This window comes from Schistocerca nitens, chromosome 8 (assembly GCF_023898315.1).
Source record: "Schistocerca nitens isolate TAMUIC-IGC-003100 chromosome 8, iqSchNite1.1, whole genome shotgun sequence".
In the NCBI taxonomy this organism is placed as follows: domain Eukaryota; kingdom Metazoa; phylum Arthropoda; class Insecta; order Orthoptera; family Acrididae; genus Schistocerca; species Schistocerca nitens.
Window position 1 is genome coordinate 466,333,453 of NC_064621.1, and position 288,358 is coordinate 466,621,810.

General features: G+C 43.4%; 1 protein-coding gene across 1 annotated transcript; it reads right to left on the reverse strand.

Annotated features, from left to right (window-relative positions):
- Positions 1 to 47,237: 47,237 nt before the first annotated feature.
- LOC126199617 (AF4/FMR2 family member lilli) lies at positions 47,238 to 238,172 on the reverse strand. The gene is made up of 18 exons (XM_049936545.1): positions 238,023 to 238,172; positions 233,951 to 234,262; positions 220,177 to 220,221; positions 217,123 to 217,218; positions 188,014 to 188,059; positions 146,937 to 146,973; positions 93,113 to 93,167; positions 92,629 to 92,696; positions 68,579 to 68,907; positions 67,281 to 67,468; positions 64,884 to 67,129; positions 62,859 to 63,207; positions 61,684 to 61,871; positions 61,336 to 61,530; positions 60,926 to 61,003; positions 60,736 to 60,832; positions 53,552 to 53,876; positions 47,238 to 50,508 (listed from the first exon to the last, which is right to left on the reverse strand). Exons 1-18 carry the CDS (start codon positions 238,170 to 238,172, stop codon positions 50,381 to 50,383), a joined length of 4,932 nt encoding a protein of 1,643 aa, XP_049792502.1. The 3' UTR covers positions 47,238 to 50,380.
- Between the last annotated feature and the right edge of the window lie 50,186 nt (positions 238,173 to 288,358).

The following is a 288,358-nucleotide window of genomic DNA, read 5'->3' on the forward strand; positions in this document are numbered from 1 at the left end:
CTCTGCAGATGATGAAGAAATAGATGAAATGTATGACGAGATAAAAGAAATTATTCAGGTAGTGAAGGGAGACGAAAATTTAATAGTCATGGGTGACTGGAATTCGTCAGTAGGAAAAGGGAGAGAAGGAAACATAGTAGGTGAATATGGATTGGGGGGAAGAAATGAAAGAGGAAGCCGCCTTGTAGAATTTTGCACAGAGCACAACTTAATCATAGCTAACACTTGGTTCAAGAATCATAAAAGAAGGTTGTATACCTGGAAGAATCCTGGAGATACTAATAGGTATCAGATAGATTATATAATGGTAAGACAGAGATTTAGGAACCAGGTTTTAAATTGTAAGACATTTCCAGGGGCAGATGTGGATTCTGACCACAATCTATTGGTTATGAACTGCAGATTGAAACTGAAGAAACTGCAAAAAGGTGGGAATTTAAGGAGATGGGACCTGGATAAACTGAAAGAACCAGAGGTTGTAGAGAGTTTCAGGGAGAGCATAAGGGAACAATTGACAGGAATGGGGGAAAGAAATACAGTAGAAGAAGAATGGGTAGCTCTGAGGGATGAAGTAGTGAAGGCAGCAGAGGATCAAGTAGGTAAAAAGACGAGGGCTAATAGAAATCCTTGGGTAACAGAAGAAATATTGAATTTAATTGATGAAAGGAGAAAATATAAAAATGCATTAAATGAAGCAGGCAAAAGGGAATACAAACGTCTCAAAAATGAGATCGACAGAAAGTGCAAAATGGCTAAGCAGGGATGGCTAGAGGACAAATGTAAGGATGTAGAGGCTTGTCTCACTAGGGGTAAGATAGATACTGCCTACAGGAAAATTAAAGAGACCTTTGGAGAGAAGAGAACCACTTGTATGAATATCAAGAGCTCAGATGGCAACCCAGTTCTAAGCAAAGAAGGGAAGGCAGAAAGGTGGAAGGAGTATATAGAGGGTTTATACAAGGGCGATGTACTTGAGGACAGTATTATGGAAATGGAAGAGGATGTAGATGAAGATGAAATGGGAGATAAGATACTGCGTGAAGAGTTTGACAGAGCACTGAAAGACCTGAGTCGAAACAAGGCCCTGGGAGTAGACAACATTCCATTAGAACTACTGATGGCCTTGGGAGAGCCAGTCATGACTAAACTCTACCATCTTGTGAGCAAGATGTATGAGACAGGCGAAATACCCACAGAGTTCAAGAAGAATATAATAAATCCAATACCAAAGAAAGCAGGTGTTGACAGATGTGAAAATTACCGAACTATCAGTTTAATAAGTCACAGCTGCAAAATACTAACGCGAATTCTTTACAGACGAATGGAAAAACTGGTAGAAGCGGACCTCGGGGAAGATCTGTTTGGATTCCGTAGAAATGTTGGAACACGTGAGGCAATACTAACCTTACGACTTATCTTAGAAGAAAGATTAAGAAAAGGCAAATCTCCGTTTCTAGCATTTGTAGACTTAGAGAAAGCTTTTGACAACGTTAACTGGAATACTCTCTTTCAAATTCTGAAGGTGGCAGGGGTAAAATACAGGGAGCGAAAGGCTATTTACAATTTGTACAGAAACCAGAAGGCAGTTATAAGAGTCGAGGGACATGAAAGGGAAGCAGTGGTTGGGAGGGGAGTAAGACAGGGTTGTAGCTTCTCCCCGATGTTATTCAATCTGTATATTGAACAAGCAGTAAAGGAAACAAAAGAAAAATTCGGAGTAGGTATTAAAATTCATGGAGAAGAAGTAAAAACTTTGAGGTTCGCCGATGACTTTGTAATTCTGTCAGAAACAGCAAAGGACTTGGAAGAGCAGTTGAACGGAATGGACAGTGTCTTGAAAGGAGGATATAAGATGGTTCAAATGGCTCTGAGCACTATGGGACTCAACTGCTGTGGTCATCAGTCCCCTAGAACCTAGAACTAATTAAACCTAACTAACCTAAGGACATCACACACATCCATGCCCGAGGCAGGATTCGAACCTGCGACTGTAGCAGCAGCGCGGCTCCGGACTGGAGCGCCTAGAACCGCACGACCACCGCGGCCGGCAAGGATATAAGATGAACATCAACAAAAGCAAAACGAGGATAATGGAATGTAGTCAAATTAAATCGGGTGATGCTGAGGGGATTAGATTAGGAAATGAGACACTTAAAGTAGGAAAGGAGTTTTGCTATTTAGGGAGTAAAATAACTGATGATGGTCGAAGTAGAGAGGATATAAAATGTAGACTGGCAATGGCAAGGAAATCGTTTCTGAAGAAGAGAAATTTGTTAACATCGAGTATAGATTTAAGTGTCAGGAAGTCGTTTCTGAAAGTATTTGTATGGAGTGTAGCCATATATGGAAGTGAAACATGGACGATAACCAGTTTGGACAAGAAGAGAATAGAAGCTTTCGAAATGTGGTGCTACAGAAGAATGCTGAAGATAAGGTGGGTAGATCACGTAACTAATGAGGAGGTATTGAATAGGATTGGGGAGAAGAGAAGTTAGTGGCACAACTTGATTAGAAGAAGGGATCGGTTGGTAGGACATGTTTTGAGGCATCAAGGGATCACAAATTTAGCATTGGAGGGCAGCGTGGAGGGTAAAAATCGTAGAGGGAGACCAAGAGATCAATACACTAAGCAGATTCAGAAGGATGTAGGTTGCAGTAGGTACTGGGAGATGAAGAAGCTTGCACAGGATAGAGTAGCATGAAGAGCTGCATCAAACCAGTCTCAGGACTGAAGACCACAACAACAACAACATACGATCTATTAAGTACTCATTAGGAATGACTGACAAATATGGAAAAATAATGGAAATTTGAAATTCGAACAATATAACAAGAACCTAGTTTGAAGTGGAATGATCATATAAAATTAATTGTTGGTAAGGCGGGTACCAGGTTGAGATTCATTGGGAGAGTCCTTAGAAAATGTAGTCCATCAACAAAGAAGGTGGCTTACAATACACTCGTTCGACCTATACTTGAGTATTGCTCATCAGTGTGGGATCCGTACCAGATCGGGTTGACGGAGGAGATAGAGAAGATCCAAAGAAGAGCGGCGCGTTTCGTCACAGGGTTATTTGGTAAGCGTGGTAGCGTTACGGAGATGTTTAATAAACTCAAGTGGCAGACTCTGCAAGAGAGGCGCTCTGCATCGCGGTGTAGCTTGCTCGCCAGGTTTCGAGAGGGTGCGTTTCTGGATGAGGTATCGAATATATTGCTTCCCCCTACTTATACCTGCCGAGGAGATCACGAATGTAAAATTAGAGAGATTAGAGCGCGCACGGAGGCTTTCAGACAGTCGTTCTTCCCGCGAACCATACGCGACTGGAACAGGAAAGGGAGGTAATGACAGTGGCACGTAAAGTGCCCTCCGCCGCACACCGTTGTGTGGCTTGCGGAATATAAATGTAGATGTAGATGTAGAACCTAACTTATCTTTCTGGGCGGGAAGGCATGCCGGCAGCGGATTAGCGTCGAGGTCCGGCGTGCCGGCCAGTCTGTGGATGGTTTCCATCTGCCTCGGCCTATGTGGTCTGGTTCCCCTTACTCCACCTCAGTTACACTATGCTGGCGATTGCTGCACGAACACTCTCTACGTACACGTGCACCATAATTACTCTACCACGCAAACATTGGGGTTACACTTGTCTGGTGTGAAACGTTCCCGGGGGGGTCCACTGGGGGCCGAACCGCAGAATAACTCTTAAGTTTGGTGTGGGGCGGCGGTAGGGTGAGTGGACTGCTGTAGCCTGTTCTGGGGTAGTGAACCACTGAGGACTACGGCGGGGACGAAGTTTCTCCATCGTTTCTGGTCCACAGTTCCACACAGTACAGTACAACACAATACAATACAATAACTTAGCTTTGAAGGTATCGGGTGATTCCCCCGGATGATAGTTGTGAAAATCTGTTCATTCGTGTATAACTGGAGACGGTGTTCCTGCGTACATAGCAGCTCTTCATAGAGACTGCGTAAGCGTATGGAGTAGCCCTTTCTTGTCCTTTTCTGGGTAGCAGCACTCGAATACATTCTCCATCAATTTTCGTTTTCCGTGGCTCATTACTGGTTTTCTTTTCCTTTTTGAAGTCGATGGTGAACTAGGAAAACCCCGTGACGTCCAGGGTAGGCCTCTTTACTCATTTTACAACGGAAAGACACCGATCACAACACAACACACCACAGTAAACAATACCTCAGTGTTATTCTAGCTTCTTTGGCAAGTACTTTGAAGTCCAGGATATCCGACGAAAATGGGACACCATCGTTAATGGTTACGAGTGAAGGCATCCAACTTGTGGCCAATTTCAGCCTCTAGCTGATTTGGTCGTCTCAAGTTCCCACAGTTCTTCCCATTGTTAAGAGAAACTGATTGGAGCCGGCCGGGGTGGCCGAGCGGTTCTAGGTGCTACGGTCTGGAACCGCGCGACCGCTACGGTCGCAGGTTCGAATCCTGCCTCGGGCATGGAGTAGTGTGATGTCCTTAGGTTAGTTAGGTTTAAGTAGTTCTAAGTTCTAGTGGACTGATGACCTTAGAATTTAAGTCCCATAGTGCTCAGAGCAATTTGAACCATTTTTGAAACTGAGTGGGGCAAATTACTCCTCTGCCATTCCATTCATATAGGTCTGCAAATTAAATTTTGTAAAGCAGGCATCCAACCATGACCACTCCCACAAAACCCTGTATAAAGGTTGTCAGGGGACTTACGAATAGTTGTCAGCCTCATATGTCGCAGGAGAGACACGCAGTGTGTAACACTAGACCTCGTATTTCAACATTTTAATACCTTGTAAGCTAGACACCAGGCTCCGAGAGTCATAAAACAGTGTCTACCATTTTCATTTAATTCATTGGAGTCAGTCAGCAGCTGGTACAACAGTAAACCATTCTAGACGATACAAGATGGCGCATTCACCGCTTTCTGGTACTCATTCAATAGTTGGGTGAAATGCCCCAAGGCGAAATGCTTTGTCATAGTGATAAATTATCTGGAATGTAGATTTATACCTACATGACGAGCTTCCTCTATCAGCTCTTGTGACTGAGAGTTCTTTTGCCCTTGATGATTAAATGAACAGCTAAGGTAAAATGCCGATGTTGAGTGTGGACAATAAGTTCCATTCTTTCAGCGTCAACATTGAAAAAATAGTGAAAATAAGTAATAGAAAGGCTGTTATGAATGAATAATTTAAGGACATTACTTATTTCAAGCGAAACTGCAGTTAATATCTATCAGTATGCACCATTATTAAAAACTGTGACAGTTCATCATCACAAATGAGCAGCACTTGGTCTCCGCACACTCCAGCACCAACTGTACAGTCGCCATACGTGGTATTGCCCTGGAACTGCTCTGTCGCTCAGGACCGTGATCATGACAGAGATCCCAATCTGTTACAGTAAGTCTTGAAGAGTACAACAGTAACACATATTAATCTCAAGTTCATCATCTAGTTGCAAATCAACACACGAAAATTTATGGAAGCAATGTCTTTTGTTTTGGTATATACACTCCTGGAAATGGAAAAAAGAACACATTGACACCGGTGTGTCAGACCCACCATACTTGCTCCGGACACTGCGAGAGGGCTGTACAAGCAATGATCACACGCACGGCACAGCGGACACACCAGGAACCGCGGTGTTGGCCGTCGAATGGCGCTAGCTGCGCAGCATTTGTGCACCGCCGCCGTCAGTGTCAGCCAGTTTGCCGTGGCATACGGAGCTCCATCGCAGTCTTTAACACTGGTAGCATGCCGCGACAGCGTGGACGTGAACCGTATGTGCAGTTGACGGACTTTGAGCGAGGGCGTATAGTGGGCATGCGGGAGGCCGGGTGGACGTACCGCCGAATTGCTCAACACGTGGGGCGTGAGGTCTCCACAGTACATCGATGTTGTCGCCAGTGGTCGGCGGAAGGTGCACGTGCCCGTCGACCTGGGACCGGAGCGCAGCGACGCACGGATGCACGCCAAGACCGTAGGATCCTACGCAGTGCCGTAGGGGACCGCACCGCCACTACCCAGCAAATTAGGGACACTGTTGCTCCTGGGGTATCGGCGAGGACCATTCGCAACCGTCTCCATGAAGCTGGGCTACGGTCCCGCACACCGTTAGGCCGTCTTCCGCTCACGCCCCAACATCGTGCAGCCCGCCTCCAGTGGTGTCGCGACAGGCGTGAATGGAGGGACGAATGGAGACGTGTCGTCTTCAGCGATGAGAGTCGCTTCTGTCTTGGTGCCAATGATGGTCGTATGCGTGTTTGGCGCCGTGCAGGTGAGCGCCACAATCAGGACTGCATACGACCGAGGCACACAGGGCCAACACCCGGCATCATGGTGTGGGGAGCGATCTCCTACACTGGCCGTACACCACTGGTGATCGTCGAGGGGACACTGAATAGTGCACGGTACATCCAAACCGTCATCGAACCCATCGTTCTACCATTCCTAGACCGGCAAGGGAACTTGCTGTTCCAACAGGACAATGCACGTCCGCATGTATCCCGTGCCACCCAACGTGCTCTAGAAGGTGTAAGTCAACTACCCTGGCCAGCAAGATCTCCGGATCTGTCCCCCATTGAGCATGTTTGGGACTGGATGAAGCGTCGTCTCACGCGGTCTGCACGTCCAGCACGAACGCTGGTCCAACTGAGGCGCCAGGTGGAAATGGCATGGCAAGCCGTTCCACAGGACTACATCCAGCATCTCTACGATCGTCTCCATGGGAGAATAGCAGCCTGCATTGCTGCGAAAGGTGGATATACACTGTACTAGTGCCGACATTGTGCATGCTCTGTTGCCTGTGTCTATGTGCCTGTGGTTCTGTCATTGTAATCATGTGATGTATCTGACCCCAGGAATGTGTCAATAAAGTTTCCCCTTCCTGGGACAATGAATTCACGGTGTTCTTATTTCAATTTCCAGGAGTGTAAATACTTAATTTAATAGTATGCTTCCGGATATTCTGCCAAGTTGTTCTTTCCATTTTATGCAAAATATTTCGGCTACCATTCTAGGTGTCTTCTTCACGAGCTGAAGAAGATGGCTGGGTCGGTCGTTGAACTATTGTGCATAAAACGGAAACAACAACTCGGCAGAATAACGCGGAGCCTCTCTATTAATGAATCGCACTGAGAAAACCTGAAAGATCACAATATTTAATTAGATACTCTCCCATTTGCTCCACCAGTTTTTGATTTCTTAATGAGCTATCAAGTTTTCCAGTGGTGCTAACTCGGGGACTGCTGGTCTCCAAGTTTATTTGTTCAAATGGCTCTGAGCACTATGGGACTTAACTTCTTTGGTCATCAGACCCCTAGAACTTAGAACTACTTAAACCTAACTAACCTAAGGACATGGCACACATCCATGCCCGAGGCAGGATTCGAACCTGCGACCGTAGCGGTCGCACGGTTCCAGACTGTAGCGCCTAGAACCGCTTGGCCACGCAGGCCGGCTGTTTATTTGTGTTTCTGGTTTTGCTCTATTTATGCAACCCCATATTTCATTTAAACAATAATAGCTGTAGAAACGTGAAGCGTCCAAGAGCGATATGCAAGCTTTTTGACTGTATTGGGACAGTCAAACACTTCACCAGTATTGTTTATCTACCAATCAGTGTAAGTCTTTTTGCAATAACTTTTCACTAAAAGGTTTAGTTAAAATGGAGAACTATATTCTGATTAGAGAGCATTAGATTCCATCCAGGATCGAAATTTATTAGGTGTGTGGGTGCGAAGCAGCGGTTGGAGGCCGGGCGGATGTTATTGTTGTTGTTTTTGTTGTTGTTATTGTTGTCCTCAGTCCTGAGACTGGTTTGACGCAGCTCTCCATGTTACTCTATCCTGTGCAAGCTGCTTCATCTCCCAGTACCTACTGCAGCCTACATCCTTCTGAATCTGCTTAGTGAATTCATCTCTTGGTCTCCCTCTACCATTTTCACCCTCCTCGCTCCCCTCCAATACTAAATTGGTGATCCCTTGATGCATCAGAACATGTCCTACCAACCGATCCCTTCTTCTAGTCAGGTTGTGCCACAAACTTCTCTTCTCCCCAATCCTATTCAATACCTCCTCATTAGTTACGTGATATACCCATCTAATCTTCAGCATTCTTCTGTTGCACCACATTTCAAAAACTTCTATTCTCTTCTTGTCCAAACTATTTATCGTCCATGTTTCACTTCCATACATGGCTACACTCCATACAAATACTTTCAGAAACGACTTCCTGACACTTAAATCTGATGTTAACAAATTTCTCTTCCTCAGAAATGCTTTCCTTGCCATTGCCAGTCTACATTTTATATCCTCTCTACTTGGACCATCATCACTTATTTTGCTCCCCAAATAGCAAAACTTCTTTACTACTTTAAGTGTCTCATTTCCTAATCTAATTCCCTCAGCATCCTCTGACTCAATTCGACTACATTCCATTATCCTCGTTTTGCTTTTGTTGATGTTCATCTTATATCCTCCTTTCAAGACACTGTCCATTCCGTTCAACTGCTCTTCCAAGTCATTTGCGGTCTCTGACAGAACTATAATGTCATCAGCGAACCTCAAAGTTTTTATTTCTTCTCCATGGATTTTAATTCCTACTCCGAAATTTTCTTTTGTTTCCTTTACTGCTTCCTCAGTATACAGATTGAATAACATCTGGGTAGGCTACAACCGTGTCTCACTCCCTTGCCAACCATCGCTTCCCTTTCATGCCCCTCGACTCTTATAACTGCCTTCTGGTTTCTGTACAAATTGTAAATAGCCTTTCGCTCGCTGTATTTTACCCCTGCCACATTTAGAATTTGAAAGAGAGTATTCCAGTCAACATTGTCGAAAGCTTTCTCTAAGTCTACAAATGCTAGAAACGTACGTTTGCCTTTCCTTAATCTTTCTTCTAAGATAAGTCGTAAGGTCAGTATTGCCTCACGTGTTCCAACATTTCTACGGAATCCAAACTGATCTTCCCCGAGGTCCGCTTCTACCAGTTTTTCCATTCGTCTGTAAAGAATTCGCGTTATTATTTTGCAGCAGTGACTTATTAAACTGATAGTTCGGTAATTTTCACATCTGTCAACACCTGCTTTCTTTGGGACTGGAGTTATTATATTCATCTTGAAGTCTGAGGGTATTTCTCCTGTCTCATACATCTTGCTCACCAGATGGTAGAGTTTTGTCAGGACTGGCTCTCCCAAGGCCGTCGGTAGTTCTAATGGAATGTTGTCTACTCCCGGGGCCTTGTTTCGACTCAGGTCTTTCAGTGCTCTGTCAAACTCTTCACGCAGTATCGTATCTCCCATTTCATCTTCATCTACATCCTCTTCCATTTCCATAACATTGCCCTCACGTACACCGCCCTTGTATAAACCCTCTATATACTTCTTCCACCTTTCTGCTTTCCCTTCGTTGCTTAGAACCGGGTTTCCAACTGAGCTCTTGATATTCTTACAATTGGCTCTCTTTTCTCCAAGGGTCTCTTTAATTTTCCTGTAGGCAGTATCTATCTTACCCCTAGTGAGATAAGCCTCTACATCCTTACATTTGACCTCTAGCCATGCCTGCTTAACCAATTTGCACTTCCTGTCGATCTCATTGTTGAGAAGTTTGTATCCCTTTTTGCCTGCATCATTTACTGCATTTTTATATTTTCTCCTTTCATCAATTAAGTTCAATATTTCTTCTGTTACCCAAGGATTTCTAGTAGCCCTTGTCTTTTTACCTACTTTATCCTCTGCTGCCTTCACTACTTCATCCCTCAAAGCTACCCATTCTTCTTCTACTGTATTTCTTTCCCCCATTCCTGTCAATTGTTCCCTTATGCTCCCCTTGAAACTCTGTACAACCTCTGGTTCTTTCAGTTTATCCAGGTCCCATCTCCTTAAATTCCCACCTTTTTGCAGTTTCTTCAGTTTTAATCTACAGTTCATAACCAATAGATTGTGGTCAGAGTCCACATCTGCCCCTGGAAATGTCTTACAATTTAAAACCTGGTTCCTAAGTCTCTGTCTTAGCATTATATAATCTATATGAAATCTTTCAGTATCTCCAGGCTTCTTCCAAGTATACAACCTTCTTTTATGATTCTTGAACCAAGTGTTAGCTATGATTAAGTTGTGCTCTGTGCAAAATTCTACCAGGCGTCTTCCTCTTGCATTTCTTACCCCCAATCCATATTCACCTACTATGTTTCCTTCTCTCCCTTTTCCAACTTTCGAATTCCAGTCACCCATGACTATTAAATTTTCGTCTCCCTTCACTACCTGAATAATTTCTTTTATCTCATCATACATTTCATCGATTTCTTCATCATCTGCAGAGCTAGTTGGCATATAAACTTGTACTACTGTAGTAGGCATGGGCTTCGTGTCTTACTTGGCCACAATAATGCGTTCACTATGCTGTTTGTAGTAGCTTACGTGCACTCCTATTCTTTTTTTCATTATTTAAATTACTCCTGGATTACCCCTATTTGATTTTGTATTTATAACCCTGTATTCGCCTGACCAAAAGTCTTGTTCCTCCTGCCAACGAACTTCACTAATTCCCACTATATCTAACTTTAACCTATACATTTCCCTTTTTAAATTTTCTAACCTACCTGCCCGATTAAGGGATCTGAGATTGCACGCTCCGATCCGTAGAACGCCAATTTTCTTTCTTCTGATACCGGTGTCCTCTTGAGTAGTCCCCGCCTGGAGACCCGAATGGGGGACTATTTTACCTCCGGAATATTTTACCCAAGAGGACGCCATCATCATTTAACCATACAGTAAAGCTGCATGCCCTTGGGAAAAATTATGGCTGTAGTTTCCCCTTGCTTTCAGCCGTTCGCAGTACCAGCACAGCAAGGCCGTTTTGGATAGTGTTACAAGGCCAGATCAGTCAATCATCCAGACTGTGGCTCCTGCAACTACTGAGAAGGCTGCTGCCCCTCTTCAGGGACCACAGGTTTGTCTGGCCTCTCAACAGATACCCCTCCGTTGTGGGCGCATCTACGGTACGGCTATCTGTATCGCTCAGGCACGCAAGCCTCCCCACCAACGGCAAGGTCCATGGTTCATGGGGGGGGGGGGGTAATTTATGAGGTGTGTGGGTGTGGGGTGGCGGTTGGAGGCCGGGGTGATGTATGGTGGTGTAATAGTCTGTTATCCCATCTGCAATGAGGCGATCGTCTGCTGCAGAACAAATTAAATTATCTGCAGAAAGGTAAAGCATAGGACACAATCGTGTGAATAACTAGTATATGACTGGTCTGTGTTTTCTGTCGGATACAGAGATGCTGAAGCTCTTCACACACGGCTGAGCAATTATTTCATTGGCAGAAATTAAGTGTGGGTTATATTCTGACTTACAACAACCACTTATGGAATATTTGTAGTTTCGCATAATGGATTAATAACATCTGGACAGTTTACACACATTTAACACCGATTGCCAATTTGTGTGGTCCCATTCGCATTCCCTAATGTTGCTGTGGTGCGCTGTGCATAAATGCCATTCCAAGTTAATTATTTTTAATTTCAAGACGTGATATCATTGAGCACTTCAGCAGAATGAGCGTCACAATATTGTGCTAATTAGCGCTTAACGCAGCACTCTGCTCTAGCAATCACTCCTCGGTGATTCTCATATAAGTATTGATGATGTTGATGTCCCATACTCCGAGGAGCGTAGGGGACCCTAGGCAAGGTCCTAGTGCAGGTGGTTTGCCATTGCCTTCCTCCGACCGTAATGGGGATGAATGATGATGATGCAGACGACACAACAACACCAAGTCATCTCGAGGCAGGAAAAATCCCTGACCCCGCCGGGAGCTGCGGACCATGTAAGTATTATGATGACCTAAATAATGTGAAACCATTGGGCAATAAATTAGGAGCGAAGTCCAATGGATTTGAGACAACACAATGAAAATTCGCTCCATGTTCAGTTAGCTGAACCTCTTTTTAGCTGTATCGGTTTCTTTCAGTCTTAAGTGTGTTACAAGTTTAACAGCTCATTCATCAGACGGTTTTAAAATTTATGGACATATCATCAGCAGAGATTGCTTTTTTAATCACTATGGGTGGAAGATTTCTGTTCTTGAGATACATATGGACTGAATGACAATTTTATTTACGAATGACATGTTCAAGAATTTACTACTTATTTGGTCATTGCACACTGTTTCTTAGAAGATTCACTTGAATGATTTGAGGATTTATATTGGAAGTAACTTACGAAATATCTCTGTGGTTGTTCGTATTTTGCAGCAATCTTTGTATAATGCTTACACTAGGGGCAGTGCGTACGCTACGAGAATGTGAAGCGCATCTGCTTGAGAGAGAAAAACATGTGACTGCTATTGATTCAGCTTGCAGTCAGTTTGAGTATTATTAGTATCCACAGTCTAGTCCCTAAGCCTAGAACAGAAATGGGAAGAAAAGTCATTGGCTTACACTTTGGTGCATGAACCCTGGGTCAACTGGGCGGCCGCATCTTTGAGCTGCGCTCATCACGTCTAAGTCTGCTCGCGAAACACGTCAGCTGTGCAAATGTATTCTACCCGTGGCTCGTATAACTAACTGATAGCACTGCAGAACATGTTTGACTATGCTATGTTCGTCAAGTAACTTCCTAGAGTTGCTAAGAATTATCCTACTAAATTCAGTTGATACTTTCTTCTAATTTCCATTAAATAATCTGAATGATTTTCACGTAAGGCGTGTCATCGAGTTATCAGATTTACGGTTCTGAGTCCAGGAAGGTGATTCCATGCAATAAATAAATAAATAAACTCCTGTTTTATGCTACAAGTTATCTGTCTTAGCCATCGCAATGGCAATAACAGAACAGAAACCACAGTAGTGGCTCGGGAGGTCAGTGGTAATGTAGCTGCGAACTGATTAATGATCTCTCATCAGTTACACTGCCAGAAGCAGAGTTCGTTTTGTTTGCAGATGACACAAGTATTGCAATAAATAGTATGTCAAGTGTAGTTCTAGAAAGATCTGCTAATGATATTTTCATGGATATTAATAAATGGTTTAAAGCCAACTCACTGACTTTAAACTTCGAAAAGACTCACTATATGCAATTCAGAACCTGTCGTGATGGCTGGGTGTCGTGTGCTGTCCGTAGGTTAGTTAGGTTTAAGTAGTTCTAAGTTCTAGGGGACTGATGTCCATAGATGTTAAGTCCCATAGTGCTCAGAGCCGTTTTTTTTTTTTTTTTTCAGAACCTGTAAGAGGTTTCCACCCAGCATATGCATAAAATACGAAGAAGAGCAGATAGAAGAGGTTGGCAGTCTTAAATTCCTGGGATTACAACTTGATAATAAATTCAGTTGGGAAGAGCACACCATAAAACTGCAGAAACACCTTAACAAATCTGTATTTGCAATTCGAGTGTTAGCAGACATAGGCGACATAAAAATGAAAAAGCTTGCATACTTTGCCTACTTTCATTCCATAATGTCATATGGTATAATATTTTGGGGTAACTCTTCAAGTCAAACAAAAGTTTTCAGAGTCCAAAAGCGTGTAATACGTATTATTTGTGGAGTAAATTCACGGACGACCTATAGAAACCTCTTCAAAGAGCTGGGTATACTAACTACTGCCTCTCAGTATATTCAAACATTAATGAAATTTGTCCTAAATAATATATCTCTTTTTCCAACAATCAGCTCAGTTCATACATACAATACCAGGAACAAAAATGATCTGCACAAGGACTTAAAAGCACTTACTTTAGTTCAAAAAGGGGTACACTACTCAGGAACACTCATCTTCAATAATTTGCCAGTAAACATAAAAAATTTAGTTACAAATAAAGATCAGTTTAAAAGGAGCCTGATAGACTTACTAGTGGCCAACTCCTTCTACTCCATTGACGAATTTTTTAATAGAAACAAATGATGTATTGTATATATTCATACTACACTCCTGGAAATTGAAATAAAAACACCGTGAATTCATTGTCCCAGGAAGGGGAAACTTTATTGACACATTCCTGGGGTCAGATACATCACATTATCACACTGACAGAACCACAGGCACATAGACACAGGCAACAGAGCATGCACAATGTCGGCACTAGTACAGTGTATATCCACCTTTCGCAGCAATGCAGGCTGCTATTCTCCCACGGAGACGATCGTAGAGATGCTGGATGTAGTCCTGTGGAACGGCTTGCCATGCCATTTCCACCTGGCGCCTCAGTTGGACCAGCGTTCGTGCTGGACGTGCAGACCGCGTGAGACGACGCTTCATCCAGTCCCAAACATGCTCAATGGGGGACAGATCCGGAGATCTTGCTGGCCAGGGTAGTTGACTTACACCTTCTAGAGCACGTTGGGTGGCACGGGATACATGCGGACGTGCATTGTCCTGTTGGAACAGCAAGTTCCCTTGCCGGTCTAGGAATGGTAGAACGATGGGTTCGATGACGGTTTGGATGTACCGTGCACTATTCAGTGTCCCCTCGACGATCACCAGTGGTGTACGGCCAGTGTAGGAGATCGCTCCCCACACCAAGATGCCGGGTGTTGGCCCTGTGTGCCTCGGTCGTATGCAGTCCTGATTGTGGCGCTCACCTGCACGGCGCCAAACACGCATACGACCATCATTGGCACCAAGGCAGAAGCGACTCTCATCGCTGAAGACGACACGTCTCCATTCGTCCCTCCGTTCACGCCTGTCGCGAGACCACTGGAGGCGGGCTGCACGATGTTGGGGCGTGAGCGGAAGACGGCCTAACGGTGTGCGGGACCGTAGCCCAGCTTCATGGAGACGGTTGCGAATGGTCCTCGCCAATACCCCAGGAGCAACAGTGTCCCTAATTTGCTGGGAAGTGGCGGTGCGGTCCCCTACGGCACTGCGTAGGATCCTACGGTCTTGGCGTGCATCCGTGCGTCGCTGCGCTCCGGTCCCAGGTCGACGGGCACGTGCACCTTCCGCCGACCACTGGCGACAACATCGATGTACTGTGGAGACCTCACGCCCCACGTGTTGAGCAATTCGGCGGTACGTCCACCCGGCCTCCCGCATGCCCACTATACGCCCTCGCTCAAAGTCCGTCAACTGCACATACGGTTCACGTCCACGCTGTCGCGGCATGCTACCAGTGTTAAAGACTGCGATGGAGCTCCGTATGCCACGGCAAACTGGCTGACACTGACGGCGGCGGTGCACAAATGCTGCGCAGCTAGCGCCATTCGACGGCCAACACCGCGGTTCCTGGTGTGTCCGCTGTGCCGTGCGTGTGATCATTGCTTGTACAGCCCTCTCGCAGTGTCCGGAGCAAGTATGGTGGGTCTGACACACCGGTGTCAATGTGTTCTTTTTTCCATTTCCAGGAGTGTATTAGTATTGTTATTTCAGCTTAAAAAAAATGACATGTTCCACATCCACGAGGATCTCCTCAGTACGGATCTATGGAACGAAAATCTAATCTAATCTAATCTAATCTGAAGCGATGGCTGTTGGCTGTTGGTTCCTACGTGGTCGGAGGTCTAGCGTACTGTGTCTGTATTCTTCGTTTTCTTTGAACAAACTGAAAAATCACAAACTAAAAATCACCAAGGATACATTAAGAAAACTATGCATTGTAAGTCTTCTCATAACTTTTTCGGTCTCAATTTGGGAAACTTAAGAAATTCGTGAATTACGCTCTCGTTAACACTAGCATTTTTGTGCTTCAGCCAACAATTTTCGTTTAATTTTTTGTGAATACATAATTTGAATAATTGCTGAGTGGCATGAATAATTTGTTAAATAAAAAGACAACTTTATTTCTTCTGTCGCAGACAGAGACATCATTTTGTTGAGGTGGGTAACGTAACTATTTTTTTTTCTTTTTTCGGTGCGTGAGACGCAGCATACTGCAATCAAGTTTTGAATTATTCTAAGTGTGTTTCCACATATGGCGCACTTATCTCCCTCAGTATGAGAGCACCAGACCACACAGGAGCGCTACGACGTATTGCAATAACCCGACGCCTTGGGTTCGCTCTCATTGATCATCCTCCACACAGTCCCGACTTCGCACCATCTGATTCTCACCTGTTCCCAAAACTTACAGAATGCCTTCGAGCACTTTACTTTAATAGTGACGAAGCGGTGCAAGCATAGGTGAGGTTGTGACAGCAGTGGTCCTCCAATTATTTCGCTCAAGAGACAATGCTGAGATTGTGAGGTGGCAACTCGAGCCGCTTTTGTACCGATCGCATTATTTATTGGTAACCTACATAGTGTGTAATAATCCCCCAGTAGACTAGCTATAGTATGGGAGCAATAAACTGCCCGCCAATCGGTAATTACGAATCTCTCGATTTTTTCCATCTTCGCAAATCACTATGCGGGAACAACAACATAGCCATCTCACCGCCACACCTCTCTTCCTAGACGAGGCCTACGAAAAAGACAGGCCGGGGCGCGTTCGTCACGAAGGTAGTCCTGCGCTCGCTCGCTCGTTCAAATCAGCAGACAAACTACGTTTCTACACCTGTTAACTAGTAACTAGGCGTGTCCGTACAAACGAAAACTGAATCTTCTACTGGAATGCGCTATTATGGAATCTTACTGTTATTAGTCCTATAATGATGAGAGGTCCATGGGCCTACTTATAATTTATTATGGCTGTACTGGCGTACAATAAAATAAAATCATGCTAAAATGATTATCAGTTGCATAAGGCACCAATTCCAGCATATAATGAGTATTCTTAAGCAGAAGAGACTAAATGCTATAAACAAGCCATTATACCATTTATATCGAGTATTGATCTTAAATTAAATTTTGCTGTAGTACTGTTAATCAGTAAGACTTCGTAATAGCAGATTGCAGTGGAAGACGCAATTCTCGTTAGTACTAACACGCTCAGCTGCGAGTTAACAGGTTTAGAAACGCATTTTGTCTACTGAGCTGAGCGAGCGAACGAGTTCAGGACTACCTTTGTAATGTACGCGACGTGGCCTGTCGTTCTAGTGGGCCTCGCTTCCTAGAGCACTGACGTGGCACGTGTTTACAGGCAACAGTCCAATGAATATCACGTGAACAACATGTTGCGCTAGCGCTGACCTCTCGTGGCGATTCCGAGAACTTTTCAAACGACCCTCGTAGTTATCGTTAATAGTGGGCACCACTCGGAACGCTTCGTGTTTCAGGTTGCTGCCACCCTCTGCGATCACAAATTCGTGCAGTTGTAATTGCCTGAAGAAGTGTGTGTTGTCTGTGTAAACGTATGATCGATCAATTCATTAACACTTTGACTGCTGGCCACAAAAATCTTGGCGTTCTATAAACAACACTGGACAATATTTAATTATGATATTGACCTTTTATGAAAGCCTGAAAGTACTATTTTCTGGATTACATAAGTAAATTCTTACAGATTTCTTTAACATAGCATAACTTTTTTGCATGTTACTCCTTGGATTAGGATTAAGAAATGAAAGAGGGGATAAACTTGTAGAATTCTGCCAAACAAATAAACTTTGCATTACAAATACCTTCTTTAATCATCATCCAAGAAGAAGATATACTTGGGAAATGCCTGGTGACATTAACAGATATCAAATTGACTTCATATTAGTGAAGCAAAGATTTAAAAACCAAGTTAAGGACAGCAGATCTTATCCAGGCTGTGATGTGGAAAGTGACCACATACTCGTTATGATGACGACTGAACTAAAATTCAAGAACATTAAAAGAAGAAGTACATGTAAATGGGATTTGACAAACCTGAAAAACGAAAATACACTGAAGCACTATCAACTAGAAACAGACAAGAAAACAAATACACAGGGCTGCAATGACATCCAAAGCAGCTGGGAAAAAATAAAAACTGGTATTTTAGAAGCAGCAGAAGAAGTAATAGGAAAAGAAAGGACAGAGAAAAGGAAGGAATGGATCACTAATGACCTATTAAATATGATGGAAGAAAGAAGGAAATTAAAAAATTCTGTGAAGAAGGAAGACCAAGAGAAATACAAGAGTCTGAAAAACAGAATCAACAGAGAGGCAAAACAAGCAAAAGAAAAATACCTTGATGATCTCTGTATTTCAGTTGAGGACAACATGAGCAAGGGAAATATCGACAAGGCCTATAAATGTGTGAGACATTGCTTTGGAGACAGAAGAAACAAATGTAGAGCTGTGATGAATGAAAATGGCAATATGTTGGATGATGATGATGAAGTTGCAAGAAGATGGAAACAATATATAGGAAAACTGTACAGCGGACCAGACCTGTCTGAAAACATCATGGAAGAAGAAACAGAAGTAGATGCACACAACATAGGTGAACCTATATTAAAGGTAGAGTTTGAACTAGCTCTGAAAAAATTGAAAAATAACAAATCGCCTGGTAAAGACAATATCCCAGGTGAACTTCTGAAATCTGGAGGAGCAAAACTGAATCAGGAGTTGTATAATCTTGTTTTCAACATGTACGAGCAGGGTAAAATTCCTACAGACTTTGAGAAAAACATTATGGTCCCCATTCCAAAGAAGGCAAATGCTACAAGATGTGAAAATTATAGGACACTCAGCCTAGTTACTCACGCCTCTAAAATATTAACCTCAATTATCCTAAAACGCATAGAACAAAAAGTCGAAGCTACACTCTCCGAAGACCAGTTTGGATTCCGGAAATATAGAGGAACCAGAGAAGCAATATTTGCTCTAAAACTAATAATAGAGAAACGACTAGATAAGAACCTGAAAACATATATAGCTTTCGCAGATGTAGAGAAAGCCTTTGATAATGTAAAATGGGATAAGATGTTTGAGGTACTCAAAAATGTAAGAATAGACCATAAAGATAGAAAAATGATATGGAACCTGTACAAAAACGAGACAGCAGTTATCCGTGGACGGACAAAACAAGAAGAGGTGCAGATACGGAAAGGTGTCCGGCAAGGTTGCGCACTATCCCCTGTTATCTTTAACGTATACATTGAAGAGGCGCTGAAAAAAGTAAGGGAAAATTCACAGACAGGTGTAGTAATTCATGGCCAACAAACAGATATGATAAGATATGCCGATGATATAGCTGTCCTGGCTGAAAGTGAAGAAGATCTTGTAGTCCTACTGAATAGAATGGATAAAGTTATGGGTGAAGAATATAATATGAGAATTAATAAAGCAAAAACAAAAGTAATGGCATGCGACAAAGAAGATCAAGTGAAAGTCCAAGTTCATGTAGGCAATGAACGGCTTGAACAAGTTGATAAATTTACTTATCTGGGCAGTAATATTACCAGGGATGGAAGGAGCAAGGCAGAAGTGAGAAGTAGAATAGCTCAAGCAAAGGCTGCTTTTAACAAGAAGAAAAACATATTAACATCTAAGAGCATCAGCCTTGAAACCAGGAAAAGATTTTTGAAATCATATGTGTGGAGTGTGGCATGCTATGGGTGTGAAACATGGACTCTCGGGACAGAGGAACAGCAGAAACTAAATTCTTTTGAAATGTGGTGCTATAGACGCATGCTCAAAATAAAATAGATCGACAAGGTCACAAACGAAGTGGTTCTGGAAAGAGCAGGTGAGAAGAGAAGCTTCTGGAGTTTCATTGTTAAAAGAAGAGTGCAATTTACAGGCCATCTATTAAGACATGAAGGACTCCTGAACACAATCATAGAGGGATATGTCGAGGGAAAAAGACCAAGAGGAAGACCACGACTGAGGTACATTGATCAAATCGTGAAAGATGTGGGATGTAACACCTATAAAGAAATGAAGAGAAAAGCTGAAAGACGCACAGAATGGAGACAAGCTGCCATTGTAGCTGTTGCAAACCAATCCTTGGATTGACCACTACAGAAGAAGAAGACTCCTTCAAACAAGGCTTTTTGCAAAAGCTATTTTGCACTCATTGCACTGATATGTAGTGTCTTTCCTTGCAGCCTATCCCGTTTGCGCCAGCCGGGTTTGGCCGACTGGTTCTAGCCGCTACATTCTGGAACCGCGCGACCGCTACGGTCGCAGGTTCGAATCCTGCCTCGGGCATGGATGTGTGTGGTGTCCTGAGGTTAGTTAGGTTTAATTAGTTCTACGTTCTAGGCGACTGATGACCTCAGGTGTTAAGTCCCATAGTGCTCAGACCCATTTGAACCATTTTTATCCTGTTTGCCTATAATAAATAAAAAAGTGTTTCACAATTCAGAAAATGGAGGACATCAGAAAACAACGCAACGTTTCAACAACGTTTTACGAAATCGACACGATAAATACTTGAAGCTGACACAATTCTTCTTGCAAGAAGCCAGTCAAATCATCTGAATCGTCCACAATCTCAAACTCACTGTCACTGTGAACGAAGTCTTGCTCCAATGCACTCGAATTTCGTCGCCCTTAAGACAACATGAAGCCACGTCTTTAGGTACTTTAATACTGAACTATAACTGCCGCCATCCGGCGACTTGACTTCACGCAACAAACAGTTGTTTTAGAAACTGAATGTCCCTCACAACACACTGAAGAATGATCGAGCCCGTCAATGTACTGTATGTGACTTCGTATTTAAAAGCAGGAAAATTTGTATCCCGTCAGCAGTCTGTGTTAATAACAGTAATTGTTATAACAGAATGTGGAGGACAGTGGAAGGCAACAGGAAACCACAACTGGAATTACTTCCCTAGACATTGATGGGATGGACCTCTTTGTACAGTATTCCGGAGGTAAAGCTTTCCCTCAATCGGATCTCCAGGAGGGGAATACAATGAGGTCTCCAGAGCTTAGGGCAAATGGAAAAGGAAGGAAGGAAGAAAGGAAGGAGAAGAAGAAGGAAGACTTATTGAGGATTGGGACTGGGAATGCTTTAATCCTTCTCCGAGAAGAGAAATTAGAAAACGCCAAAGTGAAATAACAAGAAACGAATTGGATGTCGGTCGGTTTGTGGGATTAAAGGGACCAGACTGCAACGGTCATCGGTCCCAAATTGGATGTATTCGGAATGTGTGAAGTGAGATGGGTTGGTTGTGAAGAACTATTCAGGTGAAGACAAAAATGGCAGTGCGGTTCTAGGCACTGCAGTCTGGAGCCGAGCGACTGCTATGGTCGAAGGTTCGAATCCTGCCTCGAGCATGGACGTGTGTGATGTCCTGAGGTTAGTTAAGTTTAACTAGTTCTAAGTTCTAGGCGACAGATGACCTCAGAAGTTAAGTCGCATAGCGCTCAGAGCCATTTGAACCAAAAGACTGAAGGACAAGGTTATCAAGGTTGAATATGTTAGTGGAAGAATAATGATGATGAGACTGAAAGGAAAAAAGAAAGACTTAGTTATCATCCAGGTCTAAATGCCAACACGTAATCATTCGGCTGAAGAGGTAGAAGAATGTTATGAGAAGATAGAAAACTTTGCAGAGAGTGAGAAAAGAAATGCATGTATTGTTATAATTGGTGACTGGAATGTGGTAGTTGCTGAAGGACCAGAAGGAAAAGCTCTGGGAAAATTTGGACTGGGAGAAAGAAATGAGAGAGGACAAAGATTATTGGAATACTGCAATGAAAATTTCATGGTAGTTGGAAATACTCTATTTGATAACCACAAAAGACGACGGTATACTTGGATATCTGTATTTGACAGTAAAAGGTATCAAATTGATTACATAATGATACAATAAAGATACCAAAATTGCCTAAAGAGTGTCAAAAGTTATCCAGGGGCAGGTATTTATTCAGATCATAATTAGTAGTAGCTGAAGTTCTAGCTAATTTGAAAAGAACCTGGAAAGGGTAGAAGAGAGAGCACATTAACTTGGAGAAACTGAAAGACAAAGGAAACTGTGAAAAATTGGAGAATGCATATTGTGAAATCATTATGCAAAGACAGGAAACGGAATGCACAGAAGGAAGATGGGATCGTTTTAAAAATGGTATCAAAAAATGCCCCTAAGGAAACAGTTGGAGCGTAGGAGAGGAAAAAAATAAAGAAAGAATGGGTAACACTAGATATGATAACCAAGATGGATGACCGCAGGAAAAGGGAAACTGTAAACACAGAAGAAGGGAAGCGCAACTGCACGAGGTTAAATAATGAAGTAAAAAGGGAGACAGGAAAAGCAAAGAAGAAATGGCTGGCAGAAAAGTGTTACAAGATAGAGAAATTAGAGAAAGAAGGAAAATATGATTTGATGTACAAAGAAGCAGTGGACTAAAGGAAGTAGAGGCAGCAGACGGTAAAATGGTGAGTGAACCCCAAGAAATGATGAGAAGATGGGAAGAATATATAGAATGGCTATACACTGCAGACAGCCGACCAAGCGAAGAAGAACTTGGGATAGAAGAAGATAAAGTTGCATATGATGACAAAGAAAATGCAATACTAAATAGTGAGGTTGAAGCATCTACGAAGGAGATGAAAAATGGGAAGGCATTGGGAATTGATGAGATTCCTGCAGAACTGTTAAAGTCATTGGAGAAAGAAGGAAAAAGGGAGAAGGAAAATGAGAATTGTGTAATCAAATATAAATGACAGAAAAATGGACAAAGGACTTCACAGAAAGTATCTTAATACATACAGAAAAGAAAAAGAACAGCAAAAAGGAACACAGAACAGTGAGCCTGATATCGCATGCAGCCGAAGTCTTGCTGAGGACGCTCAGTAGAAGGCTGTATGGAAAGCTGAATTGCATAATAGGAGATGAACAATTTGGTTTGAGGCGAGGAGTGTGAACTAGATATGTCATTGGGCTACTGATAGTGATAGGGGAGAGGTACATGGAGAAGAAAAGGAAGGTGTATGCTGTGTTCATTGATCTTGAGAAGGCTTTTGATTGTGTCAGGTGGGTCAAACTGATGGAAATCCTAAGGAAACATGGAGTTGACTGGAGGGACAGATGGCTAATTAGAAATTTATATTTGAACCAGAGAGCAAGAGTAAAAGTAGGAGGGGTGATTGTAGTAACCACAACCAACAGCGGGAACGCCTTGGGCTGCGGATCGGAGCCGCCAGGCGGGGAAGCCGCCGGCGGTGGAGCACGCACCACCGGGTAAACACAGGACGAGTCGGGCGACAGACCAACAACTGACAACAAACGACCACGACCATGACCGACACAACAAGGAAGAGATAAACAACGGAGGCTTGTGGAAACCACAACACCAAAAACACCAAACACCAAACGTAAATGCACTCGGAACCATAGCCAGGCAAATGTCAACAACGAGCAACGAACAGAACGCAGTACCGCCGAGATAGAAACGAAATTCAGAGCGAGTACCAGACTGGCTGGACTAGGATGGGGCCCCTCCACGCCCACACCAACGTGGTGACCAAACCAAAAGTTCTACTGTCACCTCCGTAAACATGTTAGTTTTTGAATCAGGCGTCACAGGATGCGGTCTGTGATGTTGTCCATGCGTCTGGGTAAGATTACTCATTAACATGGTCCATCATGAGATAGAAGTGGTCGAAAACGATTGAAGGGTAGCGGTTGTAAGGGCAGAGCGGGTCCCTATATACGAAACCGGAGGGAGCGGCTATTGGCCGCTGTCTGCACGTGGCGTAGCGGTGGCGCCCTCGCTGCGCGAGAGCCGCTGCGCGGAATAGACGCCGCGGAGGCGGAGGCCTCTATGGGCTGACCACGTCCATTTGTTCTGGCGCGTGTTCGACTTCCGCGGCGGAAGGTGCTAGAGTGATGGTTGGTTGGTTGGTTGTTTTTTTTGGGAAGGAGACCACACAGCGAGGTCATCGGTCTCATCGAACTAGGGAAGGACGGGGAAGGAAGTCGCCCGTGCCCTTTGAAAGGAACCATCCCGGCATTTGCCTGGAACGATTTAGGGAAATCACGGAAAAGCTAAATCAGGATGGCCGGACGCGTGATTGAACTAGAGTGATGAGTGAAGAAATTGAACTGGGAAGAGGTGTAAGACAAGGTTGTTGTTTATCGCCAACACTGTTCAATTTCTATCTGGAGGAAATTACTAATGAAAGTTTTGATGGAAGGAGAGGAGTTTGTATAGGAGATCAGAGAGTGGAGTGTGTAAGATTTGCAGACGACGTGGGTGTGATGGCAGAGAGTGCAAGAGAGATGAAAAAAATGTTAGATGATCTAAACACAAAATTAGAAAAATATGGAATGAAGATTAACAAAAATGAAATGAAAAGTATGCTAATTGGAGGAAAGGGCAGAAAATGCAGTATGAAAATATGGGGAGAGGAAACAGAGCAAGTGAATAACTTCAATTACTTGGGAAGTGTAATAATGGATGATATGTATTGCTCAACAGAAGTTAGGAAAAGAATTTCAATGGCAAAAGAAGAATTCAAGAGGAAACAGAAATTACTTTGCGGGCCACTAAACAAAGATCTGAGGAAAAGACTGGCCAAATGTTACATTTGGAGCGTTGCACTGTATAGTGCCAACACCTGGACATTGAGGAAGGAAGATGAAAGAAAAAAAATGGTTCAAATGGCTCTGAGCACTATGGGACTTAACATCTGAGGTCATCAGTCCCCTAGAACTTAGAACTACTTAAACCTAACTAACCTAAGGACATCACATACATCCATGCCCGAGGCAGGATTCGAACCTGCGACCGTAGCGGTCGCGCGGTTCCAGACCGTAGCGCCTAGAACCGCTCGGCCACCCCGGCCGGCAAGATGAAACAAGATTGTAGGCGCTAGAGATATGGATGTGGAGAAGAATGGAAAGTTATACGGAAATACCGAGTAAGGAATGAAGAAGTATTAAGAAGAGTTGGAGAAGAAAGTCATCAGAAAGAGAAAATGGAACTGGACTGAACATTATTTGCGGAGGGCCTGTTTATTGAAGGAAGGAATAGAAGGATTGGTGGAGGAGAAAAAGGGGAAGAGGAAAAAGAAGATATCAAATGCTGGACAATATCAAAGGAGACAAATATTCAAAAATGAAAAGACTGGCTATGGATAGACAAAAGTGGAAGATGCTTAACGCATGACAAGACCTGCTGTAAGGCAGAATAACATACTACTACTACTATAACTACTACTGTACTTGTACACTTAAGCGCCAAAGAAACTGGTACAGGCATGTGTATTCAAATACAAAGATGTGTAAACAGTCGGAATGCGGCGCTGCGGTCGGCAACACCTATATAAGACAACAAGTGTCTGGAGCAGTTCTTAGCCAACCACGCGTTGGCCTGACCCGCTGAGGGATTAAGTCTTGCTAATTCCCCAGCAGAGTGTGTTTACTTCTTTTTTACAGGTACCAACCGGCAAGAACGAATCAAGAAGAAAGGTAATATCTATTCTCTCCCTCTTAGGAACCGCAGGAATGACTATTTGTGTCTAAACTGCACCACCTCGAGCCAGAGACAGGCTCGTCTTTTTCAGCGCCAGCGGAGCGGTTCTTAGATCGGTTACTGTTGCTACAATGTCAGGTTATCAAGGTTTAAGTAAGTTTGAAAGTGGTGTTATAGTCAGCGCACGAACGATGGGACACAGCATCTCCGAGGTAGGAATGTAAATGGGGACTTTCCAGGATGACTATTTCACGAGTATAACGTGAATATTAGCTGTCCGGTAAAACATCAAATCTCCGAAATCGCTGCGGCCTGAAAAATATCTTGAAAGAACTAGACCAATGGCGACTGAAGAGAATCGTTCAACGTGACAGAAGTGCAAATCCTTCTGCAAATTGCTGCAGATTTCAATGTTGGCCCATCAACAAGTGTCAGCGTGCGAACCATTCACCAAAACGTCATAGATGTGGGCTTTTGGAGCCCAAGACCAACCCGTGTATTCTTGATGACTGCACCAAATAAAGCTTTACGCCTCGTCTAGGCGCCGGCCGGAGTGGCCGTGCGGTTCTAGGCGCTACAGTCTGGAGCCGAGCGACCGCTCCGGTCGCAGGTTCGAATCCTGCCTCGGGCATGGATGTGTGTGATGTCCTTAGGTTAGTTAGGTTTAATTAGTTCTAAGTTCTAGGCGACTGATGACCTTAGAAGTTAAGTCGCATAGTGCTCAGAGCCATTTGAACCATTTGCAGCCTCGTCTAGGCCCATCAACGGCGACACTGGACTTTGGATGATTGGAAACATGTTGGCTAGTCGGACGAGTCTCGTTTCTAATTGTATCGAGCAGATGGATGTATATGAGTATGGAGACAACCTCATGAATCCATGGACCCTGCATGTCAGCAGGGCACTGTTCAAGCTGGTGGAGGCTCCGTAATGGTGTGGGGTATGTGCAGTTGGAGTGATGTGGGACCCCTGATACTTCTAGATACGACTCTGACAGGTGACATGTACGTAAGCATCATGTCTGATCATCTGCATCCATTCATGTCCATTGTGCATTCCCACGGACTTGGACAATTGCAGCAGGACAATGCGACACCCCACACGCCCAGAATTGCTACAGAGTGGCTCCAGGACTCTAGTGAGTTTAAACACTTCAGCTGGCCACCAAATTCCCCAGACATGAACATTATTGAGCATTTCTGGGATGCCTTACAACGTGCTGCCAGTTCCCTCCAGCACTACTTTAGACATTAGTTGAGCCCATGCCACGTTGTGCTGCGGCATTTCTGCGTGCTCGCGGCTGCCCTACACGATATTAAGGCAGTTTCTTTGGCTCTTCAGTGTATTTAGGTGTCTTATACAATATGATACACGATCACAAATGTTAACCAAATGTTTGAAAGTCATTTTCGTTCTACTCATTACGTCGTAACTTGTACTACAACAGCATTGATGTAAATTCGTATTTCGTGCAACAAATATTAAGCAGCCAACTTTACTCAGCTCATGGACGAATTCGCCAACTTCAAATAAAACTAAGCACATCTTATCATACACTCCTGGAAATTGAAATAAGAACACCGTGAATTCATTGTCCCAGGAAGGGGAAACTTTATTGACACATTCCTGGGGTCAGATACATCACATGATCACACTGACAGAACCACAGGCACATAGACACAGGCAACAGAGCATGCACAATGTCGGCACTAGTACAGTGCATATCCACCTTTCGCAGCAATGCAGGCTGCTATTCTCCCATGGAGACGATCGTAGAGATGCTGGATGTAGTCCTGTGGAACGGCTTGCCATGCCATTTCCACCTGGCGCCTCAGTTGGACCAGCGTTCGTGCTGGATGTGCAGACCGCGTGAGACGACGCTTCATCCAGTCCCAAACATGCTCAATGGGGGACAGAACCGGAGATCTTGCTGGCCAGGGTAGTTGACTTACACCTTCTAGAGCACGTTGGGTGGCACGGGATACATGCGGACGTGCATTGTCCTGTTGGAACAGCAAGTTCCCTTGCCGGTCTAGGAATGGTAGAACGATGGGTTCGATGACGGTTTGGATGTACCGTGCACTATTCAGTGTCCCCTCGACGATCACCAGTGGTGTACGGCCAGTGTAGGAGATCGCTCCCCACACCATGATGCCGGGTGTTGGACCTGTGTGCCTCGGTCGTATGCAGTCCTGATTGTGGCGCTCACCTGCACGGCGCCAAACACGCATACGACCATCATTGGCACCAAGGCAGAAGCGACTCTCATCGCTGAAGACGACACGTCTCCATTCGTCCCTCCATTCACGCCTGTCGCGATACCACTGGAGGCGGGCTGCACGATGTTGGGGCGTGAGCGGAAGACGGCCTAACGGTGTGCGGGACCGTAGCCCAGCTTCATGGAGACGGTTGCGAATAGTCCTCGCCGATACCCCAGGAGCAACAGTGTCCCTAATTTGCTGGGAAGTGGCGGTGCGGTCCCCTACGGCACTGCGTAGGATCCTACGGTCTTGGCGTGCATCCGTGCGTCGCTGCGGTCCGGTCCCAGGTCGACGGGCACGTGCACCTTCCGCCGACCACTGGCGACAACATCGATGTACTGTGGAGACCTCACGCCCCACGTGTTGAGCAATTCGGCGGTACGTGCACCCGGCCTCCCGCATGCCCACTATACGCCCTCGCTCAAAGTCCGTCAACTGCACATACGGTTCACGTCCACGCTGTCGCGGCATGCTACCAGTGTTAAAGACTGCGATGGAGCTCCGTATGCCACGGCAAACTGGCTGACACTGACGGCGGCGGTGCACAAATGCTGCGCAGCTAGCGCCATTCGACGGCCAACACCGCGGTTCCTGGTGTGTCCGCTGTGCCGTGCGTGTGATCATTGCTTGTACAGCCCTCTCGCAGTGTCCGGAGCAAGTATGGTGGGTCTGACACACCGGTGTCAATGTGTTCTTTTTTCCATTTCCAGGAGTGTATTATTTTCTGTGTGAGTAGTTTTGTTTGTCATCGAGCTGGAAAACTATACTCTTACGAGAATCGTGACATTAGTTGAAGTATTTGGATTGCGCTGTTACTTGCTAGATGCATATTATTATAAAATACGGCCGAGGGGCCGCAATTTGACAATCACTTTTCTACAGTGACGGTATCAACGAACTAGTCTCTCGGTGGGTGAAATGTATTCATCGCCAGAATGACTATGTTGAACAAAGATTCCAATGTTAAAAACGTTTGTTTTATTTAAGGAGTCTTAATAGTTTTCACACAAAAAATTCGGAGGCATTATTTTTCTGCACTCCCTTGTAGATTCAGGCTATCAACCCACTCTGAAAACCTAGTGTTTGGATGGAGCATAAATTATGTTCCTAGACGTAATCTAATATTGTGTTATGTCAATATTGTTCTCTGTTTCAGATAAACCCTCTGATGGAGAAATGTACGTGAATTTCCCACAGTAGATCAACGAAATCATTTAATTATGCTTTATTACATAGAAAAAAAATTCCAGCTTTTACAAATGGTTCAAATGGCTCTGAGCACTATGGGACTCAACATCTTAGGTCATAAGTCCCCTAGAACTTAGAACTACTTAAACCTAACTAACCTAAGGACATCACACACACCCATGCCCGAGGCAGGATTCGAACCTGCGACCGTAGCAGTCCCGCGGTTCCGGACTGCAGCGCCAGAACCGCTAGACCACCGCGGCCGGCCCAGCTTTTACAGTTAAATGTTTTAAACATATTTTGCCTAATCATGCTAATCATCTTCAGTGGTTTATACTGAGGTGACAAAAATCATGGTATACCTCCTAATATCGTGTCGGCCCGGTAATTGTGGGAGTGTTTTCGGAGCAGGATTTTGTGCACGAACGGACCTCTCGACTATGTCCCATAAATGTTCGATGGGTGGCCAAACCAAAATGGTTCAAATGGCTCTGAGCACTATGGGACTTAACATCTGAGGTCATCAGTCCCCTAGAACTTCGAACTACTTAAACTAACCAACCTAAGGACATCACACATATCCATGCCCGAGGCAGGATTCGAACCTGCGACCGTAGCGGTCGCGCGGTTCCAGACTGAAGTGCCTAGAACCGCTTGGCCACAATGCCCACCCTGGCCAAATCATTTGCTGGAATGGTCCACACTGTTCTTCAACACAATCGCGAACAGTTGTGGCCCAGTGAGTGACACGACATCGTTGTTTGAGAACATGAAGTCAATGAATGTCTGCAAATGGGTCTCTGAGTAAACGAATATAACGATTTCAAGTCACTGATCAGTTCGGTTGGAACAGAGGACACAGTGCATTCCATGTAAACACATCCCACACCATTATGGAGCCACTAACAGTTTGCACAATGCCTTGTTGACTACTTGGGACCATAGCTGCATGCCGTCTGCGCCACACTCGAAACCTACCATCAGCTCTTACTAACTGAAATCGCACCTCATCTGACCAGGCCACGATTTCCCAGTCGTCTAGGGTCCAACCGATATGGTCAAAACCCAGGAGGGGCCCTGCAGGCGATATCGTGGTGTTAGCAATGGCACTCGCGTCGGTCGTCTGCTACCATAACACATTGACGCCAAATTTCGCCACGTTGTCCTACGGATACGTTCGCCGTACGTCTCACATTGATTCTGTGGTTATTTCACGCAGTGTTGCTTGTCTGTTAGCACTGACAACTACGCAAACGTGAAGTGAAGGCCGTCGGCCACTGCGTTGTGCGAGATGAAAGGTACTTCCTGAAATGTGGTATTCTCGTCACACTCTTGACGCTGTGCATCTCGGAATATTGAATTCCCTAACAATTTCCCAAATGGATTGTCCCATGCGTCTTTAATTCCCGTCGTGCGACCACAATCGCGTCGGAAAACTCTTCACGTGGATCAAGTGAATACAAATGACAGCTCCGCCAATGCACTGCCCTTTTATACCTCGAGTAGCAATAGTACCGCCATATATATACACAACTGGCCATTAAAATTGCGACACGAAGAAGAAATGCAGATGATAAACGGGTATTTATTGGACAAATATATTATACTAGAACTGACATGCAATTTGTGTGCATAGATCCTGAGAAATCAGTACCCAGAACTACCACCTCTGGCCGTAATAACGGCCTTGATACGCCTGGGCATTGAGTCAAACAGAGCTTGGATGGCGTGTACAGGTACAGCTGCCCATGCAGTTTCAACACCATACCACAGTTCATCAAGAGTAGTGACTGGCGTATTGTGACGAGCCAGTTGCTCCGCCACCATTGACCAGAAGTTTTCAATTGGTGAGAGATCTGGAGAATGTGCTGGCCAGGGCAGCAGTCGAACATTTTCCAGAAAGGCCCGTACAGGATCTCCAACATGCGGTCGTGCATTATCCTGCTGAAATGTAGGGTTTCGCAGGGATCGAGTGAAGAGTAGAGCCACGGGTCGTAACACATCTGAAATGTAACGTCCACTGTTCAAAGTGCCGTCAATGCGAACAAGAGGTGACCGAGACGTGTAACCAATGGCACCCCATACCATCACGCCAGGTGATACGCCAGTATGCGTTCATCGTGATGTCGCCAAACACGGATGCGACCATCATGATGCTGTAAACAGAACTTGGATTCATCCGAAAAAATGACGTTTCGCCATTCGTGCACCCAGGTTCGTCGTTGAGTACAGGCGCTCCTGCCTGTGATGCAGCGTCAAGGGTAACCGCAGCAATGGTCTCCGAGCTGATAGTCTATGCTGCTGCAAACGTCGTTGAACTGTTGGTGCAGATGGTTGTCTTGCAACCTTTATCAAAGTCGGAAACGCTATGGTACGCATTTCTCCTCCTTACACGAGGCATCACAACAACGTTTCACCAGGCAACGCCGGTCAACTGCCGTTTGTGTATGAGAAATCGGTTGGAAACTTTCCTCGTGTCAGCTCATTGTAGGTGTCGCCACCGGCGCCAACCTTGTGTGAATGCTCTTAAAAGCTAATCATTTGCATATCACAGCATCTTCGTCCTGTCGGTTAAATTTCGCGTCTGTAGCACGTCATCTTCGTGGTGTAGCAATTTTAATGGCCAGTAGTGTAAGTGCATATCGCTATCCCATGACTTTTGTTACCTCAGTGTATGTTACAAAGACAATTATTATATACATTTTGATAAGTGAACAGTAGTGTTTCCTGGCAGCTCATTAAAATTATCTATTTACAAATACATGGTTTTTTTTTTACACGTATATTTATTTTTTATGTCCTTCAACGACAGGGATGGGTCATAAATAGGGAAACACCACGAGAAACGCAAGCTTCAACATAAAAGCGGATGCTAACCAACCCTGCAGAGTAGCATGTGCTGCTGTATATGATTTTTGAACACGCAATACCCTCAATACGTTGCAAGTGACAGTGACGGTCAGAACAGTGTTCTGTGTAGTTGCTAGTGCAATATGTCAGACCTAAGTGACTTTGAATGTAGGAAAATTGTTGGTGATCATGTCGTGGGTGCCTCAGTGAACAAAGTAGATGAAGTGTTTGTGTTTCAAAAGGCGCCGTGTCGAAGATTACAGAAAAACATAATTCGCTAAGTCGCAACGCGGACGGAAGTGTGTGTTGAGTGATTTAAGACTGATGGCCATTTAAAATACTGTGACGAAAAATAAGAGGGCAACAGTAGGCAAAAGTCACTGCAGAATTGAATGTCATACCAAGACGAAAAGCAGCTCCAGCAACAGGGAATTTCAGGACGAGCTGGGATTCGAAAACCACTCATAAGTGATACAAATGCCCATAATAGGAAAACGTGGTGCTGCAGCCATAAAGCCTGGACTAATGAGCTACAGAAGAAAATCATTTGGTCAGATGAGTCTTTTTTACTCTGTTTCCAAATGCTGGATGACTTCATAACACTAGAGCTAGATGTAGTGAGGGTTCAGTAATGATATGGGCAGCCATATCACAGTATTCCACTGGCCCTATGGGTACTTTGCATTACTACTGAGGATTATGTTACTATTTTGGTTGATCAGCTCCATTCCATGGTACAGTGTTTGTTCCCTAAGAGTGATACTGTGTGTAAAGACGACAGGGCCCGCATTCACACAGCTCGCATCCTCCAGGTCTGGTATTGTGAGCACCAGGATAAATTACCGTATCTCCCCAGGCCATTATAGTCACCAGATCTCAATATTATTGAGCCTTTGTGGTCTCCTTTGGAGAGAAGGGTGCACATCACTATGCACGACCATCACCCTTATCTGAACTTGTCAATGTTTGGCAGGAAGAATCATTTAAGATTATCTTGAAAACCATACAGAGCCTGTATTTATCCATTCTGAGATGACTTGCTCTATTGAATGCCAAAAAGTTTCCTACAATGTATTAGGAAGGGTAACATGTTTTTTTGGTGTTTCCATATTTCTACCCACCTGCTATATATTTATATGTTGTTCTTTATTTACTAAGTGCACATAGTACAGGTTTTCAGTAGATAGGCCACATTTAAATATTTCATTTAACTCATCATGTAAAGTGTTTGACAAGTCCTAAAGATATAAAAATATCTGTAAGATAGGTCCTCGTAACTTCAACCTGTCTCCTGATATTATTTCTCATCAAATTATGCTTAACTGTAAAACTGGAGACCACATAAATGTAAGGGAACGACAGACAGACATCCAGACATAGTTGGAAGTCATTGAAAAGTCAAAACACACTTAAGCAATGGCTTTAGATGGTATGATAGTGGAACAGAGTAAATAGTTCATTGCACCCGGCAGTTTTTTTATGTATTTTGGCCTGTAAATAAGAAACAATCCCCTAACACGTCTTAGATGTTTTCTTACTTTCGCAGATCTTGGCCAGTATAGGAAGCTTCAATGCAGTCATGGTGCAATAAAGTGTGCAGTCTCGCTACATAAAGCTATTATGCCACCATGGGAAAAATTTATCAACATACCCCCATCAACTCCCAACAATTGGGTGTTAAAAAAATAGTTCACACAAGGGACATCAACCTTGTCTTGAATCACAAGACGAGTATTAAAAAAACCTTTCCACCTGTTATTCTACCACCAGCTATGTAGCACACTGATTACATTCCATTAAGTTTTATATTCCTGTCACTGAGCCAGAAACATACATTGCTACCATGCTCCACCGAACTGCAATGTCATCAAAAATCTCAGCAAAGAAATATTCACAGGACAAATGCTCAAAACAATAAAATTCAACAATCACAAAAAAGTTAAACACATCAGTTCTCACAGAAACAATACAATACATTTTCTTTTTAAGAAGCCTCCAACCCTTAGCTGTTTACAAGATAAGGTTGCCCTCTGTTAATAACATCAATTTCTTTTATGTTTCCACACACTCTACTACAAAATTACATATCGGCCATCACTACCAGAAGCTGCTAGCATAAAGTCTCGCACCTCTGCACTAAATAACAATGCTCAGATCAGTAGCTTTCCCTTTTCAAGAATATTTGCATTCACATTACTGTAGGGCGGGGAGGGGGAAGGATGGAACTGGAACTGGATCTGGATCAGAATCTTGTGTTGTTTCAAGAAAAGAGGGGGTTCGTTATTACAAAGAATGGCAATTTATTTAAGAAAGAAAACTATGGGTGTGCCATCAACGATTCCAGGGAGAGAACATAAAGTTTCTAAAATATTCGAAGTATTCACAAGGACAGTAATTTCCCTTAATTATTATTCCTGTTATTTAATTAAACAGAGTCACCCTTAATATATATGACTGGCCAAAAATTAATGGACTCAACGATACTATCACGTGCATCGTTAGCCTTGTGTTCAAGACAGTTGTGGACTCGACAGCATAGAACAAAAATAATACGAATTACTCGCACATACTCATGTAGCCAAGCATGCTAGGATGCTACAGTTCATGTAAAATCCCGTAAACCACTATAGGTAAGCCCATCGGACCTCAGGCAGAGAGGACACATGTAGGTTTCAGACCAAGAACAATGATGGCAAAAGTGCATAAAAATCCATACATTCAAAATGAAAGAAGATTCTACACCCATACATGTACTCTTTCCACAGACAATTTCTCATTTATGAGGGACCGAGCGAGGTGGCGCAGTGGTTAGACACTGGACTCGCATTCGGGAGGACGATGGTTCAATCCCGCGTCCGGCCATCCTGATTTAGGTTTTCCGTGATTTCCCTAAATCACTCCAGGCAAATGCCGGGATGGTTCCTCTGAAAGGGCACGGCCGACTTCCTTCCCCATCCTTCCCTAATCCGATGAGACCGATGACCACGCTGTCTGGTCTCCTTCCCCAAAACCAACCATCATTTATGAGGAGGACTACAATAGCCACCGAGACTAAGTTCAAACAGGGAAAACATCACAACTTTTGTGAAATATGCAAAGGAAAAAGGGTTTTAAAATAATAAAGAGAGACTGTGAATGTGCTTAGTCTTTATACTTATTAGTAGCCAATTTAGAGTTAATTTAATCTGACCATTTCACCACATAGTTGTCTAACAAAGGACCGAGTTCCAAAAATACATGGATGCATTTGGTTGCACCAACCGCAACAAACACACTTGGGAAAAAAAAAATAAAAAAAATGCAAATTATGCAAATGATCACCAGAATTGGAACAGTGGTGGTGGCTGAAATACTTATACAGTTACACTGCCTCTCTCACTACTGCTGGAAGTATTGCAACATCTGTTCTGACAAAATCTGGCCCTTCCGTGATGTTATAAATTTATTTAATGAGTGAATGACATCTGAGTTGAACATATTGTTCAAAAAGGTGATACTCTAAACTGGTAGTATCTCCAACAGCTTCTCTGGCCACAACACCAAAGGGTGTGTGAATTCAGTCTCTGCCATACCCATAATTGTGGCTGAAGGTGGAAGGTTATTTCACCTATGTCACAAACCATACCATTTATTAGGATGCCAGTGGCCCTCAGTTCCATTTTAGTCGTACCCTGTCGCTTCTCCTTCTTGCACCAATTCAGAGTTATAAACTCTAGAGTGAATGCTAAATAAATCCAATGTGCGCCCATTCTCTGAAAATGTGGATATAGGGTATCACTTCCCACTGACATACTATTGCCTCAGATTTCCCCAGGAACAACTGCACCTCACATGGCTGTGTATCATTCCAGACTACCCCGATTGGACAGACCATGTTACTCTCTTGCTGGCAGCCTTGTAGCTCTTCCAAGGACGTCAGTGGATAGGTTTCCCTGTTTTCTGAGACTTCTAGCACCTCGTCGGTTCGTACCCACACCTATTTCCCCGCTGCACTGCATTTCACCCGGTAAGGGTATACAACACAACACTGATACCGAGCATCCAAGCCTACTACTGAAAAATGTGCCAGCACATCTAACCTTGCACCACCCATATTGGCCTTCAGTTGATTCTGTAACGTGCCGTAACACTGAATAAAATTAATTTTATGAAATTGAAAAGCTAAATGTGAAACACTTTCTATCACATTATGTAGCTGATAGAACAGATTAAGTACCATTACATGTTGAAATTACTCAGTCAAATACCTGATTCTAAATCTAACAGTAAAGCTCTACACAACTGGACCTAACATATTGGTTATTTATTTATTCATGTCAGAAGCATTTACGATGTATAAAATAATGTACAATATTTACCTGTCATGTGTATATATATTTACAAGACAATTATTTACACTTTTGCCACCCAGAAGTTAGTGACCTCTATTGCATTTGGCATTGCATGTAGCAGGTCTTTTGTTGTGCATGTTGCTGGACCTCGGGTACACTGGAGCAGGTGGAAGATCGTCTGCGTTGCTCCACACTCACAGAGTGGCGGCTCCTCTAGGAAACCCCATTTAGTCAAATTGCTCTTACATTTCGTGACACCCGAGCATAGTCTGTTGAGGGATCTCCATGTACTCTAATTCTCTGTGTAGCCGGGTAGTAGTATTTCAATTGGTGTAATCCATCCCACAGTACTGGTAAGCCTTGCATGTCATAGTTTGATTCGGCATTGCTGTGGTGCCCCAACTAGAGCCTCGGTAGATCTAAGGAAGCTCTTTCTGGAGTTTAGTCGTGGGTTTGCTGGTTGATAGCCATATTGAGGGTGAGCTTCAAAAGTTTCTGATTTTGTCTTCTCACTTTTTGCTGCTACATCTCGGCGGATTTTGGGGGGCCATCTACTGTTTTGGCATGGCAAGAATTGAATGACACTGGGCTTGCGTATTCTCCAGCAGAGTAACACAATTCAAGGGAAGAGGTTCTCACAGTGTTGGCGTGTGCTCCCCACGTTGTGCCTGTTAGCTTTCTGATGATATTGTTCCTGGCTGCCACTTTTTGCTTAGTATTTAGACAGTGGTGAGTTCACGTAATGATGATGGAGGAGGATTAGCAATCGCACATCCTCCTCTCCAAAGTAAACCACAAAGGTTCAATAATATTGAGATCTGATGACTGTGGTGGTCAGAGGAGATGCGTCTATACACCCTAGTGCTCACAAAGCTAGTCCTAGATGGTATGACCTGTGTAGACAAGGGGCCTGTTGTCTTGGAACATAGCATCACCATTGGGGAACAAACATTTATACTTTTGCAGCTGAAAGCAAAGTACCTTCCCACTGCTGTTTTCATTTATGGTGTCCTAAAAGGGCAGGGAGGAGAAATGGACCATTACCTACAGGCCAACTTTTGCCAAGTGGCATTAAACAGAACTTTCAAAACATACTCCACCAGTTCACTCATTCAGAATTGTGCACAAAAAATGCCATGGGTCAGAGGGGCTACACACATATTGAAGAAATAACTGTATTTTCCAACTAATACCGGGTGCTTATAATTGAAGTGCAGCTACTCACTGATATCGAGTGTGGGCTGCAATTATTATATGGTAGCAAAACTTGGTAGATATTCTAATGTGCTAATATGGAACAATTTTACACTGAAAAAAAAATTATTCAAATTTTGGACACCAGGTGCAAATCTGGCACTGTAAATGCAATAAAGACATACAGAAATGTTTTCATGTGTAATGGAGTAGGAATGGAACATGGGTACTGAAAGTCAAACAACTGAGACAGGCATAACATTGATTTTATTATAAACCACCGCTTACACAATTTGTCCAATATGTGCACAGGAGATGTCGACACGATGCTGCATCCGTAACAACACATCCCAGTAACAGCGGTCTTTCAGGTAGGCCCAGAGCCAAAAGTCAAATGGATTCAGATCAGGTGGTCCTGGAGTCCATGCTTCTGGAAAACCACTGGAGGTAACAAGTTCATGGAAGGTTGCATTAAGCAGATCTTTCATTGGGCAAGCGGCAGGAGGTGTTACCCCATCTTGCATGAAAACACTGGTTTCCATACAGTTGTCTTCTTCCAAAGCATGCTGTACAAGGTGGTTTCAATAACATGCACTTATTATGGTACACATGATGGGCCCTCTGCGCATATTCTCTTCAAAGAAGCACGGACAGAGAATAAAGGTGCCTGTGAACCCACACCATACTGTCACATATGGAAAGTGCAGTGGCTCTTTGTGCACACCACATGGTTTTTACAGTTCCCCAAATTCAGCAGTTGTGTGTGCAAAATGTGCCTTGTCATGCCATAGAATATTTCCTAGCCACATATCAACTTCAATCCCTGCCAGAAACTGAAGAGCAAATTCAGAATAATGCTGTGAATCATGATGTTTCAGATGCTGCACCCTCTGTATCTTGGAAGAATACCAAAGTAATTGTTATTGCCAAATGGCCTGAATTTTCTGCCATTAGCTGCCTTTTTTTTCTAATGAGTATACATCCTGCCACTTATTGATTTGGTGATGGCATCAAGACCAGCCAAGAGTAGGAGAGTAAATACGGAAATTTAATACATTACACTGGCTGTCAGTAAAGAGAAAACATTCAAAATCACAACTTGAAGACACTCTTCAGCTTGTCATATGGCCCACACACAACTCATTACACCTGGGAAATCATCACACATTTGGCATTTGAGATTAACAGTGGTATCGGCAGGTCAATAACACGAACCAATACCAGATATCAGCTTTGTGCCTTAACATAATGACGGCGCCTGTTATTTCGTACATATGCCAACACAAAGAGAGAGCACTACTAGCAATATTTATTTTGCATCTACATCGGTGAGATGACAGACTGATCTGTAGCCCAGTCCAAGGTCTAGATCTGGTTGCAAGGTAACAGTTTGGTTGCAAGATGGCATAGTCAATGAACGTCAGTATAAAAACTTAGATACTAACAAAGAGATAGAGGGGCTGGCCAGTACTTACCTCAGCTCAGTACAGCCGATAGATACACATAAAACAGAATCGAAAATTTACGTTCCTAGCTTTCGGAACAAATGTTCCTTCATTGGGGAGGAGAGAGGGGAAAGAAAGGGAAGAAGGGAAAGGAGATTCAGTTACTCACAACCCAGGTTATGAAGCAACAGGGAAAGGAAAATAGGGAGGGTAGCAAGGATGGAGGCATGGTTGTCAGAGGGAAGCCAAAATTATTCTACTGTAAGTACTGTGCCAGCTGCAGACCAAAGAGGATGCATACAGAAGTAAAGAGGTATATAGTATAAAGATAAACACAACTATGTAGGATGAAAAGATGCGCGAATGGCTCAAGAGGAAAGGGAAAGAGGAGAAGACTGAAGAGTAAATGGGAGTGAGGTGGTTTAACGTAGGTTCAGTCAAGGGGGATGGCGGGATGAAAGGATGTGTTGGAGTGCAAGTTCCCATCTCCGCAGTTCAGAGGGACTGGTGTTGGGTGGGAGAAGCCAAATGGCACATACGGTGTAGCAGGTTCCTAGGTCCCTAGAATTATGCTGGAGGGCATGCTCCGCTACTGGGTATTGGGCATCTCCTAGGCGGACCGTTCGTCTGTGTCCGTTCATGCGCTCAGCCAGTTTAGTTATTGTCATGCCGATGTAAAAGGCTGTGCAGTGCAGGCATGTCAGTTGATAAATGACATGTGTAGTTTCACATGTGGCCCTGCCTTGAATTGTGTATGTTTTACCAGTAGCGGGGCTGGAGGCTGGAAGGCCAGACCTACAAACAAATCAGGGGAATGGCCATGGGAACCAGGATGGCTCCGTCCTATGCCAACCTCTTCATGGGCCGCATGGAGGAGGCTTTCCTGAAGACCCAACCCTGCTTCCCCTGGCCTCCCCTGGCCTCCCCTGGCCTGGTATAGGTTTATAGATGACCTCTTTGTGGTCTGGACTCATGGTGAAGAAACACTCCTTAATTTCCTCCATAACCTCAACTCCTTTTCGAATCTGAATTTCACCTGGTCCTTCTCCAAAACCCAAGCCACCTTCCTGGATGTTGACCTTCATCTTGTTGAAGCTCACATGCACACCTCTGTCCATATCAAACCCACAAACAAACAACAGTATCTTCACTTTGATAGCTGCCATCCTTTCCAAATCAAACGCTCCCTTCCCTACAGCCTAGGTATTCGTGGCAAACGTATCTGCTCCAGTGACGAATCCCTCAACAATTACACCAATAACCTGACCAGTGCTTTCCTCTCCCGCAACTATCCTGCAGACCTTGTCCACAAACAGATTTCCCGAACAATACATTCCTCCCCGTCCAGCAACAATGTTCCTACCCCCAGACCACACAGAAGCATCCCCCTTGTCACCCAATATTATCCTGGCCTCGAAAACATCAACAAATTACTCCGCCAGGGATATGACTTTCTCAAGTCAACCCCTGAAATGAGATCATCCCTTGACAAAATTCTCCCCACACCACCCAGAGTTGCCTTTCGTCGCCCCCCTAACCTCCGTAACATCCTTGTTAAACCCTACAATATTCCCGGACTACCTTCTCTACCCAGCGGTTCCTACCCCTGTAACCGACCCCGCTGCAAAACCTATCCCATGCATCCCCCCACAACCACCTACTCCAGCCCCGCTACTGGTAAAACATACACAATTCAAGGCAGGGCCACATGTGAAACTACACATGTCATTTATCAACTGACATGCCTGCACTGCACAGCCTTTTACATCGGCATGACAACAACTAAACTGGCTGAGCACATGAACGGACACAGACGAACTGTCCGCCTAGGAGATGCCCAATACCCAGTAGCGGAGCATGCCCTCCAGCATAATTCTAGGGACCTAGGAACCTGCTACACCGTATGTGCCATTTGGCTTCTCCCACCCAACACCAGTCCCTCTGAACTGCGGAGATGGGAACTTGCACTCCAACACATCCTTTCATCCCGCCATCCCCCTGGACTGAACCTACGTTAAACCACCTCACTCCCATTTACTCTTCAGTCTTCTCCTCTTTCCCTTTCCTCTTTAGCCATTCACGCATCTTTTCATCCTACACAGTTGTGTTTACCTTTATACTATATACCTCTTTACTTCTGTATGCAACCTCTTTGGTCTGCAGCTGGCACAGTACTTACAGTAGAATATCTTGCCTTCCCTCTGACAACCATGCCTCCATCCTTGCTACCCTCCCTATTTTCCTTTCCCTGTTGCTTCATAACCTGGGTTGTGAGTAACTGAATCTCCTTTCCCTTCTTCCCTTTCTTTCCCCTCTCTCCTCCCCGATGAAGGAACATTTGTTCCGAAAGCTAGGAACATAAATTTTCGGTTCTGTTTTATGTGTATCTATCGGCTGTACTGAGCTGAGGTAAGTACTGGCCAGCCCCTCTATCTCTTTGTTAGTATTTGTTTCACATCTTTATATGAGATTTTCCATTAATCTTTTTAAAAACTTAGATATGGTGTCATATGTTAAGTGTCATTTAGCCTGAGGTCTTAGTTAGGTCAAAAGGTGAATTTTGTTGTGAAGTGGTGTAGCTGTATTGAACACATAGTTTAATTCCTCTTTGTCTCCAACAACAAGCACACAAAACTGCTATGCTCCTACACATAGCTCGTCATGAGTGGTGGTGCTGGCAGCAGCAGCAGTAGTGTCATTGTACATAAAAGTGTACAGCACTTGATTCTGAGCAGGGAAGTGGAATCAAAACCACAAGGCTAAAAACTTCTAATTTTGTATTTCAATGAGCACAATACATTTGTAGGCAATTTCCCTTACTCATCTATGCAAATCCTGTATCTCTTCTTCAGAAACAGTAAAACAGTATACACACCAGATTTACATGGAACAAGTGGAGGACGGGGACGGGGGGGAATCCTTAGTCCATGTTGAGGAGTACTACTCAGCTGGTTGGACATCTGCTTTTGAGTCATTGAAAAACACTGCAAGCTAACACTTTGGAGAACAAGCCCAAGCACAGCTCGGGTTACAAAACCACACTTAAGTATGGACTGGGCGGTGATTTTCTCCTTGCGAGCCACCTATTGGTTGAAAACTGGACTCGTTTCATATGAGAACAATGTATGGATGTATCACTACCTGTCCCAGGACTGGTACTGTCTTTTGTGTCAATTTCTACAATTATTTTAGAGAAAAATTACTGAATGTAATAGCTGCTGTCACGAATGGCTGAGCTAATTTGACCACACTGATGTAATGTCATGTATGTACTGGTTAAGTTTCACAGTTTGTTGTAGTCCTGCTTCAAGTACATCATGTTTGTTGAGTAAGCAATAAAGTTTGGAAGCTGAAGAGGAAGAAATTGCTCTGCTCACCTTTCACTTTTTTATTGGGTGGAGAATTAGACTTTCTGTCATTATTTTAAAATTTGTAATCTATCAAAGAACTAAAGTAAATATAAAAAATAAATCTTGACACTTGGTCCTTTTTTTAGTATGATTACTCTTTTAAGTTACATGAAATACATGTGTGCCAGTAACACTTAAAATAATAGCATAAATGGCTGGTGTACTAGGCTTGATATTCTTCTATGTGGCTGGTATCCAAAGTGTTACAGAAGGGTTCCTTGGAATCAAATATGTAATAGCTCAGCATGTGTCATAAATGCTTGTATCTGTTATCATAAACACTTTCCATCAGTCAGTCACCAGCTGCAGGGATCTAAAGTCCCCTGCACTATTGAGAAAACTGTTTGGCCAAAGGGACAACTGATAATGCAAGTGAGAACAATAATGATTGTGTAAACATTTCCCCTCTTCATGATTCAGTGTAAGTGACTGCTATCAGCAGGTTATATGTCAATATACAGGGCTACTGTAAATGATTCATTCATTTCCAGAGCTCTATATTTTCCAAAGTCTTACATGTATAAATATTGACTGATGCATTAACAGAACCGTAAACTGACAAAGTTTGGATTGTTCACCCTACAAATGTTCTGAGAGTGCCGCTCTGGTCACATGTCAAAGCGGTAGTTAAATTCGTTCCGTATCATGTAACAGCATCCTGCCAATAGCCATCATAGCAGCAGTGATGCATTCTCTGGGCTATTCCAGTGTTATTGGCAGTGGGAGTGCGTAAGCACGGTCCTTAACCCCTTAGCTTACAATGTCGTGTGAGAGACGTAGCGTACCAACCTGGCCAAACATCACCTAGATGTATCAGAGACGTGATATGTTTACCGCGCCAAACAAGTGCATGTCGTGTGAGAGGGGTCGTCAGTCAGCCACGCCAAATGTAAAGAGAACGTCTCTGACACATTGCGGAGCTGACCGAGTACATGCGGCATACACAAAGTGTTCTTCGCCGCATTCGGACCTGCCAACATTACAAAAATACTTTCACAATGTTCCCGACGTGTAGCAAACGTGTTCGTGAGAAAAGGAAGATGTGGCATAGCCAACACTGATTTTGCAGGATATTTTGACAGCGGCAGTGACAGTGTTAGCACCATTTTACCTCCTCTATGAAAATGGTGTAAGCGGCTGGTGATGGAAGATGATACTGACGAAGAAGAGCAAACCTACCAGCAACAATCAGAGTTGTGGATGTGGCAAAAGGAAGACAATGAACCAACAACCTGGATGTATACAGAAATTCCCGGAATAAATACAGCATGTGAATACAAGCATAAGAGAATTAGACATTTTCTATGTAATATTTAATAGTACATTTTCGGGAAACATCGTAACTGAGACGAATAGATATGCACAAGACGTACTCAACAATGAACAGAAGAGACGAAAAATAGACCAAAAGTGGTCTTCTATTGGCTGTAATGAAATAAAAATATACATTGTGTTATGTATAATCATGGCTGAAGTAAAAAAACCGTCGATTCAGATGTATTGGTCTAGGAGGGCCGTTATAGAAACGCCAATATTTAGGAAGACGATGCCATTCAGAAGATTTCTGCACATAAGTAGATTTCTGCATCTAGTGAATAACAGTGTAGCCAACAACACAGATAAGCTGTACAAACTAAGGCCAGTCATAGATATGTTCAATCAAAAATTTAAGGAAGTGTACACAGTGCAAGAGAATGTTGCCATTGATGAATGATTAAAGAAATTTAAGGGGCGCTTATACCACAAACAATTTAACCCGTCAAAAAGAGCGAGGTTCGGTATTAAAATTTATAAATTGACTCGCACAAGTTCAGGATACTGCTATGACTAAGACGTACACGGGTAGTGACAAACGGGATGCTAGTGGTAGTGCCTCTGAAAGTGTAGTTCTAGAACTATCACAGTCGGTATTACACAAAGGGCATACTCTATATTTAGATAACTGTTTTTCTTCACCAAAACTTTTCAAAACTCTCCTCATCAATAAAACTAATGTGATTGGAACAGTGCGCTCAAACAGAAAAAATATGCCCACAGATTTCCTGAAGGCGAAATTAAAGAAGGGAGAATATACAGTGAGGAGTTGTAATGGAATATTGGCAGTAAAATGGAAAGATAAACGAGATGTTTACATGCTTTCCAAAAAACATTCAATAGCATAAATGATTGCCACAGACACACCTCTCTGCAATGCTTCGTGGAAACTGAAATGTGTCGTCAAATACAATAGAGGCATGATTGGAATTGATCGCCAAGATCAGATGCTCGCGTGCTTCCCTGTGATGAGGAAATGTATGAAAGGAAACCACAAGATATTCTTTTACCTATTTGAAGTTGCTTTATTTAACACGTACATTTTGTATTACAAAATACATTGCGGCAAATGACAGAGCTACGCAGAATATATAAGATTCACATTGCATAATAGTATCATTATTGAAAACTACACCTTTACCGAAATATAATCGGAAGGGACAATTAGCATCCGGCGATATGCCACAAAGACTGCACGTGCAACATTGGGCACATTTTCCCAAACATATTGATTCAACACCATCAAACATAAATCCTGTGTAGGGTGCAGAAAGCATAAACGACGCAGTGAAACAACGTGGGTATACAAAAAGTGCAGCGTTGCATTACATGTGCCAGATTGTTTTGAACGATATCATACAATCGAAGACTATTAAATTCGTGTACATGTCATTGTGAAGACGTTGCGTTTGAAAATAATGATTTCCAACATACTAATGTAACAGGTCGCAGAATGTTTTGAACAAAATATTATATAGTCTTAGATCATTGCATTGCTGTGAATATTATTATTAAGATGTATTTCATCAATGAATGTTTGCTTATAAAGGGAAATAAAACATTTGTGAATATATCGTTGCGTCTGAGACAATGAATGTTTCGTTTCCAATGGGCAACTAATCGTCATTATTTATGGTACTGTAGAAATGTCATGTTACTGGTATCTCACACACAAATCCAGAGGACGTCTGCAGGACTCTGGATGCCAATAGGCGTAGTGCACTGCAGCCTTAGCGTGTGTAAGTGCCGGGAATCTTAAGGCGCATCCGTACCTTGCAGCCACTTAAACGGCTCACGCTAACTGAACTTAAATCTTAAGGTAGAGGGTTAATGTGCCCCCAAAGAAGACTGGTACAAGGTGTCGGGTCTGGTGACCTGGGAGGCCAAGAAAACAAGAGCCACATCACCACTACCATTACGCCCAATCCATGGATGCAAAAGTTTGTCATTTAGGTAGCAACAGATATCACTGCTCCAATGACGGAGATGCCGATCTTGTTGGAAGATGGAATTCTCAAAATCAGCGATCAGTTGTGGAAACAATCTGAAGCGCAACATATCAAGATAAGAGCTACCCATTAGCCTTTGAACAGAAGAAAAATGACCCATAAAACTTTGTCTGTATACCGCACAGAGAACATTAACCATTGGCGAACGTCCTTCACATTCCACAATTTCATTATGATTTTCAATGCCCCATACTTTTTCCCACAATTACTTACTAATGCATGCTGTACTCTTGTAACAGATAGTCATCTTGCATATTTCATCATCACATAAACTATTCTTTTGCTTTGTTAATATTACAAAAAGGATAGGGTGATACTCACTATACAGAGGAGATGGTCAGTTACAGGCAGGCACAACAAAAAGATGGCTTACCATGCAATCTTTTGGATGGCAAAGTGGACATGGAGAGCACAGGGTAGGGCAACGAGAGAGAGAGAGAGAGAGAGAGAGAGAGAGAGAGAGAGAGAGAGAGAGAGAGAGGAAAAGACTGTGGGTGTGTTGGGTGGGACAGAAGGCTGTGTAGTGCAGGAGTGGGAGCAGGAAAGAGGGTAGGTGGGGGAAGAAAGGGACTAACAAAGGTGAAGACCAGGGGCGTCACAGGAACACAGGGGTTCCCACCTGTGCAATTCAGGATAGCTGGTGTTGGTAAGAAGAATCCTGATGGCATAGGCTGTGGAACAGTCACTGAAGTGAAGAATGTTGTGCTGGGAATCATGCTCAGTGACTGGGTGGTCCAGCTGTCTCTTAGTCACAGTTTCACGGTGGCCATTCTGGCTTTGTCATCTTTCCTAATACCAACTGGTGGCACAATGCAAACTCTGAGTTCACGGTTCTATTTCTGTCGGTCATATTTGTACATGTAATACTCTGGAAAAATACAGAATCTTGAAAATGAATGAATAGCTTATAGTAGCCCTGTAGAAGCTCTCTCTGCATCCTTTGTAAATTAAAGGTATTCCTAGAAATTTGTAAGAGGTACAGGCACATCACAACACGTTATTACTTCATAAACTGAGGGATCCCACACCACTTTTATCCTACATATATGCTACTCATGTAATTAAATGAAAATCAAAGAATCTTTTACACCCAAAAGATAATTTTTAATATATTCAATGCTATACAGTGTGTACCATAACGTTACAGGGTCTGTTTAATACATTTAATACTGTTTCTTCGTCCAGATTTCTTCCAACAAGCAATATAGCTCTTGAATAATAAAAATATTAGCTCTCCTACCTCATATCCTTCCTCCCATGGCTACATGGTTGAAACTATCACAAGCTCTGCACCACATTCTTTGCCCTCCATTTCAGTGTTTGTAAGATAATGTGCATTCAATGAATTCCTGAAGAGAGCCACTATGAATATGAGATTTAATACATAAAAAGAGGATAGGATGGTTGTGGTTGGGGAGCAGGGAAGGGCTCCTTGCATAAATCCTACATACAAAAAAACAGTATTCATCTCATCAACCAAAATGTCTATCAGATTAGGGATGTAATTATGTAAACAAGCAAATTACATTTACAAAAGAAACCTATCAACCCATCTCGGCACCACAAAGGAAGTTCACCAAGTGTATACTGCTGTCTCAAATCACATTCAAAATGTATGATTACTCCCTAATTTTTTATGAATTTGATCTATGTATGTTGCAGCACATGTATGTATGAGATTACTGCACAGTAACACTTCCGATCCAAACTAAATATGGTGAAAATTGTCATTTAGTACAATTCTAAAAGATTGTGAGGTATTTGGATGTGTGTGAAGTACAACAGGCAATACCTCCCATCCCTCCAACAGAACATTTACTTAATTCATCTGGCACCTGAGACCAAGTTGTTGAGTGCCATTAAACTAATAACAATGAACTCATGTGTGACTGATGCAAGATACTGACACAATAATGACTCTAAATAGTATGTGCACACACTCTTCTTTACATATATCCAATAGGACATACATTATTGCAAGTTCATTGTGAAAATTGTGTTTTGTGTATTCTGTTCTGTTAGCCATAATGCGCCTACACACATACTGAATATGTCTAAACATTTTTCCAGGTTGAGAGAAGAAAAAACAAAAACAAAGCATATTCTCAAATAAGTTCCATATATTTACAATTATATAATAATAATAATGATAATAAATTTGTAAAACAATTGAGTCCTTCAAGGATGAAATATAATGTTTCTTCTCACAACTATTCTTACACTACACTTCAGTTGATTTTTATTATAAAGGTACTGCTGGTTGTGTTACAGAAGGTCACTTTTAGGCTTCTTTTTGTCTGCTTTGTTTTCTATTTCCTTAAATAAACTTTGGTTTCTTTCTTAATATATATACTTTTATTAAATTTTAAAATTAACTATGTCGTTTTCAGGAGGCTCAGTTACAAGGTGACCAATGCTGGTGTTCTATTTGACCTCTAAATTACTTTTATATAAAATAAACGCTGCACAAAAAATATACTCACAAAAATATTCTCTAATGAAGCTTATCTATCAGCACACAATCATTCAAGCAGTCTATAGCAGTTATTCCATGTTAAAAATGTATTGCTGACAAATTTATCTGCACACCCTGAATACAGCAATATCAGTCATTAGGCAACAGAGGATGCAAACAATGCCAACTTATTTAACAAAGCCAGGCCTAGTTTTACCAGCTGATAAGTGGAACAATTATATTTCTCCTTCACTGACTCGTCATACATATCTCAGACAGCACTTCTGTAGAGGTTTACACAAACAGGCGCTTTCAAGTGCACAGATTCTGAAATTACTGAACAGATCAGAAATGAATCTCCAAAAATTTTATGACTGAAATTATTACATTCAATATACAAAATATAATAATATCTGCTATATACAGTTATCAGGATTTTACTTTGTATGTTACATCAATATGCCAACAAAATGAGTATTGACTTGAACAAAATTCAATCTCGGCACTGCACAATAAAAAATATATGGCAGTATTTAATACATTTCATATTCCACTGACCCTGCATTGTCCATTAATTACTTTTCCAATAAGTATTATCAAAATAATTTTCAGTTCATCAATACAGTTTTAAATATGACAATGATATAAGCAGCAGTGTTGTGGTAAGGAAAGATGTAAATAAATAAATATACTTTACACTGTACACAATTAACATAACGAAGAATATTTAAATATTATCACAACAATACCTCTGTATTAAACAAAATTATTGATTTAATTAAAACAAGGTGATTTCTGACAACTGTGCACACCAATGGACAGCAGAAACATATTCAGTTCATATTTTCCAAAACTGCTCGTTTTAAAAAAATCCCATAAACTTAGTTTCAATAAAATTTGTTACTTTACTCACTTATTTCACTATACTTAAAATTTCATTGCTATAAGTCTGTACGTAAAATCGGTTTCAACCAAACAGCAGAAACAAGAAGTAAATTCCTAGCACGAGACATCAATTGGGCATAATTAATGTTGCCTGGACTGAGATAATTGAGACAAGTTTTGCACTTCAGTTCAAATGAAAATGAGTGATCTTCCCTTGATGGATAAGTTACCTGCAGCAAAAGGAAAGATTTCACATTCTTTGAATGTAAGGGCTTCAACACACAGCTTCACTGTATACCATACATTGTTACTTCCAAAATCGGCCATTTCAGAATATAGCATTTATTGAAAACCAATAATTTTATATTTTGAAGAAACCTTTTTTTAATAATGGGGAAGATAATACAGGTAATGAAAATATTTTGCAATGAACCACAGCCCTAAAGTATTAGGGTGGGCTGACATCTTCCAACTCAACAAGAAACCAGACCTATATTCCAGCATTCAAATATCAGTACATTATATGAAAACACAATTACAGAGATCATAATAAGTACTCAAATTTAGACAATTAAAAAGCCAAAAAGAGAAGCCATTAATTACATGTGTAACAAACAATATGACAAAGGTACTTCTTCATCTGAGACAAAGCCTTTCAGTAAGCAACTTGGTTGAAATCAGCGTTGCTGTAACTAAGCCTCCATAAAATCCTATTCTCATATGTTTTGGATTTCTTTTCTTGCTGACACATTATCTCAGATAATTTCAAGAACTACCTCAGACACTGCAGATCATGGCAAAATCAAAAGGCATCCAACACAGTTAAAATGCAAGAGAAATATGCTGCCATGAGAAAGGAGGGAGGGGGAGCATTCAACCATAACTACAACGCTGTTACAGCAACACATTAGGTAACAAGTTTATTCACAAACCTTTCATATATGTTAAGTTTATGTATATAATATATCTCATATTCATAAAGAAATATGTGGACTTAATATTCTGATTGCACTATACTGCTACTAATGTAAGACAACAATATAAATTTGTTTCTATTACATCTTTACTCACAAAAAAATACTACTCATCAGATATTAATTTATATCCGAAAATACATGGGACATAACTGAAGGTATCTTATTATTTTACATGTGGATATTTTATGACATTTCTTTGTTTGAAAACTGTACAAAATTTGCAATTATAAATATTTTAATATTAAACAGTTCACATGCACTTCACACTTGTCATGGATGCCTTTCATTTCTTAACATAAATGGTACGTCCAACAAGAACAGAAAAATTGAAAGGTAATGACAGAGAGAAATGGACGCACAGGAAAAAAATGTGCGCATTTATCCAGTAACAAATCAAGAAGAAATTATTGTATGAGTAATAACTACAAGGAGATAAGGGAAATGAAGACCAGCAGAAGAAATATGTACATATGTATAAACAAGAATGTTCAATCAGTGAAGAAAGAAATATTCTCTCTATAGCTTCTTTTGGTGAAACACCCAAAACTCCAACACACGGCCTCTCATGACAACCATTTGTCAATTAACACACTCTTTATTTTACACAATTTTAAATAATTTCTAGTAACAATATTAGTACCTCAACTCTATAATATGTACAAAAATATACAACACTGCTTTTGTATGAAGCTTTCCTCATATGAGAACTCCATGTCTGCATATCTTCTATGCAGAGCAACTGGAACAGCAATGGACCACATCTACCAAGAAATGGCACCCAAACAGTTACAAAAAAACTGTATGTGTGTATGTTGTCGGAGGATTAGAAGTCCACTCTCACGAAAGGCTGTCATGTCGGCTGTGCAGATGAGATCTCTTTGAGCCTCTGGATGCCAATCCTCACATATCGAACCAGGTCATTCAAAGAACTGTGCAATGTTAACGGTCCGCAGTACCGATCCAGCTCAATGAAGAATTCTGAAACAAAATTGAAACAAAATTAAAAAAAAATTAATACTCTGAACTAAAAATCAAACAAGAAATACAGTTCATGGTGCACTTTTCCTTCTTTAAATATTAAGTATCAACCAAACAGCTTTTAGGCAACTATTATGCAATTATCTGTTTCTCCGCAATTACTCTTTGCCGCACATTGTCACTCAGAAATTAAGGAAATTTTATGGAAATGTATGCTGCCGTAATCAAAAATTAACTCTGTTAACAGGAACGAATGAGCACATAACATCACAAAACATCGCAGAGCCATCAAGATAAGGGTTGACATGTGACTAAGAGATGTATCACGATCTTCCAATCATGTGACATATCTACAGTGACACTGGGCAGAATTGTGGTGAAATTTGATGTTAATGTGACACCTTTACCTAATCGTACACCACCATGCACTTCTGAGCTCTACCTTTTTTTATCGCAAGTGCCAACACTTAACTGTTGTAGCATCTCTGAGACCGGGGGCAACACCACAGAGGGCCACACTTCTGCATTGTGACAAAGAAGGGTAGCCAAATTTCAGTCTTCTGTGTAACAATGGGGGGAAATCGGTATAAAAAAATGACCACTTCATTATTCTGTGCACTGTATTTATTGTAAAGTAGTTGTCAATATACCCAGCTTTTTTAAAGAGATCTTTTGAGGGTGTTCTAGAATAGCACCATATATAATACTTTTAACATATACATCACTGCAGCATATACACTAAGCTTCAATTTGTAATTTGTCATTATAGGTGCTTATTGAGCGGGGAAAAAGTTTTACGAGTATGTGCATTAATCCAACATTTACCACCACAGATTCCAAAATTTCCTCAACAACCCTTGTCACTGATATGTTTGTTTTAGCTCTCAGATGACCCTTAGTTTTGTTTGTCACTTATTCCACAGCTGATTAAGCAAAGTATGTAACTAATGAAAATGGAATCTGATAGCTTTTCATATCTCTTACAGTTCAACACTACTTTTCTGAATCTGAATCAGTGAATCAGAACATTAAAAGGGCTAGTAATGAGCAGACCAAAGAGATTTATAGTAATAATTACGTGCAATTGCTGCAACAACATTATAATGTAAGAAAATAAATACCCATACGGATTAGCAATACTTGCCATCTTCTTTCATAACATTACATAGTGGTTCTCCAGATGCAGATATAAACTCAACAGCAACAGGCAAGATGAGCATTCATAGGAAAACAGTTCAAAAGGAATTCCGCTCCAATAAGAAATAAGATGAAAATAATTTACGAATATTTTCAAGTGAGGAAACATGCATCGGAGTTGTGGATAATGACTGACACTGGTATGGTTTCCAAGAGCTCTCTTGCAACCCTAAGAAGCTCAATCCCAAAAGTAATAGTGTCAGTGACAAGGGAAATCACCTTACCACAGTATAACGAGAATTTACTGCAAGGTGAGGAAGGATTTCATCAAATTGTGGGTAAGACTTCTTTCAGGTTGCACTGAACATCCATAAAGAGTTCCATGTTGGGATTATTCTGTATTTTAAAAAAAGGACTGAAGTATCCATCCTCATGACAAACCAGGTAACCAACATGTACATCAAGACAAATCTTGAGGAAAAAGCTACTTTTACTAGTCCAGAAGTCAAGAGAAACTGTGACTGCTATGGCCCATCCCAAAATACAAATTCTCTTCTATCTAAAACATTCTGAGACCAATCAACTGCATCTTGCTTCAAAACATTGTGAGACCAATCAACTGCATCTTGCTTTTGCACATTCAGTGGTTTTGTGTGTGTGTGTGTGTGTGTGTGTGTGTGTGTGTGTGTGTGTTTTATATCTTCCTTTTTCACATCATGTTCCCAACCAAAGGTCATACACATCTGCTTGTATAAATATTTCCATCCCCTGATCATACCATATCAAAATCACAGCTTCACTCATCCCTTCAACAGGTGGGCCCCTCTCATCCTCCTCCACAGCTATACCATACAAATGTTAACATTAATATTGTCTTAAGCAAGTAGGTGAAACAGTTATGGTTACACAATGAAATAAAGTCAAATGAAAAAGGTTTAACAGAAATAAAATATGAAATTTGCAACTGAGGACTGTGTTGGCAATGATTACGACATACACAAGAATAATGTGTCATCTCTGCAAATGAGTGCCACCAAGCATCTGCCTGCTCTCAGAATCTCTTACATTGAATCTAATTACCATGTACTTTATAATTCTGCTTATCTAGCAAAGGATATAATGTAATAGAGGGAAACATTCCACGTGGGAAAAATATATCTAAAAACAAAGATGATGTGACTTACCGAACGAAAGCGCTGGCAGGACGATACACACACAAACAAACACACACACAAAATTCAAGCTTTCGCAACAAAGTGTTGCCTCATCAGGAAAGAGGGGAAGGAGAGGGAAAGACGAAAGGATGTGGGTTTTAAGGGAGAGGGTATGGAGTCATTCCAATCCCGGGAGCGGAAAGACTTACCTTAGGGGGAAAAAAGGACGGGTATACACTCGCGCACACACACGCACGCACGCACGCACGCACACACACACACACACACACACACACACACACACACACACACACACACACAAGCAGACATATTTAAAGACAAAGAGTTTTGTCTTTAAATATGTCTGCTTGTGTCTGTATATGTGTGTGTGTGTGTGTGTGTGTGTGTGTGTGTGTGTGTGTGTGTGTGTGTGTGTGCGCGCGCGCAAGTGTATACCTGTCCTTTTTCCCCCCTAAGGTAAGTCTTTCCGCTCCCGGGATTGGAATGACTCCTTACCCTCTCCCTTAAAACCCACATCCTTTCGTCTTTCCCTCTCCTTCCCCTCTTTCCTGATGAGGCAACACTTTGTTGCGAAAGCTTGAATTTTGTGTGTGTGTGTGTGTGTGTGTGTGTGTGTGTGTGTGTGTGTATCGTCCTGCCAGCGCTTTCGTTCGGTAAGTCAAAGGATATAATGTAATACACAGTGGCACATTAATAAAACAGCAGTTGATATTACAGTTTTGATTCCTTACCCCTGTGCTTGCCCTTATAAACAAGGCCATCAGCCTGCTCCCACAGATCAAAGCAGGACGTCAGATACGTGAAGAACTGATTCTGGCGCTGCATGGCACTGTGCACCGACAGAGGAACTGCAACACAAGGAGGGGGAGCAGAATGCTGCTGTGGAATCACAGGCTGTGTGGGTCCTACTCCTCGAGCATCACTGCTGTAACCGGACGACCCCAGTGAACCCACGGAGCTGACTGAACCCACAGAGCCAGCTGGTGATGGCGTTGGTGACAAGGGAGATGGAGTTCCCTGACCACCTACAACTTGCTCCTGTTGAAGAGTTGGTGCCTGCAACATCATAACAGCAGTAATTATAAATATGTCAAATACACATGCTACAAACAATGATGGGCTGTTGAAAAAGAAGGCAACAAATAATTTGGACAGTACAACACTTTGTTGCAATCTTCTAAAATTATTTCATCTTAAGTTTTATGTAGACTGCTAGTTGTACAAAACTAAGCTAACAGGCAGATGCCCGATTAAGAGAAAGTTAACCTGCCTCATTTTTATGCATCATAGTTGCCAAGATAAACCACTTATCAGAAAGAGGAATATTAGTTCTGTGTGCAGTACAAGAGATGTCTTAAACGTTCCAACATACCATACTGCTTTGCCTGCAAAAATTATTCTCTCTCACGTGACTAGTACTAGTTAGAAAATTTCTCCCAATCTGTGGCACAGTTAAATTCCTATTAAGGAAAATGGAATCTAAAATTGTAAAATGTTAATGAAAGGAAATATGTTAGTATAGATAAAGAAACATGTTAGTATATACCCTAGCTTTTGACTGTTTGCCAAAATGCACTTTAGCAAATTTCAATCTAATTGTAGCTTCCTACGATAATCACTACCAGTATCACTTTAGTAAATTTCAATTTAATTCTAGCTTCCTACGATAATCTATTAATTATTAAGCTTACTTCTCTCTGCTGTCAGCATCAGCCTCTTAAATCCCCTTTCCCTTATTTCCACCCTAAGCTGTTTCAAATACACTAATTACATTTCTCCTCTTACGACAGAGGGTACATAGTGACACACGGCCATCAGTATTTTGGTCATATTATCCTTGCACCGAATACCACTAATCCATCTTCTATACTCCCGCAACCTCAGGAAATCTCTTGCAGTCGCCTTTCTTTCGGCACTCGCGGAGTCACACACAGGGCGCACAAAATCTCGGACACCCCTGTGTTACGTCACTTGGCGGAAGCAGCAGCCAGTGCCCCTCGCGGCAGGTAGTGCCTAACAAAGGGACAAACCAGTCTGCCACCCTACTCCAGGCTGCTCAGCGGAACGCGTCAGAGCTTTTAGTAGCTCACTGCAACATCCAGTCTTTACCTGCACATTACGAAGAACTTAGCCTCCTCTTCAACCAACTAAACTACCACGTAATCCTCTTATCCGAAACGTGGTTGAAACCACACATATCCTCTGCATCTATTCATCTCCCAGGGTACACATTTCTTAGGGCAGGCAGATCAAAAAAGCGAGGTGGCGGGGTCAGCGCGTATATACGAACAGATCTCAAAGCGAAAGTCTTACGTACGTCAAATCCTGCTGAAGAAAAAGAGGCCAAATTCATGTTCATTGAAATAAATATACAAAGTCGGAAATTCTTGACTGGCGCCGTGTACAAGCCGCCAAAAATAAGCTCAATGAGTTCCTTCCAGTCGGAATTACATTCACTTCAGTGTCAATAAGAACATGTCATCGTAATGGGTGACTTGAACATAGACCTGCTAAGAGACACTCCCTCCGCAATAAACCTAAGAAGACTGTTTAGTTGCAATAGCATGAACATTCTTCCAGTACAACCTACACACCATACGGCGCACAGTCATACTCTTATAGACGTAATCGCAACGAAAGAGACTGACAAAGTAAGAGATGTTGGTCAAACTTCAGCCCCTGGCCTGTCAGCACATGATGTAATATTCCTGGCATACTCTGTGCAGCCCCCAAGGATCAAATCGCGTTACAAAACTTGTAGGCACATGAAACGTATTGACCTTGACGCTCTAACAGCCGATTGCTCAGAAATCTCATGGCATCAAATAATCAGAGAACCTACAATCGACGGCAAAATTAATGAACTTGGTGATAAACTCACTGCCCTCTATGACAAACATGCACCTGTGCGCACAATCCGTGTAAGAAAATCTCCTGCACCATGGCTGACAGCTGAATTACATCAAATGATGACTAATAGGGATGCTGCCCACAGGCGTTTCAAGGCAGATCCGAAACCCAAGCGTTTCAAAGAATATAGAAAGCTACGGAACAGAGTGAAACAATGCATTCGCAATGCTGAAATCAGGCACGCTCACTCCCTTGTATGCAGCGATCTGACGCCCACGACTCTATGGAAGAATCTCCGTAGCTTGGGGGTCAGAAATGCAAAATCGGAAACTCCTTTTCATGTGTCAGCTAACGAATTAAATGAATTCTTCTCTGCACCTCCGAATACCAGCACGGCTGATAATTACCGTCCACAAGAATCCCCAAACAGGATAACTAACAATGATACCTTCCATCTAAAACATGTAACAACAAATACGGCAAGAAAAGCAATAATGAGAATCTCTTCTGATGCAATAGGCAACGACAGTATCGGTATAACCATGATTAAGAATGTTGCCGATATCTTAGTACCTGTCTTAACTGACATATTTAATTTTTCCCTCGTGAACGGAATATACCCCACTGCATGGAAAAGAAGCATAATTCGACCCATCCCTAAGATCGAAAACCCGCAACTGCCTAGTGATTACCGACCAATTAACATACTGCCTGCTGTTTCCAAAGCACTTGAATATATTGTTCATTACCAAATCACTGAACACTTGCATGAATTCAGCCTATATGACAAATTTCAATCCGATTTACGTAAACATCACAGCACAAACACTGCTCTATTAAAGTAACTGATGACCTGAAATATGCCATCGACAATCGAAAGGCAACAATATTGACGCTACTGGACTTCAGCAAAGCTTTTGACACTGTTAACTTTGACATATTGCTCAGAAAAATGCAACAGCTTAATTTCTCTGACAGTGCAATGAGATGGTTTGAAAGCTACTTAAAAGACAGACAGCAATGTGTTGTCTGCGTAAATGAAAAATCTTCCTGGAAACATGTTTCCTCGGGAGTGCCAAAAGGATCAGTCTTAGGACCACTTTTGTTTTCTTTATATGTCAACGATATTTCGTCGGTTCTGTCCTCCTGTAAATATCATTTCTATGCCGACGACCTCCATCTCTACCTAAGCGTCAGACCTGAAGATGTAAACACTGCAATCGCTCAGATGAATGATGATCTGTCTTCAGTAGTGACATGGGCGAAAAACCTGGGGCTTAAACTAAATGCAAAAAAGACGCAAGTAATCTTAATAGCCCATCAGAAATTAATAAGTTCAGATTTCCGCGAATGGCTACCTCCTATTCTGCTCGACGGTACTCCAATACCATATCAGAAAACAGTGAAGAACTTGGGTGTAACTTTGGATGAGCATCTCAACTGGGCGGAAAATACAGTCTCAGTGTGCCGAAAGACGTCTGCTTGTCTCTATGCTCTCAAAAAGTTTCGGAACATATTTCCACAGGACTTGAAACGCCAGCTCGTGCAAGCACTCGTTCTACCGAACCTCCACTATTGTGATATGATTCAACAAGGTATGAGTAGTGAAAACAAAAGACTGCTAGAGCTAACCATGAATGCCTGTGTGCATTACACCTGCAACATTCGCCGATATGATCATGTTAGTGCTTCATACTCCGAGCTAGGGTGGCTGCGGCCGGACAAATTGCGTGACCACCACACTCTGTGTCTACTCCACCGACTCCTCGTCGCGCAAGCACCCCAGTACCTTGCTTCAGAGATTAAAAACCTGTCATGCCATCATAATCGAAACACGAGGTCACTCTTATTTGGTATCCTAACTGTGCCAACTCACAAAACAAAAACTTTTGCAAACTCCTTCTCAGTTGCCGATGTCCGCCTCTGGAACAAACTGCCCCTTACCTTGCGCAAAATTCAATCTCCTGCTGCTTTTAAGAAGAATTTGAAGTATTTCCTACTATCATCCTCATAAAGTTCTCCACAAAATTAATGTACAAGGCCAATCCTCTCATCTGTCAAATATCAAAGCTAGCGTCTCCTATCTTGCTCCTGAGATGCCTTCCTCTTCATCTATCTCTATTAGCCACGCAATCTTCTTTTCCTTTATATTTCCTTAATTATGTTTCATCATGTCTCTCTATTCTTCTCCTCCCTTCACCATGAGTCTCCCTCACACTCCCTGCTTCCACCACTCCTATCTAAAATCTGTCTCTTCAATAATGTCTAATTATAACAGTAGCTATGATCTATGAATATAAACTCTATATGTATGTATTTTTCCAGGTGTACCTTTCTAATTGTTTATTTCATTTTTTGTACTAGATGTAGTTTAACATGCCTACTAAAACATATGAATGTAAAATAAGTAGAATGCCTGGTTAGATGTAAGAGAGGGCCTGATGGCCCTAATCTTGCCAGGTTAAATAAATCAATAAATAAATAAATAAATAAATAAAATGCTTGAAGACGGTCCTGCATATTAAATATTTAGCTGAGAGAGAAATTTTGGCCAGTTTTACCTATTACAATATATAGTTGTAATTTGCTTACAAAATGGAAGCTTTGAATGTTTCAGAAAATGCTCAATTCAAAGGCACAGTCTCAAAAAAGAACTAAACTATTATGTGTCTTATTCACATTCTTCAAGTTCATGCATGTACAGGACATAGGCAAAAATGCGGAAACATGGGTAGAGATGCGTAAATTAATCTTCTTGCTCACAAAAGAAGTCCTGGATGATGCAAGCTGCGTGAACGCACGTCCTGTTGCTTTGAACGCAGCGTGTGTGTGTGTGTGTGTGTGTGTGTGTGTGTGTGTGTGTGTTGAGGGGGGGGGGGGCAGGACATACAGGAGGGTCAATGAAAGATAGAGGCTTTCTTTAAGTTAAATGCAATGCAGTGATACTTCTTTACATTACTCCATTACAAACAAACTAGAAGTTACTCATTATTCTTAAACGTTCATTTTAGAAGTTTCTGTAAAGACACTGCATCTATAGACTAGAAGGAGCTGCTTAGCAAAAAGTTGCTTAATTCACTGTTTAACTCTACTACATTACCTTCACGACATTTAATATGCTCTGATAGGTTGCTGAATACATGTGTAACCACGTAACTCCTTTCCACACTCATATTAACCCCTTTAAGTATGTATAGACATTTTTGCCACTAGTGTAATATTCATGCTTTTCACCATTTTTGCGAAAAGAGAAACATTGGCAGTGCCAGAAGATGGTAATGAATATACACTGCACAAAAGAACTGATCACTTTTTTGAAACCATGGAGTTTTCTCCCATTGAAACAAAGAAAAGTGAAGTTTGACTTTCTCTAGCACCTGCTTGTGGGCACACACAATCTGGGGGGTATTGCAGGTGGCTATAAATCTGTCAAGGTTTCTCTCTGTATTGGTGCCTTTTAAAAGTGTTCAACAAATGTGCGCGGGTGCTTCCGAGCTGGAGAGTCTTACAGGAACCCTTTGCAGTTTTGTACATGCATGTGGTTATGTCACACCAAACCATTCTCTCTCCACAGGAGGCTGCAAAACAGGACAGGAATTGAACACCATTTGCTGCTTCGGATCACTTTCAAATTTTCTTGAATGATTTGGAATGGCACCTAGTGGTTTTACCTGTATAATAGGAGCAAAAATTGCAGTGCACTGCAATCCAAAGGCACCAGATCAAGTTCAATAGGGTTGCAGCACCACCATGTCTATAGACAAGGGCTGAATAAAAGGTGGAAGGGGGGGGGGGGGTCAGCAGTGCCAAAGGCTTTCTGCAATATGATACTATGAAGTGTCGTTTTGGAAAGTGAAACGAGTGCAAATTAATTCCCAAAAGGAAGAGGTGGTTCACTGTTTCATTGATACCCTTTGTGCCAACTCCTGAGGCCATTTCATGTCAATTCTGAGCAGTGTTGTGACCGAAATGTTTACCTCAGCCACCCATATGTCAGCTCTGCAATTCCAACATTGGGTGTCACAGTTTTTACCTCCATCGCAGAGGCATCAAGATAAGGGTTGACGTGTGTAAGAGATGTGTGACAACCTTCCTACCATGTGACACATCTACAGTAACACTGGGCAAAATTGCAGTGAAATTTTATGTTAATGTGACACCATTAACTAATCTTACACCTCCATGCACGTCTGAGCTCTAGCTTTTTTGTCACAAGTGCCAACACTTTCCTGTGCTAAGCATCTCCGAGACCGCGGGCAACATCACACAGTGCCACACTTCTGCACCATGACAAAGAAAGGTAGACAAATTTGTCTTCTGTGTAAAGAAAAAGAGAGAGAGAGAGAGAGAGAGAGAGAGAGAGAGAGAGAGAGAGAGAGAGAGAGAGAAAAGACTTCGTTATTCTGTGCACTGTATTTATTGTAAAGTAGTAGTCAATATACCCAGCCTTTTTTTTTTTTTAAGAGATCTTTTGAGGGTGTTCTAGAATAGCACCATATATAATACTTTTAGCATACTTCTGTATTCTAAAAATACTATCAAAGTAACTTTGATGTCCCCAGAGAATAATGCCATGATTCATACACTCGATAACCAAGTTTCTTCATATTTAAACCACCCCCTGCATCATAATTATAAAACATGTAATGCTAACAGTGGAACAGTGTTCACAGCTATCAACAAGTTGAGCAATGACCATCACTAGTTCTGAAAAAAAGTCAGCATTTACATGTTGGGTAATTTAGTGGTATTCCTGACCATCACTGAAACATTCACTACTCTACAGATTTGAAGCTTGTGAAGACTGTGGTTGTGAAGAATCAGGAAAAGTGACACTTGACTTCTTACAAGAGTACTGAAAACTACACATTAAACAGCAAAGCATTAAAAGACAAAGCTGAGGAGAACGAATATAAAAGGAAGGGGGCAAAAGGCAGCTGGAAGGAGAATTAAAGCAATGTCTCTATGTAATCGTATAATACAGGTCTTAAAAGTACACGAACTGTAATTTAATAGATAACTCACAAACATAAATAATTTCTCAAGAAATCAGCGAATGCCTTACCCTCTGCTGGTACTCGGCGATCACTTTCTGAAACTCCTTCACTTCATACTTCTTTATTTGGAAGAGTTTGAAATATAGTAGCGACTGGCACCTCAAACTGAATTCAAGAGAAACATGATTTTCAGTATGGAAAACAAAATCACTAAGCAGACCAAATTAAGTACAAAAGTTAACAATTTGATTGCACTACCTCAATATAGCAAGTTTGCTATGTATGCTGCCTTGGGGTGTACAGCTTTGAGTTCCACGGAACTTTGATGAAATGTATCTGAAATAATTAACAAAAAAAAAATGTAACACTTGCTCTATCATGAAAAACAATACCGAGTGTTACTATTTACAAATAACTGTAGTGGAAATAAACTGTTGCTATGGAAATCAACAATCACAACAATCATCAAATTAATGATCTGGAGAGCCAATGTCTAATTTACACACTCAAAATATGTAGTTCCAACAGTATGAATTTGCAGATGAGCATATACAAAAAAAGATTTACTGGGATAAGCAACTTCTCATTGAAAAAACAAATAAGGTCACTTCTAAGGAGCCACCCAATGTGTGATCAAATTATTCACAAATATAGAAGTCTTTACATACTTGATAAGGCTGAGTGTATCCTTGTACATAGTGAAAGCAGCTTTCTCAGTACAGCTGTCATGCTCCATAGCATTACCAGTCAGCAGGAAAAACAACACAGCTTCAAGGTATTGCATTCCTTGTGCAGTATGGTCAGTTTCACGGTCTGCTCCATGCTTCAGTCGTTTAGCCTCAGTCAGGAACCGGTTCTGGTCACTTAATTTGAAAAGCAAAATCTACTTCAGTCATACAAAACCAACAAAAATATACTTGTACACTTTAAGAAGAGAAATAATTATCTATCTAAACAGTGCAATAACTTCTGTTACAATACAATATTAACATAACATAGAAGCAAGATGAACTTACCGGCCCTCGTCACCCGAGCCTTCATCGTCACGCTCGAAGTACGAGTAGTACACCCTTTGGGCGGGTGTGGCAGGGGGAGGCCACCCAAGGTGAGAGTCTGAGCTAGGACCTGGAGAATGCCTCCCCAGGATTCCTGCTACTTCCCTCTCGTGGTTCGTCGGCTGGATGTCCGACAATGCCATGTCGACCTACAACAGAAAAACTATGAATTAATCTCTCCAGGAAATTAGCAATCTTTTCTGGCATTTATCTGCTGCCCCATTCCTTATGAAGCAAAGAACAAAACACTGATTTCATGTATGATACATTATATTCCTCTCCTGCAAATTACACTGTTAATTCAAGTCACAAAGAGAGATGAGAGAAGGGAATTACAGTGCGCAGTGGCAATATCTACTATGGATTTTGTAATAAACTCTTGCGGTTACCTTCATGCACACCTGCCAATATTTAATAATAATATGTTTCAGGAAACACTGCAGAGGACCAAAGTTGAGAATCTGAGACAATATATTATCTGGTTCTTGAACCTTATGCACATACAAAGGTTACTCTGAAAGTAAACCCAATTAGGCTACCTTGTAAGTACTAGAATAGTTAAAGCAAATTCACTGGAAAAAATCTTAAAACTATACCTTTATGTTACTTCCCTACATAATCACTAATCTGATTTAAGCATTTATGACAGCTTTCGAAGAGCTCAAGTTTTGCCACTTGAAATTGCACATTACCGCAATATCTTTACCCACTTCTCAGAGTAAAGAAATTGGGCTTTTTCACCTGCATGAAGAGGTAGAAATCACTTGGAACCAAATCAGAGCAGTATGGAAATGTTCAGGAACTTCCCATTTGGACTGAGATAACAAAACATTTCTTTTCCAGTCAGAACAAGCAGTATCAATTGTCTCATTGACTAATTAGTTAATGGTTTAATAAAACACCTAAAAAACGAAGTATTATTTATCTTTTGTCATTTTAAAAACAAAGGTGTTCAAAGAAAATTCTTTTTCAGTCTGAAGTTTAATTACACACTAATGTTGGTAGGCAAGGGGGGAAGGGGTTGTGTACTAGCTAATATCTCATTGTACTCAGAGGTAATGATTTCAAAAAGGTTGGGAACCATTGCACTGAAGTATTGTTACAAATACAAGAAGTTAGAATTTTCAGAAATTTACCTGACTAGAGGGCCGGTGTGGCTCATCTTCACTGTCGCTGTCAGAGGGGAGACAGCACACATTCGTCGTTCCTGTCACACCACTCGATGTGGAAGCTATGGGCTGTGCTGGAGAAGGCTGATGCTGTTTGGGTGCTTGCTCCAGCTGGGGAATGGAAGAAGGGGGAGGAGCTTCTGGCACATTCTGAGACGAAGCAGAGCTGCTCGCACTGACCCGTCGCTCGCGCCTGTGATGACCGTGTGTGCGACTGTGCCGATGGGACTTCCCACCACTACCACGCTCACGGTCTTTATCTCGTTGCTTCGACTTTGATCGGTGATGTCCTTTCACCTCAGTCTCCTGTTTCTCTCTGTAACAAGAGTTCATCTTTGCAAACAGGAAACAAATATACAACGCTTTCAGTTTTTCCTGAATAATCGGGAATCAACACAGATTAAGAATGCATTTAGCATGTGCATTATGCAGAGATAAGAATATTCCTTGAAAGTGTCAGTAAGCTGGAAAATAAGTGTCATTAGAAGACTATGAGGTTACCAATACAAAGAATCAGTGTCTGATCCCTGGTCGGTCCTAGGATTTCTCAATTCTTTTAAGTTACTCACCTATGGAAATACACTGTGTGTATGAGAAAATGTCAAATTGTAGAACATTCCATATTAAATGGGTCAGACAGACAATCCTCAGGTTAGCAAGAACTCAACGCATCTAAATGGGTAATTCCAGTTGAGCACTAAAGTGGAAAACCATTAGCAGTCCTGATAGGTGAAAATGCAGCATAATAAACTGAAATTACTGCACCAAGATTACTTTTTGTGTATCCTAAGCAACAGATTATGCAGCTAAAATAAGGGAAGTTTATTTTAACTGACTACGAGGTTCAGCACTCTTCATTACACATCTCAGGTTTTCCCTGCATGAATAATTAATAGTGAGCTTCTGGGTGTTCAGCTGATTTGTTATTTCTATTTTCAGCACAATATTTTTATGATCAACCCAGTCATCATCTCCAGATGCAGCGAGTTTCACTGTTATGTGTACAGGCTGCCTGGACTCCAACCACTCGAGTACACATAATAGCAAACCACGCAATCCTTTAAGACAACAGCAGGGCCTATTTCTCATTTTATTTTGCTTATTTTTCTCTGCCAAGTTTTAAGCTGAACTTACAATTTTGTGTGCAAACAACTACATTTCTCACACCTGATGAAACAGGAATCATGCAATGAATCTCAAACCCACGCAACTGTTACTAATGCCAATCTTACATGTATGTTCATCAAACGAGCAAAAGCTGCACACGGACAAAGTAAACAACAATTCACGGTTCAGTTGTTTGACACTTTCCTAATCAGCTGTTTTCAATATGATGCCCATAATACCATAAGGGTGCACACGTCCTGCACCCCGTACAGATAAGAGCGTAACTACGTACTGAAGGATGGTTAGCATGTCACCGAAGCTGTTGTGTCTCTGAATCTGGAAGCAGCTACTTTTTCTGTTGCCAGTGGGCTGACCTTACCACATATCTCAATCCATTGGCAATTCAGAGAGTAGCGAAGACAGAGTCCTTCATAATTCATTTGAAAGTGTATAGGAAAGTATGGTCACTAGCATGCTAATTAAGTTCGAAATCTTAGATTGAGATTCGGAACTGGAAATAGAAGATAAGGAGAGACTTTCCAGTTTCCAGATGAAAATACAAGAGATGACTCCCGTATGTGTTTGAATTAAGTTGTCTGAAGTGAGTAGTTTATTCTGTTGTCTTGAAAAGTACATACTAAAATAGACTTTTTTTCTTTAATGTGTTTTCTTTCCCCTTTTAAACGGCTAAATAACCATGTTCCTATCAGATTTAAATGCAATGAAAAATTACACCATTTCACACCAAAGAACTGACTAAAAAGACGGCAGTATTTGAAGTATTGATGATTCTGGTAATCCACATGGTCATGTTGTCTCTTGACAAATAATACAAAATTAGTCTTACTGGACACAAGAAGAATAAGGTCAGATATTTTTACTTACCCTACACTTACAGCACCTCGGCCATTTGAGTGCTTGTGGCTGCTATCCCTACTTTGGCTTCGATGCTTCTTGGGCTTTTTCTGTGGTTTTTCTGATACTTCAACATCACGGCTACTCACTGAACTTGTGGTAGCACTTGTGGCACCTTTATTAGCGTCCACACTTTCACACTTTGGCATCACTATCTCCCCTTCCTCAGGGGACTCGCAGCTCGGCGAACGAGTCCGTTTTTTACTACACGGTGGCTCGGAATTATTAGACACTGGGTCACCAAAGAGACGGGCACGAATCTGCTGTTTTGACTCTTCTTCTGCATCACAATGTTGCTCCTTAACAGGTGAAGATGCTGGGCTGTTCTGAGGCTCAGCCTTGACACCTGGTTTCGGTGGTATGTAAGTGAGCCGCGAGAGGCTGATGCTGCACAGTAGCCGTGGCACTCCCTGTGCTTCCACTGGCTCACTCTTTATTGGAGCAGCAGAAGCAGTTGCAGGAGACTTTCCTGCCTCCGGTGAGGTTTTGTTGCGCTTGCCTGAACCACTGTCCCTTGCTATTTTCTTGCGGGTTTTCTCTGGAGGAGCGTCCCTATCGGCAACATTCACCAGAGGATCCTCGTGTTTTATTCTACGCTTGCTATCTTGGGAAGATTGAGTCAGCATAGGAGACTTACGTTCTTCAGATGGAGTAGGCACTACCTGTGCTGGTGGAGGTGGAGGAAGAGGGGGTGGAGGTGGTGGACACGGTGACGGTGGCGCCGGACTTGGCATACGAGCTGTCGTCTCTGCCTCCTCATTGGCAGCACGTTCAGATGATGAAACACATTCTACTACAATGACTCCACCTTTACCCTTGCCACCTTTTCCTTTACCACCCCCTTTCCCTTTACCACCATAGCCACCTTCCTGGTCCCTAGTTTTTGTTGAGAACAATTTTCGCAGAGTGTCATTTTTCTTCTTGTCTTGTACTGCTTTGTCCTCGGAGTCCAACTCAGGTGGACTCTCGTCAGCAGCCGGTCGTGGAGGTGACCTGTCAATGTCGCTGCCAGATGTCCGCCGTCGACCAGACACTCCAGTCCTTCCTGCGCGAATTTTGGCACCGGAGGAGGAAGCAGTTGACAATGCTGACACGGAAGGAAGTGCCGCAGCAGCTGGTGTAGGTGCACTGAGGGGATGTGGTGCTGCAGTCGGGCGACAGTTGTCTTCGGCCTCTGAATCAGTCGTAGTGGGGCACTCCTCCGGGGTGATAATCTTGAGGCGTGAGGCGGCACCTCGACTGGGGCGCACACCTTCTTCTTTACGTGCCCGCCTCTGTGAAGGTTTTGCACGTTCCTTGCGAGTTGCGGTATCTTTAGTCCGATCACGCTGTTTCACCTTTCCCGCTGGTGGCACTGACGCAATAGCTGCAGCAGTTTTTCTTTTAGAAGGTACAGGCACATCACTATCAGAATCACTAGACGAGACATCACGTGCTACAGGTCTACTCGGAACAGGAACTGAGGGTTCTGAGGTATTGGGGGCTGCTGGGGAAGAACGTGCTACAGGTGGTATTGCCGCAACTGCACCACTCGGTCCACGTGGGGTTTCATCATCAGACGACGAAGATGATGATGTGGAAGATGAGGACTGGATACGGGGTGGTTTCTTGTGCAGAGTAGAAGGCAAAGTGGCGGGTAGGATGGGAGCTGGGGTTGTGTTAGTAGCTGGAGGAGGCGCAGGTGCCTCATCGGACGAGGTGCTGCTGCACGTGCTGTTGCTACTGACCGACTGTCGTATTCGTGCAACATGGGGTCGTGGCCTGGGTGGTGGTGGTGGTTGTGGTGCCGTGTCCGAATCACTATTGTCACCAGGTGGTGTAGCACTGACAATTTGTTTGCGCAATGTACGAGGTCTGTGGCGGCGTTCTGCAGCACCTGTTGGGCGGCGTACCACAGGAGCCACAACTGGCGGCTGTGGCGGTGGAGCAGGTTCTTCGTCTGATGACATGCTCGATACGGGCTGTACGGGATGTACAACTACCTCACGTGTCATCTTGGTCATACAATCACCCTCTTCATCCTCTTCTTCCTCATCCTCTTGCCGACGCTGCTGCTGCTGCTGCTCCTCTTCTTCCTCTTCTTCGTCTTCGTCGTCATCATTATCCTCTTCATTGTCATCGTCATCAGAGTCAGGTACATGAGGGGCAGCCCTTGGTACAGCAGGAGCAGATGGTAGTTCCAACCTCGAACTTGGACTGCAGCGACTCATGCACTCCTTCAAACACAGAAAATAGAACCTATATTAAGTATTTGAAGGATTTTAAGAACAGTTATGTGTAACGGCAGATTGTAACACAGAAACTTAATCTGAAAACATCTATGGAGTCCACCGTCTCCACAGGAAACAAAAGCAAACCAGCTCCTACCTGCAGCGATCTATCTTGCTGAGCATGAAGGAAATTTGCCAGACCCCAGCTGCGGTTGTTATTGGTCTCCTCATTAGGTGCCACAGCTGTGACAGCATCAGAGAGAGCAGCAGCAGTAGCTGCTGGGGCTGAAGCACTGGAGGGTGGCCGGCCCGGGCTTTGCTCCGTTTGTGGCACCAGCATGTCATCTGTGAACAGAGCGAGGTTTGTAATTATGGGAACAAATTTAACCATTAAAACAACCTTTATCTCCTTCAGCACAACAAAATATAAATTTAGTAGAGTGAACTAGCAATGTCTCCACAACGATTTAGTAAATATTTCAATTTCATGAACTGCATGAAATTTTTTGCTATTTCTGCACACAGTCTATCAACATCACACAGTGCAGAAAGTTAACAGTACGCAGAAATGTGTCAACAATGATTTGGATTCCCACTTTTAGGAATCTTCTTAGCAGCATAACGTGTGTTAAACATGATCTTATTAATACTGAAATAAACTATACAGCAGAAAGTTCTGCATCTGGAACGCTGCTGAACACAATTTCTGGAGGTGGGTTATCTGCTAAATTGCACGGTAGTGTTTGCAATCGAATTATCCCTGATATTGCACATGGTTCCTTGTCTTTGCAGGCCTGGAATATGCAATCACTGGCTCTTTATATTTGTAAATATGTAACTAAACTATCACACTCATTTCTCTTTTTTACTTCTGTTAAGACTGTTAAGAAATTAAGGTGGATTATATTTAGTCACGGTCTGCTTTCAAATTGCAATGGTCATGGCCATAGTGAGAATGTTATACTAATTCCCTGTATAGTAATGACATTGAAGTATTTCATTTTAAATTGCGAAAACGTATTCTCCATTAAATTTAAGTGCTGTTGAGTAATCTGTGTCAGTAATCCCTAGCTGAAATTAGGAATGCTTATATTCAAACATGCATACATTTCCAATCCTACCATTTCCAGAAACTGAAATAAATTGATTTAGGCGGATAATTTGTCAAATTTACAGTATAATCCAGTTCACACAAACAATATTACCTCAAAATCTGAAGAACAGTATGTGGAGGAGAAAAAGAACTTGTACCACAGATTAAGAGAAATCTTACTGTGATGCACTATCTTACTACGCAATTTAAAGCTTCATTGTAATCACCATTTTCTGCAAATCTCAATAATCACTTTCTTCAAAAACACTACACTAATAATCTTTATTCCGTCATTACAAAACTGTTTATGTCAATGAATCCAATGTATTGATGTTACTATTTAACAACAGATGTAATCTTACCCAAAGCAGACGGCTGCTCATCATCGTCGTCGTCGTCATCTTCACCACTACTAGAACTGCTCGAGCTTGCAGATGAATGTGTATCAGGGTCACTAGACGATGGAGAAACAACACCATGGCCACCATTGGTTGCGATGGTGGGTGGAGGTGGAGGCAGAGGTGGTGGTGGTGAAGTCAGTGGCAGCACAGGGGCAGTGCTCATCTCTGTCTCAACATCCACTACTGGCGACATAGGTGGCACTGGTGCAGGTACAGGCGTCGCCTGGGGTGGTTGCAAATGCAGCAGTGGTGTCGTCTGTGGGCTCAGCATTGACAGAGGCACACCACACCTGTCACAACACAGTATGATACAAATTAATACATGATACCCCTAAATTATGGACGTCAGTTATACTAGGAGTCAAAAACAAATACAAATAATAATAATATGCTACCTTTATTTCATATAACATTAATGATTTTATTTCTGGAGACCAAAAGAAAGCGTACAATGGGGACACGCAGAGTTAGTGTGTGCAAAACCAAAATACCTGTATAAGTAAGACTGCATGTTTGCTAATTATGTCAAATCACAAAGTAATTTTAAAAAATCAAATACCAAGAACATGTTTAACAGTATCACACAAGTACCACAGTGATCATACAGAGTGCATCGTGCCCCCAAACAATAATTTGGAGAAAAACACATGTTTAAGCTGAAAACTTTAATTCACATATAGTCGGTGTGAAAATAGTGTATTGAGCAACTAAAGACAATTGTTATTATTGTTATTTCATGTTCAATTTAACATGTTAAAACATGTTTGAACAACCTTTTTCCCATAATCAGGTGTTTATGTTTACAGACGTTTGTTACTTTGAAATACGTTTTAATCTAAATTTTAATATAGAATACTTATTTGCTGACTGTTTTACTACCAAAGTGGCTATTGGGGTATCTGGGGGGAGGGATGAAGGATGCCCGAAATTTGTGTCCTGTGGTTTCTTTTTCTGGTGTGAAGCTGTGCCTCATCTGACACAGCCTTTGTGGGATGCAGATGGTTTTGCATCAGTTATATGCAATAATCCTGTGATACACTTTAAATGTGTCAAGTGTCCACATAAAATTTTAGAGTTGCAAAGCTTCATTTGTATCACTGGTACATTGGCAAAGCTGTTGACCGACATTACACTTTCGCACCACTTAGTCTGAAACTGACTTGGACATATATCTCTGCACAAAAATTTCCTACATAACTGTAAACATTACACATTTCAATAAGGTGGCCTTGCAGTGTGCAGATGCATATGACTATCATTTCTTTACAGTGGCATCCTGAATACTGACTGACTGGTAGTCATTCATTTCACACTGAAGTGTCTAAGTCTGTTGCATCAGACCTGACTTAAAGTTACTGAAGAATTTTGAGTTTTTGAATTCAATTATCTCATTACGAATATTGCCTGTATCTTTTTGTGCTGCGAATAAGTATTTCCATTTTTTCCATAACGGCTATTCTTTACGTCATTTGTTTTTGTGCAAAATTTTGAGGCTGTCCACGATTTTCGAAGGGTGGACTTTGACTACAATGAGTGTTGCTACATCTGATTTGTTATATTTCTCCAGTTTGAAGCAGTCTGAATGTTCTTTAAATCAAATTGTGAAATTTCTGCTAGTCTGGCCTAAATAATATTCATTGCATTGGCTGTAGTTAATTTCATAAATGCCTCACAGTTTTATGTTCTGATTTAAGTTTCCTAACTAGGTTGTTGGTGCTGCTTAAGCTAATTTTTCCCTCTATGTTTTCGAATAAACTAGCTAATTTATCAGACATTATGGCAAGATATGGTATTTTTCTGTATGTAACTGCTAGGGAACTGTCAGCTATGAGTGTAGTTTGCTGTTGCTTGTCCAGTGTATTTTTTATCTGTTGTAACACTGTATTTGTGAGTGAAGGAACATATCCATTTTTTATTGTGCTACATTTTATTGTTTCTATTTCTTGTTGGAGTTCTGTATGCTGAAGTGGAAATCTGGAGAATTTGTATGCCACTGATCCTCATGCAGTTTTTTGTGGGAGGTGGAGGCATGTAGAAGAGTCTGGTACAGCGATGTCTTAACCAGCAGATTTACTGTGAAAACTGAAAGATACCTGTTGGTCCTGTTTCGTAATTTCATGTCAAGAAAAGGTATGGTCGTATTCTCCTCATACTCAAGGGTGAATTGGATATCTTTATGCACGCTACTGAATTTATTAAAAGGGTTTGTTACTTCATCATTTGTGACATAAAACATAATGTGGTATCAGCCAGACCTCTCTTATAGAATTTAACTGTGCTTGTGATGCTCTCTTTTAGTTTGAAGACTTATTCATTACATGGTTGAGAAATATTTCAGCTGTTAGGTCACGAAGAGGAAATCCCATTACAAGGCCTAGGTCATGCTTGCAAATTTTGTTGTTGAAAGAGAAGAATATTTACAATTTCATGTCTGTTCATTGCCTTGTTTTTCGTTAGTGAACAAGGCCCAAGAAAAAAATGTAATATTACACAAAAGCTTTGCCTGTGTACCAACAATGTGATTAAGCTTCGGGACACCAAAATTGAAAGTGACAAATGGTATACAATAAGTTTATCACATGATTATTGCACCACAAAAAGAGATGCAGAACTTCAAGTGTCTACATATCATACAGGGTGCGCTGTCAATCACGATCAACGAGACACAGCTCTATGCCTACAAAAAACACAGCTCACCATCAGTGTCTGAGCAACTGCTTAGGTACACAAGTTCAGCATTTTAACAATAGTTGCATGCGCTGACTGGACACAAGTGGCGCTGCTCCACGGAGAACCCACAACACAAATTTGCTCCGAATCGCTCTTCCGTCTCGTCTTTGGGGATGCTGTGGCATTGCGCGAAGTCTCACTCGCAGCCTGTGCAAGAACACACGTGCTCTTTGGATTTCCGGAACTAGAGGCAAATGACGCAACGTTTATTGACAGACGACGATCCATTTGCTGCACTGGTGCGCTGAACAAAGTTGTGAAGTCTCATTAAAGTTGCCAGCTACGTTATGATCCGCGAGACAGGGCTACAATTGTCAGGGCTCCAAAAGCAACAAGAAATGTCTCTGGTGAACTAATACTATTCACGACGAATGTGACTTGTCTGGAAAACATAAACCATTAACAGTCAATACACCACCTCAGAATGATTCCAGAACTGTGAAATATAAACAGTGGGAGATAAGGCACTGTACCAACACTTTTCCCAATTCAGACTGCAATATCTCAGTTATGTAACTGACTACACATTATATGATCAAAAGTATCTGCAGATCTCTATGTACTGTAGAACTGAATACTACACATAACAAGAGGCAGATCATCACTATAAAAGGAGGCTGGGAGTATTGTGTTGTGAGTAGAGGAACAGTACTAGCACACTGATCAGTTAGGAGAGCTCAGTAACTTCAAATGTGTAGGTGGGTTGGTATGTCACCAGGGTAAAAAATCCACCAGGGACACTTCACCTTTCTAAAGCTGTCCAAGTCAACTGTTGGCAATGTGATTGTGAAAAGGAAATGCGAAGGAACAACCAGAGCTAAACCAAGACCAGACAGATTTCATGTACTGATGGACAGGGACTGTCTAGTATTGCAGATAGTGGTTGTAAAAAATAACATAAAATCTGTGGAAGGAATCACTCGTTCATTCAGAAGTGTTCCCAACAGTCAAGTCAGCCCGGTGACCATGTTTAGGGAGTTCAAAACAATGGGGTACAAGGGTCAAGCAGCTCCTCAATAACCCACAAATTTCTGTTGAAGACAGTGGACAACTGGAGCGAGTAATTTCGAGAGATGAATCACACTGTACCCTGTGGCAATCTAATGGAAGGGTCTGGTTATGGTAAATATCTGGAGAATGTTATCTGCCAACATGTGCAATGCAAACAGTGAAGTAAGAAGTTGGTGGTGTTAAGAGTATGGGGATGTATTTCACAGTTAAGGTGTTATCCCCTTCTAGTGCTCCAGAAAATGCGAAATGTGGAAGGATATGAGCACATTTTACAGCATTGTGTACAGTAGAGATTTGTGTCATCATGACAATGCATCCTATCATAAAGCAATGGTTTATGGGCAATAAAATCCTGGAATGGACTGCCCTGTCGAGAGCTCTGACTTGAACCAAACATAACATTTCTGTGATGAGTTACAATGTCAACTTTGCTGGATACCTCTGCATCCAACATCAGTATCTTTTCTGATTTTGGCTCTCGAAGAAGAATGGCTGACCATTCCCCCACAGACAATCAGATGCCTCACTGAAAGTGTACCCGTAGAACTGAAGCCTTCATAAAGGCGAAGGATGACACCTCATAAAAACGTCCACCGAAAACATGTCATAAGGAATCATAACTGTGTGTGCTACTTACATGGACAGAGAAACTGGGCCACATCTAGCTCCCCTTTGTACGGGCCTGTCACTGCCCTGTCCATTCATGGTCATGTGTGAATAAACTTTTAGTCAGCAAGAGAGCATAACGGAGAGAAGCACTAACTATATATCGGTGTCTATATACCCCTACATCATAACATATATGCTGCAGCAATGCCCTTAAACGGAAATTTTTTGATCCCCCCTTACAGCTGTAGTTTAGTAGTTGTTTTTTTAATATACGAAATTTTCGGTCTGGAAAACTTTCATACATAACTGTCAGCACAACATTGTGAGAAGTGGAAGTGGACTTCAATGGGATCCTACAAATGGTTCAAATGGCTCTGAGCACTAAGGGACTTAACTTCTGAGGTCATCAGTCCCCTAGAACTTAGAACTACTTAAACCTAACTAACCTAACCTAAGCACACCACACACACCCACACCCACACCCACACCCACACCCACACCCACACCCACACCCACACCCACACCCACACCCACACCCACACCCACACCCGAAGCAGGATTCGAACCTGCAACCGTAGCGGTCGCGCGGTTCCAGACTGTAACGCCAAGAACCGCTCGGCCACTCCGGCCGGCGTGGGAGCCTACAGTGCTATACTCTGGTGTACTGATAGTGGCAGCAGCCCAGCTTGTTAGTTGTCAAATATGAAATAATTTATATCAGTCTATAGTGGACCTGACGCATTAAGTAAAACTCGTTCTACTCGAGCTACTTTCTGGTCAGATTCAACTACTCGTTGTTGATGTACGTCACGTGTACGCTCAACTCAACCTTGAACTACGCCGCGAGTGGGGCAGTGATTCAGTTCATCAACTGACTAATGAGTTCTAAAACCCATAGTAGGCAGTAAACTACACGTGCGCAGAAACAGTGAACAGCGGCGTCATCGTCTGGTAACATTGAAAGCCAATCTATTCTAGCCGTTCTCAGTCGTGTTACAGTAATGGATCTGTATGCTTGTGTTTGTGTCCATAACCTTCATTTTGTTTTCGTGACGCACTGCGAAGGACAGTGACGCATTACAAAGGACACAGAGGCATTCAATAAGTAATGCAACAAAAATTCTCTCTCTCTCTCTCTCTCTCTGACCATTTTTGGTCGAAAAATGCGGAATTTGTTACGGAGCATCGTGAAATATTCCCGCTTCAGCCCCGATATTTTCACACAATTTCGGCAGGTGTCGGCGCTCCACGTAGCCTCCGAAACGGCGTCTGTAACGGAGGTGCGTTCGATGCTGAGAGCTGCCACCGATTTATTTATTTTTTTTTTATTTTTTTTTTTTTTTTTTTTTGTGGAAATCCAGAGCATCGCAGATATTCACAAGCAGTTGTAGAATGCCTACCGAGACACAGCAGTGAACAAAAGCACGATAACTCGTTGGGCGGGGTCGTCTGTCACCGCAACTAGTCTGCACGAGCCTGTCAGATTCCACGTGTGCCGACCGGTCGCACACAGCTGTGACTTCTGTAATGTTGAAACTTGCCGACACTCTCATTCAAGGTACTTCACAGTGTGTTCATCGCCACAAAAATGCATTTGAGACTCTCCTCCAACAACAAAAGAGCTCACAAAATTTCATTGGAATTTTTCCACCCTCCAACCTGGATCATGCTCCTTCCAATTCCCATTTGCTTGGCCCAATGAAGGACGCAGTATGTAGATAATGGGGAGGTTAGTTATACAGTAAGACTTTGGCTCTGACGTCGGCCAGTAGTGCGGTACCATACGGACATACGGGCTCTCCCAGTAAGGTGGCGTAAGGCTGTCGCATTGAACGGAGATCATCCTGAAAAATAGATTTTTGTAGCCACGCCCGAGGCAGGATTCGAACCTGCTACCGTAACGGTCGCGCGGTTCCACACTGTAGCGCCTAGAACTGCTCTGCCACCCTGGCCGGCTGTTAATGATCTGAAGGCTTTTTAACGACGAGGTCATTAACTGATATCTAATTATAACAAATAGTAAATTTTTTAATATATTCAATGCGCCGTTGACTTCTCCCGACGTAACAGCAAAAATGGGCGCCCCGGACTTAGTCTCCAGGGCTCGTGTGTTGCAATACGAAGCGGCTTCACGGGGCAGTGGCAACGGAGCTGGCACAGGTAGTGGCTGGCAGCTGCGTCTTCCGCTCTTCCGGCCCGCGCGCTGCGGGGAACGGGTTTCCAACGGAAGCGGCGAGGGGGGCCTTTGTGGCGGCTCCACGACAGCTGCCGGTCGTAATTCGAACGCGCCAGCGGGGTCGCGTCTCGTTTACTGGGCAGTCACCAGCAGCTTGACAAGTGGCGCTGCTCCACGGAGAACCCACAACACAAATTTGCTCCGAATCGCTCTTCCGTCTCGTCTTTGGGGATGGTGTGGCGTTGCGCGAAGTCTCACTCGCAGCCTGTGCAAGAACACACGCGCTCTTTGGATTTCCGGAACTAGAGGCAAATGACGCAACGTTTATTGACGGACGACGATCGATTTGCTGCACTGGTGCGCTGAACAAAGTTGTGAAGTCTCATTAAAGTCGCCAGCTACGTTATGATCCGCGAGACAGGGCTACAATTGTCAGGGCTCCAAAAGCAACAAGAAATGTCCCTGGCGAACTAACACTATTCGCGACGAATGTGACTTGTCTGGAGAACATAAACCATTAACAGTCAATACACCACCTCAGAATGATTCCAGAAGGTTATGATGGACCCTCCCTTTTACGAAAAAATCTAAATACAGTAATAGAATTTAGGAAGAACTGATAAGAGTGTTTATTAATGACAAAGAAAATTCATCGTGCAGTTTCTTGAAAAAGGTCGTCTACGATAAATTCTCCACACATTTGGGAACAGAAAGAATACGAAACGTTTCCTGCACACATACCAAAACATCTACACTCATTTGCGAGAGGAAATATACACTTACGATCACCTCACACAGTATTTAGAAAGCAGCAGATGGTGCTGCTCTATTTTATCCTTCGTATTTTGTTTTATTTCTAAGAGCCAAATAACACGGAAAGTTACTTTTCTCGTTAAATCGATCTGACTTTCTGTTGGAAGGTTTTTCATTAATAAATGTTTATATGTTTACGTTCTATACACAGTAACTTTCTTCTTTGTCCAGGTACTGTAAATCATAGTTTTTGTGTCATATGTTTCGTCCCTCTTGGGGTAGAACACTAAAATGAAAAATACCATGCTCTCTTACAACCTTTAAAATCTGTCACGAGAACAAAGCAAACAATAGAAGGATTAACACGACAAATAAACACAAAATACATCACAGTGATAAGAAAGAGGTGATTAGGAATAGGGTAGTTTCCGATGTTAGTAGACGAAGCCACACAGGCGTATCTGTCCACGCGCAATCTGCAGCACATACAATTGATTTCAATTTATCACTGACGTCATTTCCACTCGAGACGTGATCCGTGGTTAAATTTTTGAAAGATTCACAACGAGTAGTCCATTTTGACCAGAAAGTAGTTTCGGTAGAACGACTGAGCTATCCACATGACTACCAACCCGCCCTCACAGCTTTACTTCTGCCAGTATCTCACTCCCACATTCCAAACAGAAGTTCTACCGCATACTTCGGGGGGGGGGGGGGGGGGGGGGGGGCTGCGCTAGCAAATCTGGAAGATACAGTACTGTGGAAACTGACAAACACGTAGCCGGATTTCGGTAAGAGCGTTGTCTGTGTAAAGAAGGTTACAATCCTGAAACGGCATACAGCTTAAATATGCCAAGAAATCTCAAATGAACAACACTCCGTTGAAGAGTGATTCATTTCGGAAACACCAAGTTTACAACGAAACAAATGTCGTTCATTGGCTTCAACTGGACCTCGCCAGGTGTGTGTCCTTCCTCAAACCATCACCTCCAGCTAACTAATAGCTTCACTATCTGATACGAAATCCAGCCACTGCCATAACCTAGTGTCTTTTTAGAAGTCCAGGAAAATCTGTGTCCAGTGGATTCCCCACAGCCTGACGGAGAAGCAGGAGTTGAACAGAATTCGACAGCACCTGGAACGGTATCACGATGGTTTTTTTTTACTGTCCCGTATCATTGCGGAAGATGAAACATGGTGGCATCGTTTTGAGCAGTGACTGATGCCCAACCCGTCTGTCATTTCTGACAGCAGTATCCACCGCAGCAATGACAGACGGGGTAATGATGCAATGAATTTCTCGTGGCCGACTGTTGCCTTTGTATGACACCCGACTTCTCGAAATCTTTTATTTTACGCAAACACACGCGCAGGTGACACACTGTGTTCGTCACATACAGCAGAAGTTCGAGCATGAATTTCACAGCCTGACGTTCCTTCCGCAGTCAAAAACGGCAGTGTATCACGCTGCTCCTCTCTGCAGCCTCCATAGTGAAGTCGGACGACAACACGACTCGCTGGCCTATAGACGAACACGCTAAACAGACAAATGGCACAGAGGTGAGCGTTCCCGCTGTTCCTTCCTGATTTCGAATAGAGGGGTACCTATATACACACCTACCTAAGTTCCCTAAGTCCACGCTACAATCGTTAATATCCTGTCTAGTTTTCATTTGACTGCCCGTTATACTTCTACCTTCACTGTACGCAAAATCACCTTGTCCACGTCAAGAAACATTTTACAACGTACCAGTAAACACTCCACCTAGAGTTCTTTAAAGAATCTAACTCACGTGAATAAAACATTCTGATTAATTTACAAATGAGTTAATTTGTTAAATGTTTCAGGTTAATCGCGTGTGAAGTTTGTTGGAAGTCGCTAAGTGCTCTGATTATCAACCACTACATGAAAAGTCTTGGTAATTTGTGCACTGTGATTTACGCTCCCTCAAGGTACATACATAGTTCTAATTTTATCTCTAGCAAAAGTAGATGGGGGGGGGGGGGCACGGACGATATTTTTGACCCAAATTTTGAAGATATTACCTGGTCAGTTACACCCTATTTTAAAATTTTGAAAAAATATATGCTTTTAATGAATTCTACTGGACTGCATAAGTGTTCTAAATTTTCCACTTAAACTCAAACCAAAAATTAAAGTCTTAGTAGTGGAGGTCACTTTCCACAATGAATGTCGTATTCAATATTTTCAGATTCAAGACCTCCCTTACACATTAGCATCTCTTTAGAACATATGTTGATAGAAGAAGTTAAAAACATTTAATGAAATTTGTATCTTTTAATTTTTTGTGGTGATTATAAATTACTCCCATCTCGGTAGTACGTATTATTGAAAATGCGTTGATACTGTTAGGAGTGTGCTAAAAGATACTTGCAGGTTCTGGACCCCACTTACACACCAGTACCTCTTAAAACTTATATTATTAATATAAGTCAACAACAATTAATTAATTTTTTTAGGATGGGCGTGGAGCACATCCCTCCGCCGTTGATACCACTAAGTTTAATATTAGACTTTGCTTGTGTTGAACCTTTAACGTAAGAATACACAACTTAATGAGTAGAATATGACTTTAATTTGAAGTTTTAAATTCTGACAGTAATTATATCAAATACTGAATATCAAATTTTTGTTGCCCTGGAAGCCGTTAGACACACAACCTGCAACCGTGTACCGTCAACCGGGTTGGCCGTTTAAGCAAGAGAGAGATGGTACTAACAACCCACTCACGACCAAACAAGCATTTCCAGAATAGATATTTGAGGTTTTACATAACCAACCACACGCAGTATTGAGGAACTGTTGTGCAAACAATTGGTTTTGGTAGCCCGTATAAACGCCCTATACTAAGCGTAAGAAAGTAGCCTATCATCATTTGTTTTATCTAAGCGACATTCGAAGTAGGTTAAACGAGTCTCCGGACGATTATCGTTACAGTTGACTGCAAGAATTACATAAGATGTAATTCATGTTGCAGTCAGATTTTCTATCTACGAAAACACCACGAAGCGTACGGCATAGCTATTTCCCGCTGTACTACGCACGAAGGTTCCGTTCCGTGTATGGAGCGCGACAAGAATGGTTACCGTATGGAACTTCCTCTGCGCCCACTGCAAATAGTTTTATGTTGTCTGAAAGGGCTGAACTTCATTTCTAGATTCTTCTCTTGGAGCTTTGTAAGAGGGCTTTCGCATGACAGTCTGCGTTTATCACGTTAGTTTTTTCTCCGTGGTGCTCTTCCGTTGCTCCAACAAACCTATGGATCAATCGTTCTGCCCTTTTGTGTATGTTCAATTAAACCCCTTAGTCATTTCTGGACTGAATGCCCAATACTTTAACAATATTATACGACGGGGCGCTCAGTGTACTGTAAGCGGACCCCCTTTATACACTGTTTTAATTTTCCCAGTATACCACTAATGAACCGAAATCTGACACCTGATTTACCTACGACTGCGCGTATGTGGATCATTCCATTTCATATCCCAACAAACTGTTATACTGTATCCACGTATTTGTATGACTTGGCTGATTCCAACTTATGACTGACTTATATTTTATTCAAAGGATATGACTTCTTTCTGAAGTGCAAAACTTCATATTTCTGAAAATTTAAAGCAAATTTCCAATACTTGCTCCACTTTGAAAGCGTATCAAGACCTGCTCTGAAATTCGTGCAGCTTTTTTCCACATACTACTACTTTCCATATTACTGCATCAAGCTCCCAAAACACTTCCGTGGGGCAAGTTTGAAGTTACGACACTATCTAACCTGCTGCGCTCTAACAGCAAATACCCACCCTGCCACAAATTTCGATTGATATCCCATACGATCCTCCATTTGTCTATCAGCGTTTATGTAATGTTGCGTCAAATGCTTTATGGAAGTCAACAAACAATGCATTCACTTGACTGCCTTGATCCAAGGCTTTCAGCGAGTCATGTGAGAAACGTGCGTGCTGGGTTTCACTTAAGGCATGTTTGCGGATTCCATACTGGATGGCACAGAGGACGTCATTCTATTCGATATACCCCATTGTGTTCCAGTTCAGAATATTTGTTAGTAGGTCCCGGATATTAATGTCAACTCCTACTTTCTTCCTGAACTTCAGAACGAATTTTATAACAATTTATGTATGAATCGGGGTATTGTAGTGTAGAGAAATGTATTTTTATTGTGCATATGAAGTCATATTTACACTTTTTTAGTAACAACTCACATTTCGGCAAATTTTACGCAAAAATACATATATCTGTAGCATCTTTAAGAATACAAGAACAAAAACATAAAGATGTTCCTCACATCACAACCTTTCTGATGATATTGTCACAAATGAACACAGCAATTACTCCAATGCTTCATTTATCAGCACTATAGTAGACAACTCTCTAGTCGGTCCGCTGACCTCAGACGCTGTTGTACGGGGTCGACAAAACGCTCTCAAAACCCAAAAATTTTCACACTAATTCAGTTTGTATACAAACTCAGTATGGTTCAACATGCCGAACGTAAAGTGCTTTAACAGCATGAATTTCCGCGGGTTTGTCCGTTATTTTCGAGATAATTTCTTCAGCCCTACCGGGGAAATATTATTTTGTAAACCATGTGAAGTTAGTGCAGAATAGTGCTGTAATGTGCAACAACAACATAACATTGCCAAACTTAACAGCTGTCTGAAGAGAAAAGCTGAAAATGACAGCACACAAACTCTTATTTGAGCAAACAGGTCCATCTTCAAGCGTGTAATAATTCTTCAAGGACTCGAGCGTGGTGACAGTGTCTTGCAACATTCCATTGGAGAAGCTGAAGAATCCATGCTTCAGACGGTTCTTTGAGAAGTACACGACACCTCTAGTTCCAGATGGATCCACACTGAGGAATAACTATTTATCCTTGTGGTACGAGGTGGTGCTCAACAAAATACGAAGTAGTGTCGCTGATGTCTGCCGTCCACAGATGAAAGCCCCGATGTGGGTGGGCGTCATGTTGCAATGTTGTTGTTGGTGGTCTAAAAGCTGACGGACCTGGAGAAATGTTCCTCCTAACGTATGAAGCGCTCTCTCTCTCTCTCTCTCTCTCTCTCGAGAGAGAGAGAGAGAGAGATAGTTTCAAACACTGCAAAAAGTAAATACTATACTCACAGTTTGTTCATAAGTGAATTTTGTATAATATGGTATATAAAAAAGATCAACAGGAGTGTTTTGAAAGGTACTCTCTCTCTCTCTCTCTCTCTCTCTCTCTCTCTCTCGAGAGAGAGAGAGAGAGAGAGAGAGAGAGAGAGAGAGAGTAATCAGCTCGGCAACTGGCATTTTGTCTATGAAGCTACTGCGACCGGATGGTGTGAACAGGACAACTTTTTGTTGCTACTAACAGATGGTGCTTCACACAAGGCTAAAGCAGCCATGATGTTTCCGATTCTCTATCCTAGTGTGGTATCAGTCACTTGCCTTGCACACGAGTTACACAGAGCTGCAGAAGCGGTTGTGAACAAATTACCCTGTTGTGGACTAATTAATTTCCTTTGGCAAGAAAATCCATGTTAAGGCTCCGCTACTGGTGCACAAATTCAAGAAACAAGCAGCATCAGTGCCCCTTCGCTTAATGGTGTTTAGTATTACTACATTAACTACACCAAAGTAAAGGCAGTCTTTTGTGATCTTGATAGTGATGAATCAAGTGCCATCAAAACTGTGGAAACAGTCTTTACAGATAAATTTGTCACTGCACAGTGTTCTCCAGCAGACTCTTGGATATTCTACAATGAGCCAAATTAGTGACCGCATTTCTGGGAGTGCCACAATATTGGAAGGAAATGAACCAAAATCGGCCTGCAGTGACCTCGCCGCTTTCATGTAAGCTCCTGTGACGTCCTGCGATTTACAGAGGAGTTTTTCCGGGTATAAAACTATGCTCAGGGGCACCCCTAGATCTCTGAAAACGGAAAATCTGAAAATGCCCCTTGTGATCCAGTGCAGCTCTACAGAAACTGAAGATTGACAAGAGGTGTTAACTAATCCGCGATATTTTAAACAAGGGTAGACAATAGTAAAAGCGTGGTTTTATAGTTTAGACAGGTGTTGTGTGTTCATTCATTGCACTTTGTGGGTTTCTTTCATTTTCGAACATATGCACGATTTTCAAAAATACATGATAGTTTCAAACACTGCAAAAAGTAAATACTATACTCACAGTTTGTTCATAAGTGAATTTTGTATAATATGGTATATAAAAAAGATCAACAGGAGTGTTTTGAAAGGTACTGATATACAATTGTTTTATTTTTTAAAGGTATATTCGTGTAAGTTTAAGGTCATAAACGATTGCATATTTCGCTGTTTTTAAAGTCATTGAAATCCGGCGCTAGTTACTGAGAGTCTACAACGACTGAAGTCAATAATATTGACGTACTTCTGCTATCCTTTGTATAGACGGATGTAGATGGATGTGACCTGCGTTTTCTACCATACCACAGGACACCGTTCGATTCTGACGGGTTCAATGATAAATGTCAGAGCACCGGTATTCGCGCAATGAGTGGGAAGCTCCAGCTAGTAACGATGGGGCATCTGCCGAAGTATCGGACAGCGTGGGCGTACAGTCGGCACGTGAGCTGCCCACGGACCGGAGCCGACACGGCGACGTGTGAGAATCGGCGGGGCGGCCGCTTCCGGGGACACACGGCCGACCTCCCTTATCGACCGCTGTTCACCTCCCCTGCCCCGCCTCGTCCCCGCACGGCATGCTTCCGCTCGGCCGAAGACACAGTGGACGGACCAGCAGCAGTCTGGCCGTCAGCCTCAACGCGTCGCGCGCTTCTAGGGATGAGCCCTCCTGGACGCTAGGGTCGCCTTTCTTGGATGAGGGGACAGACTATTGTTGTGATTTATATGCCACTCGGTAGGAGTGAGTCTGGGAAACACAACTAAGCTGTATCATGATGGCCAGTGGCATAGCTAGACTGACAGTCAGAGAAGGTCAACTGGGTACTATTTCCGTGGGAACACAGTTTTGTAACGGGATACAAAAACATCAAAGGAAATCTGAAAGCGGAGGAGGACGAGAAAGACGCGAATGAATCTGAGGACACTAAAATTGGAAAGTAGTGATATGTATGAAATAAAATGATGGGATTCGGATTGGACTCTGTTGAACAACAGTTCCGTAAGACCTAACCCTCCCTGCTACAGAGACGCTTGGAAATTTGTGGTAAGTTCCTATGGGACCAAACTGCTGAGGTGATCGGTCCCTAGGCTCACACACTATTTATTTAATCTAACTTAAACTAACTTGCGCTAAGGACAACACACACACCCACATGCCCGAGGGAAGACTCGAACCTCCGACGGAGGAGCCGCGCGAACCGTGGCAAGGCGCCTGAGAGTGCGCGGCTACGCAGCGAGAGACGCTTGTTTCTCGTCTTTGGCTACTAGCTGGAGCCGCTCTCGTTATGCCGAGTGGTGCAACCAAACCAAAGCGTAGGGAGTACATTTCGCGTTTGTTGGTTTGTTTGTTACGACTTTCCACTGCTCTCCTATGAATTATGAATCGCGATATCGACGCAAATAATCCGACCATTTACTTCACTGTCGTCAGGCCGTGTTGATCTCAAACAAACACAATTGCTAAGAAGCGGTGACGATTAAACAAAAAACGGTGAGATAACAAATTAGGGCCGCATACTCGCAGTTTGCCCTGGGCGCCAGCTATCCTAGTTACCCCAACGATGATGGACGACTCTTGCAAGTGATAATGATTGATTTACTGCATATAAATAACAGTCACATCTCTCGTTTTCAATATCTGTTCTCACAAGCGAAACTGCTGCGTCGATTCCCAAGCTACGCAATTATTAGCAGATTTCTTCATAATGTCTCGCTATGTCGACGCAAATATGTGGCTCGCGTGTGTTAAAAGCCACTAATCGTTCGGAAGAACGTCTTTATTAGACTCTGCCTGTAATGGTTACCTACTTTACCATAAACAGGATCTAACCATTCACACAAAGATAATTAACCACCTCACCCCAACACTTTCTGTAGGATGCCTGTTCATACATTTTTACCCCTTTTACTACCAATTTCATTTCAAAAACATTTAATATCTTAGAATTAACAACATGAAAAGAGTATTTTCTCCCGTTTGGGGGGGGGGGGGGGGTAGGCCATACACGATTATTCGTAAGTACTTACAGGATTTCAGAACACGGCCGCGCGCAAAGACTACACATACTGAACAGAGACGCACATCAGTGGGCAGGGCGTCTCTCCACTACAGGTGCTCAACGTGAGCTTCGTTTGTGATATGGCACGCGTTAATTCCCGAGTGCAAGTCGTTGACACGACGTGTCCGGGAAGGCGCGAAGGCAAACCGATCTGCCAGTCTGGTAACTGGGTTGCGTAACATCAGGTGCGAACTAATTCGATGTGACAATACGGAGACGAGGGTTGAAAATGAAACTTGAGGACAGCACAACCTGTAGGTGCAATCTGTAAATGTAATGATTCTGCTAACCATTAGTAGACTTCCTTTTACCAGTGGGACAATGTTACATAGCAATAACAAGCACGAAATTCCAACTGGTTCTCTGATTACCTATCGTGGGAGACTCACCTCCCCATGGTAAGCAAAGGTTTAAAATGCTTATTACACTGTTGCCGTTGTCATCACAAGAGAGGTCTGGCGTGCTTTAGCGAAGATGCACCTAAATCACTGTCTTCCCCAACTGCTTTGACCCCTGAATGTCAGCTATTAAATAAACTAGAGCAAAAAATGCATTACCGCTGACGATTTTCCATCAGTGGAGGATGAGGCTTTCTGCAAACTAGCATGTCACGTCGCATTAGGACACTTTCACGAACAGTGACACTATGGGCAAAGCTGACATGGACTTTATTACAGGCGTCACGACGTTTTAGTGACGAAGCCAGGAGACAGAAAGCGGCGCGTCCACGTCAGCTAGTGCGACATCTGCCGGAAGCGGTGAACGGTGACGATAGTATACGAATATACAGCTAGTTGTGGTACAAGCGTCTGTGCCACAAACAAGATTCAATTGCCTGAGAGAAGTTCTGCTACCTAACGCTTTCTTGGCTGCTTCACTGAACGAACTGTAAGGATCAGACACTTAATGGGTAATGCGGCCAAATTTTTGAAAGGTCTGGCCTCTTAAACCACACTTTCAGGAGTTGTTCTTTTAAGGAAGGGAGAGAGAGAGAGAGAGAGAGAGAGAGAGAGAGAGAGAGAGAGAGAGAGAGAGAGAGAGCCGCAAGGAAAATTAGGGTCTAATTACACGTCGCCCGTTTTCAATTCCAAGGAACCATCCCAACATTCGCGTTATCCATTGAAAGAACCATATCGGTCAGAAGCCTGTGCGAAAACAGTTCTCACATGCTCTAAACTACAAAACATTACATTTGCTTTTATGTAAATGAAGACAATCCTCCAATTTTCAAACATTTACGGGCTTGCTACCGGGTGACGTCGTCGACCACCGGCAGCAAACACGTAAATTATTTGAACATTCAATTCGCCGGGAAAAGTTAAGGTTTCAAATTGTCCAATTGTTGTCCTCTTCGCATAAACTATTTAGACACTGAGAATTTCAAGAACGTGATTAAAAATTAAGAACATTTCTCCCACGCGAGGGAAGACCGTATTTCTACTTCCCATCTCCTTTTATGTGCGTTTTTGAGACGCGCACCGAAAGTATTAAAAAGTTTTCTGTCTTGCAAGTGCTGCACCAAGTTGTCAGTTTGCACAGAATAACGGCAATCGGTGTAAATAAACGAATACTTTCAGTGTGTCATTACGTCTACTGTGGATACTGCTGCTCATGCGATATATATGGTGTGTCTTCTTGTGTATAATGGAAGGAGTACTACGAGGTACGCGAAGTTGCAGGCCATGTGGAGGCACGCATTGTTAGCTCTCAGTGTTTCAGTTGCCTTCCGAGAAGGTGGGCGTGGTCGCCTGTCAACTGTGATGCGCACCGGGCATTACGAACAGCGACGCCACCAAACGACACAGACGCTAACCCTAGAAAGCCTTATTAGGCGCGTAATTTTCCTCACGACCGTTTTAAGTTTCTGCTACAGTGCATAGTCTATATGTGTAAAAACCTGAGTTCCACATAAAGGAACCTCGATACAAAACCTCTTCTGTAAGTTGATTCTTTTGCCGATTGTTTTCTGAAATTTTGATTGTGGTCAGGGGAGCAAACAGGAACGGGGCGAGAATCCAAATACCAAGAATTTCTTATGGGTATTTACTAATCTGAATCGAGCTCCAGGGCTATTTTCTTAAAACTTTTTACGTAAATTAGTTATTTTTCACAATCTTTCCTGCATTAATCGTCTCACAAAAATGATAATACTTCAGAATATGAGAAAATCTAGAAACACATACTGCAGTATTATGTTGGATTACTGGAAGCCCTGGTTGGAAGGGTTCTAGAGAAGTGCAGCGCTTCTGTGCAGGATACCGCACAAAAAACGCCAGTGTGCTCAATACTAGAGTACTGCTCCAGTGTCTGGTGTAATTACCAAGCAGCTGATGCTGGCACTGCATAATTTTCAATAAGTATCTACAAGAGCTGCGAGCAACATCCACTGAAATATTTGCAGACAACTAATCTTTAGTGTCACGCTTGATCGGCACGTGTTTCCCGTGGCCACAGCTCGTATTTACGGCGCGGCATGTAAGTCGTGGAGAGTAACCGGAGCAGCAAAAAGCGTGACGAAGCGGCGAGCTGGAACGGCAGCCGCGAGGGATCGAAATGGCCAGAGCGGCATCGAGAGAGATCCCAGCGGCTTCTGCTATGAAAGCCGTGCGGAGGTTAGTCGGCTGCCGTCCTCCGTGTACATTCAGACGTAAATTGCTAACAAGTGCTTTTTTACATCTGAATTTATAGCCAATGGGAATCGAACCAAAGGATACAGCGCAGCAACTGAGGCGGCAACAAAATACATTTCGCTGCTATACGTAAACATCCGGAAAACTAAGGGTATCTTCTCCCTTCCGATACACACCATACGTGCGACAAAACAGAAGACTGGTGCTGTGTTCACCATTAACACATAGCAGGTTAGATGATGACTACTTCTATTTCTGCGATCCGGGTACATGCTGAAAGTTATTTTTCAAAGTCGTACACTGAATACATGAAGTTACTTACGTTTTATTATTGCACACCTTCCACCCTCCACCCACCCCACCAGTACTTTTATGAAATATTCTTTTAATTTAAGATCTATCTTTTGGACAATATTTTAAGTCAATGCCTGAGTAAATATTGACCACGCTTAACTGGACGATAATTGGTACATTGTTTTTGTTGTAAAGGACTGTGTGTTATATCACTGATCACTCATCCCAGCCATGCACTCAAATACGATTCTTTTCCTGCGTCCTGTGAGACGCACAATGCTAGCAGTAGTCATGAACTGCCTACCCAAACAGCAAACCTGTATTGGGTGGTTGGTTGGTTGGTTCGGGGAAGGGGACCTACCAGTGATGTCATCGCTCCCATCGGATTAGGGAAGGATGGGAAAGGAAGTCTGCCGTGACCTTCATTTGCCTGAAGCGCTTTAGGGAAATCACGGAAAACCTATATCAGGATGGCCGGACGAGGGTTTGAACCGTATGCATCCCGAATGCGAGTCCAGTGTGTTAACCACTGCGCCACTTCGTACGGTAAAACCTGTATTACTAACGTGAAGGGCGCCTGTAAAATTTATCATCATCTTATTAATGTTCAACTAAATATGTTTTGAAAATATTTTGACTCTACTAATCATGTCCGTTCTGCATTCCACTCAAGTAATTAGTATCACAGTTAATTTATCAAAATAGGGAGCAATTGCACCTATCTACAATGCTACCCGTAACAACAGAACACCACAGGCAGGCGAGTAATAAGTAACGGTAATGGATAACGTCAGGAGCGCCCCAGGAAAGGGTGACTGGACCGCTATTGTTCTCTATATACGTAAATACTCTGACGGACAAGGTGAGCAGCAATCTGCGACGGTTTCTTGATGATGCTGTAGTGTACGGAAACCTGTTAGCGCTGAGTGGCTGTAGGCGGATAGTGGATGACTTAGACGAGGTTTCTAGTTGTGCAATTGACGGCAGCTTCCTCTAAATGCAGAAAAACCTAAGTTAATGGGGATGAGCAGTAAAAACCATTCCTGTAATGTTCGAATGCACTATTAGCAGTGTGCTGCTTGACGCCAGGGATGGGAAAATCCGGCCAGTTAATAACGATACTGTTATTTTAGTTCTGAATAGCCGGTATTATTCGGCATTTGCTTCGTCTCGGTTATAACACTTTTTTTCATATTTTTAGCAATACTCCAGTAAAAAAAGTACCAATGAGCCATAGCGCTAAAATTTAAAGTTTTTAAATAAAACATTTTTTTTTAAAAACGAGTACTATTTATATGTAAAATTTCCACTGCTTAGAAATATTAGATTATTACAGAAATTGGAAAAAGCGATCATCACTATTTTAATAACAGCGTCTACAGCTAGAAAATAGCAACACTTGGCGTAAGGATCGGTACAGCATTGCAGAGACAATAAAGTACCTGTTGCCCTGTGGCATGGCCTACTTAGACGGTACGGGTGCACCTGGTTTATGCGCTAGATTCTCGCTGTGTCCTCCGACATCAGTTGTATTGCAGAATGGTACCATCCTCAGTTTAGAAGTATTTCACGAAGTGCAGTAGCTATGTAGTACAGTGCTCCATTTGCTTTACAAGATTAAAAGCGGGAAGAGGCACAACAAATGTGCGACATCATACAAGGAGAAAAATATCCACAACCCTCCTTGGAAGATAATGTAAATTTGATTGCTATTACTGTAATTATACTGACATCCTATAAACTCGGGATAATAACTGAACTAGTAATTTTGTAATTGCTAACAACTGATACCATGCAGTATTGACGATGCAGGGAAGTCGTCAATTTGCGGCTTTTCGCTCTCGCTGTCGTCGCACCTGTCTCCTCCACCTTCGCTTTCGCTGGAAGCAGAGAGACCGATTTCTGCCGCAGCCCCAACCACGTATAGATTATCCCCTATTCCTTCACCTTCATTAGAAATTTTCAATATATGTTCGAAGTCTACATGTATCAGTGGAGTAATAGCAATAAAAAACCGGAAACTGGTTATTTCAAACACCGGTTATTTTGAGCGGTTTCAACAGACAGGTTAAACTGTAGACGAAACAGAACCGGTGTAACCGAATAAACCGGTTATTTCAGCGATAACCGTCCTCTGTACTTGACACAGTAGCGTCGATTAAATATCTGGGCGTAAGGCTGCAAAGCGATGTGCAATGGCATCGAGTACGTAAGGTCGGTTGTAGGGAAGGTGAATCGTCTACTTCAGTTTATTGAGAGGATTCCAAGAAAGTATCTCGTCTATAGAGAAAACTGTGTATAGGAAACTGGTATGAACCATTCTTGAGTGCTGATAGAGTGTTTCTGTTCACCGCCAGGACGGATTAAAGCAAAACATTTAAACAATTCAGAGGCATGCAACTAGATTTGATGGCTGCAGGTTCGATTAACGCGGGAGTATTACGGAGATGCTTCGTGAACTCAAATGGGAATCCTTGGAGAGAAATGACGTGCTTGAGTACAACAGGAAAGGGAATGTAGTATCACCACACACAAGGAATCTAAAGAGTTAGAAATAAAATACTGTGACATGTACATTCATCCGAAGGAAAGACAAGAAGAGAATAGACGGTTCAGTGACAGTAAAAAGGTAAAGTATCGATGTAGGAAAAACAAAAACAAAACAAAAAAACTTTCGGCTGTTGTAAGTTTGTCGAATGCGGCAGCTCCTTCCCGTTAACCACTCTCGTTTGTCCATCCTAACAAAGCATACGCAGATGTAACTGGCAAATCTTTTACTTTATATTATTCTGAATAACAACTTGGCAAGTTTATCAAAACTGTCTATCAATGTTGCCCTCACAGACGTTATGTTGTGTATTTTCTGTTTTAGAAGCGGTTTGTCAGGAAGAACAACGTACATTATTCAAAAACAGTCAGACCGATTGCAGATCGCGTCTTGCTGTTGGATCATTGTATTCAGAATATAACCTTCAACTTTAAACACGAAGTCCGATTCAATTTTGCTATCACTGCTTACTGTAGGATTTAAAATAAAACTTTCCACGGTCAATCTGCTTATCGAACAATAGTACTTTACTCAGCACCCACGGCCTGATACACTCACCAGTCAGTAGGCGATAGCGATTTCATTGTTTCTTACAGGACTTCTCATCGATACTAACGCGATAGCCGCGCGGGGTAGCCGTGCGGTGTGGGACGCCTTGCCACGGTCCGCGCGGCTCCTCCCGTCGGAGGTTCAAGTCCGTGTGTGTGTGTGTGTGTGTGTGTGTGTGTGTGTGTGTGTGTGTGTGTTTTGTCGTTAGTTTAAGTTAGATTAAGTAGTGTGTATGCCTAGGGACCGATGACCTCAGCATTTTTGTCCCATAGTCCTTACCACAAATTTCCAATTTTTCCTAACGCGATAATTAATACGTTTGGATGTAAATCCAGTACGTCGTGCTATCACTTTTGTGATGCGTCCTTCCGACGGAAAACCTTTAATTAACGCTCTGCATACTATCGCGCTGATTCATTTAACTTTATCGTTTTCACATTTGCTCACTGTTGCCCGATGGAAGAGACATAACACACGGTATGATGGTTTGTGGGCTATGTATGTAGATGATGTTAAGATCAAGTACTTAGCGGTTACAAACTGAGCAATGCAGCGGACAAGTAACGCATTTATGAAACCATCCACCATGTTGAATGTTGTGAATCAGCTGAAATGAATTTAAGTGATGTCCTACGCTACACTAAGCATACTACTGCTAAAACATTTAACGTCTAGAAATCGAGGGGAATGCTATGGCTAAATGGTATTTCACGTCAATATCACTCACCTTTGTGCAGTTTCGCCTTTACGTTACGGCCGTTATACACGTAACACTCAAAACAATTACGACCATTGCGCATCGCGAGACAACGCTGTTTTGTTCCGTTGCGGGCACGTGACACGGTAACGAAAGCACATAAGCGCAACAGAGACGAACGGGGAATTGATTTAGCGATTATACAGGCCACAAATGGAGAAATCCACTGACATAAGTTACTTGAACGAAGGACTGGCTGTTATCCGACACTTGGGAACACGCATCACGGAAACGGCGAAGCTAGTCGGCTGTTTGCGTGCTACTGTCGTCAGCATCACTGTACAGAAGTTGAAGGACGGGGAACTGACGAGTAGGCGACAATATGCAGAACGAAAATTTCACTCTGCAGCGGAGTGTGCTCTGATCGCACTTCCTGTTAGATTAAAACTGTGTGCCGGTCCGAGACTCAAACTCGCGACCTTTGCCTTTCGGGGCAAGTGCTCTAATGACAGCTTCCCAAGCGCGATTCGCGACCCGTCCTCAAGGGCTTCAATTCTGCTCTCCTACTTCCGAACTTCGCATAAGCTCTCCTGCGAATCTTATGTGAAGTTAGGAGACGAGGTATTGGCAGAACTGAAGCTGTGAGGACGGGTCGTGAATCGCGCTTGGGTAACTCAGTCGCTAGAGCACTTGCCCCGAAAGGCAAAGGTCTCGAGTTTGAGTCTCGGAACAGCACAAAGATTTTATTTGCCAGGAAGTTTCAGGCAACAAGATGTCGGACGTCCACGCCTCATCATCGAACGCCAATGTCTGACGCTTGCCCGTTGTATAAAGCAGGATAGGCGGCTCTCTGTGGCAGGTATGATAGAGTACAATCAATGCTGGTGCAGCATAAGTGTTTCAGAGCACATCGTTAACATGGGACTCCGCAGTAGACGACGCGGACGTATTCCCCATTTTCACACATACGACATCGTTCACTATGACTGCAGCGAGTACTTACCATCGAGATTAAACGGTACATCAATTGAAACGTGTCGCCTGGTCGACGCACCACGTTGCTTGTTACACATGGGCGATGGTGGTGTCTGGATATGTTGTCATAAAGGAGAACAGCTGGTCGAAACTTGGAACGCGAACGGATGCAGGCTGATGTGGGCAGCATTACGCTATGGTGAACATTCACCTGGGCTTCCATGCGGCCTCGGGCGTTAACTGAAGGCGGCAGGAAAACTGTGGACTGCGTGAACGTTACTGCGGTCCACGTGCAATCCTACATGTTTGATGACTTCCCTCCGGGAGATGGCATTTTTAGCACGACAAATGGCAGTGTTAACAGATCAGAATCGTGCTACTGGGGTTTCAGGAGCTTGATACTCGACTCTTACCAAAATCGGCTGATCGAACGCGATGGAACACACATACGACGCTATGGAAGGGCCAGCTATGCGCCCACAAAACATCGGGTCGTAATTCACGGGAATTGCATGACTTGTACGGAGACATTTGGCGCAGTCAAGTTGTCCTGTACTATTGTTATCATCCTTAAACGTTGCGAAGCAGTGCCCACTGTATGACAAATCACCTCTGTTACCAATTTCAGTTGTGGGTTGCGTTTCTAACGACTTCCAGGGGCAACAAAAATTTGAGTACGTATTTCACGTAATTATTGACTGAAATTAAATGTTTCTCATAACTTGTTCATTAAGAGTCATAATATCCATATTAAAACTTTAACACAATACGACAAGTATTGCAGTCAGAACTTACGGGTGAGTGACGCCTGGAAGGCCCGGTATGTCCCTGGCCAGCAGCAGATCTGCACCGGGCGGTTGAAGCTGCAAAAACAAACCAGGCGCGTGAAGGCACACCATCTGCTGAAAATCTGCAGCTACACAAAAGAATGCGTCCTGCGTCCACTAAACCACGAAGGCGCAACTGTTGCGTTTCAGTATCTCAAAACATTTTTAAAAATGTGCGGGGAGGAAGTCAGTAAGAAACAATGTTTAGATTCTAGTAAGTCCGAATTGCAAGGGTGAATCAATTTAGTTCTCCGTTGCACAGTTGCGAAGAATCATAATAATATCGTTACTTCATAGCCGCTTTATGCACCATGTTCAAATTCACGGTTCACGGGCTATATTCTGCTAAGCCCCGCAGCGCCCAGATACCGATGCAAGGGAATACCGCGACGCTACTGGACCACAGGATGCATGCTGTGTGAACTTCACCTCGATGTCAAGTATTTACTCACCGGATCCGCCGCATCGCTGTCGTCGGACAGCGTCAGATCCTTTTCCAGTAGATCCCTGCAACAGAGGAAAGACATGTGCTTTTAGAAAGACGCATTCGTTTATATCCCAAAACTTGCCAAGGAGAACTACTGCGTCACAGAGTTCTCGGGCATAAGCTAATTAAGGGAAGGTGACCGCATCGTTATGTTGCGGCCAGCAAGTAACGCACAATTTTATGCAGATCGCAGATATGGCTATAATCAATCCATTTAAGAGACCATCACCAGTGGTACATCTTAATCTTTTAAATGGTTATATGTTAGTCACAAAGCTAATCAAACACTTCACAGTAATGAAGAACGTTAGGTAATAAATTTAACGTACTACTACTTCTACCGCACTTTCCCACGAGAACTGAACCGTTACTTCTCTTACCCACACCTGCTCTTACAATACCACCATCTCACCTGGAACGATCAGTGATGCAATGGGTTGGGTATCACTTGATAGCACCTTAATGGTTGTCCTGTGCGTGTCAAATTTAAGAGAAATCTTTCTTATGTACGTCCGCACGTAATTTGTCCTCAAGGAAACGGTTCTACAGCAATCTGCTATAACGCCTAAAATGTTTCCAATGGAAACGTGACATAAAATACTTTTTCTATTAAGCTAAATCCTAGAGCGATACATCCTGAACAAATGTCTTCCTTGGTAAGGGAAAGACATAATAAAAAATAGGAACGAAAGAGGGAACTACTCTCAGCACAAAAATCTGAGACAATTTTTCCTCATTCTGCAACCTTGACAGTCCTTCGGGATTACCTGCAGGAAGATTTGTGCAAAACGAAGGTGGTATTCGAGCCCGACAACATTCGATGGAAGCACACTGTTCAGAACTATTACACTAGTGCATTTGGTGCTAACTAGGTCAACATTCCGCTATCAATGACAAACCTGAACAGAAGGTTATGTTAGCGGAAGCTCTGTCAACCATTCCCATTGTGGGTCTATGAACCTGGGTGAATAACCTCATCTCTCGTATGAGTTTAACGGCAAAAAGCACACCTGAGCTGTCACGTCTTTTCGCTGAATTCGCTTAATAGCATACATGTGACCAGCGTAATTCGAGGTCTCCTACGAGACTCTCAAGTCTCTCCCCAGAAGCTTCCGTACTTTTTTCACTTAAAACTCCTGCTACTGCTGTATTTGAAAAAAATGTTCCGTGTTCCGCCAGCACGTCCTTCTTTTTCTCAGTGCTGCTGCGGTGACTGAAGCCAGTTCGCGTTAAGTAATAAAGCAACGCCTATTAAAACAAAGGCATAAAGGCTTGTCTACGTAAGCCGTATGCAAAATTTACCCAAATATTGCTAAGAAGATCGTGAGTCACCTCACAGATGGGAAATTAGCAAGCTTTTGTGTGGTACGCCCTGGAAACCTTACACACGAAATTCGCCCACTGCTCTTTTACACGGTTGCTTAAATGTTGGCGTTCGATTATTTTTCCTCCTCTTCGTCACGCTTTACACCCTATATTCTGGGAGATCTCCGACTGCACGGTGAGTCACAAACTTCTGTTTCGATTCTATGCGACGAGGTTGTCTGCTTATCACTAATTAAGAAAGAGCATCAAGAATTTGGGCTACGCAACGTTCAAATTTCAACTGCAAAAGCATTACTTACGCACTTTACAGTTTCTTGGCAATTTCCATAAGAGAAATATGCTTTACTTGAAGCTGGACAGGAAATGCGAACTTACACATCCTTGCAATATGCTGACAAGCGGAATCCCGGTATTGCGTAGAGTCTTCTTAACGATAACTTACAGATGCAGAACTTCATTTCTGCCTCAGGACTATCGTTGCTAGTCGGCTGCCATTCTTCTGTCAACAATCGATCGCTGTCAAGGGAAGCAAAGGAAACTAGTCAGAGATGTTTTAGTGATTCAAGTCGCCAGTGGTACGACGTTCACAACAGATATTCGAGGAAAGCAACGGCTACGAAAGTAATTCCACGACGAACAGACACTACTAAAAAAATTGTACATGAAATAAAAACACATGCATTTACTATTATTTCGAAACATTTACAACTAACTATATTCAGGGCCCTTGCGAAAGCAGGGAATTGTAGCTTTACAGTATCACAGAAAACAACGCAATAATGTTTGGATTATAGTAATTATTTTTTGGGTTCGACGTATAAACAAGATAAACGCGACATTTTCCCTTAAATTTGTGCGCTCGCGTTTGAAACTATACAATCTTTTGTATACAGAACAGCATCTTGCCTCTTCGGTATAACAACAAGATTATTGTTCTATGACTAACGCCGACACACTGCTATATCTGGTAGGTCCTGAGGGGGCGTTTCGCATATTGCAAGCAAAATTCAAATTACAACGAATGTTATGGTGAACGAATTTCTACTAAACAAATAACCCACGCTGTAACGCTTCGACTTAACGGTGTCTTATTTAATTCTAGCCTTTGATTCAGGGAATTACATGATCCTCCATACTACAGTGCCTTAGGCCCAATTAAAATATTTGCGAACCGCCGGATCCTCAACAGATCGCTGAACGTCGAATTTCAGGTTTGGGGGAAACATCCTTACAGCCCCCTGCAAACTTTCAAATTCGAAGTTTGCTATCCAGGGATTTGTCAAACAAGTGTCCATTTGTCCAATTTAACCACACTTCTGAAATACTTGTTAAGCTCTGCGTATCATGTCGCGATGAACGGTGCAATGCGGGATTACAAGCTTTAAATCTTGGAAATTTGCTCCAGACGCCAGATCTCATATTTTAGATAATAACCCGGCAAAAAATTGGCTATTGCTTGACAAACTCAAGTTTAAACGGTCAACCTTGTTTAGCAAATAGGCCGTAAATCAAAATTTCAATCAAATATCACATGAAGTCTATGTTGGACAAACGTGACAGCACTCAATCATCCTTGTATCCTGACAAACACGTATAGTTTGGCAAACTGTTTACTCGTATAATGTGATATTAAGATAGTGTACGAGTCGTGTATGAAAAGTATGATTTCCTTGAACGAAAGTGGATTTTTGGTACTTAAACTGATAATTTAATTGCTACGTTAATAACCCGCTCGGGTAGCGGAGCACGTTGAAGCGCGGTTCCGGGATTCGGGAATACGAGTCTGCCCCGCATAGAATCCGTCTCGCGGATTAACGACTACATTTGGTAAGCCGGACGTCAAAGATCCCGGGCTAGGGCCCATGTCCCACCTGACTTACACGATACACAAACACACTCAGAACACGTTCTCACACTCTTACATGCGAATACTCTAGACGCAGACAGATGACATTCGCAAATTCCGTCTCAGGTAGAAGAAGAATTGCTACGTTACTAAAAATCGGAATTATCTACCTAAGGTAAGACTGTTCGATTGAACTATTGAACAAATATCTCGACTCTTAAACTTTATCGCGACCCTTAATCAATGTAAACTTGCCATCTTCTGTAACAAATGAATGAAATGACAGTTTACGCCCAATCTGTCAATTCAGTATCATGACATGTTATATGTAACGTCTCTCCATCCCACACATATAGTCTTCTATGGAAAGTCATCCTTTAATTTTAATGATATTCCTTTCCTTCGATGGCGACAAAATTAACATTACAGAAGCACATTCGGAAATTACATCGGGTATATCTATATTCGCTGTTTTATCGTAAATTATCGAGTAGCTGACTAAGGGAGCCACAAAGCAATTATCTACATGAGTGCGGAAACACATTTGCTCCCGACTGCAAATAGGTTTTCTGTGTTCCCTCGAGAACAATATATGAAAACTAACACACGTCGTTTGTCGCCTTAGTTGTACCTGTTGAAAGACTGAAATTTCAATACAGTGGCAGAACAATAGAAGACAAGTAGACAAACGAAAAATTACCCATCACTCCGTAGCATGAATATTGCACATTTCAGAATTCCAGAAAACGATACAGCAAAGCAACATGCACTTAAAAGCAGTTTCGAACTACTTAGACGCTTTTATATGGGTGGAGCTCGATTTACCAGTTCTTCTGAAAGGTTGGGCGCTGTTCAAATGGCTCTGAGCACTATGGGACTTAACTTCTAAGGTCATCAGTCCCATAGAACTTAGAACTACTTAAACCTAACTAACCTAAGGACATCACACACATCCAAGCCCGAGGCAGGATTCGAACCTGCGACCGTAACGGTTTGTAGCGCCTAGAACCGCTCGGCCACCCCGGCCGGCTAGGGCGCTGTTCGTTCTAGATAGTTTCAAGTATGGCAATCCCCCCCCCAAGAAGTCCCATCGACGAGGTCATCAGAGATGGCACTCAACTTTGGATTGGGGAACGATGGCGAAGGAAATGGATCGTGTCCGTTTTAAGTGGATCATCCCTGCATTTGCCTCAAACGATTTCGGAAAACAATATAGGTGCCCACACAGAAATTTGCACCACCGTCGTCCCTCGCTTGCTAACAATACCACGAGTTTTTGTGGTGGAGTACTCATTTAGGTTGCGCGATCAGACTATCAAGCATCAGAAAAGTATGCTTGGATTGTTGGGTCACGGTAAACGTGGAACAGACCGAAGAATTGAACACAGACCGCATGAGACAATGCATCCCGTTTACCGAGAAGACACTGTTTGGTGAAATGGAAGATATATTACCATGTCCGCAATGTTTACACGTGATGAAATAGTGCCTCTGACGGGTGTGCTACTGGCTCTCACCAATAAACTGGAACGTACGGTAGTATCATGTGCGTACCGGTGTAGTAATCAAAGCGACCTAACCTACGACTCCTGTGTCACTATCGCTCCCTGCTTGCATCAGAATGGTTTGGAGAATTCTTTTGGACCACGGCGGCGCACTTTGTATGGAAACCTCGTTGTACGAGTGCCTCTGGGATGCCATCGAGTGAGTTGTGAGTGTTGTATCCACCATTGACCAATATCAGTTGTGGGTGGCTATCGATGGATCGTGGGTGAGGATGGATTTCCCACGTGGACTCGTTGCGCAACGCCAGGTGGAGGGGGAGGCAGACAGTCGGGGAGGGGGATATGGTCGGGTCCGCAAAGATTTTTCATCGCTAACCAGAAGTGATACGAAGAACGTCATAGTTGACAGCGTATTTCACACGACTTGGAGGCTGCTAGTCCTTAGCGACGTCTTTTCACGGTGAGATAGTTGCAGTGAATACATTATCTCAGAAAGACAACCGGTCGCCGACAAATTACTGGTCCGACAAATCCTTCCGCGCACACCATACATCATGAGGCGTGTTTTCTGCCCACGATATGGCATTTTGCTATCAATTAAGTCATGAAGTTCCGTGCAACTTTCCAGACATTCTGGGAGAAAGCTAAATTATAAGTAAGAACAAGCACTACTACTAAGCTATAACGCAGAACCTCACCAGGCAGAGAGAGATGAATGTGGGTACTTCAAACTTTGCGTGAGTAGATATCGCCGGTTACCAAGAGGAAGCCATTACATATACATAAAATGCACTGACAGTTATTGGTATTATATTGGAAGCAGCAGTACATTACCAGATTAAGGTCAACTACTGATCGATCTGCTTCTCGGGCATTCTAAATAGGTACATAGCGTGTGTGCAACCAGAAACTCGCGGAGACAGTATTCCTCGTCTCCTCTAGTTTCTACCCGGCCACATTTTTTGCAGACACATTATGGAAATACTTTTTCAGGTTAAATGCCCCAGTGTGTCCTCGTCAACGGACAGCAACTTCTGTGAGAAGCACGTTCAGTCTGCTGCGGGAAATATAATTGTGCTAATTTTGGCACAACCATTTTCTGTTCACTGTTTCAAATTGTTCTGTTTAAAATAAACATACTATTAGTGCCATAACGCTTAATTTTTCTTTTCGTGGATGAAACGCTAGAAGGATTAACAGGGATTACAAACGTCGAAAGCGAGCAATATGGTACATTATGTAAAAGTGTGGGCTTCCACAACCAATGTCAGCCTGAATTGTACAACGCTTTCCGATAACACTTTGCGTCATTTCTAAACATGGAGTATATTATGGCTCTTTCAAAGTGACGTGTCCTATTATCTTGCAATATTTTATTCAAATACGCGATATAATTTGATATTGCACATTTCATTACAAGCAATAACAAAAAACTCTGAACGAAGCCAAAAATATGAGGAAATTACTACGGCAAAAAAGTTCGTCAATTTAAAACATCCTTATTACACCAGTGTCAATACTTTGAACGCATATTTTTAGTAAACACGCGATAGTATATTAAAAAGTGTCAGTTCCTGTGTGTCATGTGATTAACTATCGCATTCATATCTCTCACAGACTAACAGCTGTGTAAGCCAGTCAGAAGACAGAGCACTACACAAAACCAATAATAATTATTACATGAGGTAAATTACTTAACCATCCAGTAGGTCGACGATTCAGTATAGTCTTGACCTATACTCAACAGAGAGATGGGCATGTAAAGCAATATAGCTGGCAAAATTATTTACGAGATGATGATCTATAAAGGCAAATTAAAATTCAGTGTATATGCAACAGCTTAATGGGGAACGTGTACTCAAAACTAGCTGATAGTGTGCTCATCGCGGTGCGTTAACTTCCGAATAGATGAGGTCGTTGCACTGGGGCGGATGAGGAGAAAATGTACAGCGCTAACCTGTGCGAGGTGGCTCGAGTGTTTTTTTTTTTTTTTTCCTTCCTCGAAAAGAGTTCTGCAAACCGACCCTACGCTTCCGGGTGGCAAGAAAGGGGACTCCGTGGAGGATCCCAGGAGAAACGATTTTATCGTGCTGTAACTCGGCCCCGTGCTGCCGATCATGTACTAGTCATTCGTCGTCCCAGTGCAGCGTTCAACGCAATAGGTATCAATAGGACGACAATGTGGAAGATTAGCACGGAGTAACTGCATTACTAACGAATAAGTAAATGAACGTTTGGGCCCAGCCCTTTGCGAGGCTTTTGATTTGGCACAAGTTATTTACTCAAGATGCTTCTGTTTTGGACTCACGAGGATTACTGGTCATCGTCAGATAAGACGAATTCAGTCGTCGGTCATCGTACATAGGATACCCACGTCAAAATGAATTAATCACTACCTAAAGGTGAAACAGTGTCAAGGAAGTGCTGCAGGGAGTTGGTCGGTTGTTTGAGCAAACAGCGAGGTTATTGGTCCCGCCAGATTAGCGAAAGAAGTCGGCCGCGCCCTTTCAAAGTAGCATTTGCATGGAGTGATTTAGGGAAATCACGGGAAACCTAAAGCAGGATGGCCGGACGCGGGTTTGAACCGTAGTCCTCCCGAACGCGAGTCCAATGTGCTGACCACCGCGTTACTTTGCGCGGTGCTGCGCCGAGACTTGTTTCCGAACACAGCGGTGATGAGAAAAAGCTGGCTGGCTTGCGGCGACTTTCGAACTTAAGAGTTCTCGCACACGACCGGAAGTAAGTTTCATTTCAACTTTGTTCGTTGTGCCCTGCTCTCCCTCAGTCACGATACGCCTTGCCCTACGTCAACGTGTTTAATTTCAAGCTCACTATCTAAAGCCCAGCAGACGCAGAACGGCAGTAATACAAACTGTTATCTTCACCGCACGATTTATGGTTGCAGTGCGGGGTAAAGTGCTGCGTTTACACTTCAATACCTTCTGGTCGTGCCTGTTATTGCGCAGTTACTGTAAGTGTCAAAATTGAAAGACGTGCTGACTTTTCCACGGGAGAGGGGGCGAAAGGTTCGAAAGTAATGCTCCGTCCACATCGTTAATTCATTCATGGAGCTCCTTACATCCTACCGAAAATGTGAACCTTCAGGGACGAAAAGAGAGTGAAAACATGAACTCTAAGAACCTCAATAGCACGCTGTATTAGCAATAAACTGTTACTGTACAACGCTAGCAAACTTTAACATAGAAAATTAGAAGGGAACCCAGGACTCTGAAGGAAATTACGACTTTCTTCGTTGTATGAAATAGCTGTTGTCTGATGATTTATGAGTGAAACAGAAGAGCCACACTTTAGTGTTGAAGGAGTCTTTCACCATTCCTCTAAAGCGCTTCATGAAAAACGTGATCGTCGGGCGAGGGGTTAGAATGACTGTGCTGTCTTCTTTCTCACAGTACCAAACGTATGTATAAAAAGTCGGAGAGAGGTACTGGCAAAGCTGAAGCTGCGAGGCCGGTCAAGAGTTACGCCTGCCTCAGTCGGTTCAATGCATTGCCCGAGAATAGCTGGAGTTCGGATTCGGGTCCCATTCGGAACATAGTTTTTAATCAGCTAAAAATTTTACTAACAGTACAAACCTCACTGAAGAATTAAGAATCACCCTTAAATTTTGAATCTCTCTTATTTATGCTGTCATGGAATGGTCCAGTAACTTTAACACTTAAAAATGGGAGCCAGGTGGTTTTCATGACGTTCCTCAGAATGCTGACCGTCTTTATATTATCTATGTTCACCTTTACATAAGCGTGTGTTGTACGCTTTAGAAGCTTCACGGTGTTAATAGTATCCGAAACACCTAGTTTGATGCAGCAGTCCCCTACTCCAGATTGTTAAACCTCCAATTGCTCCTCGATAAGGCATTTCATTAGACAGTGTAAAACAACAATAGTCTACTTCCACTGCAACATTGTCCGAGAAAGAGATGTGGAACTCAAAACAGGCCTTCATGTTATGCCTTTTTTTAACACTGACATGTTTTTAGACACTTGGTATACGGTAAGGCCCAGGAATTAACGCATAGCTGACAGTCCCCACAACAATATCTGTGCTCTGGCAACGATAATTTTCATTGGTAATATTAACCCAGTATTCTTCGAAACTGTGAAATATCAGGGCCAAAATACAACAACAGACACGTTATATAAAACTTCTACAGAAACGGAGCTGCAGTTCTCATAGTCGAAGGACATGAGCGAGACAGTTGAGAAAGGAGTGGGAGTGTTCTAGGCTATTCCCCCCCCCCCCCTCCGCACGCTACTCAATGTGAAGCCTAATGTGAAGAATTAAAAAGGTAAGGTTTGCCGATGATATTGTAATTCTGTTTGAAACGGCAAAGAATGTGCAAGATAATTTTAACGGAGTTTATTGTGTCGTCACCGCCAGACACCACACTTGCTAGGTGGTAGCCTTTAAATCGGCCGCGGTCCATTAGTATACGTCGGACCCGCGTGTCGCCACTGTCAGTGATCGCAGACCGAGCGCCGCCACACGGAAGGTCTAGAGAGACTTACTAGCACTCGCCCCAGTTGTACAGCTGACGTTGCTAGGAATGGTTCACTGACAATCACGCTCTCATTTGCCGAGACGATAGTTAGCATAGCCTTCAGCTACGTCATTTGCTACGACCTAGCAAGGCGCCGTATTCAATTGATATTTATACTGAAGCATGTACAGTCAAGAGCGATGTACTCCAATTATGGATTAAAGTTAAGTATTACAGCAACTGCGTCCGTTTTTCTAAGTTCTCATTTCTCTGACCTGTTCCAGACCTCACGCCAGTCTGCGTGTAATTAAACGCGTGCATTTCGGCCTCCTCTAGCAATACGGTGTTGGCTCTTCTGCCAATACAGCATTTATACTGTCTTGTAAAGAGGTTATCAGACGAATACTGGCCAAAATATAACATGGATAATGGAATATAGTAGAATTATATCAGACGACACAGAGGGAATTTGGGCAGCAAGTAACTGACAACGGAGGAAACAAGGAGGATATAAAAGGCAGCCTGGCAATAGAAAGAAAGCGTTTCTGGAGAAAAATAAATATGTTTATACCCAATATACATGTACGTGTCGGGAATCTAGTCTGACAGCATTTGTCTGAAGTGTCACCTCGGACAGACGTGAACGCGGACGGTAAACACTTCAGACAAAACCCCGAGCGGAAGCTTTTGTAATGCGTGCTACAGAAAAATGCTGAAGATCCGATGGGGGGATTGGATAATGACGTGGTATTAAAATTAAATAGAAATGGGGACGGAAGAAGTTATGACACAACCTGACTAAAAGAATGGATCGGTTGATAGGACATATCAAGGAATTGGCAGCTTGGTAATGGAGCGAAGTGTGGGGGATAAAAATTGCAAACGGGAGATCTAGGCGTGACTACAGCAAGCAGGTGCGAGTCAGTGTTGTTGTGCAAAGAGGTTTTTCAAACCTGTCTTCGGACTGACTGAAGATCAAGAGCAACAACAATGACGACGATGACAATGACGACAACGGAGAGGGCCTTAAGAATCGACCTTGTGCGCAGGCGATTCCCTTAGGTTGCCTAACATCTCCACTGTCAGGATTGGGAGGGGTGGGGGAACCGCACACCGCTCTCCAGATCAGGTAGCACCCGTGTCTCGTCAGACTGGCAGCCAGCGACAGGTACGGAGCCACGCTGTCCAGTGTGCCGAGAGCGGCCCTTACGTAACGGTGACCTCGGCAGTTTGCGCTGCCGGCTAAGCCGCCGGCTTTACGTCCGCTCCCGAGCGGCCAGTCGGTCTACTCTCTCCCTCTCTTACTGGGACGAAGGGCTTCCGTAGCAGGGACGTGCGAACCTATCGGTGCTCACGGACACTCCGCTGACTCGGGCTTCCACACCCAGCGGTTATTCTTTCAAATTGAGGCAATCCCGGTCGCTGACTTCCTACAGCGATAGTTAAGTGTAGTTAAGTGTAGTTAAGTGTAGGAGGGTAGCTGAACAGAGAATGGTCTCTTCCACGTGGCGGAATCCGTCGTTTTGTAACAAGTAAATAGTAAAGCTGTCATCAACTCGTCAACACAGTGCTTTGCTAGGGATGGCCATATTGGGGGTGGTATGCCGCCGCCTTCTTCCAATCTCTACGAAAGCACAGGGGGACCTACAGTCTCACGTAGACTCCAAACCACGCTAGGACTCGGCATTTTTCGCATTAAGACACATTCCCGGAGGTGGAATGTACTGATAATTGAGAGTTAAGAAAACCTTCGTCTGACACGGGGTCGAAACGAGATATTTTGATCTGTAATCTAGCACTAACACTGAGCCACTGCTAACGACACTTTTTCTCTGCCTGTAGACCACTTCGATCTGTGTAACTTCCGTAGCATAGCGCGTGATCCACTGGTTTTATATCGTAGAACCCTGCAGCGAGGTAGGTTCATGATGCTCGCTACATGGTAAGAAAGTTGATGACTAAATGTCCCGTCGGCACAAAAACACGAGACACCTAACACTATTTTCAGTTTGATATGACTCCAGGTAACGATCCTGTTATATAATTCAAGTTATCATCATCATTTAGCAGCTCCAGTTCCCGGATGTCGTGTACAGATGTCTTCCACTTCTTTTATCAAGATAAATCCTATTAATCATGACACCGTCCAGTGTTCCTCCTCTCGCTGCAAAGTCCATCTTTTTATGTCTATCCAGTACGTTCTTCGTCTTCTTACTTGCTGATTCTCTCTCTCTCTCTCTCTCTCTCTCTCTCTCTCTCTCTCTCTCTCTCTCTCTCTCCCCCTCCCCTCAGATTTTCTTGACGTGTCCTCATTGTTGGTTCAGTCTCCGTGTGCCCAACCTCTTGGGTCTAAATTTTGTCAAGTGCTCTGGTAGTGCTTTCTTAATCCCAGGCATCTCTCGCATCTTAATTTGACCATTTTTGCATTCTGTGTCGTGGACTTGAGGCATGCAGTCGAAGTGAGTCACTCTTTGTGAGGGAGCGTATAATTCAACTGATAATCTCGAAAAATGGGTATCTGGCTAACCACATTTTAATCTGAACCACCGTTCCTACAGTACATTAGTCCATCAGTTCTTACTGCTGGTCTTGCAATGACATGGTACTGAACTACAACTACGATCATCCGTATACAGGGTGTTACAAAAAGGTATTGCCAAACTTTCAGGAAACATTCCTCACACACAAAGAAAGAAAATATGTTATGTGGACATGTGTCCGGAAACGCTTACTTTCCATGTTAGAGCTCATTTTATTACTTCTCTTCAAATCACATTAATCATGGAATGGAAACACACAGCAACAGAACGTACCAGCGTGACTTCACTTTGTTACAGGAAATGTTCAAAATGTCCTCCGTTAGCGAGGATACATGCATCCACTCTCCGTCGCATGGAATCCCTGATGCTCTGATGCAGCCCTGGAGAATGGCGTATTGTATCACAGCCGTCCACAATACGAGCACGAAGTGTGTCTACATTTGGTACCGGGGTTGCGTAGACAAGAGCTTTCAAATGCCCCCATAAATGAAAGTCAAGAGGGTTGAGGTCAGGAGAGCGTGGAGGCCATGGAATTGGTCCTCCTCTACCAATCCATCGGTCACCGAATCTGTTGTTGAGAAGCGTACGAACACTTCGACTGAAATGTGCAGGAGCTCCATCGTGCATGAACCACATGTTGTGTCGTACTTGTAAAGGCACATGTTCTAGCAGCACAGGTAGAGTATCCCGTATGAAATCATGATAACGTGCTCCATTGAGCGTAGGTGGACGAAACTAAAATGAGCTCTAACATGGAAATTAAGCGTTTCCGGACACATGTCCACATAACATCTTTTCTTTATTTGTGTGTGAGGAATGTTTCCTGAAAGTTTGGCCGTACCTTTTTGTAACACCCTGTATACGTTAATATTCTAGGTACTGACCGTATAACATTCTGTGAACAGCGCGCCACCCCCCCCCCCCCCCTTTGGCTCAACCCAAATAAACAAAAACAGAGGCGGAGATCATTAATTCCGGTTATATTAACGATATAACTTGCTTACAGTGGACACATAACGTTACAACAGAGGCGTGAGACGGAGAATATGACAAACGATGGATATCTTCCACAGATAGCGTGTAAGTATTTTAGGCGTCCCAGAATACGGCCGTTCGCTTCGTTTGTAGATGCAGGAATGATTCGGCTCGAATGCTTGTGCAGCTTTTCCGCTCTTATCGAATCATGAAGGAAGAATTGTCCATGCAATACCAGGTATCCAAATTTATTGTTCAGTTACTTCCCTGCACTTCTGCTGTCGACTTAAAAATATCGTATCGGTACGCATATAAACAAAGGAGAGCAATAATGGAGACTGTCAGGCAAGTTTCGCAGATCATAAAGGCAAAATATAAACCATACAACGGATACAACCAGCAAGGTACAAGCAGTGATGCTGCGGCACAAACTGATACTGACAAATTTTGTTAAGAACTTCAAGAAATTGTTTGTTGTAACATCTTTCGTGTAGTAAAACCAATTTTATTCCACTGCCAATATACCCACTCAAACGGGGGTGGTTCTTTTTTATTTCCTACTATATTTTATTTACCTTAATCTTTTAATTCCACGAACAATAACCTTTTACGCATTACGGATAGTTTCCAGTAATTCAGCACAACACCTGTTCCGCCAGGTCATGACAGCTGATGTCCTCGTCATCCTTAATATCCTCAGGACAAAGCTTAAGTTTCCTTCTCCACAAATGCAAATTACCCACGCTACATGAGCATAGTCAGTCCCGGGAGGTGCCAGAAACGCAGACAAACGTGGGCCAACCTCTGGGTCGTGTGGACGAGCACTGCGGGAACCGCGCCAGGGCTGCCAACGTCTGCGACTGGCGGGGAGATGTTTACCCCTCGGCGGAGTGATCGATACCGCCCTTGACGTCACGCCAGATTTACATCCCCGTGCGACTGGGATCACCACCCGTGTCACGGTCATCACTTGTCGCGGGCGGAGTGGTAGAAGTAGCAATAGTGCGAGCGGCGGTGGGTTCGACGAACACGGAAAGATACTACGCGAGAACGCGGGCTTATTTCTGGCGCAGCGAGGGCGCTGCTGAATAGCTCTCATTACGAGAGCCCAGCGCCCAACACAGACGAAAGAAGGGGAGGGGGGATGATACGGGGAGTGGAATTTTTTTTATCCCCGATGGTGGTTAATGTTTCACTTGTGGTGCCACAGTCAGAGCATTTAATCCGCGGATTTGATCAGAACCTGTCTCACGGAATTTATAACAACGGTCATGTATTCATTTACAGTGGCCACAAGTACGCTACAGATCTTCACCATTGTTTAGCGTAGCTATTTTCTTTCATGAGATGTCACTCTGCGACTAGTGTATGGTAAAATAAGCCATGCTCAAGGCTTCATCGGAAGGTGGACAGATTTAATTGGTACCAATGTCTCTCACCATGTTTCAAATTCTTTACAAGGCCATTGTAATACTTCTTAAGAGTAAGCACATGATTCGATTACATACTCTACTTGAGACAGCAGACCGACAGAAAACGATTAGATATCTAACTGCATCTTAAATTGCTTTGTTATGGCTACAATACTCCACAGGAAATGAAATTGACTGTACCTTGCCACTTGGTGTCAACACACTCCAAGACCATGGCGTAGGGTTCAGGGACTACAACAGCAAGCAGTTTCAGTGGCCTCTGTAGTTTAGATGGCGCAGAAATACAGTTACGCAAAGTGGGGATCAACACTGCAATTTGCTTCTTGAAATCGTGGAGAGACACGTTAGGATACAGAGCGTAGGTATATGGGGGAAGCAATTTGTTTTGGTTGGCTTGTTTACTGAGTAATAGGTAGATTCTGCGCTCGCTGTCGCAATGCGTTGTGTCGGGTTCCGAAATAGTCCATTTTAACAAGTTCAGACTACGTTACAAGTACCATGAATCTTTGGAAAATATGTACGGCACGTTTACTCTGGGTAAATATCGAGGAATCTAACGACAGAATAATTTATTTCAGCGCAATGAAGGTCAAGAGAGAAGGTCTTGCGTAGCTTAATTTCATCGCAATGAAAGAAATGAGAAGACTTGCGTTAGTAAATGAAGACCTAGGACACCTACATCGAAAAGCAAAGTTTTCTATAGTGCTATATGGGTACGTATCTCGATTCTATTAATTTATTCTATTACGAAATTCAGGAGTATGCTGTCGATTTTTACTATGAATTTGTCAGTATTGGGATTAAATGCGCTAATGTGAGACATGACACGTTTATTTGGCAGAAACTAGTCGACCTTCCCCCCTATGCGAAAATAAGCTAGTAGGTGAAGAGAAGTGCTCGGGACCTGGTAGCCGTCTGGGTCAAACACGCGACTGTCGGCGAGCCACGTGCGATCCCCCCCCTCCACACCCTCCCATCCTTTTGGTGGGGGGTGGGGAAGCGGGGCGGGGCGGGAGAGGTAGGAGCAGGCAACCACCCCTCCTGTCAGCTGCAATGTAATGCACGTACACGATGTGCCACTCCGCTAGCCGCTTCAGGTGGCACACACTCTTCTATCAATTTGTTTCTTTGACGAGTTCACAACCAGCAAACATTTGCACATTTTAGAAGCCTCTAATTGCAACAGTAAAAAACAACAAATATTGCCACTTCTACACGATAAAAAAAAGGGATGACGCTGCTTCTTTGACGTACACACATTTCGTCGACAAGGAAACTGCTGCAACAACGTCAAGGTTTTAGAGCCACTAAAGCCTCGAAGCGTCTTAACTCACGCAACGACTTCCTAAAATCAGACTCCTCTCGTAATTTTTTCGACGTTTCGTAACAGGAAATTACGTCTCTCACTTCTCGCGATTTTGCAGAACACGTAAGATTGCTTTCTCTTCGCAACGTCTTTCAGCGCTTACAGCAAATATTCTTACTCCGTCTCAGACGTAATCGCGTCGCTTATCGTCGTTCCCCGCAAAAAACCGAACTAATTAACTAACTAGTACCGTCAAACACATGAAGCACTAAGGAACTGGCAAATGAGAACAACCAACAGTAACTGAGAGCACACTTACTTTCCACGGAAGAGTGATCCAATGAAGACATTAAAGAGGAAGGCAGAAAAATTCTGACGTGTAAGCAAGCTGGTGTTGCCAATCCGAGATTCGCGGAGTTGTCGATGCAACATGTAAGCGAGAACTGCTGTCGAGTATTCCAACGCATCATTCGAGAACACGTTACGTATCGGCTCATCTAAGCAGCACTTGATACCTGAACGAGAGCAACTGCTGGTTGTTAAAATTCTCGGAAGCGTTGTGGATTCTTTCCGGTTCTCGAGACCATAGCTCTACTTTACCCACGACGACAGCCAACGCTTACAGGAGAAGATACGGTTTTCTCTAATAACTGAGTACTATGAGAAGTCTAATGCGTTACTGCAGAATGAAATGACGCTTATCGTAGTCCCTAGCCCGCAGATAAAACTGTATTCAGGGTAAAGCATTTAACGTTTCCACTTCAAATAACTGTCAACTCTTAAAATATCTGTAAATGTCTTTTCACCTAATTGAATAGAGAGCGGGAGCTCATGAAACAATCACGAAGAGACAAGCGTTAATTTTACTGCATAACAGTGTATGGTGAGAGTCAAAGAATTGTCACCTCGAAACAATGAAGTTACGTAATTAATTTTTGTTGGTCTGGCACTATTTGGAACATAGTAAGCAACATCCCCGCAATTTGCTATCTCTATGGGTTCTAATCATCAATGATTGGCTTCGGCAGGATGTGGAACACCTGGAAACAAAATCGTGACACTCTTCCTCGCCAAACTGATGCCGTTATCAAAGCTTCGGCGGTGTTAGACGGAGTTAGTGTGACGTCCCCTAGAGGTCAATATTCTGACCGGCGTGCTTACAATCCGGAGAAATGGGCTACATGCTGCCTCTTGAGAACGAAACGGATAGAAGGAAACAAAACTATCCGTCACCGAAACTGCACTCTATACGACAGATTAGTTTAGCACATCCACAAGCCCTCCCTTTGCAGAAAGTCGGCACCGTGATATACCAATTGACAGCATTATGGCAGTCGACTGCTGTAGAGAGAGGACTGGATATTCGCTAGCACTGACACCGTGACTGCGGCTCAGGTTATCATGGAGCTCTTCCACCCGACTTTTCCTGCAGTACGTCACCTCACAACAAACTTCCGGGCGACAGGTGGCGTTTCTCACATAATCTGCCCCGCTCCCAGGCACCTTTCCATGTTATTTCTGCGGCCCACGACAGATCACACAACACTTCGGATCAATCTCCGCATCAAGAATTCATTACGCAAACGTCGAAAGGAATTATATGGTTGAGTAAGCCACTCGCGCAGCGCAGCGCACGCCAACAAACTCCGACCTGGCTACCAGACAGACCGTCATTATTTCTCAGCTCTCTCCGCACTACGTCGCGCAGATCAGGGCACGTGCTAATGTGACACCGGTATCTGGCTCGTATCTTCGGCCATGTTATTGGCAGAGAGCATCCACATGACCTATTTTGTAGGAACTTAACTGAAATAAAGAAGAGAAATGGAAAGCTTCTCAGTTCCAGATCTGCTATTTGTCACGAGATTTTTGAAAAATATATCTTTCTGTACATAAAATAATTTGTCGCCAAAAAATTGAGACGGCATTCTCAAGCCACAGAAACACGTAGCCCTCATCACTGAAAAAAAGAAACAATTTAGAAAATAATTTGTTAAAAATGTTTTAAGTCCCATAACAGCAAACTCAAACGACCTAAGTGCCAATACACAAGTTTTTGTTTCGTTTGCACTTACGTTTTATTTGTGATAGTTCAAGTACGCAAATACAGCAGTAATGCTTTAGTTAATGGAACTTTACTAAATAAAATCAATCTCATTTATTCCACACTTTTTTTTTTTGCACGAGAGTAACAAAACTAAAATCAAGAAAAAATCTCGCGGTACTAGCGTATGTTCCTTACACAAGTCCATTCTTGGCAACAGCAGTTGTTCTTGGCAACAGCAGTAGCGAAGTTTACAGTAAAACTCTCTGTGCTGATTACATTTTTCCACAATTTCGTTTCAGATTAATGTTTTAATAGCCATTTGAGATGGATGAGCATGAGAAACGATCATGCTCCATTTGGGGAGCCTCTACCGTCTTTTCTATCTCCCTGCCATGAAAATGTTTCAGCAGCATTTTTAAAATCAGTTGTACGCGTTGTAATTACATGGAATGGGTTCACATGACTCAACAATATTGGGTGAATCTTATTTATTTGTCTTCGTTTCTCCTATAACTGCAAAATCTCAGACGCAAGTCAAAAAAACACTGCCCACTCACCATGAACTTGTCAGTTACCTCAAACCATCTCTCAGGCCTAACGGAGGAGACCACGACGCGTGGCGCTTGGAACTCCACTGGATATCACTGCCTGACACATCGTCTACTAACGAATATTTGCATTATTTTCTCCTCAGTTTGACTCTTTTGGAACAAATGTGGAGACAAGTCATGCAATACCTTCTAACATCGTGTCGGACGGGCCTCCCATTGCCCGGCGTGGTGCAGCCACTCGACATGTCATGGAGCAACAAGTTGTTGGAAGTCCCCTGCAGAAATGTGGACGACTGTAGAGGCAGCATGCCTCCAGAATTGCAAAAATGTCACCGGTGCAGAATTTTGTGCAACAACTGACCTCTCTCTGACGTCCCATAAATGTTCGATGGGATTCATGTCGGGTGATCCGGATGGCCAAATTATTCGCTGTAAGTGTCCAGAATATTCTTCAAACTAATCGCGAACAATTGTGGCCCAGTGAAATGGCGCATTGTCATCCAACAAAATTAGATCGTAGTTTGGGAACAAGAAGTCCATGAATGGCTCCATACGGTCCTTAAGCAGCCGAAAATAACCATTTCCAGCAAACTATAAGTTCAGTTGGACCATTCCATCTAAACACAGCCAATAACATTATGGAGTCACCATTAGCTTGCACAGTGTCTAGTTGACAACTTGGGTCCACGGTTTCGTGGGGTCTGCGCCACACTCTAAACCTACCATCAGCTCTTACCAACTGAAGTCGGGCCTCGTCTGCCCAGGCCATAGTTCTACAGTCATCTACGGTCCAATCGATATGGTCACGAGTCCAGGAGATGCGCAGCAGATCGTGTCGTGTGCTGTTAGCGAAGGCACTCGCATGTGTCGTCTGTTGCCATATCCCAATAACGCCAAATTCCGATGCACTGCCCTAATGCATACCCAAAAGCCGTTGCTCTCTGAAGACTATCTGCCACTGCGTTGTCCGTAGTTAAATGTAATTCCTGAATTTGATATTCTCGCTACACTCTTGACACTGTATCTCTGAATCTTGCATCCCGTATAGATTTCGGAAGTGGAATGTCCCATGCCTCTAGCACCAACTACATTCCGCGTTCTTCTCCTTAATTCTCGTCGTGCAGCCATAATCACGTCGGAAACCTTATCACATGAATCACCTGAATACAAACGACAGCTCCGCCAATGCACAGCCCTTTTATACCTTGTGTACGCGATACTACCGCCACCTTTATACATGCATACCGCTGTACCATAGCTTTCGTCACCTAAGCGTAGTTCTCAGTATATTCTAGGTACCTAATTAATGGTTTTACGAATGGTACTTATAAGCGTGTATTCTGCTGCTGTTAAGCGTAGACGACTTCTTTCCCGCTTCTTTCGTTAACACTATCGTCAGTTCAGTCGCACACCAATAATAAACAGCCATGAATGTTACACGAAATTCCGACGATTCACATAACACAACGCTTCGTTCATGCATTAAAGCTTTATCTTCACAGCGAAAGCCACATTACGGTCAGTGGAGGACGGCATTTCGTGTACACTCCCCCCCCTATACATCCCCTTTTCCTGTTGCAGTCGCGACTGGAAAGACTGGTAATGAGATTGTGTTCGAGCTCGAATCTCTTTAATTTTAACTTTACAGTGTCTTTGCGCCGTATGTACGTACGAGGGAGAAACATGTTTGTTGACTGTTCTAGGGACGCACGCTCACGGAATTTTAATTGTAAACTACACCGTGATGCACAACGCCTCTGTTGTAGCCGTTCTCCTTTGGATTTTCTCTGTTTACTCTACCAACCCTACATGCCAAGGCTCCCGGATTGACAAGCAGTTGTGTGTAGGCCTAGCGAGCGCTTTGTAAGCTGCTTCCTTGGTAAGTACCCTTCTTGAGAATTCTGCTAATGAATTTCAGCTTGGCAACTGCCTTTCCCACTGTAAGTTATAGGCAGCCCTTCCAATTGAAATAGGCTACTCCCATAGAAACCTACATTTCTCTGTTTCACAACAGGCCTTAGTGAACTGTGGTTATCAAAATGCAGTGTCGGCAAAATAAAACTGGCCAGGAAAATATTTATAAGACTGAAGCAGAACTGACCCTTGCTAATGAACACGAGACCTGTCCATCAAAGAAAAGCTGGAAATTTAGATGCGCTAATCGGATGCTGTCGTATGTCTGCACATGCTCATCTTCCGCATGCTCGGTCAGGAGCATCTCCCTGTGTCAGTGGGAGCAGTATGCAAAGTAAGACTGGAGAATTGTGTTCACTAGAGCTTCAGACTGGAAGTGTTTCGTCAAAACTTCCAGCGAAGTCTGTAATACAAAACTTAGTGGTAAAAAATGGTGCGAAATGGGCTCTGTAGCGAATAACCGTATCGTCCGAGACGACTCTAGCACCAAAAAACATCGCTGGAGTGAAGGGAAGCCTAATTCATAGAGTCCAAAGGACCTCTCACGCGTTGAGTTGTGACGAAGGTTTCTGTGTGAAGTGGAAACAGGACTTCTGGATCCTCGGCTTTTCACTTGTTCGGATGAGTCATGGTTCGGCTTGTCAGAGTATGTAAACTGACAGAACATGGCCCATTATGGACAAGAAAATCCTTGTCAGCGCAATAACGGCCGTTACATTATCTCAAGATTGGTGATTCGTGCGCAATATCTGGTGTTCGCATCGTAACAATACTGTTTCACCGAACTGTTTATGCTACCCGGTATGTTCAATCACCTTCAAAAAGAGCTTGCTGTAGCTGAATTTTGTATGGTATAACGTGTAAACATCGACGCAACACACGCCACACGGACATCTGGGGCATGCTGAGCTGTCGAGTTGCCCGGCGAACAGATTTCTACAGACTCCTTGTGAATAGACGGCGGATGCGTTCGACATGTGTCAGACACTCCGGGACGGCCCGGCGTTTTGCCTTTACACGAACAACCTGTTTCTCCGAGTTGTTCATGCCATCGTCTAATGCTCTGTGCTGTAGGAGGATCCACACTATACCTAGTGCGAAAGTAACGCTGAACAATTACTGACCCGCACTGCGTTAACACAGAACACAAAACGCTTTCTGTTGTCCTGACACCATTTTCATTAGAACTGAAGAGGGTGTACACTGCTGCTACCTAGCGGGAACCATGTAAAACTCACGAGTTTGCTCTTTTCAACAGTACGTTGTTCATGAACATCTCTCAAATAACATAATAGTTATGATTTTTTTAAATCGGATGATTATTTTTTATACACTCTGTATTATGTCGCCAAATATAGGAGGAATAAACTCCTGAAAAACATCTTTGAAACTGCCTCAAGGAGCAAGCAGTCTGATGACACACACACACACACACACACACACACACACACACACACACACACACACACAAGAGACGCACAACCCTTTGCGGAAGCAATTCTGTGTTTACAGGCACTATATTGACTGGGGTGGCACTAACGGCTGTCTAATAGTGACTGTATCAAACTAAGCCTAAACGAACTGTGTGAAGAACTTTCCTCCCGATTCGCAGCCAGCGGACGCGAAATGTGAATTTCTCCTGTCCGCGCCAGAGCTGTTCTTCGGCAAGTGCGCTATATTGCGAGAGATCGTTACTCGGTCCTGTTACAGCCGCATAAAACTGCCACTTAACTAGCACTAGGCCCCGAGCTGAGGCGCTGCGCCGCAACTGACGTGGGCTTTTCAGCAGCATTTGTTTACGAAACACATCGTTCCCATTCGGTAGCGCGCAGGAATGCCTTCTTATTTAGTCACGTCCGTCTGTGGACATTTACACGCTGTGTTTCCCATAATAAGCAAGTACTAATAGGAACTTGGTACAATACAGCTGTAACGGTTTTGAAAATTTAAGCAATTACCCTTGTGTAATTTATTTAAAATGCATACTCGTACAAAGGGTCTTCGAAAAGTTTTGCAATACGGCACGTGTTCAAGACGGAACAGAAATCCTGGAAATTCGCGTGTTGTGTTACTCCTATTCGTGCAATTTATTCGTTGTTGAATTAGTAAACATGTCCGGAAAGTATTAGTAAATAGTTTACAATATCGGATATTTCATCTGTTCTCAGGTGCCATAAAGGCTACTTGAATTTGGTAATATCGGCTATCTATTTTGTATAAATATGGATGGTTCAAATGGCTCTGAGCACTATGGGACTTAACTTGTAAGGTCATCAGTCCCCTAGAACTTAGAACTACTTAAACCTAACTAATCTAAGGACATCACACACATCTATGCCCGAGGCAGGATTCGAACCTGCGACCGTAGCGGTCGCGCGGTTCCAGACTGTAGCGCCTAGAATTGCTCGGCCACCCCGGCCGGCATAAATATGGATCAGACATTTGTATTCACATTCCGCTATAGGAAGTAACTGAAGTGCTATAAAGTTTTAGAAATATTGCTCCTGGTTAGTGGGCTACAGTAAGACAAGGGTTTAAGGATGGTGAAAGCATATCGAAGGGTGCCGTGAAGACAGATTTTGAGCGCCCCGGACGCCTCGGCCCACCACCAACCAATGAAATTGCGGAAAATGTCAAATAAAAGATTACGAAACAATGCCGAATCACTATTAGAGAAGTTGCTAAGTTGGCAAATCACCAGGCTCATTACATGAAATCCTTCCGAATTTTTTGGGTATAGACAGAAAATTTATTGAACTAGTGTTACCTCTCCGGCCGCTGAAAGGTTGTTCATTTTACTGCATGACCGGTTTCGACTTTTATTGAAGCCATTTTCTTGAGGCATCTGAAACTGACATTCTAAATGCAATCGGAAGTGGTACATAAAGACATAATAAATTTTTAATACTTTACTTAAAAGGAAAGAAGGAGTTTCCACATGGGAAAACTAAGTTTATGCAAATACAGTATAGTTACGAAAAGAAAGAAAAAATATGCAATTTACGAGGTGTTAAGGTGAAGCAATGTCATAATTACGAAAGTAAAAGTGCTGTGGATTTAAAAGTGATGTACCCAGCGATACGGAGAAATAACAACAACATCTGCTCCAAAACTATTGAACTGGAACAAAAACAGTGGCGAATTCAAGTCGCTAAGAGGTCGCTAGATGAAGCGGACGACATTGCGGAACTACTGAAACGCGGCTGAAAAGGTAATGAACATGGGTTTACCACGGATGTCCCATCAAAGTAAGATTCTAACAAGTCAGAGGAAGCATTCTCAAGAACCAAGATAGAAAAACACTGTTGCCTTCGAGCTTAACGACTTTTTTGCCACAAGTTCGGAAAGAAGACGTCGCCCGGATCCGTGGAGAAATAATTCAAGCCATTTTCCACCACGATGATGCATCTGCTTAAATTTCGTTACTACCTCGTGAATTTTTGACCAAAAACAATGTCATAATGCTCCAGTTTCCACATTAGCTAGACACGGTCCCGCGTGACTACGTTCTCAAAAATAAAGGAAACTTCAAACTGCCGTCGTTTTACTAGCGTAGATACCATCAAAACGCATCGTTGAGACAGCTAAGAGCTGTCCCTAAGATAAGTGTTCCCAAGTGTTTCAAGGACTGGAAACGGAAATGGCATAAATATATAACATCTAATGCAGACTATTTAGATGGGTGGTAACAATGTAGATTAATGAACAGAATGCGCACTGAATATTACATGCCAGCTGGTTGAAAACTCAGCCACCTATAAACACTAGAAGAGTTCCGACGAAGATCCCAATACAATTATCGAAGCATCGAATGTGTGTACCTAGAAGCGTAGTACAGTTATGGGAGATAACCGGATGTACAGTTTTTATTGCACGATGAGGTAGTTCCCGCCTTTAGATGAAAAGTATGACTAAAATACAAGAGACGGGCAAGTTGTCTGGTTTTAAAGACAGCAAAAGAATGCTTGAAAAGTATTTGTGGCCTGATAAAGGAAATGGTAGCCGACGTGTGAACGATTACGTACCTGTAGGCTGTATGTAAGGCCAGATCCGTGTATACTAAGGAGAACGGCAGGCACAGAGAGCTGTTAACCGCAGATATGTTTGACCTTCCCCACTAAGACATCCCAGGGGCATATCGCAAACGCCGGCTGGTCGATCGCTATGAGCTTTCCACGACACGCTCATTTCATTTCCATATTTTTTTATTTCCTATGATATTTCATTCACAGCCCTGGCCGAATTATCTACCGAAATATTAACAATCACCTTTATGAACATATTCCTCTATCTTCTCTCCCTCCCACTACTACTCTAACGTTTGCACCTGACGCTTTTTCAGCAGTAAAACTGGCCCAGGACGGACAGATCCTGTTTTAACCGACAACGCTTCTGAGAAGACAAAAGTACTACCTAAGAACAAAGATCGATATAGTGATTTTTGCTTTGTACAGAACTTCGACTGAACATTCTCATTCGTGTCCTGCAACTTCTTATCAAGTCAGAGCACGGAAATTCCGCGTGGACCGACTTCACATTTAAGCCCTCGCCACTGTAGGTCACGTAAAAATATGAATTCAAAGATTTCTCTGAACATAGCAGTACTTTACCATGCGTGGTCCTATTAGGACCGATTCAGACACAGGAGTAGCCACGATTTAAATGTGGATTCCGAACCATGACGGAGCACCGCATTTTTCACATTAACAAACATTGCCCGATGTGAAAAGTGAGAGATAAAACTCTTAGGACGGACAGAGGAACGAATTCGGGGTCCACAGATCCGTACTAAGGCTTCTAATCACTTTATTTAGTTTTTCGCGTTTTTATTTTTGTATTCGCTTTTTCTTGTAAACTAATAATATTAACTCTTCGTGTAAACAAATGTAAATACATCTCGCCTCGGAAAACCAATGAATGTCGTCGTGTAGGGAAACACAAATTACACTTCCGGTAGACAAAAATAAAGACAACTCTCCCTGAAAGATAAAAGGAGACAGCAAGTCGTCTTTAAAATACATAAAGCGAAAAGACTCTCCATGAGAATCAGGACATCTTTTTTCATAAAAAATAGCACTCCACACTAAGAACGATAAGTTTACTTCACCGAGAGATTTCTAGAAAATTGCAGAAAAACTCTTTGTATTTCTTTTGCAACTTGGTTTTTAATAAAAAGTGTAGGTGAATTGTAAAGTCTCCAATGGCTATTGGCAGCAGACCTCGTGGAGTCCCTCTTAAGGGCTAACGATACAAACACGAGAAGAATGTGCTGAGGATCGTTTATTGTGTCAACTTGTCTGAAGGAGAGGCCGTAGATATCAAGAAGCAAAGCGAGAAGCACGAAAGCTTCGTCAATAAGAGCCCGCCCTCCTCCAAACCTTCTGTGCGATTTATGTGGACGCATGTTTTATGAAAGGCTTGGTTTGAACAGTGATTGGAAAATCATCCACAATTGAGTTGAAATGCTCATTCCATGCAGGGAGACGTTATGCATACTCGGAATAGAGTCGCAGCCGCCGCCGACGACGACGACAGTGAGCCACGTATCACACAGATATTATGGTTTGCAGTCGCCGGATAGAAGTGCCAATTCTGTCCTAAAATTTTCTAGTGATATTGTTGAAGGATCTCTTCGGGTGAGGTGAGTCAATCTGTAACGGAGCCACGATCACGATTTGTTAGGTCAGCGAAAATGAAGCGGCTTTCTGGAGTGTCTTGGAGAGCACACTTTACGCAATATTGGACCAGTATCATTTAGATTCGAAATAGTTTGTCTCGCTTCACCAGTTTGTCGTTGACAACGTTACACCACTGCGACTTGACGTTGGTAACCCACTGTGCCAGAGCAACACGCACTGTAGGTAGATTCGCAATGTACGCGATTCAGTTAACGATTCCGTTCTGGAAATTCGATTACGATATTATCTCAACTTCAACACAGTCCGCCTACCACACATTTGTGTTCGAGAGGCGATCAGCATGCATTACGCCCCAGCCCAAAGCGCCGCCGTTCTGCCGAGAAGGGGCAGGAAGAAGTGGCCCGAGAGGCCGGGAGCCACACTACGTTCATCTGCGCGTCCCGGTGATGGCGAGTGACGCGCTGCGCGACACCACACCGCGGCAGCTGGCAGTTTGGGCGAAGCTATCTTCTTTAAGCGCGAGCCGCCGTCTGCCAGCAAGCGCGCCGGAGTGGAGTGCCATGTCTTGGCGAGCGTCCGTCGTCGCCAAGACTGCCTCCCCCCCACTTCCCAATCCTTTCCCACCCACACGCACGCACGCGCTCTCCAGATAAGGCTTGTAACACGTGTTCGGCCAGAGTAAACGCCACGTCGAGCAGCGGCCAACAGACCTGCGGAGAAGACTGTCCCGATTCGCGACGAACAATAGACAGCCATGCAACTGGTTTTACTTAACTAATGTGTCCGTCCCCTGAACTATGTTATTATTCAGTTACAGCTTGAATCATCATTGCATCTCAAACTTCTTTAGACACGCAATTTTAAATGACCACTTTATTTCATAATACAACGAGTATCTTATTTCGCTTTTTTTGTTTTACATATTTTACACTAAATCTGTAGTTCACATTCGTTTAGAGCAGTGGTCCTCAACCCTTCTTAGACCATTACCTCTGAGTGCGATCAGATATTCTTTAGTACTCCCCCTCCCCCTCCTCCATGATCGTCAATGCGTAAATAAACATTTGAATGAAAGATAATTTTCTTTGAACACTTTCATTTTTAAAATGCTGAAAAATTAAATATTTAGTTTTCGTAGGTGTTCCATTAAATCACTAACTAATTAGTGCTGCTGATTTCTAACAACCTATTTGTATAGAATGATGAAGCGATTCTCACTCACATCGCGAATGCTATCTATAGCTCCTCCTCAGGAAAGAAAGCCAACTACCCACACTGGAGGGTAGAAATCTGTTACGAAACATGATTCCTCTGCGCCACTCCTCTCCCTAGCGACCTGCTTCATCTTCACCCTGCGCCTCCATTTAAAATCAACCTAATTAAAACGCGTATGCTGTAATTAGGTTACTGCGAAGTAAATAATGAAGAATTTGGGGAACGACGTATAGCTACGAAAAGACATTCCCACACATTATTTAAGCACATATGATGTGTCATATACACATGGCACAATGGATTTGTGTTATGGGTGTGCTTCGTAAGGATGTAGGGATGATGATGATGATTATGATAGAATCATTTCACAGCATTTGGCGCCGTCGTTAATATCAGTATTTGAAAAATGTAATTATATTTTATGATCTTACTAAATAGTGATAGCAGTAATGATCTTTTACAAATAATTTAGTTTGCCGACCGGGATGTGGGAGAGACAGAGGGGGAGGGAGAGAGGGAGAGAGAGAGAGAGAGAGAGAGAGAGAGAGAGGCAACATTCACTGAGAAAGGGTTCCCCGCCTTCCCCGCGCAATCCTTGTTAAACTGCTGGCATGTACAAGGGGCAGTCAAATGAGAACGAGGGAGATGAAAAAAGTAGGTAAACTTTTTATTACTTCAAAAATAATCGCCGTAACTTAACACATTTTCTCCACCGTCAGGATGGTGAACAAGGCCTGCACGGAAAAAATGTTTGCTGCTGCCTATGGAATAAGCATCCCCCACACAGTCCCCATTTCCCCGTACGCGGTGTCCGTAGTTATGGAGCCCTGAAGAAAGACATTCGTGGCTCTCGATTCGCTTCACACGAAGAGATGTGACCAGGAGCTTCGCTTTGTTTACGTAAAACGAGTAACATCAGGGTGTGATGGCGTACAAATAATAATATCGATTATTATGCTACTGATGTGCTTTCAATTAGAAACAACATTCGGTACTACACATACAGTATAATTACATACTTGTGTGCTGTAACGGCTCGCTTAATTTCACTCCTATTTTAGAGCATGATTTTCGTGTTTTAGAAACTTTGTTGCTTTAGTCACGATCCTATCAATATTTATTGGGCACGAAGCATTCGGGTAGCATGCTGCAATCATCACAAGCCCATATGTTAATGATACACTATGTGATCAAAAGTATCCGGACACCTGACTGAAAATGACTTACGAGTTCGTGGCGCCCTCCATCGGTAATGCTGGAATTCAATATGGTGTTTTCCCACTGTTAGCCTTGATGACAGCTTCCACTCTCGCAGGCATAGGTTCAACAACCTGCTGGAAGGTTTCTTGGGGAATGGCAGCCCATTCTTCATGGAGTGCTGCACAGATGAGAGGTATCGATGTCTGTCGGTGAGGTCTGGCACAAAGTCGGCGTTCCAAAACATCCCAAAGGTGTTCGATAGGATTCAGGTCAGGACTCCGTGCAGGTCAGTCCATTAAAGGGATGTTACTGTCGTGTAACCACCCCGCCACAGGCCGAGCATTATGAACAAGTGCTCGATCGTGTTCAAGATGCAATCGTCAGCCCCAAATTGCTCTTCAACAGTGGGAAGCAAGAAGGTGCTTAACATCAATGTAGACCTGTGCTGTGATAGTGCCACGCAAAACAACAAGGGGTGCACCAAAAACACGACCACACTGTAACACCACCGCCTCCGAATTTTACTATTGGCACTACACACGCTGGCAGGTGACCTTCACTGGGTATTCGGCATGCACACACCCTGCCATTGGATCGCCTCTCTGTGTACCGTGATTCGTCACTCCACACAATGTTTTTGCACTGTTCAATCGTTCAGTGTTTACGCTCCTTACGCCAAGCGAGGCGTCGTTTGGCATTTACCGGCGTGATGTGTGGCTTATGAGTAGCTGCTCGACCATGAAATTCAAGTTTTCTCACCTCCCGCCTAACTGTCATAGTACTTGCCGTGGGTCCTGATGCAGTTTGGAATTCCTGTATGATGGTCTGGATAGATGTCTGCTATTACACATTATGACCCTCTTCAATTGTCGGCAGTCTGTCAGTCAACAGACGAGGGCGGCCTGTACGCTAATGTGCTGTACGTGTCCCTTCACGTTTACAGTTAACTATCACATCGGGAACAGTGGACCTAGGGATGTTTAGGAGTGTGAAAATCTCGCATAGACGGATAACACATGTGACTCACAATCACCTGACCTCTCTCGAAGTCCGTAAGTGCCACGGAGCGTCCCATTCTGCTCTCTCACGATGTCTAATGACTACTGAGGTCAGCGATACGGAGTGCCTGGCAATAGGTGGTAGCACAATATACCTAATACGAAAAAGTGTGTTTTGGGGATGTCCGGATACTTTTTATCACATAATGTACCTCGGTTTGTATGACAGCACCTGCCACAAGTGTGATGTTTTTTGTTGTGTGCGATTGTGTACTTCAGTATAAATATGTCTTTAGAGGTAAGTTCACGCGACGGAACTGGTTTTCCCTAATGCTCTATTTCTTAGAGACTGGGATCCATATATGATGCAAGTCATGTCACGTAACCGCATGGCTCTAAACGACGACAGCCCTGTTGCGCATGTAATCACACCTGATGTGTTCTTCCGAAACCCATCGTACCGAAATAAACGTCGTTATTAAACTTCACTCAAGCAGTAACGTTTGTTTATAAAATCCGTAAGGCAGCCGATGCTCTCGTCCCGACACCTACAACCTGAATAATTTTAAGCATAAATAATAAAGGAAATTCAGTTCGTTAGACGACGATGTGACCGGCAGCTACGAAACAGCCGAGATTTTTTTTATTATTGATTATTATTTTGTAACATATTCCATTACAATATTGTAACATTACATGTATGTACTGTATATGTGGAGTATAGCGTAATGTTTGTGCTGTATGATGATGGTTATTATTATTTATTTGCGAATGAGCACATTAGGACTACGCAAAGTACTTAGTGGCGTGCATTTGCCTTTCTTTGTGCCCATACTTCTTTCATTCTTTTGCTGTGGGCTTCTTTTCTTTCTTGAGACCACGTTGTTCCAGTCTTCTTCTTTGGTTTCTTCTCTTGGCCAACTTGCCACTTATGAATTTTGGATCTGGTGTAATTCCCGCTAGTTTCAGATCTGTTTTGATTTCGCCAATCCTTTTCACTGGGTCTGTTTTAGACTTACTCCTGTTTTCATAGAATGCAACTATTTGCTTTGCAAGTCTGTCCGGATTCATTCTTTTGACGTGTCCATAGAATTTTAATCTGCGTTTTCTAATGTCACTGTGAATATTGGAGTATTGTTTGATTTCCTGTTTGCTTCTCAGCCGATACTGTTCATCTACAAGTTTTGGGCCTAAAATCTTTCTTATGATCTTCTGTTCCTTTTTCTGAAGGTTTTCTATGTCTGTTTTCCTGTTTAAAATCAGTGTCTCTGATCCATATAGGCATTCTGGTTTTATGACGATATTGTAATGTCTTAGTTTTGTGTGCTTTGAGACTTTTTTATTGCAGATATTTTGAGTGAATCGATAAGCAATGTCCATCTTTTGGCATCTGACTTCGTTGGCTTCCGTTTCTATTCCATTTTCCTGAATCGTTTCACCGAGATATTTAAATTGTGGGACTCGTTTAATTTTGCCACATTTTGTCTCCACAAATTTTGGTGCTTGTTTGTTGCAAGTCATATATTCTTTTTTTTCCCCCAAAAGATACTTGCAGGCCGACTTTTTCCGCAGTTTCTTTCAGGGGTACAATCTGTTTTTTGGCTGTTGAAACATCGCGAGTTAAGATGGCTAGATCGTCTGCAAATGCTGAAATACCTACTGTTAATTTTCCTCTTCTGAGAGGAATTGGTTGTCAGTCTTGAGGACGGATTTCAGTTTGCGCCATTCTTGTATCACCTGTTCAAGGACGCAGTTGAACAGTAGTGAAGAGGGTCCGTCTCCTTGTCTTACTCCTGTTTTGATCAGAAAAGGTTCAGAAATTTCCCCCTATAAATTTGACTTTAGATTTTGTGTCTATCAATGTCTGTTGTATGATTGTAAGTGTTTTCAGATCTAAACTCTGTTCTTTTAATACTTGGAATAATGATTGAAGATGAACTGAATCGTAGGCTTTTTTAAAGTCAACAAATGCGCAAACTACATCTTTGCCACTTATTCTCTTGTGCCTTAAGATTAGTTTTTAGTTTAGAATTTGCTCTGGACATGAACGGCCTGGTCTGAATTCTGCCTGATGTTCTCCAATTTTTGGTTCTAGTAGTTGTTGTGCTCTATCGAGAAAGCACTGGGATAGAATTTTGTAAGCTACTGATATCAATGAGATTCCCCTATAGTTGTTTTTATTGTTATTATATTATTATTATTATTATTATTATTATTATTATAAAAGAGAGAGAGTGAAACTCGGTACTGGCGCGTAGCCTACTCCTCGCGAATAGCATCCAGGGGGCCGCCAAACCTAACGTCCCCATCTGACGGACGGATCACCATAAACAGTGTCACATGCCCTCACTTCATGAGACACTGCGGAGAAGTTTGGTATTTAAACTGCGACTTTGGTGCCAAGTCTGGTTATCAGGAACTTCACGCCACCACCTCTCCTCGTCTTGCCGGCAGTGCAGCAGTGAGTTTTTTTTTTTTTTTTTTCTCTCCAACCACCAGGATTCGAACCAGCTTATCGCTGGGTCGAGCGACACCGCACAAGCGTGCGTTAGCAACCTAAATCACGGAGGCGGGCGTTGTAACTATTGTAATAAGAATGCGTTGTACCGAGCGGGAAGTAAAGGGCGGGAAATACAAGTAAGTATGTTTATGATAGGCTGCGGCCAGCCGGTGCAGATAGCTCGGTGACAGGTTAATATGTCGCCTGGGTAAGGGGTGGGGAGGAGAGGACTGCGAATCGCGCCGCTCCACGCGGCACGCACCGCCGGCCTTGGATTCCTCGCGGCCCGCATTTGCATAATTCGATTGTGCCGACCTCACTGGCGGGGGAGGGGGAGGGGTAGGGGGACGGGCAGGGGGAGGATCGGGTAGGCACAGACAGCACTGCCGGACACGCTGTAAGTGCTGCGTAAAACCTTTACGGCGGCAGCGTGGCGCAACCGCGCTGCGACGTGACGCGACGCGACGCTATCTGCTCCCTGCAGGTGCTACCTCGCAGGCACGGGTGCGTACGAGATACCGAATGACTGATACAAGTATTATTGTTGCGCAGGTAACAAGCGTTAACCTGAACTTGCCAGACTGAGCAATAACAGGTGATTCGCCGTAGCGCGCGCGCGCGCGCGTGCGTGCACAAAAATGAGAACATGGATTTTCTTTAATTACAGCGCCAACTACCAAGAATCAAAACAAATGTTTAAGACAAAATGTACGTAGTTTTTTCTGTAGAATGATTCTGCAATAAAAAATGGGGTTTCCGATTTGAAATTTTAAAGTCGCCTCCCGCCCCATCCCCAGGGGGCTGGGGTAGCGGGCTAATTTTTGCACCAGTAGATGTCCCCCTCGAAAATAATCATCTTTGGATTCCACACATTTTTTCGTGTGAAGCTTATTCTTCGAGTTATTCTGGTTTGTCAACTTAAAATTTACACCTGTACTGGGCAGAGCAGGAATTTACTCGTACGCCATGTTTTCTATTCCTCTGGAGACGAGGAGTGATAATCTAACTTGTAATCAATTTAATTACACACTGTAATAATACGGGAGCACTGAAAGTAGCCAACACACATGTATTTTGTGAATCAGACGATTAATTCCGATTAATTCCGGAAATGTATTGCTAACGTGTATTATTTACGCACTTTTCGACATTGTGTACGACTCCTTGTCATCAATCTTGAGGCAACTGCTAAGTGAAGGCAACGGCTAATCCACACACGTAAATGTCATTTCAGGATGATTACTGTGCGGTCACTATGACTACAGTCCTGACAAAAGTATTCACAACGTTCCACACTTTACGATACCTTTAGAGCTGTGTGACAATATGTCTGTATTGCTATCAAGAGCGAAACACTGCTTTTCGCCAACTTTGAAGTCTATTCCGTTGGCATAAAACTTTTCAACACAAACTCTAAAATACTCTCCCACTGTGCAGACGAGGAGGGAAGCACATAAAAACAATGTTTATTGCAGTGAGCAGTAGTAAGTTCTGTGGACTACTGTAATTTTAAATCAGCATGTTATGGGCAGAAATCAGAAAATATTGTTCATTCGGTCAAAGAACTCTCGCCAGATTTGTAAGAACCACGGCAGGAGCACGTATGTTCCCTATGTGCACAGCCAGTAAAACGGACACGTGAAGGACGCTCCCAACTGAAGATCACTGTGATTAATTACTTTGTATTTACTTTGTAATTACTTTTATCGTATATTGGCCCCAACTAATGAAAACTTTACTTGTAGCTTTGGTTGAGAACTCCGCTAACGGCCGCGTTGTTACACCATGTTCGAATGTTTTCCTGCTAACACGCATAGCTTTCTCCGTTTTCCTGTACAAACAGTGAGGTAACCACCGAGTAATTAATACACCCCAACAAAAAATTAACCAATGTTCATTTCAGAAATTCCGCATACTCTAGGAACCTTTGTGTCATAATGCTAGCGGTCAATACCTGTTGCACCACATCGTCTGATCTCCTCACAACTACAGCTGAGGTGCCATGAACTGCCGAACTGCTACAGATTTCTGTACCAGTGTTGAGCCGAATCATTTTCGGTTTCTACTTACTCAAAGACAACGGTGTAACTACATTCCTGAGTGTCCTATACTGTTACGTTTCCTGAAGCGCTGGTGCTTCGGCAGTCTATTAAACAGGTCCACCTCTTCACAATGCTTTGTCGCAGAAGAAGCTGTGTAGCACCGTGGTGTAGTGGTAATGATACTAGCCTGTTGCATGGAGGGTCGTGAGTTCAAACCGCACCTGGACTGTACAATTTTAATTTCTGTATTCCGTTCGAGTACATTCTAGAAGTATCCACAAATGTCAAGAATCTTTGTACTGGAATGTTCTGTAGCTGTATATATACTGTATGTGTTCTGGCCGGAGGCAGTTTGCTCCGCGCTGTTGTATGTGCAGGTGCTGAATAAACCTTCGTTAAGTGAAGGAAGTGTTCGTCATTCATCTAATTATACCTTCTTCTACGTAACAATGTTAAAAACTGCTTAAAGAGACTGTTTAAGGAGACTGTTTAGAACGGCTCGTTATTTGATGATGATGATGGTGGTAGTGGTGGTGGTTGTTTTTACTTCAGTCCGATGACTGGTCTGATAACTCTCCATGCTACTTTTCCTGTGCAATCCTCATCATCTTCCAATAACTGCTGCTATCTATATCCACGTGAATTTGCTTCCTGTACTCATCCTTTGGTCTCCTCCTACAATTTCTTATCGTCCACACTTACCTCCATTACCAAACCGACAGCTCCTTTATGCCTCGGAGTGTGTCGTATCAACCACTCTTTTCTTTTACTCAAACTGTTTTTCATTATTTAGATTCAGTACCTCCTGACTCGTTAAATGACCTTCGCATATAATCTTCAACCGTCTTTTGTAGCGCACATTTCGAAAGCTTCCGGTTTTTTCTTGTCTGAAATGCTTATTAGTTCTATACAAGACTACACTCAGGACAAATATCTTCATAAAATTTTCTCACACATATTTGTATTGGAACAAATTATTCTTTTCCACAAATGATTTTCGTGCTACAGCCAGTGTGCATTTTATATGTTCTTTATTAGCCCATTATAAGTTATTTTGTTGTCTAAACAGCGAAACTCATCTGCTGCTTTTACTGATCATTTCCTAATCTAATTTCTGCAGCATCAGCTGATTCAACTCTACTACATTCCACTAAGCTTGTTTTACTTTTGTTTATGCTCAGTTTATAATCTTTTTTCAAGACACTATCCATTTATCCAACTGCTCTTCCATGTCCTTTGCCGTCTCTGACAATGTTATAGGGGGTCGGCGAAGTTTTTACTTCTTTCTCCTGAACTTCAATTCCTGCTACAGCTTTTTTCTCTTGTATCCGTTACCATTTTATGTACAGACTGAACAACACTGGCGATAGGTTACAACCATATCTCATTTTCCGGCTAACCATTGCTCCCTTTTCGAGGCCTTCATCTACACTGGTCTGTTACCGGCATAAGTTGTAAATAGCCTTTCCCTCCCTGCATTTTAACCATGCTATCTTTAGAATTTCAGTGATTATTCCTTTCAACTCACTCAAATGCTTTCTCTACGTCCGTAATAAACAAAAAAAGGTAACTCGCTACCCTTGCTCCATTCTTTACCTTAAGGACAGAAACAATCGTGGCTCTCCACTCGCACAGGAACACCACCGTCGAACTGAGACGTGACACTGGTTACAGTGACGTACGCGTCAGTTCATGGACACGGCGGTACCCACACCAGGCATTTGCTAATTATCGCCGTTGAAGGACATCGAGTCTGCGTCACGATGTACGGAGAGCGTTTTCTGAAGTCTCACACGCGAAACGGGAGTGCTCCGGACGTACGAGTAGCACCAATTCCGAAGCAGAATATGTTGCCTAAGCTAGCTACCGCTAACGTAAAAAATTAATCGTGGTCTGTTTCTTTCCGACAATCCGAATTTAACATCGAAAGCTTGTAAACAAGAGGTCGTCGGACACGGAATATCCGTTTGAGAATTGCTCCTGTTCCTAATTCCCTAACACCGACAACAAGCGAAGTAATCATCCCTTGCAATTGTGTCGATATACAAAAAGTTTATGGAAACCACATTCGCGTTAACAGTGAAAGCGGAGAGTTCTTTTCCCTTTTGCTTGTTGTAGTCCTCATCGGTTCATCAGACGTTAGCCAGCAACATGTCTGAGTCAGTAAACGCCGACCTCGTTTGCATGCGCGTGAGCACCACACACACACACACACACACACACACACACACACACACACACACACACACACACACACACATTTCTCGAGCAGAGGATACACATTCCTTAGTGTATTCCCCAAATGACTTTTTGCGTGACGCCTTAAAGCCAACAATGATATCATAAATATGATACTCTTAAGGGTTTTACGAGATCAAAATTCAGTATTCCAAACAAACCGACTGACGCTCATGATGCTCCAGCGTAAATTACTAGTTCTCATGGGAAATTAAGGTCTAAACTACTGATGTGGGACATTTAGCTCGCCGAAGGCGATGTAAATTAGATGTTAGCTCATTGTCATCACGCTGGTCATCTGTAACAAAGCGCAGTGGAAGCAGGAAGAATCATCCAAGCTCGCGACGACGTGGCAGATTACACGAGATTAATACAAAAATATCTGGGTACTGAGTATCTTGGAAGATTATATTTCTGACACCACTATGTCAACACGCGACGTGGAATATGCTAGTTCTGTATCAAATATCAGAACAGTGATAACCGTAATTTTATCCCAACGAAAACATCAAGAAAACTGTAAAAATCGATAAAAAACGGTACCATGTTAATTACTTTGCAATGAACAGCAAATGTCCACACACGCTGTTAAATAAAAAATAAATAAATAAAAAGAGGATGCGAGATTAGCATTTTCGGGAGTTCCTAATAAAGTATCGATTTATGATAAAATGGTTAAGTGGGACCCTACCCGACTTACGAATCTTCACACTTCTCTGAAAGTATGCCTATTATTCACATTTCGTTCTTCAAAATCGATTAACAATGAAAGAGGAAACTTGACGGGTTACATTAAAGCGACCTAAGTGGTTACGTGGATTAAGTTTCAGTGCTTGGAAAACACGGGCACGTGCGCTTTTTATGATATCAATTGTATGAACGCACAATAAGGCGAAATGAAGTTTTATGCTGAGAAAGTTGTAACTTCTGGCAGCAGCACCATCATGTAATTATTGCGAGCAACGACCAGATTGTGTTAACAAATAATAACACGTGGCGCCACCTTGCCGACACCTAGCTGCGCACGCTGCGAGCAAATGACCCAATTCTACTGGGTGGAACTTTGCGCAATCATGAGGAGCAACGCCTGGATTAAGCCTGACTCGAATAAGGTCAGCGCGAGCGTGGGGTGAGTGCAGAGCAGCTGGAGGGGACAGCAGTGCAGTTTTTCTGGCGGCGGAAGCGGCCGCCAGGTGGTGCAGAGCGCTTCCCACGGCCGCGCTGCGTGACGTCACGCACCGCTCGCCTTTGCTTCGCGAACGGCGGAACAGTGGCCGACCTGCCCGCGGAACAACACGGCAGCAACACTCGCCCACGAAGCGCTGTACTACCGTAACACCGCCAGTCCTTCGCTAACAAACTTAGCAACTGTGTTCGTGTTACATGACGCCACAGCATATAGAGAAGTCGCAACGCTAGGGAACTGTAGTGAAAAATCAGGAAGCCCGCTGAGGATCAACGCTTCGCACTGTTAGTCGATCCTCGACACTCCAGAGCGCAGCCTACCGCGCTAAATAGGTAGACATAGCCGTTACTGTTTGACAACACGACAGCCAATCACGAGAAAGTCACATCCGCTAAATATATGGATGAACACGTACGGAGACTGAAGAATTTTACAGTAGGAAAGCCAGATGCCATGTAGAGATTCATTCGAATAATACTCAGTAATCGTAGTACACTGAAAGACGGGGTGGAACATAATGGTAGAATTGGTTCAAACTGCTCTGAGCACTGTGGGACTTAACTTTTGAGGTCCTCAGTCCCCCTAGAACTTAGAACTACTTAAACCTAACTAACCTAAAGACATCACACACATCCATGCCTGACGCAGGATTCGAACCTGCGACCGTAGCGATCGCGCGGTTCCAGACTATAGCGCCAAGAACCGCTCGGCCACTCCGGCCGGCAATGGTAGAATTAGAGAGATACGAACTCGTACCGCAGTATTTATGGAACAAACTAGTCTCGGAGAAGAGATCGGTTAAAATACTGACGAAAAAAAATCGCGACACCAACAATGATTCGTGCGACATGTACGAAAGTTGGTAGGCGTGTTTCTACGTCTGAAAGACGATGTCTATTCAAATTTCACGCCATTCGTCTGAGAACAGCAGCAGTAGCGCAACTATGAGAATGTTGTTGTTGTTGTTGTTGTTGTGGTCTTCAGTCCCGCGACTGGTTTGATGCAGCTCTCCATGCTACTCTATCCTGTGCAAGATTCTTCAGCTCCCAGTACCTACTGCAACCTACATCCTTCTGAATCTGTTTAGTGTATTCATCTCTTGGTCTCCCTATACGATTTTTACCCTCCACGCTGCCCTCCAATACTAAATTGGTGATCCCTTGATGCCTCAGAACATGTCCTAACAACCGATCCTTTCTTCTAGTCAAGTTGTGCCACAAACTCATCTCCCCAATTCTATTCAGTACCTCCGAATTAGTTATGTGGTCTACCCATCTAATCTTCAGCATTCTTCTGTTGCACCACATTTCGAAAGCTTCTATTCGCTTCTTGTCCAAACTAGTTATCGTCCATGTTTCACTTCCATACATGGCTACACTCCATACAAATACTTTCAGAAACGACTTCCTGACACTTAAATCTATACTCGATGTTAACAAATCTCTCTTCTCCAGAAACTCTTTCCTTGCCATTGCCAATCTACATTTTATATCCTCTCTACTTCGACCATCATCAGTTATTTTACTCCCTAAATAGCAAAACTCCTTTACTACTTTAAATGTCTCATTTCCTAATCTAATTCCCTCAGCATCACCCGACTTAATTCGACTACATTCAATTATCCTCGTTTTGCTTTTGTTGATGTTCATCTTATATCCTCCTTTCAATACACTATCCATTCCGCTCAACTGCTCTTCCAAGTCCTTTGCTGTCTCTGACAGAATTACAATGTCGTCGGCGAACCTCAAAGTTTTTATTTCTTCTCCTTGGATTTTAATACCTACTCCGAATTTTTCTTTTGTTTCCTTCACTGCTTGCTCAATATAAAGATTGAATAACATCGGGGAGAGGCTACAACCCTGTCTCACTCCCTTCCCAACCACTGCTTTCCTTTCATGTCCCTCGACTCTTGTAACTGCCATCTGCTTTCTGTACAAATTGTAAATAGCCTTTCGCTCCCTGTATTTTACCCCTGCCACCTTTAGAATGTGAAAGAGAGTATTCCAGTCAACATTGTCAAAAGCTTTCTCTCAGTCTGCAAATGCTAGAAACGTAGATTTGCCTTTCTTTAATCTAGCTTCTAAGATAAGTCATAGGGTCAGTATTGCCTCACGTGTTCCAACATTTCTACGGAATCCAAACTGATGAAGAGATGTAAATCAGGTTAAATACACGCCGTAACGGTCGTTGAGTGTTCGTTACCTTTAACAATGAACGTGGAGAGTTGATGTTAGTCAAGAATGCCTTTAAGGCCAAAAGGACGCCATCATCAACACCTCACTGAGCTTGAACGAGGCCGTGTAGTATGGCTATAAGAAACTGGATGTTCCTTCTGCGATACTGTAGAAAGACGAAGCAGGAATGTAGCCACTGCACACGACTCTGGCAACGTTGATCACGAGAATGCACGTTCGCAACAATACCGGGCGCGGTCACTTGTGTTCTCTGGTGAAAGCTGGTCCTGTCTCGGGGCCAGTGACCGTTGTGTGTTCGTTAGGAGGAGAGCGGTTGACGGCCTGCAGCCAACGTATCTGTGTGTTAGACACCTGGAATTATGGTCCGGAGTGTGATTTCGTATGGCAGCATCCCTTGGTTATCCTACGCACCCTGACTGCAAATTTGTCAGTCAGTCTGGTGATTCGACCTGTTGAGCTGCCATTCATGAGCAGTATTCCTGGGAGTATTTACCAACAGGGCAACGCTCGCCCACATACCGCTGTTGTTAACCTAGCAGATATGTCTCCAATTGATCATCAGGTCTCCAATAGAGCAGATATGGGACACCCTCGGACAACTGTAGTATTATCCACAAACAGCATTAACAGTCCCTATTTTGACTGACCAAGTGCAATAGGCATCGAACATCTTCCCACAAACTGACGTCCGGCACCTGGACAAAATGATGTATGCATATTTGTATGCTTGCATTCGACATTGTGGCGGTTACACTGGTTATTAATTACCAGCATTTCACATTTGCAATGGCTTATCTCGCGCTTACATTAACCTGTGATCTTGCAATGTTAATAACTTGAATACGTTGCCTACATAAATGTATACCTGAAATTTCAGTACTCCACATTAATTATTTTTTGGTGTTGCGATTTTGTATGACACTTTGAGGCATGGAGCTGGTCGGAGCGGCCAAGCGGTTCTAGGCGCTTCAGTCCGGAACCGCGCGACTGCTACGGTCGCAGGTTCGAATCCTGCCTCGGGCATGGATGTGTTTCACGTCCTTAGGTTAGTTAGGTTCAAGTAGTTCTAAGTTCTAGGGACTGATGACCTCAGGTAAGTCCCATAGTGCTCAGAGCCATTTGAACCATTTGAGGCATCGAGAGACCGTCGAGCTGGTAGAGGAGGGCGAGGGAGGGAGGGAGAGAGAGGGGGGGGGGGGGGATTGTAGGCTTCTCGTGTGCAGTAAGAAGGTTGAAATGGAAAGTTGCAGCAATTATGAAAAGATTAGGAGGCCGGCAGGGGACAGGCTTATGTTGAGAGCTCAATCAAACCTGTCTTCAGTCTGGACTCACCAGAAACAAAGCGGAAGCTTAACAGTCGTACCGCCGGTAAATGGAACAGGGAAGGGTGTAATCGACCGCTACACGAAGCATGCCTAGCAACATACCGTATATAAAAATGTGTCCATGTACACAGTTTAATGCGAGATGCCAGCAGTAACGCGGGTTTTCCGCCAATGTTATGCAGCGCGGAATGAAATTTATCAATAAACGTTTGGTGATTTAATTATATACCTGAAAAAAATTACAAGTAAGAGGTCCCTTTACATCTTTCACATTAGCTCGTAAGATGATGCTCGGTTCTCGTAGACCTCGAGAGAGTAAATTTTGTCTCGTAACGTAAGCACAGTAAATGGGGAGAGTATCATATAAACGTTATCACCTTTGCCTTGCCTCACTGAGCATTTTTTTTTTAATGGGGCTCTTGCTTTCGGTGGTGTGAGCAGAAAGACGGCGGAGAGGCACGGAATCGCACGAGTCAACCCGGAGCGCAGCTGAGACAAGCAAGCGAGCGGCCGTGTACAGGCAGGGAGGGCGGTCTGTAGCGGCGGACCCCGGCACGCCAATCGATAAGCCCCAAAGCCTCGCACTGGCCGGCAAACCACGCCGCCAGGTTGTGTCACTAGCATCCTCACCCGCCGGGAAACGTCGAGACACACGGGAGGCGCCGCCACTTCTGCTTCCACAATACTCACAGCAAAAACATACTAACAGACTTCCGAGATACCGTTTTCACAACCTACGCCGAAATAGCAAGAATATACGTCTCTGCTAACATTATGTGTGGACGCGCGCTAACCAATATAGCACAGTTACTGCATTTTTAAAATTTTTGTACGCAACGTCGTCAAACCTCTCAACAACACTCATTCTACGCTACTAACAACATAGTAACAGTGAGACTACAGCTCGGTCTGTCTTGTTTTCCAGGTCAGTTAGGTAGCTGATACCGACACAAAGTCACTAGCCTTTAACGTACCTCTGATGCTCATGACGTTATAGACACCCAGTGGTTTGAACGGAATCACGAGGGAAATCACAGACGGTATTACTAAAGAAAGTTTCTCGATATTATTTTGAAAATACTGTATTGCGGGGAAACATCGATGGCCACCACTTCTTCAAAATACTGAGTAACCTCATTCGGCCTTAAGCTAATTAAAACGCGCCCGTAATCGGACACCAAGTGTTTTAGTCTCCCTCCCCGCCGCCCCACTGTCACCGCCCTCCCCCCCCCCCCTGTGTGTGCGCGAGAGAGAGAGAGGGGGGGGGGGGGGGAGCACGCGCGCGTTTCTCCGCGTACACAAATCGTTGGAGATGGCTCACCTGTTCTTGACGCCGGCTAGGGAAACAACACGCAGCCTAAACTCAACAACGAGCACATGTGGGCGCAAACCGTAAAGAGGTTAAGGAATACTTTGATCTGCTACCGATTATGTTTTCGCGTATTACATGACTTGCTACTGTGTGTGCATAGCAGATGACGTGCGAGAGTGATTCAGAGCTTGTTTATTAGAATGACGTTCATCAGTCAATCAGGGCGCTTCGGAGTTTGATAAGAAATACATTGTTTTTACAAACGTCAATGAACGATCTGGATCACACTGTAACTTCGTTGAACTCTGCAGTTCAGACTCTGTGTAGTGACCTTAAAAAAATAAAAAGAGAAAAGAAGATGAAGAGGTAGCTATCTAATCCTTGCGATGCCAAAGTATTGCGATGCCAAAGTATTGCGTCGAGCGTCACGGAAAAAAAGAACGTCTCTGGTTAAAACATTGTCTACTCGGCAGCCTCTGTTTGCATATTTTCACGTTTAATCTCACACTGGCATTAACTATAGAAACGTAATGTGCAATATCATTTCACCCACAATACCAAGCACAATCTGCATTTTAAATTTCTGTAATGGAAACTGACCCCGTTGTTAGGACTTGAAAACAAAATATCTACATCTACATCTACATCTATACTCCGCGAGCCACCTTACGGTGTGTGGCGGAGGGTACTTATTGTACCACTATCTGATCCCCCCTTCCCTGTTCCATTCACGAATTGTGCGTGGGAAGAACGACTGCTTGTAAGTCTCCGTATTTGCTCTAATTTCTCGGATCTTTTCGTTGTGATCATTACGCGAGATATATGTGGGCGGTAGTAATATGTTGCCCATCTCTTCCCGGAATGTGCTCTCTCGTAATTTCGATAATAAACCTCTCCGTATTGCGTAACGCCTTTCTTGAAGTGTCCGCCACTGGAGCTTGTTCAGCATCTCCGTAACGCTCTCGCGCTGACTAAATGTCCCCATGACGAATCGCGCTGCTTTTCGCTGGATCATGTCTATCTCTTCTATTAATCCAACCTGGTAAGGGTCCCATACTGATGAGCAATACTCAAGAATCGGACGAACAAGCGTTTTGTAAGCTACTTCTTTCGTCGATGAGTCACATTTTCTTAGAATTCTTCCTATGAATCTCAACCTGGCGCCTGCTTTTCCCACTATTTGTTTTATGTGATCATTCCACTTCAGATCGCTCCGGATAGTAACTCCTAAGTATTTTACGGTCGTTACCGCTTCCAATGATTTACCACCTATGGCATAATCGTACTGGAATGGATTTCTGCCCCTATGTATGCGCATTATATTACATTTATCTACGTTTAGGGAAAGCTGCCAGCTGTCGCACCATTCATTAATCCTCTGCAGGTCTTCCTGGAGTACGTACGAGTCTTCTGATGTTGCTACTTTCTTGTAGACAACCGAGTCATCTGCAAATAGCCTCACGGAGCTATTTTTGTTTGACGTTGTCAGAACACAATCAGTATCGTCCATAGCTTGAGTTTCGAAGTGTGTTGCGTCGCCATGTTTCCTTCGGAGCAACTTATTAAATCAAGCTGTATCTCCTATGGATTACGTTCTTGCACCATACATTTGCAGCGCTTGTTTATAATCCCCTGCTCTCTCGAGTTCTTTCCATGACCGAAACAAATTATCCCTAGCCCTTCCGTTAGTGTTACTTGCGTAACATCCGCTTCTCGTCCACTGACCTTCGGAATCTGCGACTCATTGCTTATATTGCACATCATGTTAAGCGCCGAACAGTATTCGTGTGGATGTATCGAGTGCACTTGACGCGAATGCCAGTTTATACTGACAGGGAAATATCCACACAACTATGCAATGGAGCACACATCGTAACGAGACGAGGATTTGTAGCTTTGTGTACTAACATGAACGACCGTGCACAGGCAAAATCCTGCATTACTGAACATACTGCGAACTATCAATAAGCTCGATTTGTGTTTTAGAGATCATTCGTGTTTTCTTGCGGAGTAGCTTTACAGACTACTGCTTCATTGTGTGATTACTAACCACTATTTGGATGACATCACACTTCTGTCAGCGCTGAAAAATTGCAGGATTGGCATAATGCAGCTCTGTGTTATACGAAGAAGCATCGTCAGCCGTGTGCGGGGATCGCCTGAAAGGGAGAGAGCGACACACGATGCGTTTCTAAAATGAAACTTCTGGTCCCCTCACATTTATCTCTGTCCCTGACGACTACGAGGACAGTAAGAAATAAAATGCGCTTGTAGCCTAATTGTCAGATGATACATCAAGGGGAACACCTTAGAAAATGTGGATCGGCAGGAGCAAAGTTACCATGCTAAAAGACAAGGGCTCTGAAAATTGCTGTTGATTACTAAAACGTAAAATCCTATCTGGAACTCAGTTACCTATAACCCATGACAGATACAAACATTTCATACTTTGTTTCCGGGAAAAGCGAACGACAATAAACTTTTTCAGTAACTACAGAATGTCATGGCATCTTCCGTTAAAGGGCACGATGTGACGAAGACTTGCTTCGCAAGCAAACCCACTCTTCAGTTGGAGAAGCTATGTCTGCTGACTAAGAAGATCTGATACTTTATTTACAGTGCCCGTCATGTCGTCGAAGTTGTGCGACAAATCCTGCACTTCCTCATTCAGCCTCTCACACCAGAGTAAACTCTGTCATCCGTCAACACACAATTTCGAAAGCCTGTCTGGATCTCATAAACCACAGAACGCGTGACTGAAGTATGCAGCATATGTAGGCCTAATCCATCACTAAATACACTGACAGAATGTTTGTGTCTATCTCCAGTCTCTGGCAAGTTATTAGAGGCTGCATAAATATTCCGGAAGCTTTTATTAACCACATTGTACCGGTAGTATCCACTGTACTATCTCCCTTTCGCATGCAGCGTGAGAGCGAATTGCCTCTGAATTCCAATCATGATCCATTCGGTGGGACAGACGGTTCTATCAGTATAATTTTTGTACAGTCTTCCACCAAGCATAAGCAACAGAGTTATGGGGAAAAAAGGTCGCCTTTATTCCAAATATTGCTGTGTAAATTCCCTGATCACAAAGGTTGCATTTCCGTAAGAGCTGTACTGACCTGTTACGTTCATGCAAGCGTATATCTAAATTCGTTCGCAATACGCTAGAAATGATCCCAGTATATGCGTCCCATTGTGCATCTCCCTTTTTCAGACAATTCCCGACAAATATGAGACTTCTATTCAGCTTCCACAAACTGGTTTTTAAGTTTAGTTATATTCAGGTTACTTTGTGGTATTATCCCTGGATATTTAAAGGTTGTGACTGGCTCCAGGCGTTCGCTTCACGTCTTGTATTCCGATACAAATGGGTATTTTTCTCTTGTTTATGGAAAGAAAACGAAATCGTTTGCGGTGTTTTTTCCTGGGAGCAAAGAAGCAGGTTCCCAACATCGTATCAAATTACAGCTTCATGTGCCCTGAGCCTGATGCTTTACATGTATGCCGCGAAATTTGTAATCATTTTCGGGCACCAGTTGGAGTCTCCATGAACTGACTGTAGTTCTATATGTATGTATACATTCCCCAAGTTAAAATGCAGTGCATAGCAGAGGGCACACTGTACCAATAATCCATTTCCTTTCCTGTTCTATTCGCGTGCTGAGGTAGGGAAAAATGACTGACTGCCTATACGTTCATCTGAACCAACAGGCTTTCGCGAGACATATTTCATCTTTCTACGACCCCATTTAATTTCCCCGAGCACTTTTGTTACATTTTCGTTACAATTTGTTACTATCTTAGCAGCATGTCCCTGATTTCTTTCGGCATCTGTCGCCTTGCCTGATTCGTAAGGACTCCAAATGTTAGGACAGTACTCTAGAAACGGGCGCACTAGGTTTATTTGCAGATGCACTGCACGTCCTCAGAACCCTTCAAGTAAATTTTAATGATCCTTTCGCTTTCTGTAATAAGTTATTTTACGTCATCGCACCATTTCATATCGCTTCTTAGTACTACCTTCTTCTAAATACTTACGTGGCGTGCTCAAGATATTAACCAATATTCTCGTAATCAGATAGTAAATAGTTCTTGCTCTTTGTTGCAAACATTATCTTACAGTCATCCACATTTGAGGAGGACTCATTTATTACACCAAGTGGAAATTTTGTGCAAATTCTTCTGCAGTTCCTTACGACCGTCCAACGATGATTCCTTCCGGTACACTACTATATCCAACAGCTCGGCCGAATATTTAGGAAGCCTCATTGTTGGCACACGAACAGTGGTAGAAGTAAATATCTGACATCCTAACTTCACACGTGCGTACGCAGCTGCGGTGAATCAGTGACCCCCTCGGCGCTGTTCCCATGCCTAGTCTTGCCTTCCGCGCCGTATGAATACACGGCGCGGCGTGTCGGCGACCAGTGGGAACAGTACAGCGAGCCTTTGTGTAAAGGCGCAACTACACTCTTCCGACTGGAACAGGTACTGCCGCTTGCTGCGGTAAACACACGATTCTCCCCCCTCCCCGTGGTGCTTGCTACCTACTACCTATCATTCCACTACAGAGGGAAGAACGGGGTGATGTACAAACATTTAGATGTGACAACTTACGGAAGACGAAAATCGAATTTCGGAAACCCATTTTTCGCTGTTATATGTGCACGTTAAGGTGCGAATCGATTTTGCTAACGTGGTCAAAATTGGTTTTCCCAGCAACTTAAGTTTTACAGGAACTTTGACTGTAAATAAACCTTTCCGTTTTTGTCGTGAGCGTAAGCGTAAGATTTCCTAATGGACGATACTGCAATCAAAGGAGCAAGAAGTGCGTTCAAGAAGCGACGTTTAATACCTTACCCGTCAATTAACGAAAGCCAAGCTTTTACATTAAGCCCATCTGAACGATTTTTACCCCAGCATTATAGAATATGAGGAGGAGGAGATTAATGTTTAACGTCCCGTCGACAACTAGGTGATTAGAGACTGAGCACATGTTCAGATTAGGAAAGGATGGGGAAGGAAATCGGCCGTTCCCTTTCATAGGACCCATCCCGTCACTCGTCTGAAGATATTTAGGCAAATCACGGAAAATCTAAATCAGGATGGCCGAACGCGGGTTTGAACCCTCGTCCTCCCTAATGCGAGTCATGTGCGCTAACCAAGGCGCCACCTTACTCGGTAAACTGAAATCTTCCCGTAAACTGATAACTTCCCAATGCGTGAAGAGACATTATTATTCCCCTGGGAATAAAATCAGCTGAAGTTTGATCACCAGCCACTGACTCTGCCTCGCGCGCTTTTGCCATTAAAAGCGAGAGAGGGTATACCAATTCAAAATTCATCCGGCTAACGAGGATACAGGTTTGTTGCTAGGCAGATCTATTTTGTTAATTCAGCAAATATATCAGTATTTACGTATGTAGCAACCTGATAACACTAACTCAAATGTGGTATAATACGTACATGGAACAGAAATCGATTACAGGAGCGAAACCCCCATTTCAGGATCGGTGACTGTTTAAATGAGCAACAACAAGCCCTAATAGGAGATCGGTTTATGGAAAGCCGGTTTTGGGTGCCCATTTAAAGGTAGCAATACCGTTATTTAAAAAGTTTTAGGAGGACATGGTGGCGGTAATTATCGTACTACCAATACGTGGCCAGCGAAATTTTTTCCCCCCAAAGAGATGTATGTCTACAATCTCTACCCTCTTCTCGCCCACATAAAATTGCATATTAATGTAGATACCATGTAAGAGCGGTTGGACAACGGGAGAAAAACACGGTTGTGGTTGTGTTCGCCTCGCAATTCTGAATAACATACGTCACCCGTAAATGTTAGAATGATAGCCATTATAATGATTGTGGGAAAAAGTTAAGTCGGGAACTGACACGTTTATGGATGGGCTTAAGTTATACGTAATGAAAGCAGAGAAAGTAAAATAATTGAAGAAATAATTAACTGCAACAGTTCATTCACACAGTGTACAAAAAATTTCACACAAAAGGGATTTACACAGGGTGTGACTATTTCGAATTAAACAGAAGACCTTGAGATTTTCGTTTAGTGTTGTTACTCTTCCACGAACCATTGTCTCCAACAGATAACGTCATGTCAGCTGCATGCTATACAATTAACTTTGTCAATGGACCCTCCTCAACCTTAGAACAACGATAAAATTTCAAACAAGCATACGGGAAAAACAAATCACTATCAGATACTATAGTGATTCACACGATACAAAATTTTTTAACCATCCAACATGAGATTAGGAGAAACTCGTGACTGACACAGTATAAAACGCTGTAAAAGAGGTTACACGTGCGCATGGCTGTGATGACATGATCAGAAAAAGAACGGAAGTCAGTCACCAAAAAAAAATTAGATTGTCAAGATAAGATGTTAAATTGTACAGCATGGGACTGAACGAAATTATGAAAGAAACTCCTACGAAACACCAACGGCCTCTCAACTTTATATCCAAGGTGACTATTGTTTTCACCCTACCAAACTGCATCTGTAGTATACTAGGTACGGCATTTCTTTCTTTACAAACATATAAGTAAGTACGCTTTTCTGCTACACACTAAGATAAAGGTTACTGTATATTCAAAAGTTACGATTTCTTATTATCAGAGGGCACTGTTTACGAAAGGCCAGCAAATAACCTGTTCTCTCAGACACATTCTCCGTTTATTAATCTGAACGGCGAGACTAATACATTTGCAAAGCACCTTTACATGGCAAACACATCTAAGGGCACGGTCGACTTCCTTCCCCATCCTTCCCGAATGCGATCGGACCGATGTGCTCGCTGTTTGGTCCCCTCCCCCAAATCAACCAACCAACACAAACACACACATCTTCCGAGAAAGCGCAGCACAACTGACTTCTACTCGCAAACGGCAGGAACCATCCCGTAATTTAGCCAAAGGCCATTCAGTGACCGAATTCACTGTCAGCAGAAGCTACTGCACAAACAAATCATTTTACATACGCAAAAAGTGGAAAATGATAAGCATTAATTCCTCTCAAAATACGCTGTGGTAACAGCATCCTGCTAGTATTCACAGCTGGATCCAGAAATAACAAAAGTAATGCCAGCCAGCAGCCTTCTCAGTTCAGTGCGGAACTCAGACACTCCAATCACCGCGACGCAATTCAAAGACTTAAGTACTTTCAAGTCATCGCAAGAGTTCCAGGACAGCTAGCGTGTAACCAGAGCTAAAAAATTCACACGCCGGAGTTACCAAGTTTCCCTTGTGATTACGTCAAAATTTCATAAAAAATTATGTCCCTCGAGTTTCGAAAAATTGAGTGCATCTGTTTCCGGTACTAGTGAACGCCATAAGAATACCGAGGGTTGCATAAACTTTGCTTCTTTTGTACAACAATTTCCATTCGCGGTGCAGTGAAAGAGGAGGACCATTGCATGGTTATGACTGTGCTGACAGACCTGGAATCTTAATGTGATAGCAGAGGCAACCTCCTTAGCAGCAACCACGACACACTGACTTCTGACTAGCTACGAGGGTGAGTCAAATGAAAACCTTAAATTTGTAATAACAAATCGAAATTTCGCGCCGTTATCCTGTAAGTTGGTAAGCGTGCTAAGACAGCGTGCAGACTGTCCTGTAGGTGGCAGCATAGTGCAGGAGCACACATACCGTCGCAGTATCAGTATAAAGATGGCCGCCCCACTTGCGATTTGCACCATGGAAGAACAGCGTTCTGTTATTCGGTTTTTGCGCAGTGAAGGTGTGAAACCTATTGAAATTTATCGACGAATGAAGGTTCAGTACGGTGATGCATGTTTGTCACAGCAGCAAGTCTACGAATGGAGTAGGAAGTTCGCAAATGGTGTGACTTCAGTGGAAGATGCTCCTCGCCTAGGTCAGGCACAACGAGTTGTGGCTCCACAGAACATTGCAGCAGTCGAAGCCATAGTGAAGGAAAACCGCCGAGTGACACTGAATGACATTGCAGCGTGTTTACAGATTAGTCATGGGTCAGCACACCACATTGTGCATGATGTGCTCCAGTTTCACAAAGTGTCTGCAAGATGGGTGCCACGGCATCTGACTCCTGAAATGAGAGAACGACGTGTTGATGCTTGTGAAGAACTACTTCGGCGCTTTGAACGAGAAGGTGATGGCTTCCTTGCAAGAATCGTTACTTGGGACGAAACCTGGGTTCACTTCCACCAACCGAAAACGAGAGAGAGAGAGAGAGAGAGAGAGAGAGAGAGAGAGAGCAAGGAATGGCGCCATTCCTCATCACCAAAACCAAAGAAGTTTCGAACAGAACCATCAGCAGGGAAGGTTATGCTGACTCTCTCTTGGGACGAAAAAGGCGTCATTTTGGAGCATTACATGCCTAGAGGGACCACTGTCACCAGTGTATCATACACAGATCTCCTAAAATATCACGTGCGGCCTGCAATCAAATCAGAGCGACGTGGATTGCTGTCAGCAGGTGTCCTTTTGCAACATGACAATGCAAGGCCCCACACTGCCCGTACAACAGTTGCATCAATCACAGACCTGCATTTTGAGTGTCTTCCTCATCCACCGTACTCACCAGACCTTGCCCCAAGTGATTTCCATATGTTTGGACCACTCAAAGACGCAATGGGAGGAAAGAAGTTCCGTTCTGATGAAGAGGTACGCCACGCGGTGCATGAGTGGTTGTGCAGACTACCAAATAATTTTTTTCTAAACGATTGGGAATATATGCACTTTGTAAGCGCTGGAGTACTTACATTGAGCGTGGGGGAGATTATGTTGAAAAGTGATACAGCTTTGTACCACTTCTGCACAATAAATAATATTTTAAAAAATATTTCATGTTTTCATTTGACTCACCCTCGTACTTAATCAGTAAAACAAGAATTTTTGTCTCCGGCGAGGTCTTATTTGTCAGAGTACAGCCACCCGACGTCACTATTACAACAACGCACGTGTATTCCCCCCCCCCCCCCCCCCCCCTGTTTACTGCTTCAGAGGTCTTCGTCAAGAACGAAAAAACTTGAGTTTTACGCACCTGTTTCCACTATCTCTCCACTCCATATAAAAAAATAATTTTCCAATTCCGTAGAATGCTGGACGTGATGCAACCTGAGGTGTTTTCTACTGGACGCAGGCAATGTGCACGGCATTGCAACAGGGCAAGGTCCCCGACCCCTCTGTACAACAGGAGGGAACGCATCGCACAAGAGAGCAAACGGACCGGCAACAAAAGCCCACGTGAAACGCGCGCCGCACGCGTACACACACACACACACACACACACACACACACACACACACACACAAGCAGCTGGCACGGCGCTGGAAGAGTCCCGAAACGCTGTCTCCCAAGTAGGTCAGACAGCCCGCTGCACAGCTGGCATAGTTGCCATCGCACGGTCGCTGCTACTCCACTTATTACGTGAATTATTGCCAAGTTATTAAAGGTTCCCACGCAGTTTCACATGCTCCTAGCTTCAACAGACAAAATCAACGAATGACTGCTGAAACAACAGTGGGGTCTATGACCAACCCCTCCCACATCCTTCACTAAGCCTATTTTGCTAAGAACGTGTTTACGTGTATGAATTTCGATGCTTCTTAGATAATTTTACATATGGTACTTTTCACTTGTTTCCATGAGGCTCAGCCCTCATGGTACTGAGGACAGACGGGCTGCAGAGAACATTCCAGCCAAGTAAATGCGCTAACTCACAGGCTCCTGCTGCCAATCCGACTGTGTTCGAATCAACACATATAATAGACAAATCACAGAAAATTGATCAATGCAATACAGAAACGGAATTGCCCTCCACCGTGGGAAAAATAACAGAAACACTCACTTCATAAACGTATGCGGAAAGGACCGAAAAAAACAACATTCTTCTCATTTACACGTCCGTCCATGAAGTTTGTGAACACAGGTCTGCAGAGAATGACTAGTTGTTGTTGTGGTCTTCAATCCTGAGACTGGTTTGATGCAGCTCTCCATGCTACTCTATCCTGTGCAAGCTTCTTCATCTCCCAGTACCTACTGCAGCCTACATCCTTCTGAATCTGCTTTGTGTATTCATCTCTTGGTCTCCCTCTACGATTTTTACCCTCCACGCTGCCCTCCAATACTAAATTGGTGATCCCTCGATCTCTCAGAACAAGTCCTACCAACCGATCCCTTCTTCTAGTCAAGTTGTGCCATAAGCTCCTCTTCTCCCCAATCCTATTCAGTACCTCCTCATTAGTTATGTGATCTACCCAACTAATCTTCAGCATTCTTCTGTAGCACCACATTTCTAAAGCTTCTATTCTCTTCTTGTATACTATTTATCGTCCATGTTTCACTTCCATACATGGCTACACTCCATACAAATACTTTCAGAAACGACTTCCTGACATTTAAAGCAATACTCGACGTTAACAAATTTCTCTTCTTCAGAAACGCTTTCCTTGCCATTGCCAGTCTACATTTTATATCCTCTCTACTTCGACCATCATCAGTTATTTTGCTCCCCAAATAGCAAAACTCCTTTACTAATTTAAGTGTCTCATTTCCTAATCTAATTCCCTCAGCATCACCCGGTTTAATCGACTACATTCCATCATCCTCGTTTTGCTTTTGTTGATATTCATCTTATACCCTCCTTTCAAGACACTGTCCATTCCGTTCAGCTGCTCTTCCAAGTCCTTTGCTGTCTCTGACAGAATTACAATGCCATCGGCGAACCTCAAAGTTTTTATTTCTTCTCCACGGATTTTAATACCTACTCTGAACTTTTCTTTTGTTTCCTTTATTGCTTGCTCAATATAAAGATTGAATAACATAGGGGAGAGGCTACAACCCTGTCTCACTCCCTTCCCAACCACTGCTTCCCTTTCATACCCCTCGACTCTTGTAACTGCCATCTGCTTTCTGTACAAATTGTAAATAGCCTTTCGCTCCCTGTATTTTACCTCTGCCACCTTCAGAATTTGAAAGATAGTATTCCGATCAACACTGTCAAAAGCTTTCTCTAAGTCTACAACTTAACGTTAAATACGGACAGTCGTGAGTGCAAATTTTCATTTTACATCGTGCAAATTATTATGCTTCCAAGTTATGCTAAAGTAATGTACTTAGTTTCAATGTAAACAGATAATCATTATTATAACGTGTATCATCATGAATACTATTATTACTATGTTTTTAAATCCTGGCAACTGTAGTAGTTAAAAGCTGGAATGATAGAAAATTGTATTTGAGAGAGGGAAGAGAAAGTAAGGAACTGTGATCTTCGCCCCCAGAACTGAACCTTGGGGCGGTTCCCGACAGCCGTTTGTTCTACCACACAACATGAACAGAGGACAAAAATATTCTCACAAGACATGTATGTCTGTTTTCAGAGCCCCACAACTGTGTTTGAATTTAATAATAAATTGGTGTGGGAAAGATGATACAGATGAAAAACATTAAACGATGTATAAACTGATTCTTACGATACCATGAACAGGATGCTATCAAGCCAACTGCCAAATGTTGAACAGGAGTTATGGGGTAATACGGGCAACTCTGCCCCACTCAGTCCCCAAACACATACAACAAAACAAAATCTTTTTGGAAGGCATCAGCTTCTGTAACTCTGATGTAAATCACCAGTAATATCAAAATCGTACACAAAATGGAAACAACTCTATAGAGGACCCCGAAGCGCCCTTTACCAGGATATTTTCCTTGCTTCTAGTAGTCGTAGCACACAAACCGCTGTTGAGTTATATGCCATTAACATTTCCACCAACGGCGTTACTGGCGGGTGTGAAATGAACCGTTAGTCAATTAAGAACGCGAAGTTACCGATTCGTTGAAATTCTTGTGATCAATTATCTTTCTGCTGTCCGTCCGATATTTTTGGAATGAGAAAAAATATAACAGCTCTTGGCTGTCCAGATTACGCTTCCCTGCGATAACAACTGGAGCTATTTATGAGGACATTAAGCCGACCGGTACTTACGATGGCACGGACGGCGGTGGAGATGGCGCCGTAAGATCTGCAACAGAAAGACGACTGTAAGCACTGATGCACAGTAGCAGAAAGAAAATGCAAGAGCTGTTACTTACACACATAATCTATATTTTCTATTTTAGAAAGCCTCGGGTTAAGTGTGAGAATCAGCGTGTCATTGTCCTACACACAAACTAAACAAAGTCCCACGCATGCTTACAAACAATAAACACGCACACTCACAAACAAAGCCACACAAAAAATCAATCAATCAATCAATATCTCTCTCGCACACACACACACACACACACACACACACACACACACACACACACACACACCCGCGCGCGCGCACGCACGCACGCACGCACGCAAACCTTTCCCATTCTAGGAATTATCTTCACTCATTGCATACCTTGTCTTCATACAAAACTAACCATTTACTGAAGTGCATTCACGGAATCAAGCAAGATGTTATAGCGTTGATATGGAATTTGCCGGCAGACAGCGCGAGGAATGGGGTGGGGGGAGGTACGTTTAGTGACTAAATACGATAGGGATTCGATCAGGGGTTCACAAGGGACCGAAATACATATCACTGCAACTTTGAAAGAAGCTGCGCTACATTTAGAAACAAGTTTGGTTCTTAGTCGAAGGAGCTAACTACAAGAAATAGAAACACGGTTGAGAGTCGCAACAACTTGTCGACTCCATAGGCATTATTTGTGAATAATATGTAAGGTCTGGAAATGAAAAAAATTGCGGACGTGTACGAAATGTCTCCGCATCCGCTTGAAGTTACTTGGGTAATAAACATTTTGTGCATTTTGTATTTTAGCAAATACGTTTTGCTTTGTAGATCTACCTTGTTTATACGCTTTTTTAAGCATTTAAAGGGCATTAAACGAAGAACTAACGCAGTAAGATAACATCCACCTCCCTATCATTTTTCTAAGTTAATTTTAAATATTCACGTACATACTTACCAGCAACTTTTGTCGTTGCGTAACAAGTTTTCTTAAACTGATATGTGTACGAAACGGATGCTCTCCTTATTAATAAGTAACAGAAAAAAATAATCAGTATTCACGATAAAATCCAATGGTCACACACCTCTGATCTGCACACTGCTAAAACTACCAGCTGCTGCTCTGCAAATTTTATTGAGCAGTGTTCGTCGCTGACCTAGTAATAGAGGAAATGAAGGCAGGCGGGTTAGCTAATAGCAACAGCAAGCACCCCCTGCATTGATGCTGAGAGGGGAGGGAGGAGGGAGGGAAGGAAGGAGGAAAAGGGAGAGCGGGAGGAGAGGACGACACACACACACACACACACACACACACACACACACACACAGAGAGAGAGAGAGAGAGAGAGAGAGAGAGAGAGAGAGCGATAACAGTAATGTGGGCACAAGCGTGCGAAGCAAGATAACGAGAGTTAATTCCACCTCTTGTCACTAGGCCTGCGGGGCACCGTTTAGCTAGCAAACATATGCTGGTAATCGTGTTGGAAACTGGCATTGTTGGACTAATTACCTCACTCTTATGAACATCGGCGATTTGAAGCATTTCGCCTGACCGGGAGTACTCTAACAATAAAATACAGGTGTAAATAAAACTGGTCAGGTGCGCGTAAGATTCACACACTGAGAATTAGGTAAAAATTTAACTATGTTTAGACAGTTCATCCCTTCCGGAAAAGGAGAGTATTGACGATTTTTGCCTATTGTCGACATTGACACTGACGAGATGTCGAAACCAGTAATTCCTTGACTTTCGAGAACAATGACACATTAACAATTTTCTGATTTTTTTTTCCCTTTACTTGTGCGGTGGAACCTTGCTTCCTGCCAAATTTGATAATTTTTGGGCAACGGGAAGTCCATAACAGGTTCTGATGAGTGAATTTTCGAGTATCGAAATAGTATTATAAACGGCAACATCTTTTGACTGCACGCGTAAAATTTTAACATCGGCATGGGAGCATAAGAGCTTAATATATGACATAAATGTGAACTTGATACGCCTTTCTCTTCCAGAGAAAAGGGCTCTGAACAATCGGACAAACACAGGAAAGGACAACAAAGCGATCCTGTAAGGGTTCTGTTTTTATACACTAAGGCACAAAACCCTAAAAACGTAATTTATGACGGCAGAACTTCGCGACTAAGTCCTCGGCTCCGTCTCTACACGAAGAGTACTTTGTCATATTGTATTTCACAGTATTACTACCTGATAATATTTTCATAACAACGTTATCTTAAGGTAAATAAGTGTAATTTCGCTAGATTACATTTCAGTATCAGAAATTTTTTTACCGAAATATTATGACAAGTTACGAACATACCAAAGCTTTTACGGAATACATTCCAAAATATTTCGCTGGCGCCAATATTCACTAAATGGCCAATCATGCAATCGTGTCCTTGTTTACATAAAATCTTGTGCTTTTCGTTGCGTAAACCAAGCCCACTAACGCAATCTCTCGAATGGTAATGAAGACTTCAAATAATGCTTTGAGTTTTCAGTTTTCGTTCCAGAAATTAAGATTACTTCGATTTGTAGAACCTCATAATTTTGTGGAGAAAAACAATGGATCTGACAGTATCATGTGCAAGTGGAGTGGAGTCTACCTCTACGTGTCGGAAATGTTCTCATTCCGCGCATGATGAAGACCAACCGCGAATCTAGCTAAAAGAAAAGCGCGCCATGTTAGTATCATGAAGCTTCTCTCCTTTTGTTGTCAATAGGAGATTATGAACCTCTGGAAGCACCTCTAATTAAAGTGTTGCCAGCTCTGTTTTACGAGCAACAATACATACCAACAACAGAGGCATGTTGTACTACCATACAGCACTTGCACAGCAAGGTGAAATGAACTCAGGAGTCCGCTCGGTAAATAATTACGTGGGGCTCAAATCGAATGGTGCAAGTTTTTGAATTGGACACCACTTCAGCGATTGGCCTGTGTCCTCCTCTACCGAATCCATCCAACCGGGGAAAGGGGATCGCGTGTCGTTCCTGGTGACTCCTCACATGATTGAAAGGTGAGACGATTGGAAGAAAGAAGGACTGAAAATTTCAGTGGTCCTGGCGGATTCATCACGCGATCTCTCTGGCTCCATTTACGCGCTTTATCACTTTACCACCACGCCCGGCTGGCCTCGATAAAACATCCTTAATCCACTTACGACTTCTGCAGGGTCGCAAATCTCCACTCACTGGCAACTTCTTAAGTAAACCAAGAAGTAAATGACATCTTCCTAGTTGTTTTCACGGTTAACGAGTCTGGAGATTTAATTCAAGTCGAGTATGTTGGATTGCGTTTTAATTAAGTTTTCTTTATAAACACATCAAAAGAAGTTTTGCATCAAATGGCTCTGAGCACTATGGGACTTAACATCTATGGTCATTAGTCCCCTAGAACTTAGAACTACTTAAACCTAACTAACCTAAGAACATCACACAACACCCAGTCATCACGAGGCAGAGAAAATCCCTGACCCCGCCGGGAATCGAACCCGGGAACCCGGGCGTGGGAAGCGAGAACGCTACCGCACGATCGCGAGCTGCGGACAGTTTTGCATCACCTCGATTCCGAGAGTCCCGGAAGGTGTACAGAGAATTGGAAGAGAGATCAACATAAACATCATTTCCACCCTTTTTATTGCACATGAAAGCCACACACTGCATGTTGTACCACCATACAGCGGGACCTTCAGAGGTCGTAGTCCAGATTGCTGTACACGCCGGTACCTCTAATAGCCAGTAGAACTATACTCTTGCATTGGTGTGTGCCTGTATTCGTCGTGGCATACTATACACAAGTTAATCAAGTGTTGGTCCAGATTTTCCCACTCCTCAACGGCGATTCGGCTTAGATCCATCAGAATGGTTGGTGGGTCACGTCGTCCATAAACAGCCCTTTTCAATCGATCTCAGGAGTGTTCGATAGTGTTCATGTTGGAGAACATGCTGGCCACTCTAGCGAGCGATGTTGTTATCCTGAAGGAAGTCATTCACAAGATGTGCACGATGGGAGGCGGGAATTATCGTCCATGAAGACGAATGCCTGGCTAATATACTACCGATATGGTTGCACTATCGGTCGGATGGCATTCACATATCACATAGCCGTTACGGCGTCTTCCATGACCACCATCGGCTTACGTCGGCCCCACATAATGCCACCCCAAAACAGCAGGGAACCTCCACTTTGCTGCACTCGCTGGACAGCGTGTCTAAGGCGTTGAGCCTGACCGGGTTGCCTCCAAACACGTCTCCGACGATTGTCTGGTTGAAGGCATATGCGACACTCATCGGTGAAGAGAACGTGATGCCTGTCCTGAGCGGTCCATTAGGCATGTTGTTGGGCCCATCTGTACCGCGCTGCATGGTGCCGTGGTTGCAAAGATGGACCTCGTCATGGACGTCAGGAGTGACGTTGCGTATCATGCAGCCTATTCCGCACAGTTTGAGTCATAACGCGACGTCCTGTGGCTGCATGAATCCATAGCGATCATCCACTGCAGCAGTAGCCCTTGGGCGGCCTGAGCGAGGCATGTCATCGACAGTTCCTGTCTCTCTGTATCTCCTCCATGTCCGAACAACATAGGTTTGGTTCACTCCGAGGCGCCTAGACACTTCCCTTGTTGAGAGCCCTTCCTGGCACAAAGTAACAACGTGGACGCGTCCGAACCGCGTTACTGACCGTCTAGGCATCGTTGAACTACAGACTACACGAGCCGTGTACCTCCTTCCTGGTGGAATGACTGGAACTTATCGGCTGTAGGACCCCCTCCTTGTAATAGGCGCTGCTCATGTATGGTTGTTTACACCTTTGGGCGGGTTCGGTGACATCTCTGAACAGTCAAAGGGACTGTGTCTGTGATACAACATCCACAGTCAACTTTTATCTTCAGGAGTTCTGGGAACCGGGGTGACGCAAAATTTATCTGATGTGTGGAGTTGTATATATTCTGTAATTTTAGTCATGAACGTAACTTGCGCGCGCGCGCAGGGGGAAGGGGGGGGGGAGAGGGGGGAGGCAGGGAGAGTGTCTGTAGGCCCACTCTTTGACAAAAACGAGTACGAACCTGGGAGAAACCTACTACAGGGAAAAGACAATGTGGAAAAGTCAACAAGCGACAGCGAAGAAGAACAGTTGGGAACAGTCGCAAGTGTCCAGTGTGACTTCACCGCCTATTGTATAATTACGTGAAAAATATGTCGTATGGGCAAAACATGAGGTTAAAAAGGGCTTTCCAAAAGCAGACGTTTATCAATACATTTTCCACACCTAGTGTCGAACTACTATCTAATTTTACTCACAATGATCATAAATTGGGAAAAAGAACAAACGGTTGCGAATTAAAGGCAGTGAAACATCGATACTGCTTTGTTGCTAAGGCAGTTCGATGTCTTGTAGTTATGTCATATTGCAATTTTAGAAATAAAAACTGGAATACTTCCCAATATGACGAATTATAAAACGTTACCTGTTATAATAATGTGTATTCTCTGAATTAAGAATATGACGTGAGATTTGGTGATTTTTGTTGACACCCCCTCCCTCATTTTGAGCTCATGTGATTAATAGACGTCCTATTAGGGTAGTGATGGCCTGCTGTAAAAAAAACCATCTTTCGAAGGAATTTTCCTATACAAGGGAGAATAAAGATAAAAAAAACCAGTGCAAACCTGAACAAACGTTTATCTAGACGCGGACAGTCCTCTGAAGATGAACCTGTCAATTCGAAATCGGTCACGGCGCTATCTGTATAAATAAATAGCAGTATCAATAGGAACTGGTTGCAAATTTTCTCCTTTGCAAGAATCAACCTGTATTTTGTAAAAGTTTGGTGAACAGTTAATTTTCGACAAAGTAACATTACCCCTCTTTCCCTACATGCTTAAAAATGTGAAAATTTGGCGGCGGGGTTTTGGGGAAGCGGCTGTAGACTATTCATTTAGTATACCGCTGAATAGGACGTTCCGCTTTTAAAACGAAATCCGGCACTCTCCCGAGTGGGCTGTAAAAGCGCGGTGAAGTTGCGGATAGCATAGCGGCGTCAACAAGGCGAAGCAACAGTAGCAGTTGCGCGCGTCGGCCTTTGTTCCGCGCTGACCGCTGGCCGTGGACAGCCCTGGCGCGCCGCCTCCCTCCCCGCAACTTATGCAAATCGCGGGGCCGCGCCCGAGGGTAGCCCAAATGCACCACCAGGCGGCGCCAAAACAAAGGCTACACGCGTCCCCGTGTGACCGGTGGCAATCGCCCTTGCAACAGGCCACTGTGCCGCTTCCAGCTACCTTCTGCCTGTCGTGTCGCTCTACTGGTTACTTTGTTTACTTGCATGACATACGATTTCTTTAGGTATAAATGTGTTACTAGTCGCTTTTGTATTTCTGATACTACTTTTGGCGTCACTGCATGCTCATCATCAGATAGAAGTGCTACAGAAACATTATACCGTGAAGGTGCTGGCTAAATTGACGGAAATTTTGCTATCGGTACTGAAACGTTAACGAAACGGTAAGCTTGTCATGTTTTTGGTATTATGGTGCACTGCATCGTGATATCCACAGCGAATCAGTTTCCTTAATAATTTATGACTGACAGGCTGCATCAGTTATACATCGTCTTATCGCAAGGCCGATTTATTGACGTAAGAAAGCTTCCAAAATGGTTTTACTACCGAGGATGTAGAGGCTTATCTCAGTAGAGGTAAGATAGATACAGCCCACAGGAAAATTAAAGAGACCTTTGGAGAAAAGAGAACCACTTGTATGAATATCAAGAGCTCAGATGGAAACCCAGTTCTAATCAAAGAAGGGAAAGCAGAAAGGTGGAAGGAGTATATAGAGGGTCTATACAAGGGCGATGTACTTCAGGACAATATCATGGAAATAGGAGAGGATGTAGATGAAGATGAAGTGGGAGATATGATACTGCGTGAAGAGTTTGACAGAGCACTGAAAGAACTGAGTCGAAACATGGCCCCGGGAGTAGACAACATTCCATTAGAACTACTGACAGCCTTGGGAGAGCCAATCCTGACAAAACTCTACCATCTGGTGAGCAAGATGTATGAGACAGGCGAAATACCCTCAGACTTCAAGAAGAATATAATAATTCCAATCCCAAAGAAAGCAGGTGTTGACAGATGTGAAAATTACCGAAGAATCACTTTAATAAGATACAGCTGCAAAATACTAACGCGAATTCTTTACAGACGAATGGAAAATCTGGTAGAAGCCGACCACGGGGAAGATCAGTTTGGATTCCGTAGAAATATGGGAACACGTGAGGCAATACTGACCCTACGACTTCTTTTAGAAGCTAGATTAAGAAAAGGCAAACATACGTTTCTAGCATTTATAGACTTAGAGATAGCTTTTGACAATGTTGAAGTTTGGAAGGTAGGAGACGAGATACTGGCAGAAGTGGAGCTGTGAGGCCGGGCGTGAGTCGTGCTTCGGTAGCTCAGATGGTGGAGCACTTGCCCGCGAAAGGCAAAGGTCCCGAGTTCGAGTCTCGGTCGGGCACACAATTTTAATCTGCCAGGAAGTTTCAATGTTGACTGAAATACTCTTTCAAATTCTAAAGGTGGCAGGGGTAAAATACAGGGAGCGAAAGGCTATTTACAATTTGAACAGAAACCAGATGGCAGTTATAAGAGTCGAGGGACATGAAATGAAAGCAGTGGTTGGGAAGGGAGTGAGACAGCGTTGTAGCCTCTCCCCGATGTTGCTCAATCTGTATAATGAGCAAGCAGTGAAGGAAACAAAAGAAAAATTCGGAGTAGGTATTAAAATCCATGGAGAAGAAGTAAAAACTTTGAGGTTCGCCGATGACATTGTAATTCTGTCAGAAACAGCAAAGGACTTGGAAGAGCAATAGAACGGAATGGATAGTGTCTTGAAGGGAGGATATAAGATGAACATCAACAAAAGCAAAACGAGGATCGTGGAATGTAGTGGAATTAAGTCGGGTGATGCTGAGGAAATTAGATTAGGAAACGAGACACTTAAAGTAGTAAAGGAGTTTTGCTATTTGGGGAGCAAAATAACTGATGATGGTCGAAGTAGAGAGGATATAAAATGTAGACTGGCAATGGCAAGGAAAACGTTTCTGAACAAGAGAAATTTGTTAACATCGAGTATAGATTTAAGTGTCAGGAAGTCGTTTCTGAAAGTATTTGTTTGAAGTGTAGCCATGTATGGATGTGAAACATGGACGATGAATAGTTTGGACAAGAAGAGAATAGGAGCTTTCGAAATGTGGTGCTACAGAAGAATGCTGAAGGTTAGGTGGGTAGATCACATAACTAATGAGGAGATACTGAATAGGATTGGGGAGAAGAGAAGTTTGTGGCACAACTTGACTAGAAGAAGGGATCGGTTGGTAGGACATGTTCTGAGGCATCAAGGGATCACCAATTTAGTATTGGAGGGCAGCGTGGAGGGTAAAAATCGTAGAGGGAGACCAAGAGATGAATACACTAAACAGATTCAGAAAGATGTAGGTTGCAGTAGGTACTGCGAGATGAAGAAGCTTGCACAGGATAGAGTAGCATGGAGAGCTGCATCAAACCAGTCTCAGAACTGAAGACCACAACAACAACAACAACAACAACAACCGAGATCGCAGTTGATACATATTCTGATTACTAGTTTCGGCGAAGTTGTATTATCTTCAGATAATCGGATGAGTGAATTATAAAGTCACTACATTTGGATCACTGCCATCTGGTCACTAAAAACCATTGATGCTACTGCTCGATTCCGCGACGCTCCATTGTGTGCGGTGTGAATTATCCGTAACAATACAACCGATTATACCTCTAACATTCTCACACAAGTCATCTTAACAATCACTAAAAAATACTAACTGTTGGTATATTAACACTGCAGGTTTGTGACTAAAGAGCGGTGGCCATTGAAACCACGGTTTTGAAAAGGAATAAAGGATAAGGATTAAGGGTTGTCCGTAACCTATTCGTTGTCGTTATCTTTGAAGCGTTGCTTAAATTCGGCTGAATACTGCCACAACAGCTAGATCATTTGCCAATATTTTCTATACGAGGCATTTGCTACATCGAATTCATAATACCCTATACTATGAGATATGAATACCACCCACTTGCGTGCATCCCCTGGAACTACCAATGTTAACAGTAATCCGTTCCGTACAGGACCTATTTCCAGATTTAAGTTTCGAACTGGTGCCAATATAACAGAACATAAACATCCATCCTGATTATGCCTATTTTCGTCTGTAGCGTTTACTTCCACCTAGGCACACAGATTGCCCCAGACTGTTTTGGACATCTGCCTAATCTCCCCTCGTAGTCCTCGTCTTCACGACTGACCTCTAACAGAATAAGTATGTTGGAAACGCAGCTGCTCTTTTCCGCCTGCAATATCCACCCCAACGTCGCATAAGCAATTCCTGTATCATTATACTAACACTGCGTACATTTAATAACTCCTAATCAATTTGCATAATCACATCTCTTGACGCATTCCCGAACGTTTGTTTCGCTTGATCATTTGACTTCCCAGTGAATCTATGTGCTTTGACTGTTTCCAACGTTTCACCCAAGGAAAGAGAAATATCGATATTGTCTGTCCACGGCGCTGAAGCAAGTCCTTCATCGTTCCAGTTGATAACGTTCTGAATTATCGTTTTTGAGACAATCTTAGTAATTAACACACTGTGGATGAAGACTATCGAAATAACTCTTTCTGCATTTCCTTCAGTATGTTTAATTTACTGAAAGCTGATGACGTGAGCTTTTGTGACAAAGTGCGACAGGGTGGAGGTTATTGCATGGGAGTGAGGGTGGTAGCTGATGCTGGAAGTACGTCGCCTCAATCAGGAAAGTAACGGCAGCAAACAGTTGGCGGAGTTATCACTTGCTGCACTTGTGAAGACCTAATATCGTTCGTCTCCTGCGTCACGCTACGACGTGTTTTTTTCCAGTTAATACCTCTACCCAACCTCACACTGCCTTCATCCTCCACCTCTTATCTTTTTTCCCCACTGCATCGGAACAAGCGTAGTAGTGTTGACATCGTCGCATTGCTACGTCACGCTGCCACCTGTGCCAACGTAGCCACGCCCACTACTTCCGTAATCTCCGCCTCGAAGGCACTATTGAGTTATTAGCCTCGCCACGGAAGAATAACCTGACTGTATACAACGGCGAAAATACTGTCCAATTTTTTGATAAAGTTCTGGTTTAAGCGATACTTAAGAGGCCAATTTGTAATAAATGTGGTTATTATAAATTCCGCTGCATTCCGAAACAATATCACTTATTAGCGCGTTGCGTTCTTTGAGGACTATTTCCTGCGTGAATACTAGTAAACTAACAAGATTCGCATTCGCTTATGTTGATTTGTCACTGTACTCTAGTAATTTTGGGAAAGGAAGGTACAGTCGAACGCGCTAAAGGGTTCGCGGCGAGGTATGATCTGCCTTCTATTACAATCTAAATGAAATCGTTCAAGGAACGTCGTTGACATGTAACAGACAGGAAACTACTGACTTCGCAGATTGACGAGGCACTCGATGTGAACGTTTCAGTCTTGTCCGCTCTGTGACGCAAGAAGAGAGGCAATTTGTACCGCAATCGATAATTAAGTAAAGCGTAGTCAACGGTACTTAGATCTCAACGATGCCATTAACAATGAGAGCTCAACAATAAGCGGTTCACACTAAGTACTTGCGACAATACCGTAGTCATGTTACGATTGCAATGACCATTAATTTAAGCAAATCCTCAGACTAGATGAATCATAGTTCCATCGCTTTGAGAGATAATATCTTCGGACACGATCAGTAGTCAAGGCCGCTCAACCAGAATCCTGCTACTGTGGTTCAGGGAACATGACAGTAAGACTAATTTGGTCTCCTGAACTCTACGCACCTTTAAGATGCCAACTCTATCTTACACACCCGTAATATCATGGACTATCTGCCAGAATTTAGAATCCAATACATCCCACTATCTTTGCTATATATGGGCATCTAGTACTGTGTGTCTTAATGTGTAAAAATTCCTGCTGTTTTGCGTGTCAGAGGTTACCAGCATACAACTAGGTTAGCATCTGACTGATCAGTGTATTTGCGATGAGTCTGATAACTGGTGACGCCTCTTATCACACAGCGATTTCGACAATGTCAAATATTTTATCAATACAGAAAGCAACAATCAAGGCTGCCAACTGAGAACGCCCTATCAATCGAAACACGGCCAGTTTCTCTAATGCATTAGTCTGGAGTCTGGGACTCACTAGTACACCAGTCGTTCCTCCTCCCAGAACTGCTACTCACTATTAAAGGAAGTTTCAACCGTGCAAAATAATAGCGTAATTTGCGGATTGCCTAGAGATAACATTTATTGTAGTCCCAATAATAGACTTTGCTTGAAATATGTAACGCATTCTTTTCATCGAGATAACAAACTTTTTCCTCAAAGCAAGGAATAGGTGAACTACTTTGGACTGAACGAACTATACGGAAATGTTCTCGTAAACTACGATAATTTGCTCCGATGGAATATCAGACATGGAGCCTGTTTAATGTCCGCATCCACGGAGAAGAGCCTCTATTCAAAGAAACTGATCACGAAAATCACAGTCATATAAAAGAATTACTTAAGTCGATCACACTTTCAGGGAAACTACTTTAAAATGTCTTTTACAGTATTCCAAAATCTAGTGTGATTCAGATAATAAGGTCGATTTCGGTAGACTTGGCCTTGTGTATTGTTCGGTGCAGCAGGATACCATTCTAGTTCCAAATCACGTTCTGTACAACAGTGATAATACGTAACAAGAATTGTTATAATTAAAAATACGACGTAACGGTGTTAATGCACTCAATGAGTTATTTTATGGAAAGGAAACAGCGTAACGAATTCGTAAAGATCACTGAACTACGTGCGTCATCAGGGATGACATCGCCAAGCTAGCACAATATTACAGTTCTATTTGATTCCAGGCAGTCTATTAGCACGCGACGCCATTATTTCGATACGTATGATGGAGGGGAAGTTAGTGGGGGGAGAGCGTGGAGCGCCACTGTATTGTTATCTTTGCCCGATAACACCAACGCGAGGAAACGATCCCTGTCAAAGATGAGCAATGAGATACGTCGGGAAGGGGGAAGCGTCCTAACAATAGTACGCAACAGATGTCTGCGTAGCAGCAACAGGTAGCTCCCTTCAGCGACACACTATCAACAAAACAACACTGTAAGAATTGTGCGTTGGCATCACAAGCACGGCAAATTGTGTAACTACATAAAACAGCTTTATCGCCTGTAAGATATTACACACTACCCGAACTGCTTGGGCGCTAACAATATAGTCTAGAATAATCTCACTGTGGAATGCGATGAACCCATCCTCGCATCATTTCCCGCAATACATAAATCCTATAAATGCGTAGGCGCGCGCGCGCTGACAAACGGCGAGAGAGAGAGAGAGAGAGAGAGAGAGAGAGAGAGAGAGAGAGAGAGAGAGGGAGGGAGGGAGGGGGGGCGGGCAGGGGATGGGGTAGAAGAGAGTGGGGAGCAGGCAACGACGCGTGACTGCAAGCGTCGATAAGCTAGAAGGAGCAGGCAGTGGATACCGAGGAGCAACAACGGACCGGAAGAAGACAGTCGGGTTGCGGGAAGCGCTTCTGCAGCGCGGGTCGCTTGTGGTGCACTTACAAGCACAGCGTTCGTTGTCCACACGACGCCTCCTGGGTCGGCAGCGCAGGTAAAGGTCACGCATTAACACCAAAATGCCCGCCTAGCAGGCATTACGTGGAGAGGACACTAGCACCCTGGCACCGGAGCGCGCGTACGCACGCGCACACACACACACACACACACACACACACACACACACACACACACACCAACGGGGCGCCAGCACTGCCTCGCACGTACACGCATACACACACTCGAGCCGCTCGCGGTCGCGTGTCGGCTGCGGGCGGCACCGCACTCGCTGCGATCGCGCCGGCGTACGTGCTGCTCTGTCGGGCCGCGGCTGCGCACTGAGCCGTCGCGCAAGCCCCCCCACCCGCGCGCCTAGGGCCACCACGGTTGCCATGGCGACTGGCGGGCCAGCGGAGGGGGAGCAGAGCGCTCGGCACGCGACGCTTCGCAGCTGCCCACAGCCGAGACGCGCCACGCCACGCCACACCGTGCGACTATCGATAACCGGTCGCTTCCGGGGGCGCTACTGTCAGACGCATTACTGCTACACACAAAGCACTGCGAGGCCGCCGTCGCGTGACCTCTTATTACTGTACTTTACGCCATCTGTCACCCCTGTTATTCAACTGGCAAATGTGAGTTTGTGATGCCAACGCGTAACGAAAACCTTTTCAGAAAAACAACACTAAATTACATGAGATACGGTAGACTCTTGCTATTTCTAATCTTCATAAATCGACTTTCTCCGTAAATCAAACTTGTCCCTTGGAAAACAGCGATAAATCTATGAAATCTTACGTGTTTCGGTACGAATGCCGGAGACATGGAGATATGCGGACACACAAGATGCGGACAGCTGAGTTTGCCGAAGACTTGCCAACACCACCTGTGGCAAGTAATTAGGCTCATGCCTGCCTCGAGCTGGTGTCCGTAACTTTCCCGCTACTGCCACTGCGAAACGGGCCACCCCACGTTCGATATTTATTAACAGTACTATGTAATCAGTCCAATATATTGACGCCACCATCTCACCGATAGTTATGTCAGTATTCTCATCCGGAAACGCGATTTGAAAAAGTCAAGGTGTCTAGGAATGATTAACCGTTTCTACTATTTTATTAACTATGCCTGATAAAACGCTAAAGAAAATATAAATGTGTGAATAGTTGATACAAATGAACGACAGTACTCAATGTGAATTTGTTCACTGAAATCTAATGTCTCTTGCGGATTATGGAAAATTATTAATATTGTCACGGGGCAGTTTAGAGAAAGAAAACATCGTTATTAGCTAGGGCAATGCAGTTGAAGAAAGGTTACGAGTAACTGCAATTTCTGGCGACAGGAAAGTCATTCAAATAATGTTTAGCGTTGTATTATGTATCACTAAACGCCAGCACTATAACTGCCACGAAAAGCTGCACGGCAATTATATCTGTCGTGCAATAAAGTTTTTCGTTAATTAAAGAAAAGTAAAAAAAAAATATTCATGTTTTGTGACACTTTTTTATATTGCATGAAGATGAACGCTAATGCAGAGTAATATGCAAATATAAACAAATAGGGATAAAAGTCTGAAATACACACAGATTCAGATTTTGATCACTATGTAACTTAGTACTGCTGCAGCTAGATGTCCATATTTGTTGATCATTTGTGATAGTTTCATAAAATGAAGCGTAATTCACAGACCACCAGTTATTCTACAAATTCTAGAAGTGAAAGCAGTTTTCCATTGCTGCAATGTGGAATACTGCTGAGATTTAATTCGACAAGGTGAAACTGTGTGTTGTTTTAAAATGAGAACAATGTCATAGATAGTAATTTATAAACCGCATTCCGAAATATTTAATACAATTATTATTGCATAAACTTACGCTATTAAAGAATTTTTGTCAAAATACTACTCAAAAAATTCGTTTCGTTTAAAATGTGTAGTACCCAAACATGCATTTATGCATATACTGCTATTACTGATGCCAAACAATGATTTCTGCTTCTTTATGGACTAAAAAGACATCGGCTATTATTTTAACAATTTGTCTTTCTCTTGTTAAACACCACAATGTCATGCTCTTGCTTCGGAAGTAAATTAAGTAGTCAAGTAAGCACAAGGATTTGTGTTTCGATCAGCCCGACGTTCACGTACGAGGGTCACTCCAAAAGAAATGCACACTATTTTTTTTAATCTATCTTTTATTCTACATGTTTGAAAGTTTTACAGTGTGTAGATACATCCTTTAGGAACAATATTTTCATTTCTCCACATAATTTCCATCCCTCTCAACTGCCTTACGCCATCTTGGAACCAACGCCTGTATACCCGCACATAAAATTCTGGACCAACCTGTTGGAGCCACTGTTTGGCAGCGTGCACAAGGGAGTCATCATCTTCAAACCTTGTTGTACGACGAGAGTCTCTGAGTTTCCCAAACAGATGATGGTCACATGGAGCCAGGTCAGGACTGTAAGGCGGGTGTTTTAGTGTTGTCTATCCGAGTTTTGTTATTGCTTCCATGGTTTTTTGACTGACATGTCGCCGTGCATTGTCGTGCAACAGCAAAACATCCTGCTTTTGCCGATGTGGTCGAGCTTGAAGTTTCTTCAGTGTTTTCACATATGCATCAGAATTTCTGGTGGTTCCACTTGGCATGATGTCCACAAGCAAGAGTCCTTCAGAATCGAAAAACACTGTAGCCATAACTTTTCCAGCAAATGATGTGGTTTTGAATTTTTTTTTCTTGGGTGAATTTGCATGATGCCACTCCATTGATTGCCTCTTCGTCGCTGGTGAAAAATGATGGAGCAATGTTTCATCACCTGTCACAATTCGTCCAAGAAATTCATCTCCACCATTCTCGTACTGTTCCAAAAGTTCGCTACATACCGTTTTTCTTGTTTCTTTGTGAGCCACTGTCAACATCCTGGGAACCCACCTGGCACAAACCATTTTTAACGCCAACACTTTCAGTATTCTGCAAACACTTCCTTCCCCTGTCCCAACGTAGCGTGACAATTCGTTCACTGTGATGCGTCTGTCAGCCGTCACCAATTCGTTAACTCTCTGCACGTTGTCTGGAGCGTGTGCAGTACGAGGCCTGCCGCTGCCAGGACAATCCTCAATATTGCCGTGCCCGGTTTCATCGCGTAACATGCTTGCCCGCCGACTAACTGCACTGCGATCGACAGCAGCATCTCCATACACCTTTTTCAACCTCTTGTGGATGTTTCCCACTGTCTCGTTTTCACAGCACAGGAATTCTATGACAGCGCGTTGCTTCTGACGAACGTCAAGTGTAGCAGCCATCTTCAAGACATGCTGTGACGGCGCCACACACGGGAACAGGTTGAACTAAGTTTGAAAACAAGCGGGAAGGATGTATCTACACACTGTAAAACTTTCACACATGCAGAATGAAAACTGTATTTTACAAAAATAGTGTGCATTTCTTTTGGAGTGACCCTCGTATTTCATGCCGGGCGGGTGCCCGCAAATTTCCGTATCCGCATTTCTCCGGACACGGGTGATGGTTTCGTCAACTGTTGGGGCAACTGTTTTGCCATTCAGCTCTTTAGAACACTACTTTACTTTCTTATTAATGCATAGCTCGCTGCACTACATCAATCAGTTATAAAAATCAGTACAACAGAAAACCACACAAAGTTCCAAATTTCACGGTTTTTAATTTTATTTACTTGATGACCATTTTAGGGCCGGGATCTATTTTCAAATCATCCGGATAGTCTGTAACTAACAGTTACAGGAGGAATGCTTACAGAAATTACTATCAAAGTTGAGGTCATAACATACCTGTCGGATACGTACAAGCGATTCAATGACATCACGAACTTTCAGGAATGATTGAGAAGTGTAAATGTATCAATTTGAGATAAAGGAGCTGATCCGGAAACGATTGGATCCATCGAAACTTTGGACCCTGTCGTTTCTGGACCAGGGTCCCTCATCTCAAATTGATGTATTTACTCTTCTCAACCATCCCTGAAATTTGTAATATCACCACAAAATCAGCCTGCACGCTTGAAGTAAAGGCTGTTATTCGCTGTCAGTGGGTTAGCTCAGTAACTTGAATCTGTTTGTGCCTTTCGATTTAGATGTTAAAATAAATTTATTAAATAGGTAAAAAAAATTAATTTCTTTTAATCTGAGTTCTAGTTGTAGCTTTCTCCTTTCCTTGGTAAAGAAAAAAGTATTTTATTGAAACTACAGCGCATTATTGACTTATACTCTTATTTCGCCTTTTCCCCTGATTCCATCTAGAGAACGAAATCGATCTCATTCGAAAATTTTGTTAGGTTCCTTGAACTTTCAATTACTGGAGTGACTGTACCCACTGAGAAGTCTAATACTGCTGTTGTGTGTCTCGAGTAATGTAGTGAGGCATAAAGTGTGCTGCGCGTTCGCAGAAACACTAATGACATTTGGATTGAACCTACCGATACCAAACACTCGATTTGATGTTACGAGAATAGCTATAATTCAGGTTCTGATGCATATTTCATGCATAATGGGTTTCGTCGGGTGCTTTATGTCCACTGTTATGATCACGTCAAGGGTCAAAACAAATGGATTCAAGTTCAGTATTTCTCTTTACTGCAGTTTTGCAATATTAATGGATAACGATCAATTACACCTAGTTTGAGCAATTTCATTTCGTTCTTGTTATGGGGACGACGCACTTAAGTCAGATATGTAACAAAACCCAACAACCCTTTCCCCTCAGACATGTCATAAAAGAATAGAAGAAACTGAGCTGAGTGAATAACATCAGGTACCCTTGGCGAGTTGAGTTCGGATGGTTTCAGTCATTGGATTTGACTCTCAAGGAGTGATTCAAATCAACTGTGAACATACCACTGTCTCTGAAGCTCGCAGGCGTTACGTCAGTGTGTGTGTTCCTTCTCTAATAGGTTAATAACTCTTGGTAGACGCCACTCATGCAGCTTTTCTTTGGTAACGCAACACGGTTCATAAATTTCGTTAACTTGAAAACAGTACTATATGCAAATATTGTAACTACCCTTGCTAGTTATACCGTGTCATTTTCCGACCTTATTCTTTAATTAAAGTTGCTTACGTAAGACTAAAAATAGACTTTCTACTGAGACACACAACTGTGACCACTCAAAAACATGGTATGTTTAATTTGCCACTGTTGTCGCATCATTTTTTGCATTTTTACACATTCCATGCTTTTTTCAGTTTATAAAAGGTGAAGCGTATATAACACAAACATTTTGCAAAGCAGCCCGTAACATGTAAATTATTTTAATATTACTAATTACCTGTGCAATAGAAATAAGTACCCACATTAATGCACCAGGAGTTACTCAGTGCCACAGGTTGCCCATACACATAGTATTAAAAAATACAGCATGTTCTGTTGATTTGAAATAAATGTACCTGTTTCTTGATGTACAGTGCTCAAACGAGTGCTGGAAAGAGCAGTTAAAGTGGATGGTAACATTCATTTGTGTATCTCAGTTGAAATTCTCGACCGCCACGGTTATGCCTAACCTTAGATACTCTCCTTCCCAACCCGACTCGTAAAATGTAAGTAACGCCCGATTGAAAGAATATGTTAGTGATGATATTAACGAAGTACTGAATATTGGATTATTATCTTCTGTGCTGAAAGAAAGTGTTCTGTGCAAAATGTGTTCAAGTGTAGGAGTGGGACTAGATATAACAAAGCACTTTGGTTTAGCTTGTGAGATGAAGATAATCTGTGCATGTTGCAAGTATCAAGTGACTTTCTACAATTCACATGCCAGTCTCTTTGGTGAAAATGGACGATCTAGAGTGTTTGATGCGAATGTTCGACTTGTGTATGGTCTTCGATCCATTGGAAAAGGGTCTGCTGCTGGTAAACTGTTTTGTGGTATTATGAACTTGCCATCGCCTCCAAGCAAATTTGGGTACTACTGTGAACTGGTAGGATCCTCTGTTGAAGATGTGGCTTTGAAAACCATGAAGGAAGCAGTGGAGGAATCTGTAGAAATGAACGGTGGTTCTAGGGATTTGGTAGTGGCATTAGATGGTTCCTGGCAAAAAGAGGGGTCATAAATCCCTGAATGGGGTTGTAACTGCTACTTGTGGCGATAGTGCGAAAGTGATAGATGTTGCAATATTATCAAAACATTGTAGGTGCAAAAATAAAATCAAAGGAGAAGCACAGTGGAATCTGTGAGGCAAATTTTTGTGGATCAAGTGGAGCAATGGAAGTGGATGGAGTGAAACAAATTTTTGAACGTTCAGTTCCCAGATACAACGTTAGGTACAAATACTACCTTGGGGATGGTGACTCTAAAGGTTTCAAGACTATAGAGGAACTGAAACCATATGGAAATGAATTTGTAGTTGAAAAGTTGGAATGCATTGGGCATGTACAAAAGCGTATGGGTGCATGGCTTCGAAGGCTCAAACAAACTTTGGGTTCAAGTAAGCTCAGTGATGGAAAGACAATAGGAGGGAGAGGCAGGCTTACTGATGAGGTGATTGAACGTCTACAGAGATACTATGGGTATGCTATAAGGCAAAATACTAGTAATGTTAGTGACATGCAAAAAGCAGTGTGGGCATTGTTCCTTCATATTGCCTCTTCCAATGAATACCCTCAACGCAGCCTGTGCCCAAAAGATTCCTGGTGCAAATATAATGCAAAAAAGGACTATGATCACAAATATGGTTTGCCAGCAGCTGTGATAAATGCAATAAAACCAATTTTTCATGACTTAGCACAGCCAGAATTGTTACACAAATGTCTACACGGAAAGACGCAGAATCCTAATGAGAGCGTAAACAATTTGATTTGGAAAGTGATTCCTAAAAGGGTGTTTGTAAGCATAAAAACATTGCACTCTGGCATTTATGATGCAATAGCAACCTACAACCAAGGGAACAGTGTGAAGTGTGAAGTTCTGAAGGCATTAGGATTTACAGCCGGGGTGAACACTGTACGAGCACTAAGAAATATTGACAGAGAAAGGATAAGAGGAGCAGAAAGAAGAGAAAGGCATATTAAGTATGATGGAACAACAGGCCAGAAAAGAAGACAGAAGAGGAAGCTTTTGGAGGATGAAGAAGGCCCTGATAATCCATGCTATAGTGCAGGAATGTATTGAGAAACTTTGATAGCCATTTCCCGCAAATTAGAATTTTTCGAATATAAGGAACATTTTCACAAAATCCACTCAAGCTAGAAAGATGAAATTTTTATACAGCACTCCTACTGGTCAAACTTACATTGTAACACAGCCATTTGGCAATATGTTCAGTAGTTTCATTTCAGTTTAATTACAAAGCAATTATTTGTAAAAAAAAATTGGGTCATTAATAAAAAAAATAATTGGAAGAAAACTAGAAAAGATACTCCAAAATCCCTCTGTCATAACTGCAATACTAAACCACTCTATATGTAAAAAAAACAAAAAAATTCAAATTTTTCTATTTGGTAGTTTATTCATAAATGTTCCTCAAGCTTAGTGATTTTAACATGGGCAGCATAGGCACCTCAGGCTCCCCTTAAACTTTGAGGTACCCGCGGCAAGGAGTCCATAGCAAACGTTGAGATGAATAGGTTGACACGTTCATCCGTGCAAAGTAAGGCAAGTTGTTTCTTCACGTACGCCATGTTTCATGAACCATCCATTGAACTTAAGAGGATTCCCGCGTGAATATTACGATGAACAATTCTTCCGGCAACTTCTCCAATATTTTCGGCAAAGGATTCGGACAAAGAACCATCAAGTTATCGTATCTTACGGATTTTCCGGAAGATTTCTAAAACATTAACAGAGAACTTCGTCAACTAGAGATTTTCGGTACTGTTAGTTGTTGAAGCGAGAATCTTCCGCTGATCACATTGTGAAAACAATGGTGCAAGCATTATAGGCACAAATTCTGAACGACGGTAATAATACATGCCACTGTCAACTATCGGCAACAGCAACGAAAGCCAGATGTAAAAAGCCTATTTGTGCTGCAGCGACCGCAAATCAATCGCTGAATTGAAAACTCAATAACGATTTGTGGGGAGGCGAGAGATTACCGATTTACAGTCACTGTTGTTATTACGTCAATCAACGTGGAAGTAACGAGTTCTGTCAAATATTTCCCAAGTAAAGGCATAATTTTAAACCGATCACACCTCGAAACGCAAATTGCAGTCACAGGAATTGAGCGAGAAGCCATGGACGTTTGCTTTCACTTAAACCTACAACCACTTTGTAAGCTATTCTGTCATCGTAATTTCAGTTGCCATTTCTGATGTTACCGCAGGTATAGTGGCGAACAACGCATGTTTGCACTTCTGACATTCTGACAATTACGCCTTGAAATTCGCCACACGGTTGATGAATATGAGGATGAAAGGAACTTTTAGAATTGTGCATGTCGTCAACGTCATTCCTACATTCCCATCAGATCATCATACTATTTGAACGAGAAATGTCAGTTTTAAAGACTGGCCTTTTTCACGAACCATGTTAGTAATATCAAGTAAACCTTTCGCCAAAAGATTGAGGAAGAGTGTACTCTTCTATTGCGATGGAAGAGATCATCTTTCCTTGTAAACCTAAACTTGTTGCCTGAACAGCGTCCAATACTTCGTCCAGTAGTGAAGCGTAATCTCGCCAGATGATATCAGTACTTCGGTGGAGGTGGTGTGTGACCGCCACATCAACAGGATTTTAGAAATCTGCAGCCATGAAATCCCGCAGTTTGAACTGTTTCCGTTTTCTTTGGTGTATTTTCACCTTTTCTCACTCGCTGCTTCGAATGTTCCTTCTCTGACGTCTAACGATGGGTCACTGTTTTCTTACAGTTTATGAAACTCATTGAAATTTTGTTTCAACAAGTGTTAACATCTTCAACATCTGCACGACTACGATTAAATCGAGCACCTCACAGCATAAGAGTCGAAAACGAAGGGACTACATCTTTTACTGTATGATCTACCTTCTATATAATCGTTGAGAATAAAATGAGTACCGTATCACGACTCAATGCAATGTTCACCATATTTCGCGAAAAATTAATCACTTGAGTATTTACACTATTGTCACTGTCACTAACTTCATAGTGCGGCTACCGTAACAACAGTAGTACAGCGCAAAAAATTTTTGTATTTGGTAATTTTCGCGACATCTGTTACGCTTTTTTGGGGGGGGGGGGGGGTAGAATGTCCCTAGTGGACAGTAACTTTTGCGGGTAAATAATCTAGATTGCCGGCATGCGAAAGAGGAAAGTCGTGAGGTATTGTTGGCTGGAAGCCCCGAAGGGTTGTTCCGAGATCTAATTGGAACGCTTCTCTTCTTTGTGCTCTATAGAACCTTCCTTCGCAAATTGTTGCGTTGTAAGAACTTTCATAAAGTGTTTAGTTTAGCGTTATGTTTGTATTGTTAACGCACCGAGGACGGCCGGAAATGAGAGAAGGTGAAACCTGCTGCCGCCCTTGGCCTGCCCCTCTCGGTTGGCACAAAGGGTTCACCGAACCCGACGCCCATGTCCGATGGATCAAGAGACTGCGATCGTACCTGGGAACTTAGCTCATGAGGTTGGCGTGAAGTTTCTTAATCAGAAACTGTACGCCGCCCCTCCACTCCTTTCCGGCTAAATATCGTCAAACTTTTTTTTTCCCCTTTTCTTTCGCCAACTGGATTCAAACTGCTACATCCAAGTCTAGTGGCACAGGAGACAGGTTAGCGTGATCAGTGATCACACACGATGCCCTGGGCAGAAGCATGTGACCTCTCCCAGGAAATCACTAAGACAAGACGTAATAACAGTGCCCCGACTATGAGGATTTACATGTATATACTCCGGTGTACAATGAGTACAATGAGGCGGAATTTACCGTAAATCAAGATTTCGTAACTTGGCTCTGTACTTAAAAGAGTCTTGTGTAAAGACTGCTCCCTCGTCTCCACTTTATGAATGACTGTTGAGTACAATGTGCGAGGAACCGTGACAGCATGGTCCTACAAGCGCAAAAAATGAGGCGCACACCGTGAACCCGGCTAACAGCAGCACTCATGCCCACTTCCGGTGTAACGCAACAAGCCGTACGGAACGCTGTGCGTGGAAAGGCAAAGGGCCTCGCGTTTGTCAACTAAATTTTCGTATCGTTCTAGTTAAGAAATCCAATGGACTTCGTCTGGTGATGCTGAAGTAGGGTATTACGGAGAATAAAAATTGCGTGATGTGCCACACTTCGCGTGATTGAGGGCAGACATCTGAAATATTAAAGAAGCGACAGCTCGTTTCGTCAATAAGACACTGTCGACCAAGTTCCAGTGGCGACAAATTCTAGGAGGATCACTACTCGTCAGGTAAAAGCAGTATTTTCATCTCTAAAATCAATGTGCGGATCGCGATAGCTTCACTATGTCTATGTACTCATACGGACATCGAGCACGCACGGTAAGTGCATAATCGAGCACGCACGGTAAGTGCATATATGAACATCGAAGCAAATTACAGAAAAATTTCTACTTCCCAGGTACGTAGCATAAATAAATAAATAAATAAGCTCACCCCAGACGAAATAATATTCACCCGTACTGAAGGGGCACATTGGTTGTTTTTGAGTGCAGTAAATGGAGAAGAAGTGGTATTAAGCAATCATTTGACCCTTCACGTACGTCATGACAATGAAATTGTGAGATTGCCATTCGACTACATAGGATCGGCGTGGAGAGACTGGTCCACGAGAAGACGTGAGAACGGCAGAAAATTGGTGTCTGGACGTGCCCAAGAGCACACCGTGAATGAAGTTACCCAATTTGTTGATGTATCGACACAACCTGTCCAACTTGTGGACAAGGAATGTTGTACTACTCGACGCTATTTAACACGGGACAAGAACTGTGGTCGGCAGCAGATCCTAACCGCAAGTGAGCCCAGTGGCACTACTGGAGCATGACAATCTGGATCAAACCCGACAGGTCCATCTCAACCGGTTACCGAACGAACACTGAAGAGATTAGCATGGAAACTGATGAATGGAATTTGCTATGTAAATTCACAGCTCCAGGGACACACAAATCTGAACGTCTCCAATGGGTAAAAAGACAGAACCCCGACAGTGCCTGACTGGAGGTGTGACGAGTTGCTATTTTTGCCTCTTTTTAAAACTGACGCTCAGAGTCCGCTACGACGACGGCTCAGAGAGGACTTTGACACCCAGTGTGTGGAGGGTTCAGTTCAGGCCGAAGGTGGTTCTTTCATGGTTCGGGAGTGTTTTTCGTACCATGACGTGGACCCACACATCCACGTTACAGGACCCAGGCTGTTTATTTTAACTCTCTTTTGACTTTTGTTCGCGTGAGTATGCCGTGGCCACTACAGTCTTTCAAGATGACGAGAGTGATGTACCACATGGCTGCACGCACACGTGCCTGGTTTGACCCCCCCCCCCCATACACACCCACACCCGGGGGGGGGGGGGGGCAGAGGAGGGGTGAGAGAGAGAGAGAGACAGAGAGAGAGAGAGAGAGAGAGAGAGAGAGAGAGAGAGAGAGAGAGAGAGAGAGAGAGAGGAGGGGGGGGGCATTGTCAGTGAGAGACGATAATACATGGTATCAACTTAATGTCTTCCAGGGCGATACAATTTCTCTATGTGCTGAGCTGCCTGTACGCTAGTACGAGGGCGTGTAATGGCTTCTTTACATCGATGCCCATGGTGATGTTCTCATGCACTGTATTTGTTATACAAGATATTTAAGACAGCGGGCAAACGCTGTTAGTAAGATGTATGGCCGTACTTTTAAGTAATAAGTAAGACCGCGAAACGCTTGAGGTGGGGGGCAGTGAACCGCGCGAGTCCGCTATTTCCGGCGTGGTTGCGCATCGCATCGTACGCTTGTCCGCGAACACGACTGCACAAAAGAGTACGGCGGGGAGTACGGGCGGCATGGACGGCGTGGGTGGAGGTAGGAGAGGAAGAGGGGGGAGCGGGGAGGCACAGTGGGCGGGCAGGAGCGCTGCTTTTGTCGTCTGCTGAACACCGCATCTTCCTCGCGCCGTCTAATCTGCCCATTCCCGCAGTTCTCCACCAGCAGTCTCCCAGTTTCTCTGCCGTACCCGACACATTCCACACGGCGACCCGAGGCAAGGATAGCAGCAAAGCAGTTTGAAAAGAAAACTTCGTGGAACGACGTGACACATTCTGTGTGTCGCAGACAATAACTCGTCTAGAAAGTAGCATCTACTTCGGAGCACGTTTCCATGTGTATCTAGAAGGCAACGACAGATTGTACCCACATCTTTATGTCTTAATGCAAATTACTGGAAACGTTAATTCGCAAGCTCGGAGCATCTGCACGAAATGTCCAGCTGGGATGAAACGATTCAACAGCATTCATACGCTTAATGATGGTTATTACGGTGTGATCGTAGTGGTGTTTATAGTGGAAAAAACATTTGTAAGAGAACAACGTCGATATTCACCTGGAGAGAGCAAGGGTGGTGAAATACAGTTGAAAGGATACTTCAATATGTCCAAGTCTGTTGAGCAGTTTGCCGAGACCTGCTCCTAAGGGGACCTGTTTGTGGTTGTGGGGATAAGCGATATACAGTGCGCTACAATTGTATGTCTGTACTTGTTTCCTTCTATTTACCTACAGCCCTCATTCCGTAGTAAAATGTTTTTGTAGTGAGCTAGCCTCATAACCAATCCCAATATTTACATGTCAGCCGCCGTGCGGAGTGACCGCGCAATTAGAGGCGCCGTGTCACTGATTGTGCGGCCCCTCCCGCCAGAGGTTCGAGTCCTCCCTCGGGGCATGGTGTGTGTGTGTGTGTGTGTGTGTGTGTGTGTGTGTGTGTGTGTGTGTGTGTGTGTGTGTGTAAGTTAGTTTAAGTAGTGCGTAAGTCTAGGGACCGATGACCTCAGCAGTTTGGTCCCATAGTAATACACATTTGAACATGTCAGCCAGAATTGGGCATCACTGTGTGAACACATACGTACCACATCTCTGACCAACAAAGTCAGCATCTGGAAACGTGTCGTGCCTGTATTAGCAGTTAGCATCCTCATCCGCAGAAACAATACACACAATTTCATCTATATATGATTAATAGTTTAACGTTTGTACAGAAAGAAGCATGGATCATTACATCCCGGCAACGACGAAGTCATTATAAACGGACTGGGGACAGAAATTTGCCATGCCCTTTCGTACGAAGCATCCTGAGCCGTGGTAAAAATTGCTGTTTTGAAGAGCGTGCCGCAGCGCGTAGTGCGAAGCAGTCGCCCTCCGTTTCTGGCGGTGGCGCCGCTGTGGCAATCGCAGCTTTGGTGTCTCCCTCTGATGGGAAAGGGGAAAAGGTTGCCTGTTCACGTGCATTTAAGGGACGATATGAGCTCGCCTGTCGGTCAGTATGGGTCAGTCTCTCATCCGCATTTGTTAGGCAGTTAGTGTCTGTCGGTCGTTCGGAGTGCTAGTATGTCTGTCGTTCGGATCAACCTTTAAAGCCGGCAAAATGAGAGTCTTTCCATTCCGCCAGTAAGAGAACTCAGCGAGTGGTCGTCCGGTCGGGGCTTAGTTCCTGCATCCGAGTCTGCGCGTTAGGCCGCCAGTCTGCTCGAGTTTGCTCAGGCAATGGTCACTGGCGGTTGGATCGATCGGTTGGTCGGTCGCGCACTGAGACATAATATGACTTGTCCGCCTTGAGCCTCGGCGCATGAGAGGTCGCCACATGAGTCCAGTGAGCCGCGGCGTATAGCGAGGGGTAGTGACTTCGCGGTCGACACGAGAGCAACAGGAGTCAAACCAAGACATCAGTCTGGCCGGTGCGAACTGCGACGCGGTGAGACGGGAGATCGGCGCGCCTTCCTGCGTCCGTTGACGCGGCTGGCAGCGGACGCTTCGGGAGAGCGATTGGGGGTGCTAGGCCAGGTCTTCTCGAGAAATCGCAGTTTATTAGAAGTTAAGTGACTGGTGATATGTTGTCTGATTTACTCTTGTTAAACTCTACTTGTTTTCTTGGTGAGGTCACCAGCCGTTTTGCTTTGGAGTCGTCCCACCATTCTTCTCAGTTTGCCCACCTGCGGGAAGGTGGTTGTTTATAAATTGGGTGGTCCGTTTTTCCCATGTGGAGTAGGGGCGGGTTAGAGCAACCTGCGGTTCGGGTTGTTCGGTAATCTCCCTATCAATCTATCGTACGTTAGTAGCGTCCTCTTTCATGTTTGTCGGATTTGGTGTGTTAACGAATTTTTTGCTTGGAGTGTAACGGCCTACTACCTGAAATATGTTTTGATCTTTGGAAACTTTGATATTATTGCCTATGATCTTGAGTGGTGGTATCTGTGTACTGTAGAGCATCTGAACTATTGTTGGCCAACCTTCTAGAATTTTACATAAGATTGCATTTCATGGGCTTTTATTTAAATGATCATTTTACTATATAAAGTTGCCACCCTTTCACCGTAAGACTTTTCTTAGAAGTTGAAATCAAGTTGCATCTTCGGTGGAAAGGTTAATATTTTAACTGTTAGTGTTTTGTACCATTTCCATCCCTCCTACGGGGGGTGCATAGTTTGTGTGCTTGTCTAAATTGTTAAAACTCTTGGTTTAAAGTTATCTGGTGAGTTGCAGATTTGCACCAGTGTAGTCTTTCAGAGGCTGTTGTGAGCGGTCGTAACTACGGCCGTGTCAAAAGGGAGCGGCAAGGTTCTCTGCCCAAAAGCATGATACAGTCAAAACTTGTTTCTTTCTGCCTCTGAATAAATTGTAACTTTGATATTTAGAGGGTGCTTTCTGATTATAATTTTAAACCAGTTCCTTTTAAAAATTGCTTCTTGGCACTTTTAAAGTGAATAAAATTCCCATTTGTTAAAAGGAGTTTGGTTATGATTTCATCAGTTACTCCCTGGCAACTACTTCCATGCTTACATAGTGTATTAAATGTGTTAATGTTCTTGATGAATCGCTAGTAAATAAAATAAATTCTTAAGATTATTCTTTGAAAATAAATCACGGTTCACATCCCACTATTTCCCTTACAAGATTTACAGAAATCACGGAGCGGCCTTTGTCACACTGTTGGCACTATGCACAGCTAACTTACGGGAATGCAGCCAGGTGACACAACAACCGCCTAAGGCACTGGTCGTCAAACTTTTTTCCTCGAGAACCAATACCAAATGGTTCAAATGGCTCTGAGCACTATGGGACTCAACTGCTGAGGTCATTAGTCCCCTAGAACTTAGAACTAGTTAAACCTAACTAACCTAAGGGCATCACAAACATCCATGCCCGAGGCAGGATTCGAACCTGCGACCGTAGCGGTCTTGCGGTTCCAGACTGCAGCGCCTTTAACCGCACGGCCACTTCGGCCGGCGAGAACCAATACCAACATCGTGGAGCAGCACCTCGGGCCGTATTCGCACCGATCTTCTTGTTAACTGGTAGTCTGCATAAATCTGAATGTTATGAGACCCCAATTCACCAGGTATAGTGCGCGCTAAATGCCTTGACCGCTGGATGCCCAGTCGGCTGGGGAAGTGTGGGGAGAGCAGCAGTGATGGGGGGTCGCTCAGAACTCTATAGGGGAAATGGCAAGTGCCGGAGAGGGAGTACCGTCCTGAACTTAAGCCTACGTTCACACTATTTGTAAATATTAAGTGGAGCCCCTCCACACTCACACTTGCATTGTGACCATTCAAAAAAATCTGCTGTCACATCTGCTTTCGTTAGTATCTGAAAAGAATTCCATCGAAAATGCAGCGATTTATTTTCGACTGGCTTGTTAAACATTTGAAACATTCAGAGAAGTGTCTCGAGTGGCGAATTTTTTGTAAAACCTACACATTTCTCTGGTTGCCATGTCAAAATTTGCTTCTTTTTCCGAAACACAGAGGAGTTTGCACTGTCTCACCTGACTAACATGTTGAGGAACTGTGTAAAAGTAAAGTCAGTGGTTTACGAAAAAGCACATCATCAGTAAATAAAAAAGTGTAATGTCTTCACATATGTTGTTCCAAAACCCATAGCGTTTCTCGTTTTACCAGCTATCGATGGCCCTGAAAACCTACATTCTTTCTCCGAAAAAGTCTGTTACTGTTGTGAGACGGTAGATAATGAAGTTTTACGTAATAACGATATGGTAAAATACTCCCCTCTTTGTGTGCTATCATTTGCCAAAACCGTTTATGAAATATGAGGTATCTTGGGGATATTTCACTCAGGCTTAATCAATGGCGTCGGGCGATCGTAAATGTGTGCGCTACATCAGATCAAGTTTCTCAGACTGGTGAGAGAGATATACCTCCAACCAAGTTTTTTTTGTTTTGTTTTGTTTTTTAATCAGTATGTTGGCTAAATTTCGCCGGCCGGAGTGGCCGAGCGGTTCTAGGCGCTACAATCTGGAACCGCGTGACCGCTACGGTCGCAGGTTCGAATCCTGCCTCGGCCATGGATGTGTGTGATGTCCTTAGGTTAGTTAGGCTTAAGTAGTTCTAAGTTCTAGGGGACTGATGACCTCAGCAGTTAAGTCCCATAGTGCTCAGAGCCATTTGAACCATTTTAGCTAAATTTCATAGGCAACAACATATTATGTCGTATGAACCAAACGCAAAATCATAGCGACCTCTACTTTTCACTGCACACTTTCCCGAATTTCGCGCAGTGTCTTACTTTCACGTATTTATCACAATAAGTATGACCATTAACGAAATGATGGGCTCATCATCATGAACCTGACAAATAAAACTATAAGTCAAAAATAAAAAAAAAAAACTTATCTACAGTTTCTGTAAAATCGTTTGAGAAAGATTGCAGGGTGCGCGCCTCTATTCCGTTGGCTGGCCGAAAGGTGGAAACAGTTCCCGACCTCCGGTTCCAAACAAAGCAATGCACTCGCCTAGCGCTATGGTCACTGCGCATCGGCCGTCGTATGCTGAGCGAGCTAGACAGTAAGGGCGCGCTGAGTCCCCCGCCGCCTCAAGTACTGGTCGTTTAAAGTCTACTATTCTCTGTTTCAGAGTGCTGCTACCCTTAGCGACCCCCAAAGTTCTTACAATGTAACTGCCTGACGAAATGGTGTTGCGCTGCCTGTGGGAATGGCTGACTGATTAATAATAGTAACTGAACTTATATTAAAATGCATCAAGGCAGCCTGAGGCAAGAACGCCAATGTTTGCTAATTGTTTTGTATGTCATTTTTTCCTACTCATTGCACTTTATCACACGAGCCTTGATTTAATTTCGTATCCTTTGTTAAAGTAAGTACCGCATTTGAAAATAACTGTCTCTGTAATGCGCATTCACGAATTCATGCCACTTCGGTGGCAAAATTTCTACCATTGCAGCTGATTGGTACGAGTCGCGCTCGTCCGTGAGATGTGAGTACTGGAAGACCCACAAGGAAACATTCTACCTTCACATCCTCTAACCCCGCAGTCGCCGCCCTACTTACCCCCTCTGCCCCTGAAGTAAGTGGCCAACTTTGCTTAACTCACGGACGAACTCGCCAATATTAATTGAAAGTAACAGCATTTTGCAATATTACTGTCCCCGGAAGTAATTCTGTTTGTTACCGAACACGAGAACTACCATCTTAAGAAGCCCTGAAGGTAGGTGAAGGCTTTTGGTTTAACTTAATTGCTACATCGACTTCGTTACAAAGTACGGCTAAGGACCGCGGGCCGAAGTTTGGCGACCACTGGCCAACGGTTTTCATTCCCTACGACATTCGAAGATTGTATACCCCAGGCGAACTTCAGGTCTTTCACTGTTGGCACATATCAGAACGGCTGAACGCGACATTGCATTTGGTCCATATACGACCAGAACTTCACGAAGAATGTATGTAATTTATTAGACCTTTTACCCACAGGAAACGTGCTGTCTCTTGAACTTCAACTTTGGAGTTTGTTTCCACTTGGCAGGCCATTTCAAATCGCACACTTTGATGCTTTTATTAAACGTACGACAGCAAAATTGTGTCTGCAGGAAGCTCAGGACTTAATGCGCGGCTCTTGTTGCGCAATGTCCTTAGTGTGGGACGACATGTGTAACTCCTCTGCAGTGCCCGCGAATTTGTCGAACGAACCTTTGCCAATAACCTCCTGTAATGGTTCTTGATTTACGTGACCATTACGGCACTCCAACCCAAGTTCTCGATACCAGTAATATCGTACTACTTTTCTGCGAAGTAGCAGACATATTTTTGTGACAATATTCACATTTGGTTTTATTAATGTATAAGTACTTCGATGTATCGATATATTACAGTGATATGGTTCTTGTGTGTATTCATTTCTGTGAGACTGTCACAATCTTTGACTTACTTGAAACCGTTTTGGCGCGAATGCGCACAGAGCAGTCTTTGTTTCACTTTGCAGAAGTTATTTCGCTTTGTAAAAGAACAGTCAAGTCTTGTGTTTGGTTAAAGCGGAAATTAGATATATGAAGATTGATACAAAACTGTTTTCTTGATGATGTGACAATTAAGAAGTAGTATATGTGAATTTACAAGAAGTTTAATAAAAATGTGGATCGTGAACACAAAGTCAAAAATTATTTCTACCATACTATTGTTCTGATATGGGATTGTTTGATCATTAAGAATTTCCTGAAAAACGCATTTGTTAGGTCTTCAAATATTGCTAAAATACAGATCTTGACCTTCTAGCAGTCAAAGTGGAATCACCCTAGAATCAGCAAGATGAGCCATAACAACTTCGACGAAATCTACTCAAGATAAGTGCCAAAATTAATGACTCTTTTACAGTGACTTCATTATTTCCATTCTGACGATACCATCCACAGTCAATAACTTCGTTGTTGCCCGATACCGCGAACATATGCTGCGTGAGCAACATCATTAATCTGATTTCTAACCTACTTTGCAAGTGGTGGTATTGTTAGACTCCTCTGTGGACGGACGTTTCCAATGGATTCTTCGAATGCATCTGCAAACTGCCTTTGCTATCATTTTTTTATGCTGTCGGTTCACTTTATGTCGCCCAGTACACGTGCTCTCCGATGTTTAACGGATGTTACTGTTTCCAGTGATTGTGCGCAATTAGTGTACTCCAGCAATAATGGGTCTTTTTGCCTATTTATGTATAATACGTAACACTTGTTTGCATTGAGAGTTAACTATCAATCCCTGAACAAAGAGTGCACTCTCTGCAGATCTTCCTGCATTTTGCAACAGACTTCCATCGTGAAGCCTGCAACATTATCGGTTGCAAAACATTACAGATGTGAAACTCGTGGGACAAGTCATCAATAAGCTTGTCACGCAACTGAAGCAACGCAGCCAAGCTGTACAATACGCTGGACAATTCTCCACATAGAAGCGTAAGTTTCTTAGCTCAGAAAACCAAAGCGGAGCTCCTTGCCTACTGCTAACCATATTGCTAAACGGGTTCAAGGTCGGTGTGTCCGTCTCATGCATAATGCACGACAGCTAACTGCAGTAAACACGCCATGTAAATCTGTTCCTATAGCTATGCTACACGAGCGCCGAGAATACGTTGGATCTTAGGAGAGAGAGAGAGGTTGTTTTTCTGCATTCACTGGCAAGATCATTTGGGCATTTTAACTCTACATCAAGAGAGAATTTTGTTGTGGCATTTGTCAGTAAAGTACTTCTGAAGTGAGAAATCGATGGGTCTGCAAAGCAAAGGAGAACGTTGTACTGATTTTGTTTTATAATTGGCTTATGGGATTACGAAAATTAGACGGAAAGGTTGTTCACGAATATCCTGTGCATTGTATTGTGATCTAAAGCCTCACTTTGTCGTGCGAAGTATATAGAGTGCAGTTCCATCTTACGTAAGTCCCTTTGACAATATTCGAAATGTCATGCTTCGAATTATTTAATCAACTGACATAATGAGACTTTGCCACCTTGTTAGTTACGCACATTAAAGAACAAAATACAAGAAAAGTGGGGTGTATCTGACTTCCTCGGTATTGAAATCTAACAGTGAGTCAGAACGCAGTCCTCGTATAGAAAGAGCGCAATCTTTCGAGGCGAGTGCCCATTTCAATACGATACTTCTGCGTGCCTCCCACAGAAGCCGAAAAATACGTAGTGTAATCACATTATGGCACGGCGAAACATCAACAAGAACGCCAATGTTTGCTGATTGTTTTGTACGCCGTTTTTTCCTCCTCATTGCACTTTATTACACGAGCCTTAATTTAATTTCGCATCCTATTATTGCTACGTTTTAATCCTGCGTTTACAAATACATTGAAATGCGGCTGTTTTCTATGTTACATTGCCTATTGTATGTTCAAATGTGTGTGAATTTCTAAGAGACCACACTGCCGACGTCATCGGTCCCTAGACTTACTATTTAAACTAACTTGCGAAAACTTATGCTAGGAAAACAAACAAACAAACAAAAACACACACACACACACACACACACACACACACACACACACACACACACACACACACGGAGGAGGACTCGAACCTACGGCGGGAGGGGCCGCGCAATCCATGACATTGTGCCTCAAACCGCACGGCCACTCCGCGCGGCCCTATTGTATGGAAGGTGGTGGTATCAATTTACGCAATCGAAGACTACACAGTCAAAATCGTGGTAATATTTAAGGGACGTTTCTTTCAACACAGAAACATTAGGGGGGGGGGGGGGGGTGAGCCACTGTCAGAATCACCTCGTCAAATGACGAAGAACAAGCAGTAGACAGAATTCCATGAACTTCCAATGTGCATATAAGTAATTCGAAATAAAAGTTTAATACATGGTGTAGAATAACTGAAATAAATGAGTTTTAAAAACCTGTTGTTTCCCCGAATAATAGAACTGTAACTGTGAGTTACTTAAATGTTTCACAGATTATTTTAACTAGTCTTTCATCGAAATGATGGGGAACGAGGCAGTTTACGGGATATACACACATTATCCACTTAGTTCTTTGAATAATAACTTTCAATAACTGTCCCGCTGCTTTCTCTCTAATGGGATTCATTAGAACAATTTTATCGTCTACAGAAAGTACCAATACCGCTTGCTGAATGGTCATTCACATACATAAGGAACAGAAGTGAACCAAACACTTTACATCTGGGACTCGCTTTGAGATTTAAACCCCGTCATTAAGATTTTCTACCTTTCCGATATTGGCTGCATTATTCAGCACAACCTTTTACATTCTGGTTGTGAAGTACGATTGAAAACCAGCTGCGTGTAATGCCATAAATTTCGTAAAACTTGAGTTTGTGTTGAAACTGCATGAGATGGACAACGATGGATCCTTAGTTCATATGCTCCGTTTCGAAACGAAACCAGTTTCACGCCAGACATACTGCCCATCTCAATCAGAACCTACGAAGAGACGAATGCACTCTATACAGGATGGAAAGTCTGGTAAGGTCAGAGCGGTATAGGGGGGCGTCGAATGGAGCAAAATTTTCCAGATAACCATACATCGGAAATGCGCCGTTGCGAATCTACGACCACAGAGCGACCGCCGAACAGCGACGAACTCGCCAAGATGAAAATTTTGCTGGACTCTAGGATGTCTCTTTCCCGGTCTGATTTCACTACCAGAAAGTTTTTGATTACCGCGCCTAGGTGGGCCAGTCCTAGCGGGCACGTCGCGTGACGGTGGCGCATCGGAATCCAGCCGGGCGGAGGCGAGGTGTACCGAACCGAGGCTGAGCAGGGCTTGGCAAGCGGGCTGCAGGTGTCTGAGAGCGGGCGCGTGTCGGTGGCGCGTGCCGCGAATCCTCCACGGCCGCACCTGCGTCCGGCCCGCAGCGCACATCACCTGCCGGCACCTGTCACCTTCCGATACCTTCCCCTACACAACTCTACCATACACACCTGGCACACCAGCGGTAGGTATGACGGCGGTTTGACAAGTATCGCAAATTTCCACGAAAAAAATGGAACATACACTACCGGCCATTAAAATTGCTACACCACGAAGATGACGTGCTACACACGCGAAATTTAACCGACAGGACGAAGATGCTGTGATATGCAAATGATTAGCTTTTCAGAGCATTCACACAAGGTAGGAGCCGGTGCCGACACCTACAACGTGCTGCTGACATGAGGAAAGTTTCCAACCGATTTCTCACACACGAACAGCAGTTGACCGCCTTTGTCTGGTGAAACGTTGTTGTGATGGCTCGTGAAAGGAGGAGAAATGCGTATCATCACGTTTCCGACTTTGAGAAAGATCGGATTGTAGCCTATCGCGATTGCGGTTTATCGTATCGCGACATTGCTGCTCGCGTTGGTCGAGATCCAATGACTGTTAGCAGAATATGGAATCGGTGGGTTCAGGAGGGTAATACGGAACGCCGTGCTGGATCCCAACGGCCTCGTATCACTAGCAGTCGAGATGACAGGCATTTTATCCGCATGGCTGTAACTGATCGTGCAGCCACGTCTCGATCCCTGTGTCAACAGATGGGGACTTTTGCAAGACGACAACCATCTGCACGAACAGTTCGACGTCGTTTGCAGCAACAGGGACAATCAGCTCGGAGAGCATGGCTGCGGTTACCCTTGACGCTGCATCACAGACAGGATCGCCTGTGATGGCGTACTCAACGACGAACCCGGGTGCACGAACGGCAAAACGTCATTTTTTCGGATGAATCCAGGTTCTGTTTACAGCATCATGATGGTCGCATCCGTGTTTGGCGACATCGCGCTGAACGCACATTGGAAGCGTGTATTAGTCATCGCCATACTGGCCTATCACCCGGCGTGATGGTATGGAGTGCCATTGGTTACACGTCTGTCACCTCTTGTTCGCATTGACGGCACTTTGACCAATGGACGTTACATTTCAGATGTGTTACGACCCGTGGCTGTACCCTTCATTCGATCCCTGCGAAACCCTACATTTCAGCAGGATAATGCACGACCGCATGTTGCACGTCCTGTACGGGCCTTTCTGGATACAGAAAATGTTCGACTGCTGCCCTGGCAAACACATTCTCCAGATCTCTCACCAACTGAAAACGTCTCGTTAATGGTGGCCGAGCAACTGGCTCGTCACTATACGCCAGTCACTACTCTTGATGGACTGTGTTATGTTGAGGCTGCATGGGCAGCTGTACCTGTACACGCCATCCAAGCTCTGTTTGACTCAATGTCCAGGCGTATCAAGGCCGTTATTACGGCCAGAGGTGGTTGTTCTGGGTACTGATTTCTCAGGAGCTATGCACCCAAATTGCGTGGAAATGTAATCACATGTCAGTTCTACTATAATGTATTTGGCCAATGAACACCCGTTTATCATCTGCATTTCTTCTTGGTGTAGCAATTTTAATGGCCAGTAGTGTACTTGTTGCACCTTCGCGGCTGGTAAGCTCTGTTATTCCAAGGGTCTTATAAAAAAGTCAAGAATGTGCAGCGCATTCATCATTACTGACAGCCATCTGAGTGAGTCAGTCAGTGCGTCGACTGCAATTGAACACAGATAAACTTCGACTTTCGTGCTGTTATTAAACAATTCCATTTGAACGTTGACTGCCGCACAAATCAAAACAGAACTGGACGAAGTTCACGCAGGCTCGACGAATCGCACTCTGGCTATCCAACTGACGACAGCACACAGAGAATCATTGATAAAATGCACCATATGGCAACCCAATACCGCAAATAAAAATTCGTAATGTTGCTGCGACAGTGCATAATATCCTGCACGTTGAACTGGCTGTGTACTTGGTAGATGGTTCACATGGCTCTGAGCACTATGGGACTTAACTTCTGAGGTCATCAGTCGCCTAGTACTTAGAACTGCTTAAACCTAACTAACCTAATGACATCACACACATCCAAGCCCGAGGCAGGATTCGAACCTGCGACTGTAGCAGTCGCGCGGTTCCGGACTGCAGCACCTAGAACCGCTCGGCCACCGCAGCCGGCGTACTTGGTACATGTGACTGCTCACAGTCGACCAAAAGCGTATCCAAGCCCAGCACAGCATTTCAACACAATGTCTGGTGATGTTTAATCGCGATCCCAAGAGTTTTTGCGCGGAGACGTCCGAAAGAACTGACACCACATATACACTAATCAGTCAGAACATTACGACCACCTACTTAATAGTTGATATGTCCACCTTTGGCACCGATAACAACAGCGAAGCGCCGTGGCATGCCAATGAGGCCTTGGTAGGTCGCTGGAGGGTGTTGGCACCCCATCTAAACACATAAAACAACTAACTCCCGTAAATTTCGGGGAGTGAGGCAAAGAGATGTGACGCCGCGTTCAATCACAGCTCAGATGTGTTAGATCGGATTCATATCTGGCGAGCTTTGGGGCCAGTACATCAACTGAAACTCGCCGCTGTGTTCCCCGAACCACACCAATACACTCCTCGCTTTGTGACATGACGCAGTATCTTGTACAAAAATGCCACTGCCGTTGGGAAACGTGATCGTGAAGGTGTATAAGTGGTCTGCAACCAGTGTACGATACTCTTTGGTCGCCATGGTGCCTTGCACGAGCTTCACTGAATCCGTGGATGACCACGTGAATGTACCCCGGAGCATAGTGGAGCCGCAGCCAGCTTGTCATACCATGCAACGCTCTGCATGTGCCCATTTCAGTCTTAACTGCCGATGATGTTTACATTGGCACATGCACGGACCGTCGGCTGCGGGGGCTGTCATTAGGAGTGTTGGGACACACTTGTACTCTGCCCAGCACTAAAGCCTGGTGTGAGTTCCGCCACAGTTCGCCGCCTGTCCAGTTTTACCAGTCTGCCCTGCCTACGACGACCGACATCCGTAGTGAGGGGTGGCCATCTAACCCCACGACGTCTGGAAGTGGTTTCACCTTGGTTTCGCCACCTGTTGATGACACCACAGCACTCCTCGAATATCGGACAAGTCGTGCAGTTTCCGAAATCCTAGAACCGAGCTCCCGGCCATCACAATCCACCCACGGTGAGACTCAGACAGATCGCGCGCCTTCCCCATTCTACACACCGACAGCATGCACACGATACTACTTGCACTGTGCCCATGTCTGAAAAGAAGTCATCCCTTGCCAGGTGACTGCTATCGCTAACGTCTGTAATTCCTTTGTATCTCGAGACGGCTGACATTCGCTGTTATGACCTTCGCTACTCGTGTTGCGCATGTGTGCAGGGCACTTTCCTCTTTCTGTGGCCCTCCCCCTTTGACTGCAGACATCTGATGGCGCGACCATCACATTAGCAACGGACGTGTACCGTGTACTACTGAAGATAGTGGATAACGTAGTCAATCATACCCTTTCCATGTCGCTGGTCCTCTAACACTGGGAGTTGGGCCACTTCAGTTCCAGCAGAAGGCACACTTGGCGCTTCGTTTAACAGCGCCCAAGAGCATTCTATGTGAGGTGAGGGCCAGATTCGTGTGCAACGGTCGTATGCACTCTAATCGCACCACGAATGTACGAAAAGTTTTCAGAAGTTGATAGAATAGTTCGGAGGTTTTCCGTCGAACGGTAGGACAACAGTGAACCTTTGATCTGTTTATTCAAGGAAGGTGTGCGTAATTACACGCGAAATCTGTGGACAAGTAAGTATAATTCTTAGTAGCACCATTTGACGGGGTATTTTATTGTTTCAACAATTATTTTGGCTACCGTGAACTGTTATAGCTTGATAGTTTAATCTGAGAACTGAATACAACAATGGGAGATTTTAGAGTGACTGGAACTAGACCGAAGCGCCAAAGACACTGGTATAGCCATGCGTATTCAAATACAGAGACATGTACACATGCAGAATACGGCGCTGCGGTCGGCAACACCTATATATGACAGCCAGTGTCTGGCGCAGTTGTTAGATCGGTTACTGCTGCAACAATGGCAGGTTATGGAGATTAAAGTGGGTTTGAACGTGGTGTTATAGTCGGCGCACGAGCGACAGGACACAGCATCTCCGAGGTAGCGATGAAGTAGGGATTCTCCCGTACGACCATTTCACTGGTTATCGTATCAGGAATCCGGTAAAACCTCATATCTCCTCCGACATCGCTCCGGCCGGAAAAAGAGCCAGCAAGAAATGGACCAACCGACGATATGGGCTTTCGGAGCCGGAGAGTCTTGCACCCTTGGTGACTGCACTACACAAAGCTTTACGCCTCGCCTGGGCCCGTCAGTACCGACATTGGGCTTTTGGTGACTGGAAAGTTGTTGCCTGGTCGGACGAGTCTTTTTTCACATTGTATCGAGCGGATGGACGTTCACGGTTACGGAGACAACCTCATGAATCCATGGACCCTGCATGTCAGCAGGGGACTGTTCAAGCTGCTGGAGGCTCTGCAGTGGTGTGGGGCGTATGCAGTTGGGAGTGATCTCGGACCCCTGATACGTCTAGAGACGACTCTGACGGCGACACGTACGTAAGCACCATGCCTGGTCACGTGCATCCATTTTTGTCCATTGTGCTTTCCGACGGACTTGGGAAATTCCAGCAGCGCAATGCGACACCCCAAACGTCCGGAATTACTACAGAGTGGCTCCAGGAATACTCTTCTGAATTTAAACACTTCCGCAGGCCACCGAACTCCACAAACATGAACATTATTGACCATATCTGGGATGCATTACAACGTGCTGTTCAGAAGAGAACTCCACCTCCTCGTACTCTTACGGATTTATGGACAGCCCTGCAGGGTTTATGGTGTCAGTATCCTCCAGCACTGCTTCAGACATTAGTCTAGTCCAGGCCACGTCGTGCTGCGGCACTTCTGCCCCTACACGATATTAGGCAGATGTACCAGTTTCTTTGGCTCTTCAGTGTAAAGTGAACTGCTAACAGGAGCTTGGGTCAGATCACTGTTACTTAAGAACTTGTGAACGAAATGAATTGTATGAACTGTTATCCTTTAGAAGCAACCTTTTTTCTATTAAAATTGAAGGAGTTTAATTTTAATGAAGAAAGAAGACGCGTTTTCGTTCTAGGCAACATAGGTTTCGTTCGACGTGTTCTCCCGCTGTTAAACGTCCGATCACCGCCAAGAAAACTGTCAGTTACGAATTAACGAAAAATGCCTGTAAGGGGGTTGGAAGTGTAATTCTACTGTGACTAGTTCAGTACACGGCAGCTGTGTCAATAAAATTCTCTCCGTGTCTGCGCATTCTGAAAATAACAGTGCAGTAGCCGGAAGAAGTGACACAAAACTGGCCGGTTCGGATTTCTCTCCGAGATGCCTCAGAGTCAATGCCGCTTCCCTCTCGAGGCGTATTCGTTATTTTCAAACGGGGCGACGTAGCTGTGTTGCCGACGAGCGGACTGCGTTATTTGTTCGAGACCGCTGTGGGCGGCTTATCTCTGTTTTTCTTCAGAGGCGAGGTCTGCAACAGCAGTCATCCCGATAAAACAGCGACGGATGGTGCGCCTCGCGCACCGTTAACATCCATTTGTCTTTGCATTTTTTTCCTCGCGTTTATGGCACCCCCTGACACGATTTACTGCTCTCCTAATGAGGAATACCAGAACTCATTTCATTAGGCAAAACAGTTTCGATGCTTTCTTGGAAGTCCTGTTAGCAACTGAACGCTGGTAGCAAATTTCAAAACTTCGTGAACTACTGCGGGGTTGTCAAATATTCAGGAGGAATACGAACGAATAATCTGTTGACGTATCTACGGGTAACAGACAATAATTTGTCTTCAATATAGTCAAAGATCTCTCTGTATTGCATGGTGTCAATTTCTGCTTCAGAGATCAATTCAATATTTTTCTCCTAGCACTACACATAACCTTATACTACCACTGTCATCTTAATGTAAGCTTTTGAGATTGTCCTGGAATACATGATCATTGCGTTCCAGTGCCTTGGGTATGATGCCGTTACAGATGAGAATGGGGTCAGATGTATCTCCATCAGCCTGTCCTTGATTGTGTTCTCACCGACTTCTCCAAATCACTTATTTTGTTTCACGGTCTCTCATCCACTTTCTGTTACATCGTATCCGGCAACGTACTCTCTATAGACAACGTATGAACAAGACAGGAGGGCTGTTTACATTAGCTGTATCCCCAAACCAACCAAAGTCCCCAAACTACAGTTGAACGAAGGTCTTCGTTTCATGAGATTTAGTCGCCTCGAATCCTGGTGGTGGAAGACATTTTCATCACTAGTTCAGTAGGTCCAATATCTAGATGAACACCACCGTCACACTGCAGGGAAACAATGAGCAGACTGTGTGTGTGTGTGGTTTTTTTCTGCACACCTACATAACAACATAACAAAAATTCTAGTTCATCAAACCTTTAGTAATCCAACTGTAAAGGACGGGGGAAAAGTAACACAGGCACAACACACAGGCATTAATTAACCAAACTACGCAAATAATCAACTTTAATTGAGGTGGCGGACATGGCTTACCGCTTTTTCGGCCGACCGGCAGCTGCGCTGGAAGCACGTCTGTTATCTGCAAGAACAGAAAGCAAAAGCATTAGGTGAGTGAGCTGCAAAACAGGAAAACAGACGTCGCGAAGCAGAAAGACAGGTACTCCGAAAGCGTGCGCAGCGAACTGTCGCCGCGATCTGCAAGGAATAAATAAGGCTCACGTCTCGCAGCACCATGTTTTCTCTGATAGGTGCAGAATCACTATTACGGCTACCTCTCGCGCAGACCGGCGAACAGAATTAGTATGGGATTGAAGGGGACGCTCTGCACTCACTGTAGACATCACAATTTCTGAGGAATTTAAATATTTTACCCGCAAGTGAAGGTCATTTAACAGCGTTTTTACTAATACAGTATTCTAGTTTGTTTATATGGCCAATTACTAAACAACTTAAAATTACATTCAAAATAAAACTGGAGTTCCTAGTCATTTAGACTAATAAGGTCAGTTGCTCCCTGACCAAAAGTGACTTTAAATTTCATGTGCGTTATTTGTCCGTTGCAATTCTTTTTTTGTTCTATTTTCTTCACGTTTGTGTACAACCTGAAGTGTACGGCACTCTGGACTTTCCACTAATCACAATCTTATTTGTGTCAGAGAAGTTCTACCGAAGCACTATGCACTAATAATTGGTCGACTGAATCTTGCATGACCTACATGGGATATGCTTACCAGTCACATGCATCTCCCCAGCTTGCATTAATGATCCAGACGTCCTACATCGCCGCAGTACCATGAGGAAGGTTCAAGTTAAACTGAAGAAGGAAAACGCTCCGCAATTTCAATCGTGAAGTCCTAACAATGAGAGTAGCTGGTCAGTGCCTTGCTATTTCTTAGCAAATTCAGCTGTAGCTACTCTCCTGGCGCCTGGGGTGCTATACGCGTGAGGGATAAAGACATTGTTGATGGGCGCTGCTCTCTGAAGAAATCCACCTCGTCTCGCTAACTTCTTATATCAAACTGACGAGCAGTGGCAGAGCTCCATCCCACTAACAACTTCCTCAGTAGACGAGAAGCATACTCCAACGGCTGATTAGCGGAATAACGCCAAGTTATACTCCCGCGTACCGTGTGATTGTTTACGGGTAACGTTACTCGCAGCGTTAACCGTTCGACACTGTCACTAATGCTCTCATTAATTTTCATATAATAATACGAATTCCTGGCAGTGGAATGCTTGTTCTTTCCGAGGTAAGCGTTCTGTACTTCCCGCTCTTTGTACCTCATATAAATGTGCAACTCGCTTTCTTCTATGACTTTGCAATATATAGTTACTTGGGAGCACGAGTAAGTTCACTACATTGGCGACCCGTATATTTTGTGGCCAGAAACAGTCTGAACGCTCGTATGCGTGTTGGAAGGTAGGTTGTGCCGCGAAGAAATTTTTAAGAAAAAAGCGAAGTAATTTTTAAGAAAAAAATCCATATTGTGCGTCGTTTCAGAGTTAATTAGCATTCACGTTAACCAATCAATCAAGTCACTGCGCGCGGAGATTCAAGCGGTCCTCCAGATATAATTAGTGACAGTTGTTCACATATCATACACGGTAACACACGAAACTGCTCACTCTTCCCGTACTTCAATGCTTCGCTCCCACGTCCAATTTTTATTTCGCTCTCTTGTTTAGTTTTATGAAACCAAACGAAGAACACGTTTGCAGACACCGTCTAAGGCGGGCCGCTCGAATTTGCGTGCGCAACGGCCTGATTAGCGAACTTGACGCTAAGTTCAAATGGCTGAGCACTATGGGACTCAACTGCTGAGGTCATTAGTCCCCTAGAACTTAGAACTAGTTAAACCTAACTAACCTAAGGACATCACAAACATCCATGCCCGAGGCAGGATTCGAACCTGCGACCGTAGCGGTCTTGCGGTTCCAGACTGCAGCGCCTTTAACCGCACGGCCACTTCGGCCGGCCCTGACGCTAAGTAACTCGGAAACGGTGCAAAGTATAGATTTTTTTTTTATCTCAGCAGAACCTACTCTGCACACTCTTACAAGCTCTTTAGCCTGTTTGACCACCTCGCAGAGCGGCGGCCAAACGTACGAGGTGAAGCAAGAGTAGGAGCTTACGATCTATAGTTACCCCTGCTCTTTGAGCACAGGATAGAAGCAGAAGCACAATCAGAATGAACATGCCTTCGCTTGTGGTTTTAGTCATGTCATCGTTCCCTGCCGCTGTGGAGAGTTGTCGGCTCGGGTATTTATACTTGGCCGTGAAATAGAGGGGGTTTGGCTTAAAAATATCGAAACACGACGAACACCATACAATACCACGTCTAGGAAACTAGCTGGAATACAAAAGGTTTCAAGTCGTCTCGGAATGTACGAACACGTTCCTGTACGGTGACGATGACACGAGGACGTCGATAACGAACAAAACCCCTCCTCGTACCCACGGTAGATTACTCAGGCTGACAAATACTGACATCTGATGATTAGAGGCCAGACGCTTACAAAACCAGTCCTTGACGATGCGAACGGTGTGAACAGGGGCCCTGTCGCTTCGGAGCGCAGCACCACCACTGGAGAACTAGTGCTGTACCAGGTGATGGACCTTGTCAGCCAAAGTACTCTCGCAACCGTCGACAGTAATATGACCCTGCAACGTACCGTTGGTGCCCATTGAATACTGAATCACTGAACCCCGCCATGTTTCACTCTATGGACGCATACTCTGCCAGAGATTGGTAACTGTGTGAAACATTTATAGGCCCAAAAGACTTTCTTACACTGCTCCACAGTTCGCGTTTCACGGCTTCGACGCCACGTTTTTCAATTATGAGCATTTGCATTTCGAGAGTAGTTTTGGAATTCCCGTTTTTCCTGCAATTCCGTGCCCCTGGAGCTCCCTTCGTGCTAACAGGATTCGCGAGTGCGACATTCAGTTTTGGAGTGGCTTCTGAAGATGTCAACCTCTTATTTTTCGTAACAGCCCTCTTCAGTGACGGTTAATCACAACCATTCACCGAACACTTTGGTCCGCTTTGTGACTTAGCGGATGGTGTTTTTCCGCTTTTCCTCCATGCGGTATAAATCTTAGATTCTGGCCTCTTGAAACTTCAAACACTTCGGCTGCCTTGGTTACGGAAGCACCCACCACAGGAATAGAAAACAGTCTGCCGACGTTCGAAATCACAACTACACACAATACTGTTCTGGCCACGACTAACACTTGCAACGTATTGAGGACACTGCACATGTACCGTTCGTGGTCAAGTATAACACCGCCATCTACAGACTTTACTAGCATCTGCATTTACGTTCAAAGATGCATCACATGTCACACGGTGCTCCCATAGTTTTGTCCAGCCCCAGAATATGACTTAATATCTGGCCTGGTTAATTTTTATTTTCCAATTCCAAATACTACACCACTGGATCATATTGTGCAAATACAACTGTCGTTTTCTACGGAGCAAAATGGACAGTCGATGGATTATAGAAAGTAGCAAATGTCACGTTTGGACGCTATAGCGCTACAAAATAGTTTCTCCACTGCGATCTGCTGGAGTGAACATATCAAGTTAGGACCAATTATGTTGAGAAAATTCACAAGGTTTCGCTGGTAGGAGAATCCTTGGTTCGGCTCCTTGCGTTGACTCTCCCGTAGAGTAACCAATGGAAAGTAACTGCTCTGCAGTGATCTGAGGTCGCTCCCTTTGAAATATCTAGCTAGCAATTGAAATTGCAACACCATGCTGGTGTCATTGAACAAACGTCGAACTGGCACGAACTGTACTAACGCACTAGGTATACTTCACACCGCGAGGTTACAATTAAAGTGCAGCTACCCACAGAGATCCAGTGTGGGCTCCTGTTATGGTATGGCAGCGAAACAAGGTAGAGTTCAATGCGTTAATGCGGAACCGAATAAAATCCAACTACGCACACCAGGTGCAAATCTGGCGCTGTGAATGCAGGAAAGACGTATAGAAATGTTCCTACTCGTAATGGATTAGGAACGGGACGTGAGTATAAAAGGTCAAACAAATAAAGGCATAATGATGATTTTGTTGTCAACGATCGCTTACATAACTTTTTCAATATGGGCACCATAGATAGCGAAGAGATGTACATCTCCAGAGACGCACCTGTTGCCCAAACTGGAACTATTTTTTTCCAGAGTAAATGGGTTCTGCGTTACCGTATCTAGAAAGTTGCGCTGTCATGCGATAATTACCGCCTACACTGGACCACCATGAGTAGCTGCACTTCAATTATTACCACCTGGATATTTGGCAATATAAGGCAGCGCGGCTCCGATTCAGAAATCGCATTTGAATATTGGTTGCTTGTGAGAAGATGGGGGAAGCGTCGTGTAAGAAGGAGAAACGTCTTACCAGCCATCGACAGCCGGAAGACCGTGACCAGTCGAGACTGCACTTTTTGGTTTTGCGATGCTGCCGCTAGCGTTGGTGGGATCCGAGGACTGTAATCCGGTTATGGAATAGAGGGCCACACTCAACGCCATTCAGGATCTGACCCACACGACCAGCGCCCGAGAAGGCAGACATACTGTTCACTGGCTGCGTAGGAGTTAAGAAATAGGTAACAAGACAATCATGGACACGGAGAGTGGGGCGACGTCACGGCCGTCAACACGGCGACCTCTGTTTCGGCTTCCCGACAGTAGAGTTGCTACGGTCCGGTAGTTTTGGTACAGTACATCAATAACTTAGTAAATGGTAGCATCAGGGGCAGTGTTAATAGCATTGGTAGGGAAACAAAAATGAATATGCATGAGAGAGAGTGGGAACCGACTTCTTCTTTGATTGTTTTTCACGTACGTAGCAGCACGTCGTTCATCCATATCACACTGTGTATTTTATATCGTTGCAAAATATAAATTCCATTCTATAATTTGTTGATCGCGTAACTTCTGCAATCTTACGTAATCAAAGCTATTACTTTTCAGGGAAGTACATGAATATGCAGAAACATAAGAAATCGGTATAATTATTATCGTTCTTTTGTACTCAATAGAATGTTCATCATCATATCATGATCAAGGGCAAGAGTTTCTTCTTCTTGTTGATAAGTGCGAAAGTTCTTTATGAATAACAGAAACATGTTTTACATAAGACTGACGAAGTGTTGAAGCGATGTTTGATACATTTTGGTCTTGCGTTCTTTTTGTGTTTTTTTTTTACATTTTACCTTTTTTTGAGAAAATTGCGTTTTGCAGCACTATAGGACAAATCTGTATTATTTTTATATTTACTATAACGTTCCTCTCTTTCGGCTTAAAAATCGACAATTTTCGAATAAAACCTGACTTACATCTATATCTACATTCGCCTTCCCTTCCATAGTCCCTACATGCTCATTCAACTTCATACTGCTTTGCAACGTTACAACTACATATTTAATCGACGTGACTGTGTCGAGCAGCACACGACTAACACTGTATTCGAACATATGGCTTTGTTTTTCCTACTAACCTGCATTAACTCACAATTTTCTACATTAGAGTTATCAACTAGTCTATGTCATCTTGTATCATCCTAACACCATTCAACGACAACATCTCCCTATACAGTGCAGCGTCATCAGCAAACAACCACAGACTACTGCTTACTCTGCCCGCAAACATCAAAAATTTCAATTTTGCTACAAATACCGCATATTTTTAAGTAGCAGGCAGGAGGACAACTAAGTACAACAAAATTTTTCCGTACATTACACAGCCCTTTATATGCTCTCACACAGATTCTATATAGTTCACTTCTTCCCTTCGTGGGGAATCTGGTAGGACACTGATCGCATACGAGAACAAATTGATCGAAATGCGGTAAGCAATACACCTAGTCTACTACATAAACTACTATAGTCTACTCAACTGGTCAAGGCTACTAAGCAAACTACCATACCCTACGCTTGCTTGTGACAGTCAACGATAGTTACAGGCCTCTGGCTGACAGGGGTGATGTCAGTGAACACAATAGTGCCGGCCTGAGTGGCCGAGCGGTTCTAGGAGCTACAGTCTGGAACCGCGCGACCGCTACGGTCGCAGGTTCGAATCCTGCCTCGGGCATGGATGTGTGTGATGTCCTTAGGCTAGTTAGGTTTAAGTAGTTCTAAGTTATAGGGGACCTCAGAAGTTCAGTCCCATAGTGCTGAGAGCCATCTGAACCATTTTTTGAACACAATAGCTCCAGTTTTGTGCACAGAATCAAGTACATGTCGCGTGTGGAGATTACAAGGAGAACGAACCTTCCGAGATGACATTCGTCACCCTCACACATGCCCAGCGCCTAGCATGATTGTTACACGACACTATGACCTCTGGTTCACAGAGCTGGTAATCTTGAAATAAAGCGTTCCGTTTCTGACATGTTGAGTCCGGTGGCACTGTCGTATCTTCGAAGTCGACGTGATGTTATCCTCAAAAGGGCAACGCAGGACCGAATACTGCCCTTGCTATTCTGACCTACCCCCACAGGATGTTCGACTGTTGCCTGGCCAACAAGTTTTCCAGATTCTCGACCAATGAAAAGATCTGGTCATATTTATTTTCAACCATAATGGCTATGTTTCTCCACCGTGACTGTGTGGGATAATTATTTCAAGTTTGTGCTACCAGTCACTTTTTATTTTATGCTTAATCTAACATAATACAACTCGTTTCGAACATGTTCTGTTTATCTTCAGGCGTTTATACATACATACATACAGAGAAATGTTACTTAAAAATAAACAGTCTTAAACTAGATTAATCTAGAACTCTTTGCCCATTGTTTTTTACTATAGCTGCTGGTGTGGTATTTGGGGGGGGGGGGGGGGGAAGGAGGGGGGGCAGTGTATGGCTAGAAATCGAAATCAGTGGTGTCTTCTGCTGGTTTTCTTCCTTGTGGTTGATTATGTATATCACAGCAATTTCATCATCTTGCTGCTTCACTTGCATCACTGGTGTAATGGCGGAGCTGTTGATTGACATTACACAATTGCACATTATATTTTGTCACAGATTGCCAACGTAATTCACTGCACAAATTGCTTCGATGTTATATAATGTCGATCAACAGCTCCGCCATTCAACCAGTGATGCAAGTGAAGCAGCAAGATAATGAAATTGCTGTGATATACATAGTCAACCACAAGGAAGAAAACCAGCAGAAGACACCACTGATTTCGATTTCTAACCATACACTGCCCCCCTCCTTCCCCCCAAATACCACACCAGCAGCTATAGTAAAAAACAATGGGCAAAGAGTTCTAGATTAAACTAGTTCAAGACTTTATTTTTAAGTAACATTTCTGTGTATGTATGTATGTATGTATGTATGTATGTACGTATGTATAAACGGCTAAAGATCAACAGAACAAGTTCGAAACGCGTTGCATTATGTTGGATTAAGCATAAAATAAAAAAGTGACTGGTAGCAGAAACTTGAAATAAATAATCTGGTCATAAGATGCCTAGACTGGCGCTTCACCTGCCAGCCACTACGACTGATGAGCCGAAGCAGCGGTGAATGGCGTATTGGCTGTTGTACAAGTTTGGAAGATTCAGCCATAAACCGCAGCTTGGCACTACGCATTCGCCAGGAACAGACATGTTTGAACCTTTTTCCGAAAGGTGACCGCCGACTTGTGTCAAACTACAAACGCTAATAAGGGTCTGCGATCGGGCTCGAGGCTGGTGATTACAGGAGAACCGCGCACGGTGGCCGCTGCAGGCTCTTTGTCTCCGCAGCTATTAGCGGCAAAGGAGCAAAGGCGGCGCCAGGTGGCTGCCAGCAGCTGCGGGTGCGACACCTGCGCCAGAAGGCCACACTGGCAGCTGCCGCCCGCCAAACTGGACGCCACCATCTATGCACTTCTCTCGTGGCGCAGTCACGACGCGAGACAGCTGTCAGAGGGGCAACGTGCGCCGTAACACCCTTTTGTTCATGCACAACTTGAATAGCGCAGTCTTAGTTCCGAGCAACAGCCATCTCATTGAAACTTCCTGGCAGATTAAAACTGTGTGCCGAACCGAGACTCGAACTCGGGACCTTTGCCTTCCGCGGGCAAGTGCTCTACCAACTGAGCTACCTAAGCACGACTCACGCCCCGTCCTCACAGCTTTACTTCTGCCAGTACCTCGTCTCCTACCTTCCAAACTTTACAGAAGCTCTCCTGCGAACCTTGCAGAACTAGCACTCCTGAAAGAAAGGATATTGCGGAGATACGGCTTAGCCACAGCCTGGGGGATGTTTCCAGAATGCAAGGTTCGCAGGAGAGCTTCTGTAAAGTTTGGAAGGTAGGAGACGAGGTACTGGCAGAAGTAAAGCTGTGAGGACCGGGCGTGAGTCGTGCTTCGGTAGCTCAGTTGGTAGAGCACTTGCCCGCGAAATGCAAAGGTCCCGAGTTCGAGTCTCGGTCGGGCACACAGTTTTAATCTGCCAGGAAGTTTCATATCAGCGCACACTCCGCTGCGGAGTGAAAATCTCATTCTGGAGCCACCTCATTGTTAGAGTTCAGGCCGGCTAACACGCCCACAAGCTGCTGCTACTTCTCCTGTCGTGCGGATAGTACAAGATACAGGGGTCGAGTCTTCCTTTAGCCCATACATAAGTAACACTGGTAAATAGTATACACTCTGTCGCAAAAGTATTCGGACAGTGGGAAGTTTCACAATGAGTACTCGAGAAACACTGACTATGAAACCCAAACATATTTATTAGCAACATATATGCGTAACAACATTACAAAAGAATTATTGTTTTATTTAGTTTCCAAAACATAAATAACAGAAAAATTAACAACAAAAATGAAACATCCTGAACACCCTGCTGCTACAAAAGTATTCGGACACTGTCCAATAAATGTTCATAAGTTGTACGACGAAAATGTCAATACCTTGTGTGTCCACCTTTCATTTTCAATACCTCCTCCAATCTACTAGACATACTTTCCAGGAGTTTTTTCGTGAAATCTGAGCCTAAATTTGCCCATTCTTGGCGCAGTTCCTCTTTCAAGGTCTCCTTCGTATAGATGTTGTCCGCGCGGAGGGTCCGTTTCAATTTATCCCACAAATGTTTGATTGGGTTAAGGTATGGTGATTGGGGAGGGGGGTGCAATACTTTCGGGCAACTGAAGAGCAACCACATTTGTACAATATGCGCGGTATGCTTGGGATCATTATCCTGATGAAAATGAAAGTTGTTCGCAATACCTAGATGTCGTGCACTCTGCTTCAAATGTCCTCGCAGTATATTCAAATACGCTTCCTTGTTCATCGTATCACCAATGAACACTAAATCACCCACACCACTGCCGGACATGCATCCCCGCACCATGATGCTCCCACCACCAAACTTTACTGTTGGTTTGAGGTTCTTGGGATTCAGCTCTTCATTGGTCTTTCGCCACACGTTTGCCTTTCCGTCGCTTTACCATCATGTAACTTTACATTCGTCGCAAAATATCACCCGATTCCACCAAGCCTGATGGTATTCGGTGTATTCCCTCGTAAGCTGCATACGTTTCTTCTGGTTCACTGCATTTATGAATGGCTTTCGCCGTGCCACTCGACCATGGTACTGCGATCGTCGTAGTACTCTCCGCACAGTTTCGGGATGAACTTTTATACCAAGGTCTCCCTCCACCTCACTTGCAATTCGTGTGGCAGATATTTTCGGGTTCTGTTGTACCTTTCGCACAATCACACGTTCATCTCTGTGAAAATGTCCATGGCCGTCCTGTACTGCAACGGAATTCCCATAGGTCTTCTTTCTCGAACCGTTTAATAATGTCGTGAACTGCACTTTTCTTCATGTTCACTATTGCGGCGATTTCCCTGCAGGTTTTCCCCTTCGCGTGATGATAAATGACAAGTTGCCTTTGCTCGAACGTAGAACACTTCCCTCTGCGTCCCATCGTCGACCTGCACAGACTCGCGATACTGTTTACTAATCATCGCTATCGTCTCGCGGAAATGTCGCACACACACACTGCAGTCGCTTCACCCTCTGTGCGGCTCGGAATGAACTGTTCTCTCACGTTGTCCGCCTTTGTCCGAATACTTTTGTTGCACCTTCCCATGCCGTTTTCAGGAAATATTACGTAACAGACATGTCCAACAACAATTCTTCGTATTTGACGCGTGTTTCACGTTGCGACATCGTACCCAAATACATTACAAAGTGCAATTTCTGTATTTGTTCATGTGGCAAACTGCAAAATTATGCGCCGTTACGTGCTGTCGCGACTGAGTGTATATTACTAGACTACCACCTAAAATTTCATGCTCCTGATTCATTATTCACCACCCCGTACCACACAGTGAAATTAGGAATAAATACTAAATTTTGAAGGTTTTATTTATTATTATTCCTATTTAGCACACACTGAGGTGACAAAAGTCACGAGATAGAGATACGCACACATACAGATGGCGGTAATATCCTGCACACAACGTATAAGAAGGCAGTGCACTGGTGAGCTGACATCTGTACTCAGGTGGTTCATGTGTAAACGTTTCCAATGTGATAATGGCCACACTTATCTTTGGAAACCCTTTCATGAACAGGGAACTGCTCAGAAAGCAATGAAGACATTCATGTTAGGAATTACTGGGCTGCAGGAAAGCAAACCAATGCTCCATCAAACATACACAAGGGGAGAACATTTTTCTGTAACAGTGCTGCAGGGCTTCCACGTATGCAAAGAACGCCCGATTAAGACGTTGTTTGGTGAGGCATGCAGCCAAGCAAACTGATGACAGATTGGTTCAAGGAAGATCTTTGCTGCATTGCAAGACAAAGAAGAAATCGACACGACACCCGACGGAAGGTGAGTAGATGACATTAGAAAACAAGCAGAAATGACACGGACGCGTACAGCTCAAGACCGTAGCGCGTGGGAAAGTCTAGGACGACTACTTTAACCACCAGTGCGTGTTAAATGGCTGATTGTATATCATGAAAGCCATTTCAATTGAAGGTTCATACTCAATATGGCTTACGTGATTTGAAAAAATACTGTCGAGGACTTTCATGGTTAGGGTGCGGACAGAACAGTATGAACAGTTTCAACCAAACTTAGAACGCATGTTACCCTGTGTTGCTCTGTTGGTCGGTGATTGTCCATATGACATTTCAGCTCTAAGGGCGGGAGTGTATAAGGGGAGGATTATGTAAATGCGATCGAAAAACGTCAATAATGTCCAAGTAACATCTTCAGTATAACTAGGCTCACTGGTAACAGTTCTGATGATATTTAAATGCAATTCTGATCCAATACGGTAACAGTTATATTTACTGTTCTTTAAAAACAATTACCCATGTCCTTATGTTAAGAGAAATCATTTATTTCCTAAAATGAATAGTTATATACATACGTACATATGCACGTATTTCTTCCGTTGGGTATGCAAGTATCTAGAGAAGGCAGGGGTTATGATCAAAGGTCTAGTATCAACAGATCTATTGAAACGGCTATGAACGGGTTAGCAGTAAGTACTGTTCTGCGGGCTTGACCTCTAACCAGGAGTTAACTTGCTCCTGCACCACCCTTTCACTGTTTCCTCGCGCATCGGTGTCGTCGCTCTTTCCTTATGTGATGCTTCCCGATACCGCCCCACCAGCCACTGTTATTACTTACCTCGTCAGCTACTACCCGCCTGCTACAAGGAAGAAATCTGGACAGCTACCATGACACTCAAGAAGCAGATCACGCTAGTCATCGGGCCAATAGGGCGTAAAAAGTTACGAGTCGCAGCATTTATTCAATACGCGCCTTCAGCGTCATCGTAGTGTATCACTACGCTATGGTTCACTTTTCTAGGACGAGGCTAATTTTCGTGCCGTGACGCTACATCTAAAACGTTTAATAGGTGAGAATCAAATGTGCCTACTGTTTCAGTTTGTTTTATCAACAAGTAGATAAACTTATGAAACATATCATGCGTTATAACAACTTTTACAAAATGAGAAAGAAAAAAGAACAGTATACTTTTCTACATTATTTCCTGTAGTACAAAGTTTTGATCACGCGGGACTGAGTCGGAACAGCGCTGCCATCTCTTGCACAGAACGCTGAACTGTGACGCACGCTGGCAATAGTTCGACAAGGCACCCAGAGATGTCGCCACTGCACCGCCCCAGCGGCTCGCAAGTGAAGAAAACAAGAGAACGGGATGTGCGCAACAGGTTCGTCTTAGCTCCACGCCAGCTGATTCACCTTCGGACTCAGAATGGGCAGCGACACCCATATTGCCTCGGTATCGCTGCACCTAAAGATTATCCCATTCCCAGTTGGTCTCACGAATTTACATCGTTACCTCGGACGCGCCGCTGTGATTTACTGCGTTCAATTTCCGTCGGCAGTCGGCAACCGACGTCGCTCATTTCCGGACGCGCACTCGTTTGGGACGGGAAAGGGGGAGCACCTGTTGTTAGGACTGTTAGCCAGTGCTACATTTTTTCAACACTGTTAGGAGAAAAACGTAGCCGATGTGCACTGAGGTCAAGAAGAACACGTTTACAATAATGTTTGTAATTACTAACATGTGCATCATCATTTGCCCTATGTTACGCATAAGTAACGCTGGTAAGACGCACTGCTACAGAACGACTTTGTCAAAAGCTACAAAATACATGCTTCACTGACACCTTCCATTATTAGGCATAGTACATGGTAACTATGATTAATAATGAATACCTTTAATGATCTCCAGAAAACAGAACTGAACAAATTGAGTCAAAATAAGAACTTCTAACAAAACTTTATCATAAAAGGGTCACCAATATCTCAGTTTTGAGAATTTCTGTTTTTATGTTTTGCTGACAACAATCAATACTTCACAAAAAAAACAACATTACTTAATTTGCACTTTTGTCACATTCGCATATGTGAATCACCTGTTGATGGCACTGTATCATTTTCCTTATTTGATTTGTGGCCAATGCACACAGTTGAATGAAAGAAGGAATGAATTCCTCTTCAGCTATTATTTTCAAATCTAGCCTAAGAAGTATGACTTCCCATTAAAATTTTATCTCTGTTTATCATAAAGTATTTTTTACTGTTTTGGATCAAGTTCCTGCTACAAGAGTTCTGCTAAATAAATAATTTATAATAAAGAAATATGGTGGATAAATGGGAAACTTATATACTTCCTGATGACTGTCTTTAGTGTCTTCACAAATGGAGCTAATCATTAGCATTTTTAATTTCTTCTGCCAAAGTACGCACACTAAGGTGAACACACTAGTATGTATTTTGATTACTTTGTGTTGTTTATCCACGATTTCTTACAGTTCATTGTTTGTTACTACACACTGGGCACTAAAGTTTTGTACATATTTATCACTAATGTGAAGTTCTGAATGGTATTACGTGATTTTGAACAATGGCTCTGGAAAACTGGTGTATGTGTTACTTACGAATGGAGTTGGATTTTCACATTACTGTCACTTGTTTTGATACTGTATCTTACATCTTTTCAGTTAATAAGAGACACAACCAGTACTTTGTCCTGACTCATTGCACAATAAATATAGTGTTGTGTAGACAACAAAGTAATTTCAACTAATTATGAACCACTCAAACACTAAACACACACACACAAAATTGATTACAGTGTCCCACACACAATTTATTCAAATAACTTATATTGAGAACCTAAGGGAACAGAGAAACCAGAGTGATAGAATACTAAAATGACTAGTGAATTTGAAGTGAGGGCAGTATTATTCTTCCTACAGCAAACAGCAAATGATTAAGCACATGGGACTGCGAGATGCTTGCAACCAATGAACGAAGTACAATATGGTATGGAAAACAACACTGTAACACGCAACACTAACACACACACACACACACACACACACACACACACACACACACACACACACACACACAGAGAGAGAGAGAGAGAGAGAGACTGTGTGTCTGTGTGGGGGGGGGGGGGGGCACCTGAAATGTTAATGATGATTTTGTACATTCAACATTTTACAAATCTGTTCTAATAACAAAACTTTTCAGGAAATGAGGTATACATAACATTAACAATTCTATTCTGCATAGGTGTATGTTGCAAGGTAACACATCACATTAAAATATATGTAAACAGCTGCTGCACAGACATGAACAAGAACCACACAGTATAACAAAATGTATAAACATTACTTGGATCGCAGAAGAGGAGTCATAATAATCATTTAAGACAAATACTCAGATGAGAGAGAACTGAGAAAGACTAATTGCAGTGGTAAGAGAGCAAATATATCATACATTAATGTTCAACCAGGAAACAATGGGGCTTATACATGAAATGAATTTTAAAAGAATGTTTTGTATGATTACACAAGTTTAGTGTCCAAAAAAGGTGAAAGCAGTTGTCTGGTATACATGGTTAGTTTTACTTTCTCAAATTTTAATACATTTGTCCAAACTGAATGAAAATTTACACTTAGAAGATCCAATTATAATTTTCAGATGAGGGGAGAAAATCACTGACCAACTCTTATCTGCATCAGAATCTACATGGCCCACTGGGTAGGCATTTTCGATGTTAACTTCCAGTAACAAATACTGTCCTGCATCTTCCTATGAAGCCAACATATGAGGAATTCTGACGAAAGACTAAACAAAAGTACATAAAACACTTAAGAAATTTTTAAAAGTCATCAATTAGCTGTCCCATGTTTCAGGCGGGAGGGAGAGTGTTTGAAAGTTTACATTTTTTTTTATTTGATGATATTTACCATTCCCTCCTTGTGGCACAATCATTGTAGCATTCGAACATAATCCTTCACACTAACCAGCCTATTCAAATCCATCACTAGATGAAATTGCTTAAGCAGAAGGGAAGGATGGGATACCTTCCTATTCCAAGCAGCACACAAAAAAATGTCATATCATGTATCCAGACTCGAACCCCTTATATTCTCTCTAAACAAGCAAAATGGACCTTCCTGTGGTCATGTAAGTTCAACATTTAAAATAAATTTTGGGAACAGAACAACATTTGAAACTTCCTGGCAGATTAGAAGGACACTCAACTTGGGACCTTTGCCTTTAACAGGCAAGTGCTCTGCCAATTGAGCAGTGCACACCCCATTGCAGAATGAATAATGATTTAAAGCAGCTGGCAGCTGGACAAGAAATTAAATGCCCAATAACTTTGATTACAGTTGGAAAAGAAAGGAAGATGGAGAGAGATGACAGAGGAATTTCGTGGATTCCTCCTCCTCCTCCTCCTCCTCCACCCGCCCCCGTCATCCCTTATCCTCTGGCTAGAAAGGCACGAGAAACACTCGTGCTCACATTCCGTAACTATGACATGAACACCTCTTAGCAAGATACAATGGGATTCTAGGGTGTCCATATCCCAGTTATAAATTTTACAAGTATCAACTGTAAGCATTGCAGAGTGCTGGTTAAAGGTCACAAAAGATTAACTCAACCTGTTTTAAATCAGCACATGCACAAGCGCTGCTTTGTTGTTTTCTGCTTGCGGTGCCACACACGTAAAACTGCAACGCCTGTGCATAATGCATTTTGTGTTCTGCAGTTTGCTAAGAGTGAATCTTTAATTTCAGTTCAACATGCATTTTGTTTGCAGTTTAATTGAGATCTGCCAATGGTATAGACAGTTCCAAAATGACTGGATGTGTGTGTAAAGGAAAAATCATAGGCAATCAAAAGTATATGAAGATGATGACGATTATGTCAGAGCATCTTACCTTTGTAGTCCTAAAATAGGGTGTATATGTGGACAAGAAAAACAAATTCCCGGATTCTCTGGTTAAATATACACTTTTCTCAGGTGAAAATACACTTTTTTCTGGTTGCAAATGTACTATATCCCACCAGGTGAAAGTACATTTTTCCAATAATAAGTGACCATGTACTTTCCCTTGCAACTGTAAAACTTATCAATCCTTTGCATGGTGAAGGTGACATAGAACGTCCCAACACTTTAAGAAACGAAAGACAGCAAAAAAAAAAAAAAAAAAGGGAAAGATCTTTGATGCACGGCGACACAAACACTGCACATTTACGTATTACGAAAGAACAAGCACACATTCCACTGAATACAGCACAGTAGTTTCCAAAGGGCTGAAACAGACTACAATGTGATTTTGTTGGCCAAGCATAGCTCAGTCATATGATCTCATCAGCCAATTATGACAAATATTTAGAGCACAGGATACATGATGAAGTCAGTCAATAGGAACATCACTGTTAAATAGTGTGAACACACAAATGGGAAAAGTTAATATACGTACGGCAGTGCTACAAGGAAAGTTAAGCTTTCACATATAATATTGGTACTCAAAAAAATTTTTTTTCCAAGGCTGCAGTTGTACAGGATCCTAAAATCTCAGTACTTTAATGTTTCTGACAAGCATGATATTAAATTTTACTGCTGTGCTCTGAACGTTTCATGTCTTACTTGGCTGAATACATTTTCTGTCAACTACTACAACTTTTCCATAGAAAAGCAAACTGTACGTGAAATTGCTTAAGAACCAGTTGTGCATTTTTTAAGGGTAATTATACTTTTTACGTTTTTTATTGCATAATTTGTGATTGTGAAAGAACTAAAATATGAAAAACTAACTTTCATGCCTAGTCTTTTTTAGTGTATATTACCCGTAAGATATATCAAAAAAATGTGCCAGTAAAATTTGAAATAATGGCGTAAATGGCTGGTCTTCTGGGCCCAAAATTTTTGTAAGTGGCTGGTCCTCCGTGTTAAGTTTTGAATAATAGTCTAACACTCCATGATTTAAGAAATTCATTGAACATTCTCAAAAGTAATGTAATTAATCTTGCATAAAAGGAAATTTACTTCAGAAATAATGATTTTCAAACCACCATTCGCAATATTTTCCCACAACATGTTCATCGACATGAGGCCTATGCTATTTCTCGTGGGTTCCGCATAGAAAGTAGTTTGTTATTACAAAGTGTGGCATAGTCTTTGACACATTCTACTGTCAGCAGACACTTCTGTGTGCACAAAGTTTTGTCATAAATGGTACATTATCTTTGCAACTGAAGTTTATTTTGGCATTATTCTTTCATTTATGTTTTATTGCTGCAGTAGTATTCTGAAGTAGCTCGCTAAAGAAACATTCTTTGTTACAGTATTAGTTCTTACCGGTCAAAATTACAAAAAGTTAACTGAAAACTGAAACAATAAAAAATTCCCCAAATTAAAAAAAAAAAGGTTTTTCCTGGATGCAAAAATTTACGGGTTTTTCCTAGATTTCCCAGGTCATATACAACAACTATGAAGTCTTTTTGGAAAGCAAGTCTTTAACTTCTGTTGCCAAAGATAACAGTGTAGAAGGTTTTAGGAAACCTTCTACACTTGCATCCATCTTAGTTACAGTTGGTAAATGCATTAATGCCAAATGCAAGCGAAATCTTCTAGCAGGAAGATGACTTTCTTGATTATGTGGTGTTCAGTGATGTGGCATCTTAACATGTAAGCGGAAATGTAAATACACACAATGTTCATATCCAGGAGTCAGAAAATCCTCATGAACTTTTACAATATCAAAGAGGTTCCCCAAAGTTGAACTTTTTCTGCCACTATATTCTGACATAAGTGTACAGATCATCAACATCTTTGCGGTGAAGCTATCTTAACAAGGGTGGCTTATCTGGGTATGTCGCAAGAATGGCTCTTTCCCCAACTAGAAGGGGAAGCTGAAAACTTTGTTTGGGAACAGGACTGGGCCCCATTCATATCTTTCTGTATGAGAGTGGTTGAATGCCAGAGTCTCTGACCGCTGGATTGGTCATAATGGTCAGTACAATAATTCTTTTCCACTGGCCTTGAAGTTCACCGGACGTCATGCCATGTGACTTTTCCTTACGGGCTTTGTAAAAGATTATGTCTACAGTCTGCCACTACCTAATAATGAGCCAGAGCTGAGACACACATTTGAATAAGCTATTGCTTTCATTAGTCTAGACCTGTTAACCAAAGTGAGGGGAGAACTGGATTTTGGGTTAGATGTGTGCTGTACAATTAAAGGTGCTTTAACTTTTGCAGTAAAATCTACAGAAGTTTCCCTTCATTCTCATGAATGATTTGTTGAGATAATCTAAGTGAAACTGTTACTATATGTCACTGAAACTGGAAAGTACTTTTACGGACACCCTGTGCAAGTATATGTGGAAGTGTACTTCACACAATACCTACATAATGTTATTTCATACCAATATTTCGGAAAAAACACCTTAAATTTTTGAACATTTCAAGCATCTCTAAATGAAAAACTCAAGTCATAAAAGTTAGAACTAATTTGATGTTTTTGTGTATTATGATGATGTGTTATCTTTCAAATTTACAACTGTGTGTTTCTATCTATCCAAGAGAAGATTATTTTGATTCTTAGTGCAAGTAAGTGACATGCTCTTTGCAATTATTTAGAAATCGAACAGCTTGAGAGAGAAAGAGGTAACAAAACTAATCCCTGGAGCTCTTCATTAATGTAAGTAGCTTTTTAACAGGTAACTAAAACAGCTTAATATTGTTACAAAATATTTTTTCAGAAGAGCGTCTACAACTGCGGAACATGTTAAATAAAGTAAGTTGCCAGTACTTTCTTATTTAGTGCACGGCTCGTTTCGAAACCTAAATCTTCATTTTCAGGTGCCACCAACTGCAAACGGGAGGAGGAGATACTAGCCTACAAGAACTATGAGGTTGACAAACTAAAATGAGTGGTAAAAATGTGAAAGTGGTGTATTCACATAATTATGGAAACAAAAGTGTGTGTAGGTTGGGCCAGTCAGTCTTGAGGTATTACACACAGGTTAAACAAATGCATGAAACTGGAACAAAGACGCTAACAGAGGGAGTGATCTCAACAAAATAAAATCCGTAATAAACCAATACGTAAATAGTTTCACTCGTGCATAAGACCAGCAACCACAGCAGTGCAAGCAACTGATGGAGGAGCCAATGTGGTGAGGAACCAAATTAGACAGCCGTAAAAGAGCGGGAAATGAGCTGACTGGTCTATCCAAAGATTGGTCTATCAAAAGATCAATAAAAAATAGAACTACAAATATCAGAATAAATATAGCAACATTTAAACATGAGTGTTCAGCAAAAATACCGGGAAGTTAATACAACTCAGTTGTTACGACAGGCAAAGTGTCGTATGAGAATGATGTCAACTGTTAAGATCAGTAATCATGTATGGACTCGTCACGAACGGTCACAACAAAATGCAAGTGTACAAACTTTAGTCAAGATTAGAATGATACACATAACAGAAATAGCACTCGACATAAAACAAATAAGCAAGAAATAAGAAGGGGGCTATGAACTAGGACTACAGAAAGCAAGTGAAGAAAGCAAGCCCACATAAAGTGGATTAGAACATTGTAATTCGGGTACAGCAGGATTAATGCATACGCATTTCTTCCAAATAATGAGTCATGGTAACTTTTTTTGCATTTTTGCTGAACACTGATGTTTATATGTTAGTATACTCTCATCTTTGTAGTTCTATTTTGTATCAACCTTGTGAACCACACCTACATAAGCAGACAGATCCATCTCCCCACACCGTTACAACTATGTATTTCGGTTCCCCATCGCATTGGCTCCTACGTCAGTCACTTCTGCTGCCTTGGTCAGCTGACTTCCTCACCATACCGCATTAGTCACTTCTCTTTTGTGCTCTGGTTTTCTGCTGCCTTGGTCAGCTGACTTCCTCACCATACCGCATTAGTCACTTCTCTTTTGTGCTCTGGTTGTTGGTCTTATGCACAAGTGCAGTTATTTATTTATTATTGAATTCATCTCTGTTCCAGTTCCACACATTCGTTGCACAAGGGTGCGAAACCCCATAACTGACTGGCCCGACCTGCACACCTTTACGTTTCCATAATTACGCGAGTACATCATTTCCACAGCTTTATTTTTCACCCTGGTATGTCACACCTTTGGTCCTTGTATGCTAGCAGCTCCTCCTCTTCTTCAAAGATTAAGCTTTACGCTTTGAAACCAGTCGTGTAATAAACAAGAAATTAATGGCAATTGAAGTAGATCTTTAGTTTTATTAATTACTACTACTAGCAACTATTTGCAGTCAGTTGCATATTGTCATTTACAAACCTTCTGTAGTCACAAAACAAATTGTTGCGGTAGGAACATGGTACTGCTTGATTATTAGCTGTTATATCTCAAATGAAATTTGTTGCCAAATTTCCCCAGACAATGTATTGTTCCTAAAGAAACTCAATCTTATGTTACTGGGTATTTTCAGAGAAATAAAGTAGAGACTTGAGGACATTACAGAGCAATCGGCTGGTGACAAGTAGAAGGGCATAGACACTTCACTCTAATATTCTCTTGCTGTTTGTTATAACTTAACTGCCTATGAAGCACAACATGTTAACCTTTTGTCATGTACGACCAGTTTCTTTGAGATCCGCTGGAACTCACAAACCAACTGCTCTTCTTATAGAAAGTAAAATTACAACTGAAATGTCAGTGTAATTAGTGGTGTTTTGCATCACAAACACATCAAGTGTATAGACCACAACCAACATTACAGGTAACATCAACAGCGTCACATAGCTTCAATATATGATATACTGTGAAGGTGTGTGTAATTTGAACATGTACGTTTTCTTCTACCACTATGAAGGAGCTACCGCCAATGTCATACACTAATTTAGAAGCATTTGTTAATGAGGTCACTATGGGTGGTTGATGTGAGAGTTTAGGTACCCTTTGTTTTAGAAAGGGAACGTCTAATTTGTGAAAAAACAAACAATATAAACGTATCTTTTAATAATGCTGTAAATCAATACACAAGTACAAAGAAAAGAAATAGATCAGTGTGATCTAAATTCAGTAGACCTCAAAGAAAAATATTACATACTTTCTGCACCACAGTTTAAGGAGTTTTTTATGCAACAGACATTATATCGTGTTGGAATTTCATCATTTGACAAACCACAGTAAAAATTACTGAAAAGATTTACTTAGGGTACAAAAATAGCAATTTACACGCGTGTTGAAGCCTGCACACTCTGAACACGTCAACTATTAATCGTATCTTCCCCTTTAATATTAAATTTTATCAATTTTTATGTACAACAATATAATAAACTTTATTTTAAAAAATATAACCATCAGCCACTTGGTCATGTATGCAACTGGTTGGCTGCCGTATTTATTAAAATAATATAATCTACAGCCACAGAGCTCAACAAACAGTAAAGTGGATAAATTAACATAACAAACAACAAATATGTCATCAATCACTTATGACCTCATCACAGCTGGTCCTGACGGCCTGCCAGTAAAGCATGTGCCTGGAAACCAAAGGGTTCCGGAATAAAATTTCTGATCAGTCCACAGAAATTTTCAATCTAACTTTATCTAGACTTCACCTTTCAATAATGTGGGGAGTCATCAGAAACAACGTGCGGTTCGGATTCGATGTTAATCTGCAGCTCCCCTTTCCCCACCACGGTAACTGGTAGCATAGGGACACAGAAGTCGCCGAAATGGCTTCCAATACGTGGGCCAGCCTGAATGCAGTTTTTAATTGCTTTACTATGCTCATTTAGGAAAATAGTGAGCTGATCCCCAAATACTGCCACAGAGAATATCCACTGCTACCCTGGCCCACAATTTGAAACCAGCCACCTTCAACATATATTTACTGTTCTACTTTTTACACAAAAACATAAGCTGTCTAATCTGCTACAGGGCTTCTTTTCATCATCATTTATGTCATACTTACTTTTAAGTGTAGTATTCCATATTAGTTGTAAGACCACTTATAAAACGCAAGGCAAAGTGTGTGCTCGTGAGCCATTCCCTTTTGTCAGGTGCTTCCCTGTCCAACTACTCACACTGTGCCATTAGAGCCATGGCAGGCAATCCAAGAGCAACTGTCAGTCATTGTGGCTCTTATCTAACATCATAAGACATGAACTATTAAAAACTAAATAGTTAACAATGTACGAAAAGACAGACTGCTACTTACTGTAAAGATGACATGGGCCCCAAGGTGCTGGAGTTGGCAGTTGTGTGTTCACGATGTGTGCTTGCTTATGTGTGTCAATGCCGTGTGTGTCTCCCTTTCACTGATGAAGTCTTTACGTTAAGTAGCAATCTGTCTTTTCGTACAGTGTTGATATTCCTAACTGGAGTTTGTTTTGTTTGAAAACTTTCAGTTACATATTTGCCTCAAACAATTGTAATTACATAAATGAGATATTTATGTTGAATTTATTTAACTTGATCTTGACCGTTTCTGCAATACTGATTCGAGTTAGTTTGCAATGAAATTATGTTCAAATGGCTGCATTACACTAAGCATATTTAATGGATTTCTGTGAGGAAAATTTACTTTCACAAAAGTATGTTGATGTGAAAAGAGATTTTATTTTCAGAGTTAAGTCTGCGAGTTTTGGGTATCAATTTTGTGGCACAACTTCAAAAACTGCAGCATGTTTCAGTTCTGGGAACCAGGAATGGCTCAAATTGTAAACGGCAAATTTCTTTTGGAAGGTCAATTCTAACACTTCCAAGTCTTATTTTCATTGGGTTATGAAAGAACATTGTATTGGGCTCTAGATATTGAAAATCTTCAAAACAACTATGGAAACTTGTTGCCGACTTCATCAGTAATGGAAGTAAATCTTGCTTCCATGTATTCTTGTTTCAATTCACTATGACTCGGGAAATGACAAATTTTCCTTGCTTAGTCACAATTTGCATAATTTTTATACAGAAATGTATTAATATCTGCAAACATATCAGGAATAGGTGTTCCTTTTCTTACAAAGCTGAATTACAAATTCCTCGAATATTTGTAAAATCAGTTTTAAATACTAATACAAAGTTTATCCTTCAGCTAATTTTCAAATTCTGTAGTCCCCAATTTTACCTCATTATTCCAAACTTAAGGAGTTATTTTGTAAGTATGGAAAAAGTTAACTTTTCCTGAACTCAAACAACAAATTTCGGAAAGAAGAAATGTGTGTCTCCATATTCCACATTAACTTCTTCAAAAATTGTTCAAATTGTGATTTATCTCCTTTGCGTATTATATTTCTAATTTACGTTACATCTTTCATCATGGACAGCATTCTGAAAATTTTCCCTGACAGAGTATTTCCTGATGAGTAATTCACTGAAAAGTTAAGCAACTTGTTACAGTTCATCTTTCCTGACTAACAAAGCCATTTTCACTAGCGACCACAGCTAGTGCAACATCAGTACAAGCTGCAGAGTATTGTTTTCAAACTGTCAGTTTTCTCAACACACTTTGTAATTTATTTAAAAATATCCAAACATGTTTCTCTCAAAAACTGAAGTAATGCCAGTAACTCTACGTGTACAGAAAAGTCGTCCATTATCATGCAAATCTAAATCAGTTGCTGATTAACATCTGTTAGAACAGTACTCTCCCCAACACACAAATAATAAAAACAGTTTGCCATTAAATTTTTTACTTTCTTTTTTTTATGTCCCATATCAAAAAGTTAACTTTTACAATGTTACTGACAAAGCAGTTTTCCAAAAGCATTCAGCAGCATTGTCATAACCAAATTCTTCTGCCGTTTCTACTGCAGATTCTTTCGTAAGAATGCAGACGCTGAAACATTTGTTAAGCTTTCACTATTTTTAAGCATATAGCATATTTATTTATTTATTTATTTGCTAATTCAATCTACATAAGATGAGCCTTTTTTAAGCTATTTAATACATTTTTAAGACGTGTTGCCATGTATCTCTGTCCACTGCTGTCTTCTGCTAGTTGAAGCCCGCAACTTTCCTGAGTTCCTTAGCCCAGCAACCAGGCGGTCTTCCTGGTGGTCTTCGTTTTTCTCTGGGACTCCACTCTAAAACTGATCTTGTCCCTCTTTCACCCTTTGTTCATGCAATATGTCCTGCCCACTGCCATTTTAGAGTCTTAACCTGTTCTATAATATCTTTTACTCCTGTTATTGCTCATATATCTTCACTTTTCTGTCGATTGTTCTTAGTGAGACCAAACATTGACCTTTCCACAGTCTCTGAGCAGTTCTACATTTCCTTTTGGAAAGGAAATTTAAAGTCCGAGTTTCGCACCCATACGTTAAAACCGATAGGACACACTGATCAAAAACTGTCTTCTTTGAGTAGACTGGAATGTTACATTTGAAAACTGTTGAATTCATTCCATAAGCCCTCCAACCCAGTTTAATTCAATGAAAAATTGCAGGTTTCAAATCCCCTTTTGTGCAAATTAAATGCCCCAGACAAGCGTATTCTGTAACACTGTTTAGGATGTTGCCGTTCAGTGTTACTTGTCCTGCAGCTACCCACTTATTATGCATAGCCTTAGTTTTAGAGTGTTTTGTTTTAACTCCAACTTCCTGACAGCAATCTGTTAAGTCTTTAATAGATGACTGCATTTCCATCTTACTGTTAGCTAGGACCACTATATCATCGGCAAATCCCAGGTTGGTGAGACTTTTACGATTTATCCTTATCCCTCTGTTGTTCCAAATAATTTTGGACATAGCCATCTCGACAACTGCTATAAATAACTTTGGGGATATAGGATCACCCTGCTTTACTCCTCTTCCAATGCGATTTGCACATGTTTTTCCGATGTTGATAGATGCTACAGACATGTCATAAATGTTGCAAAATATGTTTAAATATTTTGTTTCCACTCCTTGCTCGGCCAGTGCTTGTATGACTGCAGTGTGGCTGACAGAATCAAAGGCTTTTTCGAAGTCAATGAAGGCTATGCATAGCGGCATTTCATACTCATTGGCTCGACTAATTACCTCACACAGTGTGTTTATATGGTCAATTATACTGAAACCCCTACGGAATCCAGTTTGTTCTGTGGGCCGTGTTTCTGTTTCCTCCCCTGTAATGATGTGACTGAACTCTCTTCTTGAAGACTTGCTGGTTCATTATCCACTGAAGCGAATAATTCGTAATGAGAGTAGTACCCATGTGTTGCTACATGAAGTTAAGAGAAATGTGGAGCAATATTACTGCCTTTGTTTTGGCTTAAGCTCCTGACTTCCCACCACAGGATTGTTTACTCAATAAGGCAGAATGTGGAGATCAATGTGTTTTTGTTCCACATGGGCAGCAATGAGCTGTGTACACAAAAATTCTGTATTTTATATGTGGTAATAAGTCATGCACTCAACAACAAAATAAGTGTACTGTAATTCCTTCCAGCATCTGTAACTTGCAGAAGCTGAATTAACTGAAAGAACACCTTGCAGCTATTAAACAAATGAGAGTTGAGAAAAAGAGCTTAAATCTATGGGATCCACAGATGATGAAGCTGGCGACAAACTTTCACAACACACAAAAGTGTCTCATCTGCAGGAAGAGGGGCAGCAGAAAATGGTTTCACTATTTTTAAGGGTATGTACAACAATCCAGTACTGACGGACCATTTCTGGCAATGAGACCTATCCTATACTGGACTGCAAGGATGTGCAACCGAAGTACAGAACACGTATCATGTTCTGCACAACCTTAAATCAGCAGTGGAGGAAATTCTGAACCAGCAACACGAGCATGACGCTTAGTAATCATACCAACAAAATATGCACATGGAAGTGAAGTTATCAGTAATCTGGTCTCAATAGATTGCTGAACCAACACACTGCACTGAGGACACTAGAATGAACAGCACTCAAATTGTGAGTGCAGTTTATTTTCTTCCAATGACTTATTAGCTGAGCGAAGGAGTTAACATCCCCCCCCCCCTCCTCCCCAAATTAGGTGGTCCACGAGACTCACCTAGGATACAGGGTGCCACACTTGCCCAGAATTGAATCCATCTCACGGAATAAGAACCTGGGCCAGTGTGCTACCCAGCGTCTATGTAGTGTTTAGGTGGTTTTCCTTATCTAGGCAAATACCAACTTGGTTCTCACATCCCATCTCTGATACATTATGCACAAACAATTTGAAAAATAACGTTACATCTGACCACACAATTACACTTGACTCAGAGAAAAGGGGTACGTGGAATCTCCTCCTCCCCCCCCCCCCCCAAAAGGGAAGGAACTGGAGGAGCTGGCAGTAACTTTAAAACTCTTTGTCCTGTACTGTAGGTACCCGATTATAAGAAGAGGGTTTTTTCCCTAATTCGTCATTCAAAAAATACGGGGTCATCCTATATTCGCAGATTATGCAATTGCTGCTGATGTCAATGTTTCTACATTGTTTAATAGATTAACATAGGGGTTGTCTTGATGTACAGATGAAGCTTTTACTATTAATGTTTCATACAAATTTGTTTTGAACAATCCTGAAGGGTAGCATTTCATGTTCGAATAGCCTCAACATTTCCCAAAACGCCAAAGCACTCGATACAGTACTGACCTTGCTCAAACCACCACATGACATCTGACTCGTGGCATTAGTGCAGGAGAGAGACAGGAAACTATGAACTAGCGAATACACCAATAGAATTTTCTCACTTTGAGAAAACTGAAGAGTGATTGCTTAATTGTTAAAAACCATTCATGCGATCTTGGCTGTTGAATGGTTTTTAATAACTACAACAATCTAATGCTCTGCTTAAAAATTGACAATTTTGTGAAACACCAGAGAAAACACCATTAAATTCTATGAACTTACAAACTTTTGTTGTATTTGAACATTTTACACTATGAAATCAATCAAAAATATCCGGAAACTTCCAAAAATGTACGTTTTTCATATTAGATGCATTGTGCTGCCACCTACTGCCAAGTACTCCGTATCAGCAACATCGGGTAGTCATTAGACATCTTGAGAGAACAGAATGGGGCCCTCCACGGAACTCAGGGACTTCGAACATGGTCAGGTGATTGGATGTCACTTGTGTCATACGTCTGTACATGATATTTCGATACTTCTAAACATCCCTAGGTCCACTGTTTCCCAAGTGACAGTGAAATGGACACGTGAAGGGACACGTACAGAACAGAGCGTACAGGCCGACCTCGTCTGTTTACTAACAGAAACCGCTTACAGTTACAGAGGGTCTTAATGTGTAATAGGCAGACATCTATCCGGATCATCACACACAGTTTCCAAACGGCATCAGGATACACTGCAAGTACTATGACAGTCAGGTGGGAGGTGAGAAAACTTGGATTTCAAGGTCAAGCGGCTGCTCATGAGCCACACATCACGCCACTAAATGCTAAACGACACCTCACTTGGTGTAAGAATGATTGAACGGTGGGAAAACGTTGTGTGGAGCAACAAATCGCGGTACACAATGTGGTGATCCAATGGCAGGATGCGGGTATGGCGAATGCCAGGTGAACGTCATCTAACACCTTGTGTAGTGCCAACAGAAAAATTCGGAGGCGGTGGTGTTATGGTGTAGTCGTGTTTTTCACGGAGGAGACTTGCATCCCTGGTTTCGCGTCGCACTATCATAGCACAGGCCTACATTGATGTTTTAAGCGCCTTCTTGCTTCCCACTGTTGAAGAGCAATTCGGGGATGGCAACCATCTTTCAACACGATCCAGTACTTGTTCATAATGCATGGCCTGTGGCGGAGTGGTTGCATGACAATAGCATCTCTGCGAAGGACTGGTTTGCACAGTGTCTGGACCTGAATCCTATGGCCCACCTTTGGGATGTTTTGGAACGCTGAGTTCATGGCAGGCCTCACCGACCGACATCGATACCTCTCCTCAGTGCAGCACTCTGAAGAATGGGCTGCCATTCCCCAAGAAACCTTCCAGCACCTGATTGAATGTATGCCTGCGAGAGTGGAAGCTGTCATCAAGGATAAGGGTGGGCCTACACCATATTACCAATGGAGAGCGCCATGAACTTTTATGTCATTTTTCAGCCAGGTGTCTGGATAGGTTTGATCACAAGGTGTAGCAATAAAATTTCTCATACATGTACAGGTACTGTATACACAGCTTTTTAAAGTACAGGTAACATCCAAAGGCAAAAATCTCCTCGATTCTGAACCCAAGTCAATATTTTATTTGTTTTTGAGAAACTGTGAAAATTTACCAAATGGGTTGCAAATGATAAATTCGGTCCCTATTCGCATATTAGAATATGGGGAAAAATGTTAGCTGCTGGCGCTACACAGCCCACGAGAGAGGGGCAGAAAGACAATATGTTTGGAAGTCTCATGCCAGTATAGAGGCAAAATCCATTATAGTTTAAAAAACAGTTGTGTTCTCAGGTCCCAACAGAACCACAATAGCAACATATTCAGAAGAAATGGGCAAGTATTTGTGACAATGGGAAAGGCTGTGGAGATAAAAATGTAAACAATCAATACTAACTGTTTAGGTAGATATCTTACATCAATAAAGGAGTGTGATTTTGATTAGTCTGAATGTGCTAAAAAAATAAATTTTTCTCAAGGAGCCTAAAAAAAGGTGATCATCTCATACTTTCATAAATACATTGTGTTAATATGATTGGTACTTCACAAGGTTGGAACAGTGCCATACCAGCCCCTACCAATCAGTGGCTAAATCAAGAATGGAAGACAGGAAAAGGATCCAGAAATATTTTAAAAATATACGTGAGTCTGGGGTGCTTGTTTATTCAAAATAGGATGCATCTGCTGGCCTCAGAGGTGGCCTATTGCATCATCTCAAACAAGGTTAATCTTGAACCTTTCATTCAAGAGGCGGCATGTTATTCTGCTACAAAATGGCTTTTTATTATGTCCAATAAGTCTGAGCATTATCATTCAGCAGAACTCTAGTACCAGAAGGTGAAGAATTTGCACACAATTGCTGGAGTCAACAATTCATAACTTACACCAAATGCCTGTATTACCTGATCAACCTGCATTCCCCAAGGTATTTACTAATTTTTTTACATCAGGGTTGTATGTGTCAATAGTTTACTGACTAGTGTCTACTACTAGTAACACTGCCACTAATGTTTATAACACGACATTACACAAATTCTCACTAAATTATCTGTATGAATGTAGGTTCTACCCCATTACCATACCCTATCACAACAATCTGATTCAGCTTACGCTTGTTTTCTTTGGAAAGAAGCATTTATCTGGCACATACTATTCTATTTAGTTATCTTGTATCAAAGTGGTGTTAGTGAATCAAAGGAACATTCTTACCGCATTCAGGTGAGGATTGAAGGTGAATTTGGTCTCTGGCTCCTTCCTTGGAGTAGCTATTGCTGTCACTGGAGTCACACTTCCTCCAATCATCTCCTACAAATGCGAATACATAGTAGTTAGACGTAACACAGAAACTGAAACAAATATGAAATGAAAATGAAAAAAAATAATGGCCCAACAAATCTAGAACATACTAAAATGTAGAGTGTTTCACATCAACACAGCACCAACAGTTTATAATTCATCCAGAGAACATAGTTCCATGATTAATGCTTGAACAGTTCAGACAAATCCGTCAACTGGTGGTTCATATAAAAATTTACCTTCCCCGAAATTACATGTGAGTTAGTAAAAGAATTCATAATTTCTGACCTGTCAAAGCATGTAATGGCTATACTGCAAATCATAACATTTACTACTATACTATTCTACTCAAAAGTCCTTCAATACTACTAGAAGATCCACGCTATTAAAATAATTGAACCAACTATGTTTTACTTCTATTAAGTTGCGGAAGTTTTAACAATAGGTCACTCAGCAAACTACTCAATCTCTTTCTTATCAACTGTCGAAAAACTTTGTCCTTCACCTTAACACATAAAACGTTAAGGTTAACTTCATTGAAGCTTTATGTTAAGAGGCATATACATACTAACAGCATCATTACTAGACATATGCCATTTGGCTTAAAAGAAAAAAATTAAAATGTAAGGTATGATCAAAAAAAGTTTCTGTTCGAAGGCCACACTAACCCCCTGCCTAAATGCCGGTGGTGCTCATACAGCCACTTGGGAGTCGCACTGAGTTCCACATATGCTGTTGCAATGTCCTCTAATGGAAACATTTTGATTGTCCCTCACAGCTACGCCCAAATCACCAGAAGCAGTTTGTGATGACTACTGCCACTTTCTTTTAATGATAAAATGGTGCACACCACGACTTAAATGAAACTTATAGCTTATTTCTAACTGATTTCAATCTTTTTATCTCCATATAAGATATTTCTCGTTTCCCCATCTGTGTTGCTCTGTTAGACAGCAAAAATTTCCTGGAAATATACATAAACTTATTTTTATGTGCACCAGTGATACTGTTGGTTGTAATAGTAGTAGTAGTAGTAATCTAAGAACTAATATGATTAACTGGATTTTCAGCAGTACCTACAATATACAATGCCTAGTAACATCAACATGACCACAACTTAAATGTTATGCCTATAGTAAATACATTTTTATGCACAATTTTTGTGTGTTGAGTTAGTCTGTTCACAATAAACAAATTCGGGGGGGGGGATTGTGGGTAACGAAGGAAGCAAGCTCTGTCCACTAACTCCCACCACCTTACATCATCAAACAGTGCTGGCACCAAACTCGTGCTTATAAGTCAATTTATGCTCCAAGCAGCATGGCAGTCCCATCTATTGGTTGCTGTAGCAGCTGTCAACTGCTATGTATTTCATATCTACGAAAGTAAGAACGGAAACAGGGCCATAACAGAAGCTTACAGGATTCATGAAATCAAAATTGTTACTTTCATGTTGAATAACAGTGCTTGTCGATACTAATCACGAATCAGTTCTCTCTGTCAGTAAGACGTTACAAAGAGAGAGTTAAACTTACACTGTAGCAGTACTCTCCGTTTTTATTGTGGCTTTAGTCATATTGTGAACCACAGGAAATTCATTGTTGTTTACCACTTGTAAATAATAGGCCACCTGGGTAAATGGCTGCAAGGTATGATAACAGATGGGACCCTCACACAAATGTGGTTTCAAAAAGTTTTTTTGTCAGGGACACAGTATCAGTAATTATTGCAATCAATGACTGTGATTTCACACACACACACACACACACACACACACACACACACACACACACACACACACACACACACACACACACACTTACCACCTTAATGGAATCAGACAATGGGGAAGGCAGTTTCGAAACAATGTCAAAATGAATAATTTGAACTGAAATTTACCTCTTTCGGCCAGGAGTTATGGTGGTTTCCCAGGATTCTCTGAAATAACTTCTTAATTTTTCTCACTGTGCTAGAGATTTTCTTTCTTTGTGTCACAGGCTGAGAGAGAGGGTGGAGCAACACACTATTTTTAGCTCTCTTGCTCACAAGATTAAATGACATCAATTTTTCTTGCTCCACTTCATAAAGTACTACCACTCGCCATACTCTGACAAGTGGAAAGTGTATCTGTGCTGCCAGTGATGGTGCAGAAACCACTTTGTCACTCATCAACAGATGTAGTTACGTGCAACCGGCATAACAATAGTTTCGTAATGACTACATTTGTTAAGTTCTGGATTAGATCTCCAAATCTGGCAGGGTACAGACACAAAAAATATGAGCAGGCTGAAGCCTACCAATTCAGAACAATGGGCATTTCTTGTTCTCTTTGGGAACAAACTATTTCTGCAGTGAAATATTTGTGTAGAGTGTGAACTGATGGCACCACTGTGAGTAATGTCATCATTTGAAATGGAAAGTAAGGAGGTCTATACATCATTGTTATCAATAGCAGTGCTACAATCAGTTTACCTTCCAATAAAATTAAGGAGACTCGTGGTGTTTCTATCCAGACTAACTGCAGTATTCCATTAATGTAAATGACCGACTTGCTGCACAGTAACTAAACTATACTGTAATAAAAAGTAAACACATTTTCAAAAATGGAAAAAAATGGCTGTTGCACTTCAACCTGCATACTGCAAACATAGATTCACTAAAACTCTATGTTTAGACCATATAGTGAGGGGCAAGATACTGCTGCAGAGTAGGGGTGTTCATATGCACACTTATTACGGCTGCCAATGTTTCTTAACAAAAGTTTTTCTTCCTTCTCATAACCTCCCCCTTGCCCCAAAAAGAAATATACTAGACACCTGCTAGGCTAATAAGAATGCAATGATGTTAATGCTTGAGAAACAGCAGACTTCAAACACAAAATGAACAGTTAAACTGGAAACAAATTTGTGCCAAAATATTTAACACAGTGTAAAGGGAGAACAAGTTCTTGAGACTGTTCAAACTCACCTTCAGCATCTTCTCCACTGAAGTCTGGTCCCGAGAAATTGACATCTGAAACAAGGAACACAACACTTTTGAGTTCGAAACTATTACGTCACAAACAAAAAGTTATTAGTTATTTATGTTGGAAAAAAAGGTTCGTCACATTACATTAGACAGTGCAAGAAAACATAATACACTTTTAACTAACCAATGCCTATACGAAGAACAGCTACGAAAAGCTTTTTATGATCAACTACTTCACCATACATAAGACACTTGTCATGTACATTAATGACAACTGGTAGTAGGTGTGTTCAGAAAATACACTAAGTGCACTAGACATTTATATTTTTTGGAAAATGTGTATCTGAAAAAGATGCAGGTTATTGTTGATACACTTGTTGGCTACTTTTCCACATAATCACCATCCCATTCCATTCCACCCAAGTGGCGAGCCGTGACACAAACTTCTTTTTGCCCTTTTCAAAGAATACTCTCACCAGCTCCTCCCCCCACTTCTGAACCTCTTTCTGCACCTGCTCATTAGCTGAAAATGCAATTTAGCTCACGTCTACGTTCAGGGAGGTGAAAAAGATAATTTGAAGGCACGAAGTCAGGAGGTGGTTCAGAGCATTCCAACAAGTGAGCCCATGAGTGATTTGGTGGTGAAGGCTGTGCGAGGACAGACATTGTCATCTAACAAGCACACTCCCCTCGTAAGCCTCTCTCTCCTTTAGCTATGAATGCTCCTTCTCAGTATTTTTGGGGACTTACAATACTGATATGCATTGGTGGTCTCCCTCGAGGCAGAAATTCAACCAAAATGCCTTTTCGGTACAAAACATTGAGGTAATGATTTTTTTGCCTGAAATGGTGGTTTTGAATTTTCTGCAGGTGGAAATTGGGTTGTTGCCACTGGGACAATGGTTTTTTGTCTCAGGAGTGTAATGAGCCACCCACATTTCATTTCCAGTCACAACAGACTCAGAAAATCCTCACCTTCCAATTCAAGACACTCAAGAAACTTGTGAAAGCTATTGATCCATTCTCTCTCTCTCTCTCTCTCTCTCTCTCTCTCTCTCTCTCTCTCTCTCTCTGTGTGTGTGTGTGTGTGTGTGTGTGTGTGTGTGTGTGTGTGTGTATAACACATTTGCCGTAAACTGTTTTGGTTCAAAATGGCTCTGAGCACTATGGGACTCAACTGCTGAGGTCATTAGTCCCCTAGAACTTAGAACTAGTTAAACCTAACTAACCTAAGGACATCACAAAAATCCATGCCCGAGGCAGGATTCGAACCTGCGACCGTAGCGGTCTTGCGGTTCCAGACTGCAGCGCCTTTAACCGCACGGAAACTGTTTTGGTTCGTGAAATAATTTCAGTAATTATTATTCCTTTTGCGAGTAGAAAGCAGATCAAAGCATGTGTTTGCACTTGGCTGGATTTCTTACAGACATCTTTCACATGACTGTACACTGCAATGTGATTTTATATACTACCATGTTCTTGCAATGCTCATTCTCACCAGTGGATCAACCTGTATCATTCACTGCTACAGACCCTCAAAAACAAAACACAGCCCATTATGGTGACAGTACACTTACTTTTTGAACATTCCTCCTAGTAGAATGAGCTTCTGAAAGCACTAATGAACAGAAATCCATGAAGTTATGAGATGATTTACTAGGCTGGCTGACTGGATAACAGATTTGTTACTGGGATAACATCTCTCAGGACTGGTACAAACAAATAATTTTATCTGTCATGTTTCACTATGCAGAAACGAAATATTAGTGAAGTTTAGATTAAGAGTTGTTAGAAACTCTAGTGCTAACAGAATCAAGATGGTGAGTGAAGAGTAAATAAATTATGCCAGGTGGATCAACTGAGGTATCGAGAATTACACTATATGTATTTACTTTCAATTGGAAAAATAAATGATAAATTCGGAGATTTCTTTCTTTTTTTCTCCACATTTCAAACAAAATTGCAAATGTCTAACTGCAGACAATTATTTCACCACACAATAACACCAAAAAGATGCTAGCATCTACTTTCCCACATTTTATTTACTGTCAACGTGTTTTAAGAGAATGATATTGTTCAACCTTATATAAAAATTCTAGTTTTGTTACCAATTGCTGATCCCTGCTGCTTGCACAAATAAGCATTTTCAACAGACTTCTTAACAGAGTTTGAAAGGTACATTTAACAACAGAGGCCTAACCTTCAGACTGACATCAATAATCAGAATTTTCTTAAGATAACTACCATTCTGGATACAGCTTCTAGGTGTAGATATAGTGACTTGCAAAAAAAAAAAAAAAAAAAAAAAAAATAATTACGCTCAACTGCTACATTTCACTTCATATTTACTTTTCTCGAGTGCTGTAATGCCTGATCAATGAGACTTACATTTATTGAAAGTGCAAAAGGGTGTGAAATGAAGTCAAATTACTCTCCTCATGTGGTATTTACAAAGGTATTGAATTAAAGTCCTTGGCAGGACACTAAACTAAAGATTTAGCGATTACTTTTCTGTTGTCCCTCTGAAATTTTCCACAATGCTTATCTTCAGAATTAAAGAGGAGAAAATGAAACATATGAGCAACCCATGGACTTTAGAAGCTTCTAAGCAATGGCTGCCACTTAACTCACTTAAAAAAAAGTAAACTGTAACTTTCTGGTAGACTGAACTGTCTAAAGCAGAAGCTTGCTTTCAATGGCTGATGTTTTTACTGCGCTTTGACACCTAAGTCCGTAAGAGCATTTCCCATGGAAACGCAAGACAGTGCATTTTAATGCCAGAACAGCACACTGTTTTAATGTGTAGGAAGTGTTGGAAAATGAGACACTTCATAGCAGAGTAATGGATTAACAATCAAGTGAGGAATATGAGTACTCTCATTTTTATGACAAGATAAAAATGCAGACTTTTAATGAGTGAAATTTGGAAATAAATTTACTCATTTAAAAAAAAAATACATCAAGCTTGTTTTCTGGGATTCAGTGGAACCTACAGTAAGCTAAACCATCTGATTATTATTGTAAATTCATTGTGTGTGTTCTTTGGGACATATCGAAATTCACACACACACACACACACACACACACACACACACACACACACACACACACACACACACACACACACACAGTGTGGATATGTTCAGAATTTAGGTCTGACAGAAGGCATGCTAGAGTAGTCCACACAGTTGCTGACCACTGTGCATGGTGCAGAGGTTAGCGCATCTGCCTAGTAAGCAGGAGACCTGAATTTGAATCCTGGACTGGCAGAAGTTTTCAACTTTCGCCATTGATTTAGTCAATGCTGACCTGCGGCCAATGTCTGTTAACCTCTGTATCTTTATTATTGGCTGAATTAGCAATTCTTAGCAAAACATTTTTTTGTTTCCCTGTAGCCAAAACAAGTTTAACGACGTTAAAATCTGCCTAAGAAATACTCAGAAAAATCTTCAAGACAGTATGTCCACATGCACAGGCTCACAATATTTTCAAAAACAATCAGTTTTTATGGCACACAACAATCACTTTACTTCTAGCAGTACACATTCTATTCTTAAAGAGGTAAATGCACAAAAAGAATTATGAAGTCACAGCAGCATTACGGGTAGTAATAGCGCACGCGATTGCGATCAATTATGTCACTTCTATCAGCAATATATTGTAAGTTATTTCTTACGTCAGAATTACAGCATCACTGTGTTTTTGGAGGAGTGAAACTTAAAATCCCAAAAGGTCACAGCACTACAATACTTCCATAGTTTCCCTGCATCACAAGCCAGTAAAATGGATTGTTTTCACCAATGCCATCTAATTGAAGCTGTTACTCCTCCTCTAATATCCCTGACAAAATGTTGTATTATATCAGGGTGTAGATCAAGCAGGTCACGATAAATTTAGAATGAGAGATGCTTACAAACAAAACTATTACGATATTGAAAATGTACGAGAGCGATCCAGAAAGCAACACATATTTTGGTCCTTCGCAGTGTTGGGCACGGCGAAAGATGCAATCTCGGTGCCCTAACATTCCTACACTCAGTACGTACCCAGTAGTGGTAGTGTCTGATCTGTGTGCCTGCTACTTTGCTTTCTGTGACATGTCAAAATGCGAGTTGCAATGCAAAATCTCACCTCTTGTGAGGCACATTCTCTGATTAGGCTTCTGTTGACAAAAACTGCAAACCAACAGAAATTTATTGTGATTTTTTAGATGGGTACAGAAAAGAAATATCGAGTGTAAGCCAAGTGAGGCAATAGTGTACAATTTAAAAAACAGGTGTGTTAATGTTCACGGTGAAGACAGCAGCGGTAGGTCTAGCCTTTCGAGTAACTGGTGACTAAAATGAACGACAAAATTTGTGAAAAGCCCGCATAGGGCGCCGAACGACCACCACCTCTCCCTAACATCAAAGACGTGGCTCACTACAAAATGCTCCAACACTGATGCCAACTGCATGCCGGTATAAATCAGTGGTTACAATCGCAGGTGGCAGATTTCTCCAGAGACTGTATTGAAAAACTTGCACCACGGCACAATAAGTGCCTCAATTTTAATGCCGATAATGTAGAAAAATAACTTAAGAGTGTACCGTTAAAACGTATATGATGTAATTTGGATTTTCCATATTAATAATTTTTACTTCAAAATGTCTGTCACTTTCTGGATAGCCCTCATATTTCTATAATTAGAGTCTCGGTTGTCTTACGTTCACAAAAAATTGACGATAAAAACTCAATTAGCAGAGTTTACTGTGGAGGGGGGAGAAAAGCTGAAGTGCGTCTTTGGGGATGGGACGGAGATAAATGAGTGTAATCCAGAGAGGGAAGATAACTAGAGAGGGGTAACTGACGAGAGGGGAGGATGGGGGAAGGGGAATTTGGAGGGATAGGAGGAAATAGGGGGAGGAGCAATTGGAGTGGGTGGGGGAATACAAGGAGAGGAGGGGAGAGCAGAGCAGGATAGGAAGAGGAGTGATGAGAAGGAAAAGTGTGGGGAGGGGGGGGGGTTGAGGACGGGGTTGGGAGATTCCTACATATCTCATTTGTATGCCTAAACTGTAGATACTTCTGTCTGCAATAAGAACGAAGTTCCAAGAAGTATTGGTGCACAAGCCGTACTGTGCTGCAGCAGCAACCTGAGGCAGCCTCCGACGGCACGCGTATACGGCAGTTAGCTTCCGGGAAACAGAGGGCGCTTCCGAAGGACCGGCGGCCAGCGGGCGCCTGGAATTTTAATCGCGCCGAGCCGCCGTCTCGTCAATTATTGGAGTGCTAGCTCAGCCGGTGGCGCAGCCCCCTCCCTGCAATTAGTCGGCGGGATTCTCTACCTGCTGGAATGCCCTGGGCCCCCGGCAATCGTCCCTACGCACACGCGGGCGCTACGTCGACGCTCCGACACTGTTCTGGGTTCCTCCTCTTCTTCCGCCCACACTCGCTATGTGCAACGCCCCCAACCGTAACAGTAATCTTTTCGTTTAGATTCGCGAATAATTACATTGCCATGTTGCCATCTTTCTTCCTGCCCAGGATTGCTCATCTTTCTTCCTGCCCAGGATTGCTATCTTTAATTGTGAGCACGTAAATCACCCCTGCGCAAGTTTTCTTCACTTATTGTAATTCGAGACGAAGCACGAAGAGCAGAAGGTGTCTTCACTCGTTTTCAGAGTTGCTCGAGGTAAGACATACTATGCAACTCGCTCTGACAAATTGCTACAACGCCATATCATTACCCCCTGACGGAAACCGAATCGCAACACCAAAAAATAGAGTAATGAAATTTCGGGAATACGTTAGTCTAGGTGAAATCTTTAATTGATTAACACTGCAAGATCACGGATTAATGTACGCACGATAAAAGCCATTGCAAATGTGAAATTCTGGTACATATAACCGGCGTGACCGTCAGAATGTTGAATACAAACATGCAAACGTGTATGCATTGTGTCGTATAGGTGCAGGATGTCAATTTGTGGGATGGCGTCCCAAGTCTGTCGCACCTGGTCGATTAATGTAAGTGTGGTTAATGCTGTATGTGGACGACGCTGGAGTTGTCGTCTGATAATGCCCCCGTATCTGCTCCATTGGAAATAGATCTGGCGATCGAGCAGGCCAAAGCAACATGTCGACATTGCGTTGATCATTTTGCGTTACAACAGCGGTATGTTGACGTGCGTTATCCTGTTGGAAACGCCCCCTGAAATGCTGTTCGTGAATGGCACCACAACAGGTCGAATCACCAGACTGACCAACAGATTTGCAGTCACGTTGCGTGGGATAACCACGACAGTGCTGCTGGTCTCATACAAGACTGCGCCCCAAACCAGATGTAGCACGCACTCAGGTTGATTGCAGGCGCTCAACTGGCCAGCTCCTAACGAACTCATGGCTATCACTGGCACCCAGGCAGCAACAGGTGTCATTAGAAAACCCAACAGACCTCCACCCTGCCGTCCAAAGAGCTCTCGCTTGACACCACTGAAGTCGCAAACGGCGATAGTTTGGGGTCAGTGGAATGCACGCTACAGGGCGTCTGGCTCGGACATGTCCTTGAAGTAACCGATATTAACAGTTCGTTATGTCTCTCTGATGCCAACTGCTGCTTAAATTGTTGCTGCGGCAGTCATGCGCCGAACACGATGGTGTTCCCTCTCGGTAGTGACACGTCGCCATCCGTAGCCCGATCTTTTTGCGGTCGTACATTCTCGTGACCACCGTTGCCAGCAATCACGTACAGTGGCTACATACTTGCCGAGTCTTTCTGCAGTATCGCAGAAGAAACATACATCTTCTCGTAGCCCTGTTGCACGACCTTGTTCAGACTCAGTGAGGTGCTGATAATGGCGCCTTTGTCGCCCTAAAAGGCATTCGCTCACGACCGTTGCAGTGTGTACTTACAGCAAACCTCATTTGCATCCGCACAGTGGCACTACGAACGGCACTCTTATGCGACTGGCGCGAAATTGGAATAGACGTAAGCTTTCAAGTGCAGAAACACGCCTACCGACTTTACGTCGCACAACTCCTTGTTGTTGCGATTTATTGTCCATCAGTAAATGTGATGTCTAAAGCACAGAGTCTAGGCGGTGTGAATTATCCTACATCGCATTCTGCGTCTGTTGTTTATATAATTAACCTCTAAATCGAAATGTTATAGAATTCCTTGGTCGTACCGCTATTTTCTGGAGAGTATTAACATCACTAGATAACAAAAATGAGAAAAAAAATCTGTCTACAGGACAGCTACCACAGCAATCAACAATCAGCAAATGGATTTATTTAGTCAGGTCTGATCTGTTCACCTCTCGGATACCTGAACCTCTAGCTACGGCAGTGAGTAGCAGACCACGCTTGTAGCCGGTAACGTAACCGTTTTAGTTCGTTTTAATTGCATGCATTGTTTCTCAGCAGAGAGCGTTTATTTTACGCGACAGAATATCTGAAACTAGTTGCAAAACTGATAAGCCTATTGCTATCCCACTATGTGAACCCAATCCTGCACGTTAACAAGGAGCGTGTGAACGCACGCAGAATGGAAATGGACTGTGCAGCCGTTGTTGCCGCAGCCATATTGCGCGCGCGCCCGAAGGCGAACCGACAAAGTCGGTCCCAGCTATGTATGATTAACCCTACACTGCATGAATTTATTTATACTTACTAAATCGTAGCAAAAAATATTTCAGTAATCTTGAACAGGCAAAACGGATAACAACTCGTATGAAGAGGTAAATTTTCATTCAATATTGCATTCTGCGTACAAAACAAAAAATGTGCAAACACGCTACATCGTGCAGTGTGACTGTAGTATTTGACACTGCGCGAAAATGCTACATCATGCAGTGTGACATAAAATAGGTTAGACTGGCTCCATTTAACAGTCTGTACAATCAATATTTTGTATCTTCTAACATGTAATTCGGTACAGTATAGAAAAATAGAAGTACGCTTGGTAAAGTATCACTCAGTCACCTTGAAATATTTAGAAACAACATTACACTACAAAAAATTCGAATTATTCAGCTTGATAAATTTTGAAGCAGTAAATGCCGTTCTTCAGACACAGATCAAGTTCACACTTTTCTTACTGGACAACAGAATATGCCTTGCAGTTGGCACGCTTATGGCGTTGATGCTTTTTCGTCACTATTGGCTACCTCTCCGTACATCTGTTGTTGGCTGAGCTGCGACTGGATACCTTTTCACTTGATTCTGAGGACTGGATGTTGGTCTACCTCGCTTTCCTTGTGTTCCTCCTACTTTGCAGAGGCTTCTACCAACGTCCATTCGAAATTCGGACGATTTCAAAGTTTTTACATCTGTTTTCTTTTTCTCTACAACATGTTTGTGGATAATACAGAAATTGATGGTTTAGCATCTATTAGATGATAAAATAGTCTGAAGTACAACTTTTTGCTCCTCATTACAATTTTTCTCCGTGCAAGCAGATGCTCAGTGACTAGCGTCCTGTGTGATCGCCGTGTGTCTTTGCGTCTTAAGTCACAAGTTTATAGGACTTTCATGTAGCAAAAATGCTATATCATGTAGTGTAGTGCATGCACGTTTGAACGTGGTCCATGCAATATCGGTCATTTTAGATATTTTATCCGTGCCACTACCTCCAACCCTCACCCCAAAGGCTGTTAGCCCTCACTTAGTCCCAACATTTTTCGAAGTAGAAGTGACTGCTACCAATTTCGTTCAAATTGCTCCACGCGTTCTACAGTCTCAAAATGGCTCTGAGCACTATGGGACTTAACAGCTGTGGTCATCAGTCCCCTAGAACTTAGAACTACTTAAACCCAACTGACCTAAGGACATCACACACATCCATGCCCGAGGCAGGATTCAAACCTGCCACCGTAGCGGTCGCGCAGTTCCAGACTGAAGCGCCTAGAACCGCTCGGCCACCACGGCCGGCTCTACAGTCTCGCTTAACACCCCTAATAACGTCGGTATCAAGCTACGTTTCTTCAGGCGTTCCTGGGCGATAGTGGATTACTGGTGGTTGAAAGCTTTTTTACTGTTCCATTTACAATACATATCGTTAAAGTAGGAATCGCCATACACTAATTTGGACTGCTCTATCGAATGGGTCCGTCGAATTCCACCTTCAAGAAATATTTTGTTGTAACGATCAAATAACCGTCGTTTTCCGCTAACATCGAGCATCACAAGAAATTCGTGACTGGCAATATTTGCCTGTGCTGAGTCCACCTGTGCTGAGTCCACCTGCACACTGTGAATATAAAATCGCTAGTATCTGTTCAACCACCAGAGGGAATGGACACGACTCTTTGAGAAAAATCCGGTATACAGTGCTGTATCACCTGAGACAAGGCTGAAGATACTCTCACATCATTATGATGGAGCTCAGAATGTGTTCTAGAATTTTACAATAGATGAATGTCGATTATACTGGACGGTCGTCTTTGTAGATCACTTGTTGCCCTTTCTGTAGACGGGTGCGAGCTGCCATTTCTTTTAACCGCTGAGCGCAGGTTTTTGTTCGAAGGGTTTTGGTTCGAGACACCTGGAGTACATTATCGTTGAAGTGGGGACCAAATGAGCTACAAATTCTGTAAAGAATCTGACAGGAACTCTATCAGTCCCTGTACCCTTATGTAATTTTAGCGATGATAGCCGTTTCTCAAAGCCTCTGACCGTATCTTTACACTCAAGGATTAAACTCAAGCAGTACTTCTGAATTTTCCTTTGTATAAAAAATTAAAAAAAATTGAAAATGGTGTTCGCTTTCCTACTTTTCGTCTGCTACCATCAGTTTCAGTTCCCACGTCATCCACGCGCATCTGGATACGACATTTGATGTCACTGGCACCCTTCACACAAACCCGTAATTTTTTTAGGATTTACAAAATAACTTTTGACAGGAAAACTCATTTCATTCAACATTTCTCGTTCTACAGTCATACGCTTTGTCTCACCCTCATGGCGCAGAAGTCACTGTTTATTTAGTGAGCCATTCGTTTCTCCTGGCAGGACGCTACCCATTACGATGTTGTAAAAAAATTCTGAAGAAGGATGGATAAGCTGATAGCACACATCCTAAGGCGTCAAGGGTTAATTTCGTAATGGAAGGGGGGAGGGGGCAGAGACACGGGGGGGGGGGGGGGGGGGGTGGCGAGTGGGGGAGGGGGTGTTAATTTTAGGAAAGTCCTAGATTCGACTGTGGTAAGCAGGTTCAAGTGGATATAGACTGCATAGTTATGTGGAGTACTGAATCGAATTGTGGAAAAATGAAATTTGTAGCACAACTTGACTAAATGAAGGGCTCGTCAGTCTGCTAATGGAGGGAAGTGTAGAGGTAAAAACAGTAGAGGGAGGTGAAGACTTGAGCAGAATAAGGAGCTTCAAATTAATGAAAGGTGTAAAATTACGCAGAGGTGGAGAGAATTACTCGGGGCAAACGAAGTTAATAGCTGCATCAAATCAGTCTTCGGACGGAGGACGACGACGACAGCAGCAAGTTGACCCACTGACGAGTCAGGGGACTTTTTAGCCCATTACCAGGTGAGCTAGTAGCGCAACAGAATTTTTTGTTGTCCTCGTCCGTACACAGCCGTGGTGCTAGCTGTGACGTCACCAGTACTAAGTCCATCGTCGTACAATAATGTTTCCGCCACGCTTCTTTCGCGCCTGCTTTAACCTCGCGTTGTCGTTGTGCTCAAATGCAAACCATCATTCCGAACGACAGAAGTTTGCAGTCGGGCACATCGTGGAGCATGGTCACCGGTAGGTTGCAGCGAACGCGGCAAGCAAACGATGCATTATACCGCGATGGCCTGGGCACGGGCCCCGCAACGAACTTGTGACGTCACAGTAGCTGCCCTGTCCGACATACTTCGCGAACGCCCCGCTCCGTGCCGGGCCCACGGGAAAGCAATGTGTCACTGACAAGTTAACCACTAAATATCTCAACTCTGTCGTGGAGAGCTTGCGTGCATTTAAACGCGCAGTGAAGATACTCGTCTGAAACAGTCACCACTCACTGGCCGCGGGAGACGTCTGCTGGCAATCGTAAGACCTGCAGTGTCAGGTGCTGTGACGTACGTGTCGCAGCCTGTCTTTCTCATCGGCTTCGCCCGAGCACCATTGCCGTCACAGCCAGTACCGTTCCTATGGAAGCACGAGATAATCACTACACGGCGGCAACGTTGACCACAGGTACGCCAAACACGTCGACGAAGTTTTCGGCTTCGCTCTGTGCATAAACAATATCACCTACCAATGCACTAGGCATTCATATTTTTGTATGTGGCATATTGTCCCAAAATTAAATTAAAAGTAGACCACAACCCCCTTATTCTGACACAAGAGTTTGGTAGGGTGGACGTCCGTAGTAACGACAAATGTCGAAACCAGAAATCACTCCCGCCCAATTGGGACTCGCCTTGTCCCATTACTATCTCGCTTGATACTTAACTGGCTGACTAAAACTGATAATTACACTGACAGCTTGCCCTACCTTGAGGAGAGAGAGAGAGAGAGAGAGAGAGAGAGAGAGAGAGAGAGAGAGAGAGAGAGGGTGGGGGTGGGGGTGTCGAGAGAGAGAGGGGGGGTGTCGAGAGAGAGAGAGAGAGAGAGAGAGAGAGAGAGAGAGAGAGGGGGGGGGGGGGGGTGTCGAGAGAGAGGAGTGGTGTGTCGAGAGAGAGGGGGGGTGTCGAGAGAGAGGGGGGGTGTCGAGAGAGAGGGGGGGTGTCGAGAGAGGGGGGGGGTGTCGAGAGAGAGGGGGGGTGTCGAGAGAGAGGGGGGGTGTCGAGAGAGAGAGAGAGAGAGAGAGAGAGAGAGAGAGAGAGAGAGAGAGAGGGGGGGGGGCGTGTCGAGAGAGAGAGAGGGGGGGGCGTGTCGAGAGAGAGAGAGGGGGGGGGCGTGTCGAGAGAGAGAGAGGGGGGGGGGCGTGTCGAGAGAGAGAGAGGGGGGGGGCGTGTCGAGAGAGAGAGGGGGGGGGCGTGTCGAGAGAGAGAGAGAGAGGGGGGGGGGCGTGTCGAGAGAGAGGGGGGGGGGGGCGTGTCGAGAGAGAGAGAGAGGGGGGGGCGTGTCGAGAGAGAGAGAGGGGGGGGGGCGTGTCGAGAGAGAGAGGGGGGGGGCGTGTCGAGAGAGAGAGAGGGGGGGGCGTGTCGAGAGAGAGAGAGGGGGGGGGGGCGTGTCGAGAGAGAGAGAGAGGGGGGGGCGTGTCGAGAGAGAGAAGGAGGGGGGGGAGGGGTGTCGAGAGAGAGAGAGAGAGAGAGAGAGAGAGAGAGAGAGAGAGAGAGAGAGAGAGGGGGGGGGGAGGGGTGTCGACAGAGAGAGAGAGAGAGGGGGGGGGAGGGGTGTCGACAGAGAGAGAGGGGGGGGGAGGGGTGTCGACAGAGAGAGAGAGGGGGGGGAGGGGTGTCGACAGAGAGAGAGAGAGGGGGGGGAGGGGTGTCGTCAGAGAGAGAGAGAGGGGGGGGAGGGGTGTCGACAGAGAGAGAGAGAGGGGGGGGGGAGGGGTGTCGACAGAGAGAGAGAGAGAGAGAGAGGGGGGAGGGGTGTCGACAGAGAGAGAGAGAGAGAGAGAGGGGGGGAGGGGGTGTCGACAGAGAGAGAGAGAGAGAGAGGGGGGGAGGGGTGTCGACAGAGAGAGAGAGAGAGAGAGAGGGGGGGGGGGAGGGGTGTCGACAGAGAGAGGGGGGGAGGGGTGTCGACAGAGAGAGAGAGGGGGGGGTGTCGAGAGAGGGGGGGTGTCGAGAGAGGGGGGGTGTCGAGAGAGGGGGGGGTGTCGAGAGAGGGGGGGTGTCGAGAGAGGGGGGGGTGTCGAGAGAGGGGGGGTGTCGAGAGAGGGGGGGTGTCGAGAGAGGGGGGGTGTCGAGAGAGGGGGGGGTGTCGAGAGAGGGGTGGTGTCGAGAGAGGGGGGGTGTCGAGAGAGGGGGGGCTGTCGCGAGAGAGAGGGGGGCTGTCGCGAGAGAGAGGGGGGCTGTCGCGAGAGAGAGGGGGGGCTGTCGCGAGAGAGAGGGGGGCTGTCGCGAGAGAGAGGGGGGCTGTCGCGAGAGAGAGGGGGGCTGTCGCGAGAGAGAGGGGGGCTGTCGCGAGAGAGAGGGGGGCTGTCGCGAGAGAGAGGGGGGCTGTCGCGAGAGAGAGGGGGGCTGTCGCGAGAGAGAGGGGGGCTGTCGCGAGAGAGAGGGGGGCTGTCGCGAGAGAGAGGGGGGCTGTCGCGAGAGAGAGGGGGGCTGTCGCGAGAGAGAGGGGGGCTGTCGCGAGAGAGAGGGGGGCTGTCGCGAGAGAGAGGGGGGCTGTCGCGAGAGAGAGGGGGGCTGTCGCGAGAGAGAGAGGGGGGTGTGTCGAGAGAGAGGGGGGTGTGTCGAGAGAGAGGGGGGTGTGTCGAGAGAGAGAGGGGGGTGTGTCGAGAGAGAGAGAGAGGGGGGGGAGGGGGGAGAGGGGGGAGAGAGGGGGGAGAGAGGGGGGAGAGACGGGGGAGAGAGGGGGGAGAGACGGGGGAGAGAGGGGGGAGAGACGGGGGAGAGAGGGGGGAGAGACGGGGGAGAGAGGGGGGAGAGACGGGGGAGAGAGGGGGGAGAGACGGGGGAGAGAGGGGGGAGAGAGGGGGGAGAGGGGGGAGAGAGGGGGGAGGGAGGGAGAGAGGGGGAGGGAGGGAGAGAGGGGGGAGGGAGGGAGAGAGGGGGGAGGGAGGGAGAGAGGGGGGAGGGAGGGGGGAGAGAGTGTCCATTGCCACTTGTCCACAACGACAAGTTGATAGCATAGGAAGATACCCGTCGTGGGTGCAGGGAGGCCAGATACTGACCTGCGGGTCTTGCGAGTGCGGCGGCAGCACGATGGCGGCTGGGTGCACGCGGGTGGCGTTGGCGTGCCTGGGAGGCCCCTTGCTGGGCGGCAGTGCGCCGTTGGCGCGCGGCTCGCCCGGCTTGAGCGGCCGGCCAGGGTAGCCGCCGCGGCCCGCGTACGCCGGCTTGCCGTCCGCGGGCTTCAGGAAGCTGCCCCGAACCTGCTGCTGCGGCGGGGGAGGCGGCGGCTGGGCCGGAGCCACCAGAGGCTGCAGCAGCGGCTGCGGTTGGGGCTGCGAGTGGTGCCGCGGTGGCTTCTTGAACTCGCTCCCCTGCAACACCGGCCACAGCTCCTGCTACACATGCCTCATCTAGCCGTCAAGCATTCCACCATCGTCTCCATCACACCTGCAAATGTCAATTACAAAACGTACACATACAACTCTTTCCGCGGACACTTTAGCGTGGCAGTTTTAGGAGGGGGATGTTCGAAACATCGCTGCGTGAAGTGATGGATATCGGGCCTCTGTGGAACAATATATGCAACGTTGGAAAATCACTGAATGCAGGCTTCCTTGGCGAATTTCACTGTTGAATTATTCTCCGTTATTAGCTGCGTCGTGATGTCTTGTCGCAAAGGTAGTTTCAAACTGAGCTCTGAACACCGAATGTGCCGTGACGAATGTTCTGATGTGAACGCGGTGGATGCAGCGGGCGGAACGGACAGGAGGTACCAGAACCAGACGAATCCCTGAAGCCAAAAGAGAAGCTGCTTCGAGTAACAAGCAGATGCACTGCCGATTGGCACTAAAGAGGTCTCAAATCTAAAGGCTCGCAACATGCTGGAAGCAAATCAAATTTGTTAGCACTGTGTAAAGCTCGTACCCAACAACCTACCTGCGGGGTTCTAGAACACTAAAAGTACTCTATGAGGTTTTGCACTACCTTCATGCACTATCTGATCCAAAGTGTTCGCACACCTGTCAGTATGATAGCGATGTTGGGTGTTGGGGTCTGGAGCGAAGTTGACGTTCCATCTCAACCGAAGCTCTTCCATTTGGTTCAGTCCATTTCAATAACTATATTGTCAACAAACCATTGTCACACACGCTGCTTTATGAGAGGGCGCATTTTCAAATTCATAGAAACAGTTACCGTCTGCGAAATGTCTCTTTACTGTACGCCGCACAAAATGCCAAAAAGAAGATAGTAGGCTGCTGCTGGATCCAGGCCTGGACCAGTCACACACTTCGTCGTCCGTTGCGAATCGATGTCCGTGAATAGCTTGTTTTAGAGGTCCAAAGACATGAAAATCACACGGTGGACGGTCGGGACTGTACGGTGGATGTTCCAGCGTTTCCCACCAAAAATGCTGCAGTGTTGTCATCAACGCATTGGCCATGTGTGGGCGGGCATTATGCGGCAGGATAACGCCACTGGACAACATGCCTCCGCCTTTCGACTTGATGGCTCGTCTAAGGTTCTGTTAAAGTGGCTTAACACTGACCATTGATGGTTGTACCCCGTTCCAGGAACTCGACAAGACGTGTGCCCTTGTGGTCAAAACAGGACGTCATGGTGTGCACGGCCTTTGATTTCTTTGGAGATGGTGAAGTCTCATGTTTCCACTGTTTGCTCCGATGCTCGCTTTCCGGTTCAAAATGAAGACACCATGTTTCGTCACCTGTGACAATACGCGATAGAAAGCCGTATTCCTACTCATGACAACGTTGCAGATGAGTCATAGACAGTGCCATTAGAGCATTGCGCTGTTCGGCGGTCAGTTGGTGGGTAACCCACTGCACACATACTTTGGAAGTTCAGGTGTTTATGCATTATGGTGTGGGCGGTGCCAACGCTAATACCCAGTAACGGATGGATCTCGTCCACGGTGATTCTGTGGTTGGCCAAGACTAAAGCATTCACTTCTGCAACCATTCCCCGTGTTATGACACGATGAGTCTGTCCAGGATGAGCATCGTCTTTCAGTGACTCGCGCCCCTCGAAGAATCGTTTGCGTTATTCCACAACATTTAAACGACTGACTACTCACAGTACACAGCCTTCTACCTGCGATACATTTCACGGCGTCCGACTCCCTCAGCCGCCAAAAATCGAATCTTTAGGCAGTACAACTGTCATTGTTTCGGGCCAGAGCCATGCTACAGAGGTTTGAGGAGCGAATTCACGATATCTCTGCGACCAAATCCGCCGTTACCACGTATGTAAATCAGCGGCCCGTTATACACAAGAGTTACATGACCTGTGTCTAGATATCTTATGCTACATAGCTCCACAAACCTACCGAAAAGCTGTCGAATCCCTTATACGTTAAATCAGCTATATATTTCGTTCCAAATACGTACAAACAAGTCATTAAGCAGATGGTCATAATGTTTTTGGTTCATCAGTGTATTGAAATACTGACAAAATAATACAGTTCAGGAGTATTAAACTCCCTGCGAACCCCTTAAAAACTGGTGGTGTAGGAAAAAATGCGCACACGACTGCTGGAAAGCGGGAGATGACAGGCGGGGAGGTGACAGAATACCCATCCCTCTGGATCATGTACACTGAAGAGCCAAAGAAACTGGTACACCTGCCTAATATCGTGCAGGGTCCCCGCGAGACAGAAGTGCCGCAACACGATGTGGCATGGACTCCACTTATGTTTAAAGTAGTGCAGGAGGGAATTGAAACCATGAATCCTGCAGCGCTGTCCATAAACCCGTAAGGGTGCGAAGGGCGGAGATCTCTTCTGAACGGCACGTTGTAAGGCATCTCAGATAATCTCGGTAATGTTCACGTCTGGGGAGTTTGGTGGCCAGCCGAAGTGTTTAAACTCAGTAGAGCGTTCCTGGAGCCACTCTGTAGCGATTCTGGACGTGTGGGTTGTCGCATTGTTCTTCGGAATTGCTCAAGTCCGTCAGAATGCACAATGGACATGAATGGATGCAGGTGATTAGACAGGATGCTTACTTTCGTGTCACCTGTCACAATCTTATCTAGACATATCAAGGGGTCCCATATCACTCCAACTGCACACGCCGCACACTATTACAGGGTCTCCACCAGCTTTAACAGTCGCATGCTGATACGCAGGGTCCATGGATTAATGACGTCGTCTCCATACCCATACACGCCCATCCGCTCGATACAATTTGAAACGAGCCTCGTCAGACCAGGTAACATGTTTCCACTCATCAAGAGTCCAATGCCGTGTTGACCGGCCAAGGCGAGGAGTAAAGCTTTGCGTCATGCAGTCATCAAGAGCCCACGAGTGGGTCTTCGGCTCTGAAAGGCAGTATCGATGATGATGCGTTGAATGGTTTGCAGGCTGACACTTGTTGATGGCTCAGTATTGAAATCTGCAGTTATTTGTGGAAGCGTTGCACTTCTGTCGGGAACTATTCTCTTCAGTCGTCGTTGGTCCCTTTCTTGCAGCATCTTTTTGCGGCTGCAGCGATGTCGGAGATTTGATGTTTTACCAGATACCTGATTTTCAAGGTACACTAGTGAAATAGTAGAACGAGAAAATCCCCCACTTCATCGCTACCTCGGAGATGCTGTGCCACATCGCTCGGGCGCCGACTATAACATCGCGTTCGATCTCATGTAAATCTTGATAGCCTACCCTTGTAGCAGCAGTAACCGATCTAACAGTCGCGCCAGACACTTGTGTTATATAGGCGTTGCCGTATTCTGCCTATTTACATATTTCTCTATTTGAATGTGCATGCCTATACCGGTTTCTTTGGCGCTTCAGTGTAAATTCTTCCGCAAATCTCTGGTTCCCCGAAGTCTCCGTATCGCTTATCTCCAGACACTTTCGAAAATCGCTCTACTGACAATGTAACTAACCATTTCAGCTACGGCCTACTGCAATGTCGACAGAGATTCCATGTGAGGGCCATCGACAGGTGGCTCACATGTTACGGTTAGATATTAACGCAAGTATTATCACAGCACGCAACTTTCAATCTGTGCTATTTACGAGTACGACACCATGGGTGCAACGGTAAGAAAGCACAATACCTGGTGGGGCGGGGCGAGCCGCGAGGCGGCGGGGGTGACGACGGCGGAGGGCGGCGCGGGGGACGCCGGAGGCAGGCCGTCGATGCCGATGAGCCGCTTGGGCTCGTCCACCAGCAGCCGCTGCATCATCTCGTAGTTGCCCAGCTTGCGCTGGATCTGCGAGGCAGTCGTGTCCGCCGGCGAAGGCGTCACCTGCAAAATAAACATAATTTCCAACTGCCGACCGACATTTATGATCTACAGAGTCGCTACCGCACCGTAAACCAACTCCCAAGCTTTTTTTTTTTTTTTTTTTTTTTTTTTGCCGAAGTCACAATTTTACATCACCAAGACAATTTTCTCGGCTGCCTATAGCTACAATGGAAACCTCTGTAAATTATCTGCGAAAAAACAATACCACTTAACTGACTTTTTCTGATTTCGGTCATCTGGCGTTGAGACTGTTACCGTGCATTGATGTTCCCAATTCTTTACACTAAAAACTAAGTTGCAGCTGAAAGTAAACTGCGTAAGTCAAACAAGGTACAAAAAAAGGGAAATTCTGCATTACTACAAATACCACGTAAAGTGACGCGTCGTGCACAGCCGTGAGGCTGCTCGCGTATGAGGTTTTTTACGAGGGTAATCCCAAAAGTAAGGTCTCCCATTTTTTTGTAAGTACACATACCTGTTTATTTCTACAATGGTTTACATCAATTTACAGCTTGAACATTTAGATATTTTTCAACATAATCACCATTTCTGTCGATGCATTTTTGTAGACGCTGTGGCAGTTTTTGTATGCCCATGTCATACCAGCTCGCCGCCATGCTGTTCAGAAAGTTATGTACCTCTTCTCTCACCTCGTTGTCTGAGCTGAATCGCTGGGACCACAATTAACGCTGACAGGTGCTGTGAGACTCTGAAAAAACTCAAACGGGCAATTCAGAACCGGAGAAGAGGAACGTTGAGCAAGGGCGTACACATTCTCCATGGCAACGCTCGCCCACACATTGCTCGGCAAACCGTTGCTCTCTTGCAACAGTTTCAGTGCCATCCAACCTATAGCCCTGACTTGGAGCCCAATGACTATTACTTGTTCCCTAGGTTAAAAGAACATTTGACCAGAATGCGATTCAGGTCCGCCGACGAGGTGAAAGAAGAGGTTCACAACTTTCTGAAAAGCATGGCGGCGAGCTGGTATGACATGGGCATACAAAAACTGCCACAGCGTCTACAAAAATGCATCGACAGAAATGGTATTATGTCGAAAAATAGCTAAATGTTCAAGCTGTAAACTGATGTAAACCATTGTAGAAATAAACAGGTCTGTGTACTTATAAAAAAATAGGGGACCTTACTTTTGGGATTACCTTCCTATTTGGAAATTCCGACGCCACATACTAGCGAAATGCAGGAATACCAACAGAAGACCGACTATTGGTGTAGTGTCTGGTAGCTACCACTCGCTCCCACAAACGAATCTCCACTTCCATACGCTACTTTCAAGAGGGCAACTATTTCTTCCTCAGTGAACAGATCGTCCAGTGAAACGCTCTCCACTTAAGCCCTGACTTAACCGCTTTTCACTACGGCGACTTACGTAGCACACATTGTCGCTTTTGCATTTACGTGCCAAATTGCCAAAAATCAGTTACACAGTTTTTTTTTTTCAACTAACAATAAAATTTTGAACGGTGGCGACTCCGTTTCTTGTTTTATGTGATAGTTTTACTGTACTAGCTTTCATAGTTTTTTCAGTTGGCATGTTTTTGTGATTATTGTAAGCTCAGCTAGGATTGGAAACAAGATATATAAAAAGACCAGTGTCTTTTTTCTAATGTTTAATGAACAATGTTCAGTAGTAACATTTTGTATCGTTTGCTGGAATTTCAACTGTTAACGTCGTCCCGTCAGCAATTCCATGCCATGGTTTGTCATTGTCATCACGCAATGGGCTCTAGTACATGAGAAATCTTCGGAGAAACATCCTTCGAACTGTTGTCACTGGAAATATTGTAACACTTTGATAACGATGCCTCATGTTTCAAATCGCACGCCCTTTCATACTGTGATCATCTGTGCATGGTACTGTGATAAAATACGGAAGTCCTTTACTATGAAGTTAGTAAAATGAACCGAAACATAATTATTTCATATGCTCTATAAAACGTGCTTGTTCAAATTCGGAATAACACATTTTTTAAAAGTTAAACCCCTCTTCTTTGTGCGGTGACAAATTCTCAAGTGCAAATTACTGTCAGACACGTAAGTAACGAGAGAAGAATATGGAACCTGAGAATCAACGCACAGTAATGAATATTCCTGAGGTCTGCGGCCGCAACAGAGGTAGTGCGAATCCATCGACAAACATTACAATATTTCAATACATTTCATCATCACCACAATCGATTGTTTCGCAAGCAGGATCTCAGGGTGATTCTTAACAACAAGGCATTTTACACTTCTTTCCGACAAACAGTTCACTTCTAAGGAGTGTGTTTCGAAATTGCTGGAGTCGTCCGTAGTTCTGACTTTTCCAATAAGTTCGATTTCCAAATTTTCCAGACAAATCAACACCCTGTGTTATAACCGTATGGACTGGTTTCGTAGCTACACAAGCAAAGTTTGTTTTTTCTTGGACACTGCACCATCAGAAAGGAATAACGCCTGTGTGCACTTCGTGACCTATCATCGAAAACTACGCTCGTTGTTAACCTCTGCTCGTTGTCAACCCCTCAGCACTTCAAAATAGCAGTGAGGAACTACAGGCTATATGCATAGCCAACTTCTGATATCTGAGATGTCAAGAGAACGTGCAAAACCCTTGTCTAACAGAATAATCGCTTTGAATAAAAGAAACTAACTCTTCACTCCCAGACTGGCGAGACAATAAATAAGTTTACTTTCTTCGATTTGTAGTTTTGACTGGACTGTTTTGTACACACTGGGTACGGGGTTCCGTGGTGAAACTTACATTCAATAATCAGTTAAGCATAACGAAATAACATTTTTTGGCGAGTGACAGTACACGGTTTTCCGCAAGTGGCAGTGTGAAAATTGGACGATTAGTTTTTCTTTCTGGATAATAATTTTAAATCCTCATCAACAAAGAAAGTAAAGCAACTAATTTCTTTCTATTGAATTTTTCTAACAGCATGTTTGAGCCCTTTATGCAGGCGTACGATGAAAGTGCCTGTTAATGTTTCCAGTGTAAACTTTAAGGAAAGAATATTCCTGAAGTATTCTAAATTATTCTGGAAGTCAACAACGTAACGCAGTTCCCATTCTTTTATGCGACGTTTATTAAGCTATGGACGCGGCACGGTTTAGTACCGGCAAGCCACTCGGTCTCCGCGATCGCACATCGCCGCTTCAGCAACTGTCGTGGCACTAAACATGAATAATACTCCACTGTGGCCTAGAATACTCTTAACTGAACACAGTTTGGGCGGTTGGTGACACAGATTCGCTACAGAAGAAAATTTGAACGGCATAGTGAGCAAGGACTGGGTGAAGCTGCAGGGACTTAGTCGTTCTGTTTACACGGAGGATACGTTCATTTATACACGACCTCTTTCTTGCCTCACTGCTTCTGTGACGACGTGAGGAAGCTGTCAGCCGCGTAACATGGCGTTCCAGGCCTAGTTACCATCACTGTGTCTACGTCTCAAACAGTACGCCGCTTCTTTCGTCCACATTAATTCACGGTTCACAACAATTCTGATAAGAGTGAAATAAAAACACCTCAATGCCTTGTTCTCGTTAATTTTTCGTAGCACGGGATATGTAGTCTCTGTCTTGTACTGACTAGTAAGATTAGAGATTTTTAGTATGGTCTACATGAAGTACTCACCATAGTATTCTCTTAGAATGATTTAGGTTGATTATAAAAATTGAGGTTTTGGGATGAAAGGAGTCTAGAAGTTGTGAGATATGTATGTATCTTTCATGTCCCAATTTTATGCCAATTCACAGTATAAACGGCCTATATACGTTGTATTTGGATCAGTTCTCTAAATTATATTCTGTTTTGTAGCTTTAATGTTTATTTCCCGTCTCAACAATGGGCCTAGTTCGGCTAGTGCCAGCGTGCAGCAAATTCTGTGATGGAGTATGCATGAGAGGGAGTCGCCGCGTAGACGCGTGTGTGCGTGGTTGTTCACGTTTTGTAGCAGGCCGCATTCGTCTTGAGCGTTTATTGCGTAAAATTTCATTAAAGGCTATTTTGTGGGCATCAGACACAATCGTTAAAATAAACATAGTCTTCGCTCCGTACATCCAACAAGAAGACAGTAACAGGTGGCTCTTGCAAGGTTTTAATGTCACAAGTTCGGATCAGGGAAGGAAGGAAATCGATCAAGGAACCATTCTGGCATTCGCGTTAATCGATTTTCGAGAACCATGGAAAATCTGAATCTGGATAATCAGACGTGAATGTGGATCTTTTCTTAGAGAATCTGAGTCCACAGCGCCATCGGATTTGGTCTGCAGGAATCCCAAGAGTAGACTCAAATTGCTTCTTCGTCAAGCACGAAAAAATCGTGAATGTTTCGTACTCCGCAGCATGTAAATGTTTGTTAAAGTACATCTTCTAAACACAATGAGCTGCACTTAAAATGTTCAATAGCCAAACCGGTATTCCAGTCTAACGCCCATCGTCAGTGGCATCTGATACATTGGACAGGGAACAATTGTATGTACATCGATATGTACAGCATGACAATTATAAACGTAACAGCAGGATCAACTCTACTTACGTTATGTTTCTATATCAATGAGATGCACGTCAGTTATAAATAATTTATTATGTCCAAGTTTATTTGCAGTTGGAAACCAAACACCATGTGGATACATAGAACACAATTACAACCACGCCTATGCTATTATGTTACCATTTGAAATGGTTCCTGCTTTATAACACACATATTGGTAATTACGTTACTGCTGTCATTCTTTCACGTGTCTGTCATTTAAATATGGAACGGACAGAAGTCAGTCTATATTACATGTCTTGTTACTTCTGATATTTTTTATGTATCTGTGACATGCAGTCTTGTAAGTAAAATATTTTTGGACACCTCGTTTGTAAGAGTGGAAAATAAAAAAATTATAAAATTTGAAAATATAAACAAAAATTGATAAAACTTATGTTCACTGGTACGAACTACATACTGAGCAAGCTGGCCTTATCGCAAAATCTGTTCTCTGTGTCGTATAATGAGATTGTCCCTTCGGACTTAGATCCAATGGTGTTCCAACATATCATATCAAACTAGACAATTTTTCCATGTAGGAGACAGAGAGGCTCCAAACCGAACTTATTCGGTCAAGACACTGTTGAAGCTGTGTATCTCTTACTCCACAGCTGTTTGATCATTAAGTTTGTTTTAGGTTAGGCTTTACCCTGATTTATTGATATCGAATGAAACAGCAAGTTTACTGTTACCAGTCGTTGTCTGTTTATATCCACAATCCTTTTCGGACGTTTAAACCTCAATTTACACGTGTTAGTACTACATGTGTGTGTTATGTTAAGACTTTGGGGTAAACCTGAAATAACGTCCCGTTTCTCCACTAGGCACTGCTACAGGTTACCCTAAATGCCTAACACCATACACGTATGTAATACATCACATGTAAATCCATCTGATGGAGGTATAAACCTTCGAAACACGTTGTGTATATAAACAAACATTGAGTGGTAACCGAAAAGTAGTTCGTTTCATTCGATTAAATATGATGCGAGGGTGCTTCGTAGTAAATCTATATACCTCAATTTCTTCTAGAATGTTTAATAATACATCTTTTCCTTCTTTATGAAGAAAGGTGGTGATTTTATTAATTTCATTAGCGGAATGCTTGTACATACTTAAATGAGCTCTGAATTCAAAGGGAGTGGCTTCATTACATAATGTTCTCTGAATCTCGTTCTGAAGTTTCTCCCTGTTTGTCCAACATAAAATTATCATATTCACTAATTTTACGGAAAATAACACTCTAAGCTCACATATTGTACACAACATAGATAAGGGCCAAGCATGAAACATGTCCCGAGTATATAAAATAACATGCAGTGAATGTGATCCCCATGAATGCATGGCATAGATTTACATAAATATCTCAGAAATAAGAGACATGTAATATCCCTTTGACATCTCTGTCCGCTCCATGTATACATTATATTAAACTTATGTTATGTGTTACCAAGAAGTCTGACTGCGGTAAGAATTGACAGCAGCGACATACTCGACAACCTACGTACTGTGAAGGCTGAGTTTCATATCGTAACATATTAACACAGATGTGCTTGTAACTGGGTTCCAGGAGTCCACATGGTTGTCTGCCTTCATAACTGACAGGCAAGTTATTTATATTAGAGGTACATAATGTTAGTAGACCGTTTCTGCTATTATGTATGCAATTATGTTTGTACACGTTGATGTCACGCGACTATTTGTTGCCCTCTTTACCCGGTACCTCTGGCAGTGGGTTGTACACCCGAATATCGGTTTCCTTATTAAACATTTTAAGTGTAGTTCAATGGTGTTTAGAAGACATCCTTTAACAAGTTATGTTTTCTTGTCACACTGAAATATCTGGTTATGTCGATTATACTTATCAGGTGGTAAGAACCCAAACGACGACTGTGTCGTTTGAATACGATGTAGCTTGTAAATAGAGTTCATGTAACACTGTCAACCGGCCAATTCCCGAGTCATACGTATACAAAAAGTTAATACAATTTCTGATCAATACACATTGCCACCATAGGTGAAAAAGCCTGTAGAGACCCAATGCAGTATCTGATGTTTTATTTCTATATCAAAAATCAATACATGAACTGTAACCTGATGGGCATTCGTTCCTACGTCTTGGAAAATCTGCCTCAGAAAATGGGCGATACAAATGATGTGAATCTACGTTTGAATTCTACATGGTAGGCTCAGCCTGTAACTGGCGTCGTACCATACCGACGGTCGAGTGCTTGCTACAATTACAGTTTCAGCCGTTTAGGTCACCGGTATTTGCCTTCTACTTTTATCATTAAACGAATTGTTCTAGTCGCTATCACGCTAGCGACGACAGGTCATTTCGCACTGTGATCAAAATCAGTAATATGCGGAAACGCATGCACATTGGCGGCCGTCACAGAAGCGTCCTCCATCGAAATCCGCGCCCTCCACAAATAGTGTTCCATCTTTGGCGCGCAGGCGAATGCATAGAGGTGAAACTACAAGGCCACCCTCTGTCGGAATGCGCTGTTGCATCGCTAAAAACAAACGTCAGTTGTCGCCAGACATGTCATTACGAATAAAATGTTTTCTCTTAGAAGAAATTAAAGGAATCACCCGGTCCCAAAGCCTTGTCCAGCTGAAAGCCGCCGTCACGATTTATAAGATTTTGAGCTAGACATATTTCCGTAGATTCTTTAATTAGTGAGACCCAAAAGTATCTCCCTGGGACCAAGGTCTTTGGGCAAAATAATCAGTAGAGTGTCCTGCGATAATACAATGCTCAGCTACGGCCGAATTACTGGGCTGCGAATGGCAAGTGTGGTGCTTGTGTTCTACGCACCTTTCATGTACTGTACGTATCGTCTGGCCTATGTACGAGAGCTTCGCCACACCGACAAGGAATTTTGCAAATCCCGGCCTTCCGCGGACCCACATCGTACTTTACCGAATCGACAAGAGCAATAATTTTCGTCGGTGGCCGCAAGATTAATCTGGTAGTTCCTTAGGATTCTGACTACTTTAGACGAAAGGTTGCTTACGTATAGAAGGAACGCCCTGACTTTAACAGCTCCTTATCTCTTGATGTTGTGGGTGGTGACATTTTTTCCTCCTTAGCGCTGTACTAATCTGATGTGGAGAGTAACAATCGTCTTCGAACAGTGACTGTTTATCTTCTAGCTCCTTTGTAAGGCTGTATCCATCAGACACAACAAGAGCCCGGTCCACTAACGTTCTACGGACGCCGGTAGTCTGAAGCGTGACTGCAGCTCGACGGTTGCCGATGAAGGTCCGTATGTGTGGGCGTACGGTGAACAGAATGCTGTAATGACCCGTCCACTCTCCTAGTAAACAAGACGTCCAAAAACGGTAAGCAACCGTCCTGAACTTCCATCGTAAACTGCATGTTTTTGTGGATTGAATTCAGATGTTGCAAGATACGTGACAGTTCTTCACCATGGGCCACACTACAGAAGTGTCATCTACATGTAGCCAGATGACTCGGTTTAAGTTCTGCCGAACCAGGTACCCTCTCCTCAAAGTCTTCTATAAAAAAAAGTTTGCGGCCAGGGGCGAGAGAGGGCTGACCATAGCATCAACGTCGGTCTGTTCAAAATATTTGTTGTTGAATAAGAATGGTGTCTAATTTCCTCTGAGAAAAAAATTTTTATTCGTAATAATACATCCGGCGACATCTGACGATTATTTTTAGCGACGCAAGCGCGCATTCCGACGGAGAGCGGACGTGTTTCCACCCAAACGTATCCGCACGCGCGTCACAGATGGGACAGTATTTGTACAGGGCGTGTATTTCGATAGAGGGCGTTTCTGTGACGGCCGCCAACGCGCATGCGTTTCCGCGCCAATTTTTGCCACAAAGCCGACACCGTGAAGTAAGAGTTTCCAGCGGCGGACACTCATGTGAAGATGACTGGACGGTTGCCACCCCAAATATTGTGGCAAGAGGTCAACATGATCCGCCTGCAATCCCGAAATCTCATAGAATATTCAATACCCAGTACTTCAAGAATCACATTTACGGACGTCCTTTATACAAAAGCAACTGAATCTGAATATTTAACGCACGATTATGCCCTGCATGAAAAATGGTTCAAATGGCTCTGAGAACTATGGGACTTAACATCTGAGGTCATCAGTCCCCTAGAGCTTAGAACTATTTAAACCTAACTAACCTAAGGACACCACACACATCCATGCCTGAGGCAGGATTCGAACCTGCGACCGTAGCGGTCACGTGGTTCCAGACTGAAGCGCCTAGAACCGCACGGCCACCACGGCCGGCCCTGCATGAAATATGGGGTGCCCACAATCACACTTCCTATAGTTTACCTACCGTCATGTCTTCCGCATGATCTTAGTGCAAGCAGTATTATCATTATAGTGTACTTGACACTTAAGTACGCGACTGTGGGAGTCGCTCTCTCTCTCTCTCTCTCTCTCTCTCTCTCTCTCTCCTAGGGCGCACAGTGTTTGCAAGCTCTTCGTCGACCAGAGCGCTTCCGCATGCGATCTGATTAGGTCTTGTGAACAGTATCTCCTGAGGCACATGAAAGATTTCAATAATGGATCGTAAATACTGCGTTAACAAGTAATGAAAAGCAAGCTTTCTATTGGGAGTCTCCATAGTAGGACAGCGAATGACCCAGTTATGAATTAAGGTCTACGTACAGGCTTCCCGCTTTTTCCGCTGCATCTAATGACGCAAAACTGCAGTATAGCAGACATCCCTGTGTTGGCTGAGTTTGGATACGCTTATGCGTACATTGCGAACTACAACTAAACGACGGTCAACATCAGTTGTATGAACAACAAAGGGGTCAGTGACGGTCGCTCAGTTATGTGCTAACTGCGCGCTGTGACGCACGAGCGTCCGATACGCTAAACAGCACCTGATGTCATAGATTCGGATTCGCTTCGGTGGGAACATGACAATTGTCGGCAACGAACCGATTGTTGTTGTACAGAAGCTACTAGACAGTCTAGTACATTCTTCGCTGTACGTCGCTCATCAATGTGAAAAAGAGTCATACAAGTTTTAAACTGTGTGATTTGTTTCAAGTCGGTAAGGACTCTAAGTCTCAAATACTGAATGAATCTCGTATGGGTATTTGCGCGCCGCCAGTTACGCTGCCTCAAGATAAAAACGTAGTATCCAGCTTTAATACTTTTTTTCCTGTGGTAAACTTTTAACATAGTAGGATACCTCTCTTAATGAGTGCGTTATTACAGCATTTTAAATTTTTGAATTCTGTTAATCACTAAGCAACATATTGAAAATCACATTTTTATTGCCCTGGGATGCCGTTAGATAGGCAGCATGCAAATGGGAGCTAGTACCAGAACCGGGTTAACTGTTTAGTAACGCAGATTGTTCTCGCGCTATACACGGGATGGAAACAGAAGAAATCCCAATAGGTACTTGGTAACACTGAGAAGTATCCTCTGGCATGCACTTCACAGTGGGTTGCAGAGTGATATATGTAGATGTCTCCGTGTTATGAAATATCGTCGATTTCCGTGAAGTATCAAACTTTAAACAAGAAACTTCCACAGTTCGAGTAGAACCTCGCAATGTTCTCTTTCTGGTATACTACCAACACAGAGCAAGAGAATGGGTGTCGGTCATGAAGAACTGAACTTCCACATCACCGTGACTATCGGCAGATGATTTTGAGATGTGTAATAAACGAGAAAATACGAATACGAGGGAGAAAGAGAGAGACTACGTGGATATTTCTCTCTCTCTCTCTCTCTCTCTCTCTCTCTCTCTCTCTCTCTCTCACACACACACACACACACACACACTCCCCAAGACAAAGCAAGCGGAGGGGAGGGGAAGAGGTAAAAGCCCTATAGCAGGGGCAGTGTCAAGCGACCCGTGAAACAGACTTAATTAGTCACTAAAAATCTGTTGTCGGCGGCAGGCGCCGGTCGCTAACGAGTGACGAGCTCTGTAATTAGGGGCTGGCCACCTGCATTGTCTCGGTCCGCTACTATGTAAACCTTAATTAAATATTCCCTCATTATCGGAACAAGTGTTAATTCAAACACTGAGGCCGGTGTCGAAATTAGAGCTCCTTTCGTAACCGTTCGACCTAGTCGCCTCTGACAGCTTTGTAAGATCATAAAACAGCTTCGCGATAACACTGGTTCAACAGCTGGGATAATTTCACCCACTTCCCCCTCCCTTTCCCCATATCTGATGCACATGGTGACATCCACAAGCTGCTCGATCATTTAAGCGGGTAATTTAACTGCTTACTACTGTTTGTGTACGGATATTCAATCTAGATTCGATACGATATTTGATATTTATGTCAACAACTAAAACTGTATCGATATTATCGGAACAAAAGATATCGAAATACTATACGTATTTTCTACATCTACATCTACATCTATACTCCGCGAGCCACCTTACGGTGTGTGGCGGAGGGTACTTATTGTACCACTATCTGATCCCCCCTTCCCTGTTCCATTCACGAATTGTGCGTGGGAAGAACGACTGCTTGTAAGTCTCCGTATTTGCTCTAATTTCTCGGATCTTTTCGTTGTGATCATTACGCGAGATATATGTGGGCGGTAGTAATATGTTGCCCATCTCTTCCCGGAATGTGCTCTCTCGTAATTTCGATAATAAACCTCTCCGTATTGCGTAACGCCTTTCTTGAAGTGTCCGCCACTGGAGCTTGTTCAGCATCTCCGTAACGCTCTCGCGCTGACTAAATGTCCCCATGACGAATCGCGCTGCTTTTCGCTGGATCATGTCTATCTCTTCTATTAATCCAACCTGGTAAGGGTCCCATACTGATGAGCCATACTCAAGAATCGGACGAACAAGCGTTTTGTAAGCTACTTCTTTCGTCGATGAGTCACATTTTCTTAGAATTCTTCCTATGAATCTCAACCTGGCGCCTGCTTTTCCCACTATTTGTTTTATGTGATCATTCCACTTCAGATCGCTCCGGATAGTAACTCCTAGGTATTTTACGGTCGTTACCGCTTCCAATGATTTACCACCTATGGCACAATCGTACTGGAATGGATTTCTGCCCCTATGTATGCGCATTATATTACATTTATCTACGTTTAGGGAAAGCTGCCAGCTGTCGCACCATTCATTAATCCTCTGCAGGTCTTCCTGGAGTACGTACGAGTCTTCTGATGTTGCTACTTTCTTGTAGACAACCGTGTCATCTGCAAATAGCCTCACGGAGCTACCGATGTTGTCAACTAAGTCATTTATGTATATTGTAAACAATAAAGGTCCTATCACGCTTCCTTGCGGTACTCCCGAAATTACCTCTACATCTGCAGATTTTGAACCGTTAAGAATGACATGTTGTGTTCTTTCTTCTAGGAAATCCTGAATCCAATCACAAACCTGGTCCGATATTCCGTAAGCCCGTATTTTTTTCACTAAACGTAAGTGCGGAACCGTATCAAATGCCTTCCTGAAGTCCAGGAATATGGCATCAATCTGCTCGCCAGTGTCTACGGCACTGTGAATTTCTTGGACAAATAGGGCGAGCTGAGTTTCACATGATCTCTGTTTGCGGAATCCATGTTGGTTATGATGAAGGAGATTTGTATTATCTAAGAACGTCATAATACGAGAATACAAAACATGTTCCATTATTCTACAACAGATTGACGTAAGCGAAATAGGCCTATAATTATTCGCATCTGATTTATGACCCTTCTTGAAAATGGGAACGACCTGCGCTTTCTTCCAGTCGCTAGGTACTTTACGTTCTTCCAGAGATCTACGATAAATTGCTGATAGAAAGGGGGCAAGTTCCTTAGCATAATCACTGTAGAATCTTACGGGTATCTCGTCTGGTCCGGATGCTTTTCCGCTACTAAGTGATAGCAGTTGTTTTTCAATTCCGATATCGTTTATTTCAATATTTTCCATTTTGGCGTCCGTGCGACGGCTGAAGTCAGGGACCGTGTTACGATTTTCCGCAGTGAAACAGTTTCGGAACACTGAATTCAGTATTTCTGCCTTTCTTCGGTCGTCCTCTGTTTCGGTGCCATCGTGGTCAACGAGTGACTGAATAGGGGATTTAGATCCGCTTACCGATTTTACATATGACCAAAACTTTTTAGGGTTCTTGTTTAGATTGTTTGCCAATGTTTTATGTTCGAATTCGTTGAATGCTTCTCTCATTGCTCTCTTTACGCTCTTTTTCGCTCCGTTCAGCTTTTCCTTATCAGCTATGATTCGACTACTCTTAAACCTATGATGAAGCTTTCTTTGTTTCCGTAGTACCTTTCGTACATGATTGTTATACCACGGTGGATCTTTCCCCTCGCTTTGGACCTTAGTCGGTACGAACTTATCTAAGGCGTACTGGACGATGTTTCTGAATTTTTTCCATTTTTGTTCCACATCCTCTTCCTCAGAAATGAACGTTTGATGGTGGTCACTCAGATATTCTGCGATTTGTGCCCTATCACTCTTGTTAAGCAAATATATTTTCCTTCCTTTCTTGGCATTTCTTATTACACTTGTCATTGATGCAACCACTGACTTATGATCACTGATACCCTCTTCTACATTCACGGAGTCGAAAAGTTCCGGTCTATTTGTTGCTATGAGGTCTAAAACGTTAGCTTCACGAGTTGGTTCTCTAACTATCTGCTCGAAGTAATTCTCGGACAAGGCAGTCAGGATAATGTCACAAGAGTCTCTGTCCCTGGCTCCAGTTCTGATTGTGTGACTATCCCATTCTATACCTGGTAGATTGAAGTCTCCCCCTATTACAATAGTATGATCACGAAACTTCTTCACGACGTTCTGCAGGTTCTCTCTGAGGCGCTCAACTACTACGGTTGCTGATGCAGGTGGTCTATAGAAGCATCCGACTATCATATCTGACCCACCTTTGATACTTAACTTAACCCAGATTATTTCACATTCGCATTCGCTAATAACTTCACTGGATATTATTGAATTCTTTACAGCTATAAATACTCCTCCACCACTGGCGTTTATCCTATCCTTGCGGTATATATTCCATTCTGTGTCTAGGATTTCGTTACTGTTCACTTCCGGTTTTAACCAACTTTCCGTTCCTAATACTATATGCGCACTATTTCCTTCAATAAGCGATACTAATTCAGGAACCTTGCCCTGGATACTCCTGCAGTTTACCAATATTACGTTAACTTTTCCTGTTTTTGGTCTCTGAGGACGGACGTTCTTTATCAACGATGCTGATGTTCTCTCTGGTAAGCCGTCAGGTATTTTATCGTTTCGCCCAAGGGGGGGTCCCTCTAACCTAAAAAACCCCCGTGTGCACGCCACACGTACTCTGCTACCCTAGTAGCTGCTTCCGGTGTGTAGTGCACGCCTGACCTGTCTAGGGGGGGCCCTACAGTTCTCCACCCAATAACGGAGGTCGATGAATTTGCAACCATTATAGTCGCAGAGTCGTCTGAGTCTCTGGTTTAGACCCTCCACACGGCTCCAAACCAGAGGACCGCGATCGACTCTGGGCACTATGCTGCAGGTATTAAGCTCAGCTTGCACTCCGCGTGCGATGCTGGTTGTCTTCACCAAATCAGCCAGCCGCCGGAAGGAACCAAGGATGGCCTCAGAACCCAAGCGGCAGGCGTCATTCGTTCCGACATGTGCTACTATCTGCAGCCGGTCACACCCAGTGCGTTCAATAGCTGCCGGAAGGGCCTCCTCCACATTACGGACGAGACCCCCCGGCAAGCACACCCAGTGCACACTGGCATTCTTCCCCGACCTACCCGCTATTTTCCTGAGGGGCTCCATAACCCGCCTAACGTTGGAGCTCCCTATAACTAATAGGCCCGCCCTCTGTGACTGTCGGGACCTTGCCGGAGAATCGGCCACTGGCCCAACAGGCGAGGCATCCTGTGGTGGCTCGGAAACGATGTCATCACCACTAGGAAGCACCCCGTACCTGTTGGAAAGGGGTAAGGCAGCTGCCACGCGGCCAGATCCCACCTTCGCCTTTCGGCCAGGCACACGCGAGCCCACCACTGTCCGCCATTCACCCTGGAGTGATGGCTGACCGGTAAGATGCTCACTGCCGGAAGACGCAGCGACATCAGGGGTTCCATGTGATTCCAAGGCCACCGAAGTAGGCATAGGTCTGACCACAGTTGCCCCAACGCCACTACGAGCCGACGCCTGCGCCTCGAGCTCGATGAGCCTAACAGACAAAGCCTCCACCTGCCCCCGAAGAGTGGCCAATTCTCCTTGCGTCCGCTCACAACAACCACAGTCCCTACACATGACTATGTTTACCCTACTCTATACGGTGACAAATTCCCAAGATAATCTTCTGATGAGCTACTCTGATAATCAAGAAACACTCACTGAAATACGAGACGCGAAAACTACGCTAGGTTTTCCCAGAAAAACTATTTAAAAGCTAAGCGCAGCAAATAAGTACAAAATAAATTTCTCTCCTAACGATCAAGAACTGTTAGTTTCTATGCAGAGCAGATAAACACAAATAGAATCCCTTCTTTAGTGGAAGGTCGTAAACAAAATGCAAAATAAACGCTTTATACAAACAGTACTCGCTGCTGCTGGTGCTCTCGCTCTGGCTGTCACAAGACAAGCTTCTTATTATCCCAATCGGAGGAAGGGAGATCAGGATTTAACGTTCTGTCGGTGACACGGCCGTTAGAGACGGAGCTCATATCGGTGCATGCAAAGTGTGTGATTCCTATACTATCACACAGTGTCTGTGTTCAAGCACTCCGTTGTACTTCACAGCACTTCTTTTGCAACCACAGGGGTAAATAACGGAGACGTATAACACAAGGTGTTCCAAAACGATCTCTACAAATTTGGTAATGTAAATTTCAGAAATAGAGACAGCTTGAAAGGTGCGATTTGCGGCATAATATTCACGCACGTGTAAAGTTGTAGTGGTCATTTAACAGAGGTCTATGTGTGCGACATTCGTAGCACGCAGGACATCTAAGCGAGATTCCACGGCTCCTTCCAATTGCCGCTGTGATCGAAGCTCGACGGTTGTGCAGGTCTGATAAACGATCTCTACAAATTTGGTAATGTAAATTTCAGAAATAGAGACAGCTTGAAAGGTGCGATTTGCGGCATAATATTCACGCACGTGTAAAGTTGTAGTGGTCATTTAACAGAGGTCTATGTGTGCGACATTCGTAGCACGCAGGACATCTAAGCGAGATTCCACGGCTCCTTCCAATTGCCGCTGTGATCGAAGCTCGACGGTTGTGCAGGTCTGATAGGCAGCATCCTCCACAATGCCAAAAAACAACTTGATGGGGTTATTTCTGGACACCTTGGGGACCAGGAAATAGGACCCTCCTGTGCTAATCCAGCGACCTGGAAATGCGTCGTCTAAAGTTCTAATGATTCGAGTCCATTGAGAAGGGCACCATCCTGATTCAGCATGTCAGGTTGCAGTTCTTCGACCCATGGAAATTTAAGTTGTTCCAACACGTACGGATAAACAGTAGAGGTTATTGGCGCCCATGCAAAGGAAAACGGCCCCCACGCTCACGAAGCGTACCACACCATGCCTTTAGCTTTGGACTGTCTTGTGCAGAGTTTCCTTGCTGAAGTGAAGGTTCTCAGAGCTCTACAGCGTCTCATTGCGTCAGTTTACTTTCCCGAACACGTAAGAGAGCTTCGTCCGTTAACATCACATTTTCGGAGAGTCTGGGTCATCGTCAATGTGTAAATACTTTACGCTTCGGCCTGTCATCGAGCTGAAGCGCATGAAGCAGCTGCATCTCGTAGGCATGGAACTCTGTCTCCTGTGTAGCACTTGGGCACCATGGTTGATGGTAGCTGTACCTGGCGAGACGCTTAATCGACTGATTATGAAGGTCAGTTTGCGCCTTAAGTAACGTAACTGCGGAGTGGTCACACAGGGTGACAATTACTGAACTTTTTTTTATGAGTTCGGCCAGCTATGGACCGCATATAACTTAAGACTTATGGTGCTCCCTTTCTTCCCAGTACTACTACATTTTCTCTCCAACTGCTCGTCTCTGCTCATCTGTCCACACTCTCTTGGGTCATTGTTTTGGCTCATCTTCTTCATAGTTTGTGTTTTGTATCAGCAGCCTGAAGTGATTGCCGTCACGTATTATTTCTTCTGTAGCACGTATTTTGTTGGCATCGTTCTTTACTGCTTCTATCCATCCTAGATTTTTTCAGCTTACTAACGTAATTCAGGACGTAGAATTTTTCTTAGTGTTTTTCTCTCTTTTTTCTAGTTCTCTTAATTCGCCTTTCTTATTTATGTTACACTCATCCATGTGTTACACATGTCCTAATAACTGAATTACAATGTCTAATTTTCGCTTGTATGTATATTGATTTCTTATTGTAATAGTTTTGTGTTAATTTATATGCAAATTCTAACGTTTTTATTCTTTCTTTGTCGTGTTATCCAGTCCATTGGCTTGGATCCATTCCCCAAGGTACTTGAATTTATCAACACTCTAAATTTTTCCATACTTTTTCAAAAACTTTTCTGTGTTATGTTTGTATTCTACATACTCGGCTTTTTCATAGGATATTTTTAGCTCAGTCTTTTTCAGCAATCTCGTGTAACAGATCACGCGTATGTTCGGTTTTCAGTCATCACTGCCATATCATGCGCAAAAGGTGAAAATTTCACTTCAAATTTATTATTTCCTTGACCCATGCTTACACCTTTGGTGCCTCTAGTTTTTAATGTGCTTTCCCATGTTTTTACTATTTTATGTAAAACCAAGTTAAAGATAATCGGGGACAGTCAATCTCCTTGTCAAACTCCTGTTTTGATTTTGAATGGTTCAGACATTTCGCCTTGAAACTTAATCCTTGATGTATCTGTGAGCGTTTGTTCAACAAGTCTTCTGGTGTTTTCGTCTATCCCTGATTCATTAAGTATCTGGAGTAGTGTTTGTCAACTGAGTCGTAGGCCTTCTTGAAGTCTACGAAAGTAACAACTGTATTTTTATTTTGTGTAGCTCTCACCCTCAAAATTGAACTATATGAAATAAAATCGTCAACTTCTGAATGGTTGTGTTAGATCGTTCAAACTGCACCGTTGGCTGCGGGGCAAGATCGGAATTAGTATACGCATGGTTTGGCGACAAAACCCACTTTCATTTGGAAGGGTTCGTCAGTAAGCAAAATTGGCTCGTTTGGGGGACTGAGAATCCGCATTTCGCAATCGGGAAGTCTCTTACCTCTCAGTGGGTGACTGTATGGTGTGCAGTGTATAGTCACGGAAAAATCGGTGTGATATAACTTGATGGCAAGGTGATTACCTAACGGTACGTGAAGGTTTTGGAAGATTATTTCATCCCCATTATCCAAAGTTACCCTGATTTCGAAAAGATGTGGTTCACGCAAGACGGAGCTCGACCTCATCGAAGCAGGAGTGTGTTTATGTTCTGGAGGAGCACTTTGGGGATCACATTCTAGCTCTGGGATATCTAGAAGCCACTGGCATGGGCCTCGATCGGCCGCCATGTTCTCCAGATCTGAATACATGCGACTCCTTTTTGTGGGGCTATATTAAAGACAAGGTGATCAGCAATAACACCAAAACCACTGCCCAGCTGAAATCAGCCAATCAGGAGGTCATCGACAGCATCGACGTTCCGACACTTCAGCCGGTCATGCAGAATATCGCTACTCGTCTGCGCCACATCACCGCCAATGATGGCAGGCATATCGAACATGTCAAACCTAAATCCGAATATCTGCAGTGACGTTTATATGTTGAATGTGTGTGCACGAAATACTTTGTAACTAATTTCCTATTTTTTCATCCAGTTCAATAATTGTCACCCTGCATGTTCGCCGCCAACCAAGTTACAAAATAGTTTGAGACTACTTATGGTGCGTGATCACGTGCAGACTTTCACACCGACTCGGCCACGCACGCAGCGCTGGCCGGTGGCTTTGGCATTTTACACGCAGCATTCTGATAAGTCTTCCTGTTCCGGCTTTGCAATCTTATCTACCAAAGGCCAAATCGCGACACCTCCTTCCGTCCTAGCGGACATATCACCGTAACGAGACAGTCACACAGTATTTTGGTATCTGAAGTTTTGAAAAGTGCTACGTTCAACGTTTTGAACGACCCACTATACTTCAGATTCCAAGAATAATCTCTCTCTCATTACTAACACCTATGCACAATGTATGATAAATCATCTGACAACGTGACGTCGAAGGGCAAGCTGAAAGAGCTACTGCGGTGATAAGCTTTCTGTGTGTTTACCTCACGTCCCCAACAACTGCGTTAATTCCAGGATCACCTCTTACAACACAACCATCACGTAAAAATGTAGGTAGTATACTGGTTGATTTTTAGTCGCGATTTTTTTATTTGATAAACGTATTTTACAGGGGGGCACATGTCCACAGAATCTTCTTATAAGCTTAGCGTCACCTTCATATATACAAGGGCTTATTAAACATAGGTGCCCATATCCACAACGATGATCCTCACCTGCCAATAACACATTATCATAATATTTAACACCACTCTCCACCACTCTCCACCACACAATGAAACGACTATTTTTTTATACCAACACGAAAGGCAACTGTTCTTTCGCTTATCTCTTTGTGAATGTGCATGCCAAAAGACGTCCAGGTACATGTAGCTGTCGGGCGACGGGACACATTTGTTTGTTCGCAGTCCGATCCAAAGATGTTGATAGTTTTCTTTTATTCCATTTTTCAGTCTAGCTAAAGGACTTTTCCGCCGAGCAATTTTTGCGTTGGGTGTATGCACGTTCCCGTCGTATGCCTTTACCATTTCAAGCACAGCTGAACAGTTGTTCGACTGAAAGTTGTCTACCGAGTTTCTTCGAGTTGTTATTTTCCGCAGCAAGTATGTAAACACTACCTGACAGACCCGTCATTGCTCGGGTGTTCATTTTGTCAGTTTTCTACAGGAAACGAAAACAAAAAGTAAATTGTATTTGTAGAGAAATGTACACTGAGGAGGCAAAGAAACTGCTCCACATGCGTAATTTCGTGTAGGGCCTCCGCGAGCACGCAGAAATACCACAACACGATGTAGCATGGACTCGACTAATGTTTGAAGTAGTGCTTGAGGGAACTGAATCCATGAATCCTGCAGGTCTGTCTGTAAACACGTAAGAGTGCGAGGGGTGGAGATCTCTTCTGAACAGCACGTTGAAAGGCACCACAGATATGTTCGGTAATGTTCATATCTGGGAGTCTGGTGGCCAGAGGAAGTGTTTAAACTCAGAAGATTGTTCCAGCAACCACTCTGTAGCAATTCCGAACGTGTGGGGTGCCGCACTGTCCTGCTGGAAATGCCCAAGTCCGTCGGAATGCACAATGGAATCTGTTACATTCCGTCCCGTATCGCTCAAACTGCACACGCCCCACATCATTACAGAGCATGCACCAGCGTGAATAGTTCCTTGCTGACAAGCAGAGTCCACGGATTCATGAGGGTGTCTCCTTTCCCGTACACATCCATCCGCTCGATTCGAAATGAAACTTGTCCGACCAGGCGACATGTTTCCATTCAACAACAGTCCAATGTTGGTGTTGACGGGCACAGGCGAGGCGTAGAACTTTGTTTCGCGCAATCATCAAGGGTACACAAGTAGGCCGTCGGCTCCGAAAGCCCATATCTATAATGTTTCGTTGAAGGGGTTCGGACGCTGATACTTGACGGCCCAGCACTGAAATCTGCAGCAATTTGCGGAAGGGTTGCATTCGTGCCACGTTGAACGATTCTCTTCAGTCGTCGTTGGTCCCTTTCTTTCAGTATCTCTTTCCGGCCGCAGCGACGTCTGAGATTTGATTTTTTACTGGATTCCTGATATTCACGGTACGCTAGTGAAATGGTCGTACGGGAAAATCCTCACTTCATCGCTATCTCGGAGACGCTGTCCCCCACCGCGCGTGCGCTGACTGTAGCACCACGTTCAGATTCACTTAAATCTTGATAACCTGCCATTGTAAAAGTGGCAACCGATCTAAAAACTGCGCCATACACCTGTTGTGTTATATAGGCGTTTCCAACCGCAAGCGCCGTATTCTGCCTGTTTACATATCTCTGTATTTGAATACGCATGCCTGTATCAGTTTCTTTGGCGCTTCAGTGTAGAAAGGATCTCATTTCCACGTATTCGTGAAAACACCTACGAAATTACGAAACGGTCGTACAAAGAAATATGCATGATGCCCAAATCTGTAAGAACAGTATCCTGGACAGTTTCTGTACGCTGGACGTAACTGCTTCGCGTGATTATAACGTGAATTTGTAAACGTCTCTACGGCAACGCCTCTTCGTAGTTCTATAGACAGCTTCATTTTTCGCCTGCAGCCATCTGCGCTTCGCAATTGAAAGTTGCCAAAAGAGCTGCCAGGTGTCAGGGATATTCTTCAGTTCACTCGACTGATGATAGAGGATAAACGTATTAAAACTTCACGTATGATTTGGAATTTTTCTATGTATCTCAGTGTTTATGACGTATCTCTCAAACTTTAAACGCATGTTTCTTGCTGAGATAAATACTTACGTTTGGCACGTGTTTCGCTTTTTACGTTAACGCCTTCACAGTATATTTTAGGAACTCGTCTGTCTTGCCAAAACATGCATTTCCGCTCATCTGTTTGGAGGTCGGTGGGCGCATTTCCACTCCACTTACAAAAAACCGACACAGTTGCGTCGTTGCTTTAGTTCTCATACTTCGTTTTTGGTTAGCTAAATGTAAAACATTTCGCTGGTGCTACGGCGAAAATTTTGTGTAGTGGAAATGCACCCTGTAACTTGTGGCGAAATAAGAGGAAATACAGACTTTGGCAGAACAACCGGTAACTAAAAAAAAATCCACTGGATATGCGTTTACTGTGAAAGACATAAAGCAATCACAGACATTGGCTGCGATGGGCACTGACGTGAATCAATTGGGAAAACTGAAAATTTGTGCCGTACTGCGATTCGAACTATGGTCCCCTGCTTACAACGCAGACGCGCTCACCACTGCGCCATCCAGACAATGGTCATCGCTACTGCATGGATTACCCTAGCACGCTTCTCGTCAGACCCAAATTCTGAAATTGCCTCATAGTGGCTTTTGATGAAAAACAGCGCGTGTTCTTTCTGGCATGTCCAAAAGAACAGACACCACACACATTTATCACAAAAACAGAAGCGCGTCTGCAAATACATATACAATACATTGTAGCAAGAAAAAGAACAGAAGCTCTATTTACGCGCCTAGTTACGGAGGCGTTCACGAATGGCCACCGCGTTACGTGACCCCCAAAGCGGTGCGTACCTCCAACTTCGGCTGGGCGGACACTCACTCGCGCGCCTTTATTAGTTAGCGGCCGCCAGACTTGGAGAGATCTACTCCGCCGCCGCCGACGCAACAATGGCTGTCGGTGGGCCGAGCGGGGGCGGGCGTGCGGGGGCGGCTGCTATTGATCGCGAAGGCCATCTGCGCGCCTCCTCTGTTGTGAGGAGGGAGGAAGCGCCGGCTCTCCTCTGCCCTGCCCTGCTGCTGCCGCTGGTGCTGGTTTTAACCGCCCGCATTATTTCTGTCGCGCGTTCCCACCGCGAGCAACCCGCCGCCAATCTGCCGCACTCCTCTGGCTTACAACGCCCAAGACGCTGCACGCTACAAGCACTCTCTCCAACACTGATTGCCTGCAACTGTCACACGAATCGTCTTTGCTTTAGATGGGTTTCGTTTTAAGCACAAATTCATCTGCTACAGTTCGAATATTTTTGTACTGCCTCCCCCCCCCCCTCGAGCGTTTCAGATGATTATACACCAACCATCAGGTGGATTTAGGTCACATGGTGCGGATGTGTTGTTTGTAAGACTTTTGGGTAACCTGTGACCCTTTTTATAAATGGTGACATGCTCCTTTTCTGACAGTGTTTACATCGTGTATCGTATACCGAATAAAATAGAGGGCATATACGAGGTCTATCCGGAAAGTAAGGTAGCGAAATGGAAACCACTGTGAAAATCAAAACTGTTTTGTTTGCAACACCTTCTGGCTACTTCTTTACACAGTCGACGCTCCGAATTGACATTTCTCGTAGCGTTCTACCAACTTTCCAATACCCTTGTCACAGAAGGCAGGCGCCTGTACTTCCTGCAGATTCTCTACGCTGGTCTACGGCTCGTTGTCTGTGCCAAAATATCTTCAAAGCCAGCAGTTCATATGAGCAGAGATGAAAATAAGTGGGAGCCAATTAAGTGCTGTATTGCGGGTGATCGAAACATTTCTCATCGAAAACACTGCAGGAGCATCTTCACTGGCCCTGCAGCGTACGGCCGAGAATTTTTAAGGAAACGCATCACAGTTCTGTTACGCGGGCTGCCTCATTATCAGGCGAAATCTATCACCAGGCCCTCATACTTGGCGGGAAAACTATTGCCTAGGCATCTTTACGTGCTCACTGTGCGCTCAGAACTGAAAAGAGCGATGTGTCGCCAACATCAGGAATACCAGAGGCACTGTCCAACACATCTGTGCAAAGCTTCATCAATTTCACTGTGGCTTGCATTTGGCGCCCGATCGGACCTTACATTTCGAACAGCACTTGTACACCCCAATTTTGTTTAGTTTGGTGTACAGTATGTGGTTTATTAAATACCACAAGAAAAACAGCCTACGACCACTAAAAGACATGGGCACGGGACATTCCAAGGTCGTACATACAATACATGCGTGCAATAATAATTAACAGACTATCTGACGAGAAGTAGCTGGACATCCATTAGTGGATATTAATATGGTGTATGTCCACTATTAGTATTTGCAATGACTTGAGCTCTGCTGCGGCCACTTTCAGCGATATGTCAATGTCTGTGGAGGAATAGCAGCCCATTCTCCCTCACGGCCCAAAACCAGAGAAGGTAAGGTAGTGATGTCGGACACTAGGGTCTGGGGCGAAGTCCACGTCACAACTCATCCCAAAGGCGTTCCTCTCGGTCCAGGTCGGGACTCGGGGTACAGCAGTATATTTGAGGAATGTTGTTATGGTCCACGAAGTATGGTCTTACTGATGCTTCTTTATGAGAGCGCGCATTGACGTTCTGATACAATCATCGTCTTCGAACTGTTCCTCTGCTGTACGCCATACACAATGCTGCAAAATGTGATCATATTCTCCCCACATATACTCTTTCCTTAAGTGCATTAAAGGGGCCACAACCTAACCACGAGGAACAACCCCATAGTTCAACACCACGTCAACCACCCTTCACTGCTGGCCACTACACACGATGGCAGGAAACGTTCTCCAGGCGTTGCCAAAACCCGAACACTTTCATCGATTGCAACAGCACATAGCCTGATTCGTCACATCATCCACTGTCCTGTGGCGTCATTGTTAACTCCATCTCAATTGTCGTTTAGAACTGACTACAAAAATGTGTGGTTCATGGGGAACTGTCAAGCCTATCTAGAATGTTCCCATTTAAATGGACGTCCTCCAAGAAACGCTTTGAATAAATTCGACTTCTTCCACCACCGTTTCGGCCAACTGTGGGCCATGTTAATTCCACCATGTCATCCTTTGGGCTTCAACTTTGTGAACCCACAGTCTTTGTTCACTCTATGCCTTCCAAATTTACAGCTGCCTTTCGTTGCAAATGCAGGTACCTTCCAAGTTTCTTCTCAAGAAGGTCATGGCCCTAGATGTCCACATTTATGATCTCCACGTCTTGAGATCCCACTAAACTTTAGTGAACAACGGAGCTTTTTTTGTCCAAATGATACACAAAAATCCGCTTGATCAAACTGTTCGGGGCCATCGCCCTTTATGGGTACAGAAAGTAAGAAGTCTTGTTTCTCATGATGTATGTCATCTTTTCCATGTGCGAGTACAGTAGGCAACTGAGAAGAATGCCTACGAGCGGTGAGGCGGGGAACAGTTCTTCCCCTCGATCCCTTTCGCCCTGTGGCTGCCCCATACTGTGTGTTTTTGATCGTCCGATGAAGACTGCCTTACCAGTCCATTTCATTATCAGCCTTGCTGTGTTGCATTGTACGCAATATGGAGCAACAGCGAGATGAAAATTTTAATGAAACTTGCATTCAGGCGTCACATCCGCACCGTAAACATGAAACGGACTAGAAAATGCTATCATTGGTGATGTTTTCAATTAATAAAACGAAAAGTGTATTGTGACGAACAAACGCGGTTCAGTAGTTGCATAAGGGCTATTGGTGTTAGTAAACTGACGATTCAGCAATCACTAATCCTATGGGCACACAAACGGAAAGTTTGTCCGACATTATTATGGAATTATCAGAGCACTGATGAAGTGAGACGATTTAATATGTCACTTTGACCTATTTCGTCCGAGCTTGGCATTAAACGATTCGGATGGTCTGTTGTAAGCATCTGTACGTCAGTTCACATACCACTGCCATTAGCCTTCTCAGCGACGTCCACTTCTATTCGCTCTTACAGTTCAACTCCCTCACCCCTACATCTAGCTAACAATGTTTCAGTTTAGTTTTAAAGGTTTTTTTTTCTTCCTAACCGGAACTGCGAAAGGAAAGACGAAGATTTGGATTTAATATTCCACTGAGGTAAATCATTATAGAGGGAGCACAATCAGAGCAGAAGGCTGTGTACGGAAATCAGTCATGACATCTTATATCATAAGCTAATTACTAGTAAACAATGAATATACTGGACTGTCTGCCTGAAGACGGAGTGAGTGTGCTTATTAGTACGAATGTAAAACATATGAAGTTTGTTCCGATTGTTGTTGATTTCAAGAACGTCTAAAGTGACTTCTGATCGAAACACTATTTTCCGTATCTTCTGCACACCTACTACAAGAACACGATTATTGGAGGCTTACACACTGTCCGGTGTCCAACAAATCACTTTACTAGTTCTTTCAACATCATACGCATGAAGTATGTCCGAGGATTTAAGAAATAAGAAGGGTAGACGGTAATCTACACGTATTAAGCTTCCCACTGAAGCGTCATTCTGAAGTACGGTTTAATGCCACAATATGACTAATTGCGCGGGTCTGTCTTCTCAACTGTAGAGGTTTGCATACCAAGTATATGGAATGAAGACAAATTTGGAATATTCAATGCCAGTTACTCACTACAAACTATTGTCAACGTGAAGATGTGGCAATGTATAAAGGGTGATTAGTATTTAACGTCCCATCGACAACGTCATTAGAGATGCAGCAGTAGGTACGGGGCGGAAAGAAATCACCTGTCCCATCTTCAAAGGAAACACTTCGACATTTACGTTAAGCGATTTAGGGAAACCACGAAAAACCTTAATCTAGATGACCAGTATTCCAGTACAGTCTCACCACAGCTACAACTCGCTCGGTTAGGAAGCGAAAGCCAAGAGAAATTCTAACCAGAGACGCTCAAGCACAGCGGGTATGTCACACTCTGGTGTGTAATAGGTGAATACTTGTTACAACCGTTCGCGATTTTAATAGTTGCCCGTACCGTCAGTCGCCGCAAAACGGGAAGCTAAGCACCTAAAGTTAGAGAGGGCCGCCTACAACGACCCCAGAAGATTGTTGCCGTAAATACACACAACTCTGTACTTCACAAGCTACAGTGTCGCGTGACTTTCAAATATCCTATCACATTCAGATACTAGTCACACTGCAATTATCTAGGTAATTTAACAAGGGCTGTTTTGGCAAGGGTACGGTGGCACTAAGGGTACATTACTCAAACAGTTCGATCGAAAAACAATTTATTTCTGTCAGAAATGCCTGTTTCAAGAGTTAAGTTAACAAAATTTTGCGAACGTAACTGCTGTCGAGTTCGCGACCTGCTGGCGGAAAGCGAAAACTTTTAGGCAAAGCTGTAACTAAGGATCGTGAATCGTGGCTGTATATGCTCTCTGGGAAAGAGCATAACCAGCAGAGTGCAAGGTTCCAGATTCGTGTTCCGAACCGGCGAACTGTTTTAACCTGTCAGTAAGGTCCGAAACAGCGCACACTCCGTTGCACAGTGATCTTTTTCAGAGCTCCTCCACATAGTGTTTATCGGATGTGGAACTCAATAGCACCCCACTATTGCCTTGAACGGTTATGGAAAACTAACTGGAACCGCACCCAAGAGCATCATCCTTGCCTGCCTTGACAAGGGAACAAACTAGTCGACAACAGCTAAAAAATCATTAATTGTTTCAAAATGTTATTTTTAAGTACCAACCGTTTTCCTGGGCATTAGCCTTTACTTGATACTATCCATCATTCCCAATTCGATACATGCGGCAAAAGCTACCTGCAAAGTCCTTTGGTTAACGAAACGCGTAACATTAATTTACATCGTCTGATTAATAGCCATTAAGGCGCTTTTCATTTCTCAAGCACCTCACGCTAAGATCTCTCAAGGATTTCTACTCGCTACCGCAACTCCCTAACAACGAATCAGTAACGAGCTGAAATGAAAATCTCATTTATCGCACAAAACAGAATTTAAGTGACACACAAAATAGTCGACGTACTGCAATTTCGCTTAGTAATATGGAAGTGGTGATTGTGTTCAGTATACTCCGTGCCTAGATATATAATTTTTTTCACTATTGCCAATCGTTCATCCCGGATTTTGCAAGTACTTCATTTTTAATTTGGTAGATGACTAGCTACCATCAGCTGAATATATTTAAAATTGTTCTTGGCGGGTTTCGTTTATTCCAACTATCAACACCGGAAGACTGAATAAACATATGTAGAAAAAACGCTTTCTTTAAATATTTTTGTGGCTGGATTCGATTTCTTTTCCCATCACCTGAATCGCTAAAATTGTAATGAAGGCCACCAGTCTGCAAATCGTGTAGCTTTATTTAAGTGTATGTCTAACCGACAGATGTGGTAGTTTTGGGGCGAAAATGGAGATTCCGCCGGCTTATGGCCACGTATGTATGAAACTGAATACCACACTCAGTTTGTGTAATGCACGAAATCTGCGACCGTTACTCGGTCGGGCGATGTAAATATGTCTTACCTCCAACTCTCTCACGCAAAAGCGCTGCATGTTATGCAATACGACGTGATCTTCAGTGAGATCCTAAAATCCCACGCCACATATAAGGATAACAAGAACACTGGCAGGGATCCTTATCAAACAACCTGAAAATTTTATAAAATACTGATTAATGACTGTCTAAGAACCCTTGCGCGACTGCTGGCGATTTGACTGTAAGAAAACAAGCAACTTTCGCCCACCAAGGCCACGAACGTGCTTTATACTTTCCAGACTACGTTCGCTGTGAGTACAGTCCACGCTACGTACGACAGCAGCTCGCCATACACCCATAGCCTCGTTCCGTAACACCATAAACCCGTTCAAATTATTTCGCAACATTTGGCCATGCAAAGCATTTAGAGTCCAAAGACAATCGGCAGCACACGCGTGGCACGCTACAGCCTCCTAGCGAGCGCCGCACCGCGCCAGGGAGGTTTGGGCGGGATCAATGCCGCTAGGTCCGCGCGCCACCAATAGGTGGCAGCACGTGCACCCGAGACGTAAGGGAGCTCGCCTTACACTCATTGATACGCACTTCCTTAATGAAACGGTCTTCCAAAGGAAAACCATCCCCACCCCCCGTAACTTGCCGCCTTTCAAGTCCTTCTCCTACCTAACTCGTTAGCTGTGGCCACGATCCGCTCACACAGCGGTTCTCCTATGCGTAGTCGCGAGAATACGTAAAGAGAACCTAACCTACGACAACGCAAGACTTCACACACTCAGTGTAGTATTATACGTGTTTATACGGTAGCAAGCGTTACGGTACGGTACGTCAGTCAATCGTCGACAGCTTTGCAAGCTAATACCGCCGAGTATGAATCATTTCGTGCATCGTTAGACAACGTGAAGCTAAATCTCATCATAAAAATGAGAGGTAAAGTGGAATCACCAAACTGAAAAAAATTTGCTATATACTGTAGACTCGAATGAATGTAAAATGCTGGATGACCCATTACAAATGCCTAAAAACATCAGTATTAAGGCTAGTGGTCACAGGAGGACAATTGTCGACCACTCAAAAATAATTGTTCAGATCACTAGGTAGAATTGAGTGGAACACTAAACAGGCCCTTAACGCGAACTACATTTACTAACAGTGTATGAAGGGGTGTATTTTGTACTAGTTAAAACGTCGTTTTACATACAGGGATTAGGCATATGCAAATACTTTCTTCATAAAGCTGATGTCCAGCCATAGTTTTCTTGGTCTCCTTCCTTTCTGGTTGTATTGTAGGATTTTTTTGGTCTGTCAATCATCGTTCACTTTACACACGTTTCTACCTCCATGTGTATTCACACTTCTTTACTTATTACAGGTATGGACATTCAAGTCACTAGAAAGTAACTAACGGGGTTTGTAAATCATCTTTCCTACGCCGATACTTCGAATACAAAACCCTACCTTAGTCCACGTAATTTTCTGACTTGAAATTTCCACACCATTTAATTAAATCAGGCTCTTCTACATTACTGCACTACGTCGGTGATACCGAAAAACAAGCTGCGTAACTGATGTTGCTATTTGTAACAAAATACATGGGACGTAATCAAATTCAGTATGAACATGACGGGCTAGATATTCCAGTTTCACCGTCACACATCGTTACAGGATAAATTATCTCGCGAAAACGTTACAGAACTTTAAACTACGTCAAATTAGAAGTACACAAATGAAATATGACGCGACAATAGTTCGATGGTGTGTCATTACGATCAGACCTAGCTTCATATAAAGTAACAAGTGGAGTCTGGTTATTCGCTGAAATCAAGGTTGACCTTGCAGAATTATGTCTTATTTCAGTTTTATGGGCAACTTTATACGTTACTGCTGGTACGACATATTTACACCAAAAAGTTAAAGAATTTTTACACCGCAGGAGGACAGGGTCAGGAAATGGTCTACATAAACGGGAGCAATGCCCTCCGCGGCCTTGGAATTTCCGGGTGCAGTGATCTCCCGCGAAACCAGTGGAGCCTTTAACAGAAGCAGTAGTTTACAAAGCTTCCGATCTACAAAGTACGTTCTCCCAGAACTGAAAGGCCTCCTTTACTTTACAGCGAGCATTTTCAACACGATCTTTTTTATGTTAAGGCAGTACTGTTGAAAATGTGTCTACCAAAAGCTAGTAATCATAACGCAGCTACGCATCGTCCTCTCTTAAATACAGTTATTCTTACTATATCTATGTTAACTTTGCACAGTAAGACTGTTACACTGTTGATACTCAGCTTGAAGACTAAGATGAGGCAGAATACCATCTCTGTGCTGAAGAAACGAATGTGTGGACATGTATACTACTACGTAAAGACAAGTTGCTGTCTAACGTCGTTACCAAAAATATAGAAAGGTTTGTAACCGATTTACTTCAGATTTTCGCACGACCAACGTTCAGACACAGACAGAACAAACATTTTTATTTTAAACTACACTGTACAGATTTTCTATTAACACCTACCCCGAGAAAGAAAATGCTCTCCAGTGTTATGAATATGTGCGGTTTCGTTTTCCTTCTCGCAGTCTTAACTGCAATAGCAGGCCACTTAAACCATTAGACAAATTCTTTCTCCGTTATACTTTGTCTATATATCGGTTTGTCGGTTTATGATTACAATACTACTTCGGAATCTTAATCGTCTGAAACTGTGTAATCCTACCTGTACACAGATAAGAACTATGCGAAATACTGGTAATGAAGCTGCTGTCCACACATATCCAGCAGGTGGATAAGTCAGTCTCATACGCGCAATGCCAATGTTCGAAACCGACCTACTCATTCAATTATTAGTGACTTCAATTTCCAATCAACGTTTGGTTGACAATAACAATAAACAAGGCTCAAGATCAGAGAGATGGGAAAGAGGTAGGACAGAGGGTGTGTGGATGAGAGAGGGAGAGAGAGAGAGAGAGAGAGAGAGAGAGAGAGGGGGGGGGGTGGAGAGGAGATGGACAGAGCTAGGAGGAGGAGGAGGAGGAGGAGGAGGAGGGGAGAGAAGGATGTTACTATGAAGTGGCGTTCAATCAATTCCCGATTTTCATGAGATTTCTACGCAGACACTAAGGAGAGCAGCAATTTAGAATGTTTCTAGGAGAACCCGCATGGCTTGATAAATTCTGTGCAGCAGAGCGTTTAAATAAACTGAGGACACAAATTTTACTGATTTGCCTTCTTTGCCTCTGTGAAGACGGGTGTTCTATGGGATTATTAGATGATGCATCGCACACTTAATCAGCCGAATATTGGGAAGGATTTCTCTGGTAGGACTCACTGTACACACTTCCTCTGAGAATTGTTGCGCGCTACCATGGCTGATGAAAGTATGTGAAGCTTCAGTGTCGTGTTTGTGTCGTACAGTGATGATAGGAGAGAGTGATTGAAATATGGTCCAACACATAGCGTACTCATCTCGATTAGGGCAAAGCCGGATTCCTAAATTAGTAGTTCCCATCCAAATAACAACTCACCATCAAGTGTCACATACTGCCACTACAAGAGACACTACGGAGAGTTTTGGAAATCAATCCAAGAAAGAAGTATCTGGCGACCAGAAACATTACATCAAATTCTCTACTGATAGAACAAGTTTTCACTGAAAGTTTTACTCTATCTTCAAAGGTTGAACTGGCCACGATGAGTTGACCGTCACCGCATAATTGTGCGTTATCCACCTCGCCTACGGGCAGAGGAGGGGGCCCTGTTCAGCCTAACAGGACGTTTTAGTAGGCAGTAGTGTCCCAGAGGTCGACAGAATGTCCAGCTAAGTGTCCTCAAGTTCGGTCGCCTCATCGAGACGAGCTACGATTTAAGACAGGTCTCCGCTTCGCGCCAGGTGGCGTGCAGCGGTGATCGACCGGGTAGCGCTCGATTACAGCAGTTATCTCGAGGCGACGTGCCGCTCGTGCAAGCCAGTGTCAGCCCCCGGCCTCTCCATGGCCCCAGGAGGGGCGCCACTGGGCGGACAACTTCAATTCTGCCCGTTAACTTCTCGTTCTCCTGAAACTGACCTTCCATTTCCAACAAAGGTCCGCCCAAGTGCCGCGCTTTCCAATTGAGGTAGGTTAAACACTGAAGGCGTGTTCATCTCGAGATCGTTACAGATGTTTTCCACTGACTCCAAAAGATGTTACTAGACGCATGACCGACTGCAGGTGGAGTCAGCAAAATGTCCCGGACAGCTGACAGCGTTGTTTATAGCTTCACCTGCAAAGCGCAAAAGGCTGCAGGCGAAACAAAAGCCGTCTCGAGAGCTGTGAAAACACGGAGGCGTAGCCAAAGATACCTGCAGCCGAACAGAACCCACTGCAACTGCCACAGGGATCTTTCGCCGATCCTGCATTATCCATGATACTATGAATGAACTACAGACGAAACATGCTGTCATAACAAATGCTCCAAGTTACAGGATAAGTACGGAAGTTAGGGACCTGAACCAGGCGTTTGTGTAATCTAGCTCTATTTTATTTGATATTTACGGTTGTAGTAGTAGTAGTAGTAGTAGTAGTAGTAGTAGTTGTTGTTATCTTCAGTCCAGAGACTTGTTTGATGCAGCTCTCCATGCTACCCTAGCCTCTGCAAGCTTCTTCATCTCCCAGGACTTACTGCAACCTACATCCTTCTGAATCTGCTTAGTCTATTCATCTCTTGGTCTCCCTCTACGATTTTTACCTTCCACGCTGCCCTCCAATACTAAATTGGTGATCCCTTGATGCCTCAGAACATGTCCTACCAACCGACCCCTTCTTTTAGTCAAGTTGTGCCACAAATTTCTCTTCTCCCCTATTCTATTCAATACCTTCTCATTAGTTATGTGATCTACCCATCTAATCTTCGGCATTCTTCTGTAGCAACACATTTCGAATGCTTCTATTCTCTTCTTGTCCAAACTATTTATCGTCCATGTTTGACTTCCATACATGGCTACACTCCATACAAATACTTTTAGAAAAGACTTTCTGACACTTACATCTACACTAGATGTTAAAAAATTTCTCTTCTTCAGAAACACTTTCCTTGCCATTGCCAATCTACATTTTATATCATCTCTATTTCGACAAACATCAGTTATTTTGATCCCTAAATAGCAAAACTCTTTTACTACTTTAAGTGTCTCGTTTCCTAATAGAATTCCCTCACCATCTCCCGACTTAATTCGACTACATTCCATTATTCTCGTTTTGCTTTTGTTGATGTTCATCTTATATCCTCCTTTCAAGACACTGTCAACTCCCTTACTTTACCCAAGAGGACGCCATCATCATTTAACCATAGAGTAAAGCTGCATGTCCTCGGTAAAAATTATGGCTGTAGTTTCCCCTTGCTTTCAGCCGTTCGCAGTACCACCACAGCAAGGCCGTTTTGGTTAGTGTTACAAGGCCAGATCAGTAAATCATTCAGACTGTTACCCCTGCAACTACTGAAAAGGCTGCTGCCCGTCTTCAGGAACCACACGTTTGTCTGGCCTCTCAACAGATACCCAACAAGAGTTATTTAAATTATTGTGATTCGTTCACTTTGTCAACATTAACCTTACGAATTACAGAGAAACAAACTATGGTAGTCAATTGGAAAACTGAGCACTGCGCTACTCCTGATCATATGATTAATCCGATGGCCACTATGCGCGATCCAGATGTGAGACAAGTAAATACGGTACTACAGAATGAAGATGATTTCCTCATTTTATTTGTATTTTGTTTTGGCGTATACTTTCAAGGACACGTCCTAATGACTGGGTGCTCCTGAAGTACAAATAAACCTTCATTTCCACAGTACCTGTTCTATGCCCCATGTTTACAAAGTCTTATGATTGTCGATTTTGTCTGCTCCTGTCTACCACGTGAATGCTATTTTCACGCCAAAGTGCAAGTAAGACGTGAAACAAACTTTTTTCATATTTCTTTTTGTTTCTCTTCAGCAAACCTTTTCAAGTGCAGCAGTTTTTGTGTATTACTTACGGTCACATGACAGAAAGTTTCACACGGTTACAGAAACAGCTACTATGTAAAGACGTTGTGGTGCCAGACAGTCACAAAATTCTGCAAGCCGCATATAAAAAATTACATCCGATTCCTTCTGCATAGCACACTTCCTAAAATGAAACTGGATATGGTATCTTACAGTGTAAAGAAACCCTGGACTTCCATAACGCAGTGGGTCATGTATGTGAATGGTGACACTCCTAAGTCGTAATGTAACATTTTGTCCGTCAAGAGGTGGGGGCATCGAAACTACTGATGTTCGACTCAGAGAACAGTAACAGGGATGTGAAAGAAAAGTAACGCCTGCCACGAAACATGCGTCCGATATATACATTTAACACATGGTTCCTTCATTACGAGGCTCTAGTACTCTGGTGCAAAATCTATAGCCATTATTCAACTGGACTGGGTGACTAAGTTCTCGCCCCACCACACACACACACACACACACACACACACACACACACACACACACACACACACACACTTATTGACTCTGTATACGGCTATTAAAAGCATCACAGGCACATATATCTGCTCAGCAACAGTAAACAAGTCCTTCCCGAGACCGCGGAGATCGACATCGTTTTGAGCGCGTATAAAAGGCGACAAGATCATTTATTGGAATTTTGGGAACTTTTCCGCATATTGTCACTTTGCTTTTACGAGCGCCGAAGTTCTCTGAAGCGTAACAAAATTAAACACGACTGACACTCACCTCAAGGAAATAACAGCGGGCGACAGACGAACGTTCGCTTGTAATACTTAACGTAGTTGCACGCACCATATGACTGCACGAATAACGGAGTCAGGGAAGAGCTGTCTCCGTCAGACAATGAGCCACTCATCAGGGAAATTACTAACGCAGTCATGGTCATCGGTACTGGAAAATGAAGCACAGTTCACAGACCTGACAGCAGTAATGATTTGTGAATACACTATAACGGTGGACGTAGCACACTAAACTTTCCTTCAAGAGAGTGAATCGTGGACCACACATCAATACAGTGAATTCTACTTATTATAGTGACACAGCCGAATGATTGTAGAAAGGACGCGGAGACTTCACCATCCTTTCAGTAGAATACGGACTTTTCGGTGTCTACCACACATTAATGAATCTATTATGTACACTTAACTCTAGTACTTTTTTGTTTTGTTAATAACAGCGATAGTTTTCAGTAGATCCCTCTCACTTTAAACAAAAAATCTTCAAGCAATTTACTGCGACCTTGTGCAGTGAAATTTCATTATATTTGCATGAAATAATACAATTAGTGATTCGAAGAAATAAAATCACAGAAAAGGGGGAAGCGCCTAGAACATTAATAACTTGTCGCTGTGGCTAGTAACATCTTTCCTAACTGCCATTTTCTCCCTCAGGTCAACGTTAACGGTGCAACAAACTAAACAATCAGGCCACTTTCCTGTTCGTCTCGTTTCTCACTTTTATATCAATGCATATACACTGATGAGCCAAAACAACATGGCCAGCTGCTCAATACCGTATTGGTCCACCTTCGAAACGCAATACTGAAGTGATTCTTCATGGGACGGATTCGGTAAGTCCCTGGCACGATGTCTACGTACAAGGCACGCTATTCCCGTAAATTACTGCCCGGTGGTTTGTAAACACGAAGATGGTGGCCGTTAGTTTCCCAGATGCGCTTCGGGTACGGTCAGCCGAATTTCGGACCAATTGAGTGTCAAGCTACTGTAACCACAGTAGCAGGATTCTGGACTTGGGGCACGGGCTTTCGTCCTTCTGGAAAATACCATCGCTCTCGGGGTACCCATCAAGCATGGAGGGTGGGTCCGCAATAATGTTCGCGCAGTCCACAGCTTGCCTAGTGCCTTCAATTACTACCACAGGTCCCACGGAAGCCCAGGAGAATGTTCCCACAGCACACTAATGCTCTCACCGATCTACATCCGTGGCACGGTACACGCCTACACGACGGAGATCTGGACACAACCGCTGACCTGGCGTATCAAGAAAAGTGAGTCATCCGACCAGGCGACACATTTTCACTTATCCACAGTCCAATGTCGATGATATTGTGCCACCTCCTATCTTTACTGACGATGTCATTAGGTCATCTGGAAACACATAGAACTAGTCTACTGCACAGCCTCATATTCAACAATGTTCGCTGAACGTAGAGTTCCGAAACATTTGTATACGTGTGCTTGTAACAGCTCTGTACTCTGTCGTCCGATATACTAACAATTTGCCTTTTGTCATTGAAGCTTGCCATTTCCGGCTCCTGTAGTTGCTGGAATTATTTCCCATTTGTCTCCGCTGTAACGGTCCGAATAATCGGTCTACACGAGCTTATTTATTTCCCCATGTAAGGTGATAAGTTTAGCTCGACTTTGTAAAGGTATTTGCTGAGTGATGGCATTAGAGTTGCAAGTGGGGAGGGGACGGGGGGGGGGGGGGGGGGACGGAGGTAATGATTATACTAATGGTTGTGAAAAGAATTTTCCCGTAACCAAGGAGCCGGCACAAAGTATTTCAATCCGCCAGGAGGAGCAGTATCTGGTCGGACGCGGCGTGAGCAACGAAGGAACATGCCAATACACACGCCAGCAAAGAATGCCCAGAAGCTATTGCTGATTAAAAAGAAGAACTGTATTATATTGTAATGCGTCGGTCGTTTGGTCTGTGCGTGGCAGAATAACTGACTGAACTTGTTATTCATTGGATCTCAGACAAAGCAAAGATAGCTAAAAATTAGAAGCCGATATTAGTGATTTTCAATGGTGAATACGTACCACAAGTTTACTTCCAAGATATGACTTATTTAATGGAATGGTTTGTGTGTGTGTGTGTTTTAATTAATTTAGTAATTTACAATGCAGTGCAGCTTTTCCATTCATTTAATGAATTTACTCTTTGAATTAATTCTGAGAACTCTTTGTATGACTGGTCACTTGGAACGGCGGAATTTTAACCATTATAGCAATTACTCATTTGCAGATGCACTGTCGAGGTTTTTTGTACTAGGTCCCGTTCTGGTGGACGATTCACTCGAGCCAGAACTATAAATTTGTGACGCGCTCGGTAGTTAAACCCAATCAATCAAAACTCGTTAAGTGAGAGAATCACCGCACCGCCCCGCTTACACACTTTGCTTAAGGCGTCACGTATCCACAACGACACCAGTGGACATTCAATCTAGCGGCTGACAGTGGTGATATATTCCCATCATCAATCCGAGGATCAAGAGATTGACCTTGGAACTGAAGGGTGAGGCAGTCAAACGTGAATATTTCAGGACTGATGGTTGCCGTCGTGGGGATTATGGGAGTGGGCCTTCGCTTTGAACGTCTACATCTACATCTACATTTATACTCCTCAAGCCACCCAACGGTGTGTGGCGGAGAGCACTTTCCTGTTCCAGTCGCGTATGGTTCGCGGGAAGAACGACTGCCGGAAAGCCTCCGTGCGCGCTCGAATCTCTCTAATTTTACATTCGTGATCTCCTCGGGAGGTATGAGTAGGAGGCAGCAATATATTCGATACTTCATCCAGAAACGCACCCTCTCGAAACCTGGACAGCAAGCTAGACCGCGATGCAGAGCGCCTCTCTTGCAGAGTCTGCCACTTGAGTTTGCTGAACACCTCCATAACGCTTACCAAATAACCCTGTGACGAAACGCGCCACTCTTCTTTGGACCTTCTCTACCTCCTCTGTCAACCCGACCTGGTACGGATCCCACACTGATGAGCAATAGGTCGAACAAGTGTTTTGTAAGCCACCTCCTTTGTTGATGGACTAACTTTCTAAGAACTCTCCCAATGAATCTCAACCTGGCACCCGCCTTACCAACAATTAAGGTGGGAGTTTTAGTAGCCATGAACTGTTGGGCAATTGTCCAATGTGCGTTTGCTGTAAAATCGTATCACAAAGACTCTGATAATTTCGTTGGAGCTCAAAGCGCTTTCCAACCCGAGTTTGACTTACGTTCACGGGCTCCCGTGACATCTACCAACCATTGGATGAGAACCTTTGTAGCCACTGGTAGCACTACAAACAAAAGCGGTGGTAGTGTAAATGCACGCCGTACCCAAGACAATACTGACTGCGAGAAGCTTTACGGAGAAGTCCTTGAAAATCAGCTAGACGCCACAGAGCAGGATTCGACAGCAGTAGTCGATCAGTAAGTATGATCTCTAAGAATTATCTCCACTAGTATCCATTTCTTGGCGTCGTGTTCCGGGAAAAATGTGACATTCATATCGGTGCGTTATCCCGTGAACACCAACCCCGTCACGGACGCTACAGTTTTGACTTCACGCACTATGCGCGCTGCTGGTCCGTTCCATGAGATGGTAGCCCGCGAGCTTAAGTAAGTGGGTGACCACTGGTTGTCCATGCATTCATTAGACTGTCTATTCCGTATATATTCTTTCTCCTAATATATAATTTTTAACAAAAATTGTATACACAACAATATGTCGCCTTTTTTTTCTTCCTCGGAGTCTGTTTTGACAGAAAAGTGGAAACTTGTATTTATGGGTTATCGCCTTATGATTCGAATACTACTACGGAATCTAAATCGTCCGAAACTTTGCAATTCTACCCGTCTGCACATTAAAAACTATACAAAATACTATCATGGAAGTTACTATCCTGACATCACGCAGCAGGAGAGGTCTGTCATACGCACACGTGTGATCCCAAACGATTTACCCATTAATTCAAATTTTCGTTAGCAACAACAACTAACAATGGTCAACATCAGCGGGAACGGGAAAAGGAGGCGGACGGGGAGTGAGGGTGTTTGGAGGAAATGGACGTAGAGATGGGGAAGTAGAAGATGTGCAGGGGGGGAGGAGGAGATGGACAAAGAGGACAGACGAGGAGATGGACAGAGAGAAGGCAGAAAGAGATTAGAACGTATATCCAACTTCGATACATATTTACCAATTCCGAAGAATTGCCGGGTACGCTAGTATTACATAAAAGCATCACATCACAACTACCCATGTGCTGGCTCGAGCTAAGGCCATGATCCTGAAAGACCGCCCATCCGGTAATCACATGCAAAAAATCTTTCGATTAATTAACGAAGTCCAATTGTTTGGCTGTTTATAAAATTAACCGATCACACAAGGTATGCAGTTGGGGCGAGATATCAGCCTCCTACAGGCCACCGTTATCACTGTGTGTTCTTCGAACCATCGTCCTGTCACGGGCACCTAACAATCCCCCATCGAGTTCGTCGTGCATCCGGAACAGCCCTGTTTTCCAGAACAGTCCCACAGACGAACTCTTAATCTGCATCGCCGCACGGCCCTACTCAGCGACACGCTTCACTGTCGCCGCGCGCGTATCGTCTCGGCACGGGGTGTCGTCGGTGCCGTCTCGTGACTCACACTCAAAAATTGTAAATTTCCATTCAAGTAATCTAGATCGATGTGAAAAAATATCTGATTATATCTTCAGTTTGTGTGAACTACTTTAATTTTCCCGTTTCATTGCCTCACCCAGTAGTTCACACCATGATCTCAAATCGTTTCTCGTTATGGACTCCGCACAGGATGTGTGTTTCGCACAGACATTGGACAATGTAATTGAATCATTTGGTTTTCTATACTGCTTTGCTCTTACGATCAGGGTAACTTCTGGTACATCATACCAGGATCGCTACCGCCTTGACATTGGATTGCTTAAATACATCAACGTTCAGTTCTGTCAGTTTGCGACCTCTCGGGGTAACGGCCATTTCGGCGCTCAGAGAGGTGCCGACTATCTTTCTTCGCGCTCGTCACCTACAAATGGAACAGGAAAGAGAACAGAAGGGAAATGAAGTGAAGCGATATATGATTGTAGACCACTATACACCCTCTAGCCATTCGGAGACACCCTCTACCCTTTTGGAGTCCAGGTGGAAACGTACACAGCATCTGTCTTCGTATCCCATTGCTCCAGTGCCATTAGAACTTCTTACGAGCTCCTTATATCCGATTAGCAAATTTATATTACCTCTTCCCAGTTTTCGTTGGCCCCTTACCAGAATCGTTGGCTATTATAATGTATGTAGACGAAGAACAAGGGTACTAATTACTTGCACAAATTTGTGACTAAAATTCGAAACAGTGGATCACAATTTAAAAAAGTAGACCTATCTAGTTAACAGCGCTTCTGTAGTCCAACGTAGTGTTATACAAGTTACTTAGATAGCCTAGTCGTAACGCGGAAATAAAAACTGTGGCAGTCAAAGCAAAATTCTTTAATGTGTTTTTCTAGTTTCGGATCCACAGTAATGTACTCATGACTTTCTGAGAAGTGGAAACCATCTATGGTATCATTTAAGTGACTCGACGGTGGAAAAGTATAATGAAAGTACTTTGAAAATTTATATTTATGTATCCTCTCCTGTAATGCTGCTAAGTATTGCGACACTACTGCAAGTGCCAGACAAACCGTGAACGAAAAAGCAAATCGCGCCAGTAACAATTCACGATCATTGGCAACGCTTTTATCTCTTGAGATACGATCTGCCATTGCGGGAATGCCGAAATCTAATCGAACCCACAAATGATCTGTCACAAGATATAATTTTCTCATCACGAATACGCATCAGACCTATGTACTAAGTAACAAGTCTTACGTATATGTACGGGTCTTCAAGTTACTTTTCGTTTCAGAGTCCTGTTCAGATGTACGGCCAACAAACACAGGTTATTTAAAACTTCTGACATGACACACGTAATCTACATACTGTCGTATAACGCAGACATTCGAGTGCACTGTCCGAGGGTGACAGAAGCATTTATCTAATAACGTGCCTACCTCTACAGGTAAATCGGCGTATGAGTAAGCTTAGCGGCATGATGACTGTGATATAGTGCCCACACGTATCTGTATGCCAGGACGAAACTGCCACAGAAAGATGACCACCAAACACAAAATAACCCGCAGTACACATTAACGCCACGATCAGCAAACGCACGTAGAGTGTTCAGTTTCACTTACTGTTACGTACAACACATATACTACAAATCTTGAATTTTAATCATTTACCATACGTCTATATTTTTTAGGGGTTCACGACTAAATACTACTGCAATCGAGTGCTGCACGTAAGGCAGACACCGAAATTAAAGAAAGTAGAGAAGATAACTGCTTGTTTACACAGTTCAAACAGCTACGAAATCAGAAAGATGGAAGAGAGATTTCGTGAAAGTTTGGAAAATATTACAAGAAACCTGTAAGTTATGAATTTGTTACTTGGAACAGCTTAGTTTATTTCCGTACAGTATTTGCCTTACATGGTTAGGAGAAAAGCAACGAATCACCTTTTAAAGACTGACATCAGCATGGGAAATCAGCAGGAGAAATCTTCAGCTCCAATCATACTTGTGAAATGAATACGTAACCGTAACAGAAGGAATACTAGGAATACGACTAAGCCTGTAACACTTAAAGTCCATATCATTTTCTAATCACACACACTTTTAACATATATTCTACGTCTATACTTCGCCAAACCACATTACTGCGCGGGGGCGGACGGTTTTGTGTACTACTGTATCCGCCCCTCTCTCCTGTTCCCGTGGTAAATCGTTCCCGGAGAGGAACTGTTGGTAAGCCTCCGTGGGGGCTCGAATCTCTGTAATTTTGCCTCCACAGTCTTTTCGTGAGATATACGTAAGAGAAAGCAACATACTAGCTGACTCACCTAGGAACGCACGCACTCGAAAGTTACACCGTGATGCACACAACATCTCTCTTGCAGTGTCTGCCACTGGAGTTTTATGACTGTTTCCCCTGACACTTTTGCACTTACTGCATGACGTGTGGCGAAACGCGCTGCTCTTCTTTGGATCTTCTCTACTTCATTCCATAAATCCTTTATGGTACCGGTCCCACACAGAAGAGTTAAGTTGAAATACTGGTCGAACGAGGGTTTTATAACTACCTCCTTTTAAGGGGGAACTCTCTTCCTAAGGTTTCTTCCAATGAATCTCACCCTGGTATACGCTAGACTCTCCCGCTCTCCCCTTACTAGGCATCCGTCGCAGAAGATGACGCAATTCAGATCAGAATATGAGACGGACAACTATAAAGGAATCTACTTTGAAGCATGAGTTTCTATGTAATGAGGTTTTGAATCTTAACAGTAAGATTTTATTATATGCCACTTGAGTATAACGATAGGTTCACAGAACAAAACGTACGCTTGAGGAAATCGTGTATAACGTACGGATTACACTACATTACATAGGCTGCTTTATCGGTGCATCGTTTCTTGTAATTTTAGGTCGTAACATACTACTGTAGAGTGTTAGAACTTAATCTGACGGACCAACATATTTACGAGGGTGAGTCAAATGAAAATCTTAAATATTTTTTTAAATATTATTTATTGTGCAGAAGTGGTACAAAGCTGTATCACATTTCAACATAATCTCCCTCATGCTCAATGCAAGTCCTCCAGCGCTTACACAGTGCATAAATTCCTTTAGGAAAAAATTCTTTTGGTAGTCCGCGCAACCACTCACGCACAACGCGTGGCGTACCTCTTCATCAGAATGGACCCATGACTAATCTGTTAACATGCTGCAATGTCATTGTCACTCGGTGGTTTTCCTTCACTATGGCTTCAACTTTTGCAATTATCTGTGGAGTCACAACTCGTTGCGCCTGACCTGGACGAAGAGCATCTTCCACTGTAGTCACACCAATTTGCGAACTTCCTAATCCATTCGTAGACTTGCTGCTGTGACAAACATGCTTCACCGTACTGAACCGTCATTCGTCGATGAATTTCAATAGGTTTCACACCTACACTACGCAAAAACCGAAGAACAGAACGCTGTTCCTCACTGGTGAAAGTCGCAAGTGGGGCGGTCATCTGTATGATGATACTGCGCCGGTTATGTCTGCATCTGCACGCTGTTTGTAGCACACTTACCAACTTACAGGATGTTGTTGTTGTTGTTGTTGTTTTCAATCCTGAGACTGGTTTCATGCAGCTCTCCATGCTACTGGTTTCATGCAGCTCTCCATGCTACTTTACCCTGTGCAAGCCTCTTCATCTCCCAGTACCTACTGCCCTACATCCTTCTGAATCTGCTTAGTGTATTCATCTCTTGGTCTCCCCCTACGATTTTTACCCTCCACGCTGCCCTCCAGTAATAAATTGGTGATCCCTTGATGCCTCAGAACATGTCCTACCAATCGATCCCTTCTTCTAGTCAAGTTGTGCCACAAACTCCTCTTCTCCCCAATTCTATTCAATGCCTCCTCATTAGTTACGTGATCTACCCATCTAATTTTCGGCATTCTTCTGTAGCAACACATTTCGAAATCTTCTATTCTCTTCTTGTCTAAACTATTTATCGTCCATTCTTCACTTCCATACATGGCTACACTCCATACAAATACTTTCAGAAACGACTTCCTGACACTTAAATCTATACTCTGTGTTAAATTTCTCTTCTTCAGGAACGCTTTCCTTACCATTGCCAGTCTACATTTTATATCCTCTCTACTTCGACCATCATCAGTTATTTTGCTCCCCAAATAGCAAAACTCCTTTACTACTTTAAGTGTCTCATTTCCTAATCTAATTCCCGCAGCATCACCCGATTTAATTCGACTGCATTCCATTATCCTCGTTTTGCTTCTGTTGATGTTCATCTTATATCCTCCTTTCGAGACACTGCCCATTCCGTTCAACTGCTCTTCCAAGTCCTTTGCTGTCTCTGAAAGAATTACAATGTCATCGGCGAACCTCAAACTTTTTATTTCTTCTACATGGATTTAAATTCCTACTCCAAATTTTTCTGTTGTTTCCTTTACTACTTGCTCAATATACAGACTGAACAACATCGGGGACAGGCTACAACCCTGTCTCACTCCCTTCCCAACCACTGCTTCCCTTTCATGTCCTTCCACTCTTATAACTGCCAACTGGTTTCTGTACAAATTGTAAATAGCCTTTCGCTCCCTGTATTTTACCCCTGCCACCTTCAGAATTTGGAAGAGAGTATTCCAGTCAACATTGGCGAACGCTTTCGCTAGGTCTACAAATGCTAGAAACGTAGGTTTGCCTTTCCTTAATCTTTCTTCTAAGATAAGTCGTAAGGGCAGTATTGCCTCACGCGTTGCAACATTTCTACGGATAACGGCGCGAAATTTCAATTTGTTATTACAAATTTAAGGTTTTCTTTTGACTCACTCTCGTAGATCGGTTAAGTTCTTTTGCTGGTACTTTTAATTTTGCTCCCCTTTCCGAGTTCTATAGGCTCCGATACAGCCACAAGGAGCTGAACTTCACTTTATGCTACCACTGGCCAGAACGACGTCAAATTACACATTAGGGAAGTCCTTTCTCCCGGCCTGCTTTGCTCCATTATTCCGCGATACAGCAGCGAGCTCAGTAATACAGAAAGAAAAATTCTCATAAATTGTTTTACATAATTACACAAACGTTTCGTGAATGGGTTATAAGACTGCTGTATGATGTACGGGCCCCCCCTTGTCTGGCCTGCCTATGCAGACGTGCCCGACGGTGGGCAGTGCGAAGGCGGCAGAAGCTGCGGGCGCTGGTGGTGTCGCCGTGTGGAATGGAAGCCGTTGCGCCACGCCGCGCCACCACGGCCGCGTCCCGCTGACCTCGTTAAGTACTCCGGCGCTGCGCCCGGCCGCCGCACGTGCGCCAAACACTTCACTTGAAAGTGTATACATCGACGTCTACATATATTCACTCCGCAAGCCGCTGTACACCACACGGCCGAGGGTACACCTTACCAATATTAGCCATTTTCTTTCCTCCGTACATACGAGGGCAGTTCAATAAGTAATGCAACAATTTTTTTTTCTGAAACAGGGGTTGTTTTATTCAGCATTGAAATACACCAGGTTATTCCCCAATCTTTTAGCTACACAACACTATTTTTCAACGTAATCTCCATTCAATGCTACGGCCTTACGCCACCTTGAAATGAGGGCCTGTATGCCTGCACGGTACCATTCCACTGGTCGATGTCGGAGCCAACGTCGTACTGCATCAATAACTTCTTCATCATCCGCGTAGTGCGTCCCACGGATTGCGTCCTTCATTGGGCCAAACATATGGAAATCCGACGGTGCGAGATCGGGGCTGTAGGGTGCATGAGGAAGAACAGTCCACTGAAGTTTTGTGAGCTCCTCTCGGGTGCGAAGACTTGTGTGAGGTCTTGCGTTGTCATGAAGGAGGAGAAGTTCGTTCTGATTTTTGTGCCTACGAACACGTTTACCATGGGGAAGGGCATCGAACAGAATAACCCCTTCAGCGTCCCAGAAGACTGTAACCATGTCTTTACCGGCTGAGTGTATGGCTTTAAACTTTTTCTTGGTAGGGGAGTGGGTGTGGCTCCACTCCATTGAGTGCCGTTTTGTTTCAGATTCGAAGTGATGAACCCATGTTTCATCGCCTGTAACAATCTTTGACAAGAAATTGTCACCCTCAGCCACATGACGAGCAAGCAATTCCGCACAGATGGTTCTCCTTTGCTCTTTATGGTGTTCGGTTAGACAACGAGGGACCCAGCGGGAACAAACCTTTGAATATCCCAACTGGTGAACAATTGTGACAGCACTACCAACAGAGATGTCAAGTTGAGCACTGAGTTGTTTGATGGTGATCCGTCGATCATCTCGAACGAGTGTGTTCGCACGCTCCGCCATTGCAGGAGTCACAGCTGTGCACGGCCGGCCCGCACGCGGGAGATCAGACAGTCTTGCTTGACCTTGCGGCGATGATGACACACGCTTTGCCCAACGACTCACCGTGATTTTGTCCACTGCCAGATCACCGTAGACATTCTGCAAGCGCCTATGAATATCTGAGGTGCCCTGGTTTTCCGCCAAAAGAAACTCGATCACTGCCCGTTGTTTGCAACGCACATCCGTTACAGACGCCATTTTAACAGCTCCGTACAGCGTTGCCACCTGTCGGAAGTCAATGAAACTATACGAGACGAAGCGGGAATGTTTGAAAATATTCCACAAGAAATTTCCGGTTTTTTCAACCAAAATTGGCCGAGAAAAAAAATGTGTTGCATTACTTATTGAACTGCCCTCGTACAACTTCCGGTAAATGAACGGACGACAGCTGTTGTGTTAGTTCGTTGCCCAAATTCGTACAGCCTTTGTTTTGAATGTTAGCATTACTGTTGCTATAGGTTTATTTACCAACTGTCATTTATTTGTATCTCACTGTTGCTGTCTGAGTTTACTACTGTCATCTGGAGATAGTGAGTGACGCTGTGGACGCTGCAAGATGCAGTGCCACATGGAGAAATCTGAGCATTTCCGACACATTCTTCCGTATAAGTTCATTGGAGGGGTGACAGCAGTGGAGGCAGGCAGAAGCATTTCCGCAGTGTATGGGGCTAATGCCATTTGACAGAGCGCAGCAAGAAAACGGTTTTCTCTTTTAAGGAGGATCATTTTGACATTAGTGACTCTCCACATTCAGGAATACCTTCGAAATTTGATGTAGGTCGTTTACATGCATTAATCCAAAATGATCCACGTCAGTGTACTCCAGAACTGGAAATGTGATGCACTGTGATCACCCAAGCAGCGTACATTTCAATGCAATTGGCAAGATCAAAAAATCGTGTGCATGGGTAACGCATGCTCGAAGTCAAAAATCAGTGGGTGGTCAAATGTGCATCTCTGCTTGCTCGTCGTCAATTGGCTCTTAAACAACGCCGACCGTAACTATCTTGTATTGTTACTGGTGAAGAGAAATGGTGTCCTTATGCTAACACAACGAAAATGAATGAATGGATGAGCCCAAACAAAGCAGCAATTCCCTGTACAAATACCCGCGCGCATCCACAAAAGATTATGTTAGGCATTTAGTCGAACAGCGACGGTGTGGTGTACCACGAATTGCTTCCGTTTGATATAACCATCACTGCTGACGTTTACAGTCAACAACTGAGTCGTCTTGAGGACGCAACCTAAGAACACTGACAAGGAAGACAGCGTGTAGAGATGCTACTACACCACAACGCCCGCCCATATACCGCAAGACTAACGAAAATACTATACAGGAGTTGGGCTGGAAAGCCATTCGGCAACCACGTTATTCACCCGAACTTACGCTCTCCTTTTTCGCTCTCTATCGAACAACTTTCAAGGAACTCCCTTTCCGGATGAAAATGCGTTCCGAACATGGCACCACGAGTTCTTCGCCTCAAAACCACTTTGTGTCTTAAGGCGCGGAATCGACAAGTTGCCCAGCGTCGGCAGACTTTTGTAAATAGTGAAGGAGAATATATTACTGATGACTCAAGTCTCTGTTAAGATTATCTTTTGTTTTATTAAACTTATGGAAAAACGCTACGAACTTGTGCACCAAACCGCTATCACTGTGTAGTAGGGATTATACCTTGATCTGTATTTGTAGGGCTTTAGACCACCTTCAGACACCTGTTATCATAGGAGGGCATGTCGGTGAAATGTTAAACCGAAATTGATTACAGACAAAGAAGGCCCATTTGTGTTTTGAGCGAGAGAAAAGTGGCTGTCTACGTGCCTCTTTACGCCCCCTAATATCTCTTACCTTATTCTCATGATCACTACGTAAGACATACAAATAAGGTCGCACAGTCTTCCTCGGACACAAAACTGAACTCCGTGCGGACAGGCCTCGGAAGGCCCAACGGTACCGACGCGTCGCCGTGTCACTCTCAGGCGGTGGGCGTCGCTCGATGCGGACGTGGAGGACCATCCGATCAGCACACCACTCTTCCGGCCGTTGTCAGTTTTCGTGAACGGAGCCGCTATTTCTCAGTGAGGCAGCTCGGACTCAAGGCCAGAGTACACGCCGCTTTCCAAAAGCGTTCGGCAGACCTGGATGGTCACTCATCGCAGTGCTAGCCAATTCAGACACCGCTGAACTTCAGCGAACAGACTGAAACCAGTGTTACGAGTGCGGCAACGCCGTTAGCCTTCCTCGAGCACAAATTATCTAAATTCAACCAACAAGAACTTTCGGTACTTCCACAAGTTTCCCATTTCATTTTCTCGGCCACTTCTGTGACACTTTGGTATGGGCTGTGCCGACTTGTTACGATCCTAGCAGCCCGGCTCCGAATTCATTTGATGTTTGCCACGACCGCTAATTATTTAATTTACAGAGCTACTGCATTTTCTAAAAGACCTAAATCTTCCATCCACCTTCCCTAAAACTGATTTTAGGTCACCGTCCCATTTTACACATTCGGCAGTTTCAATAGCATTATACCGTATTTCACAACACACACTGTTGGGAGAGATGGGGTGCCTAAAGATAGTATTCCATAACATACAGTGACGCTTTAAAGGAAGCACTTTCTAATCCAAACCACAGGAAAAATACATTTTTTGTACCACGAAGTATAATAGAATATTTCCTAGATTCTTAAGTTGATACGCACGAAATGGCAAAACCCGCTCCTATACATTTAGAACTAACCGCACTGACGACGCGTTACTGTTTAGAAGAAACTAACACGTCGAAATAGGTAAATCAAGTATTTGGAAGTTCACCAACATCACAAGCAGAGCGCTTCCTTCAAATCGGTTTTACGCATTCCTTAGGTTACTTCTAGCATCGACCCATGCGTAGGTCAATTAAAAGCCCTTCGTCCATTGTCCTGCGACGACCGCTACTGCTCAAATCCCAAGTCCCTAAACGTGAAGGATGCAGGTACAGTCTACTCTCGATAATCTGACACTCAATTTGAAACTCTTAATAATTTGAAATTTTTCCCAGTCCCTTGACTGGGTAAATACTCGGTAAATAAAAAAAATAAATAAAAATAAATCGATGCGTTTCGATCTCCTTGGCAATTTGAAGCCAGGACTCCCGCACATACTATGATTTGAATCCCAGTACAGAGTACCTGTCATTTGTTTCTCTGACGTACGTTCTCTGCAGTCTACTTTCGGACTATGTTGTTGTTACTCTGCTTTCTTGAAACTGTGAAATGCCACGATCGCTAGAAGGAACAAGTGTCTTTCAATTAATGGAAAAGAACCTTGTTATTGAAGTTGTGGAGAGAGGAATTAAAAAACGATGTTACAAATCGCTATTTTACCATCTACACGATCGGTGATTATAATAATAAACATAGTGTCGCCGGAAGTACCTCAGGCACAGAAAGGAGGTTGTCACGTCAGTGCTAATTTCACCGTATTGAGGAGTATTTGCAATAGCGCATAAAACAGTGTTGAGGACAAAACGTTCCCATCGGTGGTTTCATGTTGAAAGGAAACGCCAGGTCTTTTGCTCACTGTATCGCGATTGAAGGGTTGACAGCACCTGAGTGGTGGCTCTAAATCTTTAATAAAATACATGCCATCAAATTAAATTTGAAGAGAGAGTGTGCCAGCGGGAACTATTCCCTCTGTATTGAAGATAGCTTATGAATGCCTACAACCCATGCAACATATTGAACAGACAAAATCGGACTCTCTTTGCTTATTGAATGTACTCCTGATCGCAACTTAGTATTCAAAGACGAAAGTGTCACGGAGCAATACTGAGCAAGGACAGAGTAACTGTCCTCTTAGCCTGTAACATGGTCGGATCTTAGAAGCTGAAACCGCTCACAGTAGGAAATACGCGAAACTATGATATTTCAAAGGAATAATATAGTTTTCCTCAGGAATCGATGATGACGGAATTGCTTCATAAATGGCGGACCTTAGTTAAGAGCGAAAGGACAGACGGAAAATTTTACTGTTTTTGGGAAAACTGCACCGTACATAGCCACCCACCGCCTTCAGATGGCGTAAAATTTATTTTTTCCCACCCAACATTCCACGACTGCAACGATTGGCCCAGAGGTAAAACATAAAAATTTTAAACACTATGGCAGAGTAACTGTTCCACTAGTGCTGGACAGCATTACAAAATGTGAGAAGGCGAACTAACAGTTTCGATCGCTATAACCATGACTAATATGAGCTGGAAAAATATCAGACCTATCAACGTATGTAAAGAGAGAACACGCGACAGCCATAGGAGGATTTACGAACTCACAGTCGCCAAACTCAGGGCGGCAGCTTCTAACCAGCTGTGGTGAGTTAACCTTGGAGGATTTTGTTAATGTTGACATCAGTGTGCGCCGTGTTCTAACAAATGCTGAACAGTTGGCCTGTCGGGAAGAGGACGAGGAAGATATCGAAGACCAACCGCCAGTTGCAGTCACATTGAGCGAGGAAAAGTCATCTGTTCGTACCCTACGTTCCTACGCACTCAGAACGCAAGCGAGTGATGACTTCTTCTCAGCTCTCATCACCATCGGAATTCGCTAGACATTGCTAGATGGATGTCACTCACTCAAAAGAAAAATCAACTATTTTCGAAATGACGCGTAACATTTGCATTGTTATGGTTTCCATATACTGTATGTATGTACCATATGCATGTACAGATGTATGTATTATTTTGTAAGTTACTAAAATGGATGTACGGGGTGTTCAAAAAGACTCTCCGGAGTGCTGTATGACTGTTAGCCGCGCGTGCCCTGTGATTGTTCGCCTGCCTGGACTCTCGCAACATTCCACCGTTTCGTTTATCTCAGTAAAAATGGATATCCAGAGAATTAAAACTTTTATTTCACTGAGTTTAATTTCGG

Bases quoted from the DNA above. Each gene is read 5' to 3' on its own strand.
- LOC126199617 (XM_049936545.1), bottom strand. From the start codon at position 238,172: ATGTTTATTTTGCAGGTGACGCCTTCGCCGGCGGACACGACTGCCTCG. The intron at 217,219-220,176 runs GTGAGTTTGAAC...TCGCATTTGTAG, and splicing joins CAGTGGAGAAGATGCTGAAG to GAGATGATTGGAGGAAGTGT. The intron at 61,004-61,335 runs GTATGTAAAGAC...TAATTATTTCAG, and splicing joins GATACACTCAGCCTTATCAA to ATACATTTCATCAAAGTTCC.